Source organism: Epinephelus lanceolatus, chromosome 19 (genome assembly GCF_041903045.1).
Source record: "Epinephelus lanceolatus isolate andai-2023 chromosome 19, ASM4190304v1, whole genome shotgun sequence".
NCBI classification, from domain to species: domain Eukaryota; kingdom Metazoa; phylum Chordata; class Actinopteri; order Perciformes; family Serranidae; genus Epinephelus; species Epinephelus lanceolatus.
Window position 1 is genome coordinate 2,402,038 of NC_135752.1, and position 288,358 is coordinate 2,690,395.

The following is a 288,358-nucleotide window of genomic DNA, read 5'->3' on the forward strand; positions in this document are numbered from 1 at the left end:
CATATCTAGTAAAATGAATGTAAATTTTTATCTTGTATTTTCAGACTGTTTTGGAATGTTTTTCCTCTCCCAAAATTTGTCACTACCGACACATATAGTATTATATTATACAAAAAAATATATATCAATCTGTTATGCTTGTTCCTTCCCTTGTTTAAAGATTTAAATTTTTACAAATTTTGACTGAAGGTTTTCACAACACATTTTCTAAATGCAATCTTTCTTTGTAAAACGCTGATCAGATTGATTTCAGAGTTAATAACTGATGAAACAGAACATAAATGTAAACTTTAGTTGATAACTCAATATACTTTATTTTTTACAAAACACCCCGTGTTTCGGTAGTGACTGCACTGTTTCGGTAGTGACTGTCCTGTTTCGGTAGTGACCATTATACTGTTTTTAAGGTTGCATCATATTTCCTCAAATGTATGCCTTATGGTGGGAATTACAAATTCAAAGACAAATGTTTTGTGGTCAATAAAACAATTTAATTTTTGAGAGGGCAGAGTAGAGTAGAGTAGAGTAGAGCAAAGTAGAGCAGAGTAGAGCAGAATAGAGCAGAGTATAGAGTAAAGCAGAGTAGAGTAGACCAGGGCAGAGTAGAACAGAGCAGAGCAGAGAAGAGCAAGACTTTAGACCACAAAATTATGGGGTTTAACTACTGACCATTCCATTTTGTCACTACCGAAATTATCATGTCACTGTTTCGGTAGTTTCGGTAGTGACTGTTTCGGTAGTGACATTCCTAGCTATTTTTCAGGATAACTAAAGAATGCTAGCAGTCACATGGCTAACAAGCACATGTCTGAAGAGTTGTTCACACAGAAAAACATAATATTTTGCATAAACCCCCCAAATTTTTACATAATTGAAGAGAATGTGTGTTCGGTAGTGACAATTTTAAAAGTTACACACTGATTTTCAGACTTTGGAAGACATTTATTTAAAAAAATGATGGGAGTCAGCGACTTACCATGCAGCCATGTGGGGCGGGGGTGCAGTACTACCCCCCTTCTCAGAAATTCAGGGGTGTGGCTAAAATCCAGACTCAACCAGTGCATTAAAACTCTTGTGTTTCAGTAATGACATGAAAACAAGGGACACTATTTTTTTTAGCATAGTTTCTTAATTTAAAAATGAATCCCACAATACATCTAAATCGTTCAACTTCTGTTTAAACTTAATCACAAAGATGTTTTAAATTACACTTTTGAAAAAAATATGAAAAATGTTTTAAGTGTTATTTACATGAATTGAATTTTAGAGGTCAGGGCTGGGGACAGCTACTTCCCAATAGAAAGTACCCTATAAATGGTGATTTTGTATTTATTTAGCTTATCACTTTTTCATTTAATGTCCTGGGTTTAAATAGGTCATAACATAATCTTTGTAAATGTCTAGGTCTGAATACTCAATTTTATTATTTTTGTTGTTTTTTTGATAAGGGACAGCACTTTGCACAAAATCGGTAGAATGCCCCATATATATATATATATATATATATATATATATATATATATATATATATATATATATATATATATATATACACACACACACACATATATATATATATATGTATATATATATATATATATATATATATATATATATATATATATATATATATATGTATATATATATATATATATATATATGTATATATATATATATATATATATATATATATATATATATATATATATATATATACATATATATATATATATATATATATATATATGTATATATATATATATATATATATATATATATATATATATATATATATACATATATATATATATATGTGTGTGTGTGTATATATATATGTATATATATATATATATATATATATATATATATACATATATATATATATATATATATATATATACATATATATATATATATGTGTGTGTGTGTATATATATATGTATATATATATATATATATATATATATATATATATATATACAGTACAGGCCAAAAGTTTGGACACACCTTCTCATTCAATGCGTTTTCTTTATTTTCATGACTATTTACATTGTAGATTCTCACTGAAGGCATCAAAACTATGAATGAACACATGTGGAGTTATGTACTTAACAAAAAAAGGTGAAATAACTGAAAACATGTTTTATATTCTAGTTTCTTCAAAATAGCCACCCTTTGCTCTGATTACTGCTTTGCACACTCTTGGCATTCTCTCCATGAGCTTCAAGAGGTAGTCACCTGAAATGGTTTTCCAACAGTCTTGAAGGAGTTCCCAGAGGTGTTTAGCACTTGTTGGCCCCTTTGCCTTCACTCTGCGGTCCAGCTCACCCCAAACCATCTCGATTGGGTTCAGGTCCGGTGACCGTGGAGGCCAGGTCATCTGCCGCAGCACTCCATCACTCTCCTTCTTGGTCAAATAGCCCTTACACAGCCTGGAGGTGTGTTTGGGGTCATTGTCCTGTTGAAAAATAAATGATCGTCCAACTAAACGCAAACCGGATGGGATGGCATGTCGCTGCAGGATGCTGTGGTAGCCATGCTGGTTCAGTGTGCCTTCAATTTTGAATAAATCCCCAACAGTGTCGCCAGCAAAACACCCCCACACCATCACACCTCCTCCTCCATGCTTCACAGTGGGAACCAGGCATGTGGAATCCATCCGTTCACCTTTTCTGCGTCTCACAAAGACACGGCGGTTGGAACCAAAGATCTCAAATTTGGACTCATCAGACCAAAGCACAGATTTCCACTGGTCTAATGTCCATTCCTTGTGTTTCTTGGCCCAAACAAATCTCTTCTGCTTGTTGCCTCTCCTTAGCAGTGGTTTCCTAGCAGCTATTTGACCATGAAGGCCTGATTGGCGCAGTCTCCTCTTAACAGTTGTTCTAGAGATGGGTCTGCTGCTAGAACTCTGTGTGGCATTCATCTGGTCTCTGATCTGAGCTGCTGTTAACTTGCCATTTCTGAGGCTGGTGACTCGGATGAACTTATCCTCAGAAGCAGAGGTGACTCTTGGTCTTCCTTTCCTGGGTCGGTCCTCATGTGTGCCAGTTTCGTTGTAGCGCTTGATGGTTTTTGAGACTCCACTTGGGGACACATTTAAAGTTTTTGCAATTTTCCGGACTGACTGACCTTCATTTCTTAAAGTAATGATGGCCACTGGTTTTTCTTTAGTTAGCTGATTGGTTCTTGCCATAATATGAATTTTAACAGTTGTCCAATAGGGCTGTCGGCTGTGTATTAACCTGACTTCTGCACAACACAACTGATGGTCCCAACCCCATTGATAAAGCAAGAAATTCCACTAATTAACCCTGATAAGGCACACCTGTGAAGTGGAAACCATTTCAGGTGACTACCTCTTGAAGCTCATGGAGAGAATGCCAAGAGTGTGCAAAGCAGTAATCAGAGCAAAGGGTGGCTATTTTGAAGAAACTAGAATATAAAACATGTTTTCAGTTATTTCACCTTTTTTTGTTAAGTACATAACTCCACATGTGTTCATTCATAGTTTTGATGCCTTCAGTGAGAATCTACAATGTAAATAGTCATGGTGAATTTGTAGATGAAGCGATTAACTTGTTTTTACTGTTGGTTTTTCAAAGTGTTCCAAAGCCCATGTAGTAATATCCTTGATATAATCTTGTTGGTTTTTAATGCAGTGCAGCAGCCTGAGGGGTCAAAGGTCACTGGCAGTCAACGTTAGTGCTCAGCCTTGTCTCTTACGTGCAGAGATTTTTCCAGATTCTCTGAATCTTTGATGATATTACGAATTGTAGATGGTGAAATCCATAAAGGTCCTGCAAATATGCATTGAGAAATGTTCTCAAACGGTTGGACATTTTTCCCTTGTAGTTTTTCACAAAGTGACCACTCTTGCTAGTGAACACCTGAGCCTTTCAAGGATGCCCCTTACTTCCTTTTTAAAAATATTATTTTTCAGCTACTTTTGCCTTTATTTGAAAGCTTCAGAGTGAAAGGGGGAGAGAAAGGGGATGACATGCAGCTAAGAGCCATGGGTTGGAATCAAACCTGTGGCCGCTGCAGCATGGACATAGCCTTAGTATATGGGGCGCCTGCTCGACCAGGTGAGCTACTGGGTGCCCCAGAGAAAGTTCCTGTTGTACCTTTTAGTGATACTATCATCTGTTACCAATGAATCTGCTTACCTGTGGAATCTTCCGAACTGGTGTTTTTTGAGCAGCAACAACTTTCCCTGTCCCAACTTTTTTGGAACGTGTTGCTGGCATCAAATTTAGAATGAGTGTATATTTACAAAAAACAATAAAGCCAGCTTTCATGATGCTCTTGTATGACTGACAGAGCTGAGCAAAGTCTTTCTACTTGCCCATAGCGATGTAAATTAGTCTTTCCAGAACAACACAGTTCCAAAGCTCCTTTATCCAAATTCTTAATGATGGGGCGTCCATATTCTTCCAACATAATGCAACACACTCCTGGCTTGAGGATGGCCGAAGTCCAGAAGTTTAGTCTGTTTCAATGTTTGCATTAAGTCCTCAATGTATATTCACAGCACACAGAGTTTGGCATTCAAGGAGACTTTGGCATTAAATATTGCTGGCAAACATTTCATAACATTTCTGACAAGTTTTAAATCTTCAGACATTCCAACAGAAGGTAAAATATAGCACCTCTGTTGTTCAAACATTTAGTACAATCATTTGGAACACTATCAGACATTATGACATTTGACAGGAGTTATGTACATTTTCATTAACTACATTCTAATTAATCATTTATATTTAAGTACACTAAACAAAAATTTAAAGGCAACACTTTTGTTTTTGTTCCAATTTTTCACAGGTTTAAGTTAAAGAGCTAAGACTTTTTTATGTACTTTACAGATAGATTTCTCTCAGATTTTAGTCACAAATTTGTTAAAATCCGTGTCAGAGGAGGAGAAATGCTCACTAAGATAATCCATCCACCTGACAGGTGTGGCATATTAAGGTACTGATGAAACAGCATCATTACAACACTGGTGTGCCTGGGATGGTCACAATAAAAAAAAAAAAAACACTGTCGGTTTGATTTTGGAGAAAAAAATGTATTTGGACTCCACAGGACTAGCACTACAGAAATAAATTTTTTCGGTCACAGATACCCCAAAGAATCAGTCAGTATCTGGTGTGAGCCCCATTTGCCTCATGCAGTGGGACACATCTCCTTCACATAGAGTTGATCAGGTTCCTGATTGTGGCCTGTGGAATGTTGCCCCACTCCTCCTCAATGTGCTGGATTTGGAAAATACTGTCTACATGCTGACCAGAGCATCCCAAACATGCCCAGTAGGTGACATGTCTAGTGAGTATTCAGGCCATAAAAGAACTGAGATGTTTTCAGCCCCCAGGAATTGTGTACAGATACTTGCAACATGGGGCCGTGCATCAATCAATCAATCAATGCCTTCTTTGTCATTACACAAGTGTACAGCGAAATTAGGTGTCTAACATTTAGATTTAGCATTTAGATTTAACATTCAGATTTAGATTTAGCATTTAGATTTAATATTTAGATTTAGATTTAGCATTTAGATTTAACATTTAGATTTAGATTTAGCATTTAGATTTAATATTTAGATTTAAGATTTAGATTTAGATTTAATGTTTAGATTTAACATTTAGATTTAGATTTAATATTTAGATTTAACATTTAACATTTAGGTGCCACATTTAATATGTAGATTTAACTATTTAATATATTTCTAAGTTAACAAATATTGCTGTAAATGTGGTAAAAGGTGACATTAAAAAATTCACAACACTTTTTTAAACATTGTTTGAAGCTAAATGTGGCAAAATGTTGATGTTATTTTCAGCGTGAGCCACTTTACAAATGGCACCCCATATTTATGTGTACTATTTTCTGTGTATGGTGTATTAGCACCCTTATGTGTACTAACACCTTGATGTGAACCAGCACTTTAATATGTACCAGCACTCTGATGTGTGCCAGCACTTTGGCTTCAGCAGGAGGGCATGGCGGATTGCGCAGCTCAGATGAGCAGGTATCTTTTTGCACATTGGTCCCTATCTGGTTACCAGTATGTTTTATTAGATGCTGAATGTTTTACTGTCTTTTATTCATTTTTGTTTGTATGTTTCGTGCTGTTTAAAGCAGCAGTACCCTGTCTCCAATCCAAATTTCTCCCAAGGGAAACAAATAAATGGACTTTGATTTTGACTTTGAGCCGGTGACAGTTGAAAAATAACTCCCTTCAGGGGAATGGAACCCCTCCGCTCTGGCGCAGCGCTGTGGCCGTCAAGTGCCGCCCCCCAACACACATTGGCAGCGGTGCACAGTGGCACCGTCGATGTGTATTTCCCACCCCAGCCCGCTAGGTGGCTCTACCTACACTAGTTGCCAATGGTTGCCAACTGCTAGTAACGGACAGTGTTGCCAAGTCCGCTTATTATAAGCGACTTTGGGCTTGTTCCCAGCTCCATAATGAGTTGTCAAGCAGATATTTTCGATATGTTATTTAAACGTAGGATAGTTTGTCTTGCCTGTTCCCTCTGTCCCTCCCCTTTCTCCATACACACAGGAGACAGCAGAGTTTTTTCCACCCGCATCCTGCTTCTAATTGGCTCTGACCCTGATACCAGCGAGTACTAGCCAATCAGAGGCAGAGCAGGGTAATGTGTTTTTTTAGTTAGGAAAACATCAGTCCTGTAACTAAAAGATAAAAGTTAGATGAGTGCATAAACAGCACTAATAAATAAAGAATTTGTGAATTCAGGATGATATTTATTTGTGTGTGCAAATTTTAATTACCAGAGGTTTACTGTGTATATAATGTACTTGGTACATCAGTCTATATTTGATATCCCATCTGTTTTCTAATGTTAAATAATGTTAAAAGGTGGTTTAACTCCCTCTTGTGGTCATTGTCCTGAAGCTCAGGGGGGAGAAAAATAAATAAACTGTGTACCGTGGGTACAGTTTTGCAAATCTGCGCACAGTTTACTTATCTGTCCACATGGATGTAAATTGACAATCGGCACCCACAGTTTAAAATCCGTCCTCACGGATTGTAAAACCGTGCACATAGTTTATTTAATTTTCTCTCACTGGAACCTAGGGGAGCTCAGCAGAAAAAGTTGCTTGTTTTGGGCTTGTTTTCACAGGCCTGGTTGCTTATTTGTCTTGCGAGATCTGGCAACACTGGTAACGGAAGAAGAAGAGGAAAAACTTTGAGGCAACAACAACTTGGATTTCACGGGTGAGTTTCTTATCAAAGTCGTCTTATTAAAAATTTGAAACAACCGGTGTTGATACTACGGCGGCCGAGATGTACATTAAAGGCTTTTCTCGCAGCGCCGGCCGCGCTGGAAATAGAGCAGCGGGCTGAAGCAGAGCGGCGCAGCGCGGCGGCCGGCGCCAGTGTGGGTTGGTTCATAGAATATAATGAAGGCAGGCGTTTTGACGCGCGGCGTATGGCGGCGGTGTGTGTGTTGCACTTTACATGTCTGTGTGTGCGTATGTGTATATGCGTGTACTTTTAAAAACTAAATACAACACTTTGCTTTTGCTCCCATTTTTCATTTTTATGCACTCAATATTTCTCTCAAATCTCACATATCTGTTTAAATCTCTGTTAGTGAGCACTCCTTTTCCAAGATCCATCCATCCACCTGACAAGTGTGGCATATCAAGATGCTGATTAAATAGCATCATTACCACACAGGTGTGTCTTGAGATGGTCAAAATAACTACCGCTCTTAAATGTGCGTTTAATCACATTTAAACACATGGCCATTGGCCCACTGACTGCTGGAATGTCCACCAGAGCTGATGCCTGTGAACTGAATATTTATTTCATTACCATAAACCATCTCCAATGTCATTTCCCTGAATTGGGATCACGTCCAATCAGCTTCACAACCGCACAAGTCGTGTACAGTGACAAACTGCTCTCAGGTCAAGACCCTTGTGAGGACCATGAACATGCAAATGAGCTTCCCTGAAATGGTTTCTGACCATTTGTGCAGAAATTCTGTGGTTGTTCAAACCAATTATTGCCTCAGCTGTTTGTGTGGCTAGTCTCAGACAATCTTGCAGGTGAAGACACTGGATGTGGAGGACTGGCGCATGATTACATGTAGTCTAAAGCTGGTTTAATGTATTGCCAAAGTAATAGAAACAACACTGGAGACGGTCATTGTGGTCAAATTTTGGATTTTATTTATTTGTTTGCAGTATTGTTTTTAGAGTAGATTGTTTTATATGGTTTGTTTTTTTATTCTTCCTTGCACCATCAGAGGCAGCTGTTTTAATTTCTTCATACACATGTTGAACGATGACAATAAAGGTCTTTCTATTTTTTCTTCCATTAGTGAAATAATAGTAGTAGGAGTAGTGAAATAATGATTCAATTTACGGGCAACAGCTCTGGTGGACATTCCTGCAGTCAGCATGCCAATGGCACACTCTGTGGCATTGTGTTGTGTGATCAAACTGCACATTTTAGAGAGGCCTTTTATTGCAACCATCCCAAGGCACACCTGTGTGGTAATGATGCTGTGTAATCTGCAACTAAAACCTATGAATAGTACATGTTTGTGTGCAGCATGCCAAACTGAAATTGCATTAAGAAAAGGATTTATGTGATATTTATGATATGATGCTTAATTTTTATTTTCATGATTGTATGAAAAAAGGTGGAACACAAGTACCAGAAAACGTATTTAATCATTCAACTATGATGATTACAGCCATAGCATGCATAGTAACAGACCAACACAAAAAGTACTTCAAACACTTCAAATATCAAAATTTAAGGATACAATCAACACTTCTTAATTTGGGGAGCAACGCTGAGTCAAAGTCAGGAAACTAATGTTTGCTGAGTGACATCACATCACAGCCGCTGTGAGTACACTGTGATCAGAAGGTCTATAAAATTACTTTGATGGCACTACTTTTTATGTCAAAAAATGAGACGTCCTGGGGACAAGTGTTGCAGGCTATTGCTTTCAATTCATTTACTGTCATGTCCCTAGCTCACATCTTTTTTCCATACTACCACAAGAAGTTGCCAAAGACAGTTTCAAATCTTACACGTAGCGGCTTCAAGGTAACTCAACAACTACCAATTACCTTCAACTGTCCTCTGACTTCCCTCTAAATACAATCAAATAATCACCATATTTAATGGTTAATAACCAGAGGTTTTCACACTGTGTCATTCTAAAATTTTATCCACTAAAAGGTCTACACTGATTGAAAGAAATTTATTACATGGACTCCTGGTAACTGCTGAGCTTTAGTGTACCTGTCCTTTCAGTGTTTATTTTATCCATTTAAAAAAAAAATACAGTAGGTTTTGAGCAAATTTAAAAACTGTTTTAAAACAGCCCCTGATCTAATCTAATCACAGACACCCTGTCGCTCCTGTTGTAGCCTAAAATATAGCTATATAAATAAATAATAACTAAATGAAAATCTATTTCAAAAATGACTTAGCCAATGACTTATTTTCTTCAAAGACACAGTCGGTCACTTGTTGCATGGTTTTTAAAAGAAGAAAAAGGGTTCTGAACTATAATACTAATTTTGTTCAACAAACGTGTTATTTTGCTTCTCCAGTTGAAAATACATCTACCAAAAGCATTTTTATGAAAAATAAAACCATTTATATGGATATACACTACAAAAGATAGAAAATTAGTTGTAGTATTACAGTTGGCAGCAGACTGGCTGGGCTCAGAGGAGGAGGAGGAGGCTGGTTGGTGTGGTGGATCACATGATGGAGCAGCCTCTCTTTGCAGTGCGAGGGTCCCCCTGCACAGAAACATTAATTCACAGAGCCATTCCAAACACAGTGCTACAAATGCTCTGATGTTTGGCTGACACCATTGCCTGACTTCAAACAGTGAAACACACAACTTGAAACTCTAGATCAAGACTGAGATTAAAGGAAGGCCATCATGTTAGGAAATACACTTGTATGCAGCCTTGAGGCCTTTGCACATTAAATCTGTGTTTTTCATCCAAAATTATTCCATGTTTCAAAATAAATATGTTTTCATGCATCAGTCATGTTTACTCTGAAATTATTTTCTGTCATCAAAGTTTCCAGAACAGGTTTGATTTCTGCTTTTTTCCTTCCCATCCGTCAAAAGCCTGTTAAGAGTTATGTGACAAAGAAGCAGTGAAGAAAATATGGCATAACCTAAGGGACACACATCCACAACAAGGAAGAGGAACAGAGCGGGCAGAAACATGGGCAGAAATTGAATATAATATAATATGTATGTTTTCTTTAGTGTTCAATCACCTAAAAATAATAACTGTTGTGTTGTCCTCACCTCAGGATGAGCTGTTTATATATACACAGGGAGCAGATCTTCAAGATCACCATGTTGCACCCGGCTTGTTTCCACCCTGGGGCCAGAATGGACAAACCAAACACTGGCTCTAGATAAGGCTAGTCACGTTTTTGTTTTGGCCACCCTAGTATGAAGCCCAACTGTAATGTGCAGCGCCAGAGTTACAGATTTGTAACATCAAACTGCTTTATTCAGTGTTTTTATCAGCCTCAATCTGATCGTCCAGCTCCCTCTGAAATGTCCCTGTTGCTAGGAACCCCAGTGTGGTCAGCACCTGTACTGATACAGGCAACCCATGGCTCCTCGCCGTGTTGCGCTCCAAGGCTGGCCGCAACTCGGATGAACCATACATCTGAACTTTGACGTGGAAAAGGACGTACGCCACATTTTTGTGCGTACGCACCCTTTGTACATGAGGCCCCAGGTCTTTTTGTTTTGGAAAGGAGGAAATCCCTGTGGATGATTTATCTCACAGTAAAAACCTCCTGAACATCTCGATCACAAAAGGTTACCACATATTAACTTATGAGAGAAAAGGGGAGAGCACACAAAAGCATTTTGTGGGCGAGCCCTGCGATGTCAAATAGTGACAGAGATGCACTGATTTGTAATGTGAAACAGCTTTATTCAGTGTTGTTGTTCAGTGATTAAATTCGCCTGGTCCATTTGTGTTGGAGGAGAGACCTCTGTCGATAATTCGGCTCCTGATAAAAAAAACTCCCGAACAATGGAGGAATTCTGGCCAGCAGAGGTTTTTAGCTGGTTGCAATCTGCAATTCACCGCTAGACATTAACCGAATCCTCCTAGATCTTACACACTTCACCTTTAAGATGGATGATGCTGGAGAGGTAGAGGGTGAAATAATAAATGAAGACCACACAAAGGAGAGAGAGGACAGCTCAGTCCACCACCACAGTGCCAAATGCAAGACACGGGCAGAGTGGTGAAAGCCAGGGAGGTACCTCCAGTGGAGAGACACAAGGGAGCAAATGTGTCTTTACATTTTGTGTAGTATTGCGAATTTCACAACCAGTTGTACAGTTCAGTGTGCAAGGTTTCTGTGTGTGATGGTTTTTATTGGATGAGCGATTAAATTAAAAAAAAAAAAAAAAGGCATAAGAAAAATACATCCTTGGTGTGCAAAAGCCTTTAGAGTCAGGTTGGAAAACAAACATCAGCTATCAGCTTCCTTACTGAACACAGGAGCTACATTACTAGTTGATCTTTTATTCTATTTATGTGTGACACAGACAAGCCTTTTCCCCCAAAAATGTGTTCATATTGTCAATAAATAATATATATATAAATATTTTGAACATATTTGTATTTAGTAGGTGGACTTCAATTTTAGTGGTGTTTATAGTGAGCTGAGTGTGGCTGGTAGTCTCACCTGCTGTTGGAAGAGGTCGTCCTCAGTGGCCTCCATTCCATCATCATCATTTTCCTCACAAAGCTCATCTACTGCTGTCTTGTATGTTGTGGTTCTCTTTGCCACCTCCTGACACACACACGCACACACACACACACACACACACACACACACACACACACACACACACAACATTAAGAATATACACCCAAGGGTACTTTGCTTTGCTTCTTTTCCTTGACACAGAGCTGGCTGACAAACACTGCTCTGAGGCTGTATGATAGGCTTGGGCGGTTTCACAGTATACCAGAGTTGGAAGATCCCAAAGATAGGATTTTCAATACTGTCAAAAATACATGATCATCTATTTATTAACCTCATACTGGAGAGGCTGTACTGAGGATGTTTTCTATGTAGTGCATATCATGGGACACTAGAGGTCACTGTGGTGCAAAAGGCAGCTGAGCTGACTGTGAGTGGAGATAAATGTAGTCTCGCCACCAGACAATCAGAGATCTCCGCCTTCTGATAGTATGGGGACACTCCTTTCTAAAGTGTGTTTAACACACCGGAGAAAACGGCCGGCAACAAAGCAATGCCTCTTGCATTTTTGAAAAGGACACGCCCTCCCGGAAATGTGCACTCGCTCCCCCTTTTCTTGTCCGCAAGGAAACAAACACACAGAGAGCTTGAAAATGGATGCCGAGAGATTTAACTCCGTTTTATCAAACGTGTGCTCAGTCCACAAGATAGTGGAAATGAAGGACTTACGGTGACTTTGTTTAAAACTTTTAACGCAGTCGGACTATGTTTACGAGCACAAGAGTTCAGTGAGCCACCGAAGGACCGCCCTGCGGATTTACTATTGGTTCTGCAACGTAGGGAGTTTTTTTTAAACTCTGAAATTGTATCTGCCCATCTAAACACAAAATCAGGGAGAAAGTCATCAGTCTTTAGTTAAGCAAAGCGTCTAAAGACTGACTTGTGAGTCTAAGATAAATGAAACGGGACTGAAATTAAAAACCCAGCATGTCGTACCCCCAGCAGAAAGAGAGCAGAGACCGCAGGGGAAACTGCGTATTTTTGCATCCAACTCTAACTCTGTGAATTAAAGGTTTATTTCAACCAAATCAGAGCTGGTGATTATTAGAACAGTGGACTGACTAACTAATACTCCTTTTCCATTACAATGGCCTGATTCAGCTTTACTTGGTTCGACTGGGCCAGTCAGCCTGGTACTGCAGAGCATTGCATTTCCATTACAACAGGGCTACCTGCTTGAAGTTGTGTCTTTAAATGACAGCTTGTCTTGAATGATGATGTTTAAAAGCAGCGGGCTGATCCAGGGTTTAAGTCCCCTGTTATTTTTGCTGAATCTGTTTTTCTACCATACAGCAGGGCAGGTAAAAAAGACATTTGCCTGTTGGTGGTGAGTTGTTTGCAGAGGTGCAGTAAGAGCCTGTCGTTAGCAGCTCTTCATCATCATCTCATTGTGGCTGTTTCTGATCTCTGTGGTGTTAGTAGATTTTTTTTGGAAAAAAAGATGCTAACAAAGTTCCACTAATTCATTGATCAACATATTTCATTTCCAATAGATTCTTCACAGCAAAAGTCCCCTGTTATTTTGTGAGGTAAAAGCTTTTACTGTAAAGCAGCAAAATGACAAAATTTTGAGTTTTCATCAGCAGGAACAGCAACTTCACACAAGTTCTATACAGCTGATGAAACAGTAACACAAAGCAGGTATGTAAAGTAAAAATAGGACGCAGGAGAGAAACTAAACTCATGACCAAAGAGATTCAGTTAGAAGCTAAAAAAGCATTGAAAGCTGAACACACAGACTTTTTGGCCGTGGTTGGCGAGATGTCACGGCTACCTGCTTGGGGGCAGGTGGCCCGCCTTTTGGACCTACTCCAGAAAAGGTCCATCCCCACAGAGCTCAGCATGGCACGGTGCATCTGAACTGATAATGGAAAAACAAATTGGCACGGCATGGTTTGACTCAGTATGGCCAAAGCCAGTCATGTCATTTTCCATAACTGCTTATCCTGTTGGGGGTCGCGGGAGGGCTGGAGCCTATCCCTGCTGACATTGGGCGAGAGGCAGGGTTCACCCTGGACAGGTCGCCAGACAATTGCAGGGCTGACACATAGAGACAGACAACCACTCACGCTCACATTCACACCTACGGCCAATTTAGAGTCACCAATTAACCTGCATGTCTTTGAACTGTGGGAGGAAGCTGGAGTACCTGCAGAAAACCAACGCTGACACGAGGACAACATGCAAACTCCACACATAAGGACTCCCCCTATCCTGGGTTCTAACCAGGAACCCTCTTGCTGTGAGGCGACAATGCTAACCACTAACCATCGCCAACAGTGTTCATTGAAAAGGGATAAAAAGGACCAACAAGACCATCCAAGACGGTTTTTGAGTTTTATTTTGTTTCTGTCAAGTTTGAAAAAGAGTGTTTTACCAAAAATTAATGAGGCAGTTAAGCCTGGCATAGTTTGGTGAAAGAGGGAAACTTGTTTAAACTCTGGGGGGCATGTAGCGCTGCACACTGATACCCTCATATAACCATACACCCCAGCGAAATTCCAAGATGGTATGAAGGTATGAAGTATTCGATACCGGTCAAGACTACTGTGTGATTATCAAATTTTATTTTCAATTATGACTTTAACTTCCAACAATAATGAAAACAAGATAATAAAGATAAAACAATTATTGTGCTGCATTCTGTTTCACAATGATGCTCTCATTTTGTCTTGTGTAATAAATCCAACACACCCCTTTATCTTACAGCTGTGTGCTCAGTGTTGCTAACCTGGCAAATTTATGGCCAGATATAGTGACTTCTCAGAGCCTTTAGTGAATTTATTTCTAAAAGGCATCCTGCTGCCACTGCGACCACTTCAGGTGCAACCTATTGTGCTCTCATTATGTTAAGAGGTGAAGCTCTCAGGATGCCTACAAACAGGCTGCTGACGGCATCGCCACCTGCTGAGTGGCAGGTTTGCTTCATTGAAGCTGATTGCCCGCTGAGCGTGTAGCAGGAGACGTTGCGTGTCCTTTTGTGAATAAAGTCGTGGACACTGAGGCACAGTTTATTCAGGGCTGTTGCATAAGGAGATGGTGATTAGACTTCGTTTGGATGTCTTCCCGGAGGAGTGTCTATATGAAAGATACAATTTCACCTCACACTCTATCATTTATCTGAACAATCTGTTCCACCCAGATATATCAAATATTACAAATCATGGATTTGGATTATTATTGGAGCAAATTTTATGCATTGCCTTCGATTCTTGGGCAACAGCAGTTTACTTTATAACATCAGATACTAAACACCTCAAGGCAACTGTGCCGTAAGAAAAGTGACTCTGGCTCTGAAAAGACGTTGAAATGAAAGCATATGGAGCTTTAGCTTTGGTACAATGTACTTTCTAGTAAATCTAGAAGCATCTCGATACATAGAGGGAAGTTAAGTGATAGGAAGTTTGTCATAGATGATGAGGACATCCCAACAATTAGGGAAAAGTCAGTAAAGAGCTTAGGTAGGTGGTACAATGTGGAGTTGAATGATGAGGAACAGGTGGCGAAATTTAGAAAAGATGTGGCTGAAGGATTGGATAGAATAGATAAATCCGAACTTCCAGGAAAGTTGAAGTTGTGGTGTTTGCAGTTTGGGCTATAGCCTAGGTTAATGTGGCCACTGTCACTTTATGAAATTCCAATATCCGTAGTGGAGAGAACTGAAAGGTCGGTTAGCTCCTATATTAGGAAGTGGTTGTGTGCTCCTAGGTGCCTAAGTAGTGTTGCATTGTATGGAAAAGGGATACTTCAGCTGCCAGTATCCAGTTTAACAGAGGAATTTAAATGTACCAAGGTCAGGACAGAGCTGTTGTTATATGGGAGTAAGGACGTGGTAGTTAGGAGTGTGGTTCCAAATCCAACCAAGGGGAGGAAGTGGAACCCAAGATCGGCAGTTCAGGAGGCAGAGGCAGCTCTTAGACATGCAGAGATTGTAGGTAATGTTCAGTTTGGCCGGGGAGGCCTGGAGCTTGGCTCAGGCAAACCGGTATGGAATACAGCAGGTCTCAAAGATAAAAGAAAGCTGGTTGTAGAACAGATACGTAGACAGGAAGAGATGCTAAGGGGTGCAAAGGTATTGGCCCAGGCTAAACAGGGACAGTGGTTGAATTGGGAAAGTGTAGAGAAGAGGAAGCTCAGTTGGAGGGACCTGTGGAGTATGGAGGAGAATCGTATTAGATTCCTGGTAGGGGCTACATACGATGTGTTACCAACCCCCTAGAACCTAAAACTGGGGGTAAATGAGGACCCATCATGCCCATTGTGTTCACGTACCGCAACCTTACAGCATATTTTGTCAGGCTGTAAAGTTAGCTTGTCAGAGGGTTGATATACGTGGCGACATAACCAGGTGTTGAAATGTTTAGCTGCAGGCATCGAAGGGAAATGAAGACAGGTGAATTCAGAAGGTGTTAAGGATAGGAGTTTAGCAATTCAGTTTGTCCGTGAGGGAGAGAAACGCAGACGAGATAAGTTAGTGAGGAGGCAAGGGTGTGGCCGCCTAGAAGGTGCTTGTGATTGGGAAATGCAAGTAGATTTAGGGGGAAAGCTTGTTGTTCCCCAGGAAATAGTTTGTACCAGGCAGAGGCCTGACTTAGTGTTGTGGTCAGTGAGTCAACGGATAGTTTATTTCATTGAGCTGACAGTTCCTTGGGAAGACTCAGTGGAAGAAGCCTATGAAAGAAAAAAAGCTTAGATATGCAGACTTAGGAGCAGAAGCTGAGCAGCGAGGATGGAAAACTAGGATTTGTCCAGTGGAAGTGGGGTGTAGGGGATTCATAGCAAGATCAGCTGTCTCGCTCCTGGGGGAACTCGGAGTGCGGGGACAGAGTTTGAGGAAGACAGTGAGGGAAATGTCAGATGAAGCAATTAAATGTAGCCAGTTTATCTATAAGAGAAGAAATAATGTCAGCTGGGGGCCAGCAGGGGGAACTACTAAACAGGGCACATAACTCCTTGAGATCAGATGGAGAGATCCACTTCCTCTCAGGAGGAAATCCAGGAAGAGGAAGTATTTAAGTGTGGGAGTGGCCTATTTGAATCCATTTTGTTTGAGGCCATGCGGCAAGGTGAGTGTGTTTGCTGATCCTGTGAGTTTATTTATCTCCTTTAACTTTAGCTTATATTGGAGTTACGCTATGTAGTGTGTGAAATAGAGTATGGTGAATGTGCTAGGAAAGGTAGTATCAGCCCTGTCTCTACCTGGAGCTCGCATGTACGGAGCCTGGGTTTGGTTGAAGGTGGCAGTGCTGTTTGGGCTGAGAAAGCCATGTGTAAGTAAGGTAAAGGAGGTTGTTGGGTTGGTGCGGGGAGCAGTGAGACCTGGCATTAGGGGAGTGTCTCTGGGACGCCAGAGATCACTGTCTAGCCTCCTGGAGGTGTCGTGGGACCAACTAGACGAAACACTGGTGAAAGGAGGTTCCCACCCGATGACCCCAAAGACATGCTAGTTATCACTGCTCACTGGTCTGTATAGTTAAGCCTTTCCATATTAGCTTATCATAGGGCTTAGGTTTTTCACTGAGTGCTGATCCTTTCTCTAGAGCACAAGCTTCTTGTGTTTTATTTGAATTACATGAGCATTTTAGTCAGTCAGCAGTGCCTGCTCTGTATAACTGAGCACAAGCTGCAGTTCAGGATTTATCAACAGGTCAGTCTTATGATGGAGAATTACATTACGGACATGTGTTATTTTTTTTCCTTAGAGACAGTATGTCAGTATTTAAGCCCCTTAACAAGAATGATGGTCAATGAGCCACCTACAGTTGAATTATATTTAAAGTTCATGAAAATCCACTGGTAAAAAGACCAGTTTTTGTAATGTTCACGAGCATGACGTTTCCAAAGTCAAGGAGTAATCATATTCAGGGGCGAAAATCCCATTTCATAGTTGGGGGGGACAATAAACAGTAAAATTTTAGAGAATAATTCCAGGGGGGGACAAGGAAAAAAAGTTGTAGCCTGTCTTTTACACAGCATCTTTTACCGCAATTTGACACTTTAATCTTCTCTCTATCTCTCCAACAGGCAGAGTGAATGTCTATACTAACTAAACTAAAACTAAAACTAAACATTTCCTGCAATTAAACTGGTAAACTGGTTTATAAACAGTGTGCTGTGAGATCTGCGTAATAGTCGCGCGTAATGACCGCTCCTCGTCTGCACGTCTTTGATGTTTGTCTCACTGACAGGTGGAGAGCCTACAGACAGGTACCCATTAGCTACGCTCCGTCACAACCATGCGTAATAGTCGTGCGTAATGACCGCTCCTCGTCTGCACGTCTTTCATGATTGTCTCACTGACAGGTGGAGAGCCTACAGACAGGTACCCATACGAGCTGCTCTGCCACAACCGTGCGTAATAGTCGCACGTAATGACCGCTCCTTGTCAGTTAGACTGCACGTCATTCATGTTTGTTTCACTGACAGGTGGAGAGCCTACAGACAGGTACCCATTAGCTACGAGCCGCTCTGCCACTGACTGCTCTTGTCCTGTCCTCTCCCTCTTCTTTCTCTCCTGTCCTCTCTATCACTAAACTCTGAGCTTAATCATTAGCTCTTAACTTAGCAGCACTCTTAATTGAGTAGACTTTTGGACAATGCAGGAGAAATATTGCAGACAGTTTATATTATCAGCCTGGGCCTGGGGCTTGTTGTAACAGTAAATGGGATGTGTTGTAACATGTGTAGCCTAAGTTAAACTGTGTCTGTGTGAGTGTACATCTTACCCTGCGATGCGCGATGTGGGCAGCAGGTTCCAGCCACACGCTGCTACTGCTTCCAAGCAGCCCCGCCCGTTGGAAAGAGTGTGGGATATATCACTACTAGGAATGGGAGGGGGGGACTAAATCTTTTAAGATTTAAATAGCACATTATTGCGCGATTATAATGAGCACCGCTTACATTGTGCTTTCAATAAATACTACTGCATTGTTCAAAAATTATTAATTGTGTCTCAAATTATTCTAGGGGGGGACAGCTTTACTGAAGGGGGAGTCATGTCCCTCCGTCCCCCCGGGATTTCCGCCCCTGATCATATTAGATAATTGTGATCTTAATATTGACCTAAATAATCACGATAATCAAGCAGCCCTTCACTGCTCTACAGCTTTGTTGCCAAAAAGAAACAAGAATTCTGACAATGACCAACAAAAACAGGTGTGGGGATGGATGGGTGATGATTACACAAGCCTAGAAATGGTGATAGTATATCAGTGTAAATCTGTGCGTGAAGTCTGAACAGACAAAAACACAGAGGGTGGATGACAGGGACAGGGACAGGGACAGAGATGGTGGATGGATGTGTGTATATGGTCTCACCTCTCCCTGTGGGTTGATCAGCACCACATGGATGTTCTCTCCTGAACCCCAGGACAACTGGTTCTTCCATACTAGATCTGTGGGAGGTTTAGAGCTGACACCAGCATCAGACGCCCAAATCTGCACATAGCAAACACCGTCATAGGACTGTTCAAAAAGCCCCAAATCCATCCACATATTCAAAGGATGAACAACAACCTACTAAGGACCAACTTTCGTTGTCAGTAATGCAGACCTGCCAACCTTGAAGAAAGGTTATGAGTACCACCTTACCCGACACTCGCAACCCCCTGAACGCAACACAGGCTCCGCTCCATTAGTGCCGTGCTGCTGGTTCAAGCCGGGCTCGGATATAATTGTCTCGGACTTGGGTCAAGTTCGGTCAGGAAAATGCGGCCCCAGCTGTGCTCTAGTGGGCTCACCTGTGTGTGTGTGTCCGCCGCGCGTGATACAGAGAGCAGAGGAGAATTGTAAACGTGCGAACATGTAGAGACAGAAAAGACATGCCGTGTTGGGCTGCACGATTCTGGAAAAAATGAGAATCACGATTTTTTTGGCTTATAATTGAGATCACGATTCTCTCACGATTTTTTTCAACAAAGATTTATTGTACTTATTTCCTGATACAAAAGGAAAAGTAACAAAAATTATAAATAAATAATAAAAAAAAATATCATTAAATAACAAAACCTGATTGTGCCTGATACAAGAGACACAATGCATATAAACTCTGGTCAGCAGAGAGGGAACACTCCTGTTTTTAGCTTAAATGCAACAGCTGACAGCCTGACACTAACCGTAAAAACAATACACTTTAGTCTCTTGTCTTCTCTTACAGCTTTTGAACAATTTTAAAGGGACATTGTGTAACATTTTCAGTTGATTATTGGCAAAAATTGATGTCTGCATTCATAAATATGTCATCACTGGTATACTATTACCTCCACCAATAATCTGACTTATTCTCGTAAAAGTAGAATTTCGGATTTGTTTGTACATTGTGCGGGTAGGTCGTCTGTGGGGTTCCATTACTTTTCGCCATCTTGAGAATACACCCGCCAGCAAGGGACATACAGCACCGCCTTCGGCGTTTTCGTTGAGAGCCAGGCCAGCACTGCGTGACTGAGGAGCCGAAGGAGAGGAGCAAGAGGCGCTTCGCTACTACCCTGGCAAATTTGAAACAAAGTCCCACTCTTTGAGCATAATGCAGGATCATGCATATGCAGCATCATGGGAGACAGAATCCTTGTCGCCAAGAAAGCACACAAGGGAATAGAAAAGGCAGCGTGACCGGCGAATTAAAAAAACGAAGGCTCACATCGGGGTAGCCTTTCCCAGGTAGAGAGAGCTGCTGAGGGAGAATGGTAATGCAATCACAGGCCAGCGCCGCTGTTGGCTGTTAGCCGCTGTTAGCGGCCAGTCGCTAACAGCCTCATCCCTCTCCTCGCATCACTGTGCCGCTGTTAGCTGTTAGCCGCTGTTAGCGCTGGCCTGAGATTGTATTACCTTTCTCCTTCAGCATCTCTCTCCACCTGGGAAAGGCAACCCCAATGCTGATCCTTGTTTTTTTAATTCGCCGGTCATGCTGCCTTTTTGATTCCCTTTTGCACTTTCTTGGCAATGAGGATTCCGTCTCCCGTGATGCTGCATAATACATGATCCTGCATTATGCTCAAAGAGTGGGACTTTGTTATGCGGCAGTAGTGCCGCTGGCCACTAACAGCTGCTAGCGGCGCAGTACGGCGAGGAGAGGGATGAGGTGTGTGAGGTTGAGCCACTTGTCAGTTGTCAAAGGACAAGACGTGATCGGTTTGTTTCAATTTACACCCGCCCCAACAGTCCTATGTTGTAAACACAGCCAGCATGGTGAGGAGGGGGTTTGTCAACTGGCGTCGTGTGTGTCTGTGTAGGAGCCTGAATGAATACTCCATGTAGTATCGGATGACATTGTTTCATCAGTGTTATCATAGCTTTTTGGTACACAGCGGCTACAGTTGTTGCAATACGTGTTTGAAACAGTGAGGCACGAGAGTGCGCTATGTGTTTGAATGCAATATATGATTTCAACGTTAAATGGGAGAAATTCCTACACACTGTGGCTTTAACAATAATATCAATGTTGAACAACATTTTTCTGAGGTAGGTACCAGGCCTGGAATTAAGTCATTTTTAGGGCAAGGCCACTTTGGCCTTTGATAAATACAAATTCATTGGGGCATCACGGCCAAAATGTGGGGCACCAAGGCCAAAACCAATGGCGCAATAACAATATGTGCTAATTACATTGAATGAAGACAAAACAATATATGTGTTGAAAAAGAGTACTGAGTTTATTAAAACTGTAAACTGAACATTTGACTTTTCCACAAAAATGTGTGATAAATGTTATTAAAATTAAATTAAAATGTGAACAATTCATAATATTCATTGTTATTGTTATGATAAAATAAAGTCTAAATGGACTAAGGAAGATCAAAATTAAATGTTTCAACACCATGCATTTGACAGGAGTATTCACCTAACATGGCCTACATATGTTTAGTTATATAATTATTTATATGTCTCTATGTATATTTTTACATAAATCCCTAATATTTTATTTGCCTTTAAAAAAAATCCTCTTCCTTCATTTAATTTGACAATGTATACTGTATTGTATTATATGTATTAATTCTTCTTAAAAAACAAAAAAAACTTTTGGTGAACCCTGCAGCAAAGTGAGCCCTCTTCCTCAGAGAAGATCTTTGCCTCCCAGTTTGTTCCTGGTGGCAGAGCACAGTGAACCGTCTTTCTTCTCAGAGGATCTTTGTCCCATGAGAGCAGGCACTAACAGCTGCTCTCCGTGTCTGCATTTTAAACAACTTTCACTGGCGATTTGACAGTCACTAGAAGCACATTATGACCCTCTGTAAAAGTTTCTGTGTGGTACCTGTGTTGTACATGAGCTAACGTTAGTGGCTAAGGACTGAGAGGCTGTCCGGTATATAAGTGTGTGTGTGTGTGTGTTTGTGCGTGTGTGTGTGCGTGTCTGTCTGAGGAGTGTCAGTACGTTAACTTGTTAGCCGTAGCCTTGCTGTATCGTCGGCAGCCCTGAATAGCTTGTAAAGCTTTAGCATAGTTAGTTAACACATTTGTTATTGGCCCATGTGTTTACTGCTACAGAAAATTAATAAATCTTTGGTTTATTTGCACAACGTCGCCTCTCTGCCGTCTTTTATCACACTTGCTAACGCTAAGTTAACTTTACCAGCAGATCTGTATGAGGCACAAACTGAGGCTACAGTTAGCAGTGTGTTTCCCCCCAGTCTTGCTGCTTTCCAAACTGCCGGCCGGCTGTCGCTCTGTATCACAAGGTATAATGCTGCGTTGTTGGGAGTGCTTGTTTTCATGCAGATGATGTCCCGACTCCCGGCAGAATCGCCGTCATTGAAAAATTAGATCGCATATGCATATGAATTGAGATCACGATTTTATTACGATTAATCGTGCAGCCCAAATGCCGTGGTGTACATAAGATAAATAACACAAGGCTATTTAGTTTGTTTAATAAAAGGACAAGGTATTGACCTGTTCTATAGGCCTGGCTATGAAGCGTCCATAGCGCCAAATAATATAATGGTAGTTTCTAAAGAGCTAAGACGAAAAAACAAACAAACCATCAGCGGTCATATTTTGGCAAGTTTCATATAGGAGAAACACTGACTTCAAACAGCCAATGGTTTTATTTTCAGAAGAGCGGCACAGTTGATTTAGAATCACCTCATTTCACCCATGGTTTCACTCTATGGCTTATTGGAGAGGCTCCAGCTATCAGCCTGATACCGTTTACCGGACTTAACACACGGTAACTCCGGTCTGAGCTGACTGTGAGGGCTAATAGGAGCTAACTGCTAACAGACAGAAGCTAACTGCTAAGAGACTGTAGCTAATTGTTTACAGACAGAAGCTAACTGCTAAGAGATATAAGCTAACTCTAATAGACACAAGCTAATGCATGCTAAAGCATATGCAGCACTCTGATTGGTCTAAATCTTTTCGTTCCACCTACGCACCTATGCTCACCGGGCATCAACTTGAGACTGACAACTTGCATAGACCAATAGACTGAAACCAGCCAAATGCAAGATCGAGCAACATGCGTACTTTCAGAGCATCAAATCGTACCAGTGTACTTTAATGTCAAAATGCGTGCCTGGTACGCAAAATGCATACAGGTTGGCAGGTCTGGTAATGTTCCAATGACTCACATCAGTCAGTGGATCTGCTGATACAGAGTACCTACAGTCAGGTCCATAATTATTTGGACAATGATACAGTTGTCATCATTTTGGCTCTGTACACCACCACAATGGGTTTTAAATGAAACAATGAATACCTGCTTAAAGTGCAGACTCTCAGCTTTCATTTAAGGCTTTTTTCAAAAATGTAGTATGAACCGTGTAGGAATTACAACCATTTCTTCACACAGTCCCCCGACTTTAAGGGCTCATAAGTATTTGGACAAACTAATATAATCATCAATTAAACAGTCAGTTTTAATACTTGGTTGCAAATCCTTTACAGTCAATGACTGCCTGAAGTGTTGGACACATAGGCATCATCAGATGCTGGGCTTCTTCCCTGGTGATGCTCTGCCAGCCCTTTACTGCAGCCGTCTGCACTTCCTGCTTGTGTTTTGGGTGTTTTGCCCTCAGTTTTGGCTTCAGCAAGAGAAACGCATGCTCAGTTGGATTCAGATCAGATGATATGACTTGGCCATTGCAGAACATTCCACTTCTTTGCCTTAAAAATGTCTTTGGTTGCTTTTGCAATATGCTTCAGGTCATTGTCCATCTGCACTGTGAAGCATCGTCTAATGAGTTTTGAAGCATTTGGTTGAATCTGAGCAGATAATGGTGCCCCAAACACTTCAGCTTTCATCCTGCTGCTCTTGTAAGCAAGACAAGACTTCACTAGAATAAATACAGAGGGTTTATCACAAGATGCAAACCATTGGTTAGCCTTAAAAATGGAAGGCCAGATTAGAGTTTGTCAAAAACCATCTAAAAAGCCTGTACAGTTGTGGAACAGCATACTATGGACAGATAAAACAAAGATCAACTACCAGAATGATGGGAAGACAAGAGAAGGAAGAAGGGAAGGAACTGCTCATGATCCAAAGCACACCACCTCATCAGTGAAGCATGGTGGAGGTACTGTTATGTCATGGCCATGTATGGCTGCCAGTGAAACTGGTTCTCTTGTATTTATTGATGATGTGACTGCTGACAAGAGCAGCAGGATGAAAGCTGAAGTGTTTGGGGCACCATTATCTGCTCAGATTCAACCAAATGCTTCAAAACTCATTGGACGATGCTTCACAGTGCAGATGGACAATGACCTGAAGCATATTGCAAAAGCAACCAAAGACATTTTTAAGGCAAAGAAGTGGAATGTTCTGCAATGGCCAAGTCATATCATCTGATCTGAATCCAACTGAGCATGCGTTTCTCTTGCTGAAGCCAAAACTGAGGGCAAAACACCCAAAACACAAGCAGGAAGTGCAGACGGCTGCAGTAAAGGGCTGGCAGAGCATCACCAGGGAAGAAGCCCAGCATCTGATGATGCCTATGTGTCCAACACTTCAGGCAGTCATTGACTGTAAAGGATTTGCAACCAAGTATTAAAACTGACTGTTTAATTGATGATTATGTTAGTTTGTCCAAATACTTATGAGCCCTTAAAGTCGGGGGACTGTGTGAAGAAATGGTTGTCATTCCTACACGGTTCATACTACATTTTTGAAAAAAGCCTTAAATGAAAGCTGAGAGTCTGCACTTTAAGCAGGTATTCATTGTTTCATTTAAAACCCATTGTGGTGGTGTACAGAGCCAAAATGACGACAACTGTATCATTGTCCAAATAATTATGGACCTGACTGTATATACATCTGAGAGAAACGGAGCAATTCTCATATTCCTCCAAAGACTCTTTTTTTCTTTTTTAAAAACATTACAAATGTAAAAACGACTTGGACATGATTTAAGACTGATAGTTTTTAACGGGTTCAGCAGAAAATGATTAGAATCTAACAAAAGACAAACTCTTACCGTGACTTTCTGGCCAACCTTTAGGACATATTTGGGTGTGAACTTGTAGGTGGCTGTAGCATTTCCAGTTGTCTTAACCATCTCATAACCGACCATTGCTTGGTCCTGAGACAGACACAATTATTGACACAAAGACATCAGTCAGATACAAAGGTTATACTGGGTGATTTTCAGCTGGATCTCCACATGAGCATTAAGTAACTAAAAGAATGTAACATCTAAAAACCCAGGTGCTCACCTCATCCCCATTGTTGAGGAGGCAGATGAACTTGCCATCTGTGTCGATCTCATCGATGCAGATAGGTCCTGTGGCAGAGGCAGAGTGAGCAATGGACACCGAGCTGCTGGCTTCCTGTTCCTCCACATCAACACGTTTTCTCTTTCCCTGAGTGGTCCGCACACTGCGGCTGCTGGACGAGGCCCGAGACAACGTGACACGACTTGAAGGACTCGGGGACAGTTTCAGTCTGGGGGTGGAAAACACAATTAGATATCCAGGTCACCAAAAAAAAGGAAAAATATCAGCCGGTGCATCAAAACAGAGTAAAGATTTAACTGATGCCATCACTACTAGCAAACTTCCTGTGTTCTCACCTCTCTTCTTCTCCCTCCAGAAGTTTGCGGTAGGCGTTGATCTCCATGTCCAGTGCCAGTTTAACATCCAGCAGCTGCTCGTACTCATTCAGCTGTTCCTGCATCTTGGCCTGGATCTCAGCCACCTCGCGATCTTTGTCTGCCAGCAGCTTGCGGCTTTTTGCTTTCTCCTGAGCCAACTCTTCTTCCAGCTCCACTATACGGTCACGCCAACCACGAGTCTGAATATAGATGAGAATATAGATGAGGAGGTCAGAGTCGGAGGTGGCAATGTTGCCCATGTGTCACAGAGCAGGTCAGCACTTAATCATGTGTCATTTAAAAAGATTAATCCCTATTTCCACCAAATACTTGCAGTATAGTACCTTTGGAACCAAAAGTAACCCTTTAGAGTCTCTTACCATGGAATATTCAAAAATAGCGGATTTATGCATTTAGTCCTTCACAAACAAGAGCAGAGGTTTAGTGTTGTCGTAGCCCACAGGAACAACACACTGCAACTTTTTTTTTCTTCTCAAGAGCCCAAGTGAGGATTAGAATGTGCAGTTAACGTAATCGGGTCGGTTTGTAAATGCTAAACTGAGGTTAAGCACTTTTCAGGAGTACAGTTTAAAGTGTTTTTGGTATTAGCATTCTGGTTGAGATTTTTGGGAGTATCACAAAAGGATTTTTGTTTGTTTAGTTATCTTTGTGTAGTTCATTTGTGTGAACGATGAAAGGTAGCATCATTTGTCCCCCCCTTTGTTTGATTGTAAGCCCATGTTTTAGGAGTTTGGAAAAAGTACTGGTGTGTAAATGGTGCATATAGCCACATTAGTTTGAAGGAGCCATGCACCCCCTCTGTAGGCATAAGTGGAGCAGGAGATCAACCAGTTTGTTGTTTCCACTTAGTGTGGCGGAGAATGTGGTTGAAGACAATGTCTTGGGAGCATTTCCCTGGTTTCCTGAGGATCGACAGTTTCTGGTTGCCTTATGGGTTCCGGTGGAATCAGCGCATAAGTACCCACCACCAGTATATGTCCAAAGTGTGTTTGTGTGATGGCTAGTCCAGACACTTGGTAGTCTTCAAGTCAAAAGTGGGAAATGTTATTTATCTTCATGTTGTATTGTTTCAAAGTTCAATGTTTTGTGTTCCAGATGTCAAAATGGAACCTTGATCTTAAGCCCTCTAAGTCAAACTGTGATTTGTGATATTGGGCTTTATAAATAAAATTGAGTAATTGACTGAAGAGGCGGGGTGACGCCCCTCCCACTGTCTGCAGTTGGTTGATATGGGAGGGTCATTACCTTGATCAAGCTCACCTGTGCCTTCAAGGCTAAAAAAGCTGCCTCAGGTTTTCACCTGCTCTCTCCCTTCCTGCAGCAGACATCCACCTGGCATCATTGCTTTTGTTTTGCATTTTCAACACCTCCACAGCATGCCTGGCACACACCCATGCACAGCTTTCATTAATGATTTTGCTGATATACACACTCCAGTGGTTCTTCAAGTTAACCTTACTTTAATAAATTCTGCTTAATTCTGCTTAGATTTTTTTTAACTTAATCTTTTGTGTGGTCTCCCTGCTTGTGACACTCCTTGAGCCAGTTTGTGGCAGTCAGTCATTGAGGCAACAGTAAGTTAGATCCAGACATGTGATAAATGATTTTGAGCGATGGGGATTGATCCAACAAAAACTGAACAAAGGTGAGTGTAACACAGACTTTAGATATGCTTAAAAATCAGGCCAAACTGTTTATATACAGACAATTTAGATGGGGGTTGAGACATAGCTGTCTGAATGGCAGCATAGTCAGTACTTAAAATGTTTAGGAAGCCCAGTTAAACCCGTGGTAGTCTTTTATTGTGACGTCAGAATGCCATGACGAGAACAATTAATCTAACTGCAGCTGCAACCTTGAGAGGAGAGTCTGAGAGACAGAATGAATCAGCTGCACTTGAAAACATATTTGGTTATGCTCCATGAATGTGTGATTTACGGTCTGCTTTAATAAAGATATTTGATGTTTTACGTAGAGAAAAGACAAAGATAATAGCATCTGATAACTTTCCGTAAAGCATTAATCTGATAAAGTGTTTCTTATCTGCACAATCTTTACCAAATAGGTGTTGAAAAAGGTAAGACATTAGATTTATCATTTTGATTTTACAGGGTTTTATCAAATATGACTACTTAGGACACCAATTTTATTAAAAAAAAAAAAAATAAAAAAAAAAAGTTGATGAGTAAAATAAAATGTTAACCTCCTTCTGCATTCCTGCCAGCTGGGCGGTGAGGCTCTCGATTCTCGTGGTGGACTCTCTGAGCTCCTCTCGGGCCATGTTGGCAGATGCTCCGTTCATCTCAGACAACCTACGCAGGTCCTCCAGCTGAGAGACAAACACACACAGATGGTTAGAGTCAACAACATCATCAGTTTCCTTCTCATTACACCCCGAAAGAGGAACTGAGCTGGGTCAGTCACTTCCTGACATGCAGGAAGTTAGTAACATGCTGTTTGGTATCTTGGCTTTCTACATGTGTTACTTGCAGTTTCACTTGATTGCAAGATAAAAAAAAACAAAAAAGCATTGTCGCTTATTTAACCCTCTGTTGCCAAATATGCTAAATGTTAGGATGGGCTACTATTTCAATTTTCAATCAAACAGGATCTTGATGTTCTTAACAGTTGATGTTGAGCTGGCTAAATTTCCAGTTTACCAAATTAAGGGTCAATCAGGCTTAAGAGAAAACCATAAACAAGGTAGAAATGATGATAACCACAGGATATGTAAAATAACAATCTACGGTGAATAACTTTCACCGCATTAACTTTTACACTTTGTTTCAAAGTTAATGAAAACAACAAACGTGTCTAACCTGACTGCACTTTCACTTCAAACTGGAGCCAAACCATAGTACAAAACCGCAACGTGCGAAATCAAGCTACAAAATAATACTTGCGCCAACACAAACAAGTGTTTTAGTCTGCAAATATTGTCCACCTCGATGTTAAACTTGCTTCTTTTTGCTGACCATCCACACACCGCTCTCCCTCCTTCACAAACGTCTGGACATTGTCTCTCTGCTGAACTTGACTCTTTTCCCTACCCTCAAAGTCCTTTCTGATTGGCTCAGAGTACATCACAAATTGAAAATACATTGGCTCGTTACCAGAACCCCCAAAATTGACAACAAACAAAGGATCATGGGAAATGTAGTTCTTTCATTAAATTAACTCATATGTGGCCCATTCTTTTTTCGGCCAATCAGCTGAACCACATGGCTACTTATGCAGCCAGCCGCTCCTGCATAAGGAACTGCTACTTCTGGAAGCTGCATGTGTTTTCATCATTGAATGAAGATGGACCAGGAAAAACCCACTGCAGAAGAGCTAAATCGTGGCTGTTACAGCGCAAACAGCGCTACTAGCATTCCGCTGAGCCAGAGTCAAACCAGTCTTCTGCTCCGCAAGGATTTAAACACTTCGTCAGTATTTCTGGACCTTTTATAACGTCTCTGCTCTCCATCATTCTGCTGAGAACTACGGTAACGATACGTGTTTGTGCGTTTCGGTGAACGTTAACTTGTTTGTTGACGATTAGCAAGCTAGCTTAACCGTTAGATTCTGAGGGAAATATCTGCTCGGTGTTCATTAATTAATTAATCTACTACTTTTAAGATTTTATTTGCCTTAAAGTCTGTACGTTGGCCGGATGGTGGATGGCTGATCTTGTGTCTTTGACCGGCGGATTTTAAGCTTTTTGGGACACCTGTGTGACTGGTGCCGACACAGCCACACCAAACTACTTTAGCGTTTCGCTAACTTTTAGCAATATACTAGTTTTTTCTCCATTCTACAACCGGATCGACCACAACAATACTGCCCGCCTGAGAGGGAAAGACCCTGTGAACACTTTGGCCACCCCTGAACCCATTTTTACACCTTCTGTGCTGTTTTCTGGACACTGGACTGACTGCAGCTGTGGACAGCAGACACCCATTCATCTCAACGGGCCCAGTGCTTGGGCCCGCGCCGCTAAGTCCCACTTTCTACTGGATCCAAACCAACCTGACCCAAGACCTACGTTTAAAAGTCTAACTGTTTAATGTGTGTACTTTGACCGGATGGCCCATCGTGTATGCTTGCTCGGCAGATTTTTGAGTTTTAGGGCATTTAATGTGGATTAAACGTACGTACGCACACACAGAGGAACACAAAACACACGTTTGTATACAGAATAATACACCCCCAATGATCAACTTTATTCAGGGGCTTTTTGTAACAAAAGCATTTCCATTTTAATAAAGTACATTCTGATTCTGATCAGTCCACTAAAATGCTTAAGGAAAAGAACACTACATCAACGTTAACTATATTGTTCAAACTACTACAATAGTTTGTAGGCTAACAGATACCAGATGTCACTGAGAGCTAGACCAGTAGGGGGTAGGGCTTATCTACATGAGATGCAAATAAGCAGCATTGTGTTACTTGGCACCTGAGAATTCAGAATTGTTCAGGCTGGATTTCTCAGTAAAGTAGTTTGAGGAGTGCCTGCATTCAAATGGCCACTTCAAATATTTTCAGATTTCCATGTGTTAGACATCGTTGGAAAGCTTAGAAACTACACTTTCAGAATCTGTAAATAACTCAAAATGCCTCTCGGGAGACTTGTTCGTGGTTTTTCCATGGCTGGTCACATATGTTAAAGAAACACACTCCTTTACATTGTCCCCTTTCATTTACCAGAATTTTAGGGGTCCCTACACTTGCTTGTGTATTATGTAGAGGATTATTTAAAGTAGTCTATCAGCATACTACAGAAACTAGAGGTCGACTGATAGTGGATTTTTAAAGGCCAATATTCTAACGGTAGTTTTTGAACAAGAATTAACATGTATTATAACCAATACATGGGCGATTCCCATGTATTGAGCCCTTTAGCAGAAACATTTCCGGATGATTTACGTTATTGTTCACTGGGGCATGGTAAATATGCTATGTTCTTTCAACACTGGATACTGTTGTTAATGTGGTAACTGGCTAACTAGCATTAAATGGTCTTCTGGTTTCCTTTTTGAATGGCAATTACAGAGGACTGCCGTCTACTGGTGTGGAATGTTATTTCCTCTCACACAGGTGCAGAATGTATGTGCTGGTTGGCCATCGGCTGTAGTCTTTCTGGTGTGTTCATGTGCAACTTTTTGGCCGAGACACAAGTGACATGAGGCAACACAATAGTCGGCTTTCATTGCCACTAGTGTTTTTGAGGTCGGCTTTGTGTGTCTAGGCCTCAACAGAAAGCATATAAATGTTATTTAATAATTTATTATTGTGTCAGTATTCTAAGCAGTTGGACCATCTGTATTTTCCTCATGATGTGATTGCTGCTAAATAATATCATCTGATCTCGTCTTAGGTTTGTTAGTTCTTTCATTTTCATATTTTGTGGGATCACATAAAAAGGCCCAATGCATATGGACTGCAAATCTGTGCTCAGAAAGATGTTGTATAACACTGTGAGCAGAAGACTCTCAGATGGAATCTCCACTGCAAACCAACTAAAGAGCTTTTAAAAATGATAAAAAGTTAGTGAATGCATTGAAGCTTCCACTGTAATTGCATTCTAGATACCAGTTGGCAGAAGTGCATCTGAACAAGAGAGAATAAATGTGTATTATGAATACTAAGCAGTATTTTAAGTTGAAGACCTTTTTTTCATTGAGCAAAACATTTATTTTTTGATGAGGAAAACTACGATGAAATGTATGTTTTGTTTTCGCTGAGAAGACAAGATGGGCTAAAGTGTTTGTGGTGGGAGCTCAGAGTCCAGTATACACAGACTCTGTGAGAGGACTTGAAACATGTTGCAGATTTAGAAAGCATTCAGGCTGAAGTTACTTTACATTTCTTAACAGTGAGATCGATAAGTCTGAGTTTAGAGTGAACCAAGGAACAAAAAGTCTATTTGGAAATAACCAATCATTCTAGAATTATTGGGGTGGTTTTGTAGGGGAGTGCATTTGCATAGGAAAAACAATAATAATCAAAGCTGAAAAACGACTGCAGCCTTAGTCAGTTACGGACCTCACCAATGCTCTTGCAGCTGAATAGGAGCAAAATTGCTGCAGCCAGGAGTGCTAGTGTTTCAACGCCGAGAGTTTTGGCAGTGTACCAACTGTTGTGTATCAGCTGCAGCATGCTAGTTGTCTCAACAGTTAGTCAGGATAGTAAGGCTCAACCATTTGTGTCAAACTGTATGTCGACAGTGTTCGGCTGAATCTGAGTATGTCTTTAGATACTAGGACTGTAAACTCCTGGTCGGTTGGTAAATTGGTTGGATGATATGCTCTTGTCCGACCAATTTCTCACTGGTCGGACAGTGTAACTGCTGGTGTTACTTCGATAAGGCCGTGTGTACAACAAAGTGTTTTTTTCCAGCTTAAAACAGCAGTAGTTGTTGTTCAGCACTAGTATTTATTGCTTATGGGGTTTTTTCCTACTGATGCCCCCTGTTTGCACTATCCCTCTGCAGTACTCCAGTTGAGGGGGGATGGCATCCCCCTTGAAATAAAAACGGTCAAAATCATCCCCCTTCTAAAACTGCCATCCTCCCTTTCCATCCCTTGTGTCACTTTTTGAATGAATGTGGTATTACTGCTATTTCAACATTTAGTTTTATCTTTGGTTTTTCGCATAGAGTAAAATACTGTGGGCGAGGGCACGCATGCAAAGCTATTTTTATATCGTATCTCAGCGAGCTGCGCCGTGGATGTTATGCCTGTGCTCTATAGAGGGCGCCCGAATGACGCATAGTGTATCCAAATTCACACCTGTTCTTCTCTATGGATTTACTCTGCAACCGTGTGTCATAGCGAGAAGCCACTCATATCACGTGAAACAGCGGAACTGCAGCTTTCTGAAAAAAAATTATAAAATTACACTAAAATGATGTATAACAAAGCTTTCATACAGCTTTGCACACACATTACTCTTGGATGGTTTACTCACGAATGCAGGGTCGCACAGAAATGCCACACATATCACATGAAAGCGCAGGACCAGAGCTAACCAATGATACCACACACATCATTGTGCTGTGATCCCATCACGCTATATATACACAGATTAAATGTCTACAAAATAAAAACCTGACAAATTTCTTTACAATCCATGATAAAGATCTTGTTATCAGTCACTTCATACAGTGAGGAATAATATTATTACTATTTTTCTATGATCTTAGATGTAAATATTGCATGTTTCTTTCAGATAAAACACATTTTTGACTTGTGAATGAGTCAATGGAATTTCTTGCAATAATGAAAAAATACTGGCAATCATGTCCGCCTGGCACAAACCACATGTTTTGGACAACTGTGAAGTGACAGAATGTCCCACCATCATGGTTCTTATATTGCCAGATTCCAGAGAGTCTCCCCTCTTCAGATATGGCAGAATGTGTCATCTTCCAACTTGCTATGGTGAGATACATGTAAAAATGTAAGAATTTAGTAACACAGATTTGTTTTTTTCATTGATATAAAAATTAATATAAAATACAGGCATATAGAAGGACATGTGGTGATGGCAAATCTGGATAGCCCAGATTGTCCTGAACCCCCCCCCCCCAAAGATATAGCATGTGTATGTAGCCTTTATAATGACTGTGATATGAGCTTAAAAGTAAAGGCAGGAAAAATACTCCAAAAAGGCCTAGGACCCAAAGGGTTAAACAGTGATATTAAAAGGAAGGTGAGAAATTATTTTCAACCCCAAAACTATTTTATCTTCAGTGTTTTTTTTTAAATCCACACTTGAATGTTGGGCATTTTCAAGAAAATATGTAGTTTTCTTAAAAATCAACTGGAAGAGTAATGTCATGTGCTTGCATAAGATTTCTGCTCAGTCATTCTAACAAAACCATAATGAGCTTGTTTTCTTCACAGAGGATAACTATAGCCAGCAAGCAAGGGCAAGAAATATTGAGAACAAAAAGCATGACTATGAAAATCTCTGGAAACTTTTATGAGATAGGGGAGAGTGGGGTAGGCGCCATAGAATTGGTCCTATGTATTTCGTGTTATTTGTATTTTTAATATATTTTTATATTTTAAGTTTCAATTTGCACTCCATGCCCCGAAGTTGGGAATTTTAACCTACAATATTTGTATTTGTATCAATAAAGATCAACATTTTCCCCAATTTCATTTTCATTTTTTTCATGATGGGGTTCTTGTTTAATTTATATGATTTAATTAATCACAATTAAAAATAACCCTTAGATACCAGTTTTGATCATATACCACTAACTGCTTTTTTTGAAAAATACACTATAATTCAATATTCTAAAAGCAAAATTGACTTTGATTATTATTAGTATCATTGGTTGACCAAAGTAGAAGAAGAACAAATGATTTTGCACTTGTCCTGTGCATTTGACCCTAACTATGTATAGCAGTGGTGCTATGGCAGACGCTCTGCGCTGTCATCAGCACAGATTATGATTTTTTTTTTTTTTTAACAACTTGAGTACTGTCCCTCTGCTGCTGTGATGTTGCAAATTTACCCGTTGTGGAAAGGATTATCTTATCTTATTCTATCCTCTGTGATGGTTGGTCTTTGTAGTATTTGTCCCACCCCTTCTTCACTGTGGTTGGACAGCTGGTGACATTGATAAGTGCAGCATTTTAGTTTCAACTCTCATTGTTAATTGTAAAAACAGATACATAATCACTTAAGACATTCGGTGTTGGATTTATCATTATGAATTTATTATATTATATTATTATTAATTCCTTTTTTTATTTATTTCAGTCTCCAAAAAGACACAGCAATCCAAGGCTGGATTACAAACCTTCTGAACGGAAGTAGCCTGAGTGTCAGACTGAAGCTCTCAAACCTTCAGTCTGACATGGCTTCCATTGAAGGCGATTTACAAGGGGGAGGGAATTTGATTTTTCCCTTACCAATCAGTAGAGATCAACGACTCACCCAGAATCTGACGTCATTAGTATCCATGCCTCCGGGGTGCCGAAAACAAGTGAGCATTGCCCGTTTAAAATGTCTCCGATAGATCACACACAAGACTTAAAATGCTATTTTAGTAGAGGCTTTACTGTCTTCACAATTTATTGTTTCTTATCTGTGAAATACAAGTAAACACAATCTTCGTTTCCACTGAGGGAAATGCTGTCGGTATACAGAAACTGACAGGAGGTCAGGGTGGGCGAGTTCAACTTTTTGTCAACAACAGGGTTGTTTTGAAAACACCCCCATTTTCACAGGTAACTTAGCCTGTCCCCCCCGCCGCAGGAAATAATGGATTAATCCTGGAAAGCTATTGATGTAGCACTTTTCTCCTTATGAAAGTAACACAGCAATTATTCGACCAATGAGAATTTGGTCGGACTAGAGCATATCGACCAAATAAATCGACTAGTCAACCAGGAGTCTAGAGCCCTAGTTCTGACAAACAAAACAGTTCGGACTTGGAGAGGATGAACTTTTCAAACTAAAGGTAGGCTCTAAAAATAAACCAACAAACAGTATTTCCCGTTGCTTCTCAGGATAGGATTGCCCATTTTCGGTTATGGCTTGTTATTTATTGTTCTGTTTTTCTTATTTGATAAGCCCTAGAACTGGGGCCTGTATCACGAAGCAGGGTTAATGTCTTAGCGAGGTAACTTCAGGGTTAACCTTGGGTTTTCGGTCTCACGAAGCCGGTTCAGTTCTTATCGGGGTAGATCACCATGGTAACTTACTCTTAACGACTATCCTGCTCTGGAGCAGGGTAAGTTCAGGGTTGAATCTGATCCTATAAAAAGCACCACCCACTGGCCAATCAGCTGTTCGGAAAAAAATGACTCTGCTGACAGAAATGCAGCCCAGTCATGATGGGAAGTTTAATTCATTTGATTGATTTTGATTTGAAAGTTTATTTTGAACATTAAAAAAGAAAAGAAAGCAACAACAACAGACAATGAAAAGATTGTTCAAAAAGGAGTGGAAAGAAGTGGAACTTTCATCCCACCCCTTCATAAGAAAGAAACTGATCATTTGCGGACACTTAATAGCACCATTAATTAGTGCCAACATTTTGTTTTGTTGGAGGAAATGATCCCTGTTAAAGATAATGGGCCTAATTGACAGCTTTGCTGCTGGAAATGTGGAAAGTAGCCTATCATGTCTACACTTCATGGTGTTTGAGGGATTTTCCTTTTTGTTTTTTAAAGAGGGACACTAGCTATATTTTTGTGCAGCTGTTAATTTCTAACACAGCTCAATATCAGGATGATTTTATTCAGACTATCAATTTGGTGTTGATATGATTTAATTGTGGCGTCAGCTTTAAGCTTTATTGTAGCATATATAACGTTATGACAAAGAAGACCAATTTATCAGACGCAATGATGTTAGACGATAATTGTAATACACGCAATTCATCTGCACAGCATTGATTTCATGGGATTCAAGGGTGTGATCAGTGTCAGATGTACAGGTACAGGTACTGTAGCTACTTGAACCAGTGATGAGTAATTTAACCTACACATAATTTTATTTTTTACCTTGTTTTGTCTTGATTTTTCCCTCTCTCCTCCTCTACTTCTTCTTTCCTTACCCGTTTTTTTTCTTCTCTATTATGTGATTTCATTGATGTTTTGACAGGGAAATTTCTTTGATAAGCTTTTAGTGGCTTCTAACCTCTCCGGCACTTTTCTTTTTTTAATCTTGTAAATTTTATACTGTCTGTGTTTAACATTATGTGCAAATAAACTAATCTAAACTAAAGCTAAACATTATTCATCCCGTTATGCGTTGCCACGCATGTTTCCTCCTCCTGCAGCTGCCACGGTGTTGGCCTTTTCTCTAATGTTGCTTTTCTCCTCCTCATATTTTAGTAGAATTAATCTCTGATCCTCACGAGAAATACTTTTTTTTTCCCCTCACATATGGCGCTCTGTGAGGACGCTCAGTGACGCTGCACTTCTCTCATGATTGTGATTGGTCTGCTGCGTGCGCGTTCACGGCTCTTGATAAAGCAACCCTGGGTTGAGTTACCGAGTTGATATCCAGCGTCGTGATACCGATTATCCTGATTACCATTGTTAGGGTTAGTCTACCCAGCATAGGTCTGGGTAACCCAGGAATGGTTGATCTCGCTTTGTGATACAGGCCCCAGGATGTTGTAGAGCTGTGCTTTTAATTTATTTGATTTATGTTGACAGGTTCTAAAAATAAACCATCAGACAGTACCCGTTGCGGTCTGAGGATACGCTGGGTAGCACACATTTTCGTTACTGCCGTTGTTATTGTTACTTTTTTGAAAGTGGACTGTAGCCCACAGACAATTTGTTGTTATTTTATTCTGTTTGGTTGACGGCTGTATTTGTGTATTTGTTAATAAAAGTTGTTAATGTTGTACATATTTTGTTGTTATTTTTTCAGTATTCTTAGGCCTACATAATGCTTGCTATTCTGTTTCTGAACGGTATAGGCGCAAGCCGACATTTTGGCGACTCCCTCTGAGCCCTTCAAAGTGATTTTTAATTAGTCACGGTAATACCGTAGTCCCCGGGAAAATGTGGCGAAGGTTTAACGGTATCAAAATTTGGATACCGCCCAACTCTAACCGAGGCCTTGTTGGAGTAGCACGAAGGCTAATGTTAGCTACTGGGCTATAAATAGTAAGTCTCTCTCTTGCATGCAGCATTACAGAGATATTTAACGTTGAAAACACTGTTGTATAGGACACCGTCAAACCCAGAGTTACCTTCTATAGTGTCCAGTATGTGGGATTTTTATCAACAGTCTTGTTCAACGCTTTGGTGGGGAGACAAATGCTTGCACGCATTTCAACTGGATGCTTGCAGCGATAGTGCGTTTTTTATTTTCAGATAACATTACAGCGGACATCCTATTTTTTTTTCACATGAGGCATTCCATTTGCCCAACCACTAAGTTAATAACTTGCCCTGGGCAAGTTACTTTGGTGGGCACACAATGCCACCAGGTAGACTGCACTCTGTGCACTGTGGTGATTTAGTTATTCTGAAAATAAGGCACAGACCCAATCTATTGGTTTAAGAGTTGGTAGAATTTCAGTCAACCAAGATTTTCTTTGGTTGATTACAGCACTAGATTGTAAATCACTCCTCCTGTCCCAGCAGGTATGGACAAGTTTTTTATTTTTTATTTTAGTGAGCTCTTTCACAATGGATTATGTAATTGGGGAATATGTACCAAGACAGTGTATGCGCTGACAGTGTGTGTTAATACTTTGGCCGTGTAGGTGCTCTCCATGTTGTCCTTGTAGATCTTGATCTGCTCCTCATTCTGAGCCCTCATGTCAGCCAGGGCCTGACTCAGTTTGTATTCGTACTCCTCCTTCCGTCCAGAGTCCACCTCCACCAGTCGGGTCTCATACCGCTGCCGGGCCTCCTTCACTTCCTATAGCACAGCAAACAGTCAGCAAGGAATACCTTTATTTTCCCTGAGGGGCAATCTGTTGTTCAGCCAGAAGGAATCACACAACCAACAGACAAACATTAAACAATCTATACAAATACAAAACAATATAAAGATCACATTGAGCTATTTCAAAGGCCACAGAAAGCATGGACACATTAAATATTAAGTCTACTGGTCCTGCAAGTTGGTAGACTGTATCTGCTGACGGACAGAAGGAACTCCTTGGACAGGGTGTTGTGGGTCAGCCAGGATCGACTGGGCAGTCTCCAGTCCTAACCTGACTGGTAGCTGGAGAGGTGCCAGTTCACCTCCTGGGCACTGCCGAGGTGCCCCTGAGCAAGGCACCGAACCCCCCAACCGCTCAGAGCGCCTGTCATGGGCAGCCCACTCTGACATCTCTCCACTTAGTGCATGTATAGGTAAAGTTTGTGCATGTGTGTGTTCGGACTTGTGTGTAATTGACAAACAGAGTGAAAAATTGAATTTCCCCTATATATATATATATATATATATATATATATATACAGTACAGGCCAAAAGTTTGGACACACCTTCTCATTCAATGCGTTTTCTTTATTTTCATGACTATTTACATTGTAGATTCTCACTGAAGGCATCAAAACTATGAATGAACACATGTGGAGTTATGTATTTAACAAAAAAAGGTGAAATAACTGAAAACATGTTTTATATTCTAGTTTCTTCAAAATAGCCACTCTTTGCTCTGATTACTGCTTTGCACACTCTTGGCATTCTCTCCATGAGCTTCAAGAGGTAGTCACCTGAAATGGTTTCCACTTCACAGGTGTGCCTTATCAGGGTTAATTAGTGGAATTTCTTGCTTTATCAATGGGGTTGGGACCATCAGTTGTGTTGTGCAGAAGTCAGGTTAATACACAGCCGACAGCCCTATTGGACAACTGTTAAAATTCATATTATGGCAAGAACCAATCAGCTAACTAAAGAAAAATGAGTGGCCATCATTACTTTAAGAAATGAAGGTCAGTCAGTCCGGAAAATTGCAAAAACTTTAAATGTGTCCCCAAGTGGAGTCGCAAAAACCATCAAGCGCTACAACGAAACTGGCACACATGAGGACCGACCCAGGAAAGGAAGACCAAGAGTCACCTCTGCTTCTGAGGATAAGTTCATCCGAGTCACCAGCCTCAGAAATGGCAAGTTAACAGCAGCTCAGATCAGAGACCAGATGAATGCCACACAGAGTTCTAGCAGCAGACCCATCTCTAGAACAACTGTTAAGAGGAGACTGCGCCAATCAGGCCTTCATGGTCAAATAGCTGCTAGGAAACCACTGCTAAGGAGAGGCAACAAGCAGAAGAGATTTGTTTGGGCCAAGAAACACAAGGAATGGACATTAGACCAGTGGAAATCTGTGCTTTGGTCTGATGAGTCCAAATTTGAGATCTTTGGTTCCAACCGCCGTGTCTTTGTGAGACGCAGAAAAGGTGAACGCATGGATTCCACATGCCTGGTTCCCACTGTGAAGCATGGAGGAGGAGGTGTGATGGTGTGGGGGTGTTTTGCTGGTGACACTGTTGGGGATTTATTCAAAATTGAAGGCACACTGAACCAGCATGGCTACCACAGCATCCTGCAGCGACATGCCATCCCATCCGGTTTGCGTTTAGTTGGACGATCATTTATTTTTCAACAGGACAATGACCCCAAACACACCTCCAGGCTGTGTAAGGGCTATTTGACCAAGAAGGAGAGTGATGGAGTGCTGCGGCAGATGACCTGGCCTCCACAGTCACCGGACCTGAACCCAATCGAGATGGTTTGGGGTGAGCTGGACCGCAGAGTGAAGGCAAAGGGGCCAACAAGTGCTAAACACCTCTGGGAACTCCTTCAAGACTGTTGGAAAACCATTTCAGGTGACTACCTCTTGAAGCTCATGGAGAGAATGCCAAGAGTGTGCAAAGCAGTAATCAGAGCAAAGGGTGGCTATTTTGAAGAAAGTAGAATATAAAACATGTTTTCAGTTATTTCACCTTTTTTTGTTAAGTACATAACTCCACATGTGTTCATTCATAGTTTTGATGCCTTCAGTGAGAATCTACAATGTAAATAGTCATGAAAATAAAGAAAACGCATTGAATGAGAAGGTGTGTCCAAACTTTTGGCCTGTACTGTATATATATATATATATATATATATATATATATATATATATAAATAACAATAATAATACTAAGAAAATAAATTCTACTGCACTTTCAGATTTTGGGATGATGTATTGTATGTACATTAGGGATGGGCAAACGATCAAAATTCATTATTCGATCATCAAAAAAAATTAAGTATTTCAAAAGAGAGAAAAGACAGCGCAGCTGCCCCAGTTTTGAGCTTCAATCCCCCAGGCCAAAGAGGAAGAATGGCGCGCATGTGCAGTTCACCCCTGGGTGTTTACAACTGTTGCCAGCCAGGGGTTACAGGCTTCAGTTTTCAGCGAAACCTCCGTCTTTCAATGACAGTGTTCTCAGAGGCCTCAAGGGAAGCCGCCGAGGCTTTGGAGAGTGATGAGAGCCTCTGTCTGTTTATGATTTTTTGCCTGGCATAGGTCCGGCGGGGGGTCTCGTAGGCATGGCGGCTCGCCCATCCCTAATGTACGTAGTTGATATCCTTGGTTGGGCTATAAACTATGTATGGTAATTAACAGCTGAGAATGGATACCGTGGTTATGCAAGGCATGTTGTTTCTTCAATCATGCTAATTAGTAGTTTTAACAACAAAGGCAAATAACAGGCAGAAGAGAAAACAGGGCATCTGCTTAGCCAACTGGAGTGATTAAAAAATTTGGTTTTGATAGTGATCGCCTTGAGAATTATATTTTCCATTCCAGTTCTAATGAATCTTTTAGATGATTAGTAAGTAACTGTGGTAGACCATATTTTTTTTATTTCTTATTTAACCTTTACTTCTCTTTTGATTCTCTGTTTCATCAGCTTGTACACTCTTTATTGTGCTTATAATGTCTTCTTGTTGGTTCACTTTATTTTGTGTTTGGCTGTAATGGCTTTATTTTATTATAAAAACTTGAACCACACAACTGCACCAATTTTGTGAACACTAAAGTAGCTACAATAAAAATACATGTGACGAGAAAGAGTGTGGAGAATGATCAAAGTCGTGTTCACTATTCTGCAGATTAACTACTTGAATTCAGACAACTGATAAATCAGTCAGACAGCCTGCTAAGACATACAATGATTCTGCATCAGTATCATTAACCTTAAAGTTACAATGTGTAATTTACGTGGTTGTTTATTAGCAAATATCAACTATTGCTTTCATAAATATATATTTACTAAAGTGTAATGCAATTCACATACAAATGGAAGCTTTCTCATAGGCTTAGAATGATTTCTCTATATATAAACACAGGCAGGGCGCGGTCTGCTGGAGGCTGCCCTCTTGCGTCGCCATATTTGAATACAGTTGAAAGGGATATACGCGCTTCGCCTTCCGCGTTTACCTAGAACTTGCCGTCACTGGAGACAGAGAAGGTGAAGATCAATCCGGGGCGCTTCTGCGTGACCCTGCTTTGTACTTTTATGATTCTGTCGCACTTTAAATGGAGGACCACACATATGTTTTGCCCCGTAAGAGGGAAACCACACCACCAAATAAAAGAAAAAGATCAAATAAGTGAGGACGGGACAAAACACGAGTGAATATCGGCGTTGCTTATTCCAGGTGGAAAGAACTCCTGCAGGAGAAGGATTTCACAAGGGATGCGGAGGTTGCCTGCTTTTTGCTAGACAGGTAATTCAATTTGATATTTTAAAGTCATTTTGGCTTCATGTTTGCAACTACTTTTCCCTCTCGTCCAAGTTCCGAGTGACAGCTACGTTTATGTGCTAACGTTATCCTAGCCTTGGCTAAGGTTTTCCCAGAGCTACAGCTAAATGGTTAGCCTAGCCTACAGCCTAATCTGTTGATTCCTTTCGTGCTGCCGCTAAGGCTGCCACCCTCTCCTCCTCCTCTTCCCTCTGGGTAGCCGAGATACTACCTCCTCACTTGGCCGTTCCTGCACCGTCTCTACCCCCTTGCCCCCTTACTCTCCCTGGTCTTCCTCCTCTCCCTCTCCCTCTTCCTCTTCCTCCTCTCCCTGTGTCCTGTGGAACAACACTCTGGAAAGGCATATATTATAATCATACCAACCTATATTTTCCGCACTGTGCCGTGACTATCACATAAAACATGTTATTTTAGCATTACTGTGCTAATGTTTGCTCGTGTTACCAAAACAATTAGAAATAAAACACTCCTAACATATATCTCACAGATAACCTATATCTCACTGGTAAGCTATAACATATCGTAACATGGTTTAGATTCCTAAATAAATATTCACCTCGTCGCTAGATACTCCTGAAAAACTCGAAAAACTCGTGGATGATGCCATTTCTGCTGTCTGCGCAAGGCTTTTTGTCCTACGTGGCCACTGTCACTTACACGACGGGAGGGGTTAGTGAGTGAGCGTGAGTGAGCGCTGCAATCTAGAATTTGACCACTGATGTCACTGTTACTCATCATTTTTACACACTGAGGCTTTAATAAAATGTCAGATTCTGACCTCCTCTTGCATGCTCTTACGGAAGATCATTTCCTCTGTCAGACTCTGGCAGCGGTTTTCTAAGTCGATGCGCAGGAGCATCTCATCTGCAAGGTGCTTCTTGGCCTGAGCAAGACCTGTATCCAGCTGACAACACACAAAAACAACAGGTATTGCTTTGAGAATAAGTATAGATTAATGGACACGGCTTAGGAAGTCAAGAAGAGCTCAAGAGAAAAAAAAAAGCCATAAAAACATGAGAGGCAATCAACATGTAGTTGAAGTACAAGATTCAGAAAAATGAGGATACTATTGAAAAATAAACTTTTGTTTTTATCAAGCACAGTTGACCTCTTTGCATCACTCCTTAAATGGTCAAAGAAATATCTTTCTAGTCTCATAATATACATATTACAGTAGTGCTGTACCTCCTGCAGCTGTTCTCGCAGGTCAGCCAGTTTGGCCTCCAGGCCTCTGGTCTCAGACAGCGCTGTAGCCAGCATGGCCTCTTTGGAGTTCATCTGAGCCTCCAAATCCAGCAGCTTCGCCTGGGCTCCTGCTGCCTCAGAGTCCCTCTTGTTGCAGCTAGGAGGAGGATGACAAGGCATGGTAAGTGCATGTGGATGACAGCGGACTGAAAAGATGGCAGTGCTGAGAAAGGACAAATAGACCAAATGGTGCAAACTTGTCACATGAAAAGCTACATCAGTAACATCAGTTTGCTAAAATTAGAACCCTGACATCTAGTTACCGTTTGGTGACATACATTTATAATTTATCTTCACGTGGTGTGAGGGTGGTGTGTTTTTTTCCAGTATGCTGCATTAATAAAAGATACAGATGCACTAGGGCTGGCCGGTATGACCTAAAATTTATATCACGCTATAAATCGAATCCCTTCACGGTAACGGTATATATCGCGGTATAAATTTAAGTGTAAAAGTTATAATAGAAGTGTTTCTGAATGGGTTTTGTAGTCCCTTAGCAAAGCTAAATTGATGAAAAAAACAACAACAACAAAAGCAAAGATATAATGTATTTTTTAGAGCATTTATTGTGCAGAATGTAGAAAAACTCAAAACTCAAAATTAAAACCCAGTACTCTATGGTGCAAAATGTCCCCTGGGATCTATATCAAAAGGTAATTTCCTTCTTTTAGCAAAATCCTAAATGACTGAGTTGTGTTTTTTCCACCTGGACCTTTATGCTCTGCCATTTCTCCTCTAATCATCACGCTGTAACCTGTGACAGGCTGCTATGATACCACAACTATCACACATTCACATATGGAGTTTTTTGTGGAGCCCCTAGCGTCACATAGGTTTACATTACCAAAGGTTTATGACAAACTCTCTTGCCGAAAACCAACTCCGGTGTGCGCACGGCGAGAGAGGAGAGGGAGAGACGCTTTGCTGCTGCCAGAGGAGACACTGAATGAGTTCCCTCTGAGCGGTAAGTCGCTAAAAGAGTCTGAGAAGTCTGGGGCTGTTCATAAAACATTAACTCACTCACTCACAAGTTCTCCAGCAACACATGTTGCATGTGCAACGCTAAATCACAGATGTGAACCAGCTCCTCTTGCTCCGCTGTCTCTGTGCTCGCAGCCATTTTCACACTGAGGCAGGTGCGATGACGTCAAAGACGATAGGACGGTAGAGCGCAAATCTCTACCGTGGGCCAAATTTATATCATTTCTACCGTCTACTGCATATACCGTGCAGCCCTAAGATGCACCTACAGCCAATGCTAAAGTGCTTGTAGACTCCAAATAAGAGGGATTCTCTCTACTGGCTGTGTGTGGTGACCATCTCGGCCTTACTGATTACGTGTACATGCATATGGCTAATAAAAATGAATATAGATAGATAGATAAAGATAGATAAAACTTTATTATCCACCGTAGTGGAAATTTGTCTTTGGCCTCTCCAGACACCAAACTACACAAGACAAAGCCAAGACACTCATCAAGACACACAACAGAAAGGAAAAGAAAAGTAAAGTTGAGTAAAGTTGTTGTGTAAATAGCAAAAAAAAAAAATACAAATAAAATAAAAAACAGCAACAGCAGGTACAATCATGTTATGTTCAGAGCATGTATGGCATGTGGAATCAAAGATTTCTTATATATGTTCCGGCTCGCCCTCAGGACTCTGAATCTGCGGCTGGATGGATGCAGTTCAAACTCTGAGTGTAAGGGGTGTAAAGTATCCCCAGATATCTGTCTGGCCTTCCTGACAACTGCCCCATTGAACAGCTCACCAAGTTGAAGTTGTGGCTTACCAACCACCTTCCCTTCCTCAATTTTCACAATTGAGGAAAGCTTGTTTTTCTGCTTCACATTTAGATTCCCATACCAAGCAGCTATATTAAACTGCAAGATGCTTTCCACGAGACCTCTGTATGCCATTTCCAATATGTGACTGCTTACACCAAAGCTCTTCAATTTCCTAATTAAAAACAGTCGCTGATTTGCTCTCTTAAAAATGCTATCTGAGTGCTCATTAAAACTCAAGGTGCGACCAATGATTGTACCCAAATACTTAAAATGATCGACAACCTCCACAGGCTGGTTGTTAAGCACAACAGGGGTAACATTAGTAACTCCCTTAGTATGTACTACAAGTTCTTTTGTTTTGGCCACATTAATTTCCAAATAACTGGCCTGGCACCAGTCCTGCAATTCTGAAACATATCTAAAATAAGCTTCCTCGTGTGTTGGGTTAGTTTCTGATATAAGCCCAACCAAGGCCATGTCATCTGCATATTTAAACAGTTGAACATTTTTGTCATTCACAGCGAAGGCATTAATGTAGATGGAAAACAACCAAGGTGACAGCACACAGCCCTGGGGTGCTCCAGTATTTAAAACCAGCTTATCTGAGTAGACCCCATTCATAAAAACCCTCTGAGGGCGGTCAGTTAAAAAACATCTAATCCAGTGAATCAGTCCGCCATTCACATTCATCATAAAAAGTCATTCTAAAAGAGCAGCAATTTGCATAGTATTAAAAGCAGAACTAAAACCAATAAAAAGAACCCAGGCCAGTGTATCTGGCTGTTGCAGATGTTTGGCTATATAGTCCACCGGGGTAACAGCTGCATCTTCTGTGCCCCTATGTGATCTGTAGGCAAGGTAGGCAAGGGGTCAAGTTGGTCACTGACATGGAGCATCAGATGGTTGCTGACCACTCTCTCCATGCACTTAGCTAAAAGTGGAGTGAGTGCCACCGGTCTAAAATCCTTAAGAGCCGTGGCCCTGGAGATTTTAGGTACAGGTATTATTGTGGATTTTTTCCATTGGTTAGGAAAGATGCAATAATTCAGCAAGGTCTAAAACAGCTGAGTGACAACCCCCTTAAGCTGTTGATAGCATGATTTAAGCACCCTACCTCTGAGGCCATTGGGCCCAGGTGCTTTGTTAGGTTTGATTTTGGAGAGACATCTGCCTACTTCTTCCTCAGAAAGCTGGATAGGGTCATAGCTTCCTATCTGTTCACAGACAGTACTGCAGCCTGCTTTAGGGTCTCTTACATCAAACCTACCATAAAAGGTGTTCAGATCATTAACAAATCTGCTGCAATCTGCCATATTTACCCTTTGTTTTTCCTGTTCCCTGCCCATCATGACATTTAGTTCCTCCCAAGCTTGTTTTGCATTGGCTGAACAGAACCTTTACTCTATTTTATTCTTAACCTCTTACACTCCACCCCTATTTTGTAGTAAAAATGCCTAAAATGACATACCCAAATTAAAATGACTGTGGTGTCTGAACCGCTCTGACTACATGCATGCATGAGGTCTTGCCAGAAAGAAAACTCCCTGAAGTTTCTTGTGAAAGTGTCAGAAACACTCTAGGTGATACAGAGACAGAGTAATGTGCCTCTAAAGTCAGTAAAAAATTGAAGATTTTGCCTAAAATAAAATAAAAAATGTGTTTCAGGATGAGTAACTGTCTGTGGCTTTATCTGAGCAGGTAAATGACACAGTGGGGCTGTAGGCACACTATCAACATTTGTTTTAAATTTGAAGAAGACTGCTCAAAGTATGACCATTCTACAGTGTTTTTTCCATGAAAAGATCCAGGCAGCGCTCAAATGACAAGAACGCTCACTCGGCTTCAAAACAGTACTATCAGTGATCAAACAACACTCAGCCAGCTTCAAACATTGCACCTTATTGAAATCATGTGTGATTATGATAGCTGATGTTGTTTATGACACAGAAACACCATAAAATATCACCAAATAAAGCCGTATGAAACGTGAAAGTTACGATCCCACTTTCTAGACGGTATATCCTGTTTACAAGTGGTTTTTCACAGATTTTCAAGCATGGAGGCAGTTTTGCACTTCACAGTTGGACAAGTCCGTGTGAAACCTCAGGTACTGTGGGCCTACGACGAACACGATTCAAGTGTGTTCGATTGTGGTACACACAGGAAGCACCGTCATATGCACATGACGACAGGAGGGGACGGCGGTGCGTGAATGGATTTACCCCTCCCACTTGTGGTAGTATTACTGATATTTCTTATCCCGTGCGAATTGGCCATTAATATTACTGATGTCCTGTGGTAAAATGACATTATCCCACGTGCCCATGTAAAACTAATCCCGCCCGAATAGTGCTTTTGTTGGGATAATAGTGTCCTCACAGAACTTAATGTAACTTGTGATTGTGTCTGTCAGTTCATGTGGATCAGCGCATGCGTCAGAAAACACGCTCTAGTCCGTGGTGTCAAAACAATGTCTGAGCTCCTCGTCCCCATCCTCAGACCATTGCTGTAAAGTTTTTAGACGAGGTTCCTCACGTTTGACTTTCTGTCTGTATTTCGCGAGGAGATGGATAACATTGTGATCCGACTTTCCAAGAGGAGGCAGGCTCGCTGACTTGTATGCATCAGGGATATTCCCGAAGCACTGGTCCAGTATGCGAGTGGAGCGAGTGGGCGTGGTTACATACTGCTGCAGAGTTGGGAGATGCGGTGACAGCTGACAGGTGGGTAGAACGGTCTGAAAAAAACAGACAGCAGCTCATAGTCTCTAGTGCACAGTCTCTGGAGCACTTTGAATTATATATATATATATACATATATATATATATATATATGCTCTTAAAACTATATTATATATATTATATATATATATATATGCTCTTAAAACTATATTCACAACTGGGATTCATTTATTTATGAAAATTCCCTTTTGATTCTTTAGTCCATAGGGGTCCACTGACCAAAAGGACTATTAGTAGGAATGGACATATGTTTGGATTTTATGATTACTTAAGAGGTAAGGAATCCTTACCTTTTTTTTCCCATCTCTCATTTATCTGAATCTGAATGAATTACTGTCTTCTTTGGTGCTCATGGTTTCAGTAAAATGAACAAAACAACTGAATTGTGGAGAATCAAACTGAGCTAACTATGTGTGTACTGTGCTGACCAAAGTTTAAACATTTATGTCCAAGATAGCGCCACCTGAGTGGCAGCCTGTTATCGTAGCTCCGACCCCTTTCTGTCCTTAAAGTGTGTTTTTTTTTTCCTTCACCGTTCTCACTTGTTCGTGTTCAACAACGGATGTTTTTTGCTTATTATTCACTTCTGGACTGTTTAAAGCGACCTCTGGAGACTCATTCAGCCACAGCTCGATTGTTTACACCCGTGATCAGCTGTTGGCACCTTGCCACACTTGTGTACTCCCCAACGAGAGACCGGAGATCCCCAAGGAGTTAAGGAGAAGGAGGCAGGAGTGTACCAGGAGTGCTTATCAATCAATCAATCAATTTTATTTATAAAGCCCAATATCACAAATCACAATTTGCCTCACAGGGCTTTACAGCATACGACATCCCTCTGTCCTTAGGACCCTCACAGCGGATAAGGAAAAACTCCCCAAAAAACCCCTTTAACGGGGAAAAAAAAACGGTAGAAACCTCAGGAAGAGCAACTGAGGAGGGATCCCTCTTCCAGGACGGACAGACGTGCAATAGATGTTGTACAGAACAGATCAGCATAATAAATTAACAGTAATCCGCATGACACAATGAGAGAGAGAGAGAGAGAGAGAGAGAGAGAGATGCAGGTAATGACTTACAACAACATTATTGAAAGTAATAATATTATAGTTATAGTTCTGGCTACTGTGGTACAATATGTTGAAAGTATGTATTAATATCTGGCAGTATACATGTGTGACAATAGTCATATGTGTATAATAACAGTAGAAGTATGACTAATGACTAATGATGGCAGCAGCAGCAGGAGGCATCTGGCAGGACCACGGCAGCAGCACAACCACACACGTCACGCTGTCCAGGCACCACTGCGAACGGATGACCTGGCTCAACGAACTCACTCCAGACTTGCACGTAACTCTTAACTGATTTCAGCTGTTCAGAGCGGACAGGAGAGCAAAGGATAGGGATAGCGATGTATGCGAACGAGAAATGGTATCACCCGGGGCACATCAATGTTAAAGAGCAGCGCTGCACCAAGGTCATAGAGCTGCTAGCGGTTAGCATCCGGCCATACAACCTCCCGAGGAAGTTCTTGCAAGTCATCACGATAACGGTGTACATCCCACCGTCAGCTGATGCTGCAGCAGCCTGTGAGCTCCTAAACACTGTTATGTCTCAGCTCCAAACATCGTAACCCCAGTCCCTCATCCTCATCTCTGGCAACTTCAATCATACTTCCCTATCCTCTACCCTCCCCACTTTTACACAGTATGTGGACTGCCACACCAAGGACTGCAAAACACTGGACTTGCTGTATGCAAACATCAAGGATGCATACAGCTCATCACCCCTCCACCCACTGGGCTGCTCAGACCACAACCTGGTCCATTGGTCCCCTACTTATATAACTGTGGTGAGCACACAACCCCCCCCCCCCCCCCCCCCTTCTGCTCCCTCTCCCTCCCCCACCCACCAGAGCGCAGACCCAGGGCCCTCTCACCCTCTGTGGCACATTTCCTCCCCCTCCCTCAGAACATCAGGGACATCAGCTGCACCCTCCCCTCCCTCCCCCCATCTTCCTCAGCTGGAAGATCTGCTTTATTCACACCATCTATGATGGCGCTGCAGTCACTTTTTTTTTTGCCATAATCCATGCTGATCTCAGAATTAACACTACAGTATCCTCCCTGAGTGTTGCTGTGTTTATTGTTCACATCATGCAAATCTGGAAGTTCTATATGATCTAAGTTCTCTGGTGTGCCATCTGGTGGAACCCTCCAGTAACACGCACAGTGCATGGGCAAGTATGTGAATAATTCCATTCACAATGCAGCTGGTTGTTTAAGCAAATGCATGGTTAAAAAGCAAGTACATATCTGGCCTAAGACATTTTACATCCAAAGAACGTCTATAAAAATGAACTGCTTCACAGCATCAATTGCAACCAGCATTCATTTGTCAAAATGTGTTGACACACTTGGTTAGTATCAGGGACTTTCTACTAACAAAGCTGTGCACAGCAACACAGAGTGCAGCCATTTTCAACTCTCCAAGTGTCTATCTCTCTTTAACTCTGCTGATCTCCTGCGTGTGTGTAAAACAGCTGGAGCGGAGCCCCACCTGCAGGGAGGTGGTGCTTAAAGGAGACCTATTATGCTTTTTGGGGGTTTTCCTCTTCTTTAGTGTGTTATATAGCATTTTCTGCCTCCATAAGGTCTGCTGAAAAAAAAAAAGTCCAGTCTAAAGGGAGTTCATTTGTCTCCCCACAGACACACATCACGTGACCTGCCTGAAACAGCTCGTTTTAAATTTCCCGCTTTTACTTCCATGATTAGTTTTATAATAGTGAGGCCACTGAGCCTCGCCCCGAAACACACCCGCTCTGAACTGAGGGGCAGGAGAGAGACTGCAGAGTTTGGCTGCTGTTGAGGAGACGCTATGTCTAGGAGACACTGCTTTCTTCATTTAGATCAGAAATTACGCTTGTTTGGACTGCCAAAGGACAAAGGAACAAAGAAGTGGTTGGAATTTATTTTTTATACAAGTCCTCCACAATACAACCCAGACATTTTATCGCATTCCCTCTATTTTCCTGAGGACTGCTTCACAAATTGGCAACCAATTACTGCTAGATTTTCCCTTTGTTGGACAAATCTGTAGATTCGGGATCACAACCTGTAAGTATGCTTTATGAGTTGTGAATCTGTTGTGTAAAAAAAACAAACTCGGAAGCAGAGTGTTGAAGTCTGGAGAAGATGGCTGTAGGAGCTACCGTTAGGCTGTACACCCGTTGCTTAGCTGTAGACCTCAGCTAACTGGCTAACCAAAGCTATTGTTTTAACAAGCTTTTGCTACTCGGCGCAGACTAAGTTAAAATGCTAGCTGGGTGGTGTCCATAAGATGAATTTAATAACTGAATTGTGGAGAATCTAACAGAGCTAAGATGTGCAGCATGTCCATATTGACAAAAGTTGAAACATTTCTATGTGCAATGCCCGAGCTAAGCAGCTACTGCCGCTAGCTAGCTCGCTAGCTAAGCAGCTACTGCCGCTAGCTCGAGCGATTACCCAACAGGCAACAGTCAGACCTGAGGTGGAAGTAAGAGCTGCATTTATTTGTCAAAATGTGTGGCTGCCCTCGGAGTTTGATTGTTAATCAGCTTTTGAGGAGGACCGATTTCTCCCTTTTCCTTGTGTTTTACACAGCGTTATAGCTGTAGGTCTCAGCTAACTGGCTTACTAAATATATTGCTTTGAAACGCTTTTGCTACGCGGTGTCCAGTAAGTTACACTGCTAGTCTCAGTAAGATAAATTTAACAAATAAATTGTGGAGAGTCTAACAGAGCTAACATTGTGCAGCATGTCCATACTGACAAAAGTTTCAACATGTCTACAGTACAGGCCAAAAGTTTGGACACACCTTCTCATTCAATGCGTTTTCTTTATTTTCATGACTATTTACATTGTAGATTCTCACTGAAGGCATCAAAACTATGAATGAACACATGTGGAGTTATGTACTTAACAAAAAAAGGTGAAATAACTGAAAACATGTTTGATATTCTACTTTCTTCAAAATAGCCACCCTTTGCTCTGATTACTGCTTTGCACACTCTTGGCATTCTCTCCATGAGCTTCAAGAGGTAGTCACCTGAAATGGTTTTCCAACAGTCTTGAAGGAGTTCCCAGAGGTGTTTAGCACTTGTTGGCCCCTTTGCCTTCACTCTGCGGTCCAGCTCACCCCAAACCATCTCGATTGGGTTCAGGTCCGGTGACTGTGGAGGCCAGGTCATCTGCCGCAGCACTCCATCACTCTCCTTCTTGGTCAAATAGCCCTTACACAGCCTGGAGGTGTGTTTGGGGTCATTGTCCTGTTGAAAAATAAATGATCGTCCAACTAAACGCAAACCGGATGGGATGGCATGTCGCTGCAGGATGCTGTGGTAGCCATGCTGGTTCAGTGTGCCTTCAATTTTGAATAAATCCCCAACAGTGTCACCAGCAAAACACCCCCACACCATCACACCTCCTCCTCCATGCTTCACAGTGGGAACCAGGCATGTGGAATCCATCCGTTCACCTTTTCTGCGTCTCACAAAGACACGGCGGTTGGAACCAAAGATCTCAAATTTGGACTCATCAGACCAAAGCACAGATTTCCACTGGTCTAATGTCCATTCCTTGTGTTTCTTGGCCCAAACAAATCTCTTCTGCTTGTTGCCTCTCCTTAGCAGTGGTTTCCTAGCAGCTATTTGACCATGAAGGCCTGATTGGCGCAGTCTCCTCTTAACAGTTGTTCTAGAGATGGGTCTGCTGCTAGAACTCTGTGTGGCATTCATCTGGTCTCTGATCTGAGCTGCTGTTAACTTGCCATTTCTGAGGCTGGTGACTCGGATGAACTTATCCTCAGAAGCAGAGGTGACTCTTGGTCTTCCTTTCCTGGGTCGGTCCTCATGTGTGCCAGTTTGGTTGTAGCGCTTGATGGTTTTTGCGACTCCACTTGGGGACACATTTAAAGTTTTTGCAATTTTCCGGACTGACTGACCTTCATTTCTTAAAGTAATGATGGCCACTGGTTTTTCTTTAGTTAGCTGATTGGTTCTTGCCATAATATGAATTTTAACAGTTGTCCAATAGGGCTGTCGGCTGTGTATTAACCTGACTTCTGCACAACACAACTGATGGTCCCAACCCCATTGATAAAGCAAGAAATTCCACTAATTAACCCTGATAAGGCACACCTGTGAAGTGGAAACCATTTCAGGTGACTACCTCTTGAAGCTCATGGAGAGAATGCCAAGAGTGTGCAAAGCAGTAATCAGAGCAAAGGGTGGCTATTTTGAAGAAACTAGAATATAAAACATGTTTTCAGTTATTTCACCTTTTTTTGTTAAGTACATAACTCCACATGTGTTCATTTATAGTTTTGATGCCTTCAGTGAGAATCTACAATGTAAATAGTCATGAAAATAAAGAAAACGCATTGAATGAGAAGGTGTGTCCAAACTTTTGGCCTGTACTGTATATATATATATATATATATACAAAGGAGAAGTGCTCACTAACACAGATTTAGACAGATTTGTGAACAATATTTGTGGGAAATGGTCTTTTGTGTATATAGAAAATGTTTTAGATCTTTGAGTTCAGCTCATGAAAAATGGGAGCGAAAGTGTTGCATTTATATTTTTGTTCAGTGTATATACACATACACACACACACACATATATTTTTTTATTTATTAAGGCTGCACAATATTAGGAAAACATGCGACATGTGATAATGTTGTTGAATGTTGCGATGACGATATGAGGCGATAAATAAACAAATACTTTAAATGCAATATTTCCATTCCAACAACATGTTTTTATTGAAAAAACTGCACCTGGCTACAGCTTATATATTTGCATTGAACCAATTTAGGTGCATGGCAATACAGTTTATTGATCACTTGAACAGAACATCTTAATGCCCCCATTAAAACATGTCTGCCACTCTAAACAGAAGCATTCCTTGCTACCTGGATTGTTGAAATAAATAAAAATCTGAAAACAAATTAAATAATTTTAATTAAATGTAAACATAATAATTTAAATCCAGCTGCAGTTTCTCACATTGCAGTTGTCTCACCTTTTCTCTGCCCATCAAGTCGTTTGGGTATGAGGGTGCTTTGGGCCTCTTGGTCAGTGGGGTTCCTCTCCTAGAACAGAGAGAAGAATACAGAGGGAAAAAAATACATTATTCATTTTGCACTAATATTCAGTTATATGTCATGTTGCATTCAAGATCATGCAATATCTGATTTGTGTATGTGAAATATTTTATATTATTTATATAAATATTTTATCACCTTCGTGTCAAATAAACATTGTAACAATTGTAACATTGTAACCTTCTGTGCTGTTGCTTCCATTTCTGATATCACCCTGGTCTTGATTTCTAAGACCTTTTCGCTGCTGATGTAGCTGGCTTTGAATCTGGGACCCACGAAGCACGTCATATCCAGAAGTTCCTGGGTTGCCATACTTAGTGTTCATGTAGTCCAGAATTTTCATGTTAATGGACTTTGTTAAATCACTGTCCTCTTCCTTCTCTGCAAGAAATTATGTCTTCATCAGATGAAGGACTGGTTTCACATAAGAAATACTCACATAACTCACCCAAAAGAGCATCTGTAAATTCTTGCAGAGGCTGTAGTGCCTGGTGCCTGGATTCAAGTATATCCAGGTCCTGCCAGGTGGGAACAAAATGTCTTGATTTTTCTGTCTGCTAAGAGGACATCAGATGAGGCCTGCTGCTGCTCCGGGACTCTCTCGATCATCTTTTGCCTGGAATCCCACCTTGTTGGGCATTTAATAATGAGTGAGTGCTCTGGGAGGTTGTACCCCTGCTGTGCTTTTATCAGTGCCACTGTCTCTTTCCAGCTGTGGGAGAAGTGTCCCACCAATTTTTTGCAGAGCCCAGCAGCTCGAGTAATGCAGTCATCATGTTTAACAGCATTTTCTAGGGAGTGAGGAGAAGACAAGACAAACATTTATGATTTAAAACCTACGGTAAAAAAAAATATATCTGCAATATACACCATAGTTTGTAACTACAATAATTAAAGACTATTAATACCAATACTACAGCATTTGAGACTGGCAACAATCACCTACCATGTAGTAGCCTAACTTGTGTGTGCATGAGCTTAAACTCATCAACAGGTTACAAAGCAACATGCTATACAATACAAAGTCTGCTGTTCTTTTTTCATGTCTCACTTTGCTCTTTATGCTACACACTATCACTTTAATAAAATTCATCTCTTGTGTGTATTCTCCACTAAAAGCAGCTGTGCGGAACTTTATGTTTTCGTTGATTATAGCGCCCCCCTTTGGGTCGAAGTGGTATGACACCCACAACCTGGCGTCGTAAAATTCCGACTGCAGCCGGCATTCGGCTTCATTCGTAAAATCTTGACTGCAACCGGCAATTACCGCATACATTTGTTTTGGAGAGCGAAGAAAAAAAATCAAAAATCAAAATCATAAATGTTCTGGTGTAGCTGTGAATTTCTTATAAACTGAGGACAACTGCCTGCTGTATATTTGTGTTCATGGTCACAGTCACAGATAATTTTGTGGCATTTGTTGTAACGTTACTAGACAAAAGTGGTTCACATCAGCTAACGTTACATTTAACTTGCTCATATATTTAAGTGAAACAACGTCTAACAAATTGCGGTATATTCTCTAAATAAAAATAAAAATGACATACCTGTCGATTAGGAAAAGGGCCAACTCGGGATCAGTTTTAAAACCTTTCAAATCTCTCAGCTCTCTCCACTTGGTGAATGCCCGACTGAGGTTTACACGCGTTTGGGCTCGATCCCTATCACTGTCCCGTTTAGCCTTCTTCTGTTCTTTTTCTTTTAGATGGTGCTCCGTCTTTATCCGCCATGACATCGAAAGTACAACCAAGTCCTTATAGATACATCTGGTAAAACTGTTATGTGTTCAGCAATGCCCGTTGCATACTGCTTACTCAAAGAACACACTCTGTAAACACGGCTCCTTCTTCTTCTGTGGTTTAATGGCTCCGGGCCGCTGCGGGCGTGCAGACTTACTTCCGCCTCCGGGTGCCGTATTCTGGTTTGCTGACTTCCGCTGTGTCCGACCCGACCGAGGCTACGCTAAATAGCCATATAGAGAAAGGCTTTTTTGTCGCTGTTGGGTTCAAATAAATATGCGGATCTTCAAGGTGGGGGTGATACGAACTAGGGACAGTTTTATATCTTGACATAGTGCTGTCACTTGGTTTGTCTGTTGATGTCAGTGAAATTTGTAATAGTGCTTGTATTTCCGATCACTTGCCTGTTTTATTCTCTGCCACTGTTCTCTGCTCTGTTGTTGCTACTGGTCCTCCTGCACGCCATTTTCGTGCTTTTAACTCCAATACAGCGGCACAGTTTTCTACTGATTTTTGTGATTTTATGATTACTCTTGTGGATAGTTGTGGTGTCCTTAGTGCTGAAGAGCTTGTTGCTGTTTTTAATTCTACATGCACAAATATATTGGACCCTATTGCTCCTATAAGGTCCAAACGCCCAAAGGTTACTTCCGAACCATGAATAAATGACTCTGTCTGTGCTCTCAGACGCTCTTGTAGGCGTGCTGAGAGAAAGTGGGAGAATGATAAGTTGCATGTCTCTTTTGGGATCCTAAAAGACTGTTTACTGGAGTATCAGCGTGCAGTGAAAGCTGTGAAAAACAACTACATCTCCAACCTGGTCTCAAAAAACATTAACAATCCCAAGTTTCTATTTAATGCTCTGGACTCTATTGTAAATCCATGATGCTGCCCCCATTGTCCCAACTCCTGTACTCTGTAATGATTTTCTCAACTTTTTTTGTTGACAAAATCTCTGCTCTTCGTTTTATACCACATCCTGCTGCCCCCAACCCCTCTGATCCTCCCATGTGCCCAGCTGTTTTTGACCAGTTTGAGCCCATATCACTAAACGCACTGTCAGATGTGGTTCATGAGATGCAGCCCACAAACTGCCTCTCTGATAGTATTCCCTCTCGCCTTTTTAAAGAGGTTTTTAGTTCTGTTGGATCTTTTATTCTTGCTTTAACTAATACTTGTTTTAGCTCTGGGTGTTTTCCAGCTCCTTTTAAACATGCAATAGTGCAGCCACTAATCAAAAACCCCAGTCTGGACCCCTTGGTTCTCTCTAACTTCAGGCCCATCTCCAAACTGCCCTTTTTGTCCAAAGTGTTGGAGAAAGTGATCTGTGTCCAGCTGCAATCATTTTTAATCCAAAATGATATTTATGAGAAATTTCAGTCTGGTTTTAGGTCTTGTCATAGTACTGAAACTGCTCTTTTAAGAGTTTTTAACGATCTTGTTTTAACTGTTGATTCAGGCTGTGCTGCTATTTTAGTGACTTTAGATCTAACCGCTGCCTTTGATACGGTCCATCACAGGACCCTTTAATCGCGGTTAGACCACTTTGCAGGTATTAAAGGTGCTGCCTTCATGCTGTTACAGTCATACCTGACTGACAGGACTTTCTCTGTGCACTTAGGTGAATTGTCCTCCAATGTGGCCCCTCTTAGTTGTGGGGTCCCTCAAGGCTCCATTCTCGGTCCTTTATTATTTTCGTTGTATATGTTACCCCTAGGTTCCATTCTGCACAAACATAGTGTGTCTTTTCATTGCTTCGCGGATGATGTTCAAGTCTACCTGCCTCTAAAACTAGACTGTAAGGACTCCCTGCAGCCTCTGCTCGCCTGTCTTCATGACATTAAACATTGGATGGACATTAGTTTCTTAAATCTTAGTGACAGTAAGACAGAGGTAATTGTGTTTGGAAACCAAAAATGTATTAATGACCCTGTTGCTGCCCTGGGCCCTTTGGCTTCCAAAAAATGCTCTTTTATAAAAAGCCTCGGTGTCACTTTTGACAGTGCTTTTATATTTGACAAGAAAATAGGCTCAGTACTCAAAGGTGCTTTCTTTCAGCTTAGGCTCCTCTCCAAAGTAAAGCCCTATCTCTCACCAAAAGACCTGGAAAGGGTTATACATGCTTTTATTACGTCTAGGCCTGACTATTGCAATTCCTTGTACGTCGGCTTAGATCAGAGTTCTCTCCGGCGCCTGCAGCTGGTGCAAAACGCTGCTGCTCGCCTTTTAACCGGCACAAAGAAACAGTCACACATCACTCCAGTTCTGGCCTCTCTGCACCGGCTTCCTGTTCATTTTAGGATTGATTTTAAGATTTTATTGTTTGTTTTTAAGATATTGAATGGTCTGGCCCCGCAGTACCTAGCTGAACTCATCCATCTCCACTCTCCAGCTAGAGCACTGAGGTCATCAAGTGATACATTGATTTTAGATGTCCCTATGTCTAGGCTCAAAACTAAAGGTGACCGAGTTTTTGCAGTAGCTGCCCCCAAGTTGTGGAATAGCTTACCACTGGATATTAGATCTGCTGACTCTCTTGCTACATTCAAGTCGTTGCTTAAGACCCATCTTTTCTCACTGGCTTTTGGTGCATCTTAAAGGATAACTTCGGTATTTTTCAACCTGGGCCCTATTTCCCTATGTTTGTGTGTGCGTACAATTCATAGGTACAACTCGTTTTAAAATTGGTTCAGTATTGAGGGAGGCGGATGCAGCCGGCAGCCGCGAGGTAGATATGGGGGCAAATACGTCCCGTATAAGTTTGCGCATTAAAAGTGCTTTTTTTCGCCACTGACCGGTTCAGATCGCCAGTGCCATGTCTGTAAATAGCATACTAAGCGTTTCAAACATTGTTTATATAACATTACCTCCACTGTGTCTGTAGCTCTCTACTCGTGGGACAGCCGTTTTCTTGAGGAAGAGGTGTTTCAGGATTGGATGTCTTCTCTTCTTCGGCTGGCAGTAGTCATCTTGGGCAGGGCTCGACAGTGCGAGCGTTTCACTCACATTTATGACTAAAAATAGGTGTGTGCGAACTGTAAAAAAATATTTAGGGGCACATGTGCGCATAAAAAAAAAATCAGCCGAAGCAGCCTATATTTTTGTCAATAAAAAAATATGATAATCTAACCGCAAATATTGAAGGAACTCCAGCCGCCTTCCCTCTTCCCTCTTCCCTCTTCCCCGTGTGACACGGTTATGGGCGGTTTTCCAAGCCACTGTCTGCATAATGAATATAAGTCCCACTGTCGGCAGGGTGGAAATAAGTCAAAGTGTGGTGGAGGCAGGGACGGTTTTTGCTATGGGCAATGTGGGCGACCGTCCAGGGCGCCATCTATGTGAGGGCGCACGAGCGCCCTCCAAAAAAACCCAAAACAAACAACAACAACAAAAAAAACTCGCCAGTTTTCTAGACTACCACTCATTTCCACGTCAAGTTAGTGGAGTGGGCGCTGGGGCGCCCCTATTATCACGGCGGTTGTGTGTTGAACGGGGGTCACAGACAGGAATACGGCGGAGGATCATAGTGCGCAAGATAACGGCTTACGGCGACAGAGAAGTCCGACTCCAGGTCCAGTAATTTCCTCTTTCGTTGGTGTCATGACTGCCCAGTAGTACCTGGACAACCGAGCTGTGGCGGCACACAGGTATGTAGCGTGTCAGAGGAGAAACAAGCCGTTCACATTTCTCTCTTGTGGCAGCCAGATAACGGTCCACAAACCTCACCGCACTTTAGGGACTGTTCTTTACTTATGAAGGGACTGTCAGGGGAGGAGGGTGGCTGGTTGATTTTTATCTTATTTATTTATTTTATTTTGATCCCCCCTATGTTAATCACTTATTGATGCAGTTAGGGACCTTTCTCCACGGCCAGGCTGTAGGCTGGGAATAAGTTAAAGTGTGGTGGAGAAGAGGGACCGGGGAAAGAGGCTCCATTCTCCCCACAGTTAGGGACCGTTTGCCACGGTACCGCCGCTGGGAAGGGTGGAAATAAGTCCTGCAGAGTTTCAGAGGACCTGGAGAATGTTTTAGGATAGTAATAATATGCAATAATATTGCAAAGATAATATATATATGTGTGTGTATGTATGTATGTGTATATATATATATATATATATATATACACACTTTTTCAAAACTTGATGATTTTACCTTTCTGTACATTTTGTATACAAATTCATTAAATAATTTTGCTTGTAAATGTCTATTTGCATCACGTTTATTACGGAAAACACATTATTTGATCAATTTACATTGTGCCCCTGAAGTTCTTTGCGCGCTCCTTACTTTTTCAACTTAGGAGCACATGTGCTCCTTGGGAAAAAAGTTAGCGTCAAGCCCTGCTGGGAGAAGTGAGCACTGCAGACCCGATGGTCTGCAAGGCGCAGTGTCTGGACAGGAGTGTTAGCATCCATTTGTAGCACAACTAGCCACAACTTCAGCATCTCGTCATCCGACAAAGGCAGCCTATGAAAGCTGCAATTCGGATAACCACAAACACGAACCATTATTTCCAATCAATGCAGTAAAACTCTCAACTGTACTCCGGGACAACCAGCGCTACTCTGAGCGGCGCTCAGCATGGCTCCTCTGTTTTCTTCCAGCAACAAGCAAAGCTCTCGCAAGATGACGTCACACACAGCCCAGAGAAGTGAAGAGTAAGGGAAACGCTTAGTATGCTATTTACAGAGATAACACTGGCGATCTGAACCAGTCAGTGGCGAAAACGAGTTGTACCTATGAATCATACGCACACATACACATGGGGAAATAGGGCCCAGGTTGAAAAATACCAAAGTTATCCTTTAAGCTGTACATTTCTGGATCTTCAACTGACTGATTGATTCTTCGTTTATTATGCTGATTCGGCATTTTTTATTTTCATACTTTATATTTTTCGTGAATTATTATAGCAGATTGTGTACACTGCATTTTGTATATTGATTTTCTTTTGTTGTATTACAGTACTTAGTGCTTTCTAGATTGTACAGCACTTTGGTCAGCCTCGGCTGTTTTAAATGTGCTATATAAATAAAGTTGACCTTGACCTTGATATGCGGCATGTCTGTAAGACCTAAAACCAGAATTTTAGAAACAGAGAGACCATTAAGTTATGACAGAATTATATTAGTTGTTTGCCTTAACCTGTAAACCTACTGAAGCCTTCACACGAAGGAGACAATGCAGTTAACTTTTTTCATCACTTGTGTAGAATACTGTGTGCATAGATGAACAGTTACAACTGAAACTACACAAACCTCAATCCCCTACTATCTAGAATTACAAACATACCACCTGAAGTAGAACACTAAAATTAAAACTCACATGAATATTTTACACTAATGTCTATGTTTTTCTCTGAGGACTTAAGATAATGAATGAAGTAAATATAAAATGTTACCTATATAGATAACAGAAAACATCCCAGTAGCTAACATTACTTTGAGAGTGCAGTAGCCCCATTGGGGACTGTGTTTAGCTAGCTATGGTAAATAGCATATTCACAAGGGTTTAGAAAGTTGAAGGGGGGGGGGGGGATAAGTAAAAGTCAAAGAGAGAGAAATATCCTTCTATTTTATTTTATTTCATTTATTCATTCATTTATTTTATTTTTATCCCCCACCATAGGCCATACCGCCCAGCCCTAGCTTGAACTACGCTGCACTGCCTCCACAAGCTCCGGTGGTACTGCTACGTTTCATCGGTATCCGTAAGCTTTCAGAAAACGTACACAAATATGAACGAAATAAGTGCAGAGTATGGACAGAGGGCTCCATCGGTCTCAGTCCTTGTATCTAAAGTTGAGCATAAATGAGCCCTTACTCGTATCCAACATAACACATGTAGCCACCTTGACTGGCTTCAGGGCCTGGATGAACTCCTCTGCACTGAATATGTTCAGCTCAGTCAAGGTCCATATCTCTTTCTCTCTGTTTCAAACCTTGGGGGAAAGCCCTGCAGCTGTGACTGCTGGCTGTTGCTTGAGGAAATGTTCAACCTTATCATACACACTGTTCCACTTTACTGATGTATGTTACCAGACTGTGAAAAGGGAGCTACAGCAACTTTTTTTTTGCTCTAAAGCATGAAGTCCTGTGGGATCTCTATGGATAAACCAAGTCAAGCGTCCAATTCATCCCAGGGATCTTGCAACAGCTAGCAGTTTTAGTGCAAGCTGTGAGGCCATGTTAAGATTGTAGCACTTGATATGGAAAAAGCAGGCTAACTGAGCAGAGACCGCTCTATTAGATGCATTCTCAACGACTAAAGCAGGGTCCTTATTGGCGATGTTCCATTTAATCGCTACATTACGAAGTACCTCTGCAAAATTTGCCACCATCTGACTCTCATGCAAGGCCCTGGTCTGGAGGATGCAAGAGGAAGAAGACCAGTCATCTGTATTGTGATGGACTGTTACGGTGAGCAAAGACTCTGTGGCTGGTGGTGTCCACATGTTAGAAGTAAGAGTGACTCGCTCAGGCTCTACTCAGCATTTCTTTTGGTTCTGACTTAACCAACTGTAGATTTTTGACAAGGATGTCTCTGAGAAAAACTTCCTTGATGTTATAACATACTGCAGCTCCAATACACACCAAGTTTTGAGAACCTGTATTTTCCACCATGCTATGTGGATGAAGGTCTTTGAAGATACAATGAGCAACTGACTTTGAGATGCATTTTACTGTCTCTGAGCTACCAGGTAGTTTATTAAATGTTCCCTCTAGGGGTGTGCCATATCGTATTGTTCATGATAATACAAGAAAATTTTTTAATGTGATGTGAAAAATTCATATTGTGATACTCCCAATATTTCAGTCATCTTTCCACCTCAGAAACATAGCCAAGGTATGACCATTTCTAAATAAAAAAGATGCTAAGAAAATAATTCATGCCTTTATTTCAAGCCGCCTTGACTACTGTAATGCACTTTTTACTGGCCTCCCAAAAAACACCACTGAGAGACTTCAGCTAATTCAAAACTCTGCAGCTCTGCAATTAACCAGAACCAAGCGGAGAGAGCACCTAAGACCAGTCTTAGCTGATGTGCACTGGCTTCCTGTTACATTAAGAATTGATTTTAAGGTCCTCCTTCTTGTATACAAAGCCGTACATGGGCTGGGACTGAGTTACATTACTAACTCCCTTGTTAACTATTTGCCTCCAAGAACACTGAGATCATCTACTGCTGGTTTAATGGAGATTCCCAGCAGCAGCCGGAAGAAGATCGGAGATGCAGCCTTTGTCAATTACACCCCAAAGCTATGGAACACTAGCAACAGATATCAAGGAAGCTAGCTCGCTATATATTTTTAAAAGGACGATAAAAATATATCTGTTAAATTTAGCCTTTAACTAGCTCTGACTTTCCCGATACAGGTCTGAAACTTTCTTTATACGCTTTTACTTTCTATTTAGGCTTATGCTGCTGCAACTCTTTTAGAATCTTACTTGATTTTACGATTAATACTTTTACAACTAAGATTTTATGAATAAGTTAATCCACGTCTTTCTATATTCAGGCATGAAAATGGGTCAGGGGTGAAAAAGGTGAGAAGGATACGAGACCCGGCACCTGCTAGGGTGTCCTGGGGTTATGCTCCTCGATTGATTTTTTTGGTGGAAAAATGAGCTTCCAAATTCTCCTATCTGATTTCTTTTAGATTTACTCTAGTGGTGGTCAAATGCAGAATTACAAGATTGCACAAAAACAAAAGTATGAATATATAATTCAGTGAAAATAAAGTATCTTTACATGTTCACATATGTTGTATAAGAGACAAGACCAGGGCAGACTGGGACTAGGGTTGGGTCGTATGAGAAAAAAAAAAAAAAACGGTCAGGTTTTTGTGAAAAAACACATCAATGAAAATAATAATAATAATAATAATAATAATAATAATAATAATAAACTTTATTTATATAGCACCTTTCATACAGGGAGGTGTAGCTCAAGTGCTTTACAACAAAATAAAAACAAATACAATTTAAAAAAAAAAAAGTGCAAATCCTGCATCAAGTCAGTAATACCGGAGTTTCGCCACTTGGGGGCACAGTTGACTCATTTAAAAAAAAAAAAAAACGACCATAGGACAACAGAGTGACAGTAACGCATTGTTTCTTTTATTCCTTACAAATAAATTTGCAGGTTTAGCTTACTCAATCAGTGCAAACAAGGGTTGCCTCCTTCGTCTGGCTCAAAGCCAAAGTGTTACCATACTGGCGCATTCTTTGATTTCTTCGAGACTAAATTGTCCGCCATTATCAATTCCCCGTCACTGTTAAACAAACTCCAGGCTACAGTAGAGGCCTCGGCGCTTGCGCGCTCGCACCCCCCTACCTAGCTCAGTCCCTGCCCCACCCCCACCCCCCTCTCTCTCCTGCTCGCTGTGCGCTTGGCAAAGAGGCAGACACAGGCTGTAAAATGACATATGCGGTCCGGTCGGTCTCAAAAAAAACGGTCCAAAACAGAGTACCGAACCAAACTGGTATTACTGAGAACCGACCCAACCCTAACTGGGACACAAATTCAGCCCGGGACATTCAAGCACACCGGCCCACACACCGGCCCACACGTTTCTACTTATAATCCTCTACATGCTTGTACACACTACACAAACGCTGTGCTCAGAATCAACTACATAAGAAAATCAGCAGTAATTGTTTAATTCCAGACTATAAAATGAATGCAATAATAAATTGGCCACAAATGGCTATGTGCTTATTATTTAACTTAAAATAAGAGCATATGACTCTATCCTAATGCATCTAATTTTACGCACAATATAACAAAACAAAAAAAATCCCACTTAGCACTACTGAAAAGGTTTTCCTCTGGCTAAAATGTAATGCATAGTAGGCTATGCATTCACACTACACCTGTCATATTTCTGGTCTCATCCTCCTCCTCATCACAACTGGGGTTAGTCTGTCCCTCAGCTTCATTTTCCTTGGGACTGGGAGCACCATCTAACGTTAATAGTGTGCATCCACGGGAAAAAAGCAGGCACATATTTTCTTTCAGTACAGGTTTAAATTATAATGACTTATTGCAATACCTAGTAGGCTAGTTGGCCTCTTGAAACGGACACCTAGAAGAAATACGCAATTTGGGGCGTCAGTGGCTTAGTGGTAGAGCAGGTGCCCCATATACAAGGCTGTTACTGCAGCGGCCCGGGTTCGACTCCAGCCTGTGGCCCTTTGCTGCATGTCACTCCCTCCCTCTCTCTCCCCCTTTCACACCTGACTGTTCTATCAATTAAAGGCAACAATGCCCTAAAAAATATATATATATGTAAAAAAAAAAGAAATACGCAATTTGCCAAAGCCAGACTTGCACATTACACACTCATGAACGTTAGCGTACGTTAATATACCTGCTATAATGGCACTGTCGGCTCCATCTCCGTGGTTAGCAACATCAGCAGCCTCAGACCGTCAACCAACGGCATGGCCCAACAGGTCAGTTATTTTGGAGCACTTAGCTGCCTCTTCTTGTAAAGATTTAAGTTTTTTTATTCAAGTTTTTTCCGCACCACCCTTTCTTTTTTTACCGGCTTTATCCATGTTTTCTGTCTAACAGTCAAACTAGCCTAGTCTGCCATGAGTAATGACTGATGACTGCGGCTGAGCCAATCAGATTTCAAGAAAAACAAGAGCCTCTTTCGTATTGGAAGAGGCCGCTCTTATCTCCTCCTTCAAGCATCAAAACATAAGATTGACACCTACGTTCCCTCTTGTTACGGCTGTGTATGTGTTCTGTGCTGCTGTCCCTTTTTCCCTCCCTTGTAGATCAGCTCAGGTGTGCTGCATTACCTAACAAGGTGCAGCACACCTGGCATGGAGGTGCTGCTTAAGAGCTCCTGTGCCAGCAGCAGAGGAGGGAGGCCTCTGGTGTGGGGACTGCTGGTCCTGCTGCCTCTCACAGTGGGATTTTTGTTGTCTTGTCTTCATTCTAATAAATCCCATGGATCTGATTGTTTTTTAAAAAGGTGTTTATGTGGTTATTATTTGGGTCAGTGATGGAGTTTTGTTATGCCCATAATGCCGTCTAAGGGTGGGGCGTAACACCTCTGAACATCTCACAGCAAACAAACAACATGGAAGGGACGCGCATTGCAGTACTGACGCGCCCAGTATGTGGGCGCTGTGTATGTGCTACCGCGGCGCTGTGTATGTGCTACCGCGGCGCAAGAGCGCACTGCTCTGCCGCCAAGCTGAGCGGCGCGCGAGAGGGCGCATGCCGCGTCTCTGTGTGAAAGAGGCTAGTCCTGCAGAGTTTCAGAGGACCTGGAGAAAGTTTTAGGATAGTAATAACATTATATAAGATAATCATATTGAAAAGAAAATATATATAAGATAATAACATTAAAGACAAAATTAAATTGCAATACTTTTTCAAAACTTGATGATTTTACCTTTCTGTACATTTTGTATTCAAATTCATTAAATAATTTTGCTTGTAAATGTCTATTTGCATCACGTTTATTACGGAAAACACATTATTTGATCAATTTACATTGTGCCCCTGAAGTTCTTTGCGCGCTCCTTACTTTTTCAACTTAGGAGCACATGTGCTCCTTGGGAAAGAAGTTAGCGTCAAGCCCTGTGTATATTTAAAAGCCTTGTCTGTTTTATGTCCATTTTGTCTATTTTCACGTGAAGCACTCAGTGCTTATGCTGCCCGTATTGCAAAGCACTTTGTGCTGCATTTCTTGTATGAAAGGTGCTATATAAATAAAAGTTTATTATTATTATTATATTTCGACTTGTTGGCATACTGACGTCATACTGTTACCTATGGCAACAACAAGCATGGCATTACATAGTAACACTGGGCTTCATAATTTCCCTCTCTCTTACCATTAACTATAAATTTAATACTGACTTGAAGTCATTTTACTTTCACATCCTTGTATTTATCCTTGCCTAATGTTGGCAGGTTTGGAGGAGTCACAACTGTTCTTTGTTTTTGTTGTGTTAGCAAGTGATTGATTGATTTGATTACGTCAGGGTTATACTCATCCATATTTTCTCACTACTACATCTTAGCCTTTCTTACCCTAAGATGTAAATAAATTTACACTTCTTTTTAAAATTTAAAAAAAAAAAAAAAAAAAACGTTAAATTGTTGGTTATCATATCCGTTATTGGTCATTAGAAGCAGGTAATTATTGGTTATCCTATTGGCCGAAAAAAAAAAAATCCATATCGGTGCATCCCTAATCCCAGGGTACATTTTTTGTATTTGGGAACTGGTAAAATGTGTAATTTGTGGTAGATTTTATTTTATTGAACTATTATTATTGTATAAAGAACCTGCATTGCTGTTGTTCACAAATTAAAGAAATAGGCCATATCGCCAACCTTTAGTTTCCTCCAGCATCTGCTGGCTTGCTGAAGGCCATTGGGCTAACTTTCGATGATGTTGAGTAATATGTGTGCACTGCTGTTTCTTGAATTTCCACAGTACGTTACTAGACTATGACAGAGTTTGTATGCAGCTTTAGCCATGTCCAGCTCCGTTTTTTTTCCTGGCAATGCGTCAAACTCAAAGTACTTCCTACTCTGGATTTAAAATGAGACGGTGCAGCCCTTATCTCTGTAGACCTTGAACTAGCGTCCATCACTGCCTGCCTCCTGGCTTTGTTTTTCTTCAACCTCATATGACGGCAAATTAGTCATAGATCACCACAATTAATGTTGTAACTTCTTTCCACCTCTGTATAGGCCAACATTTTGCAGCTGAATATATTAAATATTAATTCAGGAATTAATAAATCAATTTTTAAAAAATCTTTTTTTTTTTTTTTTTTAAATTGTGACAGTTATGTGAATTGATTTTTTTTCCCCCCATCTCGTAACAGCCTTAAAACCAAAACACTTGACAATCTGGACAAACAGGCAATGAAATGCTCAGTGAAACAGTCAAGCAGCCTAGCTTTATCAGAGATTAAGAGCCCTTGACAATGCATGAGGGAAGCTTAATACTAGGGATCGACCGATATGGGTTTTTTAGGGCCGATACCGATACCGATACCGATTATTAGTGGTCAAGGAAACCGATAACCGATATTTAGAACCGATATTCATTTGCAGTAAAAATTAAAATTTTGGTGTCAAAATTTAGAATAACACACCTGGGATTAGACTGAATACAACAGTATACTGTTTGTTTGTTTTTGTACTTTACTAAGGGATCATTTTTAAGGTACTTGTACTTTACCTTTCCATTTGATGCTACTTCCACTCCACTATATTGTATACTATAGTATTGTATACTGTACTATACTAATTGTTTTACTTACTTAATGAACTAATGAAACCTACAAACAATTTCACATCAGTTGCTGAAGCTAGCGTGCATGTACACAGAAACACACACACACACACACACACAAGCAAGTGCCATACCGACCATACACAGCTGAAATGCACTGAAGTAAACTTCTACATGTCCGTTAGCTTTAGCAGCCGATGTGAAGTAGTTTTAGACGACATTATTGTTTCCAATGGCTGCCCGTTGCGACTCGCGAGCAACCGCGTGAGGGGGGGAACAGACACTGAGATACAGTATGAAGATGGTGTGTTTATCAAGCATTAACAGTGGTGTCTTTAAAACTTCAGCATAGAGGATTTCTTATTGCAACTTAGACATTTTCTGTTGCTTTACCTTCAAACATCACACTACTGCTTCACGGGGCAGTCCTCCTCTCTCCCCTCCTCTCTGTCTGTGCCACTGCCTGCAGCGCTGCATCTACCTTTAGTGTTGATTGGCTGTCACTCACTTGTGCCGTGTAGCCAATCGGTGGGGGCTGTAGGCGGGACATTTGTTACACAGCACAGAGTGGAGACTTCAGGCAGACAGACAGAGAGAGACGGCTGCATGAGAGCCAAAGGAGCGCGTTTTAATTAAAATAAACATATTTTAATTAAAATAAACGTATTTTATCGGCTATCGGTGGAAAAAACGGCCGATGCCGATTATCATAAAAATGCTGAATATCGGCCGATATTATCGGCGGTGCCGATTATTTTTCGATCCCTACTTAATACCTTTATTTATGGTCAGTTAAAGATTTAATAGTCTTCCAGAACAGCTTTGGGTTTGTTTGGGTTATTTGATGTTTCACTAAGAAAGTGCTCAGCTTTTGTTTTTATAATTGCATGCATATATGGGATGCAGTATGCATCGCTGGGATGCATTGAGCAACAACAAAGCGGACCTCTGCAACATGCTGTTACGGCCGCCGTACCCCGCCTCATAGTGTAACTTTGTGCATAGTTGTGTGTCTCATGCTGAGCAGGCTGTGTGATCCCCTGCACCTGATTGGCTCACGCTGAGAAGGTGTGGCTTCCCTCCACCTTCCACCTCCTGCCCGCATCTCCTGCGTTTGGATTGGTTCGGTACCACATCAGCTCCACCAATCCCTGAGGAGCCACGGCTATATAAGACAGATCATCAGTCGGGCGCTGTACAGCAGCTTGCCAGACGTGCCTCCTGAATATTGTAAATGTTAATCGTTGCATTAACTTGAATGTTGTGAATTACATGAGGCACTTGAAAGATACCTAGGACTGGGCTAGGGAACAGAAGGTTCAATAACTGATTTTGCAAACCAATACACATAGGTATTTTTTCTGATTAGAGACACTAGAATAAGGGGTGCTGTTCTGCTTGTGTCATGTTTGAACTAAGCGAAAGTTAATTAGCGATAATTTTGCTTTGCTTTTGATTTACTTAGTCTCCCTATTAGTAACTATTTTTGAGAGTCCTTTTTTGGTTCCATTTGTTTCTTTGATTTGAGTAGCATCCATCAGCCCATTTCCTTTAGCGTTGCCTCGCAATTTCTGTTTGCCAAACCTTGTTTAATAAATAATTTTGCTTTTACCAATTACAACTGGTTTATGTTGCTTCCCTTTTCACACCACGAGCTAGGGGTCGTAACACATGCTCATTACCGTCCTGTGGGATTTCACGCACTGGTGAAATCAAGGTTGTTTTCAAATTATTTGGTTTCAAACTCAGCCAAAGGAACACACACAGCTGTGGGTGCCAATTTAAACTATCTCAACACAACGTTGCTTGGTGTGTGCTGGAAAAAAACCCAAACATTTTTAACAATTAATTACACAACAAATCAACTAACAGACCTTTATTTCTGAAAATGAACTTGAAACAGTCTCAGGGACGAAACCCTCTATTTTGTAGATTAATGCACGTTTCGTCAACAGCTGAGTAACAACTACTGCTGTCAAAATCTGTCAGACATAAGGGAATATACAAAAACACTTGTTTCAGGTTTATAAAAACATAGGTGCTGTGCATACTAATGACTAGAAAATCCAATAAATGAAGTTGGATATTAAAATTACACACACTACATAAAAAACAAATGTACCATTATCTGTGGTTTGCAGAAACATTAATTGCCAACAATTTTTCTGGCTTTTGGGTTGCAAGATTACAATGTTAAAGGGCTGGATGCTGAGAAGGCCTTTGACAGGGTCGAATGTGGCTATCTGTTCTACATGTTAAAAAAGTTTGGGTTTGGGACATCGTTTCTGTCTTGGATTATATTGTTATATACGGACCCAATGGCATCAGTATTGTGTAATGGCAATACCTCTCCTTCTTTTCAACTGTATAGGGGCACGAAACAAGGTTGCCCCCTATCTCCCCTCATATTTGCAATCGCGTTGGAACCCCTAGCTATTGCGATACAAAATAACACTGACATTAAAGGGGTCATAGCGTCAAGAACATAAATTATTTTTATATGCGGACGATATATTGTTGATTTCTAGCAACCCAAATATTACTGTCTCGATAGTCTGCTTCCTGATTGACACTTTTTCACATATATCTGGTTATAGGATTAATTGGACCAAATCTGAGGTAATGCCCATCTCCACAGTTTCTACTCACGTATCTAATAGCGACTGGCCCTTTAAAAGGATAGTGCACCCAAAAATGAAAATTCAGCCATTATCTACTCACCCATATGCCGAGGGAGGCTCAGGTGAAGTTTTAGAGTCCTCACCTCACTTGCGGAGATCCCAGGGGAGAGGAGGTAGCAACACAACTCCACCTTATAGAGGCTTACGGCACTCCAGATTCAAACGTCCAAAGACACAATTTAAACCACAAAATATCTCCATACTGCTTGTCCGTAGTGATCCAAGTGTCCTGAAGCCCCGGCATAAAAAGCTGTTTGGAAAAACGTCATTTGAACTGTAACTGTATAGCTCTGAGTATCCAGCAACTGCTACCAACAGTTTCTCCTTCATTGTTTACCAACTGTAAACTTGCTGTCTTGACTACCACAGAAGGCCTGCCTCTCAAATAATCCCACTGGACAATGGGGAAAAAGCAGAGATGGCGTGGGGTGTTTCTCCACTCTGAGTTGAAGTTTTTCCAACTAGAGGAGTTCAGTATGCTCCGGCAAAAACGCCAGGCGCCTTGAGCACAGACACGTGAGGCACATCGCAAAGCAAAAACCGTGAGCAAAACGCTTTGTTCTCATTAAAAACTATTAGAAAAAGCCACCTCCAGCTGCTAAAATGTGTCCTTTGGGGTCAGGGGTTAAAGGATTTAATATGGTTATTTTTGGTAAGAAAAAAAAAAAAAGTATTACTAATACTATAATTGAAACTTGAAACCAATTTCAATGGAAGTATGTGTAAAGGGTCTCCTTTTTGAAAATAAATAAAGTAGAGCTTGTCCTTCCAGTTGCATTTTTTTCCAATACCGTAGATAAGCAAATGTACACTGCACAATAACAACTTTAATATGGTATACCTTGACACTGGTATACCGTTGCTACCCGAACTACAATCAGAGCAAAAACCAAAATACTCCCCAAACTATTTTTGGTTTTTCCTCCACCACAAGCTCTGACAGGGGAACACCACATTAATTGAGAACTGCAATTTGTTATATTGGTGGCCGGGGAAAGTCTAGTCAATATTTGTGAAAATTGCACATCAAGTCTGATGGGCTTTATTGTTCTATTGGTGAGATGGTGTGTGTGTGTGTGTGTGTGTGTTTTTGCTAGTCAGAGTGCAGTGTACTTCAGGGGACATTTTGGTCCCCAGATTTTGCTGCAGAGTGAGTGCTTGTCACTCTGCGGCTGCTCTTTGGTCCAAGGAACTGAGGACACAGAGACATCTGCCTGAAGGAAGAGAGGCTGTGCTCTGTAAGGCTCCGAAATAATGTTATCTGCCTTCTGGTTAAAGTGGTGAATTTATAGCTCACTGGTACTTAATACAACACAGTCTCTGGCTTTTGTTTGATATCCAGTGTCAGCAACAAATGTTGCACATTTCTGATCCAATGTTAGTGCAGTTAGCTGGTTTACGTTTACTTCACTGTCACAGTAAACGTTCCACTGAATTCTTTCAAACTCTCTGACTCACACATGTGACATAAAGTAAGATATTCATATTAAACAGGCAAATCTGATTCGTTGAGTCCGATACAGACCTAGGGTTCATCCCAATATCCCTCCTCGACTCCTCCGTCCTCTATCCTCGATCACTTGACCCGGAAATCGACCGAGACTCGCCATCTTGTAGGAGGTCTCAATTCGTTAAATGCGTTTGGAGGAGTCGAGGAGAGAGGAGGCTTTCAGAGGGGAGGGAAGCTAGGATACACGAGTGCAGCCTTCACAGAAGTCTTTTACCGACCGTCAAACCCCCTGATTGGATATCAATTATTGATTGGACAGCCCAGGGCTGCAGCTGATCAGACTGATCTGATACATCACAACATCCCTGGAGTTTCATACAGAGTGAAGACAGATAAGAGATTAAACCCAAGTGCATCACTGCCATGTTTTATACCTATTTTATTTGTTTTCTAATTCACCATTGAGTTAAAAATCTGAACAAGAAAAGGAAACAATAGAGTGTGCCAGTAAACCTGGAACTCTGTTAGCGCTTTTAGCACTTCCGGTTCTCTCGTCTAAAAGTCAATGTTTTTTTGAATGGGATTTTGGTAAAATGCCTCAAATAAGGTCTGTGGTTAACAAAAACTTAAGCGAGTTTCAGGTTTTGTTCTACGACATAAAACACGTTAGTAAATACCCTACTTGTGAATTTTGAAGCTTTTACGTGTCGTAAAAAAGGCGGTTGCTAACAAGTTGCTCAATACGACTACAAACCCTGTCGGGGACATTAAACGTCATCACCCCCGAACAGGCGAGAGTGCTGGCAGTCCGCCATTACAGCTTCTTATTTAGCTTAAACACTCCGATTTCCCCATTATACAATGTTTTTAAAATAAAGCAGCCAAAATCAGTTGAAAGCTTAGTGGCGGTGACGTCAAGAGTCACGCGACCGTGGAGTAGTCATGTAGTCCGTTAAAGCCTAACGTTAGCTTTTTACTTTTGGCGATCGCCTTTAAGCTTCAAATGCGGTATGAAAGGTGTTCATATGTGAAGATTATCCTGCTGAACAAAACCTGCAAGTATCATAAACTTGTGTTAGCCACAGAGCTTATTTTCTGACATAATCCAAAACGCAATGCAAAAATCACATTCACTTTCTCTTCCGGGAACCAACGCAATGCTAAACTTCCGGGTTTTGACGTCAGCCCTGGCACACTCTATACTGAAAGGAAAAGATACTGTATTACTACTAGATGGCCCACCTACAATATACCCCAATTGTCTGAAATGGTATACATTTCTGGTCTCCTAAGTAGGCGTTGTCCCCCGTAGCCCAATCAAAGACGATGGAGAACCGCCAATCAAAGACGAGTACCCCCAACCTCGCTTGGTTATCGTAGATTAGCTGGGCTAACCGTTAGCCGTTAGCGGTGTCTGCAATAACTCAGTAACTCAATAAACGGTCCGTGAAAAAAAATTTTTTTCCAGCGGATATCTTAGTTACAACATGATTGAGCTAGCAAAGCAGTTTTGTGTTGCTATGTGTGGTATTTATTCAGTTTTGGGAAATCACGATGTCCAAGAAGCATCAGTGGCTGCAGCTGACAGGGACAGCTAACAGCAGCAGCAAAGCTAACATCAGGACATCAATGTCATGTTGTAACTAAGACATCCGCTGGAAAAAAATATTTTTAGTAATCCAGTATCTTTGGTGAAACTGCACTGATTTCAACACCAGAGAGGAGATATCTGTTGCCAGATCTCGCGAGAGTGTGTTGTTGAGACAGAAACAGGTCTTGAACAAAGTAAATTTTCTCCTGATTTGTCCGTCTGAAATTTGCCATTTTGGTGTCGGAATGTTCTGAAGATATGTGGCTTGTGATAAATGGGTCCAATATTTGCTTCCGTGACTATGGGGCGAAAGAATCGGCCATAATCTGTAATCACGTTCATTTCTCTCACTGAAGTCAATGGACTCAGGACCTGCTGTTAGTCTCCTAAAGGGGCGTGGTGGTCGCGCACCCCACGTGACACTGATACAGGAAACTGACTCGCAGTGGACCGTCTGGTATCCACCGTCTTTGTTTCTTCTCTCCTCGCGTCTCATCCTCGCATCTCTCCCCCGTGTCCTACGAGGGCGGAGCTAGGATGTGAGGAAGAGACGCAAGTGTGGGAAAATGCAAAATCTGGTTTTGGGATGAACCTCTAGAAATGATACTGTGCGCCCCATTCCTCTTTCTTGTCGGGAATGTATGTGTCTTACAGGTTAAAACATTTTCTTCACTCCTTCTTTGTCATGCTTTCAGTGTCACCTAGAACATCTTTCAACATTCATTGTCTAAGAGCAGCTCCACACTTAATACCCTATGACATCATAAATTTAGGTTTTAACACTTTAACACACCAGCTTTTGGATTTGGGAGAGATGTGATCATGTTTGCTTACATTTTTGGACTGTCTTAGACCATAAGAATAACATGCATGGATTTTGAAAATGGTCATAGCTCCCCTTTAAATTCTGCAAGGTTTTTGTGTCTTGTGCTCTTGACAGATAATAACAGTATTCAGATCTTGAAGGCACCATGTTGCCTTCAATGAACGCTTACTCTTGACTTGTCTGACACTTAAATTGAACCAAAAGGTCAATTTCACTAAATAGTATTCTCTCTTAGTTGGTCAACCTATTTGATTTTGGTGCATTTTAAAAGTCGCTTTGACATTTAGTCTCTTCAGAAACACGGACAATAATGGACCGGTAAAGGCCGTTGATAATCATTTAAAAATATTATCATTTCTAAAATAACTTAGTGATTATACCGACGACAAATGTAAGACTGACTTAGAACGAGCCAAAAACCGAAGGACAGTAAAATCAAGGTGTTAGTCTGAGTGACGCTCTGACCAGAACACGTAACGTTAACGCTAACCTCCCGTGCGGACTTACGTGCGTAATGTTGCAAAAATGGCTCGAAAATCAAAGTCAGTATGCGACGTTAGCCTTTAGCTAATCATCCAAAGTCCGTGTCCGTAACAGACTGTATAACATGAGTAAAGTGTTACAGGCTTACTTCTGTAAAAGCTGCTCATGCTCGGATTTGAGCTTTCCCAGTTCAATCTGCAGCCAGGCCCGCTCCTTGGAGGACTCATCCAAACACCGTCTGGCGTCGGCTAGCTCAGTCTCATACAAGGCTTTCAGTCCGGACACCTCCCGACTCCGCACTTCTTCCCTCTCGCTAATCTGCAAGTGCAGAACGTCGTTTTCAGACTCCAAACTGCGGACTTTGTCAATGTAAGCGGCCAGGCGGTCGTTGAGCTCCCTGAGCTGTTGTTTCTCCTGCAGTCTGGTTATCCTGGACGGACTCAGCGGAGTGCCGCTGCCGCACGTGCTTCTTTGCCCGGTTGGAGTTGTAGCCGCCGCCATTGAAGAAGAGTGGCCAAATAACCCGTTATCAAAAAGAAAATGCAAACCAGAACAAGATATGGATTGTGCGCGTTTAGTGACTTCGTTTCAAGCGCTCATCAGCCGCCACTTCCGAAAATTGTCTTGGAACTATAACCTGTGTTTTCTTATCCCAGTGAAAGAGGGGTTTGGCTTCCTAATATGGCGGCTCATTGTATATTTTACGTTGTGTACCACTAGCCAATGGGGTAGCTCGACGCAATGCGTTCATTCAATTTGAACTTTTGGGTTCATTTGTAATTGTTAACGACGTATGCCGAAACTGTCCCGAGCAGGCGGAGTCAATTTGCATTATGCTCTCTGTAATTTGATGCTAGTTGCGGACATTATTTTGAATCCGTGCGCCCTGGTGTGCACAACAAGTGCTATCTACTTTTTCTGATAACGACTAAGCCTTCCATTGTATTTGTGGCAGTAGTGGCTGCTGGGCCCTATTTGAGAAAATAGGCTCAACAAACTCTGAGTCTAGTCCCGATATCCGGGTTGACCGAGCCTGAGCTGGGAAACTCTGAGTTTTCGGTTCCAGAACAGCTGATCAGAATTAGCTCAATCAATTTTGAGTAGCCTATGTTCAGCCCGAGGGAAGCGCGTTCACGGCGAGCACCAAAAGACATCATCAGTGGAGCGCAGATGACATGATTCCCAGTGGCAGAAAGCAGAAAGCCACTTGTTTCATCCCAGCTGAATCGGAGATTTTGATGACCATGAATGTGAAGACATGAAAAGAAAAAATTCTATTACCTCAGCTGCAGCTAAACAGCGTGAGGTGTGATGGGAAAAGATTGCAGTGTGTTAATAGGTAATGTTAAGTGATGTAGGCTAATATTATGTAATGTGATGCGCTAATGCGTGCTTAATCTACAGATAATATAGAAACATTTTTTTATATCTTAACAGGGTTCATCTATTTTAATATAATTTGCTATATCCTCATACTCAGCTGTGAGCCCAAGCACACTAGGCATCCACTCAAAATCAAATACAAAGATATTGTACAGACTGGTAAAAGTTTTGCTTATACTTTCTTCATTCTGTCAATATTAGGCTGAGGTTAATTGAATTGCTGTGAAATGACTTCCGATTCACGTAATCTCCTTTATGCTCAGATGGAGTTATGATGGGATGTTGAGCCCCATAGGCTAAATGAGCCAGTTACACCGCGGAATCTTTGAATAGGCTATATGAAAAGTTTTTATGAATCATTGCATCATGTAGATTAATTTCTTATTAACACTGACAAACCTACAGTTCTGTGGAATTCCTCTTTTTTCATAGATTATTTCTTGGGCTTTTGTTGCCTTTAATGGCAAAACATAATTAAAAAAGCATAACGTTAAGGGAGAGAGACGGAACGTCACGCGCGAGAGGCTGCACGTTGGGTTTGAACCCGCGGCCGCTGCATCTCGGACTGAGCGTGGGGCGTCCGCACTGTCCACTATTCCACCGAGGCCTCGTACTATTTATGTTGACAATCGAATCTGATTTATGTCCAGGGAAAACGATAAAAACGGGTAAAAGTCCTTTCAGAGCCAGCGTCACTTTTCTTACAGCCGGACAATCCGCTGTCTCTCTGATGTGTTCAGCGTCTCTGATGTTATAAAGAAAAGAATCAAAGGGCAATGCATAAAATTTGCTCCGATGATAATGTAAATCCACGATGTGTAATATATTTGATATATCTGGGTGAAACAGATTGTTAAGATAAATTATAGGCTACTAGAGCATGATGTGAAATTGTATCTTTCATAGGCTACAGCTCCTCCGGGCAGACATCCAAACTGGGTCTAATCATCCTCTCTTTCCGCATCAGTCTCTGAATAAACTGTGCCCCAACGTCCACGACCTCATTTAATAAAGGACACGCCATGTTTCTCCTTCCTGCTACACGCTCAGCGAGCGATCAGCCTGCGAGCCAGCAGGTTTGCTTCGCGGAGTAAGTTGCCATAGTAACTGACTCAGGGTTTCACTGAACTGGCTTTGTGAAACGGAAAACGCTCATCTCAGGCTCAACATAGGCTACTCAGAGTTTTCACTAATCCTGCTTTCTGAAATAGGGCCCGAGGGGTAGGCTATTCCAGAAAGCGGGTTTAGTGAAAACTCTGAGTAGCCTATGTTAACCCTGAAATGAGGGAAACTCTGGGTTTTCAGTTCCACAAAGAGAGGTAAATCAAACTGAGTCAATCACCATGGCAACTGAGTCTGTGAACCTAACCTGCTCAGTGGTCAGGTTTTTCTCTGTCTCCTCCCTCTTACACGCTGTTTCATTTCCTCATTCATTCAGTCCGTGTCAGAGCTTGTATCGAAGCGCAATAATTAGCGGAGATTTACCGTCTGTCACAGTCTAAATCCTGCTGGATATTAGTTTGTTACTCAGGACTGTCTTAAGTTGCTGAATTTATGCACATCAATCATTTCTTTGGACATCAGCTTTTGTCTTTACATTGAAATATTACACAGCGAGAAGTCACCCTCAGCTCAGAATCAAACCTCTGTCCTTTTTATATTTATTAAGCAATTTTTTTATGTTACAAGACTGTCAATAAATGTCCCATAATGCATTGCCATTTACAGTAAAAACTAAATAAATACAATGCATTGTTGTAAGATTTACTGTAGAAATTACATCAATTGCTAACAGTGCACTGTGCACAAGGATCAGACTGTCAGTCTGTTAGAGCAGCTCCCAAATGTTTATTGCACATAATGTGTAGGTCTAATTATTTACATTTTAAAAATGGGTATGAAGCTTTAGACACGTAGTATCACTGACTAATGATCTCTATCACTGATGTCATTGGTCGCACTGATGGAACATAATTCCTATAGCCTAATATTGGGGATTATATGTTCATATTTCTGAGTGAGCAATGGTGCAGCATCTCACTGTCTTTACATTTACTACATTTGTAGCTGAAAAAAATTCACTGAATGCTGTTGAGTCAAGACAGAAATAGATGTCCAACATTTTCTGTATTTTAACCTCAACGTCTTTTCAAGTGCAAATCACCAAACATATTATTACTGGGTCAGACTGTGAGTTTACAGTCATGTCTTTATGTCTTTGATCTATAGCCTAGCCTATATGTTTTAAATCTTCTGCCTCCTGTGTGTTTCCCCATCAGATTAAATCTGAACAAATATATTATTATATATTATTAATATAATGTATCAACAGTCTGATACACAGTCAGATTCCACTACTTTATCTTCATTAAGGAAATGTAAGTCTGATAAATGATGAATAAACGGACAACACTGAATAAAACTTTTTTTATGAACCTTATGTTTAACTTATTGACACTTTCCTCGCTCTGACTCAGGCTCTTCTTTTAAAGATAAACGTGCACCGTCTGCTACACATGCATTAATATCTCTACATCCACTGGATTAAAATGGAGGCGCTGTCTTTTATTTACCTGTTGCCATGGTGAATCGTGCAGTCGGCGCTCCATTGATGATGGCTTTTTATTGTCGGCTTAACTCAGAGTGAACATATTCAGAGTTGACTGAACTAACTCAGATCAGCTGTTCTGGAACCGGTAACTCAGAGTTTCCCATCTCAGGGTAAATTAACTCAGAGTTCAGGGTTAGACTCAGAGTTTGTTGAACCTCCTACCTGGAATACCCCTCTGGACTATCACAGACAAAAACAAAGTGCTCAGGGAGGTAAAAACAACATTAGTAACCTATGACAAGATAATGAATATCACATAAATAATTAAAATACTGACCCAGATATCAAAGGGTAATTCAATTTGTAGATACTCATTAGTTATTTTGTACTGTACTGCATACTGCAGCATGCCTAAAGGCAGAGCTGACAACAAACAAGTAAAAACAAACACCTCTGCACAGAGAAAAACTGAGCTATTGGTGTCACTGCAATAATAGCCTCCTCTTTATTTTGAAGGCAACAAGGTGGACCAGAGTTTCTTACACTTTGTTCATTTGGAGGGAAACTGATCACAGAGAAGAGGAAATGGGCTGCTGACCCCAAACCTATTTTTGGACACTTGTCAAGATTAATTCACTATATACATTCATTTACTACGGGGGGTTTGGAGCCTATCCCAGCTGACATTGGACGAGAGGCAGCGTACACCCTAAACAGGTCTCCAGACTTTCGCGGGGCTAAAACGTAGAGACAGGCAACCATTCACGCTCACATTGACACCTATGGGCAACCAGTATGTGATTGATTTTAGGCACGTTTATGGGACGCAAAATACACAGAATTGTCTTTTCACTCAAACTTCACAAACAGTGCTCAGTCTACTGTATGAGTAACTCCCCTTTCTGACAGCCATCCCATTGCCTGAATAAGCATAACATATATATATTTATAATTTTCCAATCTCAGGTCACTGGTAGTCTTCTGTTGCAATAACTCATGGGTCAAAATATGTTTTTATCAAATGAAGTGCAAAGAATTAAGTGTTAGGGTTGCAACGTTATGGAATTTTTACAGTACGATAACCATCTCAGAAAATAACGCAATTTCATGGTATCATAGACTGTATATTATTATCAGTCAGAGTGACCCTCAAAGGAATGAAAAAGAAATGTTATTTTTGGTTGAACAAACGTTTTATTACTTTATTTTAAACTTGGAACCACTTTCTTAATGGGAATATTTGTAAAAAGTATTCCATTTGAATATAACTAAAAATTAAGGAGAGATTTAATGTCCAGTTGCATTTTTTCCCAATATCGTGGCAAAGCAAAAAGTATGATAACAGTCAAATTTTATATTACAGAAAACCTAAAAACCGGTATATCGCTGCAACCCTAAGTATACACAGACAGAGCACTATGCAGACATGAGGTCAGAGGTGTCATGCCTACTTTGAACAAAGGCTTTGATTATCAGTCTGCCATAGCGGAGCACAACTGTTGAATATGTTTACAGGTCGTCATTTTATCATTTAACCTTTACTGAACAAAATCTTAATGTGAGTGGGTACTATTATTCTCACACACTGTTTCATCAGTTTTTCATACAGTACAATATCAAGAGCCATCCTGCTGAGGTCATTTTGACTGAATCGAATGCTTCAATACGATAAACTATCTTTTTTTTTTTTTTTTTTTAGCACAACTACTTAATTCTGAGTCAGTGCTTTAGAAGCTGCTCAGGGCCCCTGACCCCCAGGGCCCCCTCTGAGGCACCAGGTTCAATGTGTGGCAAAAGATTTATGGTAATTTAAAAAACTGTAATTTTGCACTTAACACAACAAATTATTACATAAATCTGGCATAAGCAAGAAGCAAAGGGATGCCATTAATGCATAGAGAGGGGTAGGAATGGTGAGTTAACAGATGGTCATTTTAACTCCAGCGCCTCCTACAAAGTTAATCTGGCTGCGGTTCAGGAACTTTTCGTCGTTATTTATTTACAGTAAGAAAAAAACAGTAGAAGGTGAATGGTGGATGGAAACAGCTCAGAAAACAAAAATATACACACAAAATAAAATTCTCAGATGGCGTTTCTTTTAACCAGCTATATAAGGAATAGTAATGTGAAAGTGGCAGTAGCATCAGGATACCAGCACATATCTTGTATCATTTCCTGTTACTTCAAAACAGTATACTAGTTTCTTGAATACTAACTGCCACAATAATACACTGCCAACTTTAGTACAAAGTAGAATTTACAGTGCTGCAGTATAAAGTGGAGGACTTCACAGGTCTACTCAGTTGCTAATATCCAAGGCGCAACCCCGGGCCAGGTCCACATTAAATGAATTCTCAGTGAGTCAGGGTTTTTTCTATACCTTCAGGTTCAATTTGGCGTTCTCTCTCTATGTTTGAGTCTGTCTGGGTCTACAGCATTTGAATTAGGACTCCTTTTAAGGGACATTTTTTTCAACCATGTTTGTGTCAACGCAGTGTGGAAAATGTGTGAAAATGAACAGTGTTTAGCTTCCCCCCACATGACCAGCACCTGGAAATGCTTTATTTTGCTTCATCAGTGACGCCTTTTACTTCATTCACTGTTTCGCAATTTTGGCTGGTGGACGGCGGGGAGCTCCAGAAACAGGTGGCTAGGGCACACACTCCTTACATCATGGTGACACAGACCTGGGTAAAAATTGGCAAAGTATAATTTTAAGTAAGAAAAGTTCAAGTATAAAGTTTTGATTGTGTGAGTATATGGAAAACGGCTGAGACATACTCCATGTAATAGTCTCTATGATAACCATAAACATTCATTAACAGAACAAGACAACAAAATAATGCCACAATATGTGCTAAGGTTGCTGATACTAATATACACAATGTTTAATAATATCTAAATGAGGATGATGAGATCATTAGTTAATGGTTAAGTCTTCTTTAAAGCCTGAGTGGACAAGTAATGATTTGATATCTAATGGCCTCTCAGAAAAACCTTGCCAACATTTGTGAGCAAATACATCAAGAACTTTAAAAGAAATGTGCATTTGGCTTTGCAGCGGAAGGACAGATGAGAATGGATGGAGAGATACAAGGAGCTTTGCTGTTCCATCAGCTACTTTTTCCTCCAGCATCTCCTCCCAGTATGTGACAGAAACTGGAGCTATTCGGTCTCACACAGTTCTGGGTGGCAGCTGCTGTTTGTAGATTCCAGCAAGAGCTTTGGCAGCACTCTGGATCATCTGGTGAAGGGTCATGCCCGTCATGGTCTGATGCCAGTCTGTACTGTTGATGTTGGGCAGGCTGCGCTCCAGGACCTCACCCACTGTAACAATCAGACCTGACCAGCGCAGGTTGTAGTCTGGAGGGGTCAGGGACTGAGCCTGCAACGAGAGGAAGGTTACAAAACAGTTTGATGAGTTGCTGGGGGTTTCTATGTGAATGATATTGAATAAAGTTTCTAAGGCTGAAGCTGATATTTGTCCCTATCAATGACAACATACCAAGCTGCAACAACAGTGGTTGAAAACTGAAGTGGTTACTGGAGGTGTAACAATGCATATAAGTCACGGTTTGGTGTGAATTTGGTACAGCAGAAAAAAGTCCAACTACATAAGAATAAATGCATGTCAAAGACAGGCACAATCCTCTTGCTGGACAGAGCATTTTGTCCACTGGCAAAATTATTTATTATTATTATAACAGTTCTGTATTGCACTGTATGAACACTGAACAAGCTGGGCCTTTTCCTGACCTTGAAAAACTTATTCATGCTTTTGAATTCTTGCGCCTTGACAACTGGAATGCACTGTTTACATGCCTCAGTAAATCTTTAGTAGCTCGGCCTCAACTAGTACAGAATGCTGCAGCTCGTATTTTAACTGGGACAAATCATAGGTCACATATTACCCCAATTCTCGCCTCCCTCCACTGGATGCCAGTTAACCTCAGAACTGATTTTAAGATTCTTTTAATAACTTTAAAGCTCAACATGGTTTAGCCCCCAGTTATATAATTGAGCTTCTGACTATCTATGCTCCAAGTTGTGACCGGAGATCCTCAAGCCTACCCTCACTATTTGTCTCTATATCAAGGGTGGTAATTAAAGGTGACCGGGCTTTTGCCATCAAGGCCCTGAGGCTCTGAAATTCTTTTAGAGATTAGGCTAGCTAGCACATTACCTGTTTTAAATTCATTGCTTAAAGGGGCAAAAAGCGAAATCGTTTCACTGCTAGGTTTGCTGTTGTGCACTGCCTGTAGACCAAAACAAAGCTTCCCTCTACCTCTGCTCTCCACCTCCCACCCCACTTGCCTCGTCTGTGCAGTCGAGCACCGCAGCACCTCCACGGACTATTACATCCAGACGGTCCCGGTGTTTCCTCCGCAGGCTCCACTTCACTCAGCTGCCCGATAAACCCGCTGCTTCTTCCCACATTAACCTGAATAACAAACCAGGGCTCGGTGCTCCGGTTGGATCCAAACGGAGAGCTGGGGCTAACGTTAGCTGAGAAGCTAGCGGAGGCTAACTGGCTATGCTGGCAACTGAGTGAAGTGGAGCCTGAGGAAGAAGCACCGGTTAGCCCCGGTTTCACTACAGGCAGATTCACTCGCCACAGGGGCGAGGAAATAAAACCTAAACAGCCAACTTAGTTTGGCTTAGTTTAGCAGTTAGCGATGTCTTTCACTCACTCTCAGTCTCTGCTGTGTTTAGCTATTTCCCTGCTTTCCTGTTAGCGTTAGCACTAGATGGCTGCCACGCTTGCGTCCCTACTCTTCTCCGTGAGCCGGAGCCGTGAGCCCGCCAGGCTCACGGAGAAGAGTAGGGACGTTAGCGTTTAGGGATGGGTCACGATTTTTGATTTTCTAAATTTATTTATTTATTTGACATGCAATTCAGCTCCTAACCGCACGAGGGCAGTCTAGGATTGCTACAGCGGTGTGAGATGCTCCGTGTGAGATGAGGCGATTATTCGAAAAATTGTCGAATACTTTTTGAATATTCAATATTTTTGAATACTGTTTTTGCTTGTGTTGCCCATCCCTATTAGCGTTAGCACTAGTCGGCTGCCACGCTAACGTTCCTACTCTTCTCCGTGAACCCGTGGCTCATGGCTCCGGCTCACGCAGAGTAGGGAAGTTAGCGTTAGCCCCTGGAGTTAGCATTAGAGCTACTACGGCTACTGGAGTAACTTACAGATATGGAGTTCTTCTACCAGCTCTTCTAGTCACTGAGCCTCGCCTCCATCTCGGCAAATATATTACATTTAATACAGGGACCATCATCATTGAAGTAGGCAGGGGAATAGCTAAACACAGCCCGCCAGGGTGCCTGCCAGGCTACATTTTACAATGCTAATTGTAAATGTTAGCTGGGCTGCCGGGCTACTCACCTAACACAACCGTAATGCCTGACCCATTGCTGGGACCGAGCCGCTAATAACTCAAGCTCCGGACATTAACCCATGCTATGATTCTAACATTAAATTTAATTGAAATGACATAGCGACATGTACCTAATGTTACCGTAACACTAATTAAAACAGACATTTGACTCTGCCATTTCACTTCGAAAATACGCGCTGCCATTGCTCACTGGCTGTAGCCTTTTATAGGGAGGGAGGGTCAAGGGCACGTCACTCTATCACCGTTTAGACTAATCTGATGTTTGTAAAGTCTATAAACACAATGGTTATCGTAGATTAGCTGGGCTAACCGTTAGCTGTTAGCCGTGCCTGTAATAACTCAATAACTCAATAAACGGTCTGTGAAAAAAATATTTTTTCCAGCGGATGTCTTAGTTACAACATGATTGCGTTAACTGGAGTAGTTTCATGTCGTATCCGACAACGGGAGGCTTTTAACGGATGACGATCCTGATGTTAGCTTTGCTGCTAGTGTTAACGTTAGCTGTCCCTGTCAGCTGCAGCCACTGATGCTTTCTAGACATTGTGATTTCCCAAAACTGAATAAATACCACACATAGCAACACAAAACTGCTTTGCTAGCTCAATCATGTTGTAACGGCTGGATGGTTGATGCGTACATGCTGATTCAGGTGCTATCAGAGCCGATCCGCGCATCACTATGGCTTAATAATCAACTCAGTCAATAAAAACAACCCGTCCTGTGTTAGGAGTGTATGTCGCTGACAGAAAGAAAGAAAGAAAAGGGAAAAAAAGATAGAAAAGCAGCGTACACCTCGCATATTTATTTCTCACAGTTGCGCACACGTGTGGCTGGCATGCAGAAGCACCGTCTGTGTGTCTGTGTGTCGAGGGTGTGAGCCGCAGCTTCAGCTGCTCAGGTAGAGAGGCTTAGCCCGGTGTGTTTTTTCGCTGATTCGGTTCTGCAGGTTCTCTGCTGGTACACTGGAGACGGGGATCAAGCAGTTTGTCTCACTCGGGATAGATTGTGCTTTTTTGGTTCATAGTTTTTGATTGACGTGCGATTTATTCGCGCTTAGAGGGAATTATTTTTAACGGCAATTACCGGATAACGGAAACGTGGGCACAGTTATCTATATAAAATACACAGACTAACTAACTAACTAACTAACTTATTGACTAACATAAACAATTGAAAAAAAAGCTTGCACCGTTAGCTCCGGTAAGGGAAAGCATGAGGGAAAGCGGCTGACCGGAAGTCATGCACAAAAACACGGAAGTTGATCACTATTTACTTCCGTGTTTGAAAATAAGGTGGATACTCCAGATGAAATTGCACCTCTAGTTCTTCACATAGCAATTTTTTAATTCCTTCAATCTAGAAATGATGAATTTCGCTTATTGCTCCTTTAAAACAAATATTTATAGGAAAGCTTTCCCTTTTAATGCCTGATTTGTACTTTTTGATCTGTAACTTCTGCGTTTTATGTGTGTTTCTGAGCTCTTAACATTTAAAAAAAAAATACTGTATTGTTTTTGTTGTCTTATTTTCATGTAGCCTACTTTGTGAAGCAATTCGTAACCTTGTTTAGATAAGTGGTATACAAATAAAATTACTAATATTATTATTGTTATTATTAAACACTTTCCCAAAAGGCAACTGGTCACACCTGGGTCAAATGACTACAGTAGTCACAAATGTTGGGATTCACAGGACCACAGATGATTTGTCATTTGGTAAAATCTAAACTGGACATGTAAAGGCTTTTTCCTCTGCATGCTCTTTGTTCTCCAAACAAAGACAGCTATTTGAGACCCATCTCCAGGATGTCTCACCTCACACCTCAGTGAGACTCAAGTCTCAAAACTTGATTGGACAGGACTTTTACAGTGACATGTGACTCTGTGATGTCACAGGCATCTGTAGAAGGTCTGCTCCCTTTAGACAATATTCGCTCTTTACTCTGGAGCTGCCAAGCAGCCCACACCTCTCTTTCCGGCTGGGCCTGGACCAGCCCAGATACTCAAACCCTTGCTCCTTGCCCTGAACCATCAAAAGTGGGACAATTGATCACAGACTCTCTAACCCGAACCAGAAAGTTAAGGCCCATTTCCACTGCAGGAACTTCGGGGTAATTTAATGAGGCCGGGGCCGTTGGTGCGTGACAGAGTTCCAGAACTTTTACAGGGGCTAAACAAGTCCCTGCCTCGGAGTAGATACTCAGAACGGCCCCGAGAAACTCCTGGCTGGGGCTTGGGGATTACTTGGTGCTGATTGGATATACTCAAGGCGGGATGTGACATTTTGTAATTAATAACATGGTTATCATAGATTAGCTGGGCTAACCGTTAGCTGTTAGCAGTATCTGTAATAACTCAATAAACGATCTGTGAAAAAAAAAATTTTTCCAGAGGATATCTTAGTTACAACATGACTGAGCTAGCAAAGCAGTTTTGTGTTGCTATGTCTGGTATTTATTCAGTTTTGGGAAATCACGATGTCTAGAAAGCATTAGTGGCTGCAGCTGGCAGCAGCACCAAAGTTAACATCAGGACGTCATCTGTTAAAAGCCTCCCTTTGTTGGATACGACATGAAACTACTCCAGTTAGCTCAATCATGTTGTAACTAAGACATCCGCTGGAAAAAATATTTTTTTCACGGACCGTGACCGGAGTTATTACAGACACCGCTAACGGCTGACGGCGTCCCTACGCCCCTACGTCGCCCCCCGGTCAAAATGGGCGCACAACGATTACGTCACATCCAGAGCCCGGTAACTACAGGAACCTTCCTCCTACTCTGCTCTCTCAGTAGAGACACGGCGGTTGAGAAGGCCGAGCGAGAGGACATTCCTGTAGTAGTTCCTGCCCCCCAAACAGTACCAGGAACTTCAGTGGAAATGGGCCTTTAGAGGTGCAAGCACAAGTTTTGCAACTAGCTTTCTAGCAACAAGGAGAACCAAGCGAGTTAGCACCCAACGTCTAACTCTGCAAAGACCCTGAGTGATCAGCTTCCTCAGAGTTTCACCTTTGGAACAAAGGAAACAACAAAGACTGCACCTGGAACCACAGCTCTTTCCAGCCTTCTTCCGCTGGCTAACAAAGCGCAGCACCAAGTGACTCTTTCTTCCATCCGTTCAAGGATCGGTAATGTAACAACTGGGCATAGCTTTATCACAGCTTTACAGGCTAAGCAAGACTGTTTAACTTGTTGTATGTGATTTGATGCTGTTTACTGAGTTATTGTTGTGATAGTTTGCAGTTAGGTCATTGATTAGTTGGCTTTGCCAAAGTGAAGTGTTTAGTTTGCTAATACTGTTCACAAACAGATTGTTGCACACAACTAAACAATCTCTGCACCAATCCAGACTGTTTTGCAACACAAATCACATTGACATAGACTCATTAACAAATAGGCTTTCAACAGAGCTACACATAAACAGGCATCTCAAAGTTCCTGTTTCTTTTCCTTTGTCTTTGTCCAGACCACACGGTCAGACAAACACCTCCCCCGACCTGAAGCCAGCTTTGATTCAGCCATCTTGCTCTGTTGTCAGCCATTTTGTTTAGTAGGCCAAATGGCTCTTTGATCACCACACTCGCCTTTGTCTCTCTCTCTCTCTCTCTCTCTCTCTCTCTCTCTCTCTCTCTCTCTCTCTCTCTCTCTCTCTCTCTCTCGCTTGCGCACGCGCACACGCACGCACACACACACACACACACACACCAAGCTTGTACATAGTTAGTTAGAATTTGAGAATTTGTGTGTTTTGCTTTGCTTTGCTAGTTTGTGAATAAATATAATTCTTTGGAATCATACCTGCTGTCTGTTTAATGTTGCACAAGGGTGAATGAATAGTCAACCTCTGCTGCATTAAGAACTCCGAAATCCTTCAGGCTTTACTGTTAATTTTGGTTACTGTCATTAATTTAATTATTAATCAAAACTCCAAACTAATAGCGTATTTTATGAGACTGATATCTTTAACTGGCTATCATTTCCCCTTTACGGGAATGGTGCCCCACAAGGTGATTTAATGTTAATTAAGTCACAGTATTTAACATAATTATTAATTATTATTAATAATTATTAATTATTTCAGATAGCCAGTTTACAACTTTATTGGTGCCTCCGTGTGACACCCTCTAATTTATGTTCCCAACATAACTGGTGTCGCCGTGTGAGACCTAATTTATGTTCCCAACACAAATATTCATCGGCCCCAGCTCTGGTTGGTAGTGATGGAAACACACTCAGGTGAATGCTCAACTGCATTTTTAAAGAATTGTAACAATGAAAAAGAAATAGAAATTGTCTTTTTGCCTTTATTTGACAGTATTTAAGTGTGAAAGGAAGAGAGAGAGGGGATGACATGCAGCAAAGGGCTGCAGGCTGGAATTGAACCTGCGGCCACTGCAGCATGGACATTGCCTTTGTTAATGCTAATTTTAGCCCCTTAATCGGGGAGATACAATAGCGCGCCACCAAAAAAATACTATCTGTTTCCGTCGTTCCAAATTAATCTGCACGGAATCTGAAAAAAAAAAAAGACTAAATAAGTAAGATAGAAGAAACCACTGTTAAGTTTTCACAGGGCTCCATGCTGCTTTTTACTGTTTACTAAGTTGTCTTCTGGCCTGTTGGTGATGTTGAGTGTAACACACCAAAAAAAAAAAAAAACAAAAAAAAAAAACAACAACAAACAAATAAACACCCCACACACAGAAAGGCCTACTCATCTGCGGCAGAGCCGTGTGCACAGCTCTGGGGCTTCATTTATAAAACTCTGCAGAGAATCCACACTATCTGTTTGCGTACATACAAATGAGGAAATTTAAGTAGGCCAAACAATATTCTGAATTATAAAACTTTATGTACACCTGCCAGTATGCAGTTTCTTTTTATAAATCCCAAATCAACTTGAAATTGTCTGCACATGGACCAGCCTCATATCCCACTCTCTACACGCCAACATTCAACCATAAAGGGTCAATGCAAAGCACCTCATTAATGCTGATGCATAGACATGAGCCAACTGATCAATGGTTCTTTGCGGTAAATCATGGCAACGACTGAGAGGAAAACCAAGAAAAACGCATAAGCCTGATGCAGAAATCACTGTTGCTTTTTGGTGAGCTGAAGGTCAGAGAGCACATAACCTGTATTTTGGTGGGCAGTGGGGTCACAAACTGAAAAAAAGGCAGCGAGTAGAAACATGTTACTGCTGCTGTTAATGCAGTGAGTTCAGCAAGCAGGACACCACCAAACTTTGTTTCTTTTTTTTTTTTTTTTAAAAAAGGTCAAATCTAAAGGTGGAGGCCAAAACAAAAGAATTGCACCCTGCGATCTTTGCTAATTTACGCAGTCCATATGTGCAAGTGGTGCTGGGTGAGAAGTGCAGTACGGCAATGGTTGAGGTGATCGGGTAAAGCCAGACGTTCCTGAATCCTATCACTTGCCACAGCCTGGCATCATCCAGCTGCGCATGGTGCTCTCCACAGCTGACCATAAGTGTCAGCAGCATACAGTCTGACCCCGACCCTCTCCTCTGCACTCCGGTGGTGGGGAATGTGATAGTGTGACAGCGCTAATGAAATACTGAGCAGGTATTTGAGATTTAAGGTGACCTCTTTTGCAATCAAAAGGTGTTTATGGAAAAGTTCTGGCTCACTGGCACAAATATAAATAACACTGCATTTGAATTTTTATGAAGTGGATCTATAAGAAACGTGTGATATGTGGTGAATTTAAATACGTAGCAGAGCGTTAGCCGCGGCATGACGGAGGGACGCACAGCCAGTTAGCCTCCGCTAGTCTCTGAGCTAGCCCCGGCTCTCTGTTTGGATCCAACCGGAGCACCGAGCCCTAGTTTATTATTCAGGTTAAAGTGGGAAGAAGCAGCGGGATTATTGGGCAGCTGAGTGAAGTGGAGCCTGCGGAGGAAACACCGGGACCGAATGAATGTAATAGTCCGTGGAGGTGATGTGGTACTTGGCTGCACAGATAGGCTGTCAGGATGTACCACTCTAACACTCCGCTCTCTCTCACGCAGGCGCAGAAAGTACGTGCCACTTGGCCATCGGATGTAGTCCGTGTGGTGTGTTCAAATGCAACTGACACAGGGCGACGTGAAGCGACGTAGACGATGCAACAGTTGGCTTTCGTCGCCGCTAGTTCTTTCCAAGCATTGTGATGTACTTTGCTTCTCCCACTCTCTCCAGCAGCTCATCAATCCTTGGCATGGGATAGGACTCAAACTTTGAAACTGCATTAAGGTACCTGAAGTCAATGCACAGTCTCAGCGAACAATTATTCTTGGGGACCAACAACACTGGGCTGCACCACTCACTCGACGACTCTTCAATGATGTCCATCTCCAGCGTCAGCTCAATTTCTTTTCTCAGCTGCGGGACCAGACGCTCAGGAATCCTGTAGCTCTTGCGGCGGGGATGGCATCAGGCTTCAGGTGGATTTTGTGCTTGACAAGGGTTGTGAAACCTGGCCTTACTTGAAAAAGCTCTGGGTCCAACAGTGCCTTTATCTCCCTCTGCTGGTCTGGCTGAAGGTGAGACACATCTGCTGAACCAGTCTCTGTGTCAGTAGTGGGGAATGACTGCTCCCTCTCATCGTCAGATCCATCAGTGGCACAGATGAAGAGCTGCTGGCGGACTGGTGGCTGCTGTGGCTGCAGAACAGGCAGCTGCTGACTTGGTTGCGAAGGCACCTGGAACTCTTTCAGCAGGTTAATGTGGAAAACGCTGACATTTCTTTTGTTTCTCTGGCATAAAAAAGTTCATAGGTGACCTTACTCAGCCGTCTGGTGATTTTGTTTGGCCCCTGCCACCTTGCTAACAGCTTGCTGGAGTAGCAACACCTGCTGGCCTGGCTGGAAAGTTCTTTCCCTGGCCTTCCTGTTGTACCACGTCTTCTGGTAAGCCTGTGCAGCTTTCATGTGCTCTTGGACTAGAGCAGTCATCTCGCCAAGACTCTCTCATTTTCAAAACATAGATGACCACATTGTCCTGCTCCACTGGTGGGCTCTCCCAATGCTCTCTCAACAGGTCCAGTGGTCCCCTCACCTGGTGCCCGTAGAATAGTTCGAAGGGCGAGAATCCCGTCGAGGCCTGGGGAACCTCCCGGTAGGCAAACAGCAGGTATGGCAGCCACTGGTCCCAGTCTGAGCCTGTGTGGGACACAAACTTCCGCAGCATGTTTTTCAGGGTCTGGTTGAAACATTCCACCAGCCCGTCCGTCTGGGGATGGTATAGGGTGGTCTTAATACCCTTATCACCAAGCAACTTGTATACCTGCTGCAGAAGTCTGGACAGAAAGTTTGTGCCACAGTCTGTAAGTACCTCCCTAGGTATGCCCACCCTGGAGAAGAGCTGTATGAGACAATCTGCAACCAACCTGGCCTTTATAGATCTTAGGGGTAAGGCTTCTGGATAAGGCATGGCATAGTCACAAATCACTAAGATGTACCTATTACCAGCACTACTTCATTCCAGAGAGCCTACTACATCCATCCCTATCCTGTCAAAAGGAGTTTCTATCAGTGGTAACGGCTGTAGTTGTGCACGGGCTACTCCCCTAGGTGAGGTGAGTTGGCATATCTCACAGGAGGAACAAAAATCTAATTTTTTAATTTAACTTGAGTGTACATTCCTGGCCACACAAATCTCCTGGAGATTCTACTCAATGATTTCTGGAAAGCTAGATGGCCTGACCATGGGATGGAATGACCTAGCTCATGACCTTCTCAGTTAGGCTCTGAGGTAAAGCTAGGGCCATAACATCACTTTGACGCTGATACAGAATGCAGTTTTTAATGACATAGCTGAAATCAGCTAAGCAGCCTGCTGTACCCTGACTCTCACCCTCAATCTCTGTAACCTTCTCAAACCATGATGTTAGTGATGGGTCAGCCCTCTGCAATGCTGCCATATCAGACGGAATGTCAAAGTCAAAAGGCTGGCTTGGTTGTGTGACTTCCTCATGCTGTGTCTTAGCTGTCACCAAAAACTTGGCTTCTCTGAGCCCTAGACTTAGGCTGCTTCACTGGTGTGGCTTCTAAATCTGTCTCGTAGAAGGGTAACTCCTTCGAAGGGTCCATCACTTGTGTTGAACCCAGACAACATCCTCGGAAACTTTTAGTTCCTACCACACATTCGTTCCTACTTTAAACAAGCAGCAAGCTGTCAAACTGATCTATGTTCAGCCTGAAGTAGAGCTGGAACCTCTCCCCATTCAGCCACAGCTCCCGCACCAGCCGATGATATTCCCCATGCTGTTCACAGCCCCGGAGGATATCATGAACCCAGACCCGACGGCGGCGCAGGTAGGCTACCACACGGCAGCACAAATTACAAGAGTGTCTTCTTCCATGTTGAATCGATACACAAGTGTGGACAAGCGCACGTACGTATACAATTTCTGTGTGTTCTGGAACGCTTGTTATTAGCGGGAATGCAGTTCATTTGCTATCCTTACCACCAGTTTAACTATTCACACTGTAGGCACTCGAAACCATTGACAGTGTTTCCCGTATGTTTACAGCTTTGGTGGGGGGGGGGGGGGGGGGATAACAAAAAATGTTGCTCATATTCAGTTCCGGTTCGGCCCACTTGACATGCTGCTGTGTTGTGCCATGGTGTATTCAAGTACTGGAATTTGTTATTTACGTGACAACGCCTAAACGCAACACAGGCTTTTTGTGTTTAATGTCAGACCTATTTAGACTTTTCATTCTGTTTTCATTGTCCAAACATGAAAGTTTCTGTACTCAGGCAAATGCACGAACTCACATTTCTGTGCTCCAGCCAGTAACCTGCTTTGAGGCTCCTTTAAATTGAGAAACATATCGAACATTCAGAATTTGAGGTCATGAGCAACTTGAGCTGCTTTCGCTGCCACAAAAATTTTACCAGTGGCGCTGCTAGAGCGAATTCAGCTATTTTGCAGCTCTGGCAGCTTTTGGTGTGCATGTACAGTAAGAACGCTCTTAAGCCTCCCGTGAAAGAAAAACGTGTTTCCCAGATTCACACTTAGCTTAAGAAGATCTTTCACTAAGAAGGAGTTGTAAGATCGAGCTGACCCACTCTTAACAGTCTTCTTAGCAACCAAACGCTCACAGATCTAGCCGCGTCAGGCAAATTAATATTACACTAAGCAAGGAGATATTAAAACAGTGCGCATCGTGTATATTTTGATCTATTTTATACTTCAGATTTATATTGTTTAGCATTAATTGGTGACAGAAAAGAACAATTTTCATTTTGCAGGGAAATGCGCGTCCTTACTGTTCATATTGAATCCATATGTTTTATGAAGACCCTATGTGCGCTCAAAGCTGTGGCACAAGTTAGGCACCGAAATCTGGTGGAAGAAAAATAATAATAAGAAAAATAAGTACGAGGAATAACATATGTGTTCTTGTAGGCTATGTGCTTAGCACATCAGGCACACAAATTAAATGAATCATCATGACCAGGGCTTGACACTAACTTTTTTCCCAAGGAGCACATGTGCTCCTAAGTTGAAAAAGTAAGGAGCGCACAAAGAACTTTAGGGGCACAATGTAAATTGATCAAATAATGTGTTTTCCGTAATAAACGTGATGCAAATAGACATTTACAAGCAAAATTATTTAATGAATTTGTATACAAAATGTACAGAAAGGCAAAATCATCAAGTTTTGAAAAAGTATTGCAATTTAATTTTGTCTTTAATATTATTATCTTATATATATTATCTTTGCAATATGATTATCTTATATAATGTTATTACTATCCTAAAACATTCTCCAGGTCCTCTGAAACTCTGCAGGACTTATTTCCACCCTGCCCAGCAACGGTACCGTGGAGAACGGTCCCTAACTGTGGGGAGAACGGAGCAGGCTTCCCCGGAGGTCCGCCACTTTTCCCGGTCCCTCGTCTCCGCCACACTTTGACTTATTTCCAGCCTGGCCGTGGAGAACGGTCTCTAACTGCATCAATAAGTGATTAACATAGGGGGGATCAAAATAAAATAAATAAATAAAATAAAAATCAACCAGCCACCTTCCTCCCCTGACAGTCCCTTCATAAGTAACGAACAGTCCCTTAAGTGCAGTGAGATTTGTGGACCGTTACCTGCCACAAACAGAGAAATGTGAACGGCTCGTTTCTCCTCTGACACGCTACATACCTGTGTGCCACCACGGCTCAGTTGTCCAGGTACTACTGGGCAGTCATGACACCAACGAAAGAGGAAATTACTGGACCTGGAGTCGGACTTATCTGTCGCCGGTAAGCCATTATGTTGCGCCGCAGAGCACTATGAGCCTCCGCCGTATTCCTGTCTGTGACCCCCGTTCAACCCACAACCACCAGAATTCGCCTTTCCTTTCTGCTGCTGATTGAAACGTGATAATAGGGGCGCCCCAGCGCCCACTTCACTAACTTGACGTAGAAATGAGCGGTAGTCTAGAAAACTGGCGAGTTTTTTTTTGTTTGTTTTATGCGGGTTTTTTGAAGGGCGCTCGTGCGGCCTCACATATACGAAACGTGGCACACATATCAGAAGACCCAAATTGTGTTGTCTATGTGATTTTTGTGCTTTGATGTGCCGAGATGGCTCAACAGCACCCCCTACAAATTCTCAATGAAGCAGCTCTCGAAGCTGGTTTCATCTGCATGTATGAAACTTGGTAGGCACTTGAAACACTCTAAAATGTACAAAAAAGCCTCTTAGAGCCATGCTCTAAACCCAACAGCACGTCGGCCATTTTCAATTTACTTGTGCCACTTTTGTGTGTTTTTGGCCATTTCCAGGGTTATTCTTTAACGAACTAGTCCTACAGATTCAATCTGACTGACTTCAAAGTTGGTCTGTCCCATTTGAAAGATCTTAAGGATGAAAAGTTATTACAGGCTTGGGTTTTTGTCAATCTGTGTGACTGTGGCAAGGCGTTAAACTTCCATGTGTCGCTATGATATAGGAAGAGGTTTGTAACTCCAGCATACATTGTCCAGTCTTCCCCAAACTTCACAAGATTGATGACAGTCCAGCTCTGAACACATCTATATGACAATATTCAGTATTACACATAGCGCCACCTACTGGCAAGAGGAAGTATGTCTTTTCAGACACTTATTTGATTTACCTGAAATTTACATGCTGTGTCTGTATTTGGTGTATACAAGCATGACGTAGCATTAGTGCCTTCTCCAGCTCCCCCTAGTGGAAAGAGGAAATGTTACAAATTGTGAAACAGGTCATTTCAGCACTATATGAAAGATATGCCAGCTTTCTTCTGCATGCGGTGCATGGGTGCCTGAATTTGAGGAAAATGAACTGCTGTGCAGCCGGCCAGCAACCCTCAGTTGCACAAAGGTGCAACGGCCCATTCATCGCTGCTTGCAGCTTTAATTATTATTCTTAATTTTTGGGGGGGTGTAACATACCCAAAAACTCGTACACCAACATGTACAAAAGTTGGTAGGCACATGTAACACCCCAAGCTGTACAAAAAAGTCTCTTGGAGCCATACCCTAAACCCAACAGGAATTTGGCCATTTTGAATTAAAGGTGTAAATTTTGTGCATTTCTGGCCATTTCCAGGGATCGTACTTAAACCTCCTGCCACATGGAAAGACCTTAAAGATGAAAAGTTGCATTTTCATCAAACAGTGTGACTGTGGCAAGGCTTCAAACATAGGCGTTTTACCATGAAACAGAAAATGGTTTGTAACTCGAGCATACATGGTCCTATCTGTCCCAAACTTCACATGATTGGTGACAGTCCTGCCCTGAACACATCTACATGGTTTGTAACTTGAGCATACATGGTCCAATCTGCCCCAAAATTCAAATGATTGATGACAGTCCTGCCCTGAACACATCTACATGCAAAAAATTAGTGCCCCCTATAACAGTGCCCCCTACTGGCAACAGGAAATGACATGTTTTATACTTTGATGTACATCTCCTACAACGTTCACCAGACCCACCTGAAAGTAGGGATGGGGCCGATCCGATCCACTATCGGTATCGGGTTCCGATACCAACGTAATTCACGGATCGGAAATTTCCAATCCACCTGCGGAAATTTCCGATCCACGAGCTCATAGCGCCACGGCCACACCTTTCTTTGTGGCAGGTAACGGTCCACAAATCTCACTGCACTTTAGGGACTGTTCGTTACTTATGAAGGGACTGTCAGGGGAGGTGGGTGGCTGGTTGATTTTTATTTCATTTATTTATTTTATTTTGATACCCCTATGTTATTCACTCATTGATGCCATTTTTGAAGTATGAATAAGTCAATAAGTAATTTATTCCATTGAAATATCATTGATGTATTATAGAAAAGTGATTTATCTTTTTATAAATGACAAAAGGCACATCTGCCTCATTTTCGCTGTCATAATACTACTCAGAACCATGATACTTTCACTGGTATCGTACCCTGGGTCCCAATTTTGGTACAGTGACAACACTACTACATATGACAGGTACTTTTCATTTCTTGATAGTGTATATTGCACTAGTAGTTTAACACTCTTGGAATTTAATAAATATTGACAATCAATTTGAAACCCTTACAGTTGCATATTTGTTTTCAGGATGGGATTTTTCCTGTGAACAGGATTTCCTGCTTTTCTGACCTTATACTTACCTCAAGTTGCATACATATGTACATATCATACTTGCCTGTAGAGAAGAGTTTATTACAGCTTCATATAAAATTAACAATAATGATAATAATAATATTAAAGCAAACAGAGCTCTGGTATCGGAATAGTATTGGTATCGGCAGATATCCAAATTCAGGTATCGGGATCAGATCGGAAGTGAAAAAAATGTGGATCGGTGCATCCCTATCTGAAAGTTGGCCAAAACAGCCATGAGACCTTGATGATGTTTTATTGTGAAAACTGAGACTTTTTTGAAGCTATGGTGGCGCGACGAATTTCGATGTTTTGACAAGACAACATAAAGTGCTGTAAATTGACACGACATGGTCAGATCTTTGCAAAATATCACACATATAATAACAGTCATGGCCCAAGGACATCTACCAAGGGATTAATCAGACCCACCTCCAATATGCTAATCGAAAGTCCTAAAACCTTGATGATACCTAGAAATTAAAATTTTGAGTTTTCATTTAACGCCATCACTGTGGTGCCGCAGTATTTGCCATGAAACAGGAAGTTGTTTTTGAGGGGCAAGGGATGCTTGAAAACTCACAAAACTTGGCACACTCATCAGAAGTCCTAAAATGTGTTATAACATTTATTAACTGATAATCTGATTTTTTTTCCTTTGATGTGCCAAAAGGACTTGGTAGCACCCCCTAGAAAAGTTGGTTGTAACTCCCGCATACATGGTCCAATCTGCCCCAAACTCCACATGCTTTATAAGGCATGCAAATTAGGTGTCATGGTGATTGCGCCACCTTCTGGCAACAGGAAGTACGTATTTTCAGACAATTAATTTTTTGTTTACATGAAATTTACAAGGTGGGGTCTACAACTGATCTACAACAACATGACTTATAATTAGTGTGTTCGCCAGCCCCCCATAGTTGAAACAGGAAGTTGTCCTAACTGTTAAATACGCCATTCCAGCGCCCACACTATGAAAGATATACCATCTCAATGCTGCATGCAGCGTCTGACTTTTACAGAAACGAATTGCCGCTTCAGCCGGTGTCCTGCCAGCACTTCATGGTTGCAAGAAGGTGCTTGGACCCATTCATTGCTGCTTGCAGCTTTAACTTTATTTGAAATTATTGTAGTTTTTGAGAAATAATTTTATGAGACAAAGGTAAAAAACACTCCTTTATTATCAGGGCTGGGCTATATAAGAAAAAAAGAGGTTAGAATGATGATCTGAGAAGCACTTTTGGAGAAGCATATTGGCACCTTCACTCTATTTTCATAACTTTGACTTTTGTCACACAATGGTATTATATAATATATATTTGTACCTGCTGGATGTGCTCTAGAGCCACAGGGGTTGCCTGAGTGAAGACCTCAATGCGGATGTTATGACCAGGGTCCTCCAGGATCAAACAGCCAATGTCAAACCACCTGGAGACAATAAAAGGATTCTGAAAATGTACAGGTCCTGGCATTCATGTGGATGCCACTTGATGCACCCCATCCACCGGGACACCGCTGCAGACCAAATACACCCCCTCATGGCATCCCACAAATGCCTGATCAGATTGGGATCTGGGAAATTAGGAGGCCAGGTCAACACCTTTAGCTCTCTGTCACATTTCTTGGTACCTGGTCTGCAACGGTGTTTGGGTGGTTTGAGCGCATCAGGTGGCATCCATCTTCATTCAATCAATCAATTTTATTTATAAAGCCCAATATCACAAATCACAATTTGCCTAAATCATGAATGCCAGAATCCAAGGTCTCCCAGCAGAACATTGCTTTGTAACGAGATGATCAATGTTATTCACTTCATCTGCCACACACACACACACACACACACACACACACACACAGTTTCAACTCTTAGTGTATATGTATGTGTATATAAAAAGTATCTATCCATCTATCTATCCATCTGTGTGTGTGTGCTGGTGTCAGAGGCACGATGTGATTTAGTCAAGTAGGACATGTTCCTGGATCAACCTCCCATACTGATCCTAGATAAACAATGGCATCAACCAATCACAGCCCTCTGACATCATCAGTGTGCTGCTCCTGTGCTTCTTTCAAAATTCCTTTGTGCTTCTTCAGGGCTAAGTTAAGTTTTAAAAATTGAAGTTAATACAACTGAACAAAACACTTAGTTAAACTTAGCTGAACATAATTAGGGCTGTGTGATATGACGATATATATCGTGTGACGAGAAAAATGTCTATTGTTTCATATTTTGCTCTATCGTTTATATCATTGTGATGCAAATTACACTTTTTACGGCAATATTTTTCCTCATTTGGAGTCTGTCCATCTTTTGCCGGTGGCGGCTCGACGCATGTTGACTAAGGATAGACCGATACATCGGCCGGCCGATATATCGGGCCGATATTTGAGTTTTTTACTTGTATCGGCATCGGCCGATACGCGGGTGGGTTCGCGGATTTATTTTTCCCTGGCATGATTTACAGACAGGCATCCACGGGCAGCTCTGTGTTGCCGGAAGACCCTGCAGCGCACATGCAGCGAATCCTACTGTGTACAGTAGTTGTTGTTTTATTTATGCTTCAGCTTAAATATTTATTTATTTTATAAAGACATTACTGGAAGATTTAAGAGCACTGAACTCTTTTTTTTTATTTGAATGTATAATAATAATAATAATAATATTCTACCTGTTCTACCTCAACTTTCCATCTTGTTTTAGTATTTTTTACTGTTCAATAAATGTTTCTTATTTTAAACTTGAGACCTGTAATATTTGTTATCATTGTGTCATTTTTTTGATGTAAATTGAGGGAGCAAAAGCAGTATTGGCCCCAAATATCGGCTCAAGAAAATCAGCAGTCCACAATCGGTCATCAGCTAAGGGTGATGGAAAAAAATCGGTATCGGCATCAGCCCTAAAAAATCCATATCGGTCTATCTCTAATGTCGACGTGCTGCACCGCGGCACTTTACGCTATTGTCCTATTTTTCCAGCGTCACCGCCCTTGAAAAAGTGCTATTTTGTATTTCCCAGTCTAGCGGACTGGAGTGTGCAATAGAAATCTGGTTGACGCACGACAGCGCGACGCTTTGTGTGTGTGTTGGGGGCGCCACTTGACTCGCGTCAATGACGCCGCCGTTATATGACGCCGCCGGTGTGTTTTGGCCTTCAGGATGTTATCACACGTCAGTTGAAAGTTTTGTGCTCCACTATCTCGCAGGTTTACTTATATCACAGAAGTGCCTGGATAGTGTGACGTGTGTGGTTGTGCTGCTGCCATGGTCCTGCCTGATGCCTCCTGCTGCTGTTATCATTAGTCATACTTCTACTGTTATTATACACAGATAATTACTGTCACATATGTATACTATCAGATATTAATATATACTTTCAACATATTGTACCACAATAGCCGTAATTATCATTATAACATTATTACTTCAATTAATGTTGTAAGCTACTGTTAGCGTCTGTCCTGCATCTTTCTCTGTCCCCGTCCCTCTTTCTGTCTTATTGTGTCATATGGATTACGACATCTATTACACGTCTGTCCGTCCTGGAAGAGGGATCCCTCCTCAGTTGCTCTTCCTGAGGTTTCTACCATTTTCTTTCCCCTGTTAAAGGTTTTTTTGGGGGGAGTTTTTCCTTATCCGCTGCGAGGGTCCTAAGGACAGAGGGATGTCGTATGCTGTAAAGCCCTGTGAGGCAAATTGTGATTTGTGATATTGGGCTTTATAAATAAAATTGATTGATTGATTGATTGATTGAAAGTTAATGTGTTTAACACACTTTCCCTCTGTTTTTATACCTTATGCAAAAGTTCTTTTTTTTGCAAGACTGTAATGCTAATGTTGATCCTGGACCACCACTGCCCTATTTCATGTTGGCCCAGGGCCATCATCACCATGTTGATCCTGGATAGATTTGTTTTGTTAATACAGGACCATCATTGCCATTGACTCTGAATCATTTGTTTATGTTGACAGAGGATGACAACATGGCAGTGATGGTCCTGGATCAATGTAAGCTCTCCTAGCCAAGATCAACATGACAATGATGGTCCAGGATCAACATATACAAATAATCCCAGGTTAACATAGTGATGATGGTCCTGGATCAATTTACACAGATTATCCAAGACCATCATCACTATGTTAACCTGGGATTATGGTCCTGGATCAATTTACACAGATTATCCAGGGTCAGCGTGGCAATGATGGTCAGGCTTACTTGTCAGTATGGCCAACCTAGAAAGAAAGGTTGCTCACCAATGTTCTAGCCTATTGGCAAGCTTACTCATAAGCATAGCCTACTTAATTAGACAGCAAACTTGCTAATATTCCAGCATATGGCATCCTTACTTGTTAGCATAGTCTTCCTAGTTAGCAAGCTAACTCGCTAACCCTGCAGCAGCTCACAAGGATTAAGTTAAATGTTACTGAGGATTTTTTTTTACTTGCACTAACTAAACTTAGCTTAGTTCTAAAGAAGCACAAAGGAATTTTGAAAAAAAAAAGCACAGGAGCAGCACACTGATGATGTCAGAGGGCTGTGATTGGTTGATCCCAATGTTGTTGCAAGAAAAAAGTAACAGGTTTTTAGAATATTACCAAAAAATTAGGAAACCCCCTGATGTGAATTTAACTGTTTGTGTTTTGCTTTTGTTTTTTCTAATGTCCTTTCTTACTTCATTTTAAGATTTCTAAATATCAATGTATTGCTGTTATAACTATTTAATTTTCATCTTTAATAGAATGTCACTCGTCTTTCATTGCAATTGATGTTTTCAGCTCTCATGTATTGTTGTGTTCTGGTTTTATACCTGGCACTTTTGTACATTGATTTGTTGAATAAAGTATCTAATTAAAAAAAAGTTGTTCCAATATGGGATGTTGATCCAGGAACATGTCCCCTTTGGCTGAATCATGTCGTGTGGTGTCAGAGGTCTTCTTACTTGTCAGGAAAGAGCTCAGCAATGAAGTTTTCCAAAGAGACCACTGGCTGCTTCTCATGAATCACATTAGCTCGACGAAGGCTGTCAATACGTTCCTGAGCCCCCTGCACACACATACAAACACCAACACTCAGCTTGTGCATGACTGAAATTAAAGACCCTTTAGCTGCTTGAAACTAAGCTCCAATCCTGCAGGGTTTGTTTAACACATGGTTTATCTTTTAGAATCCATTGGGCAGGGAAGGATGAAGGGTTAAGTGGACAAATGTAGTGCCTGACCTGTAAGCCAAATTTTCCACTGAACACTTTCGGAATAGTACCTTTACCTGTACCTTTTGACCAAACCAGACTTGGTGATTGTTGGAACAGTGGACTACCCCAACTAACAAGACTAGTCAAGACAGTTTTGTTGAGTTTTATTTTGTTTCTGTTAAGTTTAAATGAAGTGTGTTTTATGAACAGTGTAAATCTAACTGATGAAAACAATAATGACAATTCCTCATCAACAACCTTTTTTCCATGACGAAAATGAGACAATGAGCTAAAAATAGATCTTGATAACAAAAACTAAGACGAAATCTATATTTCATTTTTGTTGACGAGACCAAACATAACGAAAATGAAAGCTGAGAGCAGCCGTGATTGTAATTATCTTCAAATGATGCATGAGCTGAACTGCAGCGCAGCAAGCAGCCACTGGCTGGTGGTCTTCAAAGCTGACCCCTGCAAGACACCATTCAGTCCGGACTGGAGAAGGTTTATGGTTTGATGCTGTTTGACAAGCTGGTAGAAGGCTCAGTTATCTTTGAGTGTAGCTGTGCTGTGTAAGTAAACAGTCTGAACGTAGATCAGTTTTCTGACAGTGATCAAAGTTTAGTTCCAACCACCAACTCTGTGAGAGGACACAAGTTTAAACCTCCAGACTAACATGTTGCAGATTAAGTAAGAATTCAGGCTTTAATTAAGTTATTTTCTGCTTCTTAACAGTCAGATGGATAAGTCAGAGTTCACAATGAACCTGGGTGCAAATCCTAGTTGTCTCAGATTAGTTATTTGTGTTGTCTAGCCTTATAAACGAGAATGATCAGCTCAAAATTAAAATTGACGACCTCAAGAACAGATCCAGGAGGTGCAACATTCAGATAACGGGCATACCAGAAAAAACCGAGGGCACTCAGCCCACTTTGTTCATTGAATCCTGCTTACAAGAAATACTCGGTACTTCGCTTTGCCGTGGATTATAGCAACTTCACCGCTAAAAGACGACGGGAATATGCCCAGGCCATGGAAAGAGCCAGAAATCAAGGCTTCACCCCCATTTTGCTTTATCCGGCAAAACTCAAGCTATCTCGTGGCGCTGAGGCAAGATCTTTATTATTACTCTAGCATTGTGACATTACAATGTGTGGTCTTTCTTGGGCTCTGATGACTTAACTCTGCCTATTTGGTCCTTAAAGAAAGACTCCTAGATTTTGATGTTTTCAGATTATGTTGATGATTATGTAATAAAACAGGTGTTTATTTTAGGATCCAGGTGGTGAAGGGCTGTGCGCACACAATGTTCCAACAGGGGACAGCCCTCCATTCCGAAACCCCCCAACTCCGAAATTGATTTTCAAGTCCGGAGAATACATTTCTTTGCTCTGTGCTTTCAGAAAATAGTTCCACTGTGTTTGCAGGGCATATCAGGCTGTGTGATTATGCACAAAGATTGGTTTAACACATTGGAGGAATTTCATACAATTGCGGACATTTTTCAATTTATTTTCAATTTCAATTCAACATGGTCATTTGCTTAGAGAATTCAGCTGATGCATAATGAGTGTTATATGTCATTTAGATGAAGTATTTGCTTGTTTTGTGGTTAATTATGCACATGATCCGTTTGATCCCATCATGCGGTCCGTTCGTCCCTGCAGACAGGGTTATATTGTTCCTTAAATGGCTTGATTTAGTTATCAAAGTTTCATTTTCTTAACAAAACATTCTAGTTCTCTTATAACTGCATGTTATTATAAAATAACTTCAAATCAAATCCTTAATCATTGATAAGTGTGCGTGCTTCCCTCGCCCATCCCAACAAAAATTCCGCTCGCTCAGAATTTGATTCTTTTTATTGTAAGTTGTATACTTTGGAAATTCCCTTTGACAAAACAAAGTGTTGAATTTATTTACAGAATGTAACACTTCCTACCCTCTCTTTAGAGGAATCTAATGATTTGGGAGCTCCTATTACACTAACTGAATTTAAGGAAGCCATTATGGGGACGAAAAGGGGTAAATCACCAGGATGGGACGGGATCCCGTCGGAACGACAACTACGCATAAAAATGGCCACATTACAAAGGCATAAAGGGCGGTCTCTCTGTACCATATTTAAAATTTTATTTTTGGGCTTTTGTTTTGAGGCCTCTATCTACCTGGCTTAACCCAGAAGTTGAAGTGTCTTGGAAACCTATTGAAGAGAATTTAGCCTCTCCACGTAGATTAGAGGACTTGATTTATTCTAATATCCCTCTTAAACAATCTAAACTCCGCCTTGGTCCAATCATATCTTTTCTACTATCGACATGGCGCACTACAGAAAAGAAATGCAAAACTATTCTCAAATGGCATCTTAACAGCCCAGTATTTAATAATTGTTTTTTAGTTACTCGGGTGGTACCATTTTCATCATCTACTCGGACATGCAAAGGAGTATATAAACTGGCAGATATTTTTAATGAGAAAGGTCTTAGATCATTTAATGATATCCGTGCTAGCTATGACCTACCTGGATCGTAATTTTTTCTGTACCTCCAATTAAGATCATCACTAAAAGCATACGGTGTCCCATGGAATGAGCCACTGAAAACACATCAACTACATTCTATTTTGTTTGTACAAGGTCAAACAAGTGGTCTGGTTTCTAAACTGTATTCATTGTTTTCTGTATCTTCTTATAAACCTCTGTATATTGAACGAGTTTGAACCAAAGACCTGGAACAGGAACATCTGACTGATAATGAGCCACTGGACTGGGACATCTGGAAATGTATAACTGATACCTCCAAAAATCCTACTCATCAGCAGATTCATCTTAATTTTTTTCATCAAACATACAGTCAGGTCCATAATTATTTGGACAATGATACAGTTGTCATCATTTTGGCTCTGTACACCACCACAATGGGTTTTAAATGAAACAATGAATACCTGCTTAAAGTGCAGACTCTCAGCTTTCATTTAAGGCTTTTTTCAAAAATGTAGTATGAACCGTGTAGGAATTACAACCATTTCTTCACACAGTCCCCCAACTTTAAGGGCTCATAAGTATTTGGACAAACTAACATAATCATCAATTAAACAGTCAGTTTTAATACTTGGTTGCAAATCCTTTACAGTCAATGACTGCCTGAAGTGTTGGACACATAGGCATCATCAGATGCTGGGTTTCTTCCCTGGTGATGCTCTGCCAGCCCTTTACTGCAGCCGTCTGCACTTCCTGCTTGTGTTTTGGGTGTTTTGCCCTCAGTTTTGGCTTCAGCAAGAGAAACGCATGCTCAGTTGGATTCAGGTCAGATGATATGACTTGGCCATTGCAGAACATTCCACTTCTTTGCCTTAAAAATGTCTTTGGTTGCTTTTGCAATATGCTTCAGGTCATTGTCCAACTGCACTGTGAAGCATCGTCTAATGAGTTTTGAAGCATTTAGTTGAATCTGAGCAGGTAATGGTGCCCCAAACACTTCAGCTTTCATCCTGCTGCTCTTGTAAGCAAGACAAGACTTCACTAGAATAAATACAGAGGGTTTATCACAAGATGTAAACCATTGGTTAGCCTTGAAAATGGAAGGCCAGATTAGAGTTTGTCAAAAACCATCTAAAAAGCCTGTACAGTTGTGGAACAGCATACTATGGACAGATAAAACAAAGATCAACTACCAGAATGATGGGAAGACAAGAGAAGGAAGAAAGGAAGGAACTGCTCATGATCCAAAGCACACCACCTCATCAGTGAAGCATGGTGGAGGTACTGTTATGTCATGGCCATGTATGGCTGCCAGTGGAACTGGTTCTCTTGTATTTATTGATGATGTGACTACTTACAAGAGCAGCAGGATGAAAGCTGAAGTGTTTGGGGCTACATTATCTGCTCAGATTCAACCAAATGCTTCAAAACTCATTGGACGATGCTTCACAGTGCAGTTGGACAATGACCTGAAGCATACTGCAAAAGCAACCAAAGACATTTTTAAGGCAAAGAAGTGGAATGTTCTGCAATGGCCAAGTCATATCATCTGACCTGAATCCAATTGAGCATGCGTTTCTCTTGCTGAAGCCAAAACTGAGGGCAAAACACCCAAAACACAAGCAGGAAGTGCAGACAGCTACAGTAAAGGGCTGGCAGAGCATCACCAGGGAAGAAACCCAGCATCTGATGATGCCTATGTGTCCAACACTTCAGGCAGTCATTGACTGTAAAGGATTTGCAACCAAGTATTAAAACTGACTGTTTAATTGATGATTATGTTAGTTTGTCCAAATACTTATGAGCCCTTAAAGTTGGGGGACTGTGTGAAGAAATGGTTGTAATTCCTTCACGGTTCATACATTTTTGAAAAAAGCCTTAAATGAAAGCTGAGAGTCTGCACTTTAAGCAGGTATTCATTGTTTCATTTAAAACCCATTGTGGTGGTGTACAGAGCCAAAATGATGACAACTGTATCATTGTCCAAATAATTATGGACCTGACTGTATCTCACTCCCAAGATCGCTTTCTGATAAAACTTAATCCACTACCAACATGCACTCTTTGTACAGACGGACTTGATGGCTCTTTTATGCACGTTTTGGTTCTGTAAGGATGTATCTATCTTTTGGAGATCAGTTTGTTCTGTTTTAAGAAAAATAGTGGAATGTGAGGTACCATGCACCCCTACTGTTACGCTCCTTAACGACTTATCCTCACTAAATATTTAACAACATCAAAAAAGAATTTTACTGGCTGGTTTAACAGCTGCAAAAAAATCCTGGCTTTAAGTTGGAAGCCTCCACACTCTCTCATAAAATCCCATTGGTTAAAAATATATGTTGATGTCATCATTATGGAACTTTCAGTGGCTAGGATGCATGGTGCTAAAGAGAGTACTATATTATTGTGGACAAGAGCCTTAAAGGATAACTTCGGTATTTTTCAACCTGGGCTCTATTTCCCCATGTGTATGTGTGCATATGATTCATGGGTACCACTCATTCTAAAATTGGTTCAGTATTGAGGGAGGCGGATGCAGCCCGGAGCCGCAAAACGAGCTAAAACGGTAACGGGGCAAATGCGTCCCGTATAAGTTTGCGCATTAAAAGTGCTTTTTTTCGCCACTGACCGGTTCAGATCGCCAGTGCTATCTCTGTAGATAGCATATGTGGCCCGCCACGAGAAACCCAGCAACAAGTTTTTTTAAAAAATTTGTGATTTTTGTTTTTTTGCAGACTGTGTAAGTTGAAATCATGGAGAAGCCACTCCATGTTTCAAATAACAGTATTGGTGGCCTTAAAACCATAAACTTTGTATTTGAATTTGGGTTGTTTTAGAGGAAATGCTTTGATCCTAGTTGGGGGTACGGCGATAACAACAGTAAATTTGCATACTGGCTTTCTTTGGCTATTCATGTGCTTTTGTTCTTTTTTCGGCCAACCAGCTGAACCACATGGCTACTTATGCAGCCAGCCCCTCCTGCATAAGGAACTGCTACTTCTGAAAGCTGCATGTGTTTTCATCATTGAATGAAGATGGACCAGGAAAAACCCACTGCAGAAGAGCTAAATCGTGGCTGTTACAACGCAAACAGCTCTGCTAGCATTCCGCTGAGCCAGAGTCGAACCAGTCTTCTGCTCCGCGAGGATTTAAACACTTCGTCAGTATTTCTGGACCTTTTATAACGTCTCTGCTCTCCATCATTCTGCTGAGAACCATGGTAACGATACGTGTTTGTGCGTTTCGGTGAACGTTAACTCGTTTGTTGACGATTAGCAAGCTAGCTTAACTGTTAGATTCTGAGGGAAATATCTGCTCGGTGTTCATTAATTAATTAATCTACTACTTTTAAGATTTTATTTGCCATAAAGTCTGTACGTTGGCCGGATGGTGGATGGCTGATCTTGTGTCTTTGACCGGCGGATTTTAAGCTTTTTGGGACACCTGTGTGACTGGTGCCGACACAGCCACACCAAACTACTTTAGCGTTTCGCTAACTTTTAGCAATATACTAGTTTTTTCTCCATTCTACAACCAGATCGACCACAACAATACTGCCCGCCTGAGAGGGAAAGACCCTGTGAACACTTTGGCCACCCCAGAACCCATTTTTACACCTTCTGTGCTGTTTTGTGGAGACCGGACTGACTGCAGCTGTGGACAGCGGACACCCATTCATCTCAACGGGCCCAGTGCTTGGGCCCGCGCTGCTAAGTCCCACTTTCTACTGGATCCAAACCAACCTGACCCAAGACCTACATTTAAAATTCTAACTGTTTAATGTGTGTACTTTGACCGGATGGCCCATTGTGTATACTTGTTCGGCGGATTTGTATTTGTATAACTGTTAACCAAATGATGTCTTATGGAGTAACCTCTGTGTCCATCTTTCATTTGATCAATATGGTTTGATCACTCATGTCAAGTGCTATATGTGCGCCTCAGATATCATACCAAGTTGACTGTGGGACACATGACAGTTCTCAATTCTCACGAAAAAGTGATCAGAGGGCTGGACTACCCTGGTTTTGACTTTATTTCAACATGGTGCTAATGATTATTTAACTATTATTGAATAGATGGATATAGAATCGAATAGAAAGATTTAAAGGGATGCTTCGTTACACATTGAGCACTGGGGGACATTTTACTTAAAGCCTCAGTGTGTAAAAATGGTGAGTAACAGTGACATCAGCGGTCAAATTCTTGATTGCAGCGCTCACTTGCGCTCACTCACTCACCCCTCCCGTCGGGTAAGTGACGGTGGCCTCGTAGGACAAAAAGCCTTGAACAGACAGCAGAGTTTTTCAAGTTTTTCAGGAGTATCTTGCGACGAGGTGAATATTTATTTAGGAATCTAAACCATGTTACGATATGTTATAGCTTACCAGTGAGATATAGCAGAAAGCAGGCAACCTCTGCATCCCTTGTGAAATCCTTCTCCTTCAGGAGTTCTTTCCACCTGGAATAAGCAACGCCGATATTCACTTGCGTTTTGTCCCATCCTCGCTCATCTGATCTTTTTCTTTTATTTGGTGTTTCCCTCTTACGGGGCAAAACATATGTGTGGTCCTCCATTTAAAGTGCGACAGAATCGTAAAAGCACAAAGCAGGTTCACGCAGAAGCGCCCTGGATTGATCTTCACCTTAACCGTCTCCAGTGACGGCAAGTTCTAAATATATAAATATAAAATTAAAAATAGAAATAAAAAAATTAAAAATAAATATATATATATATATATATATATATATATATATAAAAAATCACAATAAATATAAACATATACATATACATATATATATATACACATATATATATATATATATATATATATATATAAACATATATTTATGAAAGCAATAGTTGATATTTGCTAATAAACAACCACGTAAATTACACATTGTAACTTTAAGTTTATTTAACCTTTTTTTTTTTTTTTTTTTACCCTACTCAATTACCTACATTTTATTTACTAACTTAACCTTTTATTTACTTATGTTTCCCTTATTGCCTTCTTTAATGTTCTGCGACCCACTCCATAACTTTACTGTTCTGGGCTCTTATTTATAGGAAAGTATCAGTCTTGTCTGATGTCTTGGTTTACACAGGCCCAATTCTAGTTTGAAGTTTTAAAGGGCCACTCCTTGTTTATTACCCTAGTTCAAAGAGGATTAAATGTGATGTCGTTGCTGTTGCTGTTAGTATATAGACTTATTGACAACTATTAAAGACATTAAGACAGTTCTCACAGTATTGTTACCTAGATATTCTAGAAGCAGTAGTGAACCCAGTTAAAGGGATAGTTCGGGTTTTTGGACATGAAGCTGTGTGAAATGCTGACCATCTGCAGCTCTGATGTGACAGTGTCACTACTGTCAACGAGCCTCCTGCTCTGAGAAATGGGCTGTAGCTTACCGGAGAAAAATTAGTTCTGAAGATATAAGGGGGACACGTAACCAAAAGGTTTTAAGCTACAAAAAAGTATGCATGTGTTTTGTTAGACTATTTCAATAATTTTAAAACATCCCCGCATTACGTCAGACCTTGCTATCAATTGGGACTATTTTCTGACCAGTATCACTCCGCCGTGCAGGCCTGCAAGACAGCACGCCAACAGAAATCAATTAGACAGTTCATCACCACGCCGTGCAGGCGCGCAGGATAGCAACGGCTAACGAAAACTTCATCAGCTGTTTCCAACAGAGAACCAGTAGGCTATTATTAGTGAGAAAAAAGATGTACTAGCCCTATATATACCTACTACTACTACAGCGCGAACACCGGCTCAGGCTCACGACACACCTTTGTCAGCTGCTGTAGGTAAAAAGAAGAATGCCAAAATGATGTGATTTCCCCTGCTGTGGGAATAAAAACCAACTCCATCGGTTTCCTGTTACAGATGTAACCCGTGGGCAACTTTGGCTAACCCACCACCAGAACAAAGCAGAGTTTGTGTTTGTTCAGATTTTTATTGTTATTATTATTATACATCTTCTTAGATTAGTTTATTTGTCCTATTAGGGAAAATTTTCTTCACGCTTCCATACATCTTGAGTGCCAACCTGACATATACACATACCCCGCAGATACAACATACATTTGCCAGACACACATGGATTCTCAACACATAACATACAGTATAACACAGATACATTTACACGTCACTGCCGTTTTTGAGTTTTGTTTAGATCTGTGAAGGCCTTGGGGACGAGCTATTGTTGAATTTGATTTTTTTCCAGGGGAGTGTCCTGAGTGTGCTATTATTTTTCCGTAAGTAAAAGTGGTGCTGGAGGCTACACCGGACCTCAGACGCAAAAATGTGCATATGTGCACCTGCAGGGGGTGCTACAATCAAGGCCAACGCGTTTTGGCATGTAACTCCCACACCGTATGTCGCAGATTCAAAAGCCTTATATCCATGGATTATGGAGTTAGATTTGTCTCATTAATACCTGTAAATGCACAGAGGGTGATCTACAAATATTTCTTGATCTGCACACATTTCATAATCATGTGTGTGAACCATATCAACAATCTGTGTTTAAATGTGTAATCTGTAAATGTAAAACACACATTCCACAAATACAAAAAATATCTGTGAATACATAAAATTAATTTGCAAATAAATGAAAAGCATTTGTGAATATCTTCCTAACATTTACAACTTTCGAACAGGCATTTGTGAACTCAGTTTTTATTTGTGAATCGAAAAAACATTTGTGGATCTCAGTTCTATGCATGTGGATTTGCTTGTTACACACACACAGTTTTGAGACAAACTTTCCGCCGGTCCAAACAAAAATGCACTCTTATGGCACGTGATCACCCAGCTGATGACGTCATTTCCGCATGTGAAAGTAAGAGCATGCAGTCTTTCTATGAGCTATTTTTTGTTGTTGTTTTTTTTAATAATAATCAGCGATAAGTAATGTGCATTCATTGTTTTATGTTAATGTCATACAGTGAGTATTAGTGTGTGTTTATGTGTTCTATGTATCTGGCACACACTTTTGTATACATTTCTGTTTGAGTATGAAAGGCACGGTGGCTTGGCTTGGCTTGAGTATGAACCTTATCAATCTAGCTACTACAGTAGCTCTGTGTTCTCTGTTTCTTTGACACAGACCTTTTTTAAATCAATAAGCAGGTAAGAGAAGCAGCAGTTAACTGACCTTGAGACCCGCTGCATAGCCCACAGGCTGGGGGGCAATGTTAGACTGACCGGGCTCTCCAGTGACCATGGCCATCCCAAAAACTTCCTGAAAGGCGTCTCTGACTGCCTCCACATTTATTTCCTTATCTGAAGTGACCACAATATCAATGTCCCCACCAGATTCTGGTGAGTAACGATACATGAACATTAATGGAGGACATGTGAATGTTTAGTCAGCTTTTTTCATTATGGGGTAATGTTGTGATAAGGAGAGAGCTGCTTGACTTACTGATATATGGAGCCATGCCAGGATCCAGAGTGGTGATCATGGACTCAACAGAATGCTTGGTTTTGTCCAGGACTGTCTTTACTACAGGGTTACCTGCTACTCCCTGAAGACACAGACAAAACATAGGACATGACAGAGCACTGCGCAGGGTTTGCCTGTCAGAAAATGTCATATTACTGCTAAGATCAACTTGGACACATTCATACAGATTAATCACATTTTCACAGTTTGCGTATCAATCTGAAATCACATCAACCACCAAACGACTATAGAGAAACTCAAATCATATTTCAGCTACCGTTTACATGTCTAACAGGTTCATTTCTTATTACCATAAAGGTCACATAACAGAGCATGGTTTATGTAACCTTATTATATTTCTTACCGCTGGTTTAAGTCACTGCATCTCCTGACAGAACAACACGGTTGAATTCCAGCCCGCGTGCATGTTTTTTCAGCTGAACATCATTGAAACAGAGCAGCTAATGTTGCTGCAGTGAGAAGTTAGCAGAGTGAGATGGCCATCCAGGGAGGTAATGTTACGTCCTGTTTTATCTCATGACGGCATTGTTTAAATACGGCATGTGCTGTCTGTTGACCCAAATTTTCTCCGCAATTGAAAATATTTCCACACTGCTTTTTTTATTCCTAATTTAATAACTTAATCCTCTTTTTATCGGCTGCTTGTTGTCTGCCTGCTGCTGTTTGATGGTGACGCAGAATTTAAAAATAAAGGCATATCCTAAAGATAATGACATGGATTGATGTTTTCATCAATTTTTTGCATTGATTATATTGGATCATTGAATCGATATATATCGATCCAGATTGATTGATCATTACATCCCTATTAAACAAAGCAGTTGTGTAAATAGTATGGATGTATACTTAACAATCCTACAGCTCGTCTGAAGTCAGCAATGTTATGTATTACATGTCTGAAAAGGACTTGTCAAATATTATATTACTAGTCCATACCCATTGGTAGCTTTGTCACCTTCTACCTGTGCCCATCCTCAATGCCTATGCGCAGTTTCACATAGATTGACCACGTCAGTGAGTAGAAAAACGTGGGACAGACAGAACGACTGACTGACAGAATGACACACCAACAGTTTCCGTGATTATGTACAGCATACCATACCATGACTTAGTCATACCAAAAATTTGAAAAAAAAAAAAAGAAAAAAAAAAAAACATTGGTCCACAGGGGGAGCCACAGCGATCGGTCGGATTTTAGCCATTTTTTAAGCATTTTTCTGTTGTTATAGCGCCACCCAGGTGACAATTAGAGTTAGATTTCTCCAGTCACCTTGAGGCGTCCTGTTCTATAGTAAAAATCCATATGGCGGTTAGGCCTAGATAAGAAATTAGTGCTCTAGCGCCCCCATTTTGTTTGATGGGGTCAATAATGGAGGGGTCCCTTCAGATTATGTGTGGTCATATGCCTATAGTTGCATGGTGATCGGTGAAACCCTTGAGATGTTATACACCTTTATGTGATGAGCCACGCCCTCTGCAATATTCATTGCCTTATAGAAGCTCAGTTTTAGTAAGTTTTCCAACTTTTGCCAAGAGGGAACGTTAAACATTGGTCCCTAGATTATGTTCACCAAGTTTCATGCAGATCGGTCAAACTTCCTAGGAAGAGATCAATTTTAAGTGTTTTTCAAAAAATTCAAAATGGTGGAAAATCTATATAAGCGGAAGTTATGGGTTCTCTGTTCTCAGTTTACAATTTCAATCGGTTGCTATAGCGCCCCCCTTTGGCCACTTGATGTAATATTGCTTCATTCGCATCCTCCCATGACCCTCTACCACTGTGCCAAATTTCATATGGATTGACCAAGTCAGTGAGGAGAAAAATGTAGAACACACACAGACACAACCACACACAGACAGAGTTTTTGTGATTATAGAGTAATATTACCTTAAAAAAGCCCCAGATGCCACCACCAGCATTGGTGTGTCCAGGCACTCTAGGATCTTCCTGCTCCTCTGGGAATGTGATGGGAGACGCAGTATCTAATCCTCCTGTCATGGATGGCTGCTGAACCATGGGGTTTGGCACTATACCTGAAAAATATCAAGTCAAGGTCAAGGTAAACTTTATTGTCCACAAGGGAAATTTGGCTTGGGGTTTCACCCCTGGTGTAGAGAGGAGAGCTGTCTTACTCCTATGATCTTCCCTGCAGTCAGCATCATTTGGGCCAATTTGGACCTCAGTCGCACTGAGAGATTGCCATATCATTTAAGTCAATAAATAAAACACACATTAAAAAAAATGTAATTGCACTGTGTGTGTATATTATAATTTGTTTTAGCAGTGGTACATATTTGGGTTGGAACACCTAAAATGCAATGAAGGTCTGAGCTCTAACTTGGCAGTAACTGCAGTCTTCTATGTAAAATCAATGAATATGATACGTGCTGTGGTTTGACTTCTTAGGAACTTTGGATAAACTGATGTGCTTGAAAACAAGTCTGATTTTCTACGTAATATAATTTAGGGGCCTGCCTAATATAACAGTAGGGGAAACACTAATGTTTCAATAAAGGATAATATTAATAAGAAATGTTTTGGTATTGATTTGGTTTTCAGCCTCAATAGGCCCATTTCCACTGAAGAAGTTCCTGGTACTATTTGGGGGGGGCAAGAACTTTACAGGAACATCCTCTCGCTCGGCCCTCTCAACCGCCATGTCTCCACTGAGAGGGTGGAGTAGGAGGAAAGTTCCTGTAAAGTTACCGGGCTCTGGACGTGACATAATCGTTGCGCGACCATTTTGACCGGGGCGACGCGGCAAAGAAACAAACAAAGAAGAAGAACAACAAAGAAGAAGCAGAAGTACGAAGCAGACCCGATGGTCTGCAAGGTGCAGTGTCTGGACAGGAGTGTTAGCATCCATTTGTAGCACAACTAGCCACAACTTCAGCATCTCGCCGTCCAACAAAGGCAGCCTATGAAAGCTGTACGGAGTGTTGCACAACATCCTGTTCTTGCAATTCAGATAAGCACAAACATGAACCATTGTTTTCAATCGATGCAGTAAAACTCTCAACTGTACTCTGGGACAACCAGCGCTACTCTGAGCGGCGCTCAGCATGGCTCCTCTGTTTTCTTCCGGCAACAAGCAAAGCTCTCGCGAGATGACGTCACACAGCCCAGAGAAGTGAAGGGTAAGGGAAACGCTTAGTATGCTATCTACAGACATAGCACTGGCGATCTGAACCAGTCAGTGGCAAAAAAAAGCACTTTTAATGCACAAACTTATACGGGACGCATTTGCCCCCGTTACCGCTTTAGCTCGTTTCGCGGCTGACAGCTGCATCCACCTCCCTCAATACTAAACCAATTTTAGAACGAGTTGTACCTATGAATCATATGCACACATACACATGGGAAAATAGGGCCCAGGTTGAAAAACACCGAAGTTATCCTTTAAGTACGAATGGGCAGACTCATAACTTAGTTAGAAAAAAATCACCAGAAGCAATTATGACTCTTAAAGCAGATCTTATAAATCATGATTGGCAGGTAAAGGACATTAAAAACTCATATGAGGCATTTTTAGATATATTTTTGATGCTTTATGAACGACATTGTCTGTTGAAAGAAACTGGACAAAATTCTAAAAAGAGGGGAAAACCATGGCTGACAAAGGGGTTGGGGTTGCACTTTACTCAGTGTGCATGCTCCAGCACGTGCAGCCTGTTGCAGTCGCTCCTGCTTGTTTTCTTAGTTTTCCTACTTTTTTGATTTACTAAGTTAGGTATTTCGGGTCTGGGCAGCTAAGCTGCCAGGACACTATTTTAATCCTAGTTCTTCTTCTTCTTCCGAGGAAATCATACAAATCATACTTCCCATGGGTGAAAACTCACCAAACTTTGCACAAAGGTCTAGTCTCATGCCAGATATCCTCAGCTGTAAACTCAAGCCAATAGTCCTGATGGTGGCGCTACAGCAAGCGTCTAAAGTTCGAAACTTTGAAAATTCATAACAAATCAACCATACGTGCTACAACTTCACAACTTTCATCAAACTGTAGCCCCGATACTGAAGAAACTTTTGTACATTTAAACCTATTAAAAATTATGAAGTTCATCACTGTTTTTTTCAAAAACTCTAAAACTTCTGCTCAATTGACACCAAACCTACAGAGCATCTTCAGAGTGTCCTACACAAACTATGTTTCTCAGATTTTTGATTTTTCAAAAATTGAGCCTACAGTGCATCAAAATGTTTGACTGTAAACGGTTACGTAAACATATACATGCAAATTCTTGCTAAATAAATCTTCAATGTTCATGAAAAAAATGACAAAATTCTAGAGTCATGGTAGATGATGTGTGGCAAATTTCAGAATTTTATCTCAAAAACTGAATTTTTGACAGCATTTTGAATTTTGCTCTAATGTGAACAATTGGAGTCAATGTTAAAATGGCAATATTAAAAAATAGTTTTTCACTTATGGAGCAAATCAATCATTGTTACAAACAAATTACCAACATCTCCATGCTGTCTAGATGCAATATGTGTATTTTCAGATTTTTGTCTTAATAACTGAATCTTTTACAGTGGTTTCAAATCTGCCTTTCCATGCACAGATGGCTGCTTTCCTTCATAACAGTGAATGGCTTACTCAATTTGTGAAGCCACTGTTGAGTTGCTACTTGCCAATTAGCTCAGAGAGGTAGAGGTTGCGGATTCAAGCCTCAACTGGTGCAGAATCCACATTGTAATGTAAACATTCTTCTTCTTGTGCTCCAGCTTATTGCTTAAAATTGCCTGAGTGTGACTGATCACTGTGCAGCATCTTCAAGTCTTTTTTCTGCTAGAAAATCATCCTTCTCATGCTTGAAAATAAACCAAACTTTGCACAAAGACCCAGTGTCAGTACTTCAGTGTGAAACCATCTGAAGCTTCTCACTTTGCACATAGCTCAACTAGTTAAACATCAGTTTTTCCACTTATGGAGCAAATCAATCATTGTTAAAATAAATTCCATGCATGGACGGCTACTAAACCTGCACATCTGGCTTAGTCAATTTGTGAAGCTACACATGAATTGTCACTGACTAATTAGCTCAGTGAGATAGAAATTGATTCTTAGTCTCAGAGGTTGTGAGTTCAAGCCTCAGCTGATGCAAAAGGCAGATTGTGTTGCTAAATTCCTAAATGTCTTCCAATTCTTCTGCTTATTGGTCAGAATTGCCTAAAAATGCCCGGACCCGACCCATCGCTGCGCAGCAGTTATAATTGTGCTTGTTTTTTTATGACTGACATTTTGAAGCTGCGCCCTCTACAGACATACTGATTGAGAGACTTGTGCTCTGTTTCCTCACTCGGGAATTACTTCTTTCATTCGGACCCGGCACTATCGCGCAACAACTTCCTGGCCACATTGTTTACTCCAGAGATCAGCAGATCTGGCATGGCGGCCGGAACATCAGAGATCCCAGCTGAAATGTGGAGGAAAACACACAGAGGATGCAGGGGAGGAATTAAACAGCGGAGGAAAAAAGCAGGGTTGAGACAACGGAGGCTTATGGAGAAGACCAACCAGACATCGGCATGTGACGTCATTCACTCCGCCATAGCTCGCCTGCAGACTAAACACCCGAGTGCCTTCATAGCTATCTCGGGTGACTTCAACCACGTCACCATGGCAACAACATTGCCCACATTTACACAGTATGTGAGCTGCCCTACCAGAGAAGAGAGAACACTGGACTTGCTGTATGCAAACGCCAAAGATGCATACAGCTGCTGCCCCTCCCCCCTCTGGGTAGGTCAGACCACAATCTGGTGCACCTCAACCCCTGCTATGTACCACTAGTCAAGAGCCAGCCTGCGACCATGAGGACAGTGAGGAGATGGTCGGAGGAGGCTTATGAGACACTGCAGGGCTGTTTTGGGGTGACAGACTGGCAGGCACTCTGTGAGCCACATGGGGAGGACATCGACGGGCTCACAGAATGCATCACGGACTACATCAGCTTCTGTGTGGACTCCACTGTCCCAGCCAGGACTGTCCATTGTTATCCAAATAACAAACCGTGGGTAACAAAGGACATCAAAGCCATCCTCAACGCAAAGAAGAGGGCCTTCAGAGCTGGTAACAGGGAGGAGCTGAAGATGAAGATCAGGGAGGCTAAGGAGAGGTACAGGAGGAAGCTGGAGTGGAAACTTGGAAACTCCAGTTAAAGAGGCAACAGACAACATATTTTCCTAAATATATCATTATGAAAATAATGTGGGTTGCACAGGGTAGTGGCCACAGTAAATTCAGACTATCAGCGTTTACATAGGTTACTTATTGGCTTTGCAATCTTTGTAATAAGCTTCTGCCACCGGTGCCGAAATTTTGCGGAAAAAATCTGCTTTATGGCAGGAAAGGCGTCATGTATTGCGAAACTGGTTGGTCAGCCAATCAGGGACTGGAGCTGGTCCTTATGAGGAGCTGGGCATGAGATAGTTGAGTCACGAACACAATGGCAGACGGACAAAGTTTGGAGATAAGTGAAACACGGCCTAGCAAAAGAAAACAAGCTCTGCTGTCCAAGGAGGCAAAGAAGAGCAAAAAGGAGAGTGATAAAAGAAGAGGAAAAACAAGAGTAAACCTCGGTCAGGCGTTCAAGAGATGGAGGGAGCTCCATGACCAAAGAGGCTTCAAAACCGATGTCCAGCTAGCTTTCTTTCTAATGGATCAGTAAGTAACACGGCTAAATGTTAGCTAGACGAGAGAGGACTGTACTGTACTGGCTGCTAGTTAATTCCTAGCTGGCCAGCATCGCAAATCACCGCAACCAGGGACCAGGTAGCAAGTGTTGGTCGGCTGACATCCTTGTTGCCATCTACGGGAGCCCTCGGACAGTGATAACCCCCCCTCCTTTCCTTCTGTTCTCTTCTCACGGAAGCAGCTATCGATGGACATCTCCCAGCTAAGTTACGCCCAGCTAAAGTGAACGCTGGACTTTTCACTGCAACGGCCTTAGACTGAGGAGCATCAAAATCAGTTAACGTTAGTCCACACAGCTCTCCCAAGCTGGCCTGGAGAGCAGGGAGATCATGTCAGTCACTGGCCATAAATGTGAGGGCAGCCTACGCGGCTACTGTGCACCCGGCATCTTCGACCGGGAGAAGTGGAGTAAAATCCTCTCCTCCGCTCCCATTTGTCTGGTGAACGCCTCTCCTGTGTCAATACACTCTGCCAGCAACTTAATAATATTAATGCCAGTTGTAACATTTGAATGTTTTAGTAGTAACCCATGTTCTCAGCGGGATAATGTATAGTGAGAGTCGGGAGTTATTTTTCAACAGTCACCGGCTCACTATACATTATGCCTTACGTGTCTACTGTTGTTTGTACTGATACTGATATTGGTATAATTTACTGTGAGCTGTTTGTACTGGTACGGTGCATTCTGGTATAATTATTTGCATTACTATTTGTTTTTTTCTTCAGATAAATCTGATAATTGTTGCTCGGTCTCTTTACTCATTTATTTAGTATAGTGTCCACACACCTTCTCATTCTACATATACATAGAGGTATAACGGTGGCTTTACAGCCTACATTTTATTGATTATCTCTGATCCCCACGGTCAATTTGGTCGTTGCGACAGTGCGAGCAACACCGCTGACGCTAGGTGGCACCAAGCAAAAAAAAAAACGAATCCTATCTGTTGCCTCTTTAAATAAGAAATGTTTGTATATATTGTATTGTTCACTTGTAATGCCATATATGTCCTATTGTGCTGAAATTTGGGGAAATGCTTACAAAACAAATATAGATCCGATAATTAAACTTCAGAAAAGAGCCCTCAGACTAATACATAAAGCAGGTTATCAGGAATCTACTAATCAATTGTTTATAGCATCTTATACCTTAACATTTCCAGACATTGTGTATTTAAAAACATCGGAAATACTTTGAGTTGTCAACAGAAACCTTCCTGTCTGTATTCAAAATTTCTTTCGGTTAAGAGAAGGTAATTATAATTTAAGAGGGTTGTTTATTTATGAAACATGTAAAGTGAGAACCAATGTAAAACACAGATGGATTATAATGTAAAATGATCAAATTGTAATATACTTGAGGATTATATTTTAGAGTATAATGTATTGAATTATCAATGTATCCATTTTCCCTTTCTTTTGTAATGTTGGTAATGTCTTCGGTTAAATTAGGATAGGCAAAAATAAGCCTGGGGCTTTTTTTTTTTTTTTTTTTTTTGATCACAGACTGTGAGAAAATTTGTGTGAAATAATCTTTGTTTTGCCAGATGTATGTAACCGAAATAAAAATTATTCATTCATTCATTCATTTTCTTTTCCTAAAACTTCAGAACTATCTGGCTTAAAGCCTTGAAGGAGAACTTCTCCCACAAAGCATAAAGCATGAACTAACAACAACACTGTCTTACAAAAGTATTAAATTCAGCTCAGTAATAACTGTCAGTGTTCATAGACATGTCAATTGTTTTTTGCTAATGACCCATTATCAAAATCACTTTAAGGGCTCAGAGGGAGTCAAAAATGTCAGCTTGTGCCTATACCGTTCAGAAACATAATAACAAACATTACATAGGCCTAAGTATACTGAACAAACAACAACAAAACATGTACAACATTATCAACTTTTATACAAATATTAAAAAAAAAAAAAAAAAAGTGCAAATGCAGCAGTCAACCAAAAAGAATGAAATAACAACACTGTCTATGGGCTACAGTCCACTTCCAAAAAAGTAACAATACATAACAACGGCAGTAATGATAATGTGTGCTATACAGCGTATCCTCAGACCGCAATGAGTACTGTCCAATGGTTTATTTTTAGAACCTATCAACATAAATCAAATACATTAAAAGCACAACTCTACAGCATCCAGTACTAGGGCTTATCAAATAAGAAAAACAGAACAATAAATAACAAGGCATGACTGAAAATGGGCATATATTATCCTATCCTGAGAAGCGACAGGAAATACTGTTCGTTGGTTTATGTTAAGAGCCTTAAGTCAATGAAAAAAGACAACACGCACTCTCAAAAAAGAAGAAAAAAGTCTGGAGGTGCTCGATTAAACACACAGACTGGTGTCTTCCTCAGTGTGTGAAATGCTTTCCATTTCCAGTTCCATTTCACGCACTGAGGAAGACACTTGTCAAAACCGGTCTGTGTGTTTAATCGCCTGTACCAGTAAGGTATTAAAAGTTTGTAATGAAGGACACTGAGTGTTGCTGACTTTTTCTTGTTTATTTTTAGAGCCTACCTTTAGTTTGAAAAGTTCACCCTCTCCAAGTCACAACTGTTTTGTCCGTCAGAACAGGCTACTCCCCTTTGAAAATGACATAAAAACAAAGTATAATGATAACTATATCAGCATCCTATGCTTCAAAACTATTCAAGGTTTTTCACCAGAAAAACCAGCATGTTTACTTTTTCCAGCTGGAGCAGGACACGTAGTGGATTGACAACTTTGGCTGCTGTGCTGAATATGCGCTCTGATGGAGAGCTCGTGGCACAAACGCACAGATACTTTCAGGCAGCCCTCGACATCAGAGGAAAACGCCTGGCTCCATCACATTTCCACCTGAAAGGGAGGTCTTCGTCTCCCTGAATAACGGGCTCGTGACAACAGGCAGTTATCTCTGCTCCTGCTCGCTCCTGTATGGTGCTGACCGGACCTGCTGCCGCATCGGCTCTTCTTTGAAGGAGACTTCCCAGAGCCATCTGTTTATTGGTGGTTCGGGCTGCGCTTCTCCCGCCTCCACTCTGATGGAAACTGGGCCTGCTGCTGCTGCTGCTGCTGCTGCTGCTGCTGCTTGCAGAAGTTGTGAAGTTGTGGGGTTTTTGGGGACCAACTCGCTTGATGCGCGGCTTGCCATCTTTTCTTCTCTTTCTCACGTCTGAGCTGTCACATGACGACGTCACGTCCACAAACGTTATCAAATGTCATCTCCCGACAACAGTTACGAGAAACATTATAGCCTATTATTAGTTTTAAATTGTAATAGTATTAAATTGAAAACTCAACCACACATACATAAGTGCTGGACAAACAGTCATTATTTAGACATTAAATAAATTATATTTAATATTATATTAGGCCCCTATAGACCTAGGTTATATGGGTGGCAGATTTTTTTAATGACGGTAATGAAACTGATACCGTTGCTATTTTTAGATACCGCAGAATACCTTATTAATGTATTATCGCCCAACCCTAATATGTAACCTTATTATTTTTCTTACTCACCATTGGTTTAAGTGACTGCATCTCCCAACAGAACAGCTTGGTTGAATTTCAGCCTACAGGCATATTTTTCCAGCCTACCACTGTTAAAATGGAGAAGCTAGGCGAAGGCTGTCCATTTTGTGGACAGCAGGATCTTTTTTTTCCAGGACTTTTCCAGCGGAACTCAGAGGAAACGTCGGGCTTTTGACGAGGCCAGAAAGAGGCTCCAGTCACTCGGACTACACACCTATGGGCTAAATTATCCTGCAATTCTGAAGATCACCGTGAATAACACTACCAAGTCCTTTACCAAGCCCAAAGAAGCTATGGCATATATAAACACACTGGGTGGTGAAGGCACTGTACCGGACGAGTAAGTGTGAGTAATTAAGATCTTAAGATCTTACAATTTAGTCATGGCCTGTGACGAACGATAATATAGTTCATGCTGCTGTAGCGTTTGCTGCCTAAGCTCAATGTTCTGGAGAGCTAATGTAAGAGACTGGCAGTAGCAGTATAACTTTAAGGCTATCGTGTTAAGGGCTTTTGGACTCTTGTCTCGTTGTTTGTTCTTGCCTTTCTGTTTCATGTCAGAAGTTCATCTTGGAAACGGGGCCAGCGCGGCTTGCAGCCATAAATAATTGCACATTGCCGGTCATAAGTGAAGGTATTCGGAGGAGCCGGCAGATGTTGGACATGACCAAGATGGCCCGGAAATGGCCGGAGTTGGCCGAAAGTAGCAGCATTTGATTGACAGGCCCTGTCATACCTGCGTATCCAGCTGTCACCACCAGGTGGTAGCACAGATTTTTTTTTTCTTATCCTTTTTTCCTGTGACTTTATAATATTTACTTTTTGACGGTATGGATACCAACTACTCACATTATCTGACTGAGATATCCCTGTTCTTTGTGTGTAATATTCTGTGTGGAAAATACAAGTGATGGAGGAACATCAGCTTAGTGGATGTAGGGCTGATTTAAATAATTGACTGCACTCGATCTTGCGGACTCAGGAACATCATAGCCGCATCTGAAGTAAGGTTAAGAGGCCCTAGCTAGGGTTTCTCTTCTGAAGTCTCCACCCTTCTCTTTATTTTGAGTCCCATTAGTTTACTTGTTCATGGGAGATTGTGTGTATATAGTTGTGTTCAGGGGTTCATTCTAGGGGTTTGGGAGACAGCGCAGCAATTTGAGTTTCTTTTTTCTTTTTTTTCTTCTGGTCACAAGGTATGGCGCATGGAGGGAATTAGATTATGGATAGTATAATGCATACAGACTTAAGGCAATGGCCGACCCTTGCTATATTTAATTTTTTCAGCTACCATGACTAATTCTGTACTTAAGGTATGTACATGGAATATTAGAGGCATACATCATCCTGTGAAAAGAAAAAAAATATTGACATATCTAAAAAAAAGAAGGGGTTGATATAGCACTGCTTCAGGAAACACATCTAAAAGACATAGAACATGAAAAACTTAAACGAGAATGGGTAGGACAGGTATTTTTTTTTGTCGTTCACGTCCAATAGCAGAGGAGTTTGCATCCTTATTAACAAACGGCTTCCTTTTACGCTAGAATCCTGTACTAAGGATAATGCAGGAAGATATGTTGCAATAAAAGGACGCCTGTTTAGTGAAATTATTTCTATTTTAAATGTCTATGCCCCACCGGGTCATCCTCCTGATCTCATAACAAAAGCTTTTTCAGAATTAGCGGACCTGGGCTGTGCTCAGTCAATTGCTGGTGGAGACTTCAATTGCATATTAGACCCTCACATTGACAAATCACCTGCTGAAGGAACTAACCCTACTAAACGGGCGCGAGCAACAGCTGATGTATGTGACGAACTAGGCTACTTGGATGTGTGGCGAGCGTTACATCCAAACAACAAAGAGTTCACATTCTTCTCTGGAGTGCATAAAAGTAGCTCTAGGATAGACTACTTGTTCGTCCCTAAAACAATGTTGTGTTCTGTTTCATCCTGCGAGATTGGGAGCATTACGATATCGAACCATGCTCCGGTTTACTTAAATTTCTCACATGGAGAGGCCCAGCAACGATCGAGTAAATGGCGGTTTAATAATCATCTGTTGGATGACCCAAATTTCATATCTTTTTTTCAGACTGAGTTTCAGATATTTTTTTCTTGTAACACACCTGATGTATCTCCTTCTATTTTATGGGAGACATGTAAGGCTTATTCTCGAGGTCTGATTATGTCTTATGAAAAAAGCACAAAATGAAAGCGTCAAGAAGAGCAACGTAAATTAGAGATACAGCTATCTGAATGTGAGAGGGCATATAACCAGAACCCTATCGATGCTAATCTTAAAGCAACTCTGACCACAAGAGCTACGCTTAACTCACTGCTCACTCAGAAGGCAGAGCAGAGTATTAGATTCGCAAGGCAAAAACGATATGAATTTGGTAACAAATCCAGCAAGTACTTAGCCAGCCTGGTCAAGAGTAGATCTGATTCTCAGAATGTATCTTCAGTTAAAGATGCCCCTGGGCAGGTGAAAATGGATAGCAATGGCATAAATAAGGTTTTTACAGAATTCTATGAAAAGTTATATACAAGTGAGCAGCCAGCAGAGGTCTCTAGACTCATGGAGAGTTTTTTCCCCAATTTCAACCTGTCCAAGCGTAGTGACCAACAAAAGACAGTACTGAATGGACCTATAACACTGGAAGAAGTAACTGAGGCAGTTGGTGTTTTACAATTAGGAAAGGCTCCGGGTCCTGATGGCTTTAGCTTGGATTTTTATAAACGTTTTAAGCTGCTGATGGTGAAACCTTTACTTGCCATGTTTAATCACTCCTTTGAGAAGAGAGCTCTTCCCAAAACGCTTACAGAAGCGAACATTAGCCTGATTCTTAAGAAGGATAAACCAGCGGATGTGTGTTCATCCTACCGACCTATCAGTTTACTAAATTTAGATTTCAAGATTTTATCTAAAATACTAGCCTTAAGACTAGAGAAAATTCTTCAATTTATCATTAATAATGATCAGACAGGGTTTATTACTGGAAGGAACTCATGTAATAATGTTAGAAGGTTACTCAACATCATTCAGCTGTGTCAGCAAAATAATCTTAAAGGTATGGTAGTGTCATTGGATGCAGAAAAAGCATTCGACCATATAGAACGGGATTTCTTGTTTTTCACACTAAAGGAATTTGATTTAGGTAAAGTATTTATTGAATGGGTCAAGTTGCTTTATCATAATCCACTAGGGGCTGTTATCACGACTGGTAAATGTTCTCCCTACTTTGCTCTGGGGAGGGGCACGCGCCAAGGGTGCCCCTTATCACCTTTGTTATTTGCGATCGCAATCGAGCCACTGGCGGAAGCCATTAGAATCCACTCTACTATTCATGGTATATCTATTAATCACAGACAACATAAGATTTCCTTGTATGCTGATGATGTTTTATTGTTTATCACGCAACCGGAAATATCTATTATGTCAGTCCTTTCTGTTATTAATGAGTTTAATAAATTTTCGGGTTACAAAATAAATTTTAGTAAGTCAGAGGCCATGCCATTGGGTCAGGTGCACCACTCCCTTCCCCCCGGCTTATCACCCTTCAGGTGGGCAACAGAAGGTTTTGTTTACCTAGGTATTTTTATAACTCCTCTGCTGCAAAGGATGTTTAAAGCAAATTTTCAGCCTCTGCTTAAACGCAATGACCTACAGAGGTGGTCTTCCTTACCACTCTCAATGCTGGGAAGAATCTCTTTGATTAAGATGAATATTTTACCTCGACTGCTCTACAAATTTCAAATGATCCCGGTCCTGCTAAACAATAATACTATCAAGACAGTGAATGGTTGGTTTAGGTTATTTATATGGAACTGCAAAAGACCACGACTTAAATTAGCCAAATTGCAATTGCCATTGGGTCAGGGACAATTGGCAATTCCCAACATTAGACTGTAGCAAGTGGCTTCTCAATTTCGATATATAGTAGATTGGGTACGGAATGATCCAGACTCTGTTTGGCTTGATACTGAAGCATACAACTTAGGTAAACCGTTACAATTAGCTAGTCTCCCATTTATCCTGAATCGGAATAAACTAGAGATTGCAGATGGTAATTTCATTGTGAAATCCACACTAAAAGCTTGGGACATGATTAAGAAATGGGAAAAAAGAACTGATGTTTTATCTCCAATTCCTCCAATACAAAGAAATACAGATTTTCTCCCAGGGATGACAGATAATGGGTTTGCTCTGTGGCAAAGTGCCGGTATCACAACTTTGAAAGACTTATTTGAAGGGGACAGAATGATGTCATTTGACCAATTAAGACTGAAATACAAACTATCACACACACATTTTTTTTAGATTCCTTCAAGTCAGGAGCTTTATACAGAATCCAATTTGGCATAAATTTACTCTGGAAATGTCACCAACTGAACAACTACCGTACAAAACACATAGCAGTAAGGCTATAGTAAGACGATGCTATGAGGCCTTTTATAAGTCCAGTAAGGCTAACATTACAATTATGCAAACATGGGCTCAGGACCTTGGGGTGATAATAGATGAAGCTATGGAGGCGGACATATGAGAGCATGCTAACAACATATCCATATGTAATAGAGCAAAGGAATCACAATTTAAATTACTGCATCGCCTTCAGATATCACCTGAACTCAGACATAAGATGGACCCAAAGAAATCAGCTCTGTGTATGAAGTGTAATAAGGAAGTTGGTAGCTTTATACATACTGTGTGGACCTGTGTGCATATCCAGGATTTCTGGGTAGAAGTGGCTTTGAAATTAGATTTGGTTTTTAATAAGGAGTTGGACCTGGACCCAGTATATTTGTTGTTGTGATTACCACACCCACGAATAAAAGGATCTCATTGTCAGAAACTGTGGAATGTTTTGACATATGCTGCACGTAAAACTATATTGCTGAAATGGATTTCAAATAAGCCACCTACAGTTTTAGATTGGCATAAGGTAATATTTGACCTTTTACCCATGGAATATCTGACATACTGGTCCAAAGGGAAAATTGGTTTATTTTACCATATATGGACCCCATTTCTCGATTATGTAGGACCTAGAATGTCTAACATTTTTTGGAAGGTGCTTCCCAGACCAGGGAATAACAGTTGAATGTTAAAGGAGAGGTGTTGCTGTCTGTTTTACTATTTTTATTTGTTAGTTTATTTTCTATATCATTTCTTAATTATTGTAATGTATACTTATTTCTCCATTTTATATTATTATTAATTCTTGTCGTTACTATTGCCATATGATTTTCTACCATGCTTGTGACTGACTGACTGCTGTGCTGAATGTTCAACTTTGGGGGGGGGTTAAATGTAAAAAAAAAAAAAAAAAAAAAAAAAAAAAAGTGTTTGTATATGTGAATAAGATGTGACACATAATTAATAATAAAGATATTCTTTAAAAAAAAAAAAAAAAGAGAAGCTAACATTACGTCATGTTTTATCTCATAATGGCACTGTTTTCATACATCATGTGTCTGCTGACCTGTATTTTCTCTGAAATCCAAAATATTTCCACACTGCTGATTTACTCCTGAGTAAATAACATCATCCTCATCATCTTTCTCTTGGCTGCCTTTTATCTGCCTGCCATTGTGATGATAAGGATTAATGTTTTCACTTTGCATTGATGATACTGGATCGTTGATCATTGAGTCGATATATCAATCCAGATCAATGGATTGTTACACCCCTATAAATGATCATAATCAGATAATTTTATATAATCCTTTTTGGTGTGTTCATAATAGAAAATGTATGTTCTCTTGTCAGATTTGCTCACAGCTTGCAGAGCTCTGTGCCATGACGCAGCCTGTATGAACAGTCTGCCTCCAGTGTGAACCAGTAAGCCTGACTTACTGGGTAATCTTGCATCGTGTGTGTCTCAGAAGAAGACAAGCATGGTGCTTACCTGGCATGGCAGCAGGACTAGAAAATGTCGGCATCAGTGGTGTCTGTGGTGTTCGACCGGCGTGACCCCGTGTGATGTCATATCCTGCACTCATGGAGAAGTTTGATACAGGCAGGCCTGTGGGAGGGGCCGACATGCCAGGAGCAGAAGGAGGAGGTGGCCCAATAGGGGGAGGCAGAGGAGGCAAAGAAGAGGGGGTGGAAGGAGGAAACGGAGAGCTGCTTGTGAAGGGAGAGGATAACTGGGAGGACTGGGGGGGGGGGGTGGCCAAAGGGCTGCTGAAAGCAGGGATGGAGGGAATAGGGGGGAGATTTGTGGAGACTGAGGGGGAACCAATGGAGATGGAACTGATGCCAGGCAGAGACGGAGGGCTGGACAGACCTGAAACACAATGAACTAATGTTACACTTCAGAGGCACTTGTCCCTGTGCCTTTTGTCAGCAGCTCAACATACAGTTGGTCTTCCATGGTAAAGCCCATACGCAACATATGACGTATCCACGCAGTTAGGTGGTTACTACAAATGTTATATTAATGTAAAATGTAACTATCCAGCCACAAGTGGCAATCTCAAGTTCTTTATCAGCCAATTGAAGGAAGCAGCTCAATTGCCCCAAATTACAGCTACAAACAAAAGCAAGTGGGTTTCAAGCTTTACAGAGCTAAGCAAAGTCACTTCAGCTGGTTTAAAGTTGTCTAGAGAAATAGTGAGACCAATAACATACTTCTCACTCTGCAACGACTTGCTGCGAGATAATGGCCATTTTTTTACTAATATTGCTCATTTGTAGTAGAGGTGTGTAACGATCCATCGATCTGGATCCAATATCATCGACGCAAAGTGAAAACATCTATCCATGTCGCCATCTTTAGCATAGGCTTTTATTTTGAAAGTCTGTGTCACTGTCAAACAGCGGCAGGCAGACAGCAAGCAGCAAAGAGAAAGAGGATGAGGATAACATTATTTACTTGACTCAGACAGAGCACATGCCATGTGTAAACAATAGAGATGCAAATCTTGCGGATATATCCGCGACATCCGCAGATATCTGCAATCCACGGGTGGGTAGGCCAATGAAAATTAACATTGTAATTAATTTCGGGTGGATTGCGGGTGGATTTGTCAGTTATATTCGTATTTAATGACCTTTAATTATATAGCAATTTTCAAAAAGGCAGCAGAGCAAAGAATATTAGGCTTGAGTAATTTTTACATTAGAAATGTGACAACATTCGAAAGTAGCCTATAATCTTTTAATTGTTTAAAGGGAAATTTTGGTTTATTTCAACCTGTCTCCTATCGTCCTAAATTTGTTTCAAGTCACTAGTGACATAGAAATAATAGTTAGCATGTTAGCCGTTAGCCTAGATACAGCCGTAGCGTCAGACCTGTTAAAACATAATTGAACGGGCATCCTTTCAAGTGCAAAGTTAGTCCACTAAACAAGCTTTTTCTCCACAAAGGCCGCCTCATATCGTTAGGATGAATGTCAGAGAACATATAGAAAACGACATGTAAACGTGTTGTCTTACCTTACCGGTGTGGTGCCATGTTTGTTGTTTACCATTTAGCTAAGGCTGCAACCGGTCCCATTCCTTGCAACAGAGGTATTCCTCTTCTGTGGGCACTGGCGTACAGCATTGACAGATAACGTTACACCACCAATCTCCAGAGCTAAATCCTTCCAGCAGCCATTCCTCCTCTGTCGTCCTCTAACGTTACCTGTTGCGCCTCTCTCTCTCTCTCCTCCTCCATTCTTCAATTTCATGAAGCTCTTCTTCAGTGTATTCTGGCTCAAATAAATAAGGGCGGCCATCGCCTCGATGTGGAAAGCCTATATAGTAACATTCCACATTTAGGTGAACAAGCAGCGATCTCATACCATGCCTGAAATCTTGCAAGCCGCAGCAGCTGCAAGGCAGAACCGGACAGTAGCCTGAAAGGTTCATTCATTTATTTTATGAAAGATTTATAGAATAATGGCTGACTTTTTGCCAGACTTCGACTTTGTGGAGGAGGAATTTGATTTTGCAGAGTTTGATGGCCGGCCTTATTTATTTGAGCCAGAATACACTGAAGAAGAGCTTCTTGAAATTGAAGAATGGAGGAGGAGAGAGAGAGAGAGGCACAACAGGTAACGTTAGAGGACGACAGAGGAGGAATGGCTGCTGGAAGGATTTAGCTTTGGAGGTGGTATAACGTTACCTGTGAATGCTGTACGCCAGTGCCCACAGAAGAGGAATACCTCTGTTGCAAGGAATGGGACCAGTTGCAGCCTTAGCTAAATGGTAAACAACAAACATGGCACCACACCGGTAAGGTAAAACAACAAGTTTACATGTTGTTTTCTATATGTTCTCTGACATTCATCCTAACGATATGAGGCAGTCTTTGTGGAGAAAAAGCTTGTTTAGTGGACTAACTTTGCACTTGAAAAGATGCCTGTTCAATTACGTTTTAACAGGTCTGAGGCTACGGCTGTATCTAGGCTAACGGCTAACATGCTAACTATTATTTCTATGTCACTAGTGACTTGAAACAAATTTAGGACGATAGGAGACGGGTTGAAATAAACCGAAATTTCCCTTTAAGTCAAGAAAATGCACCTATATGAAAAGCGAATGAGCACGAACGGCTGGGCATAATTTAAATGTAAATACAATAACTTAATGTTTGGCACGGGTGCGGGTCTCTAAATTTTAGAAGATAATTACGTCAGGTTGGTGGCGGGTGGATGATTGATGAGCGCACAAGGATTTGGGTGCGCTCAAACGGCATCCGCACATCTCTAGTAAACAATGATGTTATGAGATAAAATACAATGTAACGTTACCTGCCTGGACGAGCGTCTCACTCTGCTAACTTCTCGCTTTAGCAACATTAGCTGCTCTATTTTAACAATGTTGGCCTGAAAAACCGTGCATGCAGGCTGAAATTTAAACCAGCTGTTCTGTCGGGAGATGCAGTGACTTAAACCAACAGTAAGTAAGAAAAATAGTAATGTTACATCTAATTTGTTAAGCTATGAGTGGAGGAAAAATGTCCGCTAGCCAATGGGCTAACTTGTGCAATGTAAACATGCTAAAGATAATGATGGGTGATTAGCAAAAAACAATTGTTTTGTCTCTGAACCTTGAGAGCTACTACTAAGCTGAATGTTATACTTTTGTTGAATGATGTTGTTGTTAATCTGTGTTTTAAGGACTTTAAGCCAGTTATTCCTGAATGAAAAAAATGATGGTTTGGGTTGAAATGAAAAGATCTCCTCTAGTAACATCTTGTTCTCCGTCCTACAAGGCTTTAAAGCAAGTTTGGTGTTGATAGAGTCAAAATCCAAAAAAGAAATCTATTCACATCACTGTTTTTCATATTATGCTCATTAGCAAAGGATCTATCATGGTGGCCTTAATAGTAGAAGCAGCTTTTTTTTGTAGAGCACCCTGAGTTGTAGATTTGTGTCAAATTTCAAATCAGTATAAGTCTCATGGCATTGGGGGCGTGGCCTGTCAAAGTTTTAAATTTTTCAGCTGTAAATTATAGCGCCACCATCAGACTGATTGGGATCAAATTCGATGTGAAGCATCAGCTAATTAGAAGCTGATTAGAACTTCAGTAAACTCTCCTGCCTTATGTTCAGACAGAATTACTATTACCGAGGGTGCTCAGTAATATGGCTCAACTAATACTGGACAATTGAAACAGATACCAGTTGTCAGCATTTGATTGCTCAATGATCAATCACTCAGTAGGTTTACATGAAATGACAGAAAATGGATGTATTGTGTTAGCCCGACTAAAACCCGGCTTTTAAAATACATGTAAACATGTTAGTCCAACTGAAATTGTACTAAATCGAATTGCACACACCCAGATATGATTGAGAGTCGAGCATGTGCATTCAGCATGTACAAAGCGTACAGAGCTGTAATATTATCCACCATTTTGCCGCTAGCTAACCGTAGCTAGCTTGTTTGTCCATTGTTTGGTCTATGATGTAATAGGGCAACTGGAAAAAGGTCCAATTTTAACATAGTTTGGTTAATAAATTGATTCCCCTCCCATGCTTGTATCCTAGGACAGTTAGTCCAATCAAATGGCCTAGTCACGCTATGAACATAGCTCCACTTAACTGTGCATTAAACATACTGACTGTTCAATCTAATAACAATATATTGGCTGATCTTATTTTTGGTCATTTATACATTAACACATGACATAAAGAAACATTTGGATAAGTGTCCTTTACTTAATTATTAAAGTATTACTGTAGTTTCTTAATAGAATTGCAGCAAAGATGTGTATTGGGCAGGACATTTCACAGCGGAGGGAACCTGGTCTGCTCATGTATCAATGCTTCATAGATCATGTATTACCTATGGTAATTGGTGGGGCACCAACTGCGGCAGCCACAGTCAGAGGTGGTGTAGGACTGGCAGGAGGCGTAGTCTCGATCCCACTCTCTTCCATCATCTTCTTGCCCTTATATAACCTAATGAAGCAGATATTAGATATTAACCGTAGACTGCATAGAAAGACTGCTTCAGTTAACATATGATTTCTTCAATGTTCATATAAAAGTTGGTATTTCTGCTATCGGTTACACGGATTCATTCAAAACTTTAGAGCACAACAATGCTTGGTATCATGTTATCCTGATTCCAATTAGTTCTATGCCGTGGGGTACACAGATTTTAAATGTGGGACAAATGGAGCACTATAGAGTGTGCCAGTAAACCCGGAACTCCGTTAGCGCTTTTAGCACTTCCTGTTCTCTCGTCTAAAAGTCAATACGTTTTTTGAATGGGATTTTGGTAAAATGCCTCAAATAAGGTCTGTGGTTAACAAAAACTTAAGCGAGTTTCAGGTTTTGTTCTACGACATAAAACATGTCAGTAAATACCCTACTTGTGAATTTTGAAGCTTTTACGTGTCATAAAAAAGGCTGCTCAATACGACTACAAACCCTGTCGGGGACATTAAACGTCATCACCCCCGAACAGGCGAGAGTGCTGGCAGTCCGCCATTACAGCTTCTTATTTAGCTTAAACACTCCGATTTCCCCATTATACAATGTTTTTAAAATAAAGCAGCCAAAATCAGTTGAAAGCTTAGTGGTGGTGACGTCAAGAGTCATGCAACCGTGGAGTAGTCATGTAGTCCGTTAAAGCCTAACGTTAGCTTTTTACTTCTGGCGATCGCATTTAAGCTCCAAATGCAGTACGAAAGGTATCCATATGTGAAGATTATCTCGCTGAACAAAACCTGTAAGTATCATAAACTTGTGTTAGCCACAGAGCTTATTTTCTGACATAATCCAAAACGCAATGCAAAAATCACATTCACTTTCTCTTCCGGGAACCAGCGAGATACTAAACTTCCGGGTTTTGACGTCAGCCCCGGTACACTCTATTATCTGATCTGTACTCAATATGAGCAGATACCCTGAGCTCTAGGGGTGCAAGGGGTCACGGTTCAGTTCAATGCAATACAGCAGTGTCATGGTGTGGTACGTTTCTGATACATTTTCGATACAGAGAAAGAGTAGAAATGCCAGAAAAATGTCATTGTTTTTCTATTTTATGTTATTGGAATTAATTTATTTATTAAAACTGTCATCATAAAGAAGACAAGACCCTGATGAAGACAACCGTCTTCATCAGGGTTTTAAACCCTGATGAAGACGGTCTAGTCAAAACGTTGGTACTTGAATAAAAGAAAATATTTTTGCATCAAATCTTAGAGTGTGCGCCTGACATCTTTTTTCAAATTTGTCCACTTTTGTATGACATCAGAGCAAGTCGAGATGAATTCGGACACGAAACTAACCAGCATGCACTGTGCGGTGATCGCTGGTGATCGAATCTGTGTAGGCCTTGTTCATCTCGAAGAGCATATTGTTACACCCCTACTGAGCTGAGGTTACCAAACTGGTAGTGGTATGGGAGAAAAAGTTGGCCCATCCACGGCCCCGTTTGTGTAGCTTGTTCAATTCAATCCAATTCAAATAACTTTATCCATCCACAGCAGGGCAGTTAAAAAGTACAGATTTGTTTCCCAATATGCACCACTACACTAAGAAAACCTTTAAAAGAAGACCAAAAGATTCCTGCCTTTTAAGACAATTTTCAGGCCCTGTCTCAAAAGCAAATTTCCCAAGGATAGCAAGGGAATGACCTACAATACTCTCTCTCGCCTTTGTTTGTTGGATTGGTTAGGTTCACGCAAGAGGAAAGAGACTGGTAAGAATCACAGGGTAAGCCAATCAGAGGCAGAGTAAGGCCCCGATCACACAGAAAGCATCATCGCTTTAGGAGGGTTTTTGTAAATGTTTTTAATGTGAATTAAGCTTTTTGTAATTGTTTTTGATGAGAATGAAGCTTTTTGCTCGCTGTTCTTGCATTCCAAAATGCCTCGCGTTTCTGCACTCAAGGCACCTGGCATTTTTGCCAGAGTGCTCTGAACTCATTGAGTTGAAAAAACTTAAACTCAGAGCAGAAAAGCACCCCACATCATCTCGTTTCCCCATTGTCCAATCGGCGTATTTGAGAGGCGGGCCTGCTGTGGCGGTCACGACAACAAGTTTATAGTTGGTAAACAATGGAGGAGAAACTACGGCCTGTATCACGAAGCGAGATCAACCTTTCCTGGGTTACCCAGACCTATGCTGGGTAGACTAACCCTAACAATGGCAATCAGGATAATTGGTATCACGACGCTGGATATCAACTCGGTAACTCAACCCTGGGCTGTTTTATCAAGAGCCGTGAACGCGCACGCAGCGGACCAATCACAATCATGAGAGAAGCGCAGCGTCACTGAGCGTCCTCACTGAGCGTCCTCACAGAGCGCCGTATGTGAGGGAAAAAAAGTATTTCTCGTGAGGATCAGAGATTAATTCTACTAAAATATGAGGAGGAGAAAAGCAACATTAGAGAAAAGACCAACACCGTGGCAGCTGCAGGAGGAGGAAACATGCGTGGCAACGCATAACGGGATGAATAATGTTTAGTTTTAGTTTAGATTAGTTTATTTGCACATAATGTTAAAAACAGACAGTATAACATTTACAAGATTAAAAAAAAGAAAAGTGCCGGAGAGGTTAGAAGCCACTAAAAGCTTATCAGAGAAATTCCCCTGTCAAAACATCAATGAAATCACATAATAGAGAACAAAAAAAAAAACGGGTCAGGAAAGAAGAAATAGAGGAGGAGAGAGGGAAAAATCAAGACAAAACAAGGTAAAAAATAAAATTATGTGTAGGTTAAATTACTCATCACTGGTTCAAGTAGCTACAGTACCTGTACCTGTACATCTGACACTGATCACACCCTTGAATCCCATGAAATCAATGCTGTGCAGATGAATTGCGTGTATTACAATTATTGTCTAACATCATTGCGTCTGATAAACTGGTCTTCTTTGTCATAACGTTATATATGCTACAATAAAGCTTAAAGCTGACGCCACAATTAAATCATATCAACACCAAATTGATAGTCTGAATAAAATCATCCTGATATTGAGCTGTGTTAGAAATTAACAGCTGCACAAAATATAGCTAGTTTCCCTCTTTAAAAAACAAAAAGGAAAATCCCTCAAACACCATGAAGTGTAGACATGATAGGCTACTTTCCACATTTCCAGCAGCAAAGCTGTCAATTAGGCCCATTATCTTTAACAGGGATCATTTCCTCCAACAAAACAAAATGTTGGCACTAATTAATGGTGCTATTAAGTGTCCACAAATGATCAGTTTCTTTCTTATGAAGGGGTGGGATGAAATTTCGACTTCTTTCCACTCCTTTTTGAACAATCTTTTCATTGTCTGTTGTTGTTGCTTTCTTTTCTTTTTTAATGTTCAAAATAAACTTTCAAATCAAAATCAAATGAATTAAACTTCCCGTCATGACTGGGCTGCATTTCTGTCAGCGGAGTCATTTTTTTCCAAACAGCTGATTGGCCAGTGGGTGGTGCTTTTTATAGGATCAGATTCAACCCTGAACTTACCCTGCTCCAGAGCAGGATAGCCGTTCAGAGTAAGTTACCATGGTGATCTACCCCGATAAGAACTGAACCGGCTTCGTGAGACTGAAAACCCAGGGTTAACCCTGAAGTTACCTCGCTAAGACATTAACCCTGCTTCGTGATACAGGCCCCTGGTGGTGCTTAGTCGCTCAGCAGGACCACTGGACACCCTGTAGTTAGTATTCATTTTTGTTATGTTAGGCCCAACGATAGACAGCAGGTTGTCAAACTGCCCCAAGTCATCCTAAAAAAATAATGATTTTTAAAATGTCGATGTAAGGACAATAGAATTGTTTACATTACATTTACATTCAGCATATTACTGCATGAATCACTGTTTAATCAAATGATCACATAGGCTACTAACACACATCTTGAACTGTGAGGGCCCTCAGCCCATTCTTGCTCCAGGGCCACAGGTTACTGCAGCCCTGGTGATATTGCAAGGAAGAACAATGCACTACACACACAGCAGACATCTGCCCTATCACTTACTGCTCCCCTGTACCAAACTTTTTTAGATACTCATGCTCCAACACGTTTTGTTCACTGTTACAAGGGACAATACATCACGGCTCTGTTATAAGTTGAGCTGGGTTGATGCTAGCTTTGTTTAAAACATCGCTACATTTAACTTGTCATGTATTAAATACGTCCTACATATAACACTTTACTATTTGCCTTTAGTTATGTGGGTCGCAACAGAGAAATGTTGGAGTCTGATGAGAATTCGGCGTTAGCTCCCTTTAACACAGGACGCTGCAGTTCACAACTTCCCTGGAACCCTACACGTGTCCAAACACACTCGGCTCTGGCATAAACAAACAAAACAGCTGTAGGTACAGATGAAGCAACATATTCATTTGCACCTAACTTATCAGGAAACTGGCATCAGTAAATATCGTGTGTCTGTCTGAGATTACAGGACAAGCAGCTTGACTACTTACCTGCTAGCTGGACTAGCTCAGCACACCCATGAATACACTACCGACCCACTTTGATGGCGTCATGTGTTGCCACGTAAGCTATAGGCCTACCACGGGCCTTTGTCAATGAGCTCGTACGAGACGACCCAGCCAGGCCTGAGTTGGATCTATCACCGCCAATAGCTGCACGACCGGCTCGTTCAAAATGAACTGCACCTCGCCTGAAGAGTGGCCGCGATCCGGCGGCAGCAGCATGGGGTAAAGAAAAAACTGCGGTTATTTTCCAGCGGCACTCTGAGAATATTAGTAAGGCGGAGATCCTCCCAGTGGCACTGACACGGCAGCAGCCAGGCGGCCGCCAGGCAGGTATCCGCACAGTGGCAGGCGACTGTCAAGCTAGTCAAGCAAATTTCTTCTTATAATGTTTGTATAGAGATGTCTCTCCACAAGTATTAACCAAGGAATATAAGCTGAATCCAATGGAAGCGAATCGTGACTAATATTTAAATTAAAATGTATTTGCAGAAATGCTTTTTCATTTTAAGAATGTGGCTGCATTATTTCACTCATAAATAAAATTAATCATCAATCATCCTATTTGCATTTTAATTTTCTTCTTCAAGACTGCTCATTCTTTTACTTAATTAAAATGAAAAAGAAAAAGACATTTGAGATTTAATTTTCAAAATATGCCCCAGCAAATAGATACCAAAATTCAATTTGAAATGTAAAATTTGAAAATTAAAATGCATTTACAGAAATGCTTTTTCATTTTAAGAATGTGGCTGCATTATTTCTTAGTTACAACATGATTGAGCTAGCAAAGCAGTTTTGTGTTGCTATGTGTGGTATTTATTCAGTTTTGGGAAATTACAATGTTTAGAAAGCACAATCTCAGGGAGCGCCATGATCTGTGATGCATCCATATATCAAATGTGCACACCGCCCCCTACTGTATTAGATGGGTAGCACGGTCAGCTGAAGCGCGGCTACTGACACCACTCTCCTGCGCCGCTCAGATTGCTAAATCATTTTCGAATTATGGGCACTATTTTGCAGGGCAGACCACGAAAATGAAATAGCTATGTCTTCTTTGTTTTCTTTTTGATTATGGCATAAAATGTGCAGTCTTGAAGAAGAAAATGCAAATAGGTTGATTGATTTTTCATTTTATTTATAAGTGAAATAATGCAGCCACATTCTTAAAATGAAAAAGCCTTTCTGCAAATGCATTTTTAATTTTCAAATTTTACATTTCAAATTGAATTTTGGTATCTATTTGCTGGGGCATAGTTTGAAAATTAAATCTCAAATGTCTTTTTCTTTTTCATTTTAATTAAGTAAAAGAATGAGCAGTCTTGAAGAAGAAAATTAAAATGCAAATAGGATGATTGATGATTAATTTTATTTATGAGTGAAATAATGCAGCCACATTCTTCAAATGAAAAAGCGTTTCTGCAAATGCATTTTTAATTTTCAAATTTTACATTTCAAATTGAATTTTGGTATCTATTTGCTGGGGCATAGTTTGAAAATTAAATCTCAAATGTCTTTTTCTTTTTCATTTTAATTAAGTAAAAGAATGAGCAGTCTTGAAGAAGAAAATTAAAATGCAAATAGGATGATTGATGATTAATTTTATTTATGAGTGAAATAATGCAGCCACATTCTTCAAATGAAAAAGCGTTTCTGCAAATGCATTTTAATTTTCAAATTTTACATTTCAAATTGAATTTTGGTATCTATTTGCTGGGGCATATTTTGAAAATTAAATCTCAAATGACTTTTTCTTTTTCATTTTAATAAAGTAAAAGAATGAGCAGTCTTGAAGAAGAAAATGCAAATAGGATGTTTGATGATTAATTTTATTTATGAGTCAAATAATGAAGCTTGTACTCGTCGTCCTCCGCTTATCCGGGTCCGGGTCGCGGGGGCAGCAGCCTCAGCAAAGAAGCCCAGACAGTCCTCTCCCCAGCCACTTCCGTCAGCTCTTCCAAGGGAACCCCGAGGCGTTCCCAGGCCAGCCGGGTGATGTAATCCCTCCAGCGTGTTCTGGGGCGGCCCCGAGGTCTCCTCCCGGTTGGACACGCCCGAAACACCTCCCAAGGGAGGCGTCCGGAAGGCATCCTTACCAGATGCCCGAACCACCTCAACTGGCTCCTCTCGATGTGGAGGAGCAGCGGCTCTACTCCGAGTCCCTCCCGGATGTCTGAGCTCCTCACCCTATCCCTAAGGCTGAGCCCAGCCACCCTGCGGAGGAAACTCATTTCGGCCGCTTGTACTCGCGATCTCATTCTTTCGGTCACTACCCAGAGCTCGTGACCATAGGTGAGGGTTGGAACGTAGATCGACCGGTAAATTGAGATAATGAAGCCACATTCTTAAAATGAAAAAGCATTTCTGCAAATACATTTTAATTTAAATATTAGTCACGATTCGCTTCCATAGAATTCAGCTTATATTCCTTGGTTAATACTTGTGGAGGGACATCTCTATACAAATGTTATAAGAAATATATTAAGAAAACTTTCACACTCTTTTGCATTGTGGAAACGACTTTTTCTGTATACGTCCCAATTTTTAGCTTTTCATGGTCAGAACACAGCTCGTTGAAATACTGAATAAATAATGCATCTAGTACCAATAATTTACCATCAGTGGACAAAAATTTAACAAAACAGGCAAATACAAAAAAGTGCCAGTGTCTTGAGTGAGACAGGCAGTCACTCTCGATATTGTTATAGCAATGGTAGGATACAGATACTCCAGAACACAGCAGTTATAGACCATGGTATGCCTTCATTAATGCCCAGAGAGGAAATTCTGGTGTTACAGTAGCTCAAGGACAGATGTAGTAGCCTACTGATAGACAAAATTATCAAAAGCTTGTGTTTATTGTTTATTGTCATTAATTGAAAACAAAACTTTAATATCCAACTGGTGGGAGGCGCTGGGGTGGACCCAGAACACACTGGAGGGATATATATCTCGTCTGACCTGGGAACGCCTTGGAAGCCTCCAGGAGGAGCTGGAAATCATGTTGCAGACAGGGACATCTGGAGTAGCTTTGCTCAGCCTGCTGCCCCGCAACCCAGCTCTGGGTAAGTGGATAAAAATGGATGGATGGATGGAATTCTCCACTGTGACATCTAGTGGCAGTATTTTGACAGAGTTATATTTTTGGAATAAAGTTTTTAAATAGTTGATAGTGATTGAGATTGTTAATAGAAATGTTGTATGGGTGCTGACTTTGTCAGTATTTTATTTTTCATTTATCACAGAGCTCACATGTTTTATTTTTTTTATTCATGGTGTTTGCACTGCAGCTCATGCTGAAATAAGCTGGATAAAAAGGCCTGGAAACTGGAATAGTCTGGATGAAATCCCCCCCCCCACCCCTTTACACCGACTGCCGAACCAATCACGTCAATGCAAGGAGTGACATCTCTAATAGGTGGGGGTGAGGGCATTTGGGACGGCTTCGCTAAATCTACAAACTGTTTACCTTCTTAGGGAAAGTTCATCGGCCGCCGCTGTGCTGCTGAGAACTTGTACAGTAAGTGGGCCATCAGCTGAACTACAGGTTTTTTAGAGCAGGCGCGACGTAGCCTGTTCGTTTAAGTTCTGAAGCAGTTTCGAAGTGAGGTGTGGTGTTGTGACGTGAAGATGATACCTCTGATGTTTACCAGCGTTTTAGCAGGACTACTGGCTCTTCTGCTTTACCAGAGAATGAATTATCCATTCTTCTGGGTGGATCTGATTTATTATTTGAAACTTCGGAAGTATAGAAGGACGTCGCAGGCTCGTATGCAGCAAGGAATCATCACATACCTCGACTGTTTTCTCTACCAGGCGAGGAATAACCCGAACAAACCCTTCATCATCTTCGAAAACCAGTCTCTGACCTACCAGGATGTGGACAAGAGAAGTAACCAGTTCGCCAACGCGTTCAGGACACTGGGCTCTTTGAAACAAGGAGACATTGTTGCCCTGTTGATGTTCAATGAACCGGACTTTATTTGTGTTTGGTTGGGACTGTGTAAACTGGGCTGTGAAGTTGCCTTTCTCAACGTCAACATAAAAGCCAAGTCTCTTCTTCACTGCTTTCATAGTTGTGGAGCCAAGACGCTTGTTGTCGGCGCAGGTATTTCACGTTTCCCCACACCGTCTTCACGCAGTTTGGGCTTTTATTTTAACTAAGGTCAACTCTCCTGCTGACTGTGCGTTGATTGATGAAGCTCGACTCTGCCAACATGATCTTCCCACAGAAATGGGAATGATTGCGATTTACACACAAAATAAGATACACATTAGAAAGCCTGTTGTTATTGTAATACGCAGAGGAGGCTAAATCACACACGGTGGCCTCAGCAGGGCCAAACAAAGACTTTTTGGGGGGCATTAGTTAAGGTTCCCAGAAATTGTTCTGGAGAGTTTTCTGTCGTAGGCTACTTTAATACAGTTTTGGTACAAATACATAAAAAAGACAGCATTCATTGTAGGGAGGCACGATATTGGAATTCTGGCTTATGCCGATACCAATATATCTACTTACGTTTCTCCACCCAGTTGCAGAGAACATCAAGTCTCTCCTGTAGTGGAACTGACATATAATTATGTCTACTCTAATTGTGATGGCCCTGGTGGCGGATTCAGACATAAAATACAATGCCTTTAAAAATGCACACTAGGCAAAACAAGAAAATTAATTTAACATAGGGTACATGTAAAACATGTCATAATTGTTTTTATGTAACAATTTCAAAGAAAACTAAAATTCATCCCACTTAAACAGGCTTGAGTAATGGTCTCCCTAAGACAGTCCTGACAATGTTGAAGACTAAGGCTAATTTGACCTATTTCAACTAACAATAGTCATGTAATTATTAATAAATTAAGTTACTATTTCCATAAACTGTGCAGAGTGCAGGTGTAATAAAAAGTGAAAGCCACCTATCATTTCTAAGAGCAAATTTAGCTAACGAAAACAAAAATATATTCAATAAAATAAGATTAAAAATACAAGTAAGTAAAAATTGATGTGGAACATGGGATAGAAGATATGGAGCCAGTTAAGATATAATTTTGCAGAATGAAACAGCAATCAGGAAGAAGTACCCAGAAATACCACAGTGTAAAAGGTGCTACACGTAAAGTTTTACTTGAGTTAAAGCACAGAAATATTATTAGCATAATGCACTTAATATATCAAAATTAAAAGTACTTGATCTGCAGGATGTTTCATTTTACACTGTTATAATACTATATAATTATTATTATATATTATTAGCTTACTGTTTTTGATGCATTAATGTGTTAGCATAATTTTAAAGCTGTGGTAGGTTGAGGTGGAGAATATTTAAACTAACTGATATACTTTTAAATAAAAGATTACAATATTCATCTTTTTCTTAAGGTAAGTTAAATAACTTGAAAAGTAACTAGTAACTGTAGCTGTAAGATAGTGTAAATGAAGTGGAGTGAAAACTACAATATGTCTAAAATGTAGAAGCAAAAGGTAATAGGAAATTAAGATACTTAAGTAAAAAACAATTACCTCAAACTTGCACATAGTACAGTTTTTGAAGGAATGTAAAGTGTTACTTTCAGCTGCCAATATACAGATACTGTAAAGGATAAAGATATAGGGGTAAATCATGAGATATAAGTTATTAAATGTAATAATTTGTTTCAAGTGTTTCCTTGGGTCTGCAGCAGATAAAATCAGAGTCTTCATTATCCTTGTGTCCTGAGGGTAGAGGTTCTTCCTGAGCCTCTCAGTCCAGGCCTGGTGTAACCTAAGCAGGGAGAAAAGGCTGTTATCTGGGTGGTTGGGAATTTAATAATTCTCCCGGCCTTATTTTTGCAGCACCTGGTGTGAACATCCTTTAGGCAGGGTAGAGCAGCGTCTATAGTGTGTTCAGCTGAACGAACTACTCTTTCATTGTCATGCTCTGTAAATGATCACAGAAGGTGTTGACTTTACCTCAACCTCACACACATTATAACAGGAACACCATAGAGTATAATTTAGTCTTATACAATGGCACAAACTACAGCCTCTAAAAAACATTGAGTGGAATCAGCAGCTCTTTGTGCATGTTTGTTTACTGGCTTTGGTTCTGTCTGATAAAGCAGCAGTATGATATCCCTTCATGTCTGTTTATCCAGATCTGGTGCATTTGGTGGAGGAGGTGTTGCCTGACCTGAAGAAGAACAATGTGGCTGTGTGGGTGGTGGATCACACATCCCCTTCTGAGGATTTTAACACATTACTAGATAAGGTGGAACACATGGCTGGAGAAACCCTAAGTGACCTTCCTAAAGTTGACATCATGTCCAACTTTCTCTTCATTTTTACCTCAGGCACCACAGGTAATGCACGAACATTGTATTATTATATCACCTACAGATGGCCAGCGCTTTTACTGTGCCAAAATCACATCTAAACTACTCTTGTGGAGACATTGTTGTAATTATAAAAAAGACTGGAGAAATACTACTTGGATCTGACAGAAGCTGACAAAATAATGTCAACACAGGCCCACTTAGTAGCTTCTTACCATCAGAATTTATATACTATATATATATATGTGATCCCAAAGACCAGCAACATGGCAAATACAATACAATATCATACTGTAAATTGAGATTCAACTGATTGTAGTAAGTAAGTAAGTAAAAATGACATTTATGGATTTTTAGCCGCCTTAAGAGTATCTTTAGTATTTTTAAACCTGGACAGTGTTTTCCCACATGTTTGTGTCTAAGTGACTACTGGGAACAACAACTTTTGAAACTGGGTCAGTACTGAGCAAGGGTGCAGCAGTGCTGGCAATGGCGATTTCGAGGCTGTTTCTGTTTAAACAAAAAAAACATCTCACTCTTTAACAGAAAGTTCTATCTCTGTAGACATCCTGTCCATTAATATGTCAGATGCTTAGAATAACAATCTGAGCCTGTCAGCGGTAAAAACAAGAACTTTTGGTGGACATACATTGACGATATGGGCGTCTGTGGGTCAGAGGTAGAGTGGGTCGTCCACTAATCCGAGGATCAGCAGTTCAATCCCTGGCTCCTCCAGTCTGCATGTCAAAGTATCCTTGGCTGTTCGCTGGCTGTTCCATTGGTGTGTGAGTGTGTTAAAAACTGAGTAGCAGGTGGCACCTTGTATGGTAAATAAATCCAAATGTCAGCACTCACAAATATCATATATATCAGTCTTTTAATAACGCACAGCAGTATCACAAACGGACGCGTTTCAGCACTTGGCTTTCCTCAGCGTTAATGCACAAAGTGGGTATAACCCACATATCTAACAGACAGGACCTTGCTGAATCACTCCAGCTGGCATGAATCAGTCAATCAACCAATCGGATCCAGAGATCCACAGAGCAAGATGTAAAGACAATACAAAGAGTGGCCAATAGGTATGCTGAGCCTACAATCCAATTAAATTAAAATTAAAATAATCAGATGACCAACCTTAGTACGCCAAAAACTATCTCAACAGTGACTGATCCAAAAAAACTTGAACAGATCAAGTATAAATACATATATAAACATCCAGATAAGTAATGTCATGAAAAAAGTGTAATCACTCTAAAGGTAAATCCTATATAATGGCTATATCAGCCAAACAAGCAATAATCACAATACAATGATCAAACAATACCAGTAAACAATTAAATAAGTATCCTTGAATTACAAGACCAAAAAGGACAGAAAAAGATAAAAAAGACGAGTCACCTATCCACAAGACCAAATGGGTTCCATGTTGAACATATTAAATCATGCCAGATGACAAACATGTGCACATGCTGATACCCAGCTATGGAATAATACAGGAAACAAACATCTTTCTTTCAAAGTCCAGTGTCATGTAAGACAGTAGCCAGACTAGTATCTAATCTACCTCATCAAGACATAATGAGTAATAGGTATAAAGTACAAAAAATATAAAAATGTACAAAAATGTAAGTGGATCACCTATAATGTGCCACTGGAGACTGTGGGCCTGGCTCAAATAACCCAAAATACAACAGGATATTCATTTAAGCCTCTGGGATGCTCAGTCTGCAAGTGATGTATCCAATAAGCTTCTCTCTGGAGAATGAAGAACTGGTACTTTCTTGTTTTTTATGAATGTGATTTTTTATGAATATGTTTTGATCTAGGATATTGCGAACGTAATTTATTCTGTGGATGTCCTGTGTATCATTAGCTGACAGCATTACATGCATACATTAGTTTTTGTTAGTATGTAGTTTGACCAGCCTTGTTCCAACTGGATTATTCATAGAATGACATCCTGCTTACTAGCCACATAATTATCCTGTTGTATTTTGGGTTATTTGAGCCAGGCCCACAGTCTCCAGTGGCACATTATAGGTGATCCACTTACATTTTTGTACATTTTTATATTTTTTGTACTTTATACCTATTACTCATTATGTCTTGATGAGGTAGATTAGATACTAGTCTGGCTACTGTCTTACATGACACTGGACTTTGAAAGAAAGATGTTTGTTTCCTGTATTATTCCATAGCTGGGTATCAGCATGTGCACATGTTTGTCATCTGGCATGATTTAATATGTTCAACATGGAACCCATTTGGTCTTGTGGATAGGTGACTCGTCTTTTTTATCTTTTTCTGTCCTTTTTGGTCTTGTAATTCAAGGATACTTATTTAATTGTTTACTGGTATTGTTTGATCATTGTATTGTGATTATTGCTTGTTTGGCTGATATAGCCATTATATAGGATTTACCTTTAGAGTGATTACACTTTTTTCATGACATTATTTATCTGGATGTTTATATATGTATTTATACTTGATCTGTTCAAGTTTTTTTGGATCAGTCACTGTTGAGATAGTTTTTGGCGTACTAAGGTTGGTCATCTGATTATTTTAATTTTAATTTAATTGGATTGTAGGCTCAGCATACCTATTGGCCACTCTTTGTATTGTCTTTACATCTTGCTCTGTGGATCTCTGGATCCGATTGGTTGATTGACTGATTCATGCCAGCTGGAGTGATTCAGCAAGGTCCTGTCTGTTAGATATGTGGGTTATACCCACTTTGTGCATTAACGCTGAGGAAAGCCAAGTGCTGAAACGCGTCCGTTTGTGATACTGCTGTGCGTTATTAAAAGACTGATATATATGATATTTGTGAGTGCTGACATTTGGATTTATTTAGTTTGTGAATTTTGGGTCAGCACCCTGTGATTTTTCAAATGGCAAGTTGAGCACGTCAATTCTTTTACCTTGTATGGTAGCCTCGGCCACCAGTGTGTGAATATGTGTGTGACTAGAAAGGCACTATCCATTTAGGTCCATTTACCTTTTAGCATTTACGATGTACAATTGCCCCAAGTGGTTATGCTGCAGCCTGTTTCACTGCTGCAAGCTTCAGTAGTCCCGCTCAATACTGGACCGATTTCAAAAACTGTAGTTTTGGGGCACAAAATCATAAGAAAATGGGGTCCAGGTTGAAAAATACCAAAGTTACCCTTTATTTGGCCTCATGCCATAACATATTTTAGCCATGCTAGCGTCATGGATTGGAACATTGATCTGTTGATCAGTTGGTACAGACTGAAATTTCTCAACAACATTGAATGTGTTGCCCTGAAAAATATCAGCATGTTAGCATTGTCATTGTGAACATGACAGGATACTGACATTTAATATCTAGCTCAAAGCACTTCTGTGCCTAAGTACAGTCTCAAGCCCCTTGCATGGCTTAGTCATAGTTTTAAATACCAATGCTATTCAATCTTGATACATTGATTGTGTGGTACAAAACTTTGGAGTGGAACATTTTGTATAGCACTTCCCCTACAAAGTGCTGAAACAAAGAACACGAGAGACAGAAAAATAGACCAAATACAGCTTTAAATATAATTTGAAATGTGGGCCATGTCTTCAATAACTGGCATGGCGTTCTCTTCCAGGTCTCTCCAAGGCAGCCCGGGTAGGTCATCTAAAAGCCATAGTGAGTATGGCCTTCTTTCAAATGTGTGGAGCCACATCTGATGACATCATCTACATCACTCTTCCTCTTTACCACATGTCTGCTTCCCTGTTAGGAATTGGAGGATGCATACATCTTGGTAAGGCAAGGCAAGACAAGTTAATTTATACAGCATATTTTAGCAACAAGGGAATTCAAAGGGCTTTACAGAAATAATCAAAAGCTGCTAGACAATATGCAAAAGAAATAAATGATAAAAAAGACAATTGAATACAATTAAAAGAGACAGAGAATATGAAATAAAAACAAGCTAAAATATATCAAGACAGGTAGAAACAACAAGAATAAAAGTTACAGTGCGGTGCAAGAAATGAATACATATTTGATTTAATAAAAGATTGATGACTGGAGTTTTCAGGCCCTTGTAGAATTTGTAGAATTTCTGAGGTCATCCATTTTGAAACATTTTTTAAAAGGCCTGTTGGCAGAATATCAAGGCAGCAGGAGGGTTTTGGATGTTGCTCAGTGTGGCATTTCTCCACAGAAGAAGAAAAAGCCGGTAACAACATGACAAAATTTAAATTCAGCATGCGCCTCATCTGTACATAAAGTAAAGCATACAGTACGGACAAAATGTACAGTGCTGTAAAGTTGTCCACCATGGTTCCAGTTTGCCACTAGCTAACTGTAGCTAACTTGTTTGTCATCTGTTTGGTCTGTGACACAAGAGGTCAACTGGAAAAAGATCCAATACTAACAAGCTGAAAGGGGGCATATCTCCACCTATCACAGCAGAGTCAGACATACTTCGGTTAATAAATTGATTCCCCTCCCATGCTTGTATCCTAGTACAGTTAGTCCAATCAAATGGCCTAGTCACGCTATGAACATAGCTCCACTTAACTGTGCATTAAACATACTGACTGTGAAATCTAATAACAATATATTGGCTGATCTTATTTTTGGTCATTTATACATTAACACATGACATAAAGAAACATTTGGATAAGTGTCCTTTACTTAATTATTAAAGTATTACTGTAGTTTTTTAATAGAATTGCAGTAAAGATGTGTATTGGGCAGGAAGTTTCACAGCAGAGGGAACCTGGTCTGCTCATGTATCAATGCTTCATAGATCATGTATTACCTATGGTAATTGCTCTCATGCTTGTGTACTGGGACAAGTGAAGGCTGCTGGCTGCCTCTGCCTTCCACTGAGTAGTTAAGGGGAATAAAAAGGATGAAATCCTGCTCTAAATTATCATCTCACGATGAATGTTCAAACTAATTACTAAGAGAGTCCTTCTAGTGATGTGGTTAAGGAAGTAGTATGGCAGCAGAAATAATAGCTAAATTCAGACAAAGCAGAGAATGTGAAGAAAAATCCTCTGCACAGTAGCAAAGCAGGAAGTAGAAGATAAAAGAACCGCTGTACTCAAGGACAAATACACGCAATTCCTACAATTCCTTGAAGATTTGCCATTTATATTCAGTACATTATAAGGTCCAGGGCAAAAACTGAAGGAAACCAACACGACAACAGATATCCTTTAATGTTAGCCTATAGAATATTTCAAACTTGACAATACAGACAATGGGTCTCTAAATGGGTCCCTTGGTACATTCTGTTGGAATGCTTGTTATTGTAGAAGCTGACAGGAAGTAAACAGGGACCAGAGCTGTTGTCCTTGAAACAGAATGGTAATGAAACGGCTGACGAGGAATTCCCACTTCCTCACATACCAGGACAAAAGCTGAAACATAGCAGAGGAAATTTCTCTCTACAGCTCCAGCTATAATTATTCTGTCTGACATTGTTAGACATTTAGCACCCAAAACCCAAAAAGTTTGTAGTGCTATATTGTGTTATGCGATTTTGTTTGACATCTCCTCTCTGTCTTCTCCTTTGTATCACAGGTGCAACATGTGTGTTAAAAAAGAAGTTTTCTGCCAGTCAGTTTTGGAAGGACTGCTTGAAACACAATGTGACGGTGGTGCAGTACATAGGAGAGCTTTGTCGATACCTGTTAAACCAATCTGTGGTAAGACTGATAACTGATTTGACTTGAAGTTTAAAGCCTCACTCCAATGTATTTGACATTATATACAAATGACTGTACAAGCAGTCATCCCAGCACTTTCATTGTCAAGTTTTCTGATTATACTGCCATATTGGACCTTATGGACACAGACACTGACATTTCTGGCTGTAGTTTGGAGGTTAAAAAGTTTGTGCAATGTTGTGATGACCAACTTGTCATTGTGAACACTAAGAAAACAGAAGAAATGGTTTTGATCCAGCACATCTAGAGGATTATTTCCTACTATTGGTCCATAACCAGTTTTATTCTTACAAATACTTGCATGTACGTATTGACTGTCTTGAAATGTCCATGGGAATTCTTTATGCTCTAGGATCCAACAGCAACTTGACTTTTTGTACAAACTCAGGGTGTTTGGGGTTGGACAGAGGGTGATGATGTTATTTGTTATGCTGTAATAAAGAGTATATTACGTATGAGAATCCAAGCTCAATTTGATGAAGCTAAAATCACAAATAAACAGACTGGTCCACATGGCGGAGGGAGTACACCACATTGAAATGTGTACCACAAAAAGTGTCACTTAAAGTATTACTTTCCAGATTCATTGTGATATGTCACTTTTTTTATGCTAGTGTATACTTCATCTCCTCTACATCATACTCAGAGGGATTATTTCGTATTCTTTTTTATTGCACTACAATTTTTGAAAGCTGTAGTCACGTTGAAGATTCAGATTGATAATACAAAATATGCGCAAGAAATAAATTATGATATATTACTATAGATTAAACTACCATGCAGTATATAAAATAGATAAATGAGCTCCACCTTTACCAGCTGCAACATTTATGTGATCAAGATCAAGATCAAGATTTATTACCTGCATACACAGAAAAAAACAAAATACTGTTTCTCATCAGTGGCAGACAGTGCATTAAAAAGTCAGTAAAATAAGTTAAAAATCTAAAACATTAAGAAGACAAGATAAAATAAATGAACAAAGATCACAGAATGCCATACAAACACACACCATCAACTCTCAAAGCACATAGATAAAGTGCTGACCGTGCAATATTGTCCATGTTGCCTTTGACAGATGCTTAACTGTCAGGTGTGGGGGTGTGTGTGGGTGTAAGTGTAGGGAGGGGGGACAGTCCGTTGATCAGCCTGACAGCCTGAGGAAAGAAGCTGTTCAGCTTCCTGGATGTTTTACAGCTGATGCTTGCGTACATTTTTCTGAAGGCAGTAGGGAGAAGGTGTGATGGGAGGGGTGATGTGAGTCTGTAATGATGGAGATGGCTTTGTGGATGCAGCGCTGCTTGTATAATTCCAACAAGCAGGGAAGTGGAGCGCCGATGATCTTGCTGGCTGTCTTAACAGTTCTGTTCAGCTGCTTTTTTTTGAGATGTGAGGTGGGGAGGCCAGGTTTCCTGAGTCTGCGGAGGGAGTGGAGCTGCTGTTGTGCTTTCTCGATGACTGCTATGGTGTTGGTGGATGAGGTGAAGTCATCAGCAATGTGGACACCAAGGTATTTCACACTGCTGGCCCTCTCCGCATGCAGTTCTGGTCTCTGGTCTTGTCCACATTGAGAGAGAGGTTGTGATGTCTGCACCATGTTGTTAGCTGCCTCACTGCTTCCCTGTATGCAGACTCATTGTTGTACTTAATAAGGCCTGCCACGGCCGTGTCATCTGCAAATTTGACAATGTGGTTGGTGTAGAAACTAGCTGTGCAGTCATGGGTAAGCAGGCTAAAGAGGAGAGGACTGAGCACCCAGCCCTGGGGGGAGGGTCCATGTACTTTGCGGCCATTCATTTTTCATTTTGATGTAGGTAAACAAAAAAACGGGAAATGATCCGGTTTCGTTTTTTCGTTTTGATGTAGGTAAACAAAAAACGGGAAACGAGTTGTCTCCCGTTTCTCGTTTGGAAAACGGGAAATGGGCCTTTATCAGATTTTCTATTATGTGTTTATTAAACACAAGTCTTCTTTTTTCTTTTACTCAAGCTTGTTTTGCCTTGACCCGGAAAACAGTATTCTTCTTCTACTACTACTTCTTCCTCTTCTGCTTCTGAAATGGCAAACTACACTACGACATCTTGCTGCCCCCTGGTGATATTATTGGCTTGCTGCGCTTGTGCATCCATTTAGAAGCCTCCTTTGGCGCCCATTTTCTGGGACTTGAAATTGGGCCCAATAAGAGGCCTCTCCAACTATGTTACTGATGATCAACTCCAAGCTGAAGTCGCTTCAGCTACTGCTGACGTAAGTAGCGTCGCCTGAGATTCATTTATGATATGTATGATACTTAAAGCAGCTGTGCAGAACTTTACATTTTCGTTGATTATAGTGCCCCCCTTTGGTCGAAGCGGTATGACACCCACAGCCTGGTGTAATTACCAGCAATTACCGCATGCATTTGTTTTGGAGAGCGAGAAGAAAATCATAAATGTTCTGGTGTAGTTCTGAATTTCTTATAAACTGAGGACAACTGCCCTACTACATGTCATTTAGCCATGTCATTTTCTTAAATCCTACTCGTAAACACGGCTCCTTCTTCTTCTGTGGTTTAATGGCTGCGTGCCGCTGTGGGCGTGCAGACTTACTTGCGCCTCCGGGTGCCATATTCTGGTTTGCTGACTTCTGCTGTGTCCGACCCGAGCCAGGCTACGCTAAATAGCCATATAGAGAAAGGCTTTTTTGTCGCTGTTGGGTTCAAATAAATATGTGGATCTTCAAGGGGAGGTGATACGAACTAGGGACGGTTTTATGAATGGTAAAAAGTTCCGCACAGCTGCTTTAATTAAATTAAAATTGCAGATTTCCGTACCAGTATACCTTATTTTAATAACAGTAAGGCCTTAATAATATAATATCTAGGATGAACGTGCCATAATTAGTTTTGAATTATATACATATATATATATATATATATATATATATATATGTATATGTATATACATATACATATATATATATATATATATATATATATATATATATATATTGTAGCTACTTAAAATAGCTACAATGATGTCATTTTGTTTATACAGTCACTTTGTAGATAAATTCATTATGTAGGCTACAAATATATTCAGTATCAGTAGGGTTAATTTGCAGTTACACTGTAATATTTACACATTCTAATAAACAAATAATACCATTTTGTATATTGGTTAATGGTTTGTTAATAATAATAATAACAATAATAATTACAAATAACATAATATAATAACAATACAAAAATGTACTATTATTATTATTATTATTATTAACAACTTGATGCAGTTCTGTATGCTTTTTTCACGCAGACTTACTCTCTCACTCTCTCTCACCACGAAACAAAACAAATGACTCCATCATGGATAAAACTCATAGACAGACTGGGGGGGGGCAGTAATGCGCCATTTTCTAGTCTGCCATTTCAAACGAAGAAGAAGAAGAAGAACATTTTACGGGTCAAGGCAAAGCAAGCTTGATTGAAAGAATTATGGTTGTGTTTTATTTCCCGACTTGTGTTTAATAAACACATAATAGAAAATCAAATAAAGGCCTGTTTTCCGTTTTTCTATTTCCAATTTCCAAATGAGAAATGGGAGACGACTCGTTTCCCTGTTTTTTGTTTACCTACATCAAAACGAAAAAAGGAAATTGGATCGTTTCCCTTTTTTTGTTTACCTACATCAAAACGAAAAACGAATGGCCGCAAAGTACACGGACCGGGGAGCCTGTGCTCACTGTGATCGACTTTGATGTTTGGCTGCCCACCCTTACTGTTTGTTGTCGCTGTGTCAGGAAGTTAAACACCCATCTGCAGATGCTGTTGTTGATCTTTAGGAGCCACAGTTTTTCCACCAGCTGCTGTGGAATGATGGTGTTGAAGGCACTGCTAAAACCAATGAACAGAAGCCTGGCATATGCGTTCTTCTGCCCCATGTGAGACAGTGAGAGGTGGAGCATGGTGGAAATTGCATCCTCTGGGGCTCTGTTGGTTCTGTAGGTGAACTGTAGTGGATCTTGGTCTGCAGGGAGACATTTCTTAATATGCTGCATCACCAGGCGTTCAAAGCACTTCATCACGAAAGGCGTGAGAGCCACAGGGCGAGAATCAGAGAGGAACTGCAGGATTCGGCTTTTTCGGGACAGGAATGATGGTGGCGCTCTTGAGGCAGGTGGGCACCACTGCTTGTTGGAGGGAGGTGTTAAAAATGTCTGTGAACACCTCCTTCAGTTCTTCAGCACAGTCTTTTAGGACTTGCCCTGGGATGTTATCAGGTCCTGCAGCCTTGCATGGGTTGACGCTGGCCAGTGCTTTCCGTACTCCAGCTGTGGAGAGCTGTAGTACCTGGTTGTCCTGTGCTGGCAGGAGTGGCTGTGCCTGTGCAGTGTGAATAGCCTCTAAGCGTGCGTAGAAGGTGTTCAGCTCACCAGGAACCAAGGGGTCAGATCATGTGATTGTATTTGTTTGTTGTTGATTAAATATGACTTAATTCATAAAACTAGATCAAAACTAAAATAATAAAGCACTATATTTTAACTTTGGGCCATTCTGCTAGACATGATGAAAATTAGGTAGGCTAACAATTCAGTGTTGATCTTGTACCTAAGTGGTGCAAATTTCCTAACACGATGCAGTTAATCAAACCACCTGACATGCTGTAAGGCCCTCGACTTCTGCCTAGCTGGCGGCTTCTCTCCCCATTCCTTTTTCTGTGTGTGTGTGCTTCATTAAAGGAGTGGAGTTAGATATGATTAAGCCTGGTCACAAACTGGCAGTCATTATCATCATGGTGCTCAGCCTCTAATTGCTGGTTCCTACCACAACACAGACTGTATTTACTCATTCCTTGGCCTGACCCCTGCTCCTGCTCCTGCCCTCACTCCCTCCTGTCTCATCCTCCCCCTCACTTGGCACTACCTGGACCCTACTCCCTGGACTGTGCTTCCCCAGCCTCCCTAGCTGGTTCTCCTATCAAGCCTGCTAACTTCAACCTCCCACTTGTTTTCACACTGTTCCAGCTCCCACCCCAGTTAAGACTTATTCTCCACTCATCTGTGCCTGCCTGTCGTCCAAGTCCCTTCTCCTGTGCTTCTAGTCTTTGTCTAAAGCAAAGCCACATACGACCCCTATCACAGTCCACACTTGTGATATAAATGTTCTCATCTGACTCTGGGCAAGCCCTCTACATAAGCGTATTTCCAAAAGATAGGACTGCTTCTTAAAGAAGTGAAATGCTGTTTCATAATCCAAGTTTTATCTTGCCTCCAGGTTCCAGAGGAGAGAGTTCATAGGGTTTGGCTGGCAGCAGGAAGTGGTCTCAGGTCAGATGTTTGGAAAGAGTTCATCAAGCGTTTTGGTATGATCAAGATCAGAGAGGGCTACGGCTTAACTGAGGCCAGCATCGGCTTCCTGAACTACACTGATGAGGTCGGACCAATTGGGAGGGCGAGCTATTTCAACAAGGTCAGAAATGCAACAGTTAGTAATGTATACTCTGGACCTAGACCTCACTGTATTTCATTAGAGGCTGAGCAGCTGCTACTGGCCCCTCTTTCAGTCATCTTCTTCTTCTTCTTCTTCTTCTTCCTTTTCTTCTTCTGCTTCTGCTTCTTCCCTTTCTTCTTCTTCTTCTTCTTCTTCTTCTTCTCCTTCTCCTGTTTTTTCTTCTCATGCATAAAAATTAACAAAACCAAAGTCTAAAGCTTTAAAAATTCCTAACAAGTCAGCAGTACATGCTATGACTTTGCAGCTTTAACCAGATTGTAGACTCAGTTGAGCAGAAAGTTCCATTCACTTGGAGCTGGCAGTAATTATGAAATCCATCACTCTGACATTTTCATGTCATGGTGGAAGTACTATGCTAAATTTCATTGTATCATTGTATTTCAAGTATCTCAAAAACTTGAATTTTGACTATTTTGAATTCTATCCTTAATAAACAATTGTAGTCAATGGAATTGACTGCAAACAACAGTTTGCCACTTATAGAGCAATTAATCTTTGTAAAAGTAAAGACACATCTCAGTGTTGTCCAGATAAAGTACAAAAAATTGAATTTTGTCTTGTCTGAATTTTTGACACTAGTTTGAAATCTGCTTTTAAGTTGCAACCCTGTTGATTGAGTAAGGGTACATTTCAAGTCTTGTATTTGATATTTCCTCACTTCTTTATCCATGCTGAAATTGGAAGTTGTTCTGATGCGCCATCTTAAAGGCTGGCCCAAATCTCTTATTTCTGTAAGGATCAAGGAGCAAGGTGGGATCTCTGAGGAGTGATGAGCGAGGATACACAAGAGCAGCTTCCATGGAGATTTTTAATCAGCCTTTTATTGGATATTGATTATTGATTAAACGCTGCAGCTGATCAGACTGATCTGATACATCACATCATCACTGGAGTTTCATTCCGGAGTTAGATAAAGAGATTAAACTCAAGTGTATCACTCAAGTTTTATATTTGGCGTCATTCAAGCAGCACATTTGGTGTGATTGTGTGCAAGGAATGTTGTATCAAAAACAAGACTTAAAATAACAGAGGCTCAGACGTGGAGTTGCACATTTAAGGGTTTACTCGCAAGAAAGCCAAAGAATTAGTTCATCATGACAATTTATAGTGTCTGACAAACAAGCAGTATCAGTTGACACACCTACAACTTTCCAATACACATTAAAAGGTGTTTCCTGTCCCTTAAGCACTTATTTCCTGTTTTTCCAGACAACCAGCTCTGAGAACAATTGCTTCTTCTCACATAACCAAATTTGGCCTGAATCAACGCCAGGGGCCGTATTCACAAAGCTTCCTAGCGCTAAGAGTTGCTCTTAGTGAAGAAATTCTAAGAACATTCTTAGAATTGTGATATTTCCTTAGAATTTCTCCTTAAAGTTAAGACTAGGTCCGTGGAAAGATAAGTTATTCCCAGAGCATCTTAGACCTTAAAAGTTCCTAAGTTGAAAAACTGTTAGGAGTAGGGAGGAGGACTTTTAAGAGGCTTAAGAGTTTTTTAAGCAGAGGAGAAAATGGCGGAAACACCATTATGTTATTATTATTAACACCACAGGAATTATGTTTGTGGTCAATCTCATTAGAGATACGCACACATTTTGCACATTTTTCCAATGAAATAACACTATAATGCCAGAAACAAAATGATCACAACACTAACATATTTGAAAAACTGGAAAAATGCAACAGTGCAGCAGTGATGACTTTGCTCTGTCTCAACTGTTACAGACTGGCAAAAACCCAAAGGAACTCAAGTAGCAGGAGACAGGCGGAGTAAAGTTTACAATAATTTATTACAAAAAGCAGCAGCAAAACACAAAAACAGCTGCACGGTGAAGTGAGCTGCCTGGTAGTGGCAGGAGGCGAGAGCTCCAAACTGTAAACAACAGACACAAAAACACGAGTCAGTGGAGCAGGGGTCCGTTTCACAAAGCAGGTTTAGTGAAAACTCTGAATCTGTTAACCCTGAAATGAGGGAAACTCTGGGTTTTCCGTTTCAGAAAGGGAGGTAACTTAAACCAGAGAAAGTGGAGTAACTCCAGCCCGTTTCAGAAAGAGAGGTAACTGAAGCTCGGTGTCAGTTACTATGGCAACTAACTCTGTGAACCTAACCTGGTCGGGAGCAGATTTTCTTCAATGAACCTCGAGTTTCTAGCTGTCTCCTCCCTCTTACGCCACACACGCAGTGTGATTCATTCATTCATTCGTTTAGTGTTGCGCGGATTTCAGCGAGTTTGATCATCTGTCCTCAAGGTAAAGTCGGATCCTAAAGTGTGTTCTAGTTCTAAATCTACTTTTTTCGACCATGGCATGTCTGTTCTTGGAGGACCCTGTGGACGAAGAGGCAGTGTTACTGAGGAGGGAGTTACGCATTCGCCGGGAGATTATTCACAGGCTCAGAATTGACGTATTATCATTTCCAGAACATTTTCTTTTTGAACGGTACCGTTTCACATCACAGTCCATCATTTAGCCTATATCCATAAACTCATCCGTCGTCACCAACCGTGGACGTGCACTTTCATCTACCCAGATTCTTTGTGTTGTTCTTCATTTTTTTGCAAACGGCAGTTTTCTTTATAATGTCGGTGATGCAGAAAATATCAGTAAGGCCACTGTCTGCAGAGCCGTGAGAAAAGTGTCCCTAGCTCTGAAACGTCTATTAAGCTCTTTTGTTGTGTTCCCTGGACATAAACCTGTGAAGGTCATCAAGGAGGAGTTCCACAGGATTGCAGGTGAATGATGTAGAAATCAGTTAAAATTTCTTATTATAAATCATATTCAGTTAATGACATGGTGGTGCAACCTCAGACAGGGATTAGTAATTTTAATTTCTTTTAGGATTTCCCAGTGTGATAGGGTGCATTGATGGAACCCACATTCCCATCATTGCTCCTTCACAAAATGAAGGAGACTATGTGAATAGGAAGTCCATTCACAGCATTAATGTGCAGGTAGATTGACTGTCTCAAAATGTCAGACTGCATCACACTGCAAAAACTCAAACCAAGAATAGGGGTGCCAGTGACTTAGTGGTGGAGCAGGCGCCCCATGTACGAGGCTGTTGCCACAGCAGCCCAGGTTCGACTCCAGCCTGTGGCCCTTTGCTGCATGTCACTCCCTCTCTCTCTACCCCCTTCACGCTTGTCTGTCCTATCAATTAAAGGCTAAAAAGCCCCCAAAAAAATCTTTAAAAAAAACAATAATAATAATAATACCAAGAATATTTGTCTTATTTCTAGTCAAAATGTCTAATTTTTAGTCAAAACAAATCACACCTAAAAGTAACTTGTTTTTGGACAATTTCCACTTGTTTCAAGCACATTTTCACTTGAAAAATAATGAGGTGGGATTGCATCTAAGTGAACTAAATTTTAGCCTTAACACCATTCCACCTGTTTGTATCTGTAGCTAGCTTAATATTATAGCCTAATATTACTGTGATTGCATAAATGTATGAAATAAATTTATACTTGCGCATTGACTCGAGCAGTAATTTTCTCCCATGCCGACTCCCGTTCCTTCGCTGCTGCAGCCGTGTTACTCTTCTTCCTGAAAACAGCTTCAAATTCGCTGTATGAACACATTAAAATATCCAACTCCAGAGGACTAAAAAAATGCAGACCTTTTCTTGTCGCTTGTTGCCATGGTGAATCGTGGTATCGGGGCTCCATTGATAACGGCTTTTTAAAGTCGCGGTGCACGCGCTTAACTCAGAGTGAACAAACTCTGTGATGATTGAACCGATTGAAATCACCTGTTCTGAAACCCGTAACCCAGAGTTTCCCATCTCAGAGTTACTCAACTCAGAGTTCAGGGTTAGGCTCAGAGTTTGTTGAACCTCCTTTCCGAAACGGACCCCAGGTCAAAAAGAGAAACGGGCAAAATACTCACAAGGTGAAAACCTCAAGCAAGAGTAGCGCTACCGAACGAAACGGAATTATCTGGCAACGAAGTGAAGTCAGAGCCGGCTTTATAGTGAGGTAGATGAGGTGAAATGGAAACCAGGTGTGCCTCACCGCCTAGGTCAGCCCCGCCTCCGCCACACACCAGCCCTGCAGGTCATGGAAGGACAGGAAAACAAAAAAGAAATCACAACACAAGAGCAGCCACAAAACATCCATCAAAAACTCAAACCATAACATCAACCTTCCAGTCTCATATTGTGATGCAGTTCATTTCCACTGGGTGTCCACACCTTGCAAGGCAAGCTCACAAAGGGGTGTGTCTGTGACAACCAATCTCATCTGTTAAAAGAATGCATCACATCTAGCAACAGAGTCAACCACACCTCCTCACTAAGATAAAAGTACTATAGCGCATCAGTAGGATTGTTATTTTGGTTATGACGGATGTACCATAATTTCCCTCAAAATACGATAATTTTGAGTCTCTGGTACGATAATCCTACATTTCCTACCTGGCAACGCTAGCGAGCCTCCGCTCAGCGGCCTGTGTGGACAGTCAGATAGGTTAATGGGCGGCGATTGAAAACTGCCTCCGCGGCTGGGCGCTGCGCTTCGGTTCCGCGTCCGGTGTGTCCGTGGCGTAAGGCTCTGTTGTATTGAAACTTGGTCAGAGGTGGCCCATTGATGCTGAGTAGCATGCATGCAGCCAGATGGTCCCCCTGCAGCCTGTTCCTCAGGTCTGTCTTCACCTATGCATAAAAACAATTAAAAGTGTGTTGAATACTGTTGATCTTGAATGTGCTCTTACACTGACCAGGTTGTCTGGAGAGGGAGCGTGGTAAACAGGTAGCAGGTGTCGCAAATTAATAAATGACTGCTTGCCCCAGTTCCAGCTATGTGTGCATGCCGGTCAAACGAAACCGATGGCTGCGTGTGATTATTCCTCCATCAGTTAAAACATTTTAGTCAGTGTTCCAGCCCTTTTCATGATGGCAGCTCCAACAGGTTGTGATGTCCCTTTTGATGAGGTAAGGCGGCGGATGATGGCAGAAAGGCGCTGAAGATTCTGAGGGACCATTAAGCCTGATTTATGGTCCTGCGTTAAATCAACGACGTACCTACGTCGTAGGGTACATGGCTATGCAGGAGGCTCGCATTTCCGGTTCCGTATTTCCAGATTGCACCATCCCCACCGTCTTTAAACATCTTCTGTTGCGATGTAGATGTTGTAGACTGTTTCCCCAGCTACTTTCTTCGACATCCAACAACTCCAACTCCAGCAAGATTCTCTCTCTCTCAGTTGCCATTGTTCACTGTGACTGGAAAAGCCGGAAGCTAAACAAAGAATCAACTAGAGACGACGATAACCATTCAGGAAAGGAACGCAGCCTCCTACCGCTCTGGTGGTGAATTGCACCGCAACGAAATGGAGTGACGGAGAAGTTCGAAGTGTTCACGACGACGTCACGGCAACGACGCAGGTACGCCACAGGACCATAAATCAGGCTTTACGCTGCTAAGGGGAAGCCACGAGTGATCAGCTTATACACGGAGCTGACGTCCCTTCAGAAAGCTGTTAATGAGACTGTCACAGGCTATGTTATTCATGCAGACACTGCTATCAACAGCACTGAGGAATGCAGGAGAAACTTATGGCTTGTCAACTGCAATGATCCTGAAGGGCCTGCTGGACTCATTTAAGCCATTTTCCATCCATGGCTGCGTGTGATTATTCCTCCGTCACGTGTCACGTAATGTAAACACTGGTAAGCAAAGCTCATGCTTTCGCTGGTCTCGCACAAGCGTGCACACATGAGCGCAGAGCACAGAGAGGCAGTCAGAGCTACAGGCTACAGTGAGGCTAAAAACAGAGTTCAAATGACGTTTTTCGAAACAACTTTTTATGCCAGGGCTGCAGGACACTTGGATCATTACGGATGAGCGTGTTGGAGATATTTTGTGGTTTCAATTTTGTGTTCTTGGACGTTAGTCTGGGGTGCCGTCAGCCAGGTGTGCTAGCCGCTCCCCCCGCCATCTAGTAGGGCATTCCTAAGGTAGTACGACGAAAAGGAATAAGACAGTCTCTTGTCGAGGATATTCGTGTTGATTTTATGGACCCTTCCGAGCGAAAGTCAACAAAGTCTCTTAATGGAGGCGGGGCCAAACCATTTAAGATTTAATACACGAGGCACTGGTTTGAAAAAACTCTAAAATTCTCAAACTAAAAAGATGATGCTTCTCCAGTATTATACAGTGATGAAATTTAATTGATTTTTTTGTCCAGAATTTTCAAGGCTTGTGCAGAGACTGCAGAGGTTGAATGGCTGTTTCCCCAGCTTGCCCCCAGCATGTCATACAATATGACATGTAGGAAAGGATCATAGAGTGCATGGAAGTCTTGGCAGCGTCCATTGTAAGACAGTTTATAATATTTCTAAAATTAGCTAAATTATATTTGACATTTTTACAGAGTTTTTTGATATGCATCTTGAAATTAAGGTTAGGATCCAAAGTTATTCCAAGGTACTAAGTGTAATTCAAAACATGAAATTTAAGTATGTATATAAATGCAAGCACAGTCTTAAAATACAACCCTTTTGAATAATTAAAATGTGATTATTGACTGAATACATGAAATCCCACAACCACCTATCAGAAACAGTGTAAAATCAAATCAAACTTCATCATTAAACAATACTTAAATAATAGTTTCAAAAACCTACATTAAAATATCATGCAAAATAGAACTCCAATTACATTGTATCAAATGCAGTTTCAAAAGGTTAAGAGTTCAAAGAGACTTATGCATAGACGTCGGAACTAGGGCCTCCCATCCGCACCCCATCAGCCTCCCTACCCACTGCATTACGCTTTAAAAAAAATAAAGAATCTGAATTTAAACTCAATTTGTCTCTTTCATATCATTAATGCATAGGTCTATGCTTTTGATGTGATATGCAGCCTGCCTGACTACATACAGTAGCCAATTGGCATCTGGCATAGGCTAGGCCTATTGTATGTAGTCAGGCTGCATCAGACAGCCCAGTGTGACGTAGGCTAAACAAAAACAAAAAAAAAAAACATGACTTTTTTTTCCCCCACGCATTGTTGTTTTGATCTGTTGGTGTTAGCTTAATGTTACACGCAATGTGAGTTCAATAAAGCCAGCTGAAATGTTGCAAAAAAAGGATTTCAGATTTTTTTTTCAAAATCTCCCGACTCTGGGCCAGCTAAACGTCCGAGAGAGACAGCTCACAGTGTGACACCTGAACCCTGTGTGCCACCGCCAGCAAGCAGACAGCAGCAGGAGCAACAGCGGAAGCAGCTAGCCCAAGGACCCAGCTGCGGTCCTCCCTCCCCAGTGCCACCCGGTGCTAGCCAAGAGGCATTATCCTTCAGACCATCGCATGATTATAATTTTCCTGTCAGGAAATTTAGCGGGGAGAACTTCACACGCTTCTGCAAGGCCGCCTGGTTCAGAGAGTGGCAATGGCTGGAATACATTGCGGACAGTGATGGCATTGTGTGTGGTGTGTGCAGGTCAACTGTCAAGAGCAAGTTGGCCGTGTCTTTCTATTTTTGAAAGATAAAGGCTTTTATCTGGAGAAAAGCAACGGAAAAGATCAGGGACCACGAGAAGACTCGCATTCATTTAGATGGGACCCAAAGATTGGCTGCATTGAAAACAACGCCAATTAATGCGCTACTCTCTGAGGCCGCTGCTAAAGAACAGAGAACAGCGCGGAAAATGCTGGAGCTCATTTTCAACTGCATAAGCTTCCTGGGGCGCCAGGGACTCCCTGGGGGGAGGGGGCTGCAAATCGGGATGGGGTGTTATGGCAGCTAATGGTGGAGAGGGTACGCACTGATCCTGACCTGGAGAACTGGATGAAAAGGAGAGACAACTGGATGTCTGGCAGCATCCAAAATGAAATTCTGGAGCTGTTTGCACATGACATTCAGAGAAAAATCGGAGCCAAAGCATCCCAAAGTCCTTTTTTTTTGGCTTAACTGCTGATGGGACCACTGACGTCAGTGGCAAAGAACAGTTTTCATGCAGTATACAGTTTGCTGATCACAATCTGGAAGTTCAGAATTTCTTTCTTGGCTTTTACAACGCCCCAGACACAACAGCAGAGATGCTGTTTTTGTGCATAAAAGATGTCCTTGTTCGGCTCAATTTGCCAATGGAGAAGCTGAAAGGCTACTGTTTTGATGGAGCCAGTAACATGTCTGGGAGGTTCACGGGAGTGCAGGCAAGATTAAAGGAAACATGTCCTGACTCCGTGTTTGTCCACTGCGCAAATCACTCTCTGAATTTAGTGTTACAAGAAGTGGCAAAAGAAGTGTGCCTTGTTGCTGATACACTGAACTTCGTACAAGAAGTCACAGTTGTTATTAATGATTCAGCAAAGAGAAAAACCTTATACCAGTCTCTTTTTGGATGTGGAGAAGTGATAAACCTGCTTGCCCTGTGCCCAACTCGGTGGTGCGTCAGAGTTGTGGCACCATAGGCGTCATTTAGGTATGGCGAGGTATGGCAGCTGCCATACCTTGGAATTGGGAGAAAAAAAAGAGAGAGGTTCTGTAGTCATCTTACTCGAGGCTCACTGGCTGGTTGTTTTCATTGTGTTGCACTTAAATAGGTCAATAATATGCTCATCAGTGAATACGAGTGTTATTGAATCAAATTGGTCTCCACTTCGCTCCTCCGTGAGTTATGTAAGTTACCGTATATTTCCAAATAGTCACCCAGTGGCAAATAGCTGCCGGGCACCTAATAGCCGCCGGGTGTTTGACCCCATTTTGCGTATTAAACGCCGGTCCGATTAAACGCCTGGGCGATTATTTCCTCATTCATTGCCTCATGGCTGTCCCTGCTTGAGGGACTGTTTGCGCTTTTATGCACGGCTCAGTGGTGAAGTGGTGCACATGACTTGTCCTACGGACAGACAGCCACGTATCTAAAACAGGTAATACATCTGGCTACATCTTTCCCACATCAAATATCCGTGATCGCCTTGACCTGTATGCGTAAAAGCGCACACAATTCCGTGTCCTCTCACCACGGATGCTGTGATTTGATGGCCCGGTACTCATTGTAGCCCACTCTTATAAGACCCAATGATAGTAATAATAATAATAATAATAATAAAAGATAATAATAATAATAATAATAATAAGTTACTGTGGACCTATATGCCATTCCTTTTAACAAAATTACCAGAAGAGTTCGCTGAAAAACAGGTAATGTCAGCCTGAATTACTCACGTGCGTCCCCGGTGAAAATCGCTGACATGCATGGGGAATACAGCTTCTACAGGCTCGCCATAGCTTACTGTCAGGACTCAGGGACCAGAATTCGGGATGGCGGACCTTTGGGATGGCGATATTTCGGTGTGGCGGCCTGTAACTGTTGGTTAAATGGCCCGTTCGGTTGGTATTCGGATAACTGGGGCTTTACTGGGGTAGATACTCTGATCTGGACATGCACATGCGTGACGTCACTGGTTTCCCCGCCACTTCGGTCCGGTAAAACACAGCTTTTAGTCCAGTTTCTCGCTTCTTTTATTAACGAACCACTTGCTCTCAGCTTTTATTGTATGTATTTTTTAAACATGGACTAAGGTTTTAAGCCATCGGGCCTGTGGTTGTCACGGATCATAGACTACCGCAGAAGTGAACGCGGAAGTCGCCAGCCGAACCGCATTAGCGAGGCGCCAACTTTTAAAAATCGTCTAACTGTGGGAGACCTACAACTCACCACCTGAAGCGGACTGCCCCCTTAAAATTGGGGAAGGTCCCCCACGACCGAGGGTAAAAATTTTAACTCACCTCCGTGTGTTGATACTGTGTCCCGGGGAACGGATCTCCAGCACAGGCCGCAGGTATGTTGGCGGTGTGTGAGTCCTGCCTCCCAACCCTGTCAAAACTGAAGGAGAGCATCTCCGGACTGCAGGCCGACCTCAAGGAGAGGGACAAGATCCTCCTGGATTTTACCACCGTCGCCACGACCCAGGCGAAACATATTGCTCACCTGACAGCATCCGGCGCTGGTGACCGGAGCATGATGGCCACGAACAACACCACCCTGCCGTGGACCGGCTCCATAACCACCGGAACTCCGACACCAGCACTAGCCGAGTCCCGCTGGCACCGCCAGGGAGCCAAGCCCAAATCATTGGCACTCTCCACCTCCTGCCTTCGCCCCGCGGAGCCGCAGCGCTTCATCACGGAGGGTGGAGCGGGAGCACCGGTGAGCTCAACTCCACTCAAGCCGAGGGAGCCCTGGTCGGTGGTGGAGAGGGGCTCTGGGGCTCGTCCATCTCCTCCTCCTCCGCCTCCGGAGCTGCCGCTGGATAACAGGTATGACATCCTAAGCCTGCAGGTCTTCCCTCCGTGGATGCTTCGTCCAGCTCGCCTGTGGAACCTGTAGGCCTACATCCAGCTGGCCGTGGCTCTCACCAGTCCAGGAATCGGCATCTGCTTGTCCAGCCTGACCCCTCCCCTCCATCCCGGTCAGGAGGAACCGTGGCCCGGCGCCACAAACATCGGGCTCCATCCCTTCACCATCGAACCTCCAGGCAGTCGGAGGCGCGCACTCGGGAGCAGCGCACCCCCTCTGTGCTAGTGATCGGGACCTCCATGGTCAGGCACGTGGAAGTGCACAACGGCCACACCTTTCTGCCACCCCGGTGCCCGTGTCAATGAGGTTGCATCCTCCACCCTCCAGCTGGCTGCATGGCACAGCTCGGCCTCTACGCTAGTCCTGGAGGCCGGTATCAACGACCTCAGGAACCAGCAGTCAGAGGTCCTCAAGCAGGACTTCATCTCCCTGGTGGACCGCCTGCTGGACACGGGGAAGCGGCTAATTATTTCCAGCCCGCTTCCCCCACCTCGTTATGGTGACGTCACCACCAGCCGCCTTCGTCAGCTGCACCTGTGGCTGAAGGGATACTGCCTGTCCAAAAGTATCCCTTTTGTGGACAATTTTATAGCTTTTTTAAACAGACCCCACCTTTTTAAACGGCCTCCACCCAAACCAGGAGGGATCACAGCTTTTATCAGTCAACATTGACCTGACCGTCCGATCCTGCACCACAGCCACCTCCTGACTCACTGCTCACCCACCTCCACCCTCCTCCACTACACATTGCACCACACACACTTCTCCCTCAGTAGCACCTTCTCTGCAACTGGAAACACAGGACATTCACACCATAAAAACTATCATTACACTTAGAAAGTGGAAACCCAGGAATGTTTTTAGACCTAACCATGTTTTTAACATCCATTTGAAAAGTCACGAAGAGCACACGTTCAGCACAAACATTAAAATGGCAGTGCTGAACGTGCGCTCCCTTTTAAACAAATCTTTTATCATAAATGATTTAATTTTAGACAATAACCTAGACAGTATTCTCCTTACAGAGACATGGCTTGGCACCGACACACCTGTTGTTCTCACCGAGGCTTCCCCACCAAATTTTAACTTTTTATATTCTATTAGGGGAGGTGAAAGAGGAGGCGGAACTGCATCAGTAACAAAAACCACAATGTCCTCAAATGAAGTTTCTTTTAGCAGTTACACATCATTTGAGCATCATGCCTTGTTTTTAGCAGCCCTCCCATCCTTTGCATAACGGTTTACAGACCACCCCAGTACTCCACTTCTTTTATCAGTGATTTCTCTGAATTATTATCAATCCACTCCACCTACAACAGGATTTTAATAACTGGTGATTTTAATCTACACATTGACAACACCTCGGACCCAGTATCCAGAGAATTTTTAAACCTCTTAAACTGTTTAGATTTTAAACAACATATCACACAGCCGACCCACAGCAGAGGGCACACCCTGGACCTGGTCATAACCTATGGCCTGTCCGTGGGTGTGTCCTCTGTTGTGGATCTGGCTGTGTCCGACCACTTTTGTGTGTTTTTTAACATCACCAGTTTTAACCAACAGGAGGCCTCGGTGAGAACAGTGAGGAAACGCTACCTAACTTCTGAAGTGGCTGCAAATTTTATCCAGATTTTACAAAGCACTCCTGCAGAGATTTTACCAGCACCCTGTGATTTTATTGTGGACAATTTTAACAACAAACTCAAGTCAATGCTGGACTCAGTGGCTCCACTTTTAATCAAAACAATTAGAACAAAACCTACTCCCCCGTGGAGAAATCAGGAAATCAAACAACTGAAAAGATACTGCAGGAGTGCTGAGAGAAGATGGAGAAAATCAAACCTAACAGTCCACTACGAAATATTACCACTTCAAAAAACTAATCTCTGACAATAAAAACAATCCCAAATTCCTCTTCTCCACAATTGATATTTTAACAAACAGTAATTTTAACAGATCACCTAAGACAACAACCAGTGCCCTTTGTGAGGACTTTGCAGACCACTTCAGAAGTAAAATCAATGACATCAGATCCAGTCTCTTATCGCAACAGATTTTAACTGTCGACACACCTGGATCATTGCTTTTACCTGAGGAAACACTGGCAAGTTTTGCCCTGGTTGATGCGAGGACACTTGGTCGAGTTTTCTCCCAAGTAAAGCCCACAACCTGCCTTTTAGACCCAATTCCCACACCGTTTTTTAAAACATTTTATGGATTCTTTGAGAAACAGCTACTGTACATGGTGAATTGCTCTCTTCAGACAGGTGTCTTCCCGGCCTCCTTGAAAACGGCGGTGGTGAGGCCCCTTCTGAAGAAGAGCAATTTAGATCCCAACATTCTTAATAATTATCGACCTGTATCCAACTTACCATTTTTAAGCAAAATTTTAGAAAAACTGGTTTTTAACCAAGTAAATGATTTTTTAAATACAAATAACACTTTAGAGAAGTATCAGTCTGGTTTTAGGATGAACCACAGTACCGAGACAGCCCTTGTAAAGATTTTAAAAACATCAGGTGCAATTTAGATAACCATAAACTCACAGTGTTGGTACTACTGGATCTAACCACCGCCTTCGATACAGTAGACCATCACATTTTATTAAATAGACTGAGGCACCTGGTCGGCCTCTCTGGTACTGTTTTTAACTGGTTCGTCTCTTACCTTACTGATCGACACTTCTTTGTAAGTATGGATACATGTTCCTCAGGAACCCATGAGATAAAGTTTGGGGTCCCCCAGGGGTCAATTTTAGGTCTTTTTAATCTCTACATGCTTCCTCTGGGGGACGTCATCAGGAGGCACGGCATCAGCTTTCATAGTTATGCTGATGATACGCAACTGTACATCGCCGTGTCTCCTGATGACACAGGGCCAATTGATGCCCTTTTTAACTGCATTTTAGACATAGAGTCATGGATGGCAGTGCATTTCCTGCAGCTCAACCAGGACAAAACAGAGGTTTTAGTCATTGGTCCTGAAGGCCAGAGACAGAAACTTTTACCAAAACTACAGGATTTTAAACCAACACAATCTGTAAAAAATCTGGGTGTGATTTTTGACTCTGAGCTCTGTTTTATTCCACATATTAAAAACATAACAAAGGCAGGTTTCTACCACCTTAAGAATATAGCCAGAGTCCGCCCATTTCTCTCTCAGGCCAGCACGGAGGTGCTGATGCATGCTTTTATCTCCTGTAGGTTAGATTATTGTAATGCCCTGCTCTCTGGTCTTCCCAAAAAGAGTATCTCAAATCTACAATTATTACAGAATTCAGCTGCACGAGTGCTGAGGACCAGAGGGCGGGAGCACATTACACCAGTTTTAAAATTGCTGCATTGACTCCCCGTGTGATTCAGGATCGATTTTAAGGTTCTTTTATTAGTTTTTAAATGTCTTAACGGTCTTGGGCCTTCTTATTTATCTGACCTGCTTTTACCATATCAACCCTCGCGGACCCTGAGGTCCTCCGGCACCGGCCTTTTAACCATACCACAAGTTAGGACTAAAACACACGGGGAGGCGGCATTTAATTATTATGGCCCCCGATTGTGGAACAGCCTGCCGGAGAACCTCAGAGCTGCAGAGACTGTTGATGTTTTTAAAAAGAGGCTCAAGACTCATCTTTTTAATCAGGCTTTTAACCGATCTCTTTATTTATCTATTTTAAATTCCTCTTCTAACCGATTTATCCATCTATTATCTATTTTTTATTTATTTTTTATATTCTTACCCTTCCTCTTTTTACGTTCTTATCTCATTTAACCTTTATCTTTTGTTATTTTAGTTAGCCTATAGGTTTTAGTTTTGATGCATTTTATGTCTCTGTTTTAGATCATTCTTACCTAGCTACTAACTCAATTTTATGAGCTAAATAGCTTTTTGTTGGGTGGGAGAGTTGGGTTTTCTCTTTTCTTTTTGTTTTCTGTTTGGATCTTTGTTGTTTTTAACCTCTGTGAGGCACTTTGTGTTACTGTTGTATGAAAAGTGCCATATAAATAAAGTTGATTTGATTTGATTTGATTTACTGGTATAATGCAATAGCACCACCCAGCGGTGAAACCCGTGTACATGTGTACACGAAAAAAATGACCCACTCTAAATGTTTAGATATTTTTGTACATGAACTCACCCCTACATTATACAGTATTTTTGCACTAAAAAACATACTGGACAGGAACTGTAACCAAATAACGGCCTGGTGCAGGTCGATGCAAAAAAAAAAAAAAGCCTTGAGCAAATAGCCCCTGGTTCTTTTAAATGCCTGGGGTCAAAATCGATTTTGTGAAATAAACGCCGGGCTGCTATTTGGAAAAATACGGTATCTATGTGTTGTAAAAGCATTTGGCTCTGCTGCTGTAGACAGCCTGTCTAAATGATGTCTTGAAGCCTGTCTGATTGTATGTGGGGTTTTTTTCTTCATGTCGGCATGTTAAGCTTGTATTTTCGGTCTCTGGAGACACTCCAATAAATTCGCCTATACAGTATTGTACCAAATTGGCCTTTGTTTTACTGTGTTTCATACACCGGACCCCTTGGTTATCTTCTAGAAATGAGCTTGTAATTAATTTATTTTCTTTATTTTCTGTGAAGTTAAACACATGACTAATGATAGGCTAATTAAACGTCCGCTCGCTGTCCGAGGTGCTGAAATATGCGCCGAAATAGGTCCGATGTTTTCACTGCTCTCACCAATTCGTGCATTACATGCAGACTTAGGTAGCTTATTATGAATGTGAGAAACAGCTTTATGTCATTTTAGGCTTTATGTTATTAAGTTTTCAATAGCATAGTATGTACTTCTGACAGGTCAAAGACCAAAGTGAAGTTTTATATAAGTTCATATTTTTGAAATTCCATCATCACTAGCTCTGTGACGTCATGTCATATTGCCATACCTTAGCTTTTGCTGAAACGACGCCCCTGTGTGGCACCGTCACGTTTGCTGGCCGGCTATGGAGAGATGCTACAGACATTCAGGACCTTGGAGAGTGACAGGACTGTCAAGGGGGAGACGCGTGCCGAAGTGGCAGGATTGCTCAAAAAGGGCACCACTACACACACAGTCTTTGGTTTGTTTGCCTGCGTTACTGTGTTTACTCCATGTGAAGCAGTGGCTCGGTCACTGCAAGGCATCAAGGTCACAGCCCTTGGATCAATGGAAACTGCCAAACTTCTTTGCCATGACACCTTCGCCGACCTTGTGGCCAAGACCAAGCAATACGCAGGGCGCTACAACCTAAAGCTACCACATCCAGTGCGCACCAGCAAGACCCCAGCGCGTTTTCTCCATACAGTGGAGGAGGAGGAACGGGAGTTGAGGAACATGAAGGGTAAATAATAATAATAATAATGATAATAAGGCCTCACGATAAACTTTATTTTGGGCTATATCAACAATATTTTGAAATAACACATAGCCTACCATAAAACTCATCAATAGCCTGTAATTGTGTATGTTGAAAGAATGCAACAAATGCGCACACATAGCGCAAATATTAAGTTTTTGCTTGTTTTGTTATTTTCTTTATTAACATATATTTTTTTTAAAAATTGAAAGGATACAACATAATTTGTGAAAGAATGTGAAGCAGAATTGCCTTAATGTCCTCCGGGGCCTTGAAAAGTAACACTCTCCATAAAGCATATTGCGGACAGACAGTTTTGATGTAGGCTATCTATCCATAGATTATGACATTAAAAAACCGATATAGTTCAACAATACTGTACATCCATGTAGCTACGACTATTTATTAAGCAATAAGCCTGTAATGAATAATTCATAATACACAAACAACGGTATACACTATCATATACCGTTCACTATATTATTTTTTTTTTATTTTATTTATTTTTTTTTTTACAAAAAAACACAGAAAATAAGATGCTTATTGCTGACGCAATATGAATGTGACACTCAGATGAAAACACTCGTTCTGACCTCACTGAAGTGCCAGGTATGACCAACTTCTGCCTCGCTATCTGAGCAATGTTTGGATACTTCAGTGCGTAGTTTTCCACTACAAGAGTGGATCCTGGCCGGCTCGTAGTGGTGTCTCATTCTGGTAACGTTTCATTTCTTCTTCAAAAAGGGTAGGCAGGGAGGCAGCAGGTGCAACACTCTCCCTGTATGTCTCCCCCAACAGGTCACACATCGCGGACAGCGCAGTGGGTGGTGTTGGTGCAGCAGGCTCATCTGTCGGCGCCTCTCCCTCCGTCTCTCCGTCCCTCTCTGGCCCATCTCTGCCCGAACGGGATTCGCCATGACATACAACATTATTAATATTATTAGTTATTAATGATATTCAAATGATCAAATTTAGGTTCGAACTTATAAAAACATATACAGTACAGGCCAAAAGTTTGGACACACCTTCTCATTCAATGCGTTTTCTTTATTTTCATGACTATTTACATTGTAGATTCTCACTGAAGGCATCAAAACTATGAATGAACACATGTGGAGTTATGTACTTAACAAAAAAAGGTGAAATAACTGAAAACATGTTTTATATTCTAGTTTCTTCAAAATAGCCACCCTTTGCTCTGATTACTGCTTTGCACACTCTTGGCATTCTCTCCATGAGCTTCAAGAGGTAGTCACCTGAAATGGTTTTCCAACAGTCTTGAAGGAGTTCCCAGAGGTGTTTAGCACTTGTTGGCCCCTTTGCCTTCACTCTGCGGTCCAGCTCACCCCAAACCATCTGGATTGGGTTCAGGTCCGGTGACTGTGGAGGCCAGGTCATCTGCCGCAGCACTCCATCACTCTCCTTCTTGGTCAAATAGCCCTTACACAGCCTGGAGGTGTGTTTGGGGTCATTGTCCTGTTGAAAAATAAATGATCGTCCAACTAAACGCAAACCGGATGGGATGGCATGTCGCTGCAGGATGCTGTGGTAGCCATGCTGGTTCAGTGTGCCTTCAATTTTGAATAAATCCCCAACAGTGTCACCAGCAAAACACCCCCACACCATCACACCTCCTCCTCCATGCTTCACAGTGGGAACCAGGCATGTGGAATCCATCCGTTCACCTTTTCTGCGTCTCACAAAGACACGGCGGTTGGAGCCAAAGATCTCAAATTTGGACTCATCAGACCAAAGCACAGATTTCCACTGGTCTAATGTCCATTCTTTGTGTTTCTTGGCCCAAACAAATCTCTTCTGCTTGTTGCCTCTCCTTAGCAGTGGTTTCCTAGCAGCTATTTGACCATGAAGGCCTGATTGGCGCAGTCTCCTCTTAACAGTTGTTCTAGAGATGGGTCTGCTGCTAGAACTCTGTGTGGCATTCATCTGGTCTCTGATCTGAGCTGCTGTTAACTTGCGATTTCTGAGGCTGGTGACTCGGATGAACTTATCCTCAGAAGCAGAGGTGACTCTTGGTCTTCCTTTCCTGGGTCGGTCCTCATGTGTGCCAGTTTCCTTGTAGCGCTTGATGGTTTTTGCGACTCCACTTGGGGACACATTTAAAGTTTTTGCAATTTTCCGGACTGACTGACCTTCATTTCTTAAAGTAATGATGGCCACTGGTTTTTCTTTAGTTAGCTGATTGGTTCTTGCCATAATATGAATTTTAACAGTTGTCCAATAGGGCTGTCGGCTGTGTATTAACCTGACTTCTGCACAACACAACTGATGGTCCCAACCCCACTGATAAAGCAAGAAATTCCACTAATTAACCCTGATAAGGCACACCTGTGAAGTGGAAACCATTTCAGGTGACTACCTCTTGAAGCTCATGGAGAGAATGCCAAGAGTGTGCAAAGCAGTAATCAGAGCAAAGGGTGGCTATTTTGAAGAAACTAGAATATAAAACATGTTTTCAGTTATTTCACCTTTTTTTGTTAAGTACATAACTCCACATGTGTTCATTCATAGTTTTGATGCCTTCAGTGAGAATCTACAATGTAAATAGTCATGAAAATAAAGAAAACGCATTGAATGAGAAGGTGTGTCCAAACTTTTGGCCTGTACTGTATATATAGGCTATATTCGAATATATGTCGAACTTCGAATTTTTTTTTTGACAGCCCTACTCAGCACAGTCCTTGGGGCGGCTGTGGCTCAAAGGTAGAGCGGGTCGTCCACCAATCGAAAGATCAGCAGTTCAATCCCCGGCTCCTCCGGTCTGCATGTTGAAGCATCCTTGAGCGAGATACTGAACCCCAAGTTGATCCCAATGGCTGTTCCATCGGTGTGTGCGTGTGTTACTGAGTAGCAGGTGGCACCTTGTATGGTAGCCTCGGCCACCAGTGTATGAATGTGATTCGTAGTGTAAAAAGCGCTTTGAGTGGTCAGATGACTAGAAAGGCTATACGAGTGCAGGTCCATTTACTTTAGGGCACAACCAGGTATCTGGTCCAGCTGCCTTGTGGACAGACACATAGCCTGCTCGCCCAGGGGAGGGCTTGTCTTCTGTGCTGGTATGTTGTTCTGTGTTTCAAAGCGGCTAAAGAATTCATTGAGGCAGTTTAGTAAAGAAATGTCATTATTGCAAGTCCAGTCCAGGGTGGGGTTTGTAGACTGCGAGGGTTTGGATGCCCCGTCAGAGAGTCTCTGTGCATCTCTAGTGTTGCCAAAGTGTCCAGATATTTTCTTGCTGTGTTGAAGTTTTGCTTCCCCGATTCCACGGAACAGGTCAGCTCTTGCTGTTGCAAGGCCTGCGTGTCACCAGCCCTAAAGGTTGCGTCCCGAGCCCTCAGGAGCCTGTGAACCCCTCTTGTCATCCAAGGCTTCTGGTTAGCACGAACAGATATAGTTTTGGTGTGAGTGACATCAATGCATTTAGTGATGTATGCTGTAACAGCCTCAGTGTATTCCTCTATGTCTGTATGGTCATTGTGAGAGGCTGCTTGTTTGAAAATGTCCCAGTCCATAGTGTTAAAGCAGTCCTTCAGAGCATAGGAGGCCTCCTCTGGCCATACATGTACCTCCTTTTGTGTTGGTCTGATGGCTCTCTCTGGGTCTGTATGTAGGTCTCAGCATAATGGTGATGTGATCAGAGAGACCCAGTGGGGTAGGATGGAAGCCTTGTATGTTCCCTTGCATGTTGTGTAAGTCCACCACATGGTGATGAAGTTTGGGCAGTAAAACCTTTAGCAGTGATAAGGAATCCGTCTGGGTGCGCTGTGTCAAAGCCTGGCTCGAGGGAGACACACCATTTAAAGAATTAACAAATGCTTTTATTTAACAAAATAACTGAAAATCTGCACAAATAAAGTATGATAAAGTATGGGGTGTGAATGTCAGTAGAATAGGCATGAGGTGCATGTTGACATGTGTAAATGGAGTGTGTGTGAATGTGTTGGATGCATGAAATGATCAAAAGGTCAACAAAAAGACTAAAGGCTGCTACATCACCCAGGGTGCCTGCAGAGAGTGGAAGAGAGAGAGAGAATGATTAACAGGCCTAGTTATATAAACTGGTGGACACCGGGCCCAGGTGTCACTAGGAGGCACTGATTAGTGTTACAGGTGTGGCAAGCTTAGGTAATGCCACACACACCACCACCAACAACAACAGGGGTCGCTACAGCTGTCTGTTGTCACTCCTATCACTATCACTGGTGTTAGCGGTGGGAGGGATGTAAACAGCAACTGGCAGGATTGCCGTAAACTCCCTCAGTAGATAATAAGGCTGGCATTTAATAATGATGAACTCCGCCAGTGGAGAACAGTGTTTGTAAACAACAGCAGCATTCCGGCACCAAGCATCGCTGATGTAAACAGAAACTACCCTGCCGCGCGTCTTACCTCCCTCCACGGAGACCCGGTCGGTGCGGTAGCATGTTAGCCCAGCTAGCTGGATAGCGGGGTCCGGCATGTTGTCATTAAGACGTGTCCGTAAAAATGAAAACACAGCAGTCCCTTACATCACGCTGCGCAGATCTCAGGAGCTGTATGTGGTCTGTTTTGTTGTCTAGTCAGGGTACATTGACCATAATAAGGGATAGTATCCCTGGTCTGTGTGGGCTAGCTGCAAGCATAGCCTGGATGCCTCTGCGCTTGCCTCACTTCTGCTTTCTTTCACACTGCCTCCGGTGCCTCCTCTCTGGGTGTGATGTAGCAGGTGGGTCCAGTGATGTAATAGTCCAGCGGAGAAGTCCCAGGCCCCGAAGTTCCTCTGTAACTTTCTGATCCAAGTTGTGGTGTTTTGACTTAATTCTTATATACAGAAAGCAGTGGTGACTGTATCTTTTGAGCAACATAGACGTTGAACAACGCACACACTGACGTAAACACAAGCACACGAACATTCACTGGAACACACAATTTTAGGCACCAAACTCGGAGAGAGAGGGGCCGCTGCATCCATCAGCACCGCCATCTTGGTCATCAATCCAAGTCCAAGTTTCAGTTCCAATAAATCCTATAACACTCCACCTTTGCCTGCATTATCTCCTATTTATTGTTTCAGCTCCTTAAAGGGATAGTGCACCCAAAAATGAAAATTCAGCTATTATCTACTCACCCATATGCAGAGGGAGGCTCTGGTGAAGTTTTAGAGTCCTCACAACACTTACGTAAATCCGGGGGAGAAGTGGGTAGCAGCACAACTGCACACCTAATGGAGGCTGACGGCGACCCAGATTAAAACATCCAAGAACACAGAATTGAAACCATAAAATATCTCCATACTGCTCGTCCGTAGTGATCCAAGTGTCCTGAAGCCCCGACACAAAAAGTTGTTTGGAAAAACGTCATTTGAACTCTGTGTTTTAGCCTCATTGTAGCATGTAGCTCTAACTGCCTCTGTGTACACTGCGCTGACGTGTGTGCGCTTGCGCGAGACCGTGAGACATCGGCACTGCCTTCATGTGTGTTCACGTGCTTTCGCTGGTCTCGCCGGAAGTGCACACACGTCAGCGCAGTGTACACAGAGCGCAGGCCTCCGCAGTTGGTGTCACCTGGACCACTTTGTATGGACCCTCTCACCTTGGCTTATTCCACTTTCACCGGAAGACAATAATGTTGTCATGGTCCCCTGGAACCACCAGGTTTTCTGCAGCCAAGTCCAGAACCTGGAACCCTGTTCTTTTCATGTAAAAATACTTATGTATGGCAGTTAGTTCATATATTCTTTTAACTCCATTTATACCTACTTAAGTGAGGGTCCCTTATAGGGCCCTCTCAAGTGAGGTGCTGGCCGATGTCTGCCTGTTAGAATTTCATGTGGAGTTAGATGTGTGCTTCTGTGTGTTTGCATGCGATAGCTCATAAGTGCAAGCGGCAAAGCATCTACCCAGTTTAGCTTGATGCTAGCACAGGTCTTGTTTAGCTTAGCTTTGAGAATCCCACTGATTCTCTCAACCATGCCCTGATTTTGAGGGTGCTAAACAGCTCCCATCGCTGCTTGATTCTTAACTGCTGTAAGATTCCTTTAGCTAACTTTTGTATGAATGCTGACCCATTATCTGAGCTTATTTCTGAAGGTATTCCAAAATGTGGAAAGACTTCCCGTATTAGGAATTTAACAACAGTTTCAGAAACAGATGATGGTGTTGCTTCAACCCAATGGCTGAAGCAGTCAAATACCACTAATATGTACCGTTTCCCATGTACTGATTTTATCATGTCAAAATAATCTATGACTAGATGTTTGAATGGTCCTCACAGCAGTGGAATTTGACCAACTGGTGTCTGGTAAATGGAGGTTCTGTCAAATGGTTGGACATTCTGATGTTTATAACTTTGAGTAATAAGGGGTTTATTATTTTTATACCTGCCTTCAATTCAATTTCAAAGACTGATTGTTCATTTTGCAGCAATTTTAGATACCAGGCTAAAAGCTTATCTTGCCTTCTCTATTTTATCATGAAATGTCTGTCTGTCCTGGGATAGTCTGGTGACCTGTCCAGGGTGAACCCCGCCTCTCACCCAATGTCAGCTGGGATAGGCTCCAGCCCCCCCGCAATCCCTAACAGAATAAGTCAAAAATGAATGAATGTCTTAGCCTCAGACTCATTAAGCTAGATACTGCTTTTTGGTGGATACTGCATTGTACTTTGCTCTGAGTATAGCCAGTTCCCTGTTTGTTTTCTTTGGATTCGTTAAGATTTTTTTCATCTCAAGTTTTTTCAATATCATTTTCTAGCTCTGTCAGTTTCAAATTCGCAAGAGCATGTGGCCCATGACTGGGATATGATAACAGGAAGTCTCCAAGAGACATTTGTGTCCCTGAATTTGTAAAGTGTCTTTGAGTGCCATGAAAAGCGCCAAATAAGTATAATGTATTATTAATATTATTATTTTATCATTATTGTTGTTGTTATTATTATTATTGCTATTATTATTATTATTATTATTATTGTTATTTCTAGTTCAGTCAGCTTAAGAAACCCTTTGGATCAGCTATGAGCCAGAAAGCTAATTTTAGGGTAGCAAGATTCGAAGTCAATAACATTGCGTATGGTTGACAAACAGTAAATTGACAGAATGTTTAACAAGACTAGCTAGCTATCCCCAATCATCATTGTCCCCAAATCAATATTAATATTTTAAGAAGGCAATTAAAAGTATTTCCAAATCAAAATGGAGAATTTAAAACTGATAAATATCTGAATCATAAAAGTAGTAGTGCATCGTACATTATAATGAATATTGATGTGCACAGCTTAAAAAAATTAAGGGAACACTTAATGGTCACAGTGTAACACCAAGTCAGTTAAACTTCAGAGATATCAATCTGTCCATTTAGGAAGCACAAGTGATTGTGAATCAGTATCACCTGCTTTGGTGCAAATAAAGTGACAACAGCTGTAATGAAAAGTCAAAAGCAAGACAACCCATTAAAAGGGAATGGTTTTGCATGTGGTGGTCACAGACGGTTGCTCTCTCCTCCTGACTGATTAATTTAATTTCCAGTTCATCTAGTCGGTATCTGCTCCTTCATGCGAGGAGGAACAGGAGGAACACTGCCTGTGCCCTACAAAATTACCTCCAGCAGGCTACTGGTGTGCACATTTCTGACCAAAGTGTTAGAAACAGACTCCATGAGGGTGGCATGAGGGATTGATGTCTTCTAGTGGGACCTGTGCTCGCAGCCCAGCACCGTGCAGCTTGATTGGCATTCGCCAGCGAAAACCAGAATTTGCAGGTCCGCCCTTGGCACCCTGTTCTCTTCAAAGATGAGAGAAGGTTTACACTGAGCACATGTGACAGGCAAGAAAGAGTCTGGAAATGCCGTGGTGATCATTATGCTGCCTGTATTATCATTCCGCATGATAGGTTTGGTGGTGGGTGGGCGGGTGATGGTCTGGAGAGGCATATCCTTGGAGGGTCGCACAGACCTCCATGTCATAGCCAACGATACCCTGACTGCTGTTAGGTACCGGGATGAAATCCTCCAAGTGATTGCCAGACTAATGCTGGTGTAGTGGGCCCTGGGTTCCTCCTGGTGCAGGACAAGGTTATTATAGTTAATGCAAATGAATGAAATAACGGAAACTACAATTGAAAAAACATTTTCTTAACTGAAATAAAAATAACTTTAAAAAAAATAACAATGACTAACTGAAACTGTGTTGTGTGTGTTTACAAAACTAACTTAAACAAACTAAAATCATTAGCGAAAATTTCCTTAATTTTCTTCTTTGTCAGTTTATTTCATACATAAGCCTTTTGGGGTTGATGTAACATCTATTAAGCTCTGCCGGTTTTATGCCAGCTGTCTGCACCGTACGGCACCTCATGGTCTGTGATGTCATGTGTTGACAATCTGCCCGTGCTGGTTAACATCATGGCTACGGTGAAAGTTGGGAGAAAGCGGCAGAGTTCTGTTTGGGATTCCTTTGAATTTGACCATGTCAAAGATAGAAGCATGTGCCTTGTAATGGAAACAGGAAATTAAGTATGTGGAGTACAACACAGATCTGAAAGTCCATTTGAAAAGCTTGCATAAGAAGGCTAACTAAGAGTACCTGGACAAGGTAGCCTCTCTGAGAAACAAGAGTTAATAACCTTTTTGGGGCTAAGATGGATAAGGCAAAGCAGAAATTGAAAGAGATCATAAAGGGGGCAAGGAAGCTGACCCTATGTGTTGATGGTTGGAGCAAGAGAGGATTAACAGCATCTTTCATGGGTGTGTCAGCTTGTGTTAACCATCTGCCTGAACCTACACCGAATGGAGCACCCACACACCGGGGAATCCATTGCCTGCTGTGTCAGATGCAGGGTGTAGGAGAAGACAAGGTGCTGCTCATTGTGACAGATAACAGCTCCAACATCATCAAGGCTGTGTGGCTACTTGAGGATAGAAGCAGAGAGCAAAGTGGGGAGTCAGCTGATGGTTCAAAGGCTCAGCCAAGACGGGCTGGTAACAGGCAGGATGAATTGTGGCTATTTTTTTAATTTTGGATATGTCACAAACAGCATTTTAAGCTTTACTTAATATTTCCCCATAGAGTTCAACAGGGGAAAAGAGAGAGGAGAATCCTTGTTTACTTGCTTTCTTTTACTGCAGCTATGTACTTCATACATACTGCAGATAGCATTTGGTCCTGTCTATACAGGAACCTTACCCAACCTTGCCTGCCCTACTATGCCTGATATGAAAATGTGGTCCCTTTATTTTTTTCTTTCATAACTAAAATGACTAATACTATTTAGACTAGTCATTAGTGACATGAAAAAAGACCAATGTTTTTGTAGTCAGTTAGCCTACATCAGTACACTTTTGACTACTGATATAAGCCTACTCAAAATAAAAATAAAAAATCCAAACCAAGTAGTATACACCTGTTAAAAAGTAAGTTGTGTGTTTTACATTTGATGCTTAAATAATCTAATTGTCTGTTTTCTCTTTTTGCTTTGCAAAAAACTTGACCTGCCAGATGTTGGGGAGAACAGTGTGAGCTGAACACCCTTCAGATTGATATTGAAAGATGCCATATAGCACCGAAATGCTGATTCATTCATAACAAGAGCGAGAAACCTGGTACATGCTATGGGGAAATCGTTAGTGGCAAATATAGCAATGATTAAAAAGTGTGGCAGAACTCTGGTCCAGGATTGTAACACATGCATGAACAGCACAATAGATATGCAAGAAGACCGCTGGAGATCAGAGCTGAACTAAACCAAGTACTTGAGGAGCTAGGCATGGGCACACTTTTCCTCAGCGATTGGACTAAGCTTGAGAACCTGGTCAAGCTGCTTGAGCCCTTTGCCATTCACACAGACCAGCCTCAGGGCTCTAGTTTTGCAGACCGGGCGCGGCACCTGCGCTTGGCCAACTGGGTGTGGCCAGGCGGATTTTGTAAGTTTGGCACACCGTGCGCCTGGCGCAGCTACTCCTCTTTCCCACCTCCGTCCCTCCTACCTGCGCAAGTCGGAAAGAGGGAGGAGAGAAGGCGTGGAGTGGGTTTTACACACATCACACCAATCAAATGAGCCCCTCTCCTCGCCCTTAAATGTGCCGCGCGAAGGCATAATGAGAGTTTACTCAATTCGCCATGGCAGAAGAGAGCAGCAGCGTCAGACAGCCAAACTTCTCCCAGGAGGAAACTGATGTTTTGGTCCGGGAGGTCCAAGCTCGCAGTGTCCGAATATACGGAACTGCGAGCAGACCTCCACGGGCTGATGATGCAAAGGTAGCCTGGGAGGAGGTCACCACAATTGTAAATCAATGTTGCGTTTCTCTCGTGCGCACGCGCTCTCTCTTTCTCTCTCTCGCAGTCTCACTGTTTCTTTTCTTTTGACTTTTCTAAGATGACAGATGCTGAATATATACTCCCTATCTGATGCTGTGGCTGTTTGTGGTTGGCTGAGAGAGATGTGAACTCACTAGTTTGCAGGCTGTGTTAATCAAATCAGGTTGGGTTTCCATTACGCGTGCCAAACGTGCCAAACGGTGCCAATCCCCTTTGATCTGACATCAGATGTGACGGGACAGTCGATATAGAGATACATTTATGTGCTGATTGCAGATAGTTGCATTAAATAGTGGTTTTGTGGCTATTTATTGCATTGTTAATGTGCCTGATATTCTGGAAACCTGCCTGTCAGGTTTTGGTGATGTGTGCGCACTGTCCGCCGGTCAGCCAAACTTTGGCTTACACCAGCTGCGCTTCACCTGCGCTGACAGTAGACCTGGTTTCAGATGGCGAGCTTTTAGCGCACCTTCGGCGAAGCCTTTTGGCACGAAACTGTCACTGCGCCAAGCTGGATCTGTCGACACCTCCCCCCGCTGCGCCGCCACACCCGTCTCAGCGCACTTCGGTCTGCCAAACTACCAAACTGAGCGCGCCTCGGGTTACGCTGCTCGAAACTAGCTCTGCGTGGGGTTCGCCACCCTGCGCCACCCTGCGCTGAGCCGGGAAACTAGAGCCCTCAGAGTGACAGCCAGTCACTCTCACAAGTAGTGACATGCCTGCTCAACCTTTTTGTTTTTTATTAAGATTTTTTTGGGGGGCATTTTTAACTTTATTTGATAGGACAGACAAGTGTGAAAGGGAGAGAGAGAGAGGGAGTGACATGCAGCAAAGGGCCACAGGCTGGAGTCGAACCCGGGCCGCTGCGGCAACAGCGTTGTACATGGGGCGCCTGCTCTACCACTAAGCCAGTGCCTACTCACCCTTGAGGCACACCTGCTGACGACTACTGCTGGGAAGCAGTTAGCTCAAGTGCTGCTGAAGTCCTTGTGAGAACGTTTTGCTGCCACTCTTAGCCCCGATTCCCCACAGTTTGATGCTAAACCAGTAGCAGCCTGCCTAATGGATCCAAGTGTTTTGCTAGTTCTTCAAACACCAGACACAGTGCCAGTGAGAAGGGCAGCACAGTCTTTAGTGCAAAACCTGGCTGCACAGTATAACCCAGCTACTTTTTCTCAAAATGGTGTTGCTACTGCAAGGGCCACTCAAACTCCAATAAGCTCCCTTCCTGTTGTCCTTAAAAAAATACTGCTTCCTTGCATACCATATGGAGGTCAACATGTCATTGACAAATTAGCCTGATGTGACCAATAGTCTGTTGACTGAAATGAAGAAGTATTTTTATGACGCCAAACAGGGTGTGTTTAATGAGACACCATTGCAGGTCTGGAGATCAAGAGACGCTGTCTATCCAAAACGTATCCCGTGGCATTGGATGTTGTTAGTGCCCCTGCCTCACAAGCCTTTTTAGAGTGAATATTCTCTGTGTGTGGACTGTTGTCATCTGCCCTGAGAAACAGAACAACCACATTTCTGGAGCAGCGTGTTTTCCTCAAGAAAACAAGAAATGTCACTTGACTGAAGTACACCCATCTCTTTCATTCTCTTTCTCACACACGCACACCCACACACACACACACACATTCATTCACACAGTCACAGACACACAGTCAGCCAGCCACACACACACACACACACACACACACAAAATCTTGAAAAGCTGTGTTTGAGATAGTTCATTCATTCATAAGGCAAAGACTTCAATTTGTTTTTGTTTACAATGTTGGACAGAGGGCTATGTAAGTTTTACATGATAAAGTAAAGCACATTAGCGTCCAGCTGAGATGGAGCAGTATCTTAACCATCTGTGGGGCTCTGTGTTCTACCACACGTGTGCACTTCCAGTGTCTAAAACATTCACTGTATTCACTTTATGATGTCAAATATAACATGCGAGGTAAAGTATTGTTAGTCAACTGCAGTGATTTGCTATAAAGCTGCTGCACCTCTAGTGCAATTGTTATGTAAGTAGTTTTGAGTTGGTTCATCTAAATGAATCAAACCTCTATTCAAGATTCAAGAGGTTTATAAAAAAAATAAAAAGAATTAGAAATATAAAGAAATATAAAGAAAAATAGCAAAAACAAAGAAATAAGTTTAAGAACCTGAGTAAGAATGTAAAGTGCACCATGCTTCATGCTTCATCATAGTGTAGAGTTTATTGGGTTCTTGAGTTTGTTCAGGTTTTTCTTGGATTGAGCTCCCAGAGACTTCTGGCTGCTAAGCAATGTGACGTGTCTCATGAATGGGATCATGTTGTTATGTTTATGTGTGTCTTTAGTCTATTGGCTATGTTGATTTTTACCCTGCACACTACCTGCATCTAACCTCAGAAGCAGTATTGCACACATTTTGCGTTTAGGGCTGCTATCTTGTGGACTGTTATATTTGATTTGTGGATGACTACTCATCTGTTCTCTTGATCCATTTTAAAACCCTCAAGAGGATAAGCGGTTACGGAAGAATAAGTGGTTATCGAAAATGAACGAATGAATGAATGAATGAATCTTTTGTTGAGTTTTTCTTGTACAATACTTATTCTGATGATTTTGAATCTTGCACTCCACAAATACCACAATTTACAAAAAAACTAAAATTAACACTAAAAACAAAATGTCAAGACAGAATAAAAACTAAAATTAATGAAAAATCCAAAACTATTATAACTTTGGTGCAGGACAATGCCCGGCCTCATGTAGCCAGAGTGTGTAGGCAGTTCAGGATGACAAAGGAATTGATGTCAATGAGTGCGTTTACATGGACAGTTTAATTCCCTTTTCATTCAGAATGAAAGTTCATTCCTGTTAAAAGTGATCTTGTAAACACCTAATTCGGAATGAAAATGGCCAATGCAATTGAAAATTCAATCCGATGTAAGGGGCTGGAATATTCTGTTTCTAATTCCGAATGAAAGAATTTCTTGCACTTGTATACACTCATTCCTCTTTAAGTTCATTCTGGTCTTTCTGCATCGTGATGACGTATATAGCGTGCATAGCAACGGGCTGAGATAGAGCAGTCAGACTCGTTGCACTAAGCGGTTTCCGTTAGCCACAGCACGGTCTTCTGTCTCCCTTCTTCGACCTTCTACCTCCCTTCTCCTCCTCAACAGACGAAGCATTAGCAGAACAAGGTTGTTGTCGTACTGCTGCTTCAAGAATATAAGCAAAACAAGCCCGAAAAAGGCACTAAGAACAGCGTCGTCAAGCATCTTGTTATCCGGAGCGAGGACTACAGTGTTTTCTTCCAGTATACGTAAACATGTAACATCTGCCCCGCCCCCTATCAATCAGAAACCTTCCCTGCCCCAAACCTTGCACGGACCCAAATACAGGCGATTAAAAGGCGATTAAACTGATCTCCTGTGTAAACCCTCATTCGGAATGAATATTTCCCATGTAAACTACATGGAAAGACTTTAATTCCGAATGATTTCATTCAGATTTATTTCATTCTGAATGAGAAGCCATCATGTAACTGCACCCATTGACTGGCCGTCTTGTTCCCCGACCTAAATCCAATTGAGCACCAATGGTAAGTTATGTATCAGTGCATCTGACGTCGCCTAGTACTGCCACAGGCTGTCCAGGAGCCTAGGCCCTGATCCAGGTCTGGGAGGAGATCCCCCGGGACACCGTCAGCTGACTCATCAGGAGCATGCCCAGACGTTGTCCGGAGTGTATACAGATATTCAGAGGCCATACACACTACTGAGTCACATTATGAGTTGCTGTGATAGAATTCATGCAAGTTGGATCAGCCTGTGATTTCAATTTTCATTTTTTTACTTAAATTGATTTTAAGTGATTTTTGAGCCCTCAGTTAGTTGATGATTTTGGTTTACACTGACTGTTGTTACGTCATTTTGTTCTCAACAAATTCTACAATGTACATCAGTTAAGAATTTCAACTTGAATAATTCTTTCATCAAGATCTGATGTGTGATTTAAGTGTTCCCCTAATTTTTTTGAGCAGTGTAGTGAGATGATACGTATATAACAATTCATTAGCTGTATGGTATAAAGCAATGCCCTTATGAAGCCTGGAACCCATCAGTCAGATGGTAACTGCTAAAGCAATGGCTCATCAAGCCACAACTCTCATCATTTTTTCTTTTTCAGCTTTCTATGCCCTTTGAACTCCTGAGATATGATCCACAAACGTACGAGCCAGTCAGAACAGACTCTGGAAGATGCATACGAGCACAAATGGGTATTAATACACTTCTAAGTTCTTTAACATGAACGTCTGTAGTACATAGCTGTATGTTCAGAGGAAGAGTGCATGTGTCCACTAAATGGACTTCTTGTTTCTATGCATAGGAGAGGCAGGGATCCTGGTAGCTCCTCTGACAGCTATGAACCAGTTCTTGGGCTACGCTGGCAACCAGGCCCAGTCTGAGAAGAAATTACTACGGGATGTGTTTCAAGCTGGAGATATCTATTTCAACACTGGGGACCTCCTGCTCCATGATCACAGGGACTTTCTTTATTTCCGTGATCGCATCGGAGACACCTACAGGTACCTTTACTGTCTGTATCATTCAAACTGCCAGTGTAACCATGCTGAGATATTTGTATTTTATTTAGCAAGTTTCTTTCGGACCTGTGTGTTAGTGACAAAAGAGTGAAAAAATAGATTTTTTTTTTTTTTAAAGTGTGTTTTCATGCCACACAAACTTATCACGCTAATACAAGAAACAATTCTTGAAAAAAAAAAAACTTGTTATAACAATATACTATTGTGTTGTTATAACGTGAAATGTTTTATGTTATAATGTGAAGTGTTTAACACTTAGAAACGACTGTTTCTAACCGCCTCCCACCATGTGGATTTTACAGAGAACTCTTCAGAGGTTCAGCTCAAAAAGCTCTCTGCAGGCGACATGTTAGTGCTATGATTAATAAACAAATGTGATCAGTAGGGAATTTGAGCCTCTCTCTCTCTCTTGTTCCTGGTATTCCCCCTCTGTCTGTGGATAGCTACATTGGGAGAGGGAGTGGGGGTGGAATTAGATTCCATAGGGTCCTCAACCATGAACTGATGTAACTGACATGTTCCGTTTGCCTATTGATCTCCTCCTGCTCTGTTTCATTACCATGGACAGTAGCCCTGACACTAATAAATCTATACAAATACAAAAGTCTAAAATTATTCTGGCACAGTGATTCTCCACATGCCAAACCAGCAGAAATATCACAAATTGCCTTAATTGTTAAAGTTCCTTTCCACCCTCTTTCCCAGCTGCTTGGGAGTAGCAGCCATAGCTGTCAGAACTAATGCTCAGTAACTATTAGGGGTGTAAATCACTAGTTTCATTACCATGCAATACAATATTGATTCTTTGGACAACGATACGATATTTTCTGATATTACAAAGTCTGATACGATTTCGATTCAGAACGATTCGGGGGTCTGTGATCGATGTTAGGCGATATTAAATGCCCATTTAACACAGTCTGTTACAGAAGGCGCTGCCACCCCTTTCTTTTTTTTTTACTTTTGGCCATAAAACACATAACATAAATAATAAGTGCAGTAAAGTTCAGTTTTAACTGACACAAATAAAACAGCACATAGGATAAGCTAACCTTTATGGCTTTCTGTCAGAGAGACCTTTCTGGACGAAATCTTTTCATTTTAACCCAAACCATAATCTTTTTCATAAAACTAAAGGAATATCTGGCTTAAAGCCCTGAAGGAAAACTTCTCCAAATAGCCATAAAACACAGATTAACAACAAGATCATTCAACAAAAGTATAACATTCAGCTCAGTATTAACTGTCAAGGTTCATGGACAACACATTTTTTTTTGTTAATCACCCATTATTAGCTTTAGCATGTACATGTACATTGTATAAATTAGCCCAGCAGCTAGCAGACATTTTTTCTCTACTCATAGCTTAACAATTTACATGCAGCGTTATTATTGGTGGTTAAAGTCACTGTATCTCCTGACAAAACAGCTTGGTTGAATTTCAGCCTGCATGCACGGTTTTTCAGCCGATCATTGTTAAAACGGAGCAGCTAATGTTGCTACAGCAAGAACTTAGCGGAGTGAGATGCTCGTCCAGGCAGGTAACGTTGCGTCATGTTTTATCTCGTAACAGCATTGTTTACATACGCCATGTGCTCTGTCTGATTTATTCCCGAGTAAATAATGTTATCTTCATCGTCTTTCTTTTGGGCATCTTAAAGATGACGATATGGATAGATGTTTTCACCTTGCATCAATGTGATTGGACCGTTGATCATTAAATCGATATATATCGATCCAGATCGATGGATCGTTACATCCCTAGTAACTAGCCTGCACCAGATTACACCTCTCTGCTTCACCACACCTCAGATCACCATGGAAACAACCATTTATTCTGTGTCCATGAAGAAAACCTGAGAAGCTTGTTCTTAAGCTTCATCACCATGGCAATATTACTGCTGCCTTGAATGCTCCAACCAGAGAAAGGGATAAAGAGATCAAATATGCAATGTAGTGTTGTCACGATACCAAAATCTTTGTTTCGGTACCAATACCAATATGAATTTCGGTACTTTTCGATACTCTTCGGCACTTTTCCTAAGGAAAAGTCCTTTTGGATACAAACCTTTAGAACAATAAATAGTAGGGGTGTAACGGTACCAAAGAAATCATGGTTCGGTAAGTACCTCGGTACGGACTTCACGGTTTGGTAACTGAAATGTTCCACCAAGTTTGTGTTGTTTCGTGTTGTCTCCCTTTGCAAGGCAGACTTTCTCTTGTCTTTTTTCACGTGCGCCAGCTGTGAATGTTGATACAGGTGTTGTCATACACACCACTTGCGCAATCTGTGCTCCAGTAGGAACAAGAAAGGCATTTGTGTGCATAATTGAGTAAAATAAATTAACTAAATTAATGAATTGAATCAGTTTCAAAGTACCGGTATTTTCCGAATGCAGTATAGCACTGTTTGGAATACTCTAGTACCGTGGTACTATTTTAGTACCGGTATACCGTGCAGCACTAATGCAATGGCCAGTTCCAACAACTGACCATTCATTATGGTCAGACCATGATGATAATTCAATAAATCTACTCTGAGACATACTTATTTTATTTCTCTCACTGTCCACACTAAATTGTTTCTAAGTAAACAAAAGCACATAGCTAATAATGCAGGATGACATCAATGAGTGCTCCCCAGGTGCAACTGAGGAAGCTTGGCTGTCTCCTATCATAACTCCTATCACTGTATAACCAGACTCACAGATAAACCGTCCATTTGCAAGAATTCTGCTGGTTTGGCATGGAATCACTGTGCCATAATCATTTTAGGCTTTTGTAGGTATACTTGTATATCAGGGTGCTCTCTGTTATAGTGCTGAAACAGAGAGGGAGGAGATCAAAACACAGACGGACAGCACATGTCATTTGAGCCCCGTTTCCAACGAGCAGATTGGTATGGTTCAGTTCAGTTCGATACGCTTTTTGCTGTTTCCATTGCAAAAAGTTGTGGATGGTACCAATGGAACCATTCTGTACCATTACCATTTTTGGTACCCCTTCTGTTGGGGTACCTAACACCGAAAAGGTGGAGCTGTGAACACTGCAGTCCGTTGATTGGTGAGTAGCAGATGGTCACTCTGGTCAGGGCTGAGTTGTGGCTGGTTTTGAGGCTCATGTAACCACTGTTCATACTGTGGAGTTTTCTTAGTAAACGGTAACTATAAAATGAAAGGATGTTTTGTTGCCTCTTGCAGCAGCTGTAGTCTGAGAAAAGTAACTTCATTCATTGGGCCGACTGCTGGCAACATTTAAGGTGGAACGTTAACTTGTAATGTTACTCAGTGCATGAGATCACGACGTGAATCAATCAACACACTTTAAATATTCCATATGACAACTCTGACCATTATTTGAGTTTTTATATGACATACACTTTTTTTTTTTTTTTTTTTTTTTTCAAATATTTTTATTGAACACAAATACCCTACTTCAGGTTACAGAATTACAATTTCCATTTTATATATATATATATATATATATATATATATATATATATATATATACATACAGTACAGGCCAAAAGTTTGGACACACCTTCTCATTCAATGCGTTTTCTTTATTTTCATGACTATTTACATTGTAGATTCTCACTGAAGGCATCAAAACTATGAATGAACACATGTGGAGTTATGTACTTAACAAAAAAAGGTGAAATAACTGAAAACATGTTTTATATTCTAGTTTCTTCAAAATAGCCACCCTTTGCTCTGATTACTGCTTTGCACACTCTTGGCATTCTCTCCATGAGCTTCAAGAGGTAGTCACCTGAAATGGTTTCCACTTCACAGGTGTGCCTTATCAGGGTTAATTAGTGGAATTTCTTGCTTTATCAATGGGGTTGGGACCATCAGTTGTGTTGTGCAGAAGTCAGGTTAATACACAGCCGACAGCCCTATTGGACAACTGTTAAAATTCATATTATGGCAAGAACCAATCAGCTAACTAAAGAAAAACGAGTGGCCATCATTACTTTAAGAAATGAAGGTCAGTCAGTCCGGAAAATTGCAAAAACTTTAAATGTGTCCCCAAGTGGAGTCGCAAAAACCATCAAGCGCTACAACGAAACTGGCACACATGAGGACCGACCCAGGAAAGGAAGACCAAGAGTCACCTCTGCTTCTGAGGATAAGTTCATCCGAGTCACCAGCCTCAGAAATCGCAAGTTAACAGCAGCTCAGATCAGAGACCAGATGAATGCCACACAGAGTTCTAGCAGCAGACCCATCTCTAGAACAACTGTTAAGAGGAGACTGCGCGAATCAGGCCTTCATGGTCAAATAGCTGCTAGGAAACCACTGCTAAGGAGAGGCAACAAGCAGAAGAGATTTGTTTGGGCCAAGAAACACAAGGAATGCACATTAGACCAGTGGAAATCTGTGCTTTGGTCTGATGAGTCCAAATTTGAGATCTTTGGTTCCAACCGCCGTGTCTTTGTGAGACGCAGAAAAGGTGAACAGATGGATTCCACATGCCTGGTTCCCACTGTGAAGCATGGAGGAGGTGGTGTGATGGTGTGGGGGTGTTTTGCTGGTGACACTGTTGGGGATTTATTCAAAATTGAAGGCACACTGAACCAGCATGGCTACCACAGCATCCTGCAGCGACATGCCATCCCATCCGGTTTGCGTTTAGTTGGACGATCATTTATTTTTCAACAGGACAATGACCCCAAACACACCTCCAGGCTGTGTAAGGGCTATTTGACCAAGAAGGAGAGTGATGGAGTGCTGCGGCAGATGACCTGGCCTCCACAGTCACCGGACCTGAACCCAATCGAGATGGTTTGGGGTGAGCTGGACCGCAGAGTGAAGGCAAAGGGGCCAACAAGTGCTAAACACCTCTGGGAACTCCTTCAAGACTGTTGGAAAACCATTTCAGGTGACTACCTCTTGAAGCTCATGGAGAGAATGCCAAGAGTGTGCAAAGCAGTAATCAGAGCAAAGGGTGGCTATTTTGAAGAAACTAGAATATAAAACATGTTTTCAGTTATTTCACCTTTTTTTGTTAAGTACATAACTCCACATGTGTTCATTCATAGTTTTGATGCCTTCAGTGAGAATCTACAATGTAAATAGTCATGAAAATAAAGAAAACGCATTGAATGAGAAGGTGTGTCCAAACTTTTGGCCTGTACTGTATATGCATAAGACTTGATGTACCCAAGGGCAATATATGATGATCTTTAATCTGGAGGTGAGTCTCCTGACAGGATTACCCATACCTCTAATATTCCAACTAATAAATCTGAGAGGTGTGCCTGCCCCAGCAATGCTGGGATCTATATTGCTGTTAGCCATTTAAGTAAAATAAACAACACAAATAGCCATAGAGAGCCAAAGTGGGACACCCTCCCCTCAACAAACCCCTAGACACACACACCCCCAAAATCCCCATATAACCACAGAGCAAAGGAGACAGCAGCGTTTCCCACAGTAACCAAAAGTCGTCCACAATAATGTGAAAACAACTTGGGAGACTAAGCAGAACAAATAAACAAAGGAAGTAAGAGAAAAGACTCCTACAGATTTAAAAATCTGATTAACAGTATGCGCACAATGACAAATACAACATATTTTTTATAAACTCACATTACAAAATATTGTTCTGTCTGAAAGTGAGCATTACAGCAAAACAACATTAATAAACATCCTCATAACATAAATCAAGTTAATGCACAGAACAGATAAATAAAATACAGGCAATACAATAGTATAGCATGTTAAAATGAAATATACTAATGACAATAAGTCCTATAAAGGTTGATGCAAAAAGCTTAAAATGAGGTAGTGCAAATGCAATATTTTTTCCATTGATCTTTTCAGGACAAAATTACAAAATACGGTATACACCATGTTACACAATAGTAACCAATAAAAGACTAAGGAAAAAGTACTCTGGCATAATATTAAACAAACAAAAATAACACTAACCTAGTTAGTGCATCAAAACAGAAAACCACTTATTAGTGCAATAGTAGGCTTAAGGGTAGTGAACGAACTCTAAGCAGTAATAATAATAATAACAATAATATTATTTTAATTACAAAGGAGAGCGCTGTAAAGTAACAACCCTGAGTGCACTAAAGAATGAAAAAAGTCTGCTCTAACAGAGCTATTACAGCTTACCCAGAAGTTTTGACAGGAAGGTTTTGACATAGTCACTGGCTTCCTCCGCTGAAACAAAGTCTTTCTGAACACTGTTGTATGTGATGCAAAGCTGCGCCAGGTGAAATAATCCATAACAAGCGCCGTTGATGTCCGGAAGTTGGCGCCTGACGGTTGAATGCTGCCCAAGCCCGGGCTATCTTGGCAGTGTGGTCCGGGAAGACTGAAATGGTCAAGTCCTTGACTTTAATCTGTCGGAGCTCTCTCGCACGACGTAAGATGTCAACACAGACACTGTGATAATGAAATCTGCACACGATGGCTCGTGATCATGCACCAGGTTTGGGCTTGGGTTGTAGGGTCTGGTGGGACCAGTCCAAAACTGCCTCCTTTTCCAGAGCGAATGCTTCCTTTAGCAAGGCAGCTACAGCAGCAGTGGCACAAGTGTCGGGACCCTCTGGAACTCCTACTATCCTAATGTTGTTACGCCGTGACCTAGACTCCAAGTCTACACATTTATTCTCCAGCTTGGCTAAGTTAGCAGTGAGGGTCTCAATAGTAGTTTTCATCTGAACGATGTCATCGGTACAAGCAAAAAGTGCATGCTCCATTTCCCCGACAGTACCTTTCAGTGTAGACATAATAGCATCTGTAGCAGCTTTATCTGTCGACAGCTGTGTTTTCACGGCTTGTAGGTCGAGCTTGATAGTGGACAGGGCATCCCCGAGAGTCTTCTGGAGTTCCTTTTTAAAAATATCGCCAATGTCTTTCCTCGGCAAAGCCAGCAACTCAAGCTTGAGGGCGTCATGTCGGGGTCAGCCTGTGGCATTGCTCACTCAGCTGGAGCAGGCAGCTCACTCAAGGATGTGGTCACGGTGTGTTGACTAGGCCTCAGTTGTGTCTGGATAGTATTACGAGTCTTCCTGTTCTTTCCAGACATTTTAATGTATTCCAGAGTTAAACGTGCAGACAAAAAGCAGAGTGGAGTAAGTCAAGATTGAGTATATGAACAAAAAGCGCAAATGAATTACAGTTTTCAACACCATACAGCCTGCGCTTCTGAGGGACAAACTGAAGCACATAGGGGTGGCTAATCACCTCACATCCTGGATCCTGGACTACCTCACGGACCGGCCGCAGTATGTCAGGACCCAGGATTGTGTATCGGACTTGGTTGTCTGCAGTACGGGGGCCCTGCAGGGGACGGTGCTGGCACCGTTCCTCTTCACCCTCTACACTGCAGACTTTTCACACAACACCCCCACCTGTCATCTGCAGAAGTTCTCTGATGACTCTGCCATAGTCGGCCTCATCACAGATGGGGACGACAGGGAGTACAGAGAACTGAACCAGGACTTTGTGGACTGGTGCCTGAGGAACCACCTTCAGATCAACGCGGGTAAAACCAAAGAGCTGGTGGTGGATTTCCGCAGGCGCAGACTCCTCCTCCCAACACAGATGAACATCCAGGGAAAGGACATTGAGATGGTGACATCTTATAAGTACCTGGGTGTTCATCTTAACAATAAACTGGACTGGACTGATCACATAACAGCACTATACAGGAAAGGCAAAAGCAGACTTAACTCCTGAGGCGGCTCTTTTGGTCTTTTGGAGTGCAGGGGGCGCTCCTGAAGACCTTCTTTGACACTGTGGTGGCATCAGCCATCTTTTACGGAGTGGTCTGCTGGGGGAGCAGCATCTCGGCTGCAGATAGGAAGAGACTGGACAAGCTGATCAAGAAGGCCAGCTCTGTCCTGGGATGCTCTCTGGACTCTGTGCAGGTGGTGGGAGAAAGGAGGATGACAGCCAAGCTATCATCTCTGAGGACTAATGACTCCCATCCCCTGCAGGAGATAAAAGCTCTGGAGAGCTCCTTCAGCGATAGACTGCTTCACCCAAAGTGTGTGAAGGAACACTATCGCAGGTCCTTCCTGCCTGCTGCTGTCAGGCTTCATAACCAGCACTGCTCACAGTAAACTGCACCATGGACACTTTAGGGACACTATGGACACTTTACTTTATGGACACCACTATAAGCATTGTTGTCCCTCATGTTGTTATTTGCACATTCAATATTCACTTGCACTAAATATGTTCACTTTAATCCATTGCTCCCTTTTTTTATCCACTGCTCATCATTATTATTATTATTGTTATTATTTATTGCTGTTTCTTGTATCTTTTATACTTTTTTCTGCATGCCTAGTTTTAAAAGTTTTTAAATATTGAAAACTTTAATTTGACTCTTTACCCTTGACTGCTGTAACACTGGAATTTCTCAATTGTGGGATCAATAAAGGTGTATCTTATCTTATCTTATCTTATCTTTTAATCGGAATTGGCAGAAGCCTCCAAACTCACGTCCTACTCCATCGACAGCTCAGCAGCGCCCCTGTATGACATACACTTTTAGTAATGAGTGGAGTCTTTAAGCGTTTATATATACTAATTTCAGCCAGGTTATGTGAACTGCATATATTCTGATCCTCTCTCAAAGAAAAGAAAAAACCCTGAGCTTGCCTTAGAAGGACTAAATGTACAAACCCACTATTTTTAAATATCCAGTGGAGAGAGACTCTCACTGCAGCCTGTTTTATTTTGTTCAGAAAATGTCGACGCGTCTTTTGGTTCCAAAGGTACCATACCGAAACTGTTTGGCGGAAACGGGGCTTGAAAGAGAGAGTACTATTTTTCTCTCGGCTCTTCTGTTACTTTTGCCACTCTTTGTAAATGAGAGCCATGCTGAGAAAGGCAAAAGCATTGTTTACACACGAGAACAGCTGATCACACTGTGTAAACCTGTGCTGCTGCCGGAAGCAAGGCCTGAAATCCTGGGAGAGCTGCAGAGGAGTCGCTGGGCAAAGCTGGAGCCAAACAGAGAGAGAAAAGAAAGACATATAGACCTGCCGTCCCAGCAATTATCTTGGGGAACATGAAGTCTTTGGGAAATAAGACGGACGAGTTCGCCGCACTGATTAAGACCCAGAGGGCATGCCGTGAGTGCAGCATCTTGTGTTTTATGGAGACATGGCTGCACTTGCATATCCCAGACCACAGCGTGGTGGTACCCGGCTTCAGGACAGTAGAGTGGGCAGAGATGTTTCACGGAGCAGTAAGAAGAAGGGAGGAAGGATTGCACTGTATGAGTGAGAGTTGGTGTTATCTGGGACATGTTATGTGAAAGAACGTTTCTGTAGCCTGGACATTGAACTGCTGGCTGTTACCATTGTTACTGCTGTTTACATTCCTCCATCAGCTGATGCAGCGGTAGCAAGTGACGTCATTCACTCAACAGTCGCAAGGCTTCAAACTCAGCACCCAAATGCTTTTGTGGTGATTGCTGGGTATTTCAATTATACCACACTGAACAAAACAGTTCCAATATTTTATGAGTATGTTGACTGCCCAACTAGAGACAATAGCACACTGGATCTCCGGTATGCAAATGCTAAGGACGCAGCTAAGGATGCATACATTGCCACAATCAGCAGACCAAGGGTTCTGAGGACCTGTGCCAGTTCTGCAACATCTCTTCAACCTGAGCCTGAGCCAGGGGGGAGCATCGGAGCTGTGGAAGATGTCCTGCCTTGTTCCAGTCCCCAGGAAGTCAACATCATCTGGCCTCAACAACTACCGACCAGTTGCCCTCACATCTCATATGATGAAGGTGCCGGAGAGGCTGGTCTTGGCCCACCTGAGGCCGCAGGTGATATCGTTGCTGGACCCTCTGCAGTTTGCCTACCAGCCTCACCTGGGAGTGGATGATGCCGTCATCTACCTGCTGCAACAAGGGCAGTGTTTTGTCTGACGTGGTGGTGAGTAGCACAGGAGCTCCACAGGGGACTGTTCTCTCCTTTCCTTTTCTTTTCTTCTTGTACACCACAGACTTTCAGTATGACTCTGTGTCATGCCACCTGCAGAAGTTCTCTGACGACTCTGCAATGGTTGGGTGTATAAGTGATTGGTGGGAGGAGGAGTACAGAGCACTGGTGGATGATTTTGTGGAGTGGGCTGGAAGAAATCACCTGTTGCTGAACGTGGCCAAGACCAGAAGGAAGAGGACAGCTTCTCAACCCCTGTGCATACGGGGAGTGGACATCAACATGGTCAAGGAATACAAGTACCTCGGCATTCACATAGACAACATGCTGAATTGGAAGGCCAACACCGATGCTGTGTACAAGAAGGGGATGAGCAGACTCTGTTTCCTGAGGAAGCTGAGATCCTTCAGTGTGTGCAGCAAGATGTTGGAGATACACACAATATAAAGGACAGTAGAAAACAAAATGAAACTCATTTTCTGTGTCATTTAAAGAACATATTGGACAAATCCGTCTTTCTTCTTCTAAATTAACATACCGTCCAGTTTCCACAGCCAGAGGTAAAATGCCAGATCTCAGCTGGGCACATAAAGATCTCTGCTTTTTTGACAAATTATATACAACATAATTCTCTGTACCATATTCAATTTTTAGCCTTGTAAAAGTACGCTGTTTTGGTTTAGTCCATATATCATCTGCCCACTGTACTTTTTCCTCAGTGAACACAGATTCTCTAAAGAAATTAATATTAAGTTTTTCATTATTAAAAAAGGCATTACCAAACCCAGAACTACACAATAATGTACGTACATCTTTGGACCAGGAACCATTAATTTGTTTATCCCAATTGAATATTTGCCTTGTCAGCCTACTTTCTTCCATATTAAGTAACCGATTCCATAACTGAACAGTACATATCTTACAGCGAACCTCACATGATTCCCATCCCATGTCCCCCACTATAGCCAACTTTGGTACATATTTGTGCACACTCAGGAAATATCTTATAGCACTGTTTTGTACTGATTCACACATAGAAATACTTCTAAGGCCCCTAACCCCAGCAGTATAGTCGAGCACTGGACATACACAAGCTTGAAACAGCTTGGAATATGTTTGGAAACTCATATCTTTCAAATTTTTACTCTTACCAATAATTCCTCCCAGAGCTCGACCTGCTGATTTGGACAGAACTTTAACACCTTTCATAAAATTCATATGTTCATCAATCATCAATATAAAGACCAAGGTAATTATATGAGTCTGCATAATTCAGTTTATGTGATCCAACTTTAAACTGGTAAGTACTACAAATAAATGAAGGTTTTCTAAAATGAATTATTTCAGTTTTCTTTTGGTTGATAAGCAGTCTCCATTTTTTACACTACTCATTAGTGTAGGAGAGCATCTGCTGCAATTTGTCTTCAGATGGCGATAGTAAAACTATATCGTCTGCATACAAAAGAATGCTTATCATTTCCCCTCCACACATTACGCCACAAGTTAAAGCTTTAATTTCATTAGCCAAGTCATTTATATAAATTGCAAACAGTGTGGGGGACAGAGCATCGCTCTGTTTCACCCCTGATAAGGTTGGGAACCAGTTTGTGTGATACTCATTCAGTCTTACACATGCTATGGGCTCACTGTAAAGAGCTTTTAAAGCCCTGTAGGATTTTCCATTCACCCCATACTCAATAAGTTTATAAGCTAAAAGGTCCCTATTGATCATATCAAAGGCCTTCTGAAAATCAATAAAGCAGGCGTATGTTGACTTATTTTCACTTATTCCTTATAATTGTAATCAGTACAAAGATATGATCAAGACATGACCTTGTCTTACAAAACCCATTTTGCTCTTCAACAAGGAGGCGTTCTTTCTCTAAATACAGTGTGAGCCTCTAATTAAGTACATTAGAATACAACTTGTAAACTGTGCTCATTAAGCTGATCCCTCTGTAATTTAATGGCACCCTCGGATCCTCACGTTGGGATTTTGGTATTGGGTTTGTAATAGATTTAAGCCACATAGATGGTATTTTGTCAAATTCAAAACATATTCTAAATAATTTGCGTAAAATATCAAATAATTTAGGTGATTTTAATATCTCAATTGGTATATTTTCAACTCCAGTTGCTTTCCCCAATTTGGCTTTACTGATAGCTGTTTGAACCTCATTATCAGTAAAATCCTTATTAAGGTCCTCATTTACACAGTATTCCTCCTTTAATATTTGGCTCTCTAACACATTTTTCCTCAAACATATGTCTTTATAATAGTTATCATCAAAATATAAGATCTCACTGGAGAAGAGACCTTTAAAGTCTCTCTCCCACCTATTAATTACCTCAGATAACTTAATCACAATACTGCCATCAGGACCCAGGACTTCATAGGTATTTTCCAAACCCGCCTTGGACCCAATTTGTTAATTTCGGACCAAAATATCTTGGGATTTGATGTTTGAATTTTCTTCAAATTTATTGTCTGCCCTCTTTGAAAACGTCTTTTATAGAATCTGTATCTTTTGTCAAACCTGCACTGCCTATTCTTGAAAGCGTCTAAGAGTTTCTTCTTCTCCATATAGTTACTTGAACAATTCATAAACAATTTTTCAGCTTTACACATAGACTGCCATAATTCTTTTAACTCATTATTCCAATATGGTTTCCTGCTACGTAACTTTCTTTTAGAACAATGGTTGTCTCCAGCTTTATTATCAACCTCTATTTCTTTATTGATCAGTTTACAAAAACTACCATACCAATTATCTAGACTGTTGTTCTCTAAAACAAAATTGTAAATCATTCTTCAATTTCAAAAAAGTTAATTGTTGTAAACCAGAAGACAAAAAGTTGGTTGATAAAACCCTGCTGACTTTATTTTTTGTAGAGGAACGTAGGTGACTATCTTGAAGAACTGTATGTTCATAAGCGTCAGTCTTTATTAAGAATTTTAACAACAATAGAGAATGATCTGGGACTCTACATCTTTCTCCAATTAAATCCATGCAATTTGCAAGTTTAATTAGTTGATTTGGAGCTAATACTTCAAATGAGTCACAGATTTGTAAGCAGTCATATGGTACAAATATATAGTCAACTACAGCTTTACCCTTAACAGATACAGATGTATAATTATCATTCAGAGGGCATGTCCTTCCATTAACAATGTATAATTTTGATTCTTTTAAAAATTCGATCATTGATTCCCCATGCCTATTTACAAAATCATCCAAAGAGGATCTAGGGGGCATGTCATCCACTTCTTTTACATAATCATCAAATGCACCAATCCTACTGTTGAAATCTCCACAGACAAAAATTGCCTCAACTTCTGAACACAAATAAATTTGACTCAAAAGATGATTAAAGAAAAGCGAGGCGTCCTTTCCCCATACTGACATTGCAGGTGGCAAATAAAAGGTGAAAACTACAAATATATATCCTGATTTCAAATGGAGGAATTTCAAACCTAAAATACCATCCACCTGTTTGTCTATGACATCTATTCTATAAAGTTCCAGCAGATCATTCTTAACAAAAAAACCAATGCCCCCTGAACCCTTGGGAACATTCACATGTTTCACTCTATTATAACCAAACCACTTATAACCGTCCAGGTCAATTATACAGATGTGTCTCATTCAATGAAATTATGTCCAGTTTCAAAGTATGCAAAATAACAGATCTTAACTTACAGTTTCCTACAGACCATCCATTCACATTCCAGTGTGCTAGAGTGATAGAGTGATCATGATGGGCCAAAGAAACATTTCATCTTCTGTGATCTGAAACACGGCGTGGGTGATCTTCATCTCGTTTCACAATGCATCCATTCCCCGTCACCACAAAGTCTTTCCCTGCCAGGATCTCCTTTAATATGGTGTGGAAATTCAAATCCAATAGTCTCTCCACATGTGATTTTGCTGAGCGAATAAACACCTTGTTGTATCGATCATCATCCCTTAATTTCTGCTTTCTTCTCAATATCGCAATTTTATCCTGGACTGAGGCCAGCTGGATCTTGACTGGGCCGGGTCCGTGACCTCTTGGCTTCAGCCTCTCCACTGCAACCAGGCTGGGCACAGTTGCGCACCTCAGCCCCTCCGATAGCAGTTTGGACACCTGTTCACCTTCCTCAAAAGGCAAGCCAAAAATCATTATGCCGGTTTCTGGGTTGAAGTCCGCCGTAGCAGTCTTCTTAATATTTCATTCCACCTGGTCACTACGGGCCATCAATATTCCGATTTCAACATCCAGACTGTTCTGCATCACCTTGGTATTTTTCTCAATTTCCATTTTAAGAACATCTTGGTTTTCTTTTGTTAATTTTAACATCTCTTCATAGAAATTGTCAATTTTACTATTAAAGTTCTTGTCCAAGGATGCATGTAAACTTCTTACCTTTTCGTCAAGCATCCTCTCCAGGCTGTCATTCAATCCAGCGATGCGCTCGTTTAGTTTTCTTAATTCTTGAGTGATCGCCTGATTCTCATTTGGCTTTTGTCGGCATTGCTCCGCAGAGTCTTCCCACTACTTGTCTCAGTCATTGTTGCGTTTTAGTTGCAACTTCTTCAACAGATGAGTCATACTAAATAAACAGTCCTTCTGAGAACTAATGAATGTCAATGTAAGTTCTCTATCAGGTGTTTTTCATCAAAAAAGAAAAATTCTAGACACACAGCTCCACATGTAACATGCGTCTTGAACCGGAACCGGAAGTAATAGTCAACCGCGATAAACTCAATAAACTATTTAAATATTTACTATTTAAATCACGCTGACAGTGTTTGAGCCAACCACAAGAATGTGTGGAATTTCGTTTATTTCATTTATTGTTTGCCCTATCCCGGTGCAAACAGCGTTTTTTGACGTCCGTGGTCCAGTTGTGGAAAAATCAAACATCCCAGTACAATAAATTAAAACGCACCCCAAGCACTGTGTTTTGGAAGTACTGGAGCACATAGGGGTGGCTAATCACCTCACATCCTGGATCCTGGACTACTTCATGGACCAGCTGCAGTATGTCAGGACCCAGGATTGTGTATCGGACTTGGTTGTCTGCAGTACGGGGGCCCTGCAGGGGACGGTGCTGGCACCGTTCCCCTTCACCCTCTACACTGCAGACTTTTCATACGACACCCCCACCTGTCATCTGCAGAAGTTCTCTGATGACTCTGCCATCATTGGCCTCATCACAGATGGGGACGACAGGGAGTACAGAGAACTGAACCAGGACTTTGTGGACTTTGTGCAGGTTAACTCATATCACAGTGGTGCCTGGACAGCGTGACGTGTGTGGTTATGCTGCTGCCGTGGTCCTGCCAGATGCCTCCTGCTGCTGCTGTTATCATTAGTCATTAGTCATACTTCTACTGTTATTATACACATATGATTATTGTCACATACATATACTATTAGATGTTAATATATACTTTCAACATATTGTACCACAATAGCCAGAATCATAATTATAATATTATTACTTTAATTTAATGTTGTTGTAAGCTATTAACATTATCGTCTGTCCTGCATCTCTCTCTCTCTCTCTTATCCACTGTGAGGGTCATAAGGACAGAGGGATTTCGTATGCTGTAAAGCCCTGTGAGGCAAATTGTGATTTGTGATATTGGGCTTTATAAACAAAATTGATTGATTGAGTGATTGATTGGTGCCTGAGGAACCACCTTCAGATCAACGCGGGGAAAACCAAAGACCTAGTGTTGGATTTCCGCAGGTGCAGACTCCTCCCCCCAACACTGGTGAACATCCAAGGAAAGGACATTGACATTGTGACATCTTATAAGTACCTGGGTGTTCAGCTTAACAATAAACTGGACTGGACTAATTACATAACAGCACTATACAGGAAAGGTCAAAGCAGACTTAACTCCTGAGGCGGCTCTTTTGGTCTTTTGGAGTGCAGGGGGCGCTCCTGAAGACCTTCTTTGACACTGTGGTGGCATCAGCCATCTTTTACGGAGTGGTCTGCTGGGGGAGCAGCGTCTCGGCTACAGATAGGAAGAGACTGGACAAGCTGATCAAGATGGCCAGCTCTGTCCTGGGATGCTCTCTGGACTCTGTGCAGGTGGTGGGAGAAAGGAGGATGACAGCCAAGCTATCATCTCTGAGGACTAATGACTCCCATCCCCTGCAGGAGGAGATAAAAGCTCTGGAGAGCTCCTTCAGCGATAGACTGATTCACCCAAAGGGACACTAGAGACACTTTATTAACACCACAATAAGCATTGCTGTCCCCCTTGTTGTTGTTGTTTATTTGCACATACAATATTCACATTGCACTAAATATGCTCACTTTAATCCATTGCTCACTTTTTATCCACTGCTCATTATTATTATTATTATTATTATTATTATTATTATTTATTGCTGTTTCTTGTATTTTTTTTTTTTTTTTGCATGCCTAGTTTTTTAAGTTTTTAGATATTGAAATCTTTAATTTGACTCTTTCCCCTTGACTGCTGTAACACTGGAATTTCTCAATTATGGGATCAATAAAGGTGTATCTTATCTTATCTTATCTTATTATATTATTATTATCTATCCATCCGTCCATCTATCCATCCATCCATCCATCCGGTATTGTACAGCCTGGCTCAGCTGTCTATCTGTGAAACTGAAAACAGAATTATACAATCAACTCCAAATTTGTGCTAAGACTATTGGCCAACCTGTGGCAAACTCCTTTAAAGCAGCCCACAAACAGAGCATGCTTAGACTTGCTTACAAACATTTCTGACCCCTTGCATGATCTACACAGAGAATACCAACTTTTGTCCTCCAACAAGCGATTCAGAGTCCCTCCATTTAAACATAACAGGCTGAAATATTCATTTATACATCAGTCTGTCCTGTTAAGATAAGATAAGATTAACTTTATTGTCCCAAATGTGGGAAATTTGTCTTGGGCTGTAAGAGGTGACCGTCACTGCTCACATGAACACTTGATAAGAACACATAGCTTACATAAAGACTAAGTGAAAACTGACAGAAAATTAGGACATACACACAGTACAAGTAAGACATACACAGTACAGTACATTCTCCTGTTGCTAAACCAAAATCAGTGTGCTGCTCATTAAGATTAAGTCTATTAGCACAGACAAAGCCCTCTACCTTGAGGCCCCGTTGCTCCTGCGCTGCTTGCTGAAGAGGGTGTAGGATGGCGGACAGCCCTGTGTGCTCCCTCATATACTGTGGGGTCGGCATGTGTATGGGTAGGCATGTCTTGATTGGCAGGCTTTGTTTATGCAAATCTCAATGGATGAATGTGATTGGAGGAGTATTATCCATAGAGTCCAGTAGAGGGCTCTGCCTGTGCTCATAGAACTAGCATTACAATATTGTAACCTTTGTTTCAGCTCATTGTCTAGCTGTTTTGGTTCACCTCACTGGTTTCATGGCAGTGTTTTCACAGCAGGCTGTTCTCAGTGAAAAAAGGTGTAAAAACCTACTGTACCTGCTCAGCCAGTAAATATTGTACTTACATTTGCCAGGTGATGATATGTCAATGTTGTGTTCACAATTTCTGCCCCTAAGTAGTCACACAAATTCTTTATTGCAAGTGTAACTGCATCTAACATCCTGTCCTACAGATGGAAAGGAGAGAATGTATCCACTACAGAGGTGTCAGAGGTTTTAGGTCTTCTTGATTTTATCCAGGAGGCCAACGTCTACGGAGTCACCGTACCAGGTCTGTGAAATCTTAGTGTTAGCCTCTGATTTCTAATACTGCATAATTGACAGAGTCAGTCTCTTTGCCAAGTATGTATTGCCACTATGAACAAAATGTCATGGCAGCACAGCCAAAATTGAGTACAGCCAGTGTAAGGGACTGCATTGATAGGGGCCTGATTCTTTTCAGGTACCAATCAGACGGTGATGAAGTTGAGACAGATATTGGTCCCAAGATCAAATTTCCATACCAGATAGCCTTAGATGTGGACAACTGTATGGACAACATCCAGTTCAGTTCACAATGTGACCTTGGCAGTATAGACCATTCAACCCCCTTTTTTTTTCCTTCTTTTTTTTTAAATTTCCTGCCGAACCCAGAGGAAAGAAAAATTCATAGTAAGATCTCTTCTTTGTTTAGCCTGTTTCTCCTTGACATAACTGAGCTCGATATAATATCAATATGAGCCCTTTTTGAGCTCATGCGTGGGTGCTGTAATACAGTACACAGAGCTATCCACCATACCAAAGTGATAAAAAGAAAGTTTCTCAGAAACAGTGTTGAAGTACTTAAAACTGATGACATTATCAGAAGCCTGTAGCACAGTACATTTGTCATCACTGGTATTATGTTGAGAAACTCTGAATGTATAACCACCCACTTACACTTGTTTTCCAAATCTAAAGTTTGCTCTTGTTTGTTCATTATGATTTTTTATTTAATGTGACATTGAGTATGTGACTTTCTCCGATGTGTGTGTATGCAGGATATGAAGGTCGGGCAGGTATGGCGGCTATTGTCTTAAAACAGGATCACAAATGTAATGGACCAAAACTCTACAACCATTTAGTAAAAACACTTCCTGCGTATGCCTGGCCTTGGTTTCTCAGAATACAGGTAAGTCATGCAGGTGTTGTTATTTTTAAAGTCCCCCTCCAGATATATTCTAAACTCTGCTATGGTTATTATTTTGTTTTAACATAATTTCCCAACATGAAAAAGTGAAAAAAAAAACTCTAGCCCAGCACTAAAAGGAGGTAAGTCTGGCTATATGAAACTAATGTTTGGTTGACTGGTGGAAGAGCAGTGCAAATCAAGATAGCTAGCATTAGAGAAAACATCAGAGAGATCCAGCTACACATGCTTTAGTCTTAGTCAGATGCAGACTTAGATGAGAAGTCTGTTGTGCACCAAAATTGGTGACTAGCAGACGTAACAGAATGCTCAGTGAAGTAAGCATCTTTTATTTGTTCATGTTGTTTGTTAGCTTTTTATCTTTTAGGCCAACTGACATAGTGTTGGTAGCTGTGAAACAAACAATATTCAGGGCTGCCAAGTTTTCAGAAAACTTTGAAGTTAGATCTGATGCAAGTTGGGTGCACACTTTGCATGCGCAGCAGGATTTTTTGGATGCCTGTTCGGGGTTGCTACCACACACTGAAGACATTTGTTTTTATAAAATTTGTACTTAAGGACAAATTACTATGTATAGCTACTTCCCCATTTTCATGACTTCTAACCCTAACCCCATCCATTAAACAATGAACAGAGAAAAAAAACATTGCCCACTAGAGGGATCATTGACCTGGTGGCCAAAGACTGCAGCCTCAGTATTTTCAGCAATGTGGACAGGATGAAGTTGGTGGGTTGGAGTGACTGAGTCAGAGAGGGACATTCACTTTTTAGGCTTTTTAGGCTGGTGCCCTACACTTCAGGGCCCAGCAAAAAATTGACTTTGTGAAAAGACAAGTAAACACACAAATACAGACAGAGCATGGCACAAGACACAGCATGCCTCATTTTGTACATGTATTTATTTTGGTCAGGTTACTTGGTCTACACTTCATTTACAAACATGATAACAACCGCTTTTAATGCTATTAATAATTATGAATGAAACAAAATGTGAATGAAACAAAATGTGACAAAAGATATTTTCATAAAAATATTCATAAACTAGAATTACCGCCCCGCAGTGTGGTGACACATTGGGACACAGTTCTGATAACAACTGCTATTTAAATAGCAATTTCAATGTAATATAAATGAATACACATTAGTAATAAGAATAAGTGCACTTCATGAGGACAACACAGTATAATTTTTTAATCATAATTTTCACTAATAATAGCATGTCAGAATGAAGGTAGCCTAAAACATTACTTTTATATTATTTGAACAGTAATACACTGATGATCAGCCCCCAGCAGTTAAATAGTGGGCATAGAGATGAGGTATCCATTCTCCCACTGCCAACATCAGGTGAAGCTGAACAGCTGGGTCTGGAATGAATGTCTGTCCATTATCAAACTTAAAATTAACTTCAGTGTGGTGTGACAGCAGTGATCAGTGCTGCTGTTGTGCTGTGCTGCTCAGTCTCGTCTGTCCATGTCCTGTCGGTGTCATCTTTTCATGCCGTGTCATCATCAGTTATTAATTTATTTTTCACTGGGTGAGAAAATAGATGTGAAAGACTTGGCAGCCCAGATAATATCTGTTATGATGGGGTTTTTGGTAGATAGTGGAAGGGAGCTCTATGGTCCGCTTTACATCCAAAACCTACACATTCCACTGTGTTTGCTCTTAAAACCTTCACTCTGCTAATACAAACTCCGAACTCTGTACTGACAGGTCCGCTCTGCACTGGAGGTTTCAGGTTTCATTGCCAGTGTTGGCTTTTCCCCTGTGTTTTCCATATTGGGGTTAGAGTTAGGGGGTTAGTGATTGGCTTCCAGATTTGTCATGTAGCTTTCTCGGTGTACATTTAAATCTCAGAAATTAGGGAAGTGCAAAGACTCCTTCTCCCTCTTCAGCACAGGAATGTTAAATCTCTCTGGTGACAAACTTTGCACTGATACAAGTGAGTATAGTCAAGGACTGGAATTTAGGGGAATTAACATAAGAAAAACACATTCACACGAGTGAAGGGGGCCTTTGAGTTGTGTTAAGGTCTTCAGTTATATTGTTCATTTGTATCCCCTGCCTGTGTTTTCAGAGCTCTCTGGATGTGACAGAGACCTTCAAGCAGCAGAAGATAAAGCTGGTCCAAGAGGGATTTAATCCAGACGTCACCCAAGATCTTCTGTATTTCTTAGATGTCTCTCAGAAGGACTATATTCTCCTGACTGTATGTCTTTATGATGACATAGTGTCTGGAAAGATCAAATTATAAACATTTTAGGACATGTTAATGCAGTGTGAGTACAGACCGTACATTGAAAGAGAAGTAAACATAGTCCATGCCGTGGCCACATTTCCTATCTGTCTGTATTTAAAACCTGGTTTGTGTTCAGTGCCACAATGAGTGGCTCCCAACATTTTTACTTTTCAGCCCCTCAAAATAAAGATGTACCTAGCCCGCTCACAGTTTGCATGTGTAGGCAAGTTCTGAGAAGTTGATTATGATTCTTCTTTCTCGGATTGTTTTGAATAGCTTATATCAACGTGAAGAGAATTCTCCACACGGCAGATTCACAGTATGAGAGGATTTACGTCACCTAAAAAGTTAAACTGCCATTTGTGCCCAGAAGCTCTTTGAAATGATTTTCTATGTTAGAAACATGTGAAACTGGAGGAATTTTAAGGACAACATAGTTTAATGTGGTTTTCAGTAATTTCAATAATTTGTCTCCACACAGCACATCCTCATTATGAGCAGATTTAACTTTAAAGAGCAGATTTACATCACCTAAATAGTTTAAAGTCTAGGCAAAGCAAAAATAAATGTGTAATGAGTTTTTCACACCACAGAAAAATGTGTTATTAACTGTCCAGTTTAACTTGAATGATTAAAACATTTTCCAAATATATAAAATTAGGTTGATCACGATCAAAATCGTGAAAAAACAAGCAGTAATCTCTGCTCTTAGATGGTGGGGGCGTGTCCACTGAAGCAGCTAAACTGATCATTAAGCCACTGCCAGGGTGCTGCAAGGCCACAGACTCTCATTAGGAGCTAATCCAGTAGCACAGCAATGTACACGATCCTGAGCCAAAGAACAAGTCGTGTGGTGGCAGACTCTCGTCAACAGTCTATGGTCATTGCAGTCACACAGTCTATGGGTGCACGGCACACACCCTCCAAACTGGGAAACGAGAATTGCTATGCACCTATAGCCTCTCGGTCAGCAGCTGATAGCGGCTAACGTCAGTACAAAGCACACACCCACAGTGGTGAGCAGTAACTGCTGGTGGGCCGGGTAACTGATTCAACCAGAAAGAATAAAAGGTGATGGCTAATTTACTTGTATGATTGTGGCATTTGACAGAAATGTTTATTTATGTGTTTATTAAACTGAAAGAACTCAGAGAGCTCGTGGGACATAGTGAATACACCGTCAAACACAGTGGGTCAGCACTCTGAGTAAACGCTTGTTACGACCTAGTATTGATATAGTAGGAAAGTGGTTATGTTGAGGATGGCTCCAATGTGTCATCAAGCTGCCTCTTAGCTCCCCCCAAAAATCTTGGACACAGAAATGGTGAAAAAATACTTTAAGGCTCTAACTCTTAGCTCAGTACTACACAGTTCCCAGCCTTTTCATGTTTTAACAAGCATTTTCTGACATCCAATCCAATCCAATCCACTTTATTTATATAGCACAATTTTAACAAACACAAGGTTTCCAAAGTGCTGCACAACAAGCTTAAACACACTAAATAAATAAGAATAAGATCAAAAAGATAAAATACACAATAAAAAAGATAAAAGCAATAAAATAAAATAAATAAAGTACACTGCCCGCACAAGATAAATATATGCATACACATGAAAACAACAACCTACATGGTGTGGAATGCCAAAGAAAAGAGGTGGGTTTTAAAAGACTTTTAAAATGAGAGAGTGAGGAAGCCTGTCTAATGCGCAGCGGCAGTTCATTCCAAAGTTGTGGTGCTGCAACAGCAAACGCTCAATCCCCTCTGAGCTTAAGCCTAACTTTAGGCACTGTCAGGAGCACCTGGTCAGCTGACCTGAGAGATAGACTGGGTGTGTAGGGGTGCAGTAGCTCAGAGAGGTAGGGTGGGGCAAGACCATTTAAGGCTTTGAAAGCAAATAAAAGACATGTATAATCTGTTTAGAAAGAGATCACTGATTTTGGGTTACTCAGACTTTAAGCTGCCAGATGTGCCCAGAAGTTCCTAAAACAAATTTCTGTAAAAAAAAAAACAAAACACATGAATCTGGATGCATAGAAAGGATGACTTAATATCTTGTCTCGACACAGCAGATTCTTGTATGAGCATATCTTGCTGGAAAGAGCAGATTTACATCACCTGAACAAAGAAGCTGCATGTGTACCCAGAAGCTCTGCTATTCATATTAACAGTAGCGGAGAGCAAACATGCTTCATGGTTAAAGACAGCCTATTTTAATTTAAAGTAAAATAATAATAAATGAACCTCCAAGTCTCTATCCTCTGATAATTATAACAATCAGCCTATTAGATCATCTAGTGTGAAAAATCTCTATCTTTCCCTGAAGATGTTGCTATATTCAAGCTCACCAAGTATCAAAAATAGAAATGGTATATCCACATGGGGAGCATGAAAGTGCTCCTTGAATTTTATGGCGATATTCTCACTGGAATTTGAAACCACTTAGTATAGAATGTTTATATCATCACAGCATAGATGTAGATTGGTGTATGGACATGTCCCTACCAATGTCAAGGCGCTCCATACCAATATTTGACCTGTCCCCATGACCTGGCAGCCAGCTGTACTACATGTTATCGGCTAACTGCAGCATTTCACATAGTGGTAGTGGTAGCAGTGCCAGAGTGGTGATGCATGGATGAAGCAGTTCGTAGACCTATTATAGTTTAAATGTTTCATACAGTGCAGCATTGAAAATGTCTTCACTGGACATAACTAACACCAGCCAACTGATTCTATTTCATTTGAGATGTAAGCTATTTGTGATGTTGCTCAGACATCTCCTTTTATCAAGCAACTTTCCTGAGGCGGCAAAAATGCCCCCAAAAAGGCAAATTAGAATAACAGGTCCTGGAAACACCTCATATCAATAGATATGTAGGATTACAGTAATAATTATTGAACTAAAGCTGTCCCCTTCCCTTTTCAGGAGAGTGAGTTATTATGTTATGGACCATTATATTATAGACAATGTATGTGGGGTTAATCAGCTACAGTTTGTCCAGCTAATTATGTTGTCTTTTGTTTGTTAATGTTATTCATGATTCTGTCAGCAGCAGCCTGAGCAGCACAGAGACACACAGACAGGTGAAGTCTGAATTTCATGCTTTCCGGACTCAATTTTTCAGACATTTCAGGACAGTTTTCATGCTGGGTTTGGCAGGGCCAAAAACATCATGACTCTGGGTGCAGAGGATTCTGTTACAATATGCCAGCGCTTTTGCTCTTGCATATGGTTCACAGTTGCCGCCTCCCCCATGTTGGAAGTGTTAAATGATTTTACACAAAGTTTCTCATTCCATCTGGAATCCTTAGCCACCAGGCTTTATGATTTGTGATTGATTTCATTTACCCACTGTGACTGTTCAGTTCACATGAAAGCTTTTTCAACATTTCAATGAAACTCCACTGGAAACTAACCAGTGCAATCTATAGTCAAATTTTCTCTTAATGTTTTGAATAAATCATGAACTATTATATTATTGTTCCCACCACATTTTTGGTCTCTTTTGTAAGTACGAACCAAACATGACTTGAAAAGGGTTAAACTATTTAATTTCTTTGGTGTCTGTGCAGCCTTGTTTATTAATCGATCATTTAAGATAAGATATCTTAATCAATCATTTATTTGTCACATGTAATTATACAAAGAATGAATGAATAATTTTCATTTCGGTTACATACAACTGGAGAAACAAAGATTACTTCACACAAACGTTCTCACAGTTAATAACCGAAAAAAGAATAGGCTGAAGCCTCAGGCTTATTTTTGCCCATCCTATATTAACTAAAGGATAACCCAGAATATCAAACCCCAAATTTCAGCACAGTAGGACATGAGAACAGACGTTGTGATGTGGTCCACAGCTGCCAAACAGGTCCTCATCATCTAATTGACTCTGCCCTGGGAGGAAGGAATACCAGAGGATGAGCTAAGGCGGCTCAAGTACTCTGAGCTGGTTGTGGAGTGCAGAGAGGCAGGCTGGAAAGCATCCATCCACCTAGTGGAAGTTGGGTGCAGGGGCTTTGTGGGCAGGTCTGTTAGCCAGCTTCTCCAGGCTGCTCTGTAGAGGGCCATCAAGGAGCTGGCAGAGGAGGCAGAGAGAGCTAGCTACTGGCTGTGGCTAGGGAGGAGGGACAGCTTATGGGGCCAGACACCCCAGTAGGGTCAGCTGCAGGGAGTGGCAAGGAGATGTCCCTATACCACCACTGGCTCCCCCACCAGGAAATGTACTGGCTAAATATCAGTGAAAGGTGGCAGCAGCTGAAGACCCTGCAGCTGACCCCCAGCAATTTCACCCCAGGAAATTCTAAGCTAACTTTTAAGGAGTAAAGTCACACTGGAGTAAAGTACAAAAATACCACGAGGCAAGAGACTGTTTTCAATTTAAAAAGAAGGACAACTTTATTTAACAAAACTAAATGAATTATCGAGAAAATAAAATGTCACACACCATTACTAATTAGCACCAGGCAGGGAAGGGGTATGAGGACAGGGCTGGGGCTTACCAGGTGGCAGGGGCAAACCAAAAGTAGGAGGGTCCTTAAATTAAACACTGGTGACACTGCACTCACACACAGCCAAAGAAAATCGTGAAAAAAACCACCACCGCGGACTGAACTGCCACTGCAGACCCACAGCACCTGACCTAAGACAAAAAAAAGTTTAAACAGTTAAAACATGCCAAAAATGCTATATACAAGTGGTGTGTACAAACACAAGTAATTAAGTGAAATAAACAAAAGAAACAAAATACAAAGAACTACCAATAACCACTAAATTATAACAAACAAAATACACATTAAACAAATGTTACATTTAACACAAATGAAATGGTTAAAAACAGCGGAATGTCCTTTAAGTGCAGGCCCAGACATAAGCCGCTTCGTATCAGGACATTCTTGGAGAGCCACATCGGCGAGCCGAACCAGCACATTAAGAGTGAATATTAATCAAAAACCCAAAAAGCTAAAGTCAAACAAAAGGGAGCCAAAACAGCAGCATAGATTGAGGGAAAGGTGGCTGAATACTGGCTAAACAATTTACCATGGTCTGTACAAGAGAAGGCACACAACTGCAACTTAGTAGATGAATGAGTATAATTAAAATTAACATTTTAGGAAAAATGAACTCATACTTACCACTCTGCAAAGCCACAGTGACGCCCAAGAGAGCCGGAGGATGAATGGCTCAGCGCCTCAGGTCAATCACCCAGCTGCACCAAAAACGCACAGGGAAATAATCAGCTGGGATGGCAGACAATCGTGGACTTACTGAAAGGGACAGGCAAGCGCATCCAGGCAAGGCTTCTGTTGGAGCGATGTGTCCCCACACGGCCCCAGCTGCCGGCCGTGAACAATGGCTGAGCACATTACCTGGAGAGGATTGTGTGCTGGGAGGGCCAAGACAGACAGGCCACAGCCACCTGGAAGGGAGCAGAGGAAAAAAGAGAGATAGGTGTGGCCACATCTGCCTGGTGTTTAAAATGTTACATGGCAAGACTCCTCCACCACTCAGCACTTTTATTAAACAGAGAAACTCTGTTTAATAAAAGTGCTGATCCACAACTGATCCACAAGGTCTGTACTGAGAAGGGACTGTGTAATCATTCACTTAATCAATCAGTCAATCAATTTTATTCATAAAGCCCAATATCACAAATCACAATTTGCCTCACAGGGCTTTACAGCATACGACATCCCTCTGTCCTTATGACCCTCACAGCTGATCAGGAAAAACTCCCCAAAAAACCCTTTAACGGGGAAAAAAACGGTAGAAACCTCAGGAAGAGCAACTGAGGAGGGATCCCTCTTCCAGGACGGACAGACGTGCAATAGATGTCGTACAGAACAGATCAGCATAATAAAATAACAGTAATCCGCATGACACAATGAGACAGAGAGAGAGAGAGAGACAGAGAGAGATGCAGGACAGACGGTAACAATAATAGCTTACAACAACATTACAGTTTTTCACGATTGTTAACACACAAAAATCTAAACCTTGGCACAATTTGCACAACCTTAACTTCACGTACCATTCGCTCGACCCGAATTGTCACTACTTCACACTCCCTTATGACTCCCCTAGACTCTGACTTTCCTTCTTTACACTCTGACGCCAATTGCACATCACCTTGTTGTCTAAACACTACACACAATGTGCAGTTGTTGCACACACCTCTCATGTAAAAGCTCAAAGCTTCAACCTACAATACACTCTGCAGTCAATTGCACATTAACTTGTTGTCAAAACACTACACACAATGTTCTGTTGTTACACACACTTCTCATGTGACAACTCAGTGGTATCAACCTACAACACACAAGTGTTCAAAACTCAACAAATTCAGGTCTGGTGAGCAATTAGCAATCAGGACTGCAGCATGTAAGTGCCTTGAGCCTCCTCCTCTGTGTTTGGTGAACAATGGAGAACCTTGAAGAGAGCAACCAGAGAAGGAGAAGTCTAAGAGTGAGAGGAGGAGGAGGAGAACAAGGAGGAGAACAAGGAGAAGGAGAAAGAGGACAAGGAGGGGAGGAGAGAGGAGAAGGAGGGCATGGAGGAGGAGAGAGAGAAGGAGGAGGAAGACAGAGAGGAGCAGAAGGAGCAGGAGAACAGAGAGGAGCAGGAGGAGGACAGAGAGGAGCAGGAGGAGGAGGACAGAGAGGAGCAGGAGGAGGAGGAGGACAGATTGGAGCAGGAGGACAGAGAGGAGCAGAAGGAGCAGGAGAACAGAGAGGAGCAGGAGGAGGACAGAGAGGAGGAGGAGGACCGAGAGGAGCAGGAAGACAGAGAGGTGCAGGAGGAGGAGGACAGAGAGGAGGAGGAGGAGGAGGAGGACAGATTGGAGCAGAAGGAGCAGGAGAACAGAGAGGAGCAGGAGGAGGACAGAGAGGAGGAGGAGGACAGAGAGGAGCAGGAGGAGGACAGAGAGGAGGAGGAGGACAGAGAGGAGCAGGAAGACAGAGAGGTGCAGGAGGAGGAGGACAGAGAGGAGCTGAAGGAGCAGGAGAACAGAGAGGAGCAGGAGGAGGACAGAGAGGAGGAGGAGGAGGAGGAGGACAGAGAGGAGCAGGAAGACAGAGAGGTGCAGGAGGAGGAGGACAGAGAGGAGGAGGAGGAGGAGGAGGAGGAGGAGGACAGATTGGAGCAGGAGGAGGAGGAGGACAGAGAGGAGCAGGAAGACAGAGAGGTGCAGGAGGAGGAGGACAGAGAGGAGCAGGAGGAGGAGGACAGATTGGAGCAGGAGGAGCAGGAGGACAGAGAGGAGCAGGAGGACAGAGAGGAGCAGAAGGAGCAGGGGAACAGAGAGGAGCAGGAGGAGGACAGAGAGGAGGAGGAGGAGGAGGACAGAGAGGTGCAGGAGGAGGAGGACAGAGAGGAGGAGGAGGAGGAGGTGGACAGATTGGAGCAGGAGGACAGAGAGGAGCAGGAGGAGGAGGACAGAGAGGAGGAGGAGTAAGAAGAAGGAGAACCATTATATCTAATGAGATTCGGGCCACTGTGATAGACCATGTGCTGAACCATGGTTTGAGCATGAGGGAGGCTGGTTTGAGGGTCCAGCCCAATCTCAGCCGATTCACATTTGGTGCCATCATAAGAACATTCAGGATGGAGAACAGGTACTAGTTTATACTTTACTATAAATCTATTTGTCTTGTGTACTGTAAAACAATACAGCATTTGTGTACTATGTATTTGTGTACTGTATACATTGTGTACTGTATATACTGTGTACTGTAATACAATACTGCATTTCAATATAATACAGTGTGCTCACAGTAGTTATATTTTGCAGGACCGAAAGACAACCTCACAGTGGGGGAAAAAGACGTGTTTTCACACCAGAGCAGGAGACCCTAATTGTGAACATGGTTCGTGAAAACAATGCAATTACCCTAAGACAAATTAAACAGAAGATCCTAGCAGATAATGCAGCTTTTACAGTTTTTCTCAAATGCTAAAACACATTTCACAAACGTTTCCTCTATGTTCCCCAATGTCTAAACACAACACCCTTTTCTAAAGCTACATAAACACAACCACACCTTCTCACTTCAAAACTCAAACTTTCACACCAAAAGAGCAGCTCGAAGCTTTCAAAAATGTAAACACTATACACATCATTACACACTACAGCAAAACAATTGAAAACACAATGCTGAATTTGTGAGAAGGTTCTTTGTTTCATAACTGCCAATGCATATTTTTTTAGAAACTTTACAGTAACGGATCTTTTTAGATCTCTGTAGAGGATTAGGCATTTAGATTTGTGAGTTTCATATGAAGAGTATAAATCTATAGAAAATACTGCATGTACACTACTGTAACACAACTCAATGCAAAAACAGAATCTATTGCACACAACAACTCTTGAAAACATGTTCAGGGTGTGAAGTTTTTTTATTCACTTTATTCACACCACAATCACTGTGCGGCATCATGTCGCTGAGCTGCATCGGGCCACATCACTTCATCCACATCGCAGGCTATATTTTCTCTTGCCAGGCACCGCGGGAAAAACCCCCTGGAATGGCGAATCCATCCTTGGAAGGCCTCCACTGGGATGTCAGCACAGGCCAGCTCCATTGCCCTTAGGAGGTTCTCTCTAGTGTATGGTTGTCTGTCATAAACCTTCCATCTCCACGATGAGAAGAACTCCTCTATAGGGTTCAGGAAAGGGGAGTAGGGTGGCAGACAGACGTTTAAAACTGGTTACTGTTGGTGGTGAACCACTCTCTGATTTGGTTTGTTCTGTGGAAGCGGACATTGTCCCAAATGATCATATAAATGGGATGTGCGGGCCCAGGATGGTGTTGTTGGCGGTCCAGGAGAATGTCTTTTAGCTCCTCTAGGAAGGTGAGGAGACGTTGGGTGTTGTAAGACCCAAGGACAGCATGCCGGTGGACAAGCCCCTCCGAACCCATGGCCGCACAAAGAGTAATATTACCCCCCCGTTGGCCAGGAACCTCAGTGATGGCTCTTTGGCCAATGATGTTACGGCCTCTTTGCCTTCGTTTCTGCAAGTTGAAGCCAGCCTCATCCAGGAAGAGGTACTCATGAGGTCTGGCCATCGCGTCCAACTGTAATATCCTCTGTGAAAATGTGAAAGTGCACAGGTGTTCAGAACAACAGTCAATCAGGTAGCACAGTATTGTCCAGAAGTAATGTAGGCCACTGAGCAACACAGTATGTCCACTAACTGTACTGTGAACATGGATGTATACTTACTTGCACATACTCGTAACGTAGGTCTTTGTGTCGCGCAGAGTTGCGCTCAAAGGGAACCCTATAGACCTGTTTCATCCGCATCTTTTGGCGCCGGAGAACTCGGTCTATTGTGGCCAAGCTGACATCATCAATGCTCTCAAAGTTGACATTATCGGCAATGACTTTGTCTCTGATCTCCCGGAGTCTGATGAGGTTGTTCTCACGAACCATATCCACAATGAGGGTTTCTTGTGCCGCTGTAAATATGGCAGCCCTCCCACCTCTATGTGGCATTCTTTCAACTCTAAAGACAGAAACATGTGTTGTCAATTGACATGTTTTACAATAACAACTGATTTGAAACCAATAGACTACTTTCACAGGCTTGTAAAACTGTATTGTGACAAAGAAAGCAATAGAGTACAATACCTGTTGTGTTGTCTGAATGCCCTGATAATGTTGGCCACGGTGAACCTACTCAGGTTTGGACGGACTCTTAGTCCTGCTTCAGCCATTGTCATGCCATGGACAATGACATGGTCAATGACTGTTGCTCACATCTCGTCTGTAATGATGGTGCGAGGTTGTCTTGCTCTTCCTCCTGGACCTTTTCCTCTCCCTCCTGGACCTTCTCCTCTTCCTCGTTGGCCTGCTCCTCTTCCTCCTCTGATTTGAACTCCTCTTCCTCGTTGGCCTGCTCCTCTTCTTTCATGGCCAGCTCCTCTCCCTCCTCTGACTCGGATTCGTCTTCCCCTGACTCTGCCTTCATCCATTGTGTTTGTTTGGAAACTGTGCACTCTGAACTTGCTTTTATACATGTGGTCACAGCATTAGCAACAGGCGTCTTCAATTTTGAGTCATTGTGTGTAATGAATGACGCCAGGTGTGTTCATTGTGTTCAAATATTGCTGACTGTGGCAAGCATTTTGCATCACATGAGCTTTCATTTGAGAATATGAGCAGAGTTCTTTTGCAGCTTGTGTTTTAGCAAGGAAAAATGTGTTTAGATTTATGAGAACGGAGGATTGTGTTTTGTGAATTGTGTCTTCATGTGAAATGTGTTTATGATATTGGCAAAAAATCATAAACTGTAAAAACTGTAATACGATCCAGAATGTCAGCCTGTCTACACTGGACCGTGTCCTCAAGAGGAATTCATTAGCTATGAAACAGGTCTACAGGGTCCCGTTCAAAAGAAACACAGATCATGTGAAGGAGCTACGGCGCGACTTTGTGCTTGTAAGTCCCATACATTACAGTAAGCACTGACATACAGGTAATGTAGCCTACCTGTGATGTACAGCAATATATTTTGTTTTCCTTTTCTACAGTGTCTTTTGACCTCTCTGTCCATACAGTAACTTGCATTCTCTCTGTTTTTGTTTCAGCGAATCCAGGAGCTTGATACGGCGAAAGAACTGTATGAATATATTTTCATAGATGAGGCTGGGTTTAATCTGGCCAAGAGAAGGCGCAGGGGAAGAAATATCATAGGCCAGCGGGCCATTGTTGGGGTCCCCGGCCAGCATGGTGGGAACATAACCATGTGTGCAGCAATAAATCACCATGGTGTCCTGCACCGCCATGTACATCTTGGTGCCTATAACACAGACTTGCTGCTGGCCTTCCTTGATGACCTCCACGAACAACTTGTTCCACCAGATCACACTGATGATCCACAAAGAATTAATTATGTTGTCATCTGGGACAATGTGAGTTTCCACCGGGCTCTGCTTGTACGTCAGTGGTTCCAGGCCCACCCACATTTTACGGTGTTATTCCTCCCGCCGTACTCTCCATTCCTCAACCCCATAGAGGAGTTCTTCTCTGCTTGGAGGTGGAAGGTGTATGAGCGAAACCCCCAGACCCAGGTCCCACTCGTCCAGGCCATGGAAGAAGCCTGTGGTGACGTCAGCCTCGAGTCCATTCAGGGATTCATGCGCCACTCAAGGCGGTTCTTCCAGAGATGTCTAGATAGGGAGAACATCGCCTGTGATGTGGACGAGGCCCTCTGGCCTGACAGAAACCGAAGGCATGATGATGCTTGATCATGATGATTCCTCAATCATGTACAATAAAAAGACATTTTTGGCTGCATATTTGTGTGCTGTTTTACAGTAAGTTTGTTTTATGAAAAAAGTAGGCTACACTGAGTCATTTTTACAAAAGGAGAAATATCTTATTTTCCAGAGTCATTGTCATTCATATGGTGTGTTCCATTTTACAGTAGTGTTTTCAATTTTGCACTACAATGTGCTGTAAATGCTTGGTAGTGTGCAGCAAAAGCTTAGTTGTGTGTGCTCAATGAATGGTATGTGTCATTGGAAAATACGACTGTGTGTAGCAAATGAAAACATGAGTTCCATTTTGTGAACACAATGTAGAGATTTGATGGCAAGAGTCTTCTTGCAAAGGGAGTGTCAGGTTTAGCATTTTGTGTGTGCAGTTTTCAGTTTTGTGTGTGCAGTATTGAGAAAGTCGTTATTGTATTGAGAAACGTGTGTTGACAATCGAGAAAAACTGTAATGAAAGTAATAATATTATAATTATAATTCTGGCTATTGTGGTACAATATGTTGAAAGTATATATTAATATGTGTTTGTATACATATGTGACAATAGTCATATGTGTATAATAACAGTAGAAGTATGACTAATGACTAATGACGGCAGCAGCAGCAGGAGGCATCTGGCAGGACCACGGCAGCAGCACAACCACACACGTCACACTGTCCAGGCACCGCTGCAATATGAGTTAATCTGAGAGACAGTGGAGCACAAAGGCTCCGGAGAAGAAGCAGAGTTAACGACATGCAGTACGGCCGAGTTAGCAAGATGCAGTAACAGGACGTGAGAGAGAGAGAGAAGGAGAGAAGGTGCCCAGTGTATTATAGGAGGTCCCCCAGCAGACTAGGGCTGCGGTCGGAAAGTCTTTTTTGCTTAGGAAGGTTCCTAGCTGAGTGAAATGAAGTATTTTAGTGGCCGCCATGATAAGAGCTGTTTGAATTCTCTAAACACTAAGGAAAGGAAGTTCAGTGCTTCCTTTCAGATCTCCTTTAGCATAGGATACATCGGACCTTCCTAAGCGATAGGAAAGGAGATAATTTAATCCCACAATGCTTTGAGGGAGCAATATTTAAAGCGACCGACCGTTCATGGAGACAACAAAGAAATCCGAAGAAGTAGGAGAAGAGGAAGAATGAAAGAAGTGACAAAAGGTAAAGAAAAAGAACAACTGGCTCTCAACATGACTGAAAAGTCACGGAGATCACCATGTAAGTCACCGTTACATGAAGCTTTGCCCATCTCATGCCATAACTTGATAATATGCGTAATGTTATATGTTCCAAACTCTCAACAACATGTTAAACCCATGCAAACTATAAACGTCACGCTACTGTTGTAACATTACCCAATTCAAGTTAATATTGTGGTGTAAGATATGCTCAGTGTGCATTAATCATGTCACTATTTGAGCGTTGTTGAATCGCCAGCTTTTAGCAATATCATTAATTAATTTTTTTTCAGTCACAGATGCTGACATCTCTGCACTCATACGGGCACGTGTGCGGCTGGAGCACCTCTTCAGCGGGAGGCAGCCCTTTTTAGACTATTACGCAAACGAATTTCACCCAAACACTTTAGAATAAAGCCTCCTACATCTCTACCCTGCCCCCCCTTTTTTCCCCTTTCTGCTCTCTCTGTGAATTTAATTGTTTACTCATTTCTTGCATACGAATATCAGCAAACACAGAAAACCTGTCCATTTAGGCAGAAGATATACTGTTTATTGCACACGTGCACCTTCATCTCCTATGTATGCTCTTGTTATTTGCTCTTTTCTTTTTTTCCTGCGTTGTTATTGTCACAAATATAATGGAAAATCTAATAAACACAATTAAAAAAATAAAATAAAATAAAAAATAACTTCAAGGCACAATCATGTCAACATTTCAAGGTGTTTGCTGAGTTTTGTGGTCGTTTTTAAACTATTGTAAGCAAATGACAGATGATGATTGATTGGCATATTAATAACACAGACGTTTGTGTTTCAAGAAAAATGAGTATGAAACGTTTTTATTTAGATGATGTTTTTAATTCAACATGTTTGCAACTTAAGAATGATATGTACAGTAGTAGATTTGTAAGCCTAACATATTTGCCTCTCTTGCATACACTTGAACATTTGTCATAAATAATCACAATGATTCAGGAGGGTGAGTGTGAGCAACCATTTTCAGCGTTTCAGTTTTCTGACTGCCTATCTATCTTTTTTATTCAATTCAGACGTTGGTAATTAAGTCATATTTTTCACTGTGCTGTCGACGTTTATATAGCCTGCATGAAGCAACATGGTAAGTAGGCACGGGGCCGAGTATCTGAGATGCACTTTTTGTAGTCCATCTTCGGTAAACTGTAGTTTCACCACGGTCGACCTATGTCACTGACATCCGCCGTCGCATGATGACGTAGCCCAGCGTAAGTGCGGTCAGATTCTCTCAGCTCCGCGGTTCTCTTTTCCTAAGTCCTTCTGAATTCTCCTACTCATCTTTCCTTGACCTCGTGACGTTTCCCACCAAGGTCAAGGAATAGTGATTAGGAATAGACGATAGGAGGGACTTTCCGACCGCAGTCTGAGCCTAAGTCAACCTAACTAGGGGCTGGTACAAGGCAAGCCTGAGCCAGCCCTAACTATAAGCTTTATCAAAGAGGAAAGTCTTAAGTCTAGTCTTAAATGTGGAGACGGTGTCTGCCTCCCGGACCGTAACAGGAAGATGATTCCACAGGAGAGGAGCCTGATAGCTGAAGGCTCTGGCTCCTGATCTACTTTTGGAGACTTTAGGGACCACGAGTAACCCTGCGTTCTCAGAGCGCAGTGTTCTGGTGGGATAATATGGCACTATGAGCTCTCTAAGATATGACGGAGCTTGACCATTTAGAGCTTTATAAGTTAACAGTAGGATTTTAAATTCAATTCTGGATTTTACAGGGAGCCAGTGCAGAGAAGCTAAAACAGGAGAAATGTGATCTCGTTTCTTAGTTCCTGTTAGTACACGTGCCACTTATTAGAGCTACCTGATAATAGAGAGTTACAGTAATCCAGCCTTGAGGTAACAAAAGCATGGACCAATTTTTCTGCATCTTTTCGGGTCAGGATAGGCCTAATTTTCGCAATATTATGCAGATGAAAAAAATGCAGTCCATGAGGTTTGTTTTAAATGAGAATCAAAAGACAAATCTTATTATATTATATTTATATAATATAAATTATATTTATTATATACAGTACAGGCCAAAAGTTTGGACACACCTTCTCATTCAATGCGTTTTCTTTATTTTCATGACTATTTACATTGTAGATTCTCACTGAAGGCATCAAAACTATGAATGAACACATGTGGAGTTATGTACTTAACAAAAAAAGGTGAAATAACTGAAAACATGCTTTATATTCTAGTTTCTTCAAAATAGCCACCCTTTGCTCTGATTACTGCTTTGCACACTCTTGGCATTCTCTCCATGAGCTTCAAGAGGTAGTCACCTGAAATGGTTTCCACTTCACAGGTGTGCCTTATCAGGGTTAATTAGTGGAATTTCTTGCTTTATCAATGGGGTTGGGACCATCAGTTGTGTTGTGCAGAAGTCAGGTTAATACACAGCCGACAGCCCTATTGGACAACTGTTAAAATTCATATTATGGCAAGAACCAATCAGCTAACTAAAGAAAAACGAGTGGCCATCATTACTTTAAGAAATGAAGGTCAGTCAGTCCAGAAAACTGCAAAAACTTTAAATGTGTCCCCAAGTGGAGTCGCAAAAACCATCAAGCGCTACAACGAAACTGGCACACATGAGGACCGACCCAGGAAAGGAAGACCAAGAGTCACCTCTGCTTCTGAGGATAAGTTCATCCGAGTCACCAGCCTCAGAAATGGCAAGTTAACAGCAGCTCAGATCAGAGACCAGATGAATGCCACACAGAGTTCTAGCAGCAGACCCATCTCTAGAACAACTGTTAAGAGGAGACTGCGCCAATCAGGCCTTCATGGTCAAATAGCTGCTAGGAAACCACTGCTAAGGAGAGGCAACAAGCAGAAGAGATTTGTTTGGGCCAAGAAACACAAGGAATGGACATTAGACCAGTGGAAATCTGTGCTTTGGTCTGATGAGTCCAAATTTGAGATCTTTGGTTCCAACCGCCGTGTCTTTGTGAGACGCAGAAAAGGTGAAAGGAATGGATTCCACATGCCTGGTTCCCACTGTGAAGCATGGAGGAGGAGGTGTGATGGTGTGGGGGTGTTTTGCTGGTGACACTGTTGGGGATTTATTCAAAATTGAAGGCACACTGAACCAGCATGGCTACCACAGCATCCTGCAGCGACATGCCATCCCATCCGGTTTGCGTTTAGTTGGACGATCATTTATTTTTCAACAGGACAATGACCCCAAACACACCTCCAGGCTGTGTAAGGGCTATTTGACCAAGAAGGAGAGTGATGGAGTGCTGCGGCAGATGACCTGGCCTCCACAGTCACCGGACCTGAACCCAATCGAGATGGTTTGGGGTGAGCTGGACCGCAGAGTGAAGGCAAAGGGGCCAACAAGTGCTAAACACCTCTGGGAACTCCTTCAAGACTGTTGGAAAACCATTTCAGGTGACTACCTGTTGAAGCTCATGGAGAGAATGCCAAGAGTGTGCAAAGCAGTAATCAGAGCAAAGGGTGGCTATTTTGAAGAAACTAGAATATAAAACATGTTTTCAATTATTTCACCTTTTTTTGTTAAGTACATAACTCCACATGTGTTCATTCATAGTTTTGATGCCTTCAGTGAGAATCTACAATGTAAATAGTCATGAAAATAAAGAAAACGCATTGAATGAGAAGGTGTGTCCAAACTTTTGGCCTGTACTGTATATTACTCCAAGGTTTCTTACAGTAGTGCTAGAGGCCAGAGCAATGCCATCTAGAGAAACTATGTCATCAGATAAAGAGTCTCTCAGTTGTTTGGGGCCAAGAACAATAACTTCAGTTTTGTCTGAATTTAACATCAGGAAATTGGTGCTCATCCAGGTTTTTATGTCTTTAAGGCAGTTATGAGGTTTAGTTAATTGATTACTTTCTTCTGGCTTCATCGATAAATATCAGTATCATCTGCATAACAATGGAAATTTACAGAGTGATTTCTAATGATGTTACCTAAAGGAAGCATATATAGAGTGAATAGGATTGGTCCGAGCACAGAACCTTGCGGAACTACAAAACAAACTTTTGTACGTGTAACCGAGGGAAGTGTTGAGGGAGGGATAAAATCCCCCAAATACACTAATTGTTAACGTTGCTAAAAAGTTACCCACAAGTAATAAAATACAGAGACATGGATTTCAGCTGGAAGGACAATTTATTTGGCTAAAATATTTAAAACAATCAGGTTTGGGCCACTTTATTCAATATCATAGATAAAAGATCAACAGTCCTAACAGAGACGGATGACGCCAATGAGGGCCAGGGATGCGAGGGAGAAAAAGGGGAAAACCATTAACGCATTAAAAGACACCTCAATATCTACAAAAACCAGACAACTAAGTGCTACCAGGACGGACACGGACACACATACACACACACACACACACACACACACACTCAGGGAAGCCCACAGTCCACCAACCCTGTAGTCTGGCCGGACACTAGGAAAAAAAAGAAGATAAGAGGGCTGAGGTGAGGCACAGTACAAAAAATGAGTCACAAAAACCCTAGCAAAACCTGGCATATGGCAAAAACATTTACAGAAGGCCCTTCCACCTGTAACTGGATCTACTGAACGTGATCTACAAAACAGCAGTGGCTATGGCAACCCTAAAAAGACAAGGGTTGAGAACATTTAATACACATATCACAAAAACGTATAACTACTAAATATTTTACAGTTTCTTATTTACCTGGGACAATGCAGTAGGCTATCTAATCAACCCAGATCTGGCTCCACTCACATACAATAACAGGATTTTCAGGGCAAACTGCAGTACAATGTAAACCAATGTTATCACAAGCAATATGCACACATATACAAAACTGCATGAACTGCTAGTATGTTTTACCTCAGGATATCACTTGGTTCACAAAATGACATCCCTGTGGTGAGCTCCAGCATGAACACAGGTCATCCACTCTACAGGTTCTTGTAACAGGTGCTTAAAGTGCCTGTAATATGAAACAGTAAAACTGATCAATAAAAACACTTTACAAATGTTCACCACAGTTAAAACAAAATCACTTAAAACATACCTTCCAGGAGACCAACATATTCCCCAGCCACACTAGACAAAAAATGCATCAAGAGAGAGCTTGAGTGCTCCCTTGTATATCAGAGGCCGTTTACACGTACACGGTGATTTTGATAAACGAAGACATCTTCCTTCGTTTGTGCCCTTCGTTTACACGCAAACAGAGATTTCTCCTCTGAAAACGAGTCTTTCTAAAAACTCCGGCCAGAGTGGAGATTTTGGAAAACTTTGGTTGCGCGTTTGCATGTAAACTGAGATAAACAGAGATAAACGGAGTTATAGGCAGCCGACGTCACAGTATGCGCCGGAACTTGCGCCTGTGTCAAAAGTGCGACCTATGTTGCTCTGGTGACAATGGATACATGGAAGGCTTGAGCTTCTCGTTACACTGCCACCTACAGGTTTGGCATGCTCTTGTGTATATATACACGGGTAAGTGTAAACGAAGATCTTTTTGAAAATGGAGACGGTGAAATGTCCGTTTATGAAAATAGCCGGCAACGTGTAAACGGCCTCTCAGCTCTCAATGAGCGCGTTTACATGCACACTACTAAACCGATCATTATCTGATTTCTGGAGTTACCTGATTATTCAAGTGGTCATGTAAACAGCATAATCCAATAGGCTTTATCAGATAAAAGCCATTATCTGATTATCAGATAAACACACCTATCTTTTTCCCCAATGGTCAGATTATTCGGTGCATGTATACCCTTTAATCTGGTTTCTTTCGGGTTTTGCTATTTTATACTCCCACTCCACTACATTTTAGAGGGAAATATTGTACTTTCTACTCCACTACGTTAATCTGACAGTTTTTGTTTCCTTTCAGATAAAGATTTTACATAAAATAATATATTTTTATATTCTCAGTGTTTAAATTGTCACTTTTATTTTATCTTACTTATATGTTATGCACTTTGTGTGACAAGTGTATATACAATACACTTGTATAATGCACTTTGCAGTACTTTTACTCCGAATCTACCCAAAGTATGTAAAATTGGCTCCACACTGATAAACTACACATTAGAATGCTCTCACATGTATTTGTTAATGATAAAAACAAACAGTACTGTAAGAATATAAGCCGTCAGCATGGTGAGTGCTTTATTTTGCAAATATATGACTTGCGTACTTTTCGAGGTTTTTCAAGGATATGAGTACCTACTGTAACAGGAAGTTTGAGTTTTATGTACTTTTATGTTTTTATGTACTTGAGGAGAAATCCAACTGAAGGACTGAATCATGTAAACCAGGTTTTTCTGATTATCAGATTATTGAAGTGCATGTAAACGTGTCAAATCGCATTATTACCAATACCTGATTATTCCCAGTTATCTGATTATTGTGTGCATGTAACCGTGCTCAATGAGGGAGACAATGAGGCAATCATCTCCAGGTGTGTGCCTGCTAAAGAAAGACAGAGGTGGAGCTTCCCTGAAGAGGAAAACTGGGTGCTGGTGTAGCCGGTGCACTGTTCCTTACCCCTCCCAGTGCAGGGCTCCACTGATTGCTGGGCGGCGCCACGCACCTTTTATATACTGGTCCAATCACACCTGCCATCCCTCTCTTCTCTTCCGGTTCCACTCGTCCCCTGTGGTGGCTGTGGCCTGGCGTGGCGTTGCACAGCCTGTGCAGGTGTGGTGGAGCCATTGTGGCGTGGCCGTAAGCGCATCGGAGCGCTGTCTGGCGTGTTTTGCCATCGTGGCGCACGTATCCTCTCGCAGCATAAGAGGTATGCGCACCGCTGTTCTTTCTCCCACTTAGCGTGCCATATGCGCATTGGTGACACGGTCCTTTTCTTTACTGCAGTGTGGCAGACTACTGTTGCCGTGGTCGGCGTTGTCCGCTCTCTTTTCCTTCTCACCTGTTGCTCCACTCCTGGCTAACTGTTAATATTCTGTGTCTCGTGTTTGGATCAGGCAGAAGCTGTGGAAATAACTCCGCTGCCTGGCCTGCTGTGACACTGCGCCGGTGAAGTCCATTTAAATATTAATTCATCGCCACGGCTCCCTGGATGTCGCTGCTGTTTTGGTTTTACTGGTTTGGCATTGTTTTAGCATTGTTTTTGGTTCTGCTATTTTAGTGTCAATTAACGTTTGATTATTTTGTTGTTTTGGTTTTTTTGGGTTAAGTGGGGGTCAGAACCCTCAGCACATAACACTGCCAGGCCAAACCAGTCTCCTGGGTTTCTGGGGTCCTGCTGTTGATTTTGTTGATTCATGAAAGACATAAAAACTTGGATGAGCACCAATTTCCTGATGTTAAATTCAGACAAAACTGAAGTTATTGTTCTTGGTCCCAAAGAACTCAGAGACTCTTTATCTGATGACATAGTTTCTCCAGATGGCATTGCTCTGGCCTCTAGCACTACCGAAGAAACCTCGGAGTAATATTTGATCAAGATTTGTCTTTTAATTCTCATTTAAAACAAACCTCACAGACTGCATTTTTTTCATCTGCGTAATATTGCGAAAATTAGGCCTATCCTGACCTGAAAAGATGCAGAAAAATTGGTCCACGCTTTTGTTATCTCAAGGCTGGATTACTGTAACTCTCTATTATCAGGTAGCTCTAGTAAGTCCTTAAAAACTCTCCAGCTAATTCAGAATGCAGCAGCACGTGTACTAACAGGAACTAAGAAAAGAGATCATATTTCTCCTGTTTTAGCTTCTCTGCACTGGCTCCCTGTAAAATCCAGAATTGAATTTAAAATCCTACTGTTAACTTATAAATCTCTAAATGGTCAAGCTCCGTCATATCTTAGAGAGCTCATAGTGCCATATTATCCCACCAGAACCCTGCGCTCTGAGAACGCAGGGTTACTTGTGGTCCCTAAAGGCTTGCCCTGTACCAGCCCCTAGTTAGGCTGACTTAGGCCTAGTCTGCCGGAGGACCCCCTATAATACACCGGGCACCTTCTCTCCCTCTCTCTCTCTCTCTCTCTCTCTCTCGTATTCTATTACTGCATCTTGCTAACTCGGCCATTCTGGATGTCACTAACTCGGCTTCTTCTCCGGAGCCTTTGTGCTCCACTGTCTCTCAGATTAACTCATATTGCAGCAGTGCCTGGATAGCGTGACGTGTGTGGTTGTGCTGCTGCCGTGGTCCTGCCAGATGCCTCCTGCTGCTGCTGTTATCATTAGTCATTAGTCATACTTCTGTTATTATACACATGATTATTATCACACATGTATACTGCCAGATACTAATACATACTTTCAACATATTGTACCACAGTAGCCAGAACTATAACTATAATATTATTTTCATTAATGTTGTTGAAAGCTACTGTCATTACTGTCTGTCCTGCATCTCTCTCTGTCTCTCTCTCTCTCTCTCTCTCTCTGTCTCTCTCTCTGTCTCATTGTGTCATGCGGTTTACTGTTAATTTATTATGCTGATCTGTTCTGTACGACATGTATTGCACGTCTGTCCGTCCTGGAAGAGGGATCCCTCCTCAGTTGCTCTTCCTGAGGTTTCTACCGTTTTTTTTTCCACTGTGAGGGTCATAAGGACAGAGGGATGTCGTATGCTGTAAAGCCCTGTGAGGCAAATTATGATTTGTGATATTGGGCTTTATAAATAAAATTGATTGATGATTAATGTCTGATTAATTAATTTGAACATTGATTAATTTCAGTTAGATTTCTTTTGTGTTTCTCGTTGTTTGTTATTTGAAGATTTAATTCCATTTTGTTTGTTATTTTCCATATTACTTTATTGTGTTTGGTGTGTGTGTGTCATACTGTGACAGCATTTTAATTTTCCCTCTCTCCCTGTGGACAGGTGCTGTGGGCCCAGAGCACCGCCCCAATCCCTGGTGGCGGGTTCTTCACTTCTCCTCAGCGAGCGTGTGTGCAGTGTCACAGGTGATAGTTTAGTTCATTTTTCTCCTCCCTCATTGGTTTTGGGCCGCTGCGGTAAGCCCCAGCCCTGTCCGTTCCCCTTTTGGCCCAGTATTTTGTTGTGGTACAGACTGGTAATCCTGAGACTTTTTAATAATAATTTGTGTAAAAGAATATTTTTATACCTTGAACACCGTCTCCTGCCCAGTGGTGATCAGAACCTGTGTGACCTTTAGCCTCCCTAAAAATAGTAACTACTTCTTGGGGCGAAATTCCCCAGGTGGCGTTGTTCGGCAACACACTCATCCCCACCCTCCACTTGCCACACTGGCATTACTAGGCCAAAAACCAACCTATCACATGCGTAAGGATGATTCATCATGAACAAACTGAAAACGATCAGATAAATAAGATTTAAGCCAGTTTAGTGCAGAAACTTTTAGGCCAATTAAATGTTTCAGTCTCTGTAGCAGAATTTGATGGTCAATTCTGTCAAATGTGTAATTTCATTTTCTTTGTGTATTCTTTGTGTTTTCAAATACTTCAGATGTCTACACCTCTTAACATCACACCTAGATACAAAATCCTGCAGGATACGCCAGGTGTGAAACACACCCTAGGGGGTCAGGGCCAATACTTGCGGCAGACGAGAGAGTGTGAAAACAATGGGTAGGGGCGCCGCTCCCTGCCGCAGACAGAAGGGTGTGAAACACACCGTAAGAGGTGTTCCTCAGGTATAAATGTTTAGGTTTTCCTATGCTCGGGGTCTTTCTTCATTCTGACTGCTCGTGTGCTGATTGACCTTTTCTTTGCAAAGAAAATAAAAACCTTGTTGGCCAGGAGAAGTCTCTATTTCATTATTCACCAGAGGCAGAGAATTTCCACAACAAACGCTGCACTAAGATCTAATAAAACAAGTACAGAGATGAGTCCTTTGTCTGAAGCAATCAGAAGGTCATTTGTAATTTTAACTAGTGCTGTCTCAGTGCTATGATGCACTCTAAATCCTGACTGAAATTCCTCAAATAAATTATTATCATGGAGAAAATCACACAGCTGGTCTGCGACTACTTTCTCATGGATCTTTGAAAGAAAGGGAAGATTAGATATTGGTCTATAGTTGGCTAACACCTCTGGATCCAGGCTGGACTTTTTCAGGAGAGGTTTAATTACAGCTGCCTTAAAAGACTGTGGTACATAGCCTGTTAATAGGGATATATTGATCATATCTAATATATGAGTGTTAACTAAAGGAAAGACCTCCTTAAGTAGCCTAGTTGGGATGGGGTCTAAGACACGTTGATGATTTAGATCCCCTACAGGTCCAGTTCCTTCAGCCAATCTTGCTTTTCTGTCAGAGGTTCAACACTAGGGAACGATCTCCCATCTGAGATAAGAAACTGTAACACCAATCACACCTTCAAACAAAGCCTCAAGGCCTGGTTTTTGAACAATCAGATATGTCAACATTTCTAATCAACACAGAACATTGCTCACCGTAACACTGTAATTGTTATTTCGGCCAACCTGCATGTCCTTGCCGTAGCCAGGCAGCCAAGTCTGCATGGGTATGTATGCAATATTTTTTTTTATTAACAGCATAGCTAACTTTATGTCGCATGGCTTGTGTGTTAGTGCATTTCACCATACATAATGACTACTGTGTTTTATCTATGTCTACTTTCTATTGCTGCTCTTCTTCTTTCAGCTGTTCCCTTTAGGGGTTGCCACAGCGAATCATCTGCCTCCATCTAACCCTATCCTCTGCATCCTCTTCTTTCACACCAACTGACTTCATGTCCTCTTTCACTACATCCATAAATCTCCTCTTTGGTCTTCCTCTAGGCCTCTTGTCTGGCAGTTGCCCCTTCAGTGTCCTTCTACCAATATATTCACTATCCCTCCTCCGAACATGTCCAAACCATCTCAGTCTGGCCTCTCTGACTTTATCTCCAAAATATCTAACATGAGCTGTCCATCTGATGTACTCATTCCAGATACTATCCATCCTCGTCACTCCCAAAGAGAACCTCAACATCTTCATCTCTGCTACCTCCAGCTCTGCTTCCTGTCAGTGGAAGTGCCACCGTCTCTAAACCAAACAACATCGCTGGTCTCATCACCGTCTTGTACACCTTTCCTTTTAATCTTGCTGGTAGTCTTCTATCACACATCACACCTGATACTTTTCTCCACCTGTTCCAACCTGCTTGCACACGTTTCGTCACCTCTTTTCCACACTCTCCGTCGTTGTTCTGGACTGTTGACCCTAAGTACTTAAGATCCTCCTCCTTCTTTATTTCTACTCCCTTTAACCTCACCGTTCCACTTTGGTCCTTCTCATTGACACACATGTATTCTGTCTTGCTATGACTAACCTTCATTCCTCTCCTTTCCAGGGCATACCTCTACCTCACTAGATATTCCTGCTCCCTGCTTTCACTACAGATTACAATGTCATCTGCAAACATCATAGCCCATGGATATTCCTGTCTAACCTCATCTGTCAACCTGTCCATCACCATAGCAAACAAGAAGGGGCTCAGAGCTGATCCTTGATGCAGTCCCGCTTCCACCATAAACTCCTCTGTCACACCTACAGCACACCTCACCACTGTCCGACAGCTCTCATACATGTCCTGCACCACTCTAACATACTTCTTTGCCACCCCAGACTTTCTCATACAATACCACAGCTCCTCTCTCGACACCCTGTCATATGCTTTCCCCAGACCTACAAAGACACAATGCAGTTCCCTCTGACCTTCTCTGTACTTCTCCATCAACATCCTCAAAGCAAATACTGCATCTGTAGTACTTTTTCTTGGCATGAAACCATACTGCTGCTCATAGATGCTCACTTCTGCTCTTAGTCTTGCTTCCACTACTCTTTCCCATAGCTTCATTGTATGGCTCATCAGCTTTATCCCTCTGTAGTTGCTACAAATTTGCACTCTCCCTTGTTCTTAAAAATCGGCACCAGCACACTTCTCCTCCAATCCTCAGGCATCCTCTCTCTCTCTCTAAGACCTTGTTGAGGAACCTGGTCAAAAACTCTACTGCCACCTCTCCAAGACACTTCCATACCTCCACAGGTATATCTTCAGGACCAAATGCCTTTCCACTCTTCATCCTCTTCAATCCCTCCTCACTTCCTCCTTACTAATCTTTGCTACTTCCTGCTCCACAATGGTCACCTCTTCTACTTTTTGCACATCCTTTCTATCTCTCTGCCTCCCCAACCTGTATAAATCAGTCTCTCCCTCCTTACTGTCAAACCTATCATACAAGTTGTCGTACACCCTTTGTTTGGCCTTTGCCACCTCTACCTTCACCTTACGCTGAATCTCCCTGTCTACTCTCTTCAGTGCTCCCAGTGTCCCACTTCTTCTTAGCGAACCTCTTTCTCTGAACACACTCCTGCACTTCCTCATTCCACCTGTCTCCTTACCTCCTTTCCTTCCAGATGACACACCAAGTACTCTAACTGTCTCTCTGATAACATAAGCTGTAGTTGTCCAGTCATCTGGCATCACTTCATCTAACTTACTCCAGAATTTGTCCTTCTCTTCTAACTCACATCCTACCCATGGGACATAACCACTAATAACACTGACCATGACACCCTCAGTTTCTAGCTTCAGACTCATCACCCTATCTGACACTCTTTTCACCTCCAAAACATTCCTAACAAACTCTTCCTTCAGGATAACTCCTACTCCATTTCTCTTCCCATCCACACCATGATAAAACAGCTTGAACCCTGCTCCTAAGCTTCCAGCCTTGCTACCTTTCCACCTGAACACACAGTATATCCATCCCTACTCTCATATATCCATATAAATATATATATACAGTACAGGCCAAAAGTTTGGACACACCTTCTCATTCAATGCGTTTTCTTTATTTTCATGACTATTTACATTGTAGATTCTCACTGAAGGCATCAAAACTATGAATGAACACATGTGGAGTTATGTACTTAACAAAAAAAGGTGAAATAACTGAAAACATGTTTTATATTCTAGTTTCTTCAAAATAGCCACCCTTTGCTCTGATTACTGCTTTGCACACTCTTGGCATTCTCTCCATGAGCTTCAAGAGGTAGTCACCTGAAATGGTTTCCACTTCACAGGTGTGTCTTATCAGGGTTAATTAGTGGAATTTCTTGCTTTATCAATGGGGTTGGGACCATCAGTTGTGTTGTGCAGAAGTCAGGTTAATACACAGCCGACAGCCCTATTGGACAACTGTTAAAATTCATATTATGGCAAGAACCAATCAGCTAACTAAAGAAAAACCAGTGGCCATCATTACTTTAAGAAATGAAGGTCAGTCAGTCCGGAAAATTGCAAAAACTTTAAATGTGTCCCCAAGTGGAGTCGCAAAAACCATCAAGCGCTACAACCAAACTGGCACACATGAGGACCGACCCAGGAAAGGAAGACCAAGAGTCACCTCTGCTTCTGAGGATAAGTTCATCCGAGTCACCAGCCTCAGAAATGGCAAGTTAACAGCAGCTCAGATCAGAGACCAGATGAATGCCACACAGAGTTCTAGCAGCAGACCCATCTCTAGAACAACTGTTAAGAGGAGACTGCGCCAATCAGGCCTTCATGGTCAAATAGCTGCTAGGAAACCACTGCTAAGGAGAGGCAACAAGCAGAAGAGATTTGTTTGGGCCAAGAAACACAAGGAATGGACATTAGACCAGTGGAAATCTGTGCTTTGGTCTGATGAGTCCAAATTTGAGATCTTTGGTTCCAACCGCCGTGTCTTTGTGAGACGCAGAAAAGGTGAACGGATGGATTCCACATGCCTGGTTCCCACTGTGAAGCATGGAGGAGGAGGTGTGATGGTGTGGGGGTGTTTTGCTGGTGACACTGTTGGGGATTTATTCAAAATTGAAGGCACACTGAACCAGCATGGCTACCACAGCATCCTGCAGCGACATGCCATCCCATCCGGTTTGCGTTTAGTTGGACCATCATTTATTTTTCAACAGGACAATGACCCCAAACACACCTCCAGGCTGTGTAAGGGCTATTTGACCAAGAAGGAGAGTGATGGAGTGCTGCGGCAGATGACCTGGCCTCCACAGTCACCGGACCTGAACCCAATCCAGATGGTTTGGGGTGAGCTGGACCGCAGAGTGAAGGCAAAGGGGCCAACAAGTGCTAAACACCTCTGGGAACTCCTTCAAGACTGTTGGAAAACCATTTCAGGTGACTACCTCTTGAAGCTCATGGAGAGAATGCCAAGAGTGTGCAAAGCAGTAATCAGAGCAAAGGGTGGCTATTTTGAAGAAACTAGAATATAAAACATGTTTTCAGTTATTTCACCTTTTTTTGTTAAGTACGCATTGAATGAGAAGGTGTGTCCAAACTTTTGGCCTGTACTGTATATATACAGTACAGGCCAAAAGTTTGGACACACCTTCTCATTCAATGCGTTTTCTTTATTTTTATGACTATTTACATTGTAGATTCTCACTGAAGGCATCAAAACTATGAATGAACACATGTGGAGTTATGTACTTAACAAAAAAAGGTGAAATAACTGAAAACATGTTTTATATTCTAGTTTCTTCAAAATAGCCACCCTCTGCTCTGATTACTGCTTTGCACACTCTTGGCATTCTCTCCATGAGCTTCAAGAGGTAGTCACCTGAAATGGTTTTCCAACAGTCTTGAAGGAGTTCCCAGAGGTTTTTAGCACTTGTTGGCCCCTTTGCCTTCACTCTGCGGTCCAGCTCACCCCAAACCATCTGGATTGGGTTCAGGTCCGGTGACTGTGGAGGCCAGGTCATCTGCCGCAGCACTCCATCACTCTCCTTCTTGGTCAAATAGCCCTTACACAGCCTGGAGGTGTGTTTGGGGTCATTGTCCTGTTGAAAAATAAATGATGGTCCAACTAAACGCAAACCGGATGGGATGGCATGTCGCTGCAGGATGCTGTGGTAGCCATGCTGGTTCAGTGTGCCTTCAATTTTGAATAAATCCCCAACAGTGTCACCAGCAAAACACCCCCACACCATCACACCTCCTCCTCCATGCTTCACAGTGGGAACCAGGCATGTGGAATCCATCCGTTCACCTTTTCTGCGTCTCACAAAGACACGGCGGTTGGAACCAAAGATCTCAAATTTGGACTCATCAGACCAAAGCACAGATTTCCACTGGTCTAATGTCCATTCCTTGTGTTTCTTGGCCCAAACAAATCTCTTCTGCTTGTTGCCTCTCCTTAGCAGTGGTTTCCTAGCAGCTATTTGACCATGAAGGCCTGATTGGCGCAGTCTTCTCTTAACAGTTGTTCTAGAGATGGGTCTGCTGCTAGAACTCTGTGTGGCATTCATCTGGTCTCTGATCTGAGCTGCTGTTAACTTGCCATTTCTGAGGCTGGTGACTCGGATGAACTTATCCTCAGAAGCAGAGGTGACTCTTGGTCTTCCTTTCCTGGGTCGGTCCTCATGTGTGCCAGTTTCGTTGTAGCGCTTGATGGTTTTTGCGACTCCACTTGGGGACACATTTAAAGTTTTTGCAATTTTCCGGACTGACTGACCTTCATTTCTTAAAGTAATGATGGCCACTCGTTTTTCTTTAGTTAGCTGATTGGTTCTTGCCATAATATGAATTTTAACAGTTGTCCAATAGGGCTGTCGGCTGTGTATTAACCTGACTTCTGCACAACACAACTGATGGTCCCAACCCCATTGATAAAGCAAGAAATTCCACTAATTAACCCTGATAAGGCACACCTGTGAAGTGGAAACCATTTCAGGTGACTACCTCTTGAAGCTCATCGAGAGAATGCCAAGAGTGTGCAAAGCAGTAATCAGAACAAAGGGTGGCTATTTTGAAGAAACTAGAATATAAAACATGTTTTCAGTTATTTCACCTTTTTTTGTTAAGTACATAACTCCACATGTGTTCATTCATAGTTTTGATGCCTTCAGTGAGAATCTACAATGTAAATAGTCATGAAAATAAAGAAAACGCATTGAATGAGAAGGTGTGTCCAAACTTTTGGCCTGTACTGTATATATATGTATATATACACACACACACACACACACATATATGCACACACAACTGGGGAACTAAATTGTCTCAACAGGTTGCCGGCTGGACCACTTAAAGCAGCGCACCCACCAGATCATGCGGAATACACCACACAAGAGCCGTTTCTCAAGATGCGTTCTTGTGCGGACATGTGTTCTTGTTAACTTGTGACATGTCATCAGTCCAGCCCAAGTACTGTTCCAATTCAAAGTTCACATCTAGCAAAGTTCAGTCCAAATGCCCGGATGTGTTCTCGCCATTTTGTGCTACTTTATACTTAGAGGGAAATAGTGTACATTCTACTCAAGCTACATTTATTTGATAGCTATAGTTACTTTTCAGATAGTTTGTTTTATATTGTTGGGAATAGAATGATTTTATGTGTTTTACTATAAGTTGTGTTTCACTATATAAGTTTTAGATGTGTGAACAATGAGAATACTGAGATGATTTCAGCTGATCTGAATGTGTTTGCTTTGCAGAAGTGGAGAAGTACAGGAGAGGAAGAGACATGAAGTCTGAGGAGCACATACCGCAATGCTTAGATAATTAGTTTCATATATGGTAAAAAGAATAGAAAGTGATATACAGATAGTAAGGTACAGCACGTGTAGGGAGTTGTGTTGTTCTCTTGTCTTTCAAAACAGGAACCACGCCCCCACCGCCAGCGGGAAGGAGTCAGATTAACACGAGGCAGGGGCGTGGTGTGGTGAAGGAGGAAGTGGAACTGCCAATGAGAAGAGGACAACGCCTTGCGTGCACAATGACACTCTGTTACGCTCAAATATACTGGGTCAGGGGAAGGACAGGAGGTCAGACTTCGTGAACTGACACACCTTTGTTGTTCGTCAGGGACGTGAAGTTGAGACCCAGAGCTCTGTAATTTTATTCCTTTACTGCTTAATAAACTACATTAACTGAGACCGAATATCTTCTCCTATTGCTTCATTAAAGAACACGCAGGACTGAGCTCACACATAGCACACTGGAGAGTAGGATGAGACTCTTAGTCCGACAATATGTTGTAAGTTTCATATTTACAAGTTGATGTGCCTTGTTATAGATTAGACTAGTACACTAGTGAAAGGTGTTAAAATTAGTTCTACCATGACATCATTTAAATGCTGCTCAATTAATACTCAATACATATTCATGTAGCTATGATGATTACAACACTTGAAATTGGGTCACTCTGCGTAATGAGTACTTTTCATTTTAAATAGGCCTACATTTTGTTGACAATACCCATATACGTCTCATTCTCATCCTCAGCCTCATCCTCATTCTCCGCTGTCATTCTCGGATCTGCTTCCTCAGCTGGGCAGCCTCCTCCTCAGCCTGCAGGTACAGTAATCCTGCTGCAATAACTGCGCCAAGACGCCTTCTCCAATCCATGTCATTTATTAATTTTTGATTTCCAACTCGCCAATGCTCACGATCACAATAACCACCAACTTTTTTTTGATTATAATCAGAGGCCAGGTACGGGATATGGATATCGATTAAATATCATCAAAAGCCAGGTGCGGGGACAAGGTTTTATAAGACATTTTATGAAAATGTTTTGGCTATTTATATGTTTTTGTATGTCAGTTTTATATGTTGAAACGTTAAAAACATATACACATTAATTTCTTACAATGACAATGAAAAGACGCAGGGCTGGGCTGTGTTTATATTGTTTTATTCTAAATGCACGTATACAACACAGTACAACAGCCAAGGCGAGCGGAGGTGGTGACATCATCAAGTTCGCTGCTGTTCCAAAAGCAGAAATGACTGTACTCCCGTACTCGGAAAGTCCGGACTCTCGCGTGGACTTGCCAAGTCCGAACTTGCCAAGTCCACAAGTCCGAACTGCTGAACTTGAGTAGCCTATTGAGAAACGCCAAAGGAGGCAAAGGGCGCGAGTTTTCTAGTACAACAAAGGTGAGTAACGTCAAACTATTTATTTGTACAATTGAAAATACAAGACAAGATCTTCGTCTGGTCTGGAAATGTTGTTGAATTAATGTTTAGCTTGATTTGTGTATGTAACAAGATTGAAATGATTTAATCATTTTTGACATATAGGCCTAGTTGTAAAGTAATCACTGCAAACTTACATTACAATATAATTCAAGCAAGCCAACAGCAACAGTATTGACTTGATATTATGTGCTGTGCTCTTTTGCTTGACTGTCCCATTATTTTTGCTCTTCAGTTTTCAAAATGAAGACAAAGAGGGACATTATGTCCTATTTTGTCCCTCGCCCTCGAACTATAACAGTAAGCAGTGGACAAGGTGGGTACTGATGCAGAGACAGAGTAGACAGAAAGAGAAGAGAAGCAGCATGAAGTTGAGATACTTGGAGGGACAGCTGAAAGTCACGCAGGAGAAGAAAGCGCAGATGAGGGACAGGCAGAAGAAAGAGGGGCAGATCAGAGAGAGACAGAGGCTTGTACTTCTGCATCTACACTCACTGTACCATCAGGTTAGTGATAGGGACCGAACATTTGCCTATTTGAAAAAATGTAACTACAGTATGTTCATGAAGACGGGTTTAGTCTTATGGTTTATTATTAATCAGATTATCTCATTTCAACAGTCTGTTGCTGTTGAAATGAGATAATGTTGGTGTCTTTATTGCTCTATTATATCTATTTAAAAGTGGTTTGTCTTTCTCCAGCTATCAGCCAAGTTTGGCAAGATCCACCAGAGGAAGAAAGCTCCCTTTCTTTTTTTACAAGATATTTTTTGGGGCATTTTGCCTTTAACAGACAGGACAGGTAAGCATGAAGAGGGGAGAGAGAGGGGGATGACATGCAGCAAAGGGCCACAGGCTGGATTTGAACCCTGGCCGCTGAGACAACAGCCTTGTACATGGGGCGCCTGCTCTACCCACTAATCCACCAACAACCCAGAAAGCTCCCTTTCATTCAAGATTTGTGAACTTTAGTGTTTATATTGGATTGTTCTTTTCTTTTATCAATGAATGAAATAAACTGAGCTAAACTAGCTAAAAGAGTTGTGTTGTTGTATCTATGTATGTAATGTAATTTTTTTGTAAGAATGTAAGAATCGCTTTAGATTTCAGTTCATCATAGTTTAATAAAACTTCCTTATAATACAAATTCAACAGATGTTTTGTTCATTCTTTAGTGAATAAAAACTATTATGAGACACAATCTGTGACTTTTGATCAGTAACCTATAAAAATAATTGTCCCATTGAAACCTCATATCACCAATGCATGCTAACTAACAGGCCTATCAAAGCAGGATGGTTACTTGTTAATGCAGACACCATATTAGTTTGCTGTTAAATGTTTCAACAGAACAAGCTGGATGTGAACACCACAGCTGAAAAAAAAGATACACATGGAGCTTATTATCACAGAGCAGGCAGATAGTTCAATACACAGAGCTCTGTTTCAACTTTCATGTCCATCCAACATGTCACTGCGAATGAAATTTGCTTATGTTACATTTCTGCACCTTTAGAACATGGTGAAATGATTAATAAATTAAACAAAAATATCAAATAAAAGGAGTTAATCCATGCATTTATGACTTGGCAATATTCAAGAGACAATTAAAACAAAATAAAATAGGGTCATTGTTGAGCAAAAATCCTTGCTGCTTCTCAACACAATACTGCAGAACATAAAGGAAAAGCCACAGACAAGGTTTTGTTGCGAACAGAAGAGTAACGTTCACATTAAGGCCTACCAGCTGGTAGTCTTAACAGAGTACCACTCGGTAGTTCAAATTCAAATCTGAACCATCTGCAGGAAGTGTTGACTTAATAGAGGTTGAAAAGTAACTGGTGAATATCGCATGCCTCTTCTTGTACTGATGAAATTGGTGCTGGAATTATCAAAATAGCCTACGTAAACATGTAGAAAGGTTTGTGTGTGCATTAATAGCAAATGAAAATATCTGAAACAAAATCTGATAATACATATTTATAAAGCAAGGAAAACGAGGGCCTGGGGACTATTTGAACATATCTTGTAAATCAGTATCAGCATATGTCTTCCTGAAGGTAACATGAAATGTCAGTACAGAAATGTCCCGATATATGTTTTCAGGTCATTTAGAAACAGTGTCTCTGTTAGAGTTAGTCCAGCAGGGAGCTCTGACAAGGTGGATTTTACACTGTAAAATGATCTTTGTGTACAAACATCAGCTGCGGATACTGTCAAAAATCCAGTATGGTCGAGCTCTAAAAGATAAAATGAAATCAAAGATATTAGTTCTGTACTTTGCCTAACAATCAGGATAACCAGATAACACTAGGCCAGATTATCCTGATACAGTCAGTATAAGGTAAACTTTACGTGTCGCACAACTTTTCCACAATGAGGAGCTGGAGTTGGAGCCAGCTCCTCAACCAAATCACGAGACATCGACCATGCCAAACTACTGGTAGTTTGCCCTATCCAAGAGGCTCAATCAGATGCTGTTTAAGGGTGCTTATGTTGCTGGTGAACACTGACTGCGGACAAGTGAAAGCCAGTGTGGTTCACAGACTCCTCCTCAGACCCAGCACTGAGCCCTTCTTGGCATGAGTCTCATCAGAACAGTTAAGAGTGCAAGTTCATATGTTAAATGGGTACAAAAATAAAACTTCTAAAACAGACTCAAGCTAAAATATGTGTACATGTTTGTTTTAAATGGTAGTGAGAAAACAAGCAGAATTAAAAATCTACCATTTTTACAGAGGATTAACATGCATCATAGGAAAAGTTTTTCAACACGTAAGCAATGTGCTCAAATAAAAAAAGCCTTTGTTCATACACCATAAAGAATCATCTACAATTTGTAACATTTCTATTGTAACATCTGTTTGTTAGGAACTGTACTTAGAGAGGTTACTCAAAATAGTGAATAGTTCTTCTGATATAGACAAACCAGAGCTGGGTTTCAGACCTTAATACCTTTTCCCTGTACCAACCAAAATATGTCTGTAGTAGAGTATCAAAAACTGTCAAGTACCAAAAGTTGGCAAGATATAGATGGTAATTAAAACACACGCACGCACGCACGCACACGCACACACACACGACAAACAAAATTACCAAATAATACTGTTGTTCATTTAACATTCTGTTTTTGCTGAACAGTTTTCCATATCCTCTAGATGATTTTAGTGGAAGCTGTAGTTTTCTGTATGTTAAAAAATGACTTGGTCAGCTTTGTTTTGATCCTGAAGGTTTCTGCTTGGAATTCTAAATATCTGTAGTAGATACTAAAGATGGACAGTAAACTGTAGACCACAGAGCTGCGGAGGCTAGTGTAACAGCAAGCAGATAAAATTCATAGAACCCTGGTTACATCTGTAACTCTCATTTGATGTTATTAGTTGAAAAGTGATCAAGTCTGTCAATAACAGTAGTTGGGACAAGATCTGCCTGACATACACGGCCCACGTTTAATAGCTGTGTTGACAAAAACAGAAACGGATGGGATGGATGAGAGAATGACATTTAAGTAATGTTTTCTTTGTTGCACCATACAGCTAAATCCATTATCCGAACATGAAAGGAGAAGTGTTTAAGCTAAAACGGGATGACAAAAAAATCAGAAAGATAGTGGCATGAAGGGTCCAGACCTGGGTCGTTGTGTATGTAAGCCAAGCTGCAGGCTCATGTACACACAGTGAATGAGTGGTTAACAGAATATCAGTGACAGACATGAAGCACACCGAAAAACCCCAAACACAAAGTGCACTCACAGCCACACTAGAATATCACAGTAATATCAAAGGAACAATGAGAACCATTACCGGTCACAATAAGCGGTACAAGCTTGAAAACAAAATCCCATAGTATGACATTTCCTTTTGTATTTCACACCCATGAACTGGGATTCCCTCCTGGTGCCGTGACTAGGGCCAGTGACAGGCAAACATGATGGTTGCTCTCAGACTCATTCCATGTGAGAGAGCAAAGGCCTAACAGGTGCCCTTCATCCTTTTATCTTGCCTCTATCAAGTTCTTCAGGTGGGACATGGTTATGTCTATCACAGGCAACATTTTGCGTTTGTTTTGAGTAAAGAAATGTTTTTTGAAATCATATTAGTGAGATTCACTTCAGTCTTTTTGAACACCTGGCAATTTCACCTAATTTTAAAAGCCAGCTCATCAAAGCTGTATGTAGTGGTTTCAGCCAGCATAACCAGAGTCCCTCAGTGTTCTGCTTGTCTTTCAGTGTTTTCAGTTGCCTTTAAAAAACAAAAGCACAACTAACACATGGAGACCAGGACATCTCCCTGAAGTTAGAAAAGGTTTTTTTTTTTTGTGATTTTTTTTTCTTTGATGTGGGCAGGTCCTCAGTAGTTGTGTACAGGTCTCTCCTGATGGTGTCTGTAGGGAGAGTGTTGTTAGGAAGGGGTTAGGAGGGATCCTCAGGCCTCGGAGCTTAGGGAGGTCCTTGTTGGACTGGGAGGGAGGCGAGCTGCTGCGCTGTGCTCTGTGCGGAAACTGTAATCATACTGACAGAGGGAGATTCAATTATTATGACTTTGCAATGAGGTCTGACAAAAATCATCCAAGCCTATGCTGAATTCATCAAATCATCTGCAAAACATGTGTGAGTTACAACCATACAATAGATCCAAATAAAGACCACACTGGCATCTGGTGGACATGTGTCATTACAAGAACATGTCTCCATCATCTGTCAGTGGAAATGTTTGTCATTTTCATAGCCACTACCTCACACACATTCTGCAAGTCAAACCAGTGCAGTTAAAGATTTAGGGTGCTTTCACGCCTGTAGTTGGATTCTATTGGTCGCACCAGAGGGAAAAAATGATACATTGTTGCATTTTAGTTTTGGTTCCTGTTCACACTGACTTTTTGTAAATGAACCAAAAGGAGTTAACATGAGGTTCTACTGACTGACAGGTAACTTGTTGATTGGACAGTTTTGGTGTTTGTCATCCTGCATCATCAGGACCCACATGAGAATATCAAGTTCTGGGGACTTACAGAAATTTATGCAGCAGCATGTTAATGCTTCATAAGTGTTTCTTTTTCTGTTCTTTGATTTCACAAAGAGCTCACAGAGAAATAACTCATTGTAAGCATTATTAGGAGGCTATTATTAGACTGCAAATCAATGGCATGTTATGAATAATGACTAAAACAGAGACAGGATGAAAAGAAGGCGTCTTTTTAATGGACTTTATGAACAGACAAAGTACAGAGTCGGATACATTGATGGCAGTTTTAACAGCTTTTTAATCAGGGAAAATACCCACACTGATGTGCATATGTGTTAGCATGGTTAAATAACCATGCTAACACATATGCACGAAAATACCCACACTGATGTGCATATGTGTTAGCATGGTTAAATAACCATGCTAACACATATGCACGTCAGTGTGGGTATTTTCCCTAATGAATTCATGTGTATTCATTAGCATAAATAGGTAATAGGATATACATGGCCTTTATCAGGATCAACGATGAGATCGCAGACAGATTTCAGGATCAGCAGATGGATTTAATACTGGTTTAACTGTTGGTAAAATCACATATTTTCTATCATAAAATCCTGTGGTTGGTTTGTTTTCTTTCGCACCACAAACGAACTGCACCAGGGTCTGTTTGGAGGCGGACCGAGACCCACCTTTTCGAACTGTCTCGTTTTGGTTGTTTGGTCCACACCAGGGTTCGTTTGACAGCTTTCACATCAGCCTAAATCAACTGTGCTAATTGCGCAAATGGACCTGAGATTGTTTTAACTGAACCAAACAGGTAGAGGTACATTGATAAACTGTTGGCTTATCATGTGACTGCTCCTGTTTGTATACCTGTCTGACTTTGATGGAAGATGTCGATGTTCCCATATTTCAGTCAATACTTTGGTGATTACTATGTTATCAATAAATGATGTACAAAGATATGAAAATTAAATTACTTTGTAATAATCTAGAATTCTCCTTTATGTTATGTTATAGACATGTTATAATATTAGGAGTAACTGCAACTTCATAACATTTGTCCACTCACCTCTTTCTCAATCTCAGCCAGTGACTTGATTGTAATACCCATCAGATCCACCTGCTGTAGCTTAACATGAAGAACAGTGATGGTTAGTTTGTTGCTTGGTTGTCCAGTTATGTAAACAAGTTCAGCTTTAGTAACTCTGCTGTTTCCTATGCAATTCTTTACTTACTGAAATATCACTGCTATAAATATTTCAAATGTGGTGTACTTTTACAGACTATGTGACAGTCAAACAGGAGTGGCTTACAGGTTAAGCATGTTTTAACACTGGTTCAGGGCTTCAGACTCAATTTTTACAGTGGTTGCACTGGTGTGCCCAACTTTTTCATTTAGGTATATCAGCACATAATTTAGGCGCACCCAAAGTTTTACACTGCACCTTCTGCGGCCATAATAGATTGTAATTGGGATCTATGCCCAGTTTCAAAATTCATTTATGTTGCTGCTATGGTCTAAGACAGGGGTACTCAAATACAAATCTTAAAGGTCCACAAATGAAATGAAAAGGTCCATTTATTAGAGTTGGTCAAGCTGCAAGCCATAATACTGTCATATTCAAAACAAAATGTCCTTTTTATTCAAAACAACAAAAATACATATTAAAATAAAATAAAATGCCATTTCCATTTTGACATAAATTCAAATAAATACTCAAATAAAACAAAACCTTTGTTTTTGAACTTGGAACATGCCATTTTCATTCAATCTAGGCTCCCACTGCTGGCCACGTATTGGTTAGCATACAGCTTCAAAAGCGAAAGTAAAAAATTACTGTTCTCGCTAACAGCCTATCAGGGCATCGTTGGCATGGAGATGACAGCCCATTTACACGTGCTGACCAGACCAAAACACACGCAGTGAAGGAGTCATGTGTTCTGCTCGCGGTCCGCAAACAGTCGGCTCGCCGGCCGGAAGCGGGCCACTGGTCTAAGACATTTTCAAAAATATATATAAAAATTAACAATTATCTCCCAAATCCAAAAACTAGGGTGTTAAAACTCAAATTTGTGATGTCATAGGGTATAGAGTCTGGAGCTGCTCCACAGACAAGGAATTGAGAAAGATGTTACAGATGACACTGAAGCATTCATTCTGAGTGTATGGGTACATTTTCTGTTTAACATATGAGAACACTGCAATAGAATAAAGCTTATCTGGGTATTAACAAAAAATGAAAAACATTTCTTGGTTTCATCAAATCAGTCTCCCATTCATGTCTATGGAGCAGCTCCTGCTTTTATACACCATGACATCCAAAGTTTGAGACCTACTTCTCTTGTTCTTTGGCTTTGACAAAGACCAGCTCAATCTCACATATATTAACTGAACTTTGCTAGGCCATAGCTGCAATGATAGCTAATATACAAATATTCAAAATTAAATAAGACTAGTTCTTTTTCACATTGCATCTCCCAGAAAGAAATTATAAATAAAACTGTACAAAAACTTTTTACCCCGATTGAAATTAAAGAGTAGAAAAGGTAGAGCAGATCTCCACTAATCGGAAGATCGGGGGTTCAATCCCTGGCTCCTCTAGTCCGCATATTGAAGTATCCTTGGGCAAGATACTGAATCAGCCCGATGGCTGTTCCCATGCAAGTGAATGATTACTAAGTACAAGTGGAACCTTGTATGGTAGCCACCATTGTGTGAATATGCACGTGAATGGGTGAATGTGACATGTAGTGTTAAAGTGTGTGGTCAGAAGACTAGAAAAAGCACTATACAAGTGCAATCATTTACCATTTACTATTCCCCTGTCCCAGTGGATTAATGACCCAACACAGTGGCTACATATTGCTTTTACATGTAAAGAAACGACACCTGGTGATCCTATCAAATATGTAGGTATCGTTAGGTTAAGTGTTGTCTGTACATAACCAACTTTTTGATCTTGGCTGAGTGAATATACTCAACTGAGGCTGATTCAGTTGGAGAGGACAGTCTGATGCTGCTATACTGTATTACTGTTAATGTCACTGCATTACTGACAGTGAATATTTACCAATCTTATGTGTCTCTGACATCAATGTGAATGTCTTAATTAACCCTCTACACATCAACTTTCCAGCATTTTACAGTTTCTCTTCTGATGTGACAGCGTGTTTCTTTTCCCCAATGATCATGCAGTATCAATCTGGTCTATGTGTATAACATGATACTAGTGGCGTTTCAATGGTCAAGCAGCGCAGCACTAGATTTTAAGTAAGCGATTGCAATCATACTATTTCTCCTAACTTTAGACATGTTTTGGTATTTTTATGAACATATTTAAATAATAGCCAAAAAATGTTAACTTTTCCAACCCATTACCTGGCCTGAAAAACAGCTTTTCTGATTTCAGATCTTTTCCAGGAATATATTAAGAACCCTGACAAATAGAATTGTGCCAAGAATATAGGCCAACTACAATAAACATACCATCAAGAATGCAACCAAATGAAAAAAGAGTTTATTGGACACATACGTTTGGCCAAATGGAATGCCATTGCATTGGCTGTTTTTTTAGTCTGTTTTTGAGAGTTGGATGGATAAGTATCCACTGCTCTATTTTTATTTATTTTTACAGCAGTCACAGTACCATGACAATGTCAGGGATGTATGAGTTAAAGCTGGACAAGGATGGGGATTCATTGAGCTAACGTAAGCGACGTTATTCTTCTTGGCCTTCATGCATTCATCATACTGCAGTTTGTGTTGTTTTTTCAGGTGGCTGAACAAGTTAGATGTGGTACTATGCAGCACAGACACAAGTCTCGTGCACTTTTGACATGATTTATTCTCTCCTAAATCCGAAATACTTTGTTACAACAGATAATGATGGCTAATGAACAGGTGATTTTAGTTTTGCCGTCTGCTCTCTGTTATATGTTACTTTTCTACTCTGGACTGCAGCCGCCACGTTTAGGAAAGTTTTTCTCAAGTTACCAGCGACATGATACTGTATGTGTGTATATTTGATAGGTTACAATATTTTTTCCACTATACTATATATCTTTCTACTCTTGTAAGGAGCACCTGTAACGCCAACAATTTCCCCCCAGGGATCAATAAAGTCTCTCTAATTCTCATAGCTGCCCTGGCTGTTAATTTAGGAAGCACTTGATTTGATATGCAGCAGAGTTTTCTTTGAGTAGACAAGCGTTCTAAATGTCACAGTTAATATTGCAATTGATCATATTTATTTAATTGTGGGAAGCTAAAATTGTTATTGTGATTAAATGGTAAATAGATTGCACTTGCCACTCAAGGTGCTTTTACACTACATAACACATTCTCACACACACACACACTCACACACCTCTTAGCCACAGCTGCCCCATTCATATCTGATTAATTGTGCAGCCCTGATTTTAGTTGATTAAATCTACATTAGATTTAGTCTACTAAAATTAAAACAATTCAGATAATAAAAATGTGACTAAATCGAAATGGCGTTTCAGTCAAAATTAACAATGCATCAATGTAATAAATGTCAGACCCACTGGTGCAACTAATAAAGATGTTAAGTTGTATTTGACAGATTTTTGGTCACATCTGAAGCCCTGCAATGGTTATATTTAACACAGGTGCAGTATTTGAGCAGAGGTGTTTAAGCACATGACTGGACAAAGTCATGTGTAGAAGATCACACCTGTAACCCAGCATCAGATCAACCTGCAAACAAAAGGCTTAAGACTCAACTCAGGGAACTTACATCTGATGAGGTGCAGGCAAACTTCTCAGAGATCACGAAAGGCACTCCATCCATTGCTGAAACAGACAGTTTTAATAAACACTTGATAAATGTGTCTTATACAGTAGCAGCAAAAAAGTATCAGAAAAAAAAAAAAAAATTCCATTCCTCTAGGATTTTTTCCAGCAGCGGCGCTCAAGTGTGAGATTTTTATTTTGCGCAGCTGGATGATAGTAAGCATGTACACTGATACAAGAAGAAGAAGACTTTAGACACAAATTTGTACACAGTTGTAGATTTTGAATTCAGCTTAATACATTTCTTCCCATACCCCATATGCTGTTACATTTGTTCCTACCAAGTAGGGACAGATGTCACATTTCACTTTATTCAAAAAATATTGTGACTCGATCTAAAATAGCTTGTGAAAACAAATGTTAACAAGTAGAACACATACAAGTTATTAACATTAAAACTATATCCAAATAATTCAAAAGCTTTTTGAATAATCACATCAAAACCAAAAATTGGTACAATTGCCCCGTCTCCTCTAGTCATCCCTGCTCTTCCAGTCACAGAGACTTAACGACTCAAATCCTGGAGCAATGCAGATGGTAAAGAGCTAAGGCACATAAATTTGCAAAGACGCCCTCTGCCATCTGCCAGGTACAGAGTAAACCAGGATTCCTGTGCCAGACGCCATCGAAGGTGAGTAGTTGCCCACTCAGGTCAGTAGCGAATACGAACTGCTGTCAGGATAAGACCCTGGTGAGAATGATGAGCATGTAGATAAGCTTCACTAAGACACTTTCTGACAGTTTGAAATTCTTTGGTTTTGCAAACCAAGTGTTGCATCAGCTGCTCTGGTGGGTGGTCACAGACAATCTTACAAGTGAAGATATGGAGCTCCTGAGCTGGTGTGCTTACAACATAGACTGTAGCTTCCGTGACATCACCCATTGGTTTGTGGACTCCCGTTTTGAAGCCTTTAGCTTGGGATTACTGTACATTCACATCAAAAGCTGCCAGAGCTGCAAAAGGCTCCCTAGGTTTACAGCTTTGGGGGGGAGGAATGGCAAATCAAAAATTTTTGCTCATATTCGGTTCAGGTTTGGCCCACTTGACATGCTACTGTGTTATGGTACGGCCTATTCAAGTGCTGAACTTTGTTATTTACGTGACAATGCCTGAACGCAACACAGGCTATGTGTGTTTAATGTTTAATGTCAGATCTATTTAGAATTTTTATTCTGTTTTCATTGTCCAAACGTGAAAGTTTCTGTACTCAGGCAAATGCACGAAGTCACATTTCTGTGCTCCAGCCAGTAACCTGCTTTGCGGCGCCTTTAAATTAAAAGCATAATCGAACATTCAGAATTTCATGTCTTGAGCGACCTGAGCTGCTTTCGCTGCCACAAATATTTTACCAGCAGCACTGCCAGAGCGAATTCAGCTATTTTGCAGCTCTGGCAGCTTTTGGTATGAACGTAGAGTTACAGCTGTCACTATCTTGTGTTTCTGGACCCATATTTGACCATGTGACCGTATTTGGGCAAGAGGGTGACGCTACAGGAGAGACAGCTAGGTCTGACTGAGTAGCTGAGGACACTATGGGCAGATTTTTACTCAAAATCATAATAAAATATGAATGGTTGAGTTATATAAAAATGTACTGCCTGTACAGTTGCCAAGAAGAGTAAACTTAGCTATATGTCTAAAATTTTACTGTACCAGGCTTCAACATGTTAATTTCTGCTGTAAAGTTGGACATATTAATATGGGGGTCTATAGGGACTGACTGGCTTCTGGAGCCAGCCTAAAGTGGACATTTAAAGAAATGCAGTTTTTGGCACTTCCGTGTTGGCTTCATATTTCAGCCTTGGGGGTCGCTGCTTGGCTTACACGTGGTCTGTGGTTGTAAAGCCAACTGGATGTACTGCCAAATTAATGGAAACGGCTTCTGGTAGTGAAATGAACATTCTGTTCACAGGCAACAGCTCTGGTGGACATTCCTGCCGTCAGCCAGGCTTCATCAAAACTTAAACATCTGTAGCATTGTCTTGAGTGACATAACTGCACATTTTAGGGTGGCCCTTTGTTGTGACCATCCCAAAGCACACCTGTGTAATAATGATACTGTTAAATCAGAATATAAATATGCCACGCCTGTCAGGTGGATGGATTATCTAGAAAGTCTTTAATGTGCAAAAATCCAAAATCTTTAATTTAAACCTGTGAAAAATGGGAGCACAAACAAAGGTGCTGCATTTAAAATTTTGTTCAGTGTATTTAGAACAAATACGGGCTGATAACGTTTGGTGGCCGACTGAACTAAGCACCTCTATCTGGCAGTATCTGATTTATAATCTCTGCTTGTCCCTGACTCTGACTTCTTTAAAGCCCAACTTGCAGGTTGAAGACCATGGTGAATAAATGTGTAGGAAAATGATGTAGAAACTCGATTATAACAAAAACAAAAACATATACACACTACAGTGACTTTTGGGGTCGTTTTTGTGAGAGAATTTTGCTTCCGCATCTAAAAACCCACTAACTGGAAGTGACGTAGCGTAAGGGAGTCCGACCGAGTTCGATTGAGTGTAACATTAATAAACATGGATTCCAGTACTAGTTTTGAGACTGAAGAGGTTGAAAATGTACATTCACATGCATATGACGGCCCACAGGCTTATAATTATGAGCCTGCTAGGTGTCCAAGAGACCAGGAACAGATCAGGGTTAGGAGAAATAACGGCCACAGGAGAGAAATAGAGCTGTGGTGTGAGGAGAACCAGTGGAGAACTGGGCAGGTGTCTTGGTGAGCGACCAGTGTTAGCTAACGACAGCTAACGATGTCTAATGCTATGTTCACATCACAACATTAAATTTGCCATCACGTATTAGGTTATAACAAAGCTACCAATAGTTCTGCCAGCATTAGATAACTAATGCTACTTACCCAGAACACAAACTAATGCGCAAATATCAGCTTGTATTTGGGGGAGAGGGAGAGAGAGAGAGATATGAAGATTTCCTGATAATTTTTTGTATGATATGTGCTTGTGTGTGAACTGCCAGCCCATGTCCTCAGCTGTGGAGTATGTGCTGCAGGGAGGATGCCTTCTGGGCTCTGTTGGAGAATCTGACCCCAGACCAGACATGACATGCCTCACACTGCCCATCAACCCTCACGCTGCCCGCTCCCGTCTCAAACACGGAGGCCTCCCTCTCCGCTGAGCCCGCCCGCCCTCGCACATACCCCCGAACCTTGGGTCCCGTGGAGAGGGAGACCCGAGCCTCGGGGGTATGTGCGAGGGCGGGCGGGCTCCGCCAGGAACATAATCCTCCTGTCCAAAATGAGCGCTGCACACAACTGCGTTTTTGGTCACAGATGAAGCCGTGAAATCGCTCCTCTTCACCTGCACAAAACGCACCCAAGCACGAAAACTAGCTCCACTCCTTTTTCTGTCCGGAAAACGGTGGACTCGATGTCCTGACAGACTCGAGTTTGTGCAACCTGCATAAACACAATAATTCGGCATAATCACAAATGGTGAAATGCACTGTTAACAACCGAAAAAATTCTAACTCACAAGTTTACTACCGCTCAGACTCACTACCACCTACTACCGCGCATTGGACAGAGGCAGGAAGGACGCAGAGTACCTCTCGTGAAGTAGTATCAGGCGATGTTGAGAAAAAAAAAAAAGCGTTTTTAGAAGAGGAGCTAAAAAGAACCACTTTTTCCTCTGAATTTGTGCCCTTATGTCATGTAAACCATAATAAATTCTGAATGTAAGAATGTGGCCAAAACTGTTACTGCACTCAATTTCAAAATTCGAGGTTGCTGGACAGCGGCACGCTGGAGACTGATTTGTTTGCCCATGGGCGCTGCGTCGCTGCGTCCTTGATCTTCGGTTTTCCAGTGGCCCGTTTAAGCAAGTCCGGCTTCTCTGTTGCTAACGCTGCTGCCAGGATACAGCGGTGGAGGAGCCGACTGCTAATGCTATGTACCGGGACACTGCTAACGCTGTTGCCAGGATACAGCTGAGGGGGAGCCGGCTGCTAATGCTATGTACCGGGACACTGTTAACGCTGCTGCCAGGATACAGTGGTGGAGGAGCCGGCTGCTAATGCTATGTACCGTATATATATTTTAAAAAAATTTAACCTGCAAGTTGCACTTTAAGTAGAGATAGTGAGTTAACAGCTCATAATTAAATGTTATTTTACTCAGGATTACACAATGCAGCACTGCTGCTAAATGCATACAGATGTACAAAAATAACCAAGGGACCTATTTTAATAGCGCAAGCACAAAAAACAGAGCATAGTTGTAGTTTTAGGGCGCAATGACTGTGCCACAATGACCTGCCATTTTGGTTTGTGCAGCTGCAGTAGCACCAATTGCAAAGAGAGTGGTTGAAATAGAACATATCTCAGAGGTAGGGCTGTCCCATTCAGAAACTTTAGTTGGTGATTAACTGTCATGTCATTGCAATGTATTTGAATGGCAAACCCCTAACAATTAATTGTCTTTTTCTATTCATTTTAAGGCACCACTAAAGTATAAGCCTATTACCATATATTGAAATAATGGCTGAGGTTTTGGTCGCCACAAACAAAAAAAAGCTGAATCCAGATACAGAATTAAAGAAAAAACAAGGCTGCATATGTACTGTGCATGCCAACTCAGAATGATGTACATTTTCATCGCTTTAGTTTTATATTCATATTAACCAATATCATGATTTTATTTTCAACACTTTGTTGTTCTGGATTAAACATCTGAAGTGCTACTGTCCTATTTCAGTCGTTGTGGATGTATGTGTGTTGATGTTCCAGTCAAACTGTGTTTTGTTGTGACGTAAAAGTGATACAAGATAGCAGTGGCTACACTTAAAGAACCATACGGGAATAGTCGCTGAAGTTTTACAACATATTCTTGCAAATGTTTCACAGTAAAAGCCTTGTAAGGAAATTAAAAGATCCTGTCCACTGAAATTCTATTAGGGCTTTAAATGTGAAATGGACACTTTTGTATTAATAGCATAATGCCACAACAAATATTTAACAGTGCAAATGGGAGGAGATCAGAAAATGAGGCTTCATACTAAAATAAGCCCACATATACTATGTGAATAGACACCTAGGCTTCTTCTAATACAAGCCTGCCTGCTTCAAATAAGCCTTGTGAATTTCAAGGACAGGAAAATACCAAACTGTCAGAACCCTGGCTTTGCTTGCTAGCTTTGCTAATACCTCTGCCAAGTTACTGTTCCCTGTTTGATGTTCTTGAAACCATCACTATGTTAAAGCCAAGAGGAAAACTTGTAGTTTTCAAAGTACATTTTTAAACATACCAACATTGGCACGTTTTCTAAGATTATTTTTAGGGCCCTTTGCCTTTATTTTAGTGCAGCTAGGGAGTGACAGAAAGGGAAGGAGAGAGTAGGGGAATGACATGCAGCAAAGGGCCATGGGTTAAAATTGAACTTGGGCCACTGCAAAGGACTCAGCCTATATGGGGCGCATATTCTAACAGATGAGCTGATAACTACAGGTCACCCCTGTTGGCACATTTTTAATAAGGCATTTGTGATTTGGTGAATAGGATGTTGAAAAGATGACAAACTGCTGACCTGAGATAGCATACAGGTTGGAGTTCTGGTGCTCATAGTCTGGTCTGGTAGTGTTCTTCCCTCTGAAGCTGGCTGGGAGTGTCATAGAAATATGCCTTGGGGAGAAAAAAAAGAAAACAAAAACATCTGGTTAATTCAATGAAGACAAAATAATGAACCTATATACCTGTCTCTTGCTGCATGTCCACACTGTGCTGGTGTTCAGTGATTTATCTTTGGAAAGCTTTAATAATCAGGGTTTTTAATCTCCAAAGAAATAGTTCATTTTAATTTGGTAATTCTGACATACACTTCTAAACATGGAGCAGGTACAGAGAATGGACCACAGCTCGATCCTCTAGGGCATTGTCTCTTTTCCATGATTTCTCTCCTGCCTTCACTTTTTAACACAAGCCAAAAGGCTTTAAGGAATCTATTTAGAATTATTCATTTCCTCTTATGTTTGAGGTAAATTACCCTACTGCATTACATGTATTTGTAATAAAATGTGCTGTTAAGTGGATTCATGATCACATAAAACCTGTAACATTCTGAACTACACAAAATAACCAAAGGCTGCAATAGATGATTGTTGCAATTAACGTCAAAAATTGTATGGACATTCAGAGTCTGAGGTCTGGTTGTTAAAACTAGAATATTAGAATATTAGCTTTTTTTGAAGAAAACAATCTTGTAAGAGCTGGAAGCTGTTAGCTGCTACTGCTCACAGTTGCGGCTGCTGCCATGCCCTTAAGTTCAACAGATGCCAACAAAAAAGGCTGTAACGCCAGGTTCTCACTGGCAAGGATGCTACATGAAACGCTAAGATTTTCTGTTGAGCACTAAAAGTACCAATACCACAATGTAAAAATAGTCAGGTGCCCCATGTGCAAGGCTGTTGCCGCAGGGGCCCGGGTCTGAGTCCAGCCTGTGGCCCTTTGCTGCATCTCATCCCCCTTCTCTCTCCCCCCCCTTTCACACTTGGCTGTCCTGTCCATTAAAGGCAAAAAAAAAAAAAAAAAAAAAAAAAAAAGTAAAAGTAGTCATGCTGAAAAGTTTAAGTAAATTTAATAAACCAAAATAATTAAATTGATTAAAAGCAAAAGTACCAAGTCCTCATGTTTGAGAAGCTGGAACCATGAAATGTTTTTGCTTGAAAGATGATCAAAATAGTTGCAAATTAATTCTCTAATCAATCAACTAATTGTTTCAGCTGCAATTGATTTTTAAATTGTTTGGCTCATGTGCAAAAATCTTAATTTGTGAAGCATTTGAAGTTGCCAAATAATTGCAGTGGAGTAAAAAGTACAATATTTCACTCTGTATATGTTGGTTGAGTACAGGCTCAAGACATGAAAGTAAATTACTCAAGTAAAGTAAAAGTACAAGTAAAAAAAAGAGTAAACATTTGTGGGGTTTTTTCTTTTTCTTTTGAAGAGCAAAAATAGGAAAACACACAATGAAACCCCGAAATCATTAGGTAACGACAAAATTAAGAACAAACCATGGATATGAACACAAATAAGAGCAAATCTGTTAGTAAATTGTTTCTGGTGTGAGGCCCATTAACTCTTATGTTTTGTGTGATTGCGTTTCGAAGACAATCCTGTGTGTGTGTAGACAACTGACAGATTTAAGCTGTAACTGATATGACGGGCACCTGTGTCTGTTATGGTACTACACAGCTTCCAACAAAAAATGTTCTCATTTCTGACTATATGTGGACAAATGTAAATAGTATACTTGGTGTTTGTTTGTTTACTGCTAGAGCTGGGACAATATCCCTGTCTCCATTTTCACAAATATCACGATACTTGGGTGCCCATTGGATTTGCATTGCCATTTTTAAATATAGTGATTTTACAAGTATTGGGATTTGATAATAGAATTTATTGCGACTTTTGTTACATTTTTTTAACAGTAGGAAGTCCACAGTCCACAGACAAAGCTCACATAAACAACTGTAGCAACCTGAATTCAGCCATGGCAGACTCCAGAACCAGGATTCTCTCTGGGCCAGTAACCTAAACCAGTAACCACAGTAACAGAAAGTTTGCTGATCCGGTGGGGAGTTTGCACTGGGCTGGCTGAATTCCATCGGGCTGCTGATGGTCCACCATCTCTGCTTTGGCACTTCAGCTTTGTTTTTCTTGAAATACATGTGACATCACATTACTCATAGATTGCCACAATAAAAGCAGCAACTTCTTTCCACCTGCGCATTTGAATTTTATTAATTCAAGCATTAAAAATGATCTATTAAAAGATAGTCAAAACAAAAATCGTAATACTTAATTTTTTCCCCTATCCCTTGAAACTACCTGCTGAAAATGTAAAAAACTGCCTACTTTCAATTTTGATATCATCCTGGGGAACAGCAAGAGTGGGTAGTATCACTATTTCAACTCTCATGTCCTGACAAAATGTAAAATATTAGTACCATTCAAAACATAATCAAATTAATTTGATAGTTCCAAAAACACAATGTACATTTCTTACCATTGTGTAAATGCAATATACATGTGACCTAGCTGGAAAAGTGAGGATACATCAGACATATGTAAGGTCACACGTGTACAAACACATCATAAAACGGACATACTTGGGCATAGAGGCTGCTGCGACTGGAACTGAGCTGGAAGGGGAGTTCACATTCTGGATGTTGTTGGCGGATGGTGCAAGTGTGGAGTCCTGGGCCCGAGGTACGTTCCCCATGCGATACCAGATTCCCATGTTGTTGAGCTCTCTGTAATACAAGGTCATAAATACTAAAAAGCAGATAAAGCTTAAAAGACTTCCTCGGGTAATGCAGAAAAGTTACAGCAGTGTTTCCCCTACCATTATATTATCTTATTTACACGACAGCATGTCATTTCTGTATTCCTAAGTGCTATACAACTGGACTTGCTTGTGTTTCTTGAAGATGTTTCACCTCTCATCCAAGAAGCTTCTTCAGTTCTAAATGACTGGTGCAGAGTTGCACCCTGTGTGGGTGTGAACCCCTGCAGAGTTGTTAGGGTCACATGTGAGCTCTTAGTTTCAGAGTTGTTAAGGTCACAATGTGAGTTGTTGGCCCACCTGGCCACCATGTGAGTCGTTAGGGTCAGGTGGGACCAGGGGTAAATGGGTGTGAAGTCATCTTGGGAGACGTTTCTGTATCTACATGGTCGTGCGTTTACAATTCTCCTCTGCTCTGTATTGCGCACAGCGGAGTTCCGCCCCGATGCGTGCGCACGCGCGCACACACACGTGCGCGTGCACACACACACACACACACACACACACACACACACACACAGGTGAGCACACGCCCACCAGCAGACAGAGAGCTCGCCTTGGAAAATATATCATGTCAACCACCTGAAAAGCAAACAAAAATATGATTTTTAAACGCTCCTAGTGTGGTGAGGATGGTGAAGAAGAAATGTTCTGATGTTTAGTTCAATGTACAGTTCAAATAATTGTTCAGTTGTTATTAGGGATGCACCGATCCACATTTTTTCACTTCCGATCTGATCCCCATACCTGAATTTGGATATCTGCCGATACCGATACTATTCCGATACCAGTGCTCTGTTTGCTTTAATATTATTTTCATTATTGTTGATTTTATATGAGGCTGAAATAAACTCCTCTCTACAGGCAAGTATGATATGTACATACAGTACAGGCCAAAAGTTTGGACACACCTTCTCATTCAATGCGTTTTCTTTATTTTCATGACTATTTACATTGTAGATTCTCACTGAAGGCATCAAAACTATGAATGAACACATGTGGAGTTATGTACTTAACAAAAAAAGGTGAAATAACTGAAAACATGTTTTATATTCTAGTTTCTTCAAAATAGCCACCCTTTGCTCTGATTACTGCTTTGCACACTCTTGGCATTCTCTCCATGAGCTTCAAGAGGTAGTCACCTGAAATGGTTTTCCAACAGTCTTGAAGGAGTTCCCAGAGGTGTTTAGCACTTGTTGGCCCCTTTGCCTTCACTCTGCGGTCCAGCTCACCCCAAACCATCTTGATTGGGTTCAGGTCCGGTGACTGTGGAGGCCAGGTCATCTGCCGCAGCACTCCATCACTCTCCTTCTTGGTCAAATAGCCAAATAGTCAAATGGGATGGCATGTCGCTGCAGGATGCTGTGGTAGCCATGCTGGTTCAGTGTGCCTTCAATTTTGAATAAATCCCCAACAGTGTCACCAGCAAAACACCCCCACACCATCACACCTCCTCCTCCATGCTTCACAGTGGGAACCAGGCATGTGGAATCCATCCGTTCACCTTTTCTGCGTCTCACAAAGACACGGCGGTTGGAACCAAAGATCTCAAATTTGGACTCATCAGACCAAAGCACAGATTTCCACTGGTCTAATGTCCATTCCATGTGTTTCTTGGCCCAAACAAATCTCTTCTGCTTGTTGCCTCTCCTTAGCAGTGGTTTCCTAGCAGCTATTTGACCATGAAGGCCTGATTGGCGCAGTCTCCTCTTAACAGTTGTTCTAGAGATGGGTCTGCTGCTAGAACTCTGTGTGGCATTCATCTGGTCTCTGATCTGAGCTGCTGTTAACTTGCCATTTCTGAGGCTGGTGACTCGGATGAACTTATCCTCAGAAGCAGAGGTGACTCTTGGTCTTCCTTTCCTGGGTCGGTCCTCATGTGTGCCAGTTTGGTTGTAGTGCTTGATGGTTTTTGCGACTCCACTTGGGGACACATTTAAAGTTTTTGCAATTTTCCGGACTGACTGACCTTCATTTCTTAAAGTAATGATGGCCACTCGTTTTTCTTTAGTTAGCTGATTGGTTCTTGCCATAATATGAATTTTAACAGTTGTCCAATAGGGCTGTCGGTTGTGTATTAACCTGACTTCTGCACAACACAACTGATGGTCCCAACCCCATTGATAAAGCAAGAAATTCCACTAATTAACCCTGATAAGGCACACCTGTGAAGTGGAAACCATTTCAGGTGACTACCTCTTGAAGCTCATGGAGAGAATGCAAAGGGTGGCTATTTTGAAGAAACTAGAATATAAAACATGTTTTCAGTTATTTCACCTTTTTTTGTTAAGTACATAACTCCACATGTGTTCATTCATAGTTTTGATGCCTTCAGTGAGAATCTACAATGTAAATAGTCATGAAAATAAAGAAAACACATTGAATGAGAAGGTGTGTCCAAACTTTTGGCCTGTACTATATGTATGCATGTATGTCCCAAAAGGCAACTTGAGGTAAGTATAAGGTCAGAAAAGGAGGTCAGAAACAAATATGCAACTATAAGGGTTTCAAATTGATTGTTGTAGCAACTCATAATGTAATAATGGCTCATAATGTAATAACGCTTCATAATGTAATAACAGAAATGTAATGAAAGTTCATAATGTGATAATCGGCTCATAATGTAATAATGTAATAACTTATTACACTATGAGCCTTACTGGTGCCGCTCATAATGTAATAACAGCTCATATGGCTCATATTGTGAGAAAAGTGTTGCATTATCATCATTTTTAGGTCAAAACTGCACACACTGACAACGAGAGTGCACTTATGGGCAGAGGTCTGTGTTTGTGTTTGACTATGATTTGTTTATAGGTGGCGCGACAGTAATCAACTCAAAAGCCGGCTGGAGAAGGGGGTGGATTAGGGAAGAAGGAGGGGGACTGTAGTTCATGCAGTTTAAAAGAGCATTTCCTTTGTTTACTATTGCTACAATAAATGCAGGACACAATAACTTCTACAAAAAACACATTTAAGATTGGTCTTTTCAAATAAGTAAGTGAACACTCTCTCCTTCTATACAACCTAGTGAAGACCTTCCAGTCAAAATGTTGCTGTTATTTTATTGTTGGTCTTAATGCCAATTTAATAAAGACTTTTAATAATATTGTTTTCCTACTACTTACGTTAAATACATGATAGCAGCGTAACATATTCATTCAATTTACTTTATTTTGGAACTTGTGCAAGAATGAGAAGAGCGTTTTAGAACCATGTAATAACAATGGACCAGCTCAAAAGTTCTTAAAATGTAAACACAGCCTGTCAGGACACCCAAGTAAAAAGTTAACATAAGTCCAAATAAACTTAACTAAACAATATGCATAAATAATGCATAACCATAAATTATAGTTGCCAACAAAAATTAAGTACAGGGGGCTCCATTTGTCAGTGACTGTGCCAGTGTTCACTCAGATCAAGGCTTAACGAGTGAATGGGATTTAAAAGAAGAAAACTTTACTTCTTCCAATGAATGTCTTTAATATGGACCCATCCAAAGGATATATGTTTAGTCACGATCCAGGCTGTAATCCACCTGGCATTTTGGCTGAAGAGCTGCCTGATATTGGACGCAAGGCCACTATTGCGTCCAGCCACTCTGTATAACCTACTAATACTTACGCAGCAGTCTTCATCCATCATAATATTTAAACTTTCCACCAGCTGCTTACCTGCAACAGTCAGACAGTGGAAGTGAGCATTGCATTCTCAAAGGCCCAAAATACCTAACACGGGTGCCACCTAGTGGCTCAACTTTATACATCTTACATAATAAAATGTGAGAATGCAATTACGATTAAATAATTCTTGGTTTCACTAATTTAGTTTACTATGCGCTGAAACACGTGCTGTTTGCTTTATTTGCACCTTTAAGATGTAAAAATGATGATAATGCAGCAGTTTTCTCACAATATGAGCCATTATTACATTATGACCTGTTATTACATTATGGGCGACGCCAGTAAGGCTCATAATGTAACAGGTTATTACATTATTACATTATGCGCAAAGCCGTTATTACGTTATGTGCTCATGATTTTATTACATTATGAGCCGATTATTACATTTAGGGATGTCCGTATCGGCCACTGATATCAGCAAAAAATGTGCATCGGCATCAGATCGGACTGCATGGAAAAATGCCGATCCCAAAACGCCGATCCAGTTTTTCCACGGAGTCTGATCCAGGTTTTCCGGCCAGTCCAGCGCTCCGCAATTCAAGCAGTCCATTCCAGTGATCCGCTCCAGCTCTTACTATCAATCCACCAGGCCAGCATGCAGACGGCAGACACACACAGAGGGAAGACTAGTGGTCAATTTAGTTAACTGACTATTTGTTTTCTGCTCTGGTTTTTTGAGAGTGATATTTTTATTTGGTTTACACTCTTACTGTTTAAGTAAAGAGCACTGATGGCATTGTTTTGGGCACAATTAGTCAAATTGGAGCCATGGATGGACTATTGCTTGTTTAAACAGTTGTACAATATTGTAAAATAACTGAAAAGGAAAGGCTGCATTGTTTGTTAAATGTCAACAATGTCTTGTGGTGTTAATCTATTTTTTATTCATTAGGGAGCCAAAGCACAAGTGTGTTGAGTCTTGCTGCTATTTTAATTTCAATGTTAGACATTTTAAAGATTTCTTGTGTTGATTTATTTTCTATTTATTAGGGGGCCAAAGCAGCCATAGGAAACCAGCTATATTTTTTATTTAATGTTAATGTTGAAGTTTAAAGTTTGTTTATTTAACCCTGTTAACAATAGACGGGTCAGTTTCTCATACCAACTGTTGTGGATCATTCTAACTAAACCGAATAAGTAGTTGTTCTTGTTAGAGTAATATCGCTTGATCAAACCTTTTCTAACATGACTGACAACAAAATAAGTGAATATGTATAATACGCGCTTGGATCGGATCAGTATCGGTATCGGCCAAAACTCAAGGCTGTAATATCGGTATCGGATTGAAAGTGAAAAAGCTGGATTGGGACATCCCTAATTACATTATGAACTTTTATTACATTTAAGTTATTACATTATGAGCCGTTATTACATTATGAGCCATTATTACATTATGAGTTGCAACAATTGTCAATATTTATTAAATTCCAAGACAGTGTTAAACTACTAGTGCAATATACACTATCAAAAAACAAAAAAATACCTGTCATATTAATCTGAACAGCACAGATACAAATCAAGTAGACACTACTATGTAGTAGTGTTGTCACGGTACCAAAATTGGGACCCACGGTACGATACCAGTGAAAGTATCACAGTTCTGAGTAGTATCACAATACCACAGTGAAAATGAGGCAGATGTGCCTTTTGTCATTTATAAAAAGATAAATCACTTTTCTATAATACATCAATGATATTTCAATGGAATAAATTACTTACTGACTTATTCATGCTTCAAAAACAGCATCAATAAGTGATTAACATAGGGAGGATCAAAATAAAATAAATAAATAAAATAAAAATCAACCAAAAATCAACCAGCCACCCTCCTCCCCTGACAAGTAAAGAACAGTCCCTTAAGTGCGGTGAGGTTTGTGGAAATGTGAACGGCTCGTTTCTCTTCTGACACGTCACATACCTGTGTGCTGCCACAGCTCAGCTGTTCAGGTACTTTTGGGCAGTCATGACACCAACGAAGACTTATTGGACCTGGAGCCGGACTTCTCCGTCGCCAGTAAGCCGTTATCTTGCGCCGCGGAGCGCTATGGCCGCCATATTTGACTGCCGTATTCCTGTCCGTGACCCCCCGTTCAACCCACAACCGGCAGGATTCACCTTTAGTTTCTGCTGCTGGTTGAAATCTGTACTCGCACAGCATGCTCCTGAATGATTTCTTTTTCTGGCACAAATCTATTTTAAGTCGCAAATGCAATTAAAATGCGAGTAAAATGCTCGCACCGTAGAGCTCTGCGGAAAACAAATCACTGTAGCATATATAAACAAATCTAGCCTACAAGTAAAAAGAAATTAATAATAACTTTCACTGCTTAAAGATACTCAATAGCTCAGCTAATACCTGAAATGTCACTGGTCACGAACAGTTATTTGGTTTCAACTACAGTTCAAACAATTTCAATCCAAATACCTGGATAATACGGTCCTGATTTAGATTAGCTTCTATGAACAACTGTTTGTAAACTCTATAACCAAAACTAACATTTCAACATGTGATCCCAAGCTGCTCACCCTATAAAGGTGTACTGAGGGGGTGCCTGCTTGGAGCGTCCCAGGATGCGGATGTCACAGATGGCTGCCTCTGTGGAGTCCCGTGGAATAAACTTGATGCAGAGTCGCCTCTTCCTGAAGGCCTGCTCCTCTGTGGGACACACAAAAGACAGTCAGACAAACTAACGAGTCCCTCCACAGTTAACAGTCTGTTCATTAACTATACATTAACACCAGAGAGTTTCCCTTAAGACTAATACAGCAGTTCTCATTATTGGGGCCTGACATCTTTGAGGATTTAAAGATTTTATTTAAATCCTTTTCAGACACACTGTTACCACACAGTGATGTTAGCAGTGCCTTTCGACTACTCTTGATAACTTACGAGTGTCAACAGTCTCCTGGATCGGGATGAAACCCACAGGCAGAGTGTCCTTTATATCAATCAACTTCATGTCCACAAGAACATTACCTAAGTGGCTCTACAGAAAAAGGGACAGAGGACAGGAGAGAGAGGGGGACAAATTGGGAAGGAGAGAGAACGGAGAGAAAAAAAAGAGAAATGGGAATGGAGTGGGGAGTGAATGTAACCAGCGATTCATTCACATGTGCTATGTATGATGGTTGTTGAGGTGAGTTAACTTACATTTTCTTTAGAGAAGACTCTGGTGAAGCAGAGGTAGCGGGTCACCTTCGATTTGAAAAGGCCATCTTTCCAAAGATCAGCATCCAGGCCGTCTGTTGTTGTCGAGACCTGGACAAAAATTGCAAAATCTGATGTCACATGATTCTTTTAACCTGTCTCAGACCTTTTTGTCAATCTTTCAAAGAAAGATTGCATCTGATTTCTTGAACAGGCTACATGCAGAAGAAATGTCACTGCCACTTAACTGAAGGTATATGCAGGAATCCAGTGTGACACACTTTACAGTGTTCCCACAGAACTACATTTTACTTGTGGAAATAGTTTTCTCTACCAACAGTGATAGAGTGATGGCAGTTGTCTCATATAAATGGGTCCAGCGTGGGCTGAATGCACATCTGCAGGTCCCCATTATATACATGTGGTGTATGAAATGTCTGTATCCTTACTGCACTGCATTTTTATAAACTATGATCATCTGTTTACAGAATCACATATTTTGCCGCATTCCAACGTCGTTTCACTCACTCTCTGAAATTACATCGCAAAACTACTAACGGCAGAGCACAGCTGAAACACTGAGTGTTCTTGCAGCTTCAGTATACATGACTGCGATGTTTATAACAACGTCAGAAACATCCAACATATTATCACTTCAACCTTGTCACATATCACTGCTTGGTCATGGACTTTCCATGTCTACATATGTGTTGCAAGGTACCCTAAGTGCATCTGTTGTTGACATTCTAGGATCCCGTTACATGCATTGTGTCTTTTCAAAATACACTTCTGTTTTCACACGAAATGTACAGTTTGCAAACAGTCTCTTTCAAAATAAATGCGCTACATTAGTACAACACCCAAAAATTGATACTTTTTCCTTGAACAACCAACACAGGTGGTTATGTTGAGCCAACAAACACATGTGGTTAGGCTAAAAAAAAAATAAGAACAGGGTTTGGCTCTACATTCATACAGGAAGTGAATACCAGCCTCCTAGGTGAAAGGTCAGTAATTGTTCCCCCACCCCTCCCGCCAACCCCACTCAGACTTTTCACCCCCTTAACCTTCATTGTTGTCCAGCCATGTTTCACCCTGACGCCGTCAGGTGCTGTAACAAGTCAAGTCAAGTCAAAATTTATTTATATAGCACATTTAAAAACAACCTCGGTTGGCCAAAGTGCTGTACAGTTCATCCAAAGAATGAATGAATAGCAAAAAACACAAAAATTATCAATAAGATCAACAATAGGTTTAGACAATAAAACATCAACACTAGAGTACAGGTAAAATACAAATAAAAGCTGTAAAAGACATGTCTGTCTCAACGTGAGGTGAAAGCAAGCGAAAAGAGGTAGGTTTTTAAAAGAGATTTAAAGTGTTCCAAAGTTCGGGCTGCCCTTATATGGAATGGTAAAGTATTCCATAAATTTGGCGCCACAACGGAAAAGGCTCTGTCACCTTTGCTTTTAAGTTTAGTTTTGGGACAGGCCAGCAGCAGCTGGTTGCTTGATCTCAGTGCTCTGGCTGTCGTGTGAAGCTGAACAAGCTCAGATAGATAGGATGGAGCTAAGCCATTCAGGCTTTTAAAAACAAATAATAAGATTTTAAACTGAACTCTAAACTGGACAGGGAGCCAGTGCAAAGAGGCCAGTATCGGGGTAATATGATCACATCTTTTCTTTCCTGTCAGCAGTCTGGCTGCTGCATTCTGGACAGCCTGCAGGCGTTTCAGTGACTGCTGGTCCAATCCAGCAAAAAGAGAATTACAATAATCCAGACGACAGGTAATGAAAGCGTGAATTGCCCTCTCAAAATCAAGTGGAGGGAGGTAGGGCTTTGCCTTACTAAGTAGCCTTAATTGAAAGAAGCTTGATTTGACTACTGAACCAATCTGTTTTTTAAATTTAAAGGCACAGTCAAAAATTACTCCTAGGTTCCTTGCAGCAGGGTGACAGTAGGAAGCTAATGGGCCAATGGCACTGTCATAGCCATCTAAAAGGTCAGAATGGCCAAATAAAATAATTTCAGTTTTGGATTTGTTTAGGTTCAAGAAATTTGAAGCCATCCATGTGTGAACATCATTGAGACAGTTCAGCAGAGCTTGAATGGAGGCAGAGCTGTTTGTTTGAAGAGGAAGGTAGATCTGTAAGTCATCTGCAAAGCAATGAAATGTTATATTGTACTTTCTAAATATAGCGCCCAGGGGCAGCATATAAATGGAGAAGAGAATGGGGCCCAAGATGGAACCTTGAGGCACCCCGCAATTGAGTGAGGATGCAGCAGATCTATACTAGCCCATGTGAACAGAGAAACTCCTTTCTGATAAATAGGATTCAAACCATTTGAGCGCTGTACCTTTAAAACCTACACACAGGTCAAGACGTGATAAAAGAATCTTATGATCTACTGTATCGAAAGCTGCAGTCAAGTCTAAGAGCACCAGAACAGCAGTGTTACCAGAATCAACAATTAAAAGCAGATCATTAAAGACTCTTAAAAGGGCTGTTTCTGTGCTATGGCGTGCTTTAAAGCCTGACTGGAACTTTTCAGAAATGCCATTTAAGTCCAGATGCGACTGCAGTTGTTCATACACTACCTTTTCTAAGACTCTGGACAAAAAAAGGGAGCTTAGAAATAGGTCTGTAGTTCGACAAAACTGAAGGGTCAAGATTATTCTTCTTGATGAGGGGCTGCACCACAGCATGTTTGAAAGCAGCGAGGACACAGCCAGACATCAAGGAAGAATTTATAAGGACGACAATACAAGGCCCCAGCGTGATAAAAACATCCTTGAAGAAACGGGGTGGAATGCTGTCTAGGGGGCAGTAGGAGGGCCGTAGCTGCTGAAGTATTTTCGTTAAAGAAGGAAGAGACACTTGCTCAAAAGCCTCAAAAATAACTGGGGCTACAGGGGAACCAACAGGGTCAGAGGCCAGAGGAGAGGGAATGGACCTGATGGCAGAAATCTTGTCATTGAAAAATTTAAGAAATTTTTCACATAGTGCAGGAGAAGATACAATGGAGGTAGAATTAGAGGTATTTAAAAGCAAATTAAGAGTAATAAAAAGAAACTGAGGTTTATAGCTGTTATTTGACACAAGGTTTGAGAAGAAATTAGTTTTTGCAGCTTTAACAGCTCTCTGATATTCAGATAAACGGTGCGTACACAGCGCGCAGGAGCGCACGGTTTAACATGGGAAGAAGGCACAGTAACAGTAAATAAAACAGCGAAGTGATCAGAGATATGAGTATTACAAATCTCAGTAATGCTTAAGTTTAAACCAAGTGACAGCACAAGGTCCAGTGTGTCCTTTTTCATGCGTTGACCCAGCCACTGACTGGGTGAGATTAAACAAGTCAATAAGATTCATGAATTCCCTGGCCAGAGGTTTTGATTCACAGCAGACATGTATGTTAAAATCACCAACAATTAAAACCCGATCATATCTCAATGTTGTTTCTGCCAGAAAATCACCAAAGTCTTGTATGAAATCCTTACTGAGGTGAGGTGGGCGATAGACCAGCGCACACAGAATTGGAGATGTTAAGTTTAACACAAATGTCTGCAGTTCAAAAGAAGAAAAGGAGCCAGGTAACGATTGTTGGCATTGAAAGCTGGATTTGAACACCGACGCTAGCCCCCCTCCTCTGCCGGTTAATCGCGGGGAGCTGAGAAACAGACAGCTGGGAGGGAGAAGTTCCGAGAGCGGGGTGGACTCACCAACATGTAGCCATGTCTCCGTCAGGAACATAAAATCCAGTTTACATGAGACGAAGAAATCATTTAGCAAAAACATCTTGTTTGCTATCGATCGTGCATTAAAGAGAGCCAAGTGAAGATCCTTTTCCTCTGGTCCGGGTAAAGCGGCACGGTCCAGCGCCCGAAGGTTCCTGCAATTGATGCCGCCATAGCGCACCCAGCTCCGCCTAGAGAGAGGAATCTCCACTGGTGAGTGAGGTAGGATCCCAGACAGGTGAGGGGGAACAATAAGCCGGATCCACCGGATTCCCATAGACCAGCAAGCCGCAGACAATCCGTTGGAAAGACGATGAGGATTAGTCCCTAGGCCGGCCCTCAGGTAAGCCTTGATTCTAACCAGCACACCCCCTCGTTTCCCTCGTCTTCTGGAGCGCCTCTTCCAGAGGACAGGTGAGCGACACAGGTAGGCTGGTATGGACGCCAGGAATGGTGGCGGGCTCGAGGTCCGATCACAATAATCAAACGTTAACAGCTTCTCATGAGATGTTTTAATATCAGTAAGTGCTTGGCGATCATACACCAGGAGAGCAGACACATCTTGACAGAAAATATTAAATACAACTGCAAACACTAATCCCAGCAGAGCTGACAGACGGCTGGCTGCACACGCTGGCGCCATCTTTTCTTAATATGTTAACAGACCAATGGCGACCAGCAGCATATCATCACAACATGAAAGGATGGCTTTTTTTGTCTGTCTGATGCTACAGTCACTGCTGAAGTGCCCATCTTTAATGACTTCAGGACAAGAACAAGTTGTAATATCTTGAGTTTTATGTTTGACATGCAGCTATGCTTGCTCACTGAAGTAGCAGGTTCAGGGCAGTGAAAAAGGTGAAAAAATAAACAACAAACGGTGAGGGTGAGACACCCTGCACCCCATAGCTTCACTGTCAGGTGAGGGACAGACACCGTGGACCCCACACCTTCACCCTCAGGTGAGGGAGAGACATCATATGTACCACAGCCTCACTGTCAGGTGAGGAAGAGCCCGGTGTGCCTCTGACAGCTTGACATTGGTTGTGACATGCCATAGTTTGTTGAGTTAAAATGCTCCAACAGTTACTCAATATAAAATGACCTCCCCCACGCACGTCTCCAGCAGAAAATGGACCAGCTCGGCTGATAACTGACTCTCCACACTGTATTTCTTTGCCAGAGAAGCTACCTGCTCCGGCCAGGAAAATGGAACAAGAGCCTGGGCAGGAGATGATATCAATCAATCAATCAATACATAACATCTACAATATATGTTGGATTAACATTTATATTAAATATCTTTTATTTAGCAGATCGATTCCACATATAGTTAACATCTAGATTTAAGGCTCATGTTTCTGAATTTCTCAATTGTGCACAATACCCTGAAATAAAAAAAGGGATCAAATGTTATAGTGGGCACAAAGGTAGAATCAAATAAGGTGGTAAAATTAAGTAAAATAATAGTCAAATAATATAATAAAAAAACAAACAAACAAACAAACAAAAAAAACAAGAAATATAGCCGCAAGCAGCAATTCCGGGGTTCAAGCCAGCGTGGACATTTAAAACTTGAAAGCTGGGTAGAATAAGGACCTCTGACAGTTAAGGCGCCAGAATTAAAGATTACTAACAATTTTATGACAATCAGACAGATGCTCATTAATGTCCCAATCTATACAGGGCCACACTCTTCTTTGGAAACTCAGTCACTTCCGATTGGTCAAGTGCAGAAACAAATGGTTTAATGGCTTGGTTAAAAAAGTCCACCAAGTTTGGTGATGTTTGACTCAATGAAGGTTTCCTTTAGGGCTGTAGTCTCCTGGTCGACTAGTCGATTATTTGGTCGCTGTGCTCTCATCTGACGAAATTCTCATTAGTCGAATAATCGCCGTGTTACTTTCATCAACAGCTTTCCAGGATTAATCCATTATTTCCTGTGTGTGTGTGTGTGTGTGGGGGGGGGGGGGGGGGGGGGAACAGGCTAAGTTACCTGTGAAAATGGGGGTGTTTTCAAAACACCCCCGTTGCTGACAGAAAGTTGGACTCGCCCACCCTCACGCTCAGCATCGCGGTGACGCAGACCTCCTCTCTGTTTCTGTAAGCTGAAACCATTTCCCTCGGTGGAACCGAAGCTTGTATTTACTTGTATTTCACAGATAAGAAACAATAAATTAAACTAAGATAGCATTTTAAGTCGTGTGTGTGAGTTATCCTTCAGGGATTTATACTTCAGGATTTATCCTGGCTTCTTATGAACAGAGGAAATCTCCGCTCATCGCTAGGCTAATTTATACAATGTAAAATGCCATATGCTGGCGCTAATAATGTTAGCATGTTGTATTTGCTTGGAAAACGTGTTTAGTATCCACCTTATTTTTCACGGAAACACGGAGGCAAAACAGAACGCAGCCAGCTTCCGTTTTTTTGTGCGACACTTCCGGTCCAGCACTCTTACCACTGTGTAAATGGGAATCGCCTTGTTGTTTACTTTGCTGAGTTTAGCTATATATATGTATATATCACATTTTTCACTTCACTATATCACCGTTTAGACTAATCTGATGTTTGTAAAGTCTATAAACACAATGACTGAACAAACATTAGTATTTTCTCTGTATGTAATTAATAACATGGTTATTGTAGATTAGCTGGGCTAACCGTTAGCTGTTAGCCGTTAGCCGTGTCTGTAATAACTCACTAAACTCACAAAGTGGCCCGTGAAAAAAATATTTTCTCCAGCGGATGTCTTAGTTACAACATGATTGAGCTAATTGGAGTAGTTTCATGTCGTATCCGACAACGGGAGGCTTTTAACGGATGACGATCCTGATGTTAGCTTTGCTGCTAGTGTTAACGTTAGCTGTCCCTGTCAGCTGCAGCCACTGATGCTTTCTAGACATTGTGATTTCCCAAAACTGAATAAATACCACACATAGCAACACAAAACTGCTTTGCTAGCTCAATCATGTTGTAACGGCTGGATGGTTGATGCGTACATGCTGATTCAGGTGCTATCAGAGCCGATCCGCGCATCACTATGGCTTAACAATCAACTCAGTCAATTAAAACAACCCGTCCTGTGTTAGGAGTGTATGTCGCTGACAGAAAGAAAGAAAGAAAGAAAGAAAGAAAGAAAGAAAGAAAGAAAAGGGAAAAAAAGATAGAAAAGCAGCGTACACCTCGCATATTTATTTCTCACAGTTGCACACACGTGTGGCTGGCATGCAGAAGCACCGTCTGTGTGTCTGTGTGTCGAGGGTGCGAGCCGCAGCTTCAGCTGCTCAGGTAGAGAGGCTGTGTAGCCCGCTGTGTTTTTTCACTGATTCGGTTCTGCAGGTTCTCTGCTGGTACACTGGAGACGGGGATCAAGCAGTATGTCTCACTCGGGATAGATTGTGCTTTTTTGGTTCATAGTTTATGATTGACGTGTGATTTATTCGCGTTTAGAGGGAATAAATTTCCGTTATAACGGAAACGTGGGCAAAGTTATCTAACGTTATACAAAATACACAGACTAACTAACTAACTAACTGATTGACCAACATAAACAACTGAAAATTGAAAAAAAATATTAGCTTGCACCGTTAGCTCCGGTAAGGGAAAGCATGAGGGAAAGCGGCTGACCGGAAGTCACGCACAAAAAAACGGAAGTTGATCACTATTTACTTCCGTGTTTGAAAATAAGGTGGATAAAACAGTTGTTTTGTCGGTGAATGTTGTGAGTTGTAATGGAGCCAAACTGTGTGCCATTACCTTTGTTACATGTTGCTGTTGTCCCTGGTTTTATATGAGAAGAGGAAGAGATCGCTAGACGCTAGGCTAATTTATACAATGTAAAACGCCATAGACTTGTGCTAATAACATTAGCATGTTGTATTGGTAGGGGAAATGTGTCCAGATAAAGACAAGTGTTTGTCTGTCAGTTCTGCGATTTATAGTGAAGCCAGTTTGCATACTTGTGTTTGAAACTGTCTCTATTAAGCCATATTTAATGTGTGTTTTGAATCAACTATGTAAATAAAGTTTGATTTGAACTAAACTATACAGCACTTAACACAGCCCTCCACCGCCGACTAGTGTTTTGGAGGACACAGACACACCACTGCAGGAGTAAAAATAACGTGCAGATAATCGATTAGTTGAAGATCATGTGCTGACGTATTGCGGTAAGTGAGTTGTGTCATTTCCGGTGTTTCTGTGACAGCGTCTCTGTACTGCTCTGGTGATTTCTACTAGCCTGCTTTCTGCTTTCTCACTTCAGTTGCTTTAACGTCTACTTCAAGTCTTAACCCACACTGGTTCTGTTTAAGCACTTATAGCTCTCCTCCTTTCTACGACTTTCTTGCTAATCTCTTAGCTGTTGTTTGCACGTTACTAGCCTTGGTAGCTACATTAGCTTTACAGTTAGCGATGGCTTCTCCCTCTGCTCTTTCTTGCTCGGTGTGCCAAATGTTCAGTTATGCCTCTGCCTCCTTTAGCGACAGTGGTAATTGTAATAAGTGTAGCTTATTTGCTGCGTTGGAGGCGAGGCTTAGTGAATTAGAAGAGCGGCTCCGCACCATGGAAAACCATTCAGTAGCTGCGGTAGTTAGCCAGCCCCCAGTAGCCGGTGCGGAGCCACATAGCATAGTCTTAGCCTCTACTAGCGGTCCTCCGGTAACGCCTGTTCAGCTGGGAGGTTGGGTAACCGTTCCCCGGAGGCACAGCTCCAAGCCGAAGCCCACGGCTCACCACCAGCCTGTTCACGTTTCCAACCGTTTTTCCCCACTCAGCGACACACCCGCTGAGGATAAAACTCTGGTTATTGGCAGCTCTATTCTGAGGAACGTGAAGTTAGCAACACCAGCGGCCATAGTCAAATGTATCTTTATAGTTAGGGCTGGCTCAGGCTTGCCCTGTACCAGCCCCTAGTCAGGCTGACTTAGGCCTAGTCTGCCGGAGGACCCCCTATAATACACCAGGCACCTTCTCTCTCTCTCTCTCTCTCTCTCTCTCTCTCTCTCTCTCTCTCTCTCATCCTATTACTGCATCTTGCTAACTTGGCCACTAACTCGGCTTCTTCTCCGGAGCCTTTGTGCTCCACTGTCTCTCAGGTTAACTCATATCGCAGTGGTACCTGGACAGCGTGACCTGTGTGGTTGTGCTGCTGCCGTGGTCCTGCCAGATGCCTCCTGCTGCTGCTGCCATCATTAGTCATACTTCTACTGTTATTATACACATATGATTTTTGTCTACTGCCAGATATTAATACATACTTTCAACATATTGTACCACAGTAGCCAGAACTATAACTATAATATTATTATTTTCATTAATGTTGTTGTAAGCTACTGTCATTACCGTCTGTCCTGCATCTCTCTCTCTCTCTCTCTCTCTCTGTCTCATTGTGTCATACGGATTATTGTTAATTTATTATGCTGATCTGTTCTGTACGACATCTATTGCACGTCTGTCCGTCCTGGAAGAGGGATCCCTCCTCAGTTGCTCTTCCTGAGGTTTCTACCGTTTTTTTTCCCCGTAAAAGGGTTTTTTTGGGGGGAGTTTTTCCTTATCCGCTGCGAGGGTCCTAAGGACAGAGGGATGTTGTATGCTGTAAAGCCCTGTGAGGCAAATTGTGATTTGTGATATTGGGCTTTATAAATAAAATTGACTGATTGATTGATTGATTGACTTTAGTCGACCAAGATTTTATTTGGTTGACTACAGCCCTAGTTTCCTCATTGAGTATGGTCAAATTTTGCAAAGGGCCATTGTACTTCTTTGTAACTTGTGGTGCCCCCTATTGACCGAATTTCAAATAATTTAATACACGTGGTTGATAATTGTTATTCAACATACCCTGCAAGTTTTGTAATGATAGGACAATCAATTTCTGATTTTTAGTCTGATATGTGTTACTGTATGCTCTTTTTTTGTATTTGTGATTTATGTTCCTGGTACCTGTTAAGACATTGCTTGCAAGGTTTGTGATGATTGGCCCACACGTTGTGGAGTCATTTGCTGAGTCACGCCCCCTGTAAAGTTCATTGGTCAATATCTTCAAAAAGAAATGAGATATCAATAACAATTAAAGCGTTGGTGATAAATTCTGAAAAAAATCTGACATCATTCTGCTGAAGTCAGGTGTATTGTCAAATATTCTGGTGACAATTGGTTAAAAATGAGATGACATGGAAAATGTGCAAATTACAACAAGATAATGAATATCACTGTGAGCTAGCTTTCAAAAAAGAATTTCATAGAACCTTAATTATAGCGCCCCCATCTGGCCTATTGGTATTATATTTCTTGAGCATCATTTGCACACAACTTCCAACCATGGGTGAAAATGTCATGGCTCTACGATGTACCATCTCACGGGAATTCGCGAAAACATTTCTGAATAATAATAATAACAATAATAATAATAATAATAATAATAATAATAACTAGTCCATACCCATTGAGTACACAGTTGCCCACAAACAGTTTCACATGGTGTGTGTTTGGGATACAGGTCATAGAAAATTGCAGATTAAATAGTCAACTGAACCCATTAAGAAGAGCAATGTATTCAGACAGAGTTTTTGTGAATTTGAGTGCGATTGCTTTATTGAAAGTACAGTAGTACCATTGCCAATAGAGGGACAGTTAGGGGGCTAAAACTGTACATTAGTAGTTGAGGTAGCACGTTGAAAGGCAGATAGTTAAAGTGTTTATATGTTGAACTGACTTAAAAGTGGGGTACACTGGTAGTTCACATGGGAAAGGTGCGGCTAGCCCTTGTTGCAGCAGCATACCATACCATGACTTAGTCATATCAAAAAATAGAAAAAAAACCCCAACATTCGGCCACAGGGGGAGCCACAGCGATCGGTTGCATTTTAGCCCTTTTTAAGCATTTTTCTGTTGTTATAGCGCCACCCAGTTGCCAATTAGAGTTAAATTTCTCCAGTCACCTTGAGGCGTCCTGTTCTACATATCTACCAAGTTTAGTAAAAATCGATATGGCGGTTTGGCCTAGATAAGAAATTAGCTCTCTAGCGCTCCCATTTTGTTTGATCAGGTCAATAATGGAGGGGTCCCCTCAGATTTTGTGTGGTCATATGCCTACAAAGTTGCGTGGTGATCGATGAAACCCTTGAGATGTTATACACCTTTATGTGATGAGCCACACCCTCCGCAATATTCATTGCCTTATATAAGCTCGGTTTTATTAAGTTTTCCAACTTTTGCCAAGAGGGAACTTTAGATATTGGTCCCTAGATTATGTTCACCGAGGTTCATGCCGATCGGTCAAACTTCCTAGGAAGAGATCGATTTGAAGTGTTTTTCAAAAAAAATCAAAATGGCGGAAAATCTATATAACTGTAAGTTATGGGTTCTTGAGGCAAATCTGTACCTCATGAGGAGAGGCATGTGCAAAGTTTCATGTCTCTACGACATATGGGGCATGAGATATGCCCATTCAAAGTTTGCAAATTCAGTCGGTTACTATAGCGCCCCCCTTTGGCCAATTGATGTAATATTGCTTCATTCGCATCCTCCCATTAGCCTCTACCACTGTGCCAAATTTCACATGGACTGGCCAAGTCAGTGAGGAGAAAAACGTGGAACAGACACACCCACAGACAGAGTTTTCGTCATTATATAGTAAGATAAAACAGCACAAAAACAAAAGGGTTTCAGCCCTTCAGGCTTGAACCCCTAATAAAACAGCACAAAAACAAAAGGGTTACAGCCCTCCAGGCTAGAACCCCTAACAAGCTGACCATTATCCCCAAAGTTGCAAGGCTGCCCTCCCATTAGGGATGGGCAAACGATCAAAATTCATTATTAGATCATCAAAAAAATTAATCAATTATTGATTAATTGATAAGCGAGTATTTCAAAAGAGAGAAAACAAAAGAGTACAGTGCAGACTGTTGCCGCAAGAGAGCGCAGCTGCCCCAGTTTTGAGCTTCAACTCCCCAGGCCAAAGAGGAAGAATGGCGCACATGCGCAGTTCACCCCTGGGTGTTTACAACTGTTGCCAGCCAGTGGTTACAGTCTTCAGTTTTCAGCAAAACCTCCGTCTTTCAATGGTGAAGTGTCTTTAGAGGCCTCAAGGGAAGCCGCCGAGGCTTTGGAGAGTGATGAGAGCCTCCGTCTGTTTATGATTTTTTGCCTGGCATAGGTCCGGTGGCGGGTCTCGTCGGCACGGTGAGCCACCATGCTCGCCGGGCAGGGGGTCTCGTAGGCACAGCGGCTCGCCGGGCCTATGCCAGGCATTGTAGGGGAAACACTGCGACTATCGATTAAAATTATTTGTGATCGATCAAAAGCCTTAACAATTAATCACCGATAATCAAAAATTGATGCCTATCCCTACGTCCCATACCCACATCACTTCTCCACTCCTCCCACTGCCCTCCACCCACAGAGCCCCATCACTCATCAGTCATTTCACTTATAGTATAGTGTGTGCTGGGGTTGGACTGTTATTAAATGGTTGAAGCCTGTGTTTCAGAGCAAATCTTATCCTTTCCAAATGGAGTGTGTTAGTTAAGTCCTCTAGCCACATCTTGGCGGTAGGGAAAGGTGTGTTCTTCCACAGTATGAGAATTAGTTTCTTTGCCATTATGAGGCAATAGGAGAGAAATCGTTGCTGTGTCACGTTTAACTTTCTGAAGGTCTCAGATATTCCAAGAATAATGAGCAGAGGCTCTGGCTTAATCTTAGTGTTCATGACCTCAGACATTATGCTGCAGATATCAATCCAAAAGGGTTGAATCTTTGGACATAAAGCAAAACTATGTAGAAGTGTTGCCACAGAAGATTGACATTTGTCACACATAGGCAACACCTCTGGGTAATATACTATGTAGTTTCTCGTTCGAATAATGAAGCCTGTGTATAATTTTAAATTGGATGAGGCAATGTTTTGCATTATTTGAATGACAGTTTCAGACAATCATCTATTTTTGATTGCGTTTCCGTTTCAAATCTTTTAAATATTTCCCTATGTAAACTTGAACTTGTAGGTAATGAAAAAAAGTTATTGTTCTTCAGTCCATATTTCCTCTGTAGTTGTATAAATGAAGTAAAGACACCTTCTACATACAGGTCTCCAATACAATGGATACCCCTTTCACTCCAAGTACAGAAGGCTCCATCGAGGTTGGAGGGGACAAAGGTGGGATTTCTGGTAATGGGCAGTACAAGGGATACCAGTTTAAGATGAAAATTGGACCTAATATGCTTCCAAGTACGAATCATTTATAATAGGATTATTGTAATATAACAACTTTTGGTTTACATTTAAAATAAAGAATAATTTGATAAAGGAAGTGTGGAGTACTCACTTTTTAATATCTATTTATTTGATTGGGGAAAAAAAAAAATCCCCACAGCCTGAACCCCGACCTACCTCAGCGCACATTTTCAGCCCGAACTTGATCCAACTTGTCGGGCTTTTAGGGACCCATCTAGCTCAGGCTGCGATTGAGAACTCTATTAATAATAACACAATTTATTTATTAATTATATTTTGTATTGTTAATCTGACTGAAATGTAGTGTCGTAAATATTACAATATTTACCTCTGAGAAGAAGTATAAAACAGCAAAAAATAGAAATTCTCGAATTAAGTGAAGAAGCTGAAATTTGTACTTAAATACAAATGATGTATTTGAATTCAAAACAGTGAATTTTGCCTGAAAGGTACTGGTTTACAGGTATGTCGAACCCACCAAATTAGAATACAGTATGCAATGGCGCAGAAAATACTGGCTGAAATTGTTACAACTTAATCAGCATTACCTACATGCACAGAAAAACACAGACACCTCCTTGGTGTGTCACTATATTAATGCTAAGCTCCACTTTTGGAAAAAGTAAAAAGAAATTAAAGGCTATAACAGTTAAAATTAACTTTATTATTTATTAACTGGTTATTATTCAGGTATGACGGCAAAATGACGCAGCACACAGCGCATCAATTACTAATTACTTTTTGTCAGCCCTAACTCTAATATATTCACAAAACACAGTGTTTCTGAAACCTCTTTGTTGATATAATCTGTGCACATGTAATTTAGACAGATTGTTTTTTCTACAACCACAAATAATTTCTATACATTACAAACTATCTTCTGCAGAGTTTTTGACAAATTCAAAGGATGATTTATGAGCTCACACTAAATAATATGACTACTAAATACTATGTTAAGACAACAAGACAAATATTTGTATCCAGGTTCACTGTAAACTGACTTCCTTAGCTCACTGTTAAGAAGCAGAAAAACAACTTTATCTGAGTCTGAATTCGTTCGAAATCTGCAACATGTTAGTCTGGAGGTTTAATCTCATGTCCTCTCAAAGAGTCGATGATTAAACCTTAACTTTCAGCTCCGTCAGAGAAAACTGCACTGAGTTGAGATTGTTTACTTAATGCATATGCCAAACTGAAGTACTTCAAATATCCTACACACCCTGTATAAATTATGCCACCTATAGAGTTTATAGGAATGTACTTTCAGACCATTCTGGGTCAGAGTTAGGGGGCGTTTTCTTTCAATCACTGACTCATGACTTTTGTTCATTTGGCAGTTTCAAAGTATATCTACATGTGCATTTTTGCATTTTCATGATTTAAGACTCAAGAATTATTTTTGGCTTATATAATTAAAATTGCTAACTGTTTTGGTTTTTAAATAAGCTGTCTATCTGTCCTAACTTATGTTCAGTAACTTACCACATCATATCCAGTGGGTGCCCTGTTTCTTGAGGCTACTACACCAACTCCAGTGATTGGGTCCATGGGCATCTCTGGCAAAGCTTCAGAAAGATCCCGAACCTCAGGCATCTTTGTAGCTTCTTCTGCAACATAAAGCAACATGACGGATGAAATTCTTGGGCAGTCAATGTAGTAGGGTGAAATTACCTGGATCAAAGTATATATACATATATATATATATATATATATATATATATATATATATATATATATATATATATATATATACATACAGTACAGGCCAAAAGTTTGGACACACCTTCTCATTCAATGCGTTTTCTTTATTTTCATGACTATTTACATTGTAGATTCTCACTGAAGGCATCAAAACTATGAATGAACACATGTGGAGTTATGTACTTAACAAAAAAAGGTGAAATAACTGAAAACATGTTTTATATTCTAGTTTCTTCAAAATAGCCACCCTTTGCTCTGATTACTGCTTTGCACACTCTTGGCATTCTCTCCATGAGCTTCAAGAGGTAGTCACCTGAAATGGTTTCTACTTCACAGGTGTGCCTTATCAGGGTTAATTAGTGGGATTTCTTGCTTTATCAATGGGGTTGGGACCATCAGTTGTGTTGTGCAGAAGTCAGGTTAATACACAGCCGACAGCCCTATTGGACAACTGTTAAAATTCATATTATGGCAAGAACCAATCAGCTAACTAAAGAAAAACCAGTGGCCATCATTACTTTAAGAAATGAAGGTCAGTCAGTCCGGAAAATTGCAAAAACTTTAAATGTGTCCCCAAGTGGAGTCGCAAAAACCATCAAGCGCTACAACCAAACTGGCACACATGAGGACCGACCCAGGAAAGGAAGACCAAGAGTCACCTCTGCTTCTGAGGATAAGTTCATCCGAGTCACCAGCCTCAGAAATGGCAAGTTAACAGCAGCTCAGATCAGAGACCAGATGAATGCCACACAGAGTTCTAGCAGCAGACCCATCTCTAGAACAACTGTTAAGAGGAGACTGCGCCAATCAGGCCTTCATGGTCAAATAGCTGCTAGGAAACCACTGCTAAGGAGAGGCAACAAGCAGAAGAGATTTGTTTGGGCCAAGAAACACAAGGAATGGACATTAGACGCAGAAAAGGTGAAGGGATGGATTCCACATGCCTGGTTCCCACTGTGAAGCATGGAGGAGGAGGTGTGATGGTGTGGGGGTGTTTTGCTGGTGACACTGTTGGGGATTTATTCAAAATTGAAGGCACACTGAACCAGCATGGCTACCACAGCATCCTGCAGCGACATGCCATCCCATCCGGTTTGCGTTTAGTTGGACCATCATTTATTTTTCAACAGGACAATGACCCCAAACACACCTCCAGGCTGTGTAAGGGCTATTTGACCAAGAAGGAGAGTGATGGAGTGCTGCGGCAGATGACCTGGCCTCCACAGTCACCGGACCTGAACCCAATCCAGATGGTTTGGGGTGAGCTGGACCGCAGAGTGAAGGCAAAGGGGCCAACAAGTGCTAAACACCTCTGGGAACTCCTTCAAGACTGTTGGAAAACCATTTCAGGTGACTACCTCTTGAAGCTCATGGAGAGAATGCCAAGAGTGTGCAAAGCAGTAATCAGAGCAAAGGGTGGCTATTTTGAAGAAACTAGAATATAAAACATGTTTTCAGTTATTTCACCTTTTTTTGTTAAGTACATAACTCCACATGTGTTCATTCATAGTTTTGATGCCTTCAGTGAGAATCTACAATGTAAATAGTCATGAAAATAAAGAAAACGCATTGAATGAGAAGGTGTGTCCAAACTTTTGGCCTGTACTGTATATATATATATATATATATATATATATATATATATATATACACACACACACACATACATACATACATACATATAGGCCTATATGTATGTATGTATGTATATATATATACATACATACATACATATAGGCCTATATGTATATATGTGTACTGTGTATTGTTTTTCGGCACTACCTTGTTCTCTGTAGCTGATGTAAGGTGAATTACTCCTGTGTGGGATCAATAAAGTTCTTATCTTAGCCATCTGAGAAGATCAAATACATTGTTTTTGGTGCCTAACTGTTTCCAAAGTATATTAGTGTGTGTGTGAATGAATAAACGAGAGGCATTAACGTAAATTTCTTTGAAGGGGCTTTATGAAATTAAGTCCATTCACTTCTATTAGTTTACAGCGCAGCCTTGCCACATCCAATATGGCGGTGTCGTTGACGTACGGCTCAGCGCTCGATGCGGCGTCTATGTATATATGTCTATGGGCCCTGCTGTTGCAGTCTGGTCGAGCTAAAATCTTATGTCTCAACTGTCCAAGGGGGACTGAAGTCAGTGATTCATGTAAAATTCCTTAATGAAAGATTATTTTGCACTGTAGTAAGAATACTACAGAATTTATTAACCCAAATATTACACTTAACTGTTGGAACAGTTATTCATATTTTAGCATACATTATTACTAATATTAGTGCACACTAATAAAATATTGATTGAGAATCGCATGCAAGACCCGAATGACATGCTAAATAATACTGATAGCAAATTACAACACTAAAAAGCAATTTTTATTTGGTTGGCTGGTAAAATATCTGCCTGGCTGGTAAAAAAATTCACTTACCAGCCAGCCTGGCTGGTAAGTGAAAAGGTTAGTTTTGGACCCTGATCCCACCGCAGGACGTAGGCTACAGCGCACACTCGCTGACTAGATAGGCTACTGTGTGTGGAGCAGACTTACCCAGACTCCTTAGTTATTGTCCTGGGCGACTTTAACAAAGGTAACCTCACCCATGAACTCCCCAAATACAAACAATTTATAAAATGTCCGACCAGAGAGAAGAATATCCTGGATCACTGTTACACAACTGTTAACAACCCCTATCACGCCATCCCCTGCACTGTACTGGGCCACTCTGACCACGCCACCGTCCACCTGATTCCCTCATACAGGCAAAGTTAAAGCTCTGTAAACCTGTTGTGAGGTCATCTAAGAAGTGGATGAGTACACAGAGGCTGTGACATCATACATCGGCTTCTGTGAGGACTGCTGTATATACCATCACGCACTACGATGAGGTATAATGGAGTTAAATGAAATGAAGTTAAATGAAATTAAGTTTTATAGACATTTTTTTCTCTCTCTCTCTCTTTTTTTACTTGGGCCAGTAAGAATAACAAGGGGCTAGTAAAACTCTGAACTACTGGCCCAGGGGGCCAGTGGGGAAAAAATGTTATGTTGAACACTGCCTACACGATTCAAGTAGCGTTTAGTAGGCCTAACTATCAATAACTATTTTACACTTTCATATGTTTTTTCCCCCCTGCAGTAGAAAAACCCACAGCGTTACATCCATATTGCAATGAATTGTGGGTTATTAAATCAGTGAAGTCTGTTGAAGTCTGCATCCCAGGCAGGCTCTCTGGAAGTCCGCCAAAAGTCTGCTTGAGGCCCCTTATGGACTACATGAATTGTAGCTTGGACAGCCCTAAGCACTCCCAGACTTCCTGGGCATGCGCCAGTATGGTGTAGTTCAGATATTTGGATACAGCCAGTTTCCCGACAGTTTCCAGCCTTCAGTCCATACAGGAAGTCACAGAAGCACAATATGATGATGACTTTCAATGAGGCAGATTTCTGAAATTATTCAGACTCGGATATCAGTTTGCTCTCAGTCTTCTATTTTTTTTAATTATGATACACTGATTTATTAAAATGCTTTACAGGCTTTCTGTAATTTCTTTTCATGGTTCAACCTCCATCGCACATGAATTCTCATGTAAATCAGCATCATATCAGTTTGCTGCCGCAGAGCAGACCTGTCCCGTCAACTACATAGGGTAAAAAATTGGGTCTGACTATTAGATTTGTTTTTTTTCTCGGAGGAAAAAAACAAGACAACAGCTTTCATTAAAGATCAGTCAGATATAGTCAGGGCTTCACATCTGTACAGATGTTATTTTGAGAATCCTCACCTCCCACTGACCACAAGTCTCTGATGTTAAATACTTCAATAATTAAAGCAGTCCAATGTTTATAGACAGTGGACTACATATAGTTTATGATACAGTAAAAATGGCAAAAAATGTGAATAATTGCATTGCAGCACAATTTTCTGCTTGTGCTCCTAAAATATTTCAGTTCGAGGCTACAGTGCTCTGACTAAAAAAAAGTTAGTCTCGAGCCCTGCTGAAGCAGCCCTACATACTCTTGACACTCATCTTGAGCAATGGAGCTGTTCACCCCGAGCTCCGACACCGGCTAGAGATCTGCAGCCATAGTTTTGGTGTCTAGTGTACTTTTTTCGCGAGCTAATCTGGCAGGAAAACACACCGAAGATCCATTATGTAGGATAGAAAGGCTATATTAGAAATGTTATAAATAATCTCATTATAATAAATGATAAAATATGCACCCCAGGCTTCCACATACATGTCAGTTGTGAGTAAACAGCCAGCAAGGTCTTTACGTGTGATAACAACAGAGCAGAGGTGCAGAATCACTTGCTGACCTGAGGCCTGTATTACGAAGCCAGTTCAACGTCTTCTTCTTGTTATCTGGTTTGACCAACCCTAACACTGGCAGCCTGGATAACCGGTACTACAAAACTGGTTATCAAACAGTTCAGTTAACTCTGGGTTTTCCTATCCAGCCACAAGTTCGTTCATGTGAAAGAAGCGGGGTTATTAATTGCAAGCAACACCGTCAGAACCATGAATGAAGTGAGCTGCTTCATATGATATGTGATGAAATGGTAATGAAAATGTCTGCGATTACGAGAAACAAATGTCAGTGGCTTGGGATGTAAACAACAATCTGTAATTTAAAAATGTAAAATCTAGAAACATTGAAAACACTATCCACAAATTCACTGTCATCCGAGACTTAAATTATGTGCAGGTATCACTATTATGTGCAGATATGGGCTTATGTGACATTAGTATAGAGCATTTTTTGCTGTTTAGTTGGATGACGATAATACTACTCTGACTATGTCACATAAAACACTTTAAAGTGTTTCTGCGACTGAAGTTAAGGGTGGAAAAGGAGTTAATGACTGATGAAGTCTATCTGACCAAAATGTGGCATTTATAATAACAGAAGCCAATTAACCGTGTGTGGATTATTTTACTGATAAAATATTATGTTTTGTCCTAGTTCTCATAACGTGTGTAAGTGTCTCATTATTTTGAGCTGCAGTGATGAATCACAGTATAAAAGTAGCAGCACTATCACTGCGGACTGAAATAAATTTTGCATAATTTCAAATAAAATCACGTCTTTAGTGAGATTGTAAACAATCTCTCCATTTGTTAGAGGCTCTGTTTTAAAACCAGTGGAAACTGAGCCCTGGAACATTTGAATGATTCTACTGACCGAAAACAATGTATAGGTTACTCTTTTTTACCTGTCACTTCGCACTTTCGTTCATGGATTCTTTTTTCTCTGTCCCTGGAGCCATTCTACTCCCAGTGCACAGTCGGTTCAGCGTCTGCTCGATTATACGAGCTATCACAGTAGCTGTAAAATGGTCCAAACAAGTTCATCACTGTGTGTGAGAACAAACTCACAGCAACTGTCCCCGGTAGGGCTGGGTTAAAGTAATTGATTCAACTGATTCAAATCAATCAAATTTGAGATCAATCCTTTAATATGTCTTTTAGTGGTGGGCAATAAAACGATAACATATCGTCTCGCGATAAACACTTATGCGCTGTCGCTAGAAAAAACGTTCGATATAATGTTCAATAATTTCTGTCAGGAAAAAAACGTGCAAGTTACCCTCTGAGTCGGGCTGTGCAAGGTTGGTTGCATGAACACACTCACTTGCTCCCTGGTAACCTAGCAACAGTGTCATGCAAACAGCTAACAACATCAGGTTTGGTTGCACCATCCTCGTGGGTGAACACAAGTTCAAGGGTTGCCAGGTCCGCTTATAAGCCGCGACTTTGGGCTTGTTTCTTTATGTAAAGTCACTTACAAATATTGGTAGTCGCACGCTGCGTTTTTTTGGGCTTGTTTCTAAAGTGGAGTTGCTTATATGGGCTTGCTCTCTTAACGTCGCCTTTCTCTATATATATCTGTCCAATAAGTTATTTAAACTCATGATAGTATGTGGGACTGCAGGATGTTTCCACAGCTTGGCTCCTTCCGCCCTTCTCCTCTGCATACACACAGGTGACGGACAGTCAGTGAGACTTTTCACATTTGAATTGTGCAATAAATGGAGGTTCTTCAACTATTTCACCAACAAGTGGGCGAAATATGGAAAGAATACAATAAAGATTTGTAGAAAGAGAGGATTAAAAGATTCGACTTCAAGAGGAGGTTCTGTGTGAAATATGTACTCATCATTCAGATCTTGTTCAGCATACCAGTACTGTTACAGAGTTCAAGGGCAGTAAAAAATAATGTATTTGTAAAGTAATTTTGGTTGCAGGTCCTGGTTGCTTGTTTCTCTCCCAAGATCTGGCAACACTGAACACAACACAGCGTGGAGTGAGTAGCAAGAATGAGTGCAAATAGGGAGGAAATAGTCGAGTAGTAGTTTTTATACCATCTTGTGTATGTTCATTTATTTGAGTGTTTTCTAATGGTGGTGTTGACATTACATTTTCCTCTGTGTGCCAAGACTGATGACTGTGATTGAAATCAGAAGAAAGCTATAGAGTTTAAAATAAATGTGTTAAAATTCATTTATTTTCTCCTGGTCCTTATTTTAAATGGGTTATAAAAATATTATCGATAATTATCATTATCGATCAATATGAACCAGCTATATCTTGATATACTTTTCAGCCATATCACTCACCACTAATGTCTTTCTCATGGATGCCTAAAGCTTTAACCCTGTTAATCTGGTGTGTATTTAACAGGCCCCAGTGCTTAATTATTAAAGACTGGAATACTGATAAGCTCCAACATTACCGTTTTTTTTTTTTGTTTGTTTTTTTAAATCTGTGCTTTTTAACATTTTGGTTGATTTATTATCACACTGCAGCTTCTCCCCTCCTCTCTGTGTCAGCTGCTCCTCCACATACACACAAACACAGAGCAAACAGCAGAGTAGAGTGGCCACAGTGGAGACAGTGCCATGAAGATAACCTAAAGATTAGGTCGGGCTTCCGGGTTCTACTCAGCGTCCTCCGTCACTTCGGCTCTCAGTTTTAGTTTTTAATTCTAGTTTTTATGCTATCTTGAAAGATCTATGTTTTCAATTTTAACTGTTTAATGTGTGTACTTTGGCCGGATGGCCGATCGTGTATAGTTGCTAGGGCTGTCAAAATTCCTTCAAAATGACGTTCAAATATTCCTTCTAAAAATAACTCATAGGTTTGAACCATTCGAATATTTTTTTTTTCCGCATTATGTCCACAAGAGGGCAAACTAATACAAGGAAACATACTTGTATATGTATTAATACAAGGAAACATAACTACTTGTAGGTATTTTCATTTCAACATAAACGTCTTTGAAAACATTTACATACCTACACATTAAAACACATAAAACAATTATCTATAACATTACGTTATAAACGACCGCGGACCTCTCGCTCGCCCCCTCTCTCTGACCCGTCAGGCCACACCGCCCGCGAAAGCGCTGCGAATAGCCTCGAAGCACCGGACCGTGACCAGCTCGCGCCCTGCAGCGACCGTTTCGGCGTCTGGTCTATTTTCTGTGCGAGCCGCGAGCGAATGTGTCAAGCCGGGTGACGGAGACAACAGCTGGGAGCAGAACCGCTTGTCGACCAGGCTGGAGAAATGCGCGTCTGATGCCAACGCCCACTCACAAAGAGGACAGCTGCGGTGGTGTTTTTTTTTTCTCTCCACAATCGAATATCAATTTTCACATTCGAAGGTCCATTTTTTTTTCAAATTCGAATTTAAATTCGAATTTAGAATATTCGTTGACAGCCCTAATAGTTGCTCGGCAGTTTTTGAGTTATTAGGGCGTCTGTGCGGTCAGGGACACAGCCGCAACCAAACTACATTAGCGTTCCGCTAGTTTTTACCAATACACGTCCTTCTTTCCGCCTATAACTGGATTCTGGACTATGATACCGCTCGCATGACAGTAAGAAACCCCCCATAAATATATCGGCCAACCCTGATGCCTCTTTAACACCCTAGAGCGCTTCAACAAGAGTGGATTAACACGACCGGACCTGCGTTGACAGCGTGGGAAAATTTCTGTCAGCTGACTACAACCTAGCTTACCAGACTCCCACTCTCCTCACCGGGCCCTTGTTTGGGCCCTCACTGGTAAGTTTTCGCCTCCTTGGGGGATCCAACCCATCTCATATCTTGACACTATCTCCATAACGCCGCGGACTCCAATCTGGAGTCCTCGTGTGTAAGTTTACATTGCAGCCGATTCCTCTCCAGGTAACTAGCGACTAGCTGCTAGCTCTGTTATGTAAACAAAACACCTCACTGCTGAGGCTACTTCTGTTTCCCCAGGTTGGTTACCATCTGTTTCCACCATGCCACCACTCACCTCACCATCGGGCTGTGACAGTTGTTTTTGGCTGAGCCAGAGGGTCACCGACCTGGAGGGTCGCATCTCCAATCTCTACCAACTCCAAGATGAGGAAAACTTCATGGAATCGCTAATCACGGCGGAGACAACAGCGATTGCCCCTGACGGAGCCGCTCTGGATATCGACAGGATGGACGCAGGTCCCACAGGCTCGACTGGAGGCTCCCATCTCACCAGCCGCTCCCTCCGCTGGACCAGTGTTACAGTCCTCCATCCATTCTGCTAAGACCTTCGAGGATGGTGAGGTATCCATGGATTGCTGGTTTCAGTAGGACCTGCGGCTGTTACCACCAACATGGCTAAGCTAGATGACACCATCCCAGTAGCCCAGCCTGCCACAGGAAGCGCCGAAACCCGCTGGTTGCAGGAAGGTGCAAAGCCCAAAGAGTTTAAAAAAGTGTTTTTGGGCTACTTCACTCCCAACCCAAAAGCTGGTAGTTCCACTCCCACTCAGTTTCCCTGGATTCCAGCAAACAATAACAGAAAGAAAAATAAGATATCCATTCGCGCTCCCTTTCCTCCCGGAGATATTCCTCTCTCAAACCGTTACAGTCCTCTGGATGATCTGGATTTCCCCCTGCTCACCCAATCAGATTGTGTCCCACGGCTGCAGCGGCAGGCTCCTTCACCTTCACCGCCCCAACCGAGTGACCCGCGGCTCTCTCGGCCCCCGCCCCCTTCTCAGGGCCCCATGCTGACGACGCGCAAGCCGTCTCTCCATCCACGATCTATGCACGCTGCAGCAGCCAGCTCGCGTCCAATGGCGCGTGAGCGTCGCTCTAAACCGACTGGGACTGCTGCATCACCACCACCGCCCTGGCTGTGCAGAGGGAACTCCTCCCACTGTTGAATCCACTCTTCCCTCCCCCTTTCCTCACCCACTCTTCACCCCTACCACACTGATAGTGGGTGATAGCATCACCAGAAATATTCGCTTTTTTAACGCCATCACAATATGTTTTCCTGGAGCTTCTATCAAAAGCATTTCTGCCAAACTTCCTGAGCTGCTGCTCTCTTTCCCACCGATCCGTGTGATTGTGCATGTTGGCAATGACACGGCGACAGTCTGAGCTGACAAAAAGTGATTTTAATGACCTGTGTAGTCTTTTATATATAAATATAAAATAGTGGGAAGTCCATTTTTATCAGCGGCATTCTCCCCTTGCTGTCCCGCAGTGCAGAGCGCTTCAGCCATCTTCTTGGCTTAAACACCTGGATGCAGTCCGCCTGCAGAGTCCACAACTTTGCATTTATAGACAACTTTAACTTATTCTGGAACCGCCCCTCCTTCAACAGGGCAGATGGTGTGCATCCAAACAATTTGGGAAGTTCAGTGTTGGCAGCTAACATACAGCACGCTGTGCAGGTACACCAGTGCGCACCTCATGACCGACTCTTTACAAGACACACCTCTCTCCCAGAGTCTTCTTTGATGTCTGTGCTAGCATCCCATCACAACAACGTTCCTCTCTCTAGCTCCCCCCAGAGGCCCCAGTCAATACTACCACTTTCTTCATTATTCCTAGACACCATGGACAGTAGCTCTCCTCTAATGATCCCAGTCAGAGTCACTGCTTGTCACCCGACTCTGTCTATTGATCAGGACAACTCTGATGGGCGGGCCATTCACCAAAGAGCTCCAAATCGCAATAATGTTAATAACTTATGACAGATTCAAACCATCAGTTCAGCTTCTCCCGACAAAACTTCTCTTAAAATGGCCCTGTTCAACGTCAGATCAGTGTCCAACAAGACCTTCATTTTAAATGATTTTATCCACCTTATTTTTCACGGAAACACGGAGGCAAAACAGAACGCAGCCAGCTTCCGTTTTTTTGTGCGACACTTCCGGTCCAGCACTCTTACCACTGTGTAAATGGGAATTGCCTTGTTGTTTACCTTGCTGAGTTTAGCTATATATATATATATATATATATATATATATATATATATATATGTATATATCACATTTTTCACGTCACTATATCACCGTTTAGACTAATCTGATGTTTGTAAAGTCTATAAGCACAATGACTGAACAAACATTAGTATTTTCTCTGTATGTAATTAATAACATGGTTATCGTAGATTAGCTGGGCTAACCGTTAGCTGTTAGCCGTTAGCTGTGTCTGTAATAACTCACTAAACTCACAAAGTGGCCCGTGAAAAAAATATTTTCTCCAGCGGATGTCTTAGTTACAACATGATTGAGCTAACTGGAGTAGTTTCATGTCGTATCCGACAACGGGAGGCTTTTAACGGATGACGATCCTGATGTTAGCTTTGCTGCTAGTGTTAACGTTAGCTGTCCCTGTCAGCTGCAGCCACTGATGCTTTGTAGACATCGTGATTTCCCAAAACTGAATAAATACCACACATAGCAACACAAAACTGCTTTGCTAGCTCAATCATGTTGTAACGGCTGGATGGTTGATGCGTACATGCTGATTCGGGTGCTATCAGAGCCGATCCGCGCATCACTATGGCTTAATGATCAACTCAGTCAATTAAAACAGCCCGTCCTGTGTTAGGAGTGTATGTCGCTGACAGAGAGAAAGAAAGAAAAGGGAAAACAAAGATAGAAAAGCAGCGTACACCTCACATATTTATTTCTCACAGGTGCGCACACGTTTGGCTGGCATGCAGAAGCACCGTCTGTGTGTCTGTGTGTCGAGGGTGTGAGCCGCAGCTTCAGCTGCTCAGGTAGAGAGGCTGTGTAGCCCGGTGTGTTTTTTCACTGATTCGGTTCTGCAGGTTCTCTGCTGGTACACTGGAGACGGGGATCAAGCAGTTTGTCTCACTCGGGATAGATTGTGCTTTTTTGGTTCATAGTTTATGATTGACGTGCGATTTATTCGCGTTTAGAGGGAATAAATTTCCGTTAGAACGGAAACGTGGGCACAGTTATCTAACGTTATACAAAATACACAGACTAACTAACTAACTAACTGATTGACTAACATAAACAACTGAAAATTGAAAAAAAATATTAGCTTGCACTGTTAGCTCCGGTAAGGGAAAGCATGAGGGAAAGCGGCTGACCGGAAGTCACGCACAAAAAAACGGAAGTTGATCACTATTTACTTCCGTGTTTGAAAATAAGGTGGATTGTGTCAGCAAATTTAGACCTTTTGTTTTTAACTGCAAGTTGGCTGCAACTTAATGAATGCAGCCAACTTGTTGAGCTCTGTCCTCCTCATTATGAGTGTTTTAATCAACCCAGGATCAGTGGTTGTGGTGGTGGCCTATTATGTGTTTTTAGGAAGAATTTTAAATGTCAACTGTTACATTTTAACAAATTTTCTTCCTTCGAGGCTCTGACTTTCTCACTTGCTGGCTCTCAACCGATTTTATTTGCCCTCATTTATCGTCCTCCAAAACCTATTGGCAGCTTTTAGCAGAATTCCCAGAGTTTTTATCCATGCTTGTCTTAAATCATGATAGAATAATTCTCTGTGGTGATTTTAATATTCATGTCGATGACTCTGCCAATTCACAGGCTTTAGATTTTTTAAATATCACCAATTCTTTTAACTTTAAACAACATGTGTCCGGTCCAACACACAATCGAGGGCATACTCTGGACCTTGTTTTTTACCTTGGATGTAATTTTATCCTCCTGAAATTCTCTGGATTTTACTGTTTCTGACCATAAATGTATAGTCTTTGATAGTGAATGTCCTGCCATTAACACAGTTTTACCATGCACCTGGAGTTCTCGCGTTTTTAACGCAAAGAGTGTAGCAGAATTCGGCACACTTTTTAACAGTTGCTGACACCAACAATCTGGCTAATAATTTTAATTCTGCCTGTCTCACTA

At 41.4% G+C, this 288,358-nt stretch overlaps 6 protein-coding genes across 13 annotated transcripts in view; 2 read left to right on the forward strand and 4 right to left on the reverse strand.

The window, feature by feature from the left end:
- Nucleotides 1-8,693: 8,693 nt before the first annotated feature.
- On the reverse strand, nt 8,694-75,770 carry lmnb1 (lamin B1). The gene is made up of 11 exons (XM_033646772.2): nt 75,225-75,770; nt 43,288-43,444; nt 42,881-43,006; nt 38,089-38,259; nt 28,070-28,195; nt 25,825-26,045; nt 25,469-25,697; nt 25,231-25,335; nt 19,142-19,261; nt 11,744-11,851; nt 8,694-9,804 (listed from the first exon to the last, which is right to left on the reverse strand). The coding sequence occupies exons 1-11, from the start codon at nt 75,575-75,577 to the stop codon at nt 9,763-9,765; spliced, it is 1,758 nt and encodes a 585-aa protein (XP_033502663.1). The 5' UTR covers nt 75,578-75,770; the 3' UTR covers nt 8,694-9,762.
- Nucleotides 75,771-80,184: 4,414 nt separating this feature from the next.
- Nucleotides 80,185-137,659, reverse strand: prrc1 (proline-rich coiled-coil 1). 4 transcript variants are annotated; one of them, XM_033646777.2, is made up of 10 exons: nt 137,324-137,659; nt 132,725-132,840; nt 128,351-128,731; nt 114,090-114,235; nt 112,160-112,262; nt 111,890-112,053; nt 101,983-102,086; nt 98,371-98,473; nt 95,539-95,612; nt 82,238-82,395 (listed from the first exon to the last, which is right to left on the reverse strand). In XM_033646777.2, exons 2-10 carry the CDS (start codon nt 132,819-132,821, stop codon nt 82,383-82,385), a joined length of 1,185 nt encoding a protein of 394 aa, XP_033502668.1. In that variant the 5' UTR covers nt 132,822-132,840; nt 137,324-137,659; the 3' UTR covers nt 82,238-82,382. The 4 variants fall into 4 exon arrangements, with proteins under 4 accessions (XP_078018282.1, XP_033502666.1, XP_078018283.1 ...); XM_078162156.1 differs by lacking the exon at nt 95,539-95,612 and having other exon boundaries at nt 80,185-82,395; nt 111,890-112,017; XM_033646775.2 differs by lacking the exon at nt 95,539-95,612 and having other exon boundaries at nt 80,185-82,395; nt 137,324-137,658.
- Nucleotides 137,660-139,767: 2,108 nt separating this feature from the next.
- Nucleotides 139,768-206,394, forward strand: LOC117269610 (long-chain fatty acid transport protein 2). Of its 2 annotated transcripts, XM_033646770.2 has the most exons (11): nt 139,769-140,403; nt 140,629-141,446; nt 143,474-143,677; nt 147,265-147,423; nt 149,202-149,326; nt 154,599-154,793; nt 184,983-185,073; nt 185,184-185,382; nt 202,953-203,050; nt 203,799-203,929; nt 206,028-206,394. In XM_033646770.2, exons 2-11 carry the CDS (start codon nt 140,969-140,971, stop codon nt 206,202-206,204), a joined length of 1,857 nt encoding a protein of 618 aa, XP_033502661.2. In that variant the 5' UTR covers nt 139,769-140,403; nt 140,629-140,968; the 3' UTR covers nt 206,205-206,394. The 2 variants fall into 2 exon arrangements, with proteins under 2 accessions (XP_033502662.2, XP_033502661.2); XM_033646771.2 differs by lacking the exon at nt 154,599-154,793 and having other exon boundaries at nt 139,768-140,403.
- Nucleotides 206,395-214,894: 8,500 nt separating this feature from the next.
- Nucleotides 214,895-215,943, reverse strand: LOC144458791 (uncharacterized). Its single transcript, XM_078162342.1, has 3 exons — nt 215,829-215,943; nt 215,421-215,703; nt 214,895-215,284 (listed from the first exon to the last, which is right to left on the reverse strand). The coding sequence occupies exons 1-3, from the start codon at nt 215,918-215,920 to the stop codon at nt 214,895-214,897; spliced, it is 765 nt and encodes a 254-aa protein (XP_078018468.1). The 5' UTR covers nt 215,921-215,943.
- A 473-nt stretch (nt 215,944-216,416) lies between these two features.
- Nucleotides 216,417-219,781, forward strand: LOC117251620 (uncharacterized). The gene is made up of 2 exons (XM_078162158.1): nt 216,417-216,638; nt 216,788-219,781. Exons 1-2 carry the CDS (start codon nt 216,564-216,566, stop codon nt 217,445-217,447), a joined length of 735 nt encoding a protein of 244 aa, XP_078018284.1. The 5' UTR covers nt 216,417-216,563; the 3' UTR covers nt 217,448-219,781.
- A 17,885-nt stretch (nt 219,782-237,666) lies between these two features.
- Nucleotides 237,667-288,358, reverse strand: part of mvb12ba (multivesicular body subunit 12Ba) — a 63,555-nt gene continuing 12,863 nt past the window's right edge. For 2 of the 4 annotated variants that reach the window (XM_078161977.1, XM_033646778.2), the window contains 9 exons: nt 275,964-276,088; nt 261,508-261,615; nt 261,247-261,343; nt 260,883-261,012; nt 254,498-254,641; nt 251,917-252,011; nt 246,296-246,351; nt 242,602-242,661; nt 237,667-241,073 (listed from right to left, as the gene is read on the reverse strand). In XM_078161977.1, coding sequence (XP_078018103.1) covers nt 240,987-241,073; nt 242,602-242,661; nt 246,296-246,351; nt 251,917-252,011; nt 254,498-254,641; nt 260,883-261,012; nt 261,247-261,343; nt 261,508-261,615; nt 275,964-276,088 — 902 coding nt within the window. In that variant the 3' untranslated portion in view covers nt 237,667-240,986. Of the gene's footprint in view, nt 241,074-242,601; nt 242,662-246,295; nt 246,352-251,916; nt 252,012-253,764; nt 254,045-254,497; nt 254,642-260,882; nt 261,013-261,246; nt 261,344-261,507; nt 261,616-275,963; nt 276,089-288,358 lie in introns of those variants that run through there. The other 2 variants (XM_033646780.2, XM_078161978.1) reach the window with 2 other exon arrangements.

Coding starts and splice junctions, on each gene's coding strand:
- lmnb1 (XM_033646772.2), bottom strand. CDS start 75,577: ATGGCGGCGGCTACAACTCCAACCGGGCAAAGAAGCACGTGCGGCAGC. Junction 43,007..43,287: donor TGCGAGAACAGCTGCAGGAG/GTACAGCACTAC, acceptor GTGTGTTGTCAG/CTGGATACAGGTCTTGCTCA. Junction 26,046..28,069: donor TGGCAGGAATGCAGAAGGAG/GTTAACATTTTA, acceptor ATCTATATTCAG/ACTCGTGGTTGGCGTGACCG.
- prrc1 (XM_033646775.2), bottom strand. CDS start 132,821: ATGATGGAAGAGAGTGGGATCGAGACTACGCCTCCTGCCAGTCCTACA. Junction 128,732..132,724: donor TGCCCCACCAATTACCATAG/GTAATACATGAT, acceptor ATTGTGTTTCAG/GTCTGTCCAGCCCTCCGTCT. Junction 82,396..98,370: donor CTCTAGAGCACATCCAGCAG/GTACAAATATAT, acceptor CTCTCGTTGCAG/GCTCAGTCCCTGACCCCTCC.
- LOC117269610 (XM_033646770.2), top strand. CDS start 140,969: ATGATACCTCTGATGTTTACCAGCGTTTTAGCAGGACTACTGGCTCTT. Junction 143,678..147,264: donor TTTTACCTCAGGCACCACAG/GTAATGCACGAA, acceptor GTTCTCTTCCAG/GTCTCTCCAAGGCAGCCCGG. Junction 147,424..149,201: donor TGGAGGATGCATACATCTTG/GTAAGGCAAGGC, acceptor TTTGTATCACAG/GTGCAACATGTGTGTTAAAA.
- LOC144458791 (XM_078162342.1), bottom strand. CDS start 215,920: ATGACAATGGCTGAAGCAGGACTAAGAGTCCGTCCAAACCTGAGTAGG. Junction 215,704..215,828: donor GCATTCAGACAACACAACAG/GTATTGTACTCT, acceptor TTCTGTCTTTAG/AGTTGAAAGAATGCCACATA. Junction 215,285..215,420: donor TACGTTACGAGTATGTGCAA/GTAAGTATACAT, acceptor ACATTTTCACAG/AGGATATTACAGTTGGACGC.
- LOC117251620 (XM_078162158.1), top strand. CDS start 216,564: ATGAAACAGGTCTACAGGGTCCCGTTCAAAAGAAACACAGATCATGTG. Junction 216,639..216,787: donor TACGGCGCGACTTTGTGCTT/GTAAGTCCCATA, acceptor TTTTTGTTTCAG/CGAATCCAGGAGCTTGATAC.